At 43.0% G+C, this 288358-nt stretch overlaps 4 protein-coding genes, 2 long non-coding RNA genes and 1 other non-coding gene across 9 annotated transcripts in view; 5 read left to right on the forward strand and 2 right to left on the reverse strand.

Moving 5' to 3' along the window:
* Fem1b (fem-1 homolog B) overlaps positions 1–8020 on the reverse strand; it is a 20408-nt gene extending 12388 nt beyond the window's left edge. The window contains exon 1 of the mRNA XM_040740363.1: positions 7770–8020. Within this exon, the coding sequence (XP_040596297.1) occupies positions 7770–8017 (248 nt within the window). The 5' untranslated portion in view covers positions 8018–8020. The remainder of the gene's footprint in view (positions 1–7769) is intronic.
* Positions 8021–28795: 20775 nt separating this feature from the next.
* Positions 28796–39627, forward strand: Cln6 (CLN6 transmembrane ER protein). Its single transcript, XM_005075576.4, has 7 exons — positions 28796–28932; positions 31346–31460; positions 32962–33060; positions 33828–34016; positions 34437–34492; positions 36230–36352; positions 38296–39627. The coding sequence occupies exons 1-7, from the start codon at positions 28841–28843 to the stop codon at positions 38564–38566; spliced, it is 945 nt and encodes a 314-aa protein (XP_005075633.2). The 5' UTR covers positions 28796–28840; the 3' UTR covers positions 38567–39627.
* A 5160-nt stretch (positions 39628–44787) lies between these two features.
* Calml4 (calmodulin like 4) lies at positions 44788–56766 on the forward strand. The gene is made up of 6 exons (XM_040740340.1): positions 44788–44874; positions 45303–45496; positions 45620–45650; positions 50315–50455; positions 52837–53025; positions 56522–56766. Exons 2-6 carry the CDS (start codon positions 45317–45319, stop codon positions 56617–56619), a joined length of 639 nt encoding a protein of 212 aa, XP_040596274.1. The 5' UTR covers positions 44788–44874; positions 45303–45316; the 3' UTR covers positions 56620–56766.
* Positions 56767–59580: 2814 nt separating this feature from the next.
* Pias1 (protein inhibitor of activated STAT 1) lies at positions 59581–173602 on the reverse strand. Of its 3 annotated transcripts, none has more exons than XM_013117423.2 (15): positions 173500–173602; positions 142791–143235; positions 105424–105508; positions 105203–105250; positions 99041–99131; positions 98207–98341; positions 91105–91210; positions 83183–83256; positions 76666–76826; positions 74091–74221; positions 72937–73117; positions 71408–71467; positions 68850–68992; positions 66541–66578; positions 59581–63352 (listed from the first exon to the last, which is right to left on the reverse strand). In XM_013117423.2, exons 1-15 carry the CDS (start codon positions 173521–173523, stop codon positions 63059–63061), a joined length of 2016 nt encoding a protein of 671 aa, XP_012972877.1. In that variant the 5' UTR covers positions 173524–173602; the 3' UTR covers positions 59581–63058. The 3 variants fall into 3 exon arrangements, with proteins under 3 accessions (XP_012972877.1, XP_040596275.1, XP_005075631.1); XM_040740341.1 differs by lacking the exon at positions 173500–173602 and adding an exon at positions 170115–170135; XM_005075574.4 differs by lacking the exon at positions 71408–71467.
* On the forward strand, positions 172835–185838 carry LOC121137664. The gene is made up of 3 exons (XR_005874963.1): positions 172835–173178; positions 173988–174139; positions 185209–185838. It is a non-coding gene; the product is annotated as an uncharacterized LOC121137664 (long non-coding RNA).
* Positions 185839–231625: 45787 nt separating this feature from the next.
* Positions 231626–231788, forward strand: LOC121137704. Its single transcript, XR_005875015.1, has one exon. It is a non-coding gene; the product is annotated as a U1 spliceosomal RNA (small nuclear RNA).
* A 4369-nt stretch (positions 231789–236157) lies between these two features.
* LOC121137589 lies at positions 236158–268633 on the forward strand. Its single transcript, XR_005874886.1, has 2 exons — positions 236158–236239; positions 267520–268633. It is a non-coding gene; the product is annotated as an uncharacterized LOC121137589 (long non-coding RNA).
* Positions 268634–288358: the final 19725 nt, after the last annotated feature.

Consider the following 288358-nt stretch of genomic DNA (forward strand, 5'->3'; position numbering starts at 1 on the left):
TAATTTTAATTAGAATAAATTTTAATTAAACAATTGTTAAAAGGCACAGCTGACAATCAGGAAGCTATTCTCATCTAACATTTTGCTGGCTCTTCACACTCCCCTTTTTCTTTGGGTGATTTTCTAGCTTAGAAATTGCTATGTAGCTTAGACTGGCCTCAAACTGGCAGTCCTCCTGCCTTAGCCTCTCAAGTACTGGCATTACAAGTATGCACCAGCATGGTTGGTTCTGAATAAATCCTTAATTTACAAACAAATAAATAATGAAAATAAAAGTGATATTTTAAGCTAGGTATTGTGACACATGCCTAAATGGGAATTGGAGGCAGAAATACTGTAACTTTAGGTCAGTCTTTGCTGTATAGTGATCCAGTATGAACCTTCTTCCCAAAAAAAAAAAAAAATGACAATAAAAATACTTTTGTTTTATTTCATTTTTGAAACAGGGTCTCACTATGTAGCTACTGACTGGCATAGAACTTACTAAACTCCAGAACTCAGCTGGCCTGTCTCTGCCTCCCAAGTGAAAAAAGGGTAGTATTTTAAATGCTACGGTTTAAAATAACCTAAGTAAAGGACCTACTTTAATATAACACTTTGTGAGATTTAAATAGCTTATATTTGTATTCCTAGAAAATAATAATTTCATCTTTTTAAAATCAATATGTAGGGTCTAAGGATGCAGCTCAGTTGTAGTGTTTGCAGAGCATGTACAAGACCCTAGGTTTAACCTCTAGCACCAACAGCTTCCTACTTCTCATATGCAAACACTAAAAAGCAATAGCTCCTCCAGCCAGTGCAAGGACACATTGTAGCTAACCATGTTGATACCAACATCTAATAACTATTTTTTATACATTGTATTTGTGTTTGGGAAAGTGTGTGTGTGTGTGTGTGTGTGTGTGTGTGTGTGTGTGTATCTGTGTGTTTTCTCCCTGCCTCCAACCACTGTATGAGTAAGGTATCCACAAAGGCCAGAAGAGGTGGTCAGATTCCTTGGAGTTGAGTTACAAGTGGTTCAGCCACTTGATGTAGATTCCGGGAACCAAACCCCAGTTATTTGAAGAGTAATACAAGCTCTTAACAGCTGAGCCATTTCTCCAGTCCCCTCTTTTAAGCATTAGGGGAAGAAAATGAAACAAAAATCAACTACAATGGTTTCCTGACCTCAAATTTCCCATAATCTATGGTGAAAGAATAATAATTAAATTTCAAGTACATATGTACTTCACTTGATTTTTTTGAAAATTATTATTAAATTTACCTTTTGTTTTGTTTTTTTGAGACAAGATTTCTTTATGTAGTTCTAGATGTCTTGGAGCTCACTATGTAGACCAGATTGGCCCCAAACTCAGAGAGATCCTCCTGCCTCTATGTCCTGAGTGCTCAGATTAAAAGCATGCACCTGCACACCCAGCATTGTTACTACATTAATGTATACATGCACATCATGACATGAGTGTGGAGATCGGAGGACAACTGGCAAGAATTGGTTCTCTCCTTCTACCTTGTGAGTTCCAAGGATTAAACTCAAGTCCTCAGTCTTGGTGGTTAGCACCCTTCCCCATTAAGCCATCTTGCTAGCCCTTCACTTTTTATAATGGAAAGTACTTGGTCACTTTAACTCTTTTCCCTGGGATAGTCTGGTAATTCCCATTTTCCCTTTATTCATATAGAAATGTGACAAGAATTATACAATTTCAATAACCTACTCTTTTGTTTGTTGTATGTATTTATGTTCTCACAAAAAATGTATGTATACTTGTGTGCATTATGAACATGTGTGTATAACCTATACAACCCTAAAACAAAAATACCAAATGTTTTAAGAGAAGATAAGCTATGATAAAAATGAATGCACCATTTACTAAGTTCCCATGAAAGAAGCACTGTAGAACAACGATCTTGGAGCTGGTGAGATGGCCCAGTCAGTAAAAACACTTGACACACAATCCTCTCAACTAAGTTCAAGTGCTGGAACCCACATATAAATTAATTATTAATAATTGGCCAGGTAGTGGTGGCTCATGCCTCTATTTCCGGCACTCAGGAGGCAGAGGCAGGCAAATCTCTGAGTTTGAGGCCTACCTGGTCAACAGAGCGAGTTCCAGGGCAGCCGGGGTTACATAGTGAAGCCCTGTCTCAAAAAGCAAAAACCAAAATAAAACAATATTAACTATTAAATAATTATTAATAATTTAAAAAGCAAGATCCAGTGGTTCACATCTGTAATCCCAGCCCCAGCACTGCTAAAGCAAAATGGAAGGTGGGAACAAGAGCCTGCATCCACAACTCCACAACAGAAAAAATGAGAGACCCTACCTTCAACACAAAGCTAACGGAACGTAAAATAAATAAACCTGTTTACAAACTGATCTTTCTAGTCTTGATACAAAATTTTAATGCAAGTTCTCTACTATATTTTTATCCTTTAATAAACAGTAATCTGATCAATCCAATCTCTTCAAGAGCAAAGACATCCACGAAGTATGGAGATTTTACAAGTGAGCGGGTGTTTCTACTACTCCTTTCCTGGTTCAGGCACTAAGAAAGAAATAAAAACTCATTAGATGTGCATGATCAGCGCCTTAACTAAAGTTCTGGAAATCATTTTCAAGACCAATTGAGCTCCCTGACACACTGCCAATTTTTTCTAAGCAAAGTTGGTGGAGGATGTGGCATTTACTGGGTGTTAATCCTAGCACTGGCTTGGAAAATAAGAACACTCAACAAAAGACTTCAGCATTCTCCCACCTCCTGTCTTCCCCACCCATGCCTCAGCAAACCTGCTCAAGAACAAGCGGTTCCCAAACTCTGGCACAAAGGAGTCAGTCGTCAGAGCCTAAGTCAGCACAGTTCTTCCACAGCTGCGGGAGTTTTCTTTCGTTCTGTGCCCTTTCTGTAGCTCTTCTTTACTCACCTCTGCCAATGCCAGTGTTCATATGCTGAGCCATAAGCAAAATAATATCAAATAGTATTCCAAAAAGTGTGAACAAGGAATCAAATTAGTGACATGAGGCTTAATCTAGAGCAGTGGTACTCAAACTTCCTAATGCTGTGACCCTTTAGTTCCTCATGTTGTGGTAACCTCCAATCACAAAAGTATTTTTTGTTGATACTTAACTGTAATTTTGCTACTATTATGAATCATAATGCAAATATCTGATATTCAACCCCTTGAAAGCGGTCACAGGCTGAGAACCACTAATCTGGAGGCTAGCCTATGAATCCACTGTGGTTTCCAAAGAGGTTATAAAAGCTTTAGGTAGAACATAATGTGATGGTCTGTCAACTACAAGGATCTGGAACTACCTAGGAGATGAGCCTCCAGGCACACCTGTGAGAGAAAGATTACTGAGCCTCCAGGCATGTCTAAAAGGAATTATACTGATTTAGGTAGCTTGAGATAGAATGGCCCACATAGAAAGCAAGCAGCACCATTCCAAGCATGGTCCTGGAATGTATAAAAAGGAAAAAAGTGGGCTGAGCACCAGCAGCCATCACTCTGCTTTCTGACTGCAGATGTGATAGGAAAGATGCTTCAAGGTGCTGCTACCTTGACATCTCCATGACGGACCCTTGAACTGTGTGAGTGGAAATAAAATCTTTCTTCCTTGAGTTGTTTTCGTCAGAGTATTTTATCATAGCCATATGAAAAGAAACTAAGACATACAGTCTTCAAAAACAACAAAAGCAAGCAAACAAACAAACAAAAAACCCAAAACCCTAAAGAGGATGTGGCAGCACATACCTGTAATCCCAGCACCAGGAAGGACTTGCATTTTAGGCCAACTTAGGCTATACAACAAGTCCCTATCGCAAAAGTTACTATAACAACACAAATAATTTTAGTGTCTGTGTCTCTCTTACACAAATAAATATATACACAAAACACAGCATACTGAACCTGTCATTACATGGACACTGCTGTGCAAGATGAAACTAAAATGTGAGACATGCTACAGCAAAGTCACCAAGCAAACACCTGAAACTTTTAAGACTACACTTAGTAAACAATAGGATAAATGAACAACTATTCCAAAAACTTGTGAAGATGTATGTAAATAGCTACAAATTAGAAATATTAAATCTACTTTTGTATACACAAAGAGCCTTATTGGCTCCCACCTGGTCATGGGTATCAAGTGCCAACAAAATCTAAGGGAAGAAATTAACTTTTCAAAATCCAACCCCAGGGTGCAAAGTGGTAGACCATCTGTGTAACATGGGTAGAGGCTCTAGGTTCTGTGCCCAGTGCCATAAAAATTGTTTTTAAAAACAAAAACTAGGTTGAGCATGGTGGTGTATGCTTTTGATTCCAGTAGTTAGAAGACAGACCTCTGTGCAAGGCCAGTTTGATCTATATAGCAAGTTTCAGGCCAGTCAAGGCTATATAGTGAGATCCTGTCTCAAAAAAACAAAACAAAATAAAAGGCTAAGAACTAGAGATATGGCTTGGTGACAGCACATACTGTCCTTGCAGAAGCCCAGAGTTCAGATCTCAGGACCCAGCTTGGACAGCTCACAACCATAACTGCAACTCCAGGGGATCTGATACCCTCTTCTGGACTTTCCAGGCACCTTCACTCACACAGGCAGGACCCCATACAGACATAATTAAAAATAAACCTTTTAAAAAGCTGCTGGGCGGTGGTGGCGCACGCATTTAATCCCAGCACTCGGAAGGCAGAGGCAGGAGGATCTCTGTGAGTTCGAGGCAGGGCTGGACCGATAGCCTCCAAAACAATACAGAGAAACCCTGTCTCGTAAAAACCTTTAATACATGAGCTTCATATTGTTACCAGCACTCTGGCTAACAGGCTCTAAATGGCTGGAATTATTGCAGTGAAAAACCATCTCATGTGTAAATTACCATCTTTTCCTGGTTCTCAAATGTCAAAATCTCTGAGATAAACAATCTTCTCAGAAACTGAGTCAGCTGAGATGTGGTCATGAACTTCAATCCTTCTCTTTCATTAATTGGTAAATTTGTCAAAAATAAAAACCTTCCATTTTTTTTCTCCACAGAATATGACTCAGGATTGGACGTACTACAGGGATTTAAAGAATCAAATACCAAGCTATTTTAAATACAACAGCTCTTAGCCATAACAATCCATAGGCTAATACAGACTCCAGGAGCCTCCTCTGGCAAAACTGCAAATGGTGGCAACACTTCAGGCTGCAGTTTCACTAGTCTCCCTTAGTTTTTGATATAACAACATCAAAACCTGATCTCCCCATCCTCTCAGTCAGAAACCCACTCTCAAGTGATCTCTTTATCCTCTTAGTCAGTACCCCATGCTAAAGTGATCTCTCCATCCTCCCAGTCAGTACCCCACACTATCAGTTGATCTCTGCATCCCAATATATCCCATATTCTCTTTCTCAACTGACTGTATTTCCCCTGGCCCTCATACCCTTTCTCAATTGATCTCTGCCATCTTCCCAGTATCCCATACTCTTTCTAAATTGTCCTAGCTTAGATCTCTTCTTGCAATAAGCACTGAAACATTGAAGGACACCAGACTGCTATCTTCTCTTCATGTCCCACTGTTCTGTAAAGTCCAGCTAAAATACTACCTCCTCTGTAAAGCCTGTATTCTCCACCACCACACAGATGAGCACTTCCTCTTCGTCTGTTCTCCCTCAGCAGCCTCAAAGACTCCTATAAGCCTAAACAGCAGGGCATCTGCAATTACTCATGTTTGACACACACCCCCAGCCAAACTGTCAGCCTCTACAGTGGGAACCGTGTAGTTTCATTTGTCTCTGAATACAGACTCCTACCAAAAGCTTGGCACACAGTAGGTGTCTGACAACTGTCTGCTTTAGAACTCCTTAATCTCACTAGTTTTATGCAGAATGGTGAACAATATATTCAGATACACAGGCTCAAAACTGCATTTTCAATCATTTCAGGAGTTAGGGGGAAGGGTAGTTGTTTGTTTTTAGTTTGGGTGGGGGGTTGCTTTGCTTTTGTTAACAGGCTCTATGTATTTCTGGCTGGCCTGGAATTCACTTTACATACCAAGATGTCCTCAAATTTACATGATTTTCCTGCCTCCCAAGTGTTGGGATTACAGGTGTAATAACCACACTTGGTATCAGGTTCTTTAAATTATCACCTCAAAACAGCTTTCTCTTTGATGATCCAAGAAGACAGCATTAGCCAGAGTGTTTCTAAATTATTAAGATAACTAATCTCTTCTCTGCCCAGATCTCAGCAGGGTCCTCAGCAGCAGCTACCGCAGGGATTCATTCCTAACTTAGTAGATACAGGTGTTTACATAGTGGGGACACCATGCTTCACTCATCTAGGTGTATGTAAGGAAGGCTGTGAGATGCTGGAAATTTCCAGGACACAGAAGCCAAAACTGAATGAATCAGGTTGCCATCTTTGCTCAACACCACCTTCCTACTATCTACAGTAGGACCAAAGGTAAGTCACGACCCAGGGCTGGCACTGCATTAGACTAAACAGTCCAAACCATTTCCCTCTCATTTAAAACAGAACCAAAAGCTTTTATTGTTTAAAGGGAAAAAAAAAGCAACCAAATTTTAACATTACCCTAGTCATCTTAAAACAAACAAACAACAACAACAACAAAAACCATAAAGTCCATACCTATAATGCTAGCATTTAGGAAGCTAAAGCAGATAGGGAGATTCCAGGCCAGCCCGGGCTATGTGGCAAGACCTGGTTTTGAAAAACAGAAATAGAAAAGAAAGAGAGACAGAGACACAGAGAGAGACAGAGACAGACAAAGATGGAAGGATGGATGGACAGACAGACGGACGGACACAAACATACATACTGCTTTTCAAAAAAGTTTTTGGTCAGGCAGTTTTTACTAACCAAAACTTAATTCCATCTATTTCAAAAGAAGAAAACGCTAAAATATTAATAACTTATTTACTTTCGGATCAACAAAAAATCAATGTGATCAACAAAGCAAACTCTGCACGCAGCTGTAATGTGCCAATCATTCCATAATTCTTCAGCACAGGGGAAAAAAAGATAACGTCAAACATGACGATTCTGTTATCTTGCCTCCCAAAATATGTACAATTAACCTCAAAGGAAAAAATTTGACTAGAATAGTAATTTTTGAACGATATTATGTGTTCCTGAAGCCTTCCCACCACATCACCTTATAACGTGTAATTTCACAATGGAGTAACATCTACACCAAGTCCAGAGCCACCTGTGCAGCCAAAAACACCGGCCAGCAATGTGGGAGAGTCAGAATCGTGTCTAGAGATGCCCAGCTGCATGACGAAATTAAGAGTCTGCATTTACTACTCGTTCTAGGGGCTTATTTCGAGAGAAAGCCCTAGCGACCTGCTTGAGGGTCGACCCGACCACACCGGAGAGCCTAAGTAAAGCACCAGAAGGTCTTCCATTTTAAATGCTGATGTCGTTAATGTTCCATCTTGGTTAAAACGACAGGGCTGACAGAAAGGTATAAAAACCTAGATAGGCAGCTACCACTCCGACCCTGCATGTTCGCTGACTAATGGAGAAGACTGTAGATCTCAAGACCCAGGGTGTGGCTACCACCTACAGGGGGAATAGGGTAGGAACGGATTAGAAAAGACAGCAAAACATAGCCTGGGAAGAAGAGGTAGGCATCAATGGGGACTGAAAGGGGGTATGAAAAGGAAGTGCGTCCACACATGAAGATGGGGGAGCTGGGAAAATAGGGGATCCAGGACTTGGGAGGTCCGCGCGCGTCCGAGGGAGGCTGGAGTTGGGGTGTACCTACCCGTCGAAGCGGACGGTGCCAGTCTGCTGGGTCTGCACACGGTAGTGTTCTAACAGCAAGCGCACCACCTTGGCGTGCCCATTGCGGGCTGCGATGATGAGGGGTGTGGAGCGCTGTCCTCCCTGCTGACTGACATAGCCCAGCAGGTAGCGGATATCGCTTTCCGACCGGTTAAGGAGCAAGGCAGCCAGTGTGAGCACCTTGCCCTCGCTGGCCGCCTTGTACACATAGCCAGCCAGGCCCTCCATGGCCGCCGCCAACTCCAACACCCGTTTGGTCGCCACCGCTGCTGCTGCCTTGCGCCCCCGGAGGCCGCGTCCGCCAGCACTTCAGACCCGGGCCCTCACAGCCCATTCAACAGGGCGCCGCCGCCGCCGCCGCCGCCGCCGCGCCCAGGCAGCAGCGCGACCCAGCGAGCGCGGAGACACAGAGGTGGCCAAGCGCCGCCGGGGGCACAACTGTGACCCGGCCCGGGCGACGAGGAGGACGGTCAGGGCCGCCCCCCGAGGCCCCAGGCACCGGCCCTGGGCCGAGGAGATCTCCATGGCGGCCGCCGCCCCGGGCCTCAGGCCGCCTCCTTCCTGCGGGCTGCGACAGGCGCGCGCCCGAGCTACGGGTCGCCGCTGGGGTCCCGAGAGGCCCACGCGCGCCCCAGATGGCGAGCGATGTGCGCGCCTGCCCAGCTCTCGACCGGAGGGCCCAGAACGGCCTCCGCTTCTCCCCTGGCCGTGGGAAAACAGCGGGCACTCGCCCACCGGCAGTCGGAAGTGGCGAGGAGGGCTGCCGCGAGCCGCGCGTGGGTGTTCGCGGAACGCTCCGGCAGAACCAGCACCGGAACTCAGGGAGAGAGGAAGGCAGCCTCCGCAGACAGGGCCGGAGGGAGGGAGGGGGGGGGGAGTGGGAAGGACGCTTAAGTAGGTATCGCTTCCTAAACCGACCGGCAGGCAATCGAGGCTCCCCTAAAGAAAGGTTCCACTATTCGCAGTTAGCCGAGCCCTGATTCTGGGCTTGAAAGTCTCTAGTGTCCTTGACGCAAGAAGCTGTCTCCTCATTCCCACAGGACCCTGGGATCTTTAGTCAAGACTGCGTCGGAGAGAAGGCTACTTAACCTATGGGCTAGAGAGCCCACCCAATTTTATGACTGTTAGCGTGGAATACTTTCTGCCTATGATTGCGAGTGAGTGCAGGGGGAAGGGTTAAAAGTACCCAAAGAACCACTTTTGAAAAATGTCTTTATGTCTCTGAGCCTCCGAAATTTGGAAGGGCAGAAAAGCCGCTGCACTTAGAAGGAACCTGACCAGACCTCCCAGGAAAGGGGGATTAAATGTGTAAAATACCGAGCTAAGAGGCAGCAGTCATAGCCAGATTGAACTAGTCCTGAGCCTACAGAATCTCCGCGTCTCACATACGTCACAGAATTGTTCGGATTTGAAAATAGCATTTATCCAAAGAATGCTATAGGTCATCCATGTATCAGGCTTTGGTTGGCATCAAGGATTTCTTTCCTGAGGTTTGTGTGGAGGAAACAGACAAATGATGCGGAGTAGTTGGATTAGTATCATTACCATGTGCTATAAAAGAGGGATGCGGGTTTGGATTATGAGTCTGCGTTTGGGTGGTCAGGAAAGACCTCCATGACAGGTGACCAGAACAAAGGCTGGGCAAAGGAAATAGCTGGTACAAAGATCCTGACCATCTGCTGAGCGCGGAACAGAAAGTAGTGTGGCTGTCTGTGTACTGTGAGAATAGTTCTAAAGAATGAAGTCAGCAGGAGGCAAGTCCTGTGGGCCCAGTGACCTATGCAAACGGCTCGGTTTATTCTGCGATGGCATCTGGAGAGTTTTAAATAGGAAAGTGACAAGAAAGTGTTTTGTTTTGTTTTGTTTTAAGATCACGTTGCTTGCTGCTCATGTGTGGAGAGCATACCCCAGGAAGCACGAGCAGAAGCACAGAGGCCAGTTAGGAGAAGCTGGGATTCTGATTAGTGGAGGGTCAGGCCACTTCTCAAATTCTCTTCTGTTCTATGGCACAACAACACTGGTTTGTGATCCCTATGCAAATGTTGGGGTTGTACGCCTCCTTACAATACTAAACAAAAACAGCCTTGGAAATAAGAACTGAGGATGATCGTTTTCTTTTTTAAGGATTTATTTATGTATTTTATGTATATGAGTATTTCGTCTGCATGTACACCTGCATGGCAGAAATGGGGGAAAGTGGGGAAGGTCAGATCCCTCGTCTTGTGGTTACTTTAATTGAATTCAGGACCTCTGAAAGAACAAACAGTGTTCTTAACCACTGAGTCATCTCTCCAGTTAGTGAAGATGAGATTACTACAGCTAACATCTCTGAAATAACTGTTGGGCAGGGGAAACTGGCTCATTTTGTGCTGAGGCTTCAGGATGAAAAAAAAAAAAAGCAAGTTATTGACCCGATGTTTTTGCTTTGCTTCGTTTTGTTTTGTTTTTGTCAACTTGTCACAAGTTAGAGTCATCTTCGAAGACAACCTCAGTTGAAAAAAAATACTTCCATCATATTGTCTGTAAGGAAGTCTGTGGGACATTTTCTTGATTGTTATGGGTGGGGGGTTCAGACCACTGGGGGCAGTGCCACCCCTGGGTGGGTGGTCTGGGGGAGGAGGGGAGGGAGAGGGAGCTGGGATTGACATGTGAAGCAAGCTTGTTTCTAATTTAAATTTTTTAAAAAATGCATTTGTTACAGGGTGACTTGTTCTAGCTGGGATCTTACCACTTCAAATGGATGTAATTTGAATAAATTTTGCATGGTAAAGGGTCAATAAAAGTATTTTTTAAGAAAAAAAATGCAGCCTAAAAAAAAAAAAGCAAAGTGACTGGGCAGTGTTCCTTCATGATCTAGCTTCAATTCTTGCCTCCAGGTTCCTTCCTTGTGTTCTTGCCTTAGCTTCCATCATTGATGGACTGGGACCTGAAAATAAGCCAAACAAACCCTTCCGAGTTGCTTTTGGTCAACAGAGAAACTAGAGCAAGGGCTTAGCACTGTGTCCCTGGACTCCCTTCTGTAACTCTAGACATAGGATTCTCTCTCTCCCTCTCTCTGTATCTCTCTCTCTGTATCTCTCTCTCTCTCTCTCTCTCTCTCTCTCTCTCTCTCGTGTGCGCGCGTTCCTCCCTCTCTTGAATTTCTTTCTCTCTCGCTCCTTCCATCCCTCTATCCCTCTCTCAAACTGACAAGCTAGGCATAAACTCCCTGATCAGCTGGAGAAAACAATTTAAAAGTCTGCCCACGGGCGCCTTGTTCCAATTTTGCTTTGTACAGGAGACCTCACTCATTCAGATACCCACTGCTGTTTGTGTGAGACTTCCTTCTTCCTCCTCTTACCCTCCTCTACTCATTGTGTTAATGGAACAAACTAGACCAAGAGTAATCCACGGGGCGTGGTCATCATCATATCCCCTCTGCCACAGGGCTAGGCCTCTGCTCTGGCAGCCTGAGGTCAAGAGCCCTGAACCACTAAAACAGTACTCAGTGCAGGGCTCTGGGCTCCCATGGTTGCTCAATGGCCATCTGTTGACTGGAGACTATTTGGTTGCCTCTATTTACCTGGCCTTAGTCAAGCTGTGCAAATGTGGAGAGAGGATGTATAAACAGGGTAAGGCTGCAAATCCAAAGGCCAGAGTCCAGAAACAGTTCCTTGTGCTTCAGACCCCTTGCCCTCTCCCTAGACAGAAAGCTGCTGAGCAACTGAAAAGAGGAGAGCACTCGCATCCTCGTGGGCTCCCTGATGGCAGTGAGCTGAAGCTTCCTCCCCAGACAAAAGGCAGGGTGGCTGGCCTCTTCCAGCCCTTTGCTTCCTAGAGAGGTGGTGGCCTGCAAGAGGAAAGGCTTTGCCTTCCATGGACAAGACAGTCCTCTTTCCAAAGCAGGCTGTCCCAGCCCAACAGCTCTGAAGTGATGGGTTTTCTCCGGTTTTTATAGAGAGATCTCATGTCCTTTTCAAATACTAATAAGGACACGCATTTTCATCCTATGATCCTCTCGTATGCTATGAAAGAAGAGCTGACTCTGGTGTTGACCAGATTTCCAACCGGGTTCCCCTGTCTGCAGGTTGACTGTGGCCCCGGGCAAGTTTCACTTATGCAATGGAGTTTAGTACATTCCTTTCAGGACTGTGTGATGAAGACAGGCAGGCTCCTGGCCAAGTCTGATCCCATGGGAGGGTATCTGTCAGTAGATGTCCTCCTTTTTCTTACCCTGGCACACATCCTTCTATTGTGCCATAACCCTGCTCGAAAGAGGGATGCCCGTGCTATGTGTGTTTTCTCTGCAGGGTGTATGTGTCTCTGAGAATAACAGCACTGTGTACAGGGCTGGAGGTGGGTGGGCAGAAGGTTTGTTCGGAAGGGTTTGGAGCTAAACATGATAGCTTACATGCTTATAAACCCAGCACTTAGGAAGAATTACCATGAGTGTGAAGCGTGAAGCTAGTTTCAACTGATGAGAGAGAGAGAGAGAAAGAGAGAGAGAATATTAGAAATCCCAACAAAGCAACAGAAGGAAAATGTCAGAAATGAGAGTAGCAACAAAGAAATTAATAAGGAGCAGACCGTGTTAGCCCAGGTTTGCAAGATCGGCAACCTGTCAGCATCTACTTCCTCTAGTTCCTGGTCCTGGCTTTCCCCTGAAAACCAGATCTGATATGGTCAGCACTGAGGCAGTGGAGAGATGGCAGTGTGTGTTACTTTGCAGACCAGTCCCGCCCTGCCAGAGTCCAATCAGGGAAGCAGACTGAACAGTGAGGCTGTGTTCAACTGCCCTTCCCTGGACATGATGAAAGTGGCAACAGCACGCTCTTGTTGAGGGCTTCTCTGTGTCAGGGGTCATAGCAACCACTTCACACAGGCTAGTTCAGCATACACAGGCTGCTTAAGTTCGGACTACTATTTCCATCTGCCACTGAGGAGCTGAGGCAAGAACTGTGCAGCAACTCGTCTGTGACCTCCTAACTAGAAAGTGCTAGAAAGCCAGGGTTTGAATGTGCCTCTGACTGCTCCCTAATCTTCCTTTATCTCCTCTCACTTGCCCCCATCCAGTCAGCTGCGCTTTAGTTGCCTAGGGCTTCCTGGGGCCCTGGCCACTTCACCTGGCCAAGATGCCAGTTAGCTTATCTGTCATTTCATGCTACTTGGGAAAGGGTCAAGGAAACCTGAAACCCCCACCACACACCAGACACTCCTCATTCCTAGAAATGCAGGTGGGTCCAGATCCAAGCATTTGCCGTCTCCTACTGGAAAGTTTCACAAAATTTCCCTGAGGACCACAGCACTTCTTGAGTCTTTGGCTCCTTTCTAATAATAGTTTGTGTCTGCCCAGTGCCCCACCTTTTGAGAGCACTTACCCACCCACCTAGTATGGCTTCTTCATCTCAGTTGTCCTAACCATCCCCCAGAGCTGGGCTAGTACCGACAGAATAGGGCGTCCACTGTGCTGAAACCCTAGCCCCATCACTTACTAGGTGCGTGATGTTGGGTAAGCTACTTGCTGGACTTCTGAACATCATGGTTTCCCTATGTGTGAAGTAAGCATAACAGCAGTACCTGTGTGTCGGCCTAGAAGGCTGAGCAGAGTAAAACACTGTTGTTTTTATTATCTCACTGAGCCTTTCCCCCAAACCCTGTGGGAATAAGTAGAGCAAGTCAGTTCTTGTCATCCTGGAAAACGAGATAAACCACATGACCTCTAGGCTCTCTTCCAGCTCTACCCGGCAAGATTCTGCCATGAATCAGTTATTTAAGGAAACATCTTTGCTCCTCATGCTGTACCCGTCTCAAAAGACCCAGCCCTTCACACAGGGCCTTGTGTCTAGTCGACAGTCCTGCCAGATCAATGTTAGCATATAACAATAGTCCCTGCCTCGGCCAGGCAGTGGGAAGAACAAATGAGGAAACTTCTAAATAGCATTTAGCATAGTGCCTGGCATTGAGTGAGCTAATAAACCACAGTTATATTGTTACGCATCTTATGATAGCACTCCCCAAACCCATCATTAAAAACACAGACTCACTAGGCATGGTGATGCATACCTATAATTCCAGCACCAGAGAGGCTGAGGTGGGAGGGTGGGGTGTTTGAGACAGCCTGGGCAGCATAGCAAGACCCTATCCCCCCCCCCAAAAAAGAGCTTGGATTGCAGTCACACTTGCTGTGATCTTGAAACAGGTTAACTACTCTATGCCTCAATTTCCCCATCTGTAAGACAGACATAATGAACACCATAGTTGCCTATGGTGAGCCCATATAAGAAGAGAAAGGAGAGCTGTTCCTGGCATAGGCTTGGTGTGTGGAAGTGACTTTTATTATCATTTACTGATGAGCCCTTTGATCAGTGACATCAAACAACACTGTCAAGCTGGAGTGAAGCTGGGATCTGAGCCTAAGTCCACTGGCCCCAAGTCTTGTTCTCATATGAGACTACACTGGGACTTCACAGCATTCACGTATCTTCTAGCAGAGTTCTGGATACAACCTTCTAAAATCTTCCTGCTAGCAAGGGAACTTCAGTGTGGAGACCTGGGGAAGTCTGCGTAGAGATGTCTGAGATGGAAGGACCACAGGACCCTGAAGTCTCACCGAAGGAGAAGCAGGTTTTTGATCACTGGTGTTAGTCCCATCACTTTAGCATTCATGGGGCAGGGCCTTGGTCCCATAGCCTAGAAACAGAGCAGCATTCACATCTGCCTTCCAGCCTGGGACCTACCAGAAAAATCCTCAGCATGCCCATTAATGTCACTCTTAGAACTGGGCCCCAGCCTGTCCACAGAAATGGGCCCTGGCCTCCAGGCTTTTTCCATTTCTGAGGCATGATTCACCCAGCAGACAAGACCAGACAGACTCCTATCAGCAGGAGGAGGGGCTGAGTGGCAGACTCAGAGTTTAAAAAAGCAAGCGAAACAAACCTGTCTGTGTAGGATCTGGGCAGGGCTCATGGGTGCTGGGCTGCAAGGCTGCAGGGTCAAGCAGGCAGAGGACTGAGAGCTGCCTACTTAACCTGGGGACTGTGGCTTCCCTTGACCAGTTTGTCTTTCAGGCCACCGGCCTCATTCTTTTCAACATGAATCCATCTGTGATTCTAAAGGAAAAATGCTAATGGAATTGCATGTGAAGATCTACAAAGGCTCTTGTAAACAATAAGCTGTATCTCTGTGAGTTCAAGACCAGCCTGGACTACCAAGCGAGTTCCAGGACAGCCTCCAAAGCCACAGAGAAACCCTGTCTCGAAAAACCAAAAAAAAAAAAAAACAAAACAAAACAAAAACAAAAACAAAAGCAAAAAACCAATAAGCTGTAGTTTCCAATTGCTTTTTAAAATCATTTGCTTCTCAGCCTAGTGAGACGACAAAGCTGGTAAAGGCACTGTTGCCAAATCTAAGAACCTGAGTCAGGACCCCTGTGGTGGAGGGGCTGAGAACTGACCCCCTCAAGCTGTCCTCTGACTTCCACCTTTGTGTCAAACACACACACTCACACAAATAAATACCTTTAGAAAAAAATTTTTGCTTTTCTCTTGTTGCAAAATATCACATGCTTGTTGAGAAATACTGTGAAAAATGTTCAAATGTAATTTTTAAAATTCCAACTGTGTCTATAGAATTCTATCAGAAGCAGGAAGAGTTTCTGTAAATTGCCAGCTCATCTTTTTTTTTTCTCCTTCTAAATCCATATATATACACATGTACTACACTCACCAAAACTGGAGCTGTGACGGCTAGTTTTGTCAACATGACACAATTTAAAATCACCTGGAAAGAAAGTCTCAATGAGGAACTGTCTAGATCAGGTTGACTGGTGGATACATCTCCAGGGGATTTTCTTAATTGGGCAAACTAAAGGGGGAAGACCCACCTGAATGACAGCATCGCCTTTTCCTGGGGGGAGGGGGCATCGTACACAGTCTCTCTCTGCCCTTCGCGGTGGCTGTGATCTGGCTGCTTCTGCTGCTGTAACTTCAAAGCAACCACGGACTGCAACCTGGAATTCTTAGCTACAAATAATTCCTTCCTCTCCTAAATTGCGTTTGTCAGGTATGGCAGCCACAGGAAGAAAGGGAACTGTACTGAAAAAGACACATTCACAAAGAATTTTGTATCTTTTCTGTACATACTAAAATCCTGGATTTACAATGTTACCAAACACTCTTCTGTTTACTCCATCATGGAAATGGCCAGATTTGTTGCCATTTCCTTTCTTTCCTTTCTTTCTTTCTTTTTTTTTCCTTTCTTTCTTTCTCTCTTTCCTTCTTTCTTTCTCTCTTTCTTTCTTTCTCTCTTTCTTTCTTTCTTTCTCTCTCTCTCTCTCTCTCTCTCTCTCTCTCTCTCTCTCTCTCTCTCTCTCTCTTTTTCTTTCTTTCTTTTATACAAGCTATCCTGGACTAGCAGTTCTTCATCTACCTCTCCAGTTCTGAGTATGCAGACTATCTTACCATGCCAGGTATATGTGGTGGGGTCAAACCTGGGTACTCTCTCCTTCCAACTGAGCCACATTTCAACCCCTAGGAACATTTTTTCTATTTTATTATTATTATTATTATTATTATTATTGTGGTTTTTCGAGACAGGGTTTCTCTGTGGCTTTGGAGGCTGTCCTGGAAGTAGCTCTTGCAGACCAGGCTGGCCTCCAACTCACAGAGATCCGCCTGCCTCTGCCTCCTGAGTGCTAGGAGTAAAGGCATGTGCCACCAACAGCCCAGCTCATCATTTTTTAAAAAGATTTATTTATTAGCAATGGATACAGTGTTCTGTCTGCATGTATGCCTGCATGCCAGAAGAGGGCACCAGATCTCATTACAGATAGTTATGAGCCACCATGTGGTCACTGGGAATTGAACTCTGGTCCTCTGGAAGAGCAGCCAGTGCTCTTAACCTTTGAGCAATCACTCCATTTTAAATAAGATTTTAGGAGGGGCGTTGGTGTCACACGCCTTTAATCCCAGCACTTGGAAGGCAGAGGCAGGCAGATCTCTGTGAGTTCGAGGCCAGTCTGGTCTACAGAGCGAGGTCCAGGATAGGCTCCAAAGCTACACAGAGAAATCCTGTCTGGAAAAACCAAAATAAATAAATGAATAAATAAGTTTTTAGTTTAGATTGATTTGTCTTTATGTGTTTAGCCTGCATATATGTCTGTGTACCATGTGCATCTCTGGTGACCATGGAAGTCAGAAGAGAATGTCAGATCCCCGTAGGACAGGAGTTATGGATCGTTGTGAAGCACCATGTGGGTATTGGAAATCAAGCTCAGTCCTCTGCAAGAGCAAACTGCTCTCAACTGCAGAGCCATCTTCCCAGCCCTTTCTTTATGTTTTCCTCATCTGGTTATATCTCAATAGAAAATTTTTAGTGATGGGTTTACCAGCTCAAAGTGTTCAAAGTGGTTTTTGTTAGTTTGTTTTCCTCCCAAAGCTCATGTGATCCTCCTGCCTCAGTCTACCAAGCGCTGGTACCACAGTCACATGATGCCATGCCAGGCTTGCATATTTTTTGAGTTATACTAGCAGTCCTTTTAATCTGTGGTCTTGTCTGCCACCATTTCAGCTATCCATGGTCTGAAAATATTACTATTTGTCTTGATTTGGTCAAGAGAAACCACATTCTCTTTTGTTTGTTTTGTTTTTTTAAGACAGGGTTTCTCTGTGTAACAGCTCTGGCTGTCCTGGAACTCACTCTGTAGACCACGCTGGCCTCAAACTCACAGAGATCCACCTGCCTCTGCCTCCTGAGTGCTGAAATTAAAAGTGTGAGCCACCAATGCCTGGCCAAAGATTTACTTATTTACTTACTTATTATGTATACAGCATTCTGCCTCCATTCAAGTCTGCATGCCAGGAGAGGGCACCAGATCTCATTATAGATGGCTGTGAGCCACCACGTGGTAGCTGCGAATTGAACTCAGGACCTCCAGAAGAGCAGTTAGTGCTCTTAACCTCATAACCATTTCTCCAGGTCCCAAACACTCATTTTTTATTGTAGTATGTCATTACAATTATTTAATCATTGTTGTTGCCAATCTCTTCTTTGCCTAAATTAAAATTTTTTAGATATGTTTATTTCGTGTGTATGTTTTGCCTGCATATATGTATGTGTCCCACATTTGTGGCTGGTGCTTGAGGAAGTCAGAAGAGGGTATTGGATCCCCTGGAACTGGAGTTATGGATGGTTGTAAGCTACTACATGGTGCTAGAAATCACATTCAGTCCTCTGTAAGAGCAACAAGGGTGCCAAACTCCTGGGCCATCACTCCAGTCCACTGCCTGTTAATTAAGCTTTGTCATAGGGATGTACATACATGAATAATAGACCACTTAGACTTTAGTACTGTCTGAAGCTGTATCCTTTGGAGTCTTAGAACACATCCTCTGTGGATAAGGAGGGAACTGGTGTGCTCACAGGTGAACTATTACTCAAAAGATGTATTCAGAACATGCTCCTGCCAATGAAGTGTGAGAACACACCTTTTTCATGTGACCATCCTTGAAGTCAAACAGCTGTCACCTCCAGCTGTCATCCCACCTGGACTTGTAGACTCTTTATCCAGCCACTCCATACATACCATCTGGTATATGTAATTCTTCCCTAATTGCACGTGCCCTCAGGAGGAGCTAGACTATATAGGCCAGAGATTAGATGTGGGGGTGGGGGAGGGAAGGACTCTCCATTTATGTTGCTATGGGAAAGTCATCATCCTTGATGGGTGAAAAGTTTCCAGTACAGGCTTTCTAGGGAAAGGCAGCACCCACACTCCTGTAAGTAATATGCTTTTAAATTAAGTCCCCAAAACTAGTTGGTTCCCCCAGAGTATGCTTTGGTGCAATGGTATCTCCATTTGTCACTGGGACCTTCGGAGGAGGGCAAGATGTTTCTTTTTTTTTTTTTAGATTTATTAATTTATTATGTATACAGTGTTCTGTCTGCATGTATGCTTGTATACCACAAGAGGGCACCAGATCTCATTACATATGGTTGTGAGCCACCATGTGGTTGCTGGGAATTGAACTCAGAACCTCTGGTGGAAAAGCCAGTGCTCTTAACCTCTGAGCCATCTCTCCAGTGCCCTAGATGTTTCTTATATGTCCTCCAGGGAAAGAATTTTAGCCACAGCTCTGAGACAGTGAGTTAGCTGCATGTCTCTTGTTCCAGATGAGGAAACAACCACACAATGTTTGGGTAACCACATGGGTGATGCCTCTTTTGGACAGGTTGTCCTGGGTTGTATAAGAAAACAGGCTGATGCCAGGCAGTGGTGGCGCACACCTTTAACCCAGCACTTGGTAGGCAGAGGCAGGCAGATCTCTGTGAGTTCAAGACCAGCTTGGTCTACAAGAGCTAGTTCCAGGACAGTCTCCAAAGCCACAGAGAAACCCTGTCTTGAAAAACAAACAAACAAATAAAAAGAGAGAGAGAGAAAAGAAAAGAAAAGAAAAGAGGCTGAGCAAGCCATGAGGAGTAAGACGGTAAGTAGTGTTCCCTCATGGCCTGAGCTTCAGTTTCTTCCTTCAGGTTTCTTCACCGCCTCAGGAAGTTTAAGCCTTTCCTCCCCAAGTTACTTTTGGTCATGGTCTTTTTCGCAGCAAGAGAAACACTACCACGCTGCTCCTGCAGAAGCCCTGGGTTCTGCTCCCAACAGACACCAGTCAGCTCACAACACTTGTAACTCCAGTTCCAAGTGATCCAACATGTCCTCCTGGCTGCCAAGGGCACTGCACTCACACTCACAAACACAGACACATGCCTGGATTTGGTGGCACACTTTAATCCCAGCACTTGGGAGGCAGAGGAAGGCGGATCTCTATGAGTTCCAGGACAGCCAATAGAGCTGTTACACAGAGAAACCATGTCTCAAAAAATAAAACATACCAACCAAACAAATACAGATGAAGAAAGGAAGGCTCACTCTGTCCTCCCTCCCTCTAAACTAAAAACCAAACAAAAAACTCCTTCTAACTAAAAAAGAGCCCAGTATGATGACTCAGTGTGTAAGAGCCCTTGCTGCTCTTGCAGAGGACCAGAATTATGTTCTCAGTAGCCACATCAGAACCTGATTCCATATCCCAGCACCCGCAACTGTCTCTCTATCTGTGTGTGTGTGTGTGTGTGTGTGTGTGTGCGCGTGTGTGTTGGGGACTGGAGGAGCAGGGCCCGCAGGGGAGCCAGGGGCTCCCTGGTGTTCCTGTTATCTTGTTCTAGCACAGGGGGATAAGACTGCAGGTATCTAGGACCCACAAAGCCCTGTGATGTGGACAGTGTTCAGCAGACCCCAGAAGTGCTTTCCAGTTACCCAGGCAGGGGTCCCAGAGATGCGAAGGACCAGAGTTTGGGTGGTGGGGTTGGGAGTTGGAGGGATGACTAAGTGGTTAAGAGCATCTGAGTTAGGCTCCCAGCATCTACACTGGGTGACTCACACCCACCTGTAACTCCAGCTCCAGGGAATCTGGCTGTGCAGGTTTGAAGAGATGGACTGGGTCTGTCGAGATGGTTCAGTGGATAAAGGCAATTACAGCCAAGCCTGACAATTCTCTTTCTCTCTCTCTCTCTCTCTCTCTCTCTCTCTCTCTCTCTCTCTCTCTCTCTCTCTCTCTCTCTCTCTCGTGTGTGTGTGTGTGTGTGTGCGCGCGTGTGTGTTGAATCCCCTGGAGCTGGCTTTATCAGGGACCACTGAGGGAGCCTGAACACACACACACACACACAAACACACACACACACGGATGTTTTGAAAATACCCTATTTTATATGACCCTATAGGAAAGTAGAGGACTACTAGATAGAGTTCGTGCTATTTTAGATACATTGCCATTTTTAGCAGGCTTTCCTAACCAGGATTTACTTTACTGAACACACTAAACTGCCACATAGCGGTGAAAAAGAGAAACTACAGGCTCATTTTAAAGGTCGATAACGTAATATTTAATGTATGGAATGATTAAATGCAGTATCAAATAAATACTTGGAAACAAGTGTAGTAGCACACCCCTTTAATCCCGGCACTCAGGAAGCAAAGGGGGTAAAATCAGAGTGAATATGGTGTGGCCTTCCCGCAAAAACAAACAACAAAAACACACAGAAAAAGAAAAAGAAAAAAACACCCAGAGACCCAACTTAAGGACTAGCACATGACCTATCGCTACACCCTCCTTTTCTGTCTGTCTTACTGTGTTTCCAAAGGTACAGCACCAGAATCAGCAGAAGCCCCTCCCTCACCGAGAGGCTCTCCAGGGTTCCCCCTGTTGAAAAGACCTGAGTGACATTCCTGGTCATTTTACCCATTATCACATAGCAAACACTAAAAAAGTGAGTTTGGGGTTAGAAGGCAAGAAATGGTCTTTAAGTTCTTAAGTACCGAGTACAAAAAATTCGGGGTTTATGTAATCTTCAACCATGCTGCAGTGTATGGCACCCAGGTCTGCCCTGAAACCATAGTAACATGATTAAGCTCCCACGTATGAGTTTGAGCTTCAGCACCCCTGCAGGTTGTTCTTAGGAGCACACCCGGAAGCTGCAGGAAACGCCCTCTGCCTATGTCTCTGCCTGCAGCACCTCTGTACAGCAGTCCTCTCCCTTCCACTGCATGCCAAACATCTCCGGAGATCGTCCCTATAGCAGCAGTCCCTGGGGTTGACGCTCATGTGCTCAAGGATTCTGGGAAATGTAGTTACTGGCTTCTCTGGGAGAAAGAAACTTCCCAATAGGAAGTACAAGTCCATTCCCCTCCTTGGTTACTGCCTTTGCAGGAGCGGGCACAGGCATTGCCCTCAAGCAAATCCAGCCTTTCCTTGTCTCTCCTGCCTCAACTCTTGATTTTTTTTTTTTTGGTAGCAGTGGTTACATAATTTTGCTCATGTTTTTGAGGTAAGAGATCATATAGTAACTCAGGCTGGCCTGGGACTCAGCAATGTAAAAAACTATTCTCTCCTCCTCCAAGTCTGGTTGTTATAGAGAACAACCCTAGCTCATCACACTGGTAAAGGCTGAAGGCCTAGGAAGCCGGTTTTCTCTCTTTCTGGGCTGAGGATCAAACCCAGAGCCTTGCACTAAAACCACTCTCCTCCCCACCCTCCTCCTCTAGCTAATGTGTGTTGTTTTACGTTTATATGTTTGTGCTGCTGAATGCTGAGTATGGAGGTCAGAGGTCAACATTTGGTATTTTTCTCTATCACCCCCCCAGGAAAGCTTCCCCCATGTGAATAGAAGCTGGCCCTCAAGCCCCAGAGACCCTCCTGTCATTGTCCCCTCAGTGTTGGAATAACAAGTGTGTGCCTCCATGCCCTGTGTTTTGTTGTTGTTTGTTTGTTTGTTTTAACCTGGTTTGGAGGTGTCAAACTCAGACCCTTGTACTTCTGTGGCAATCTATATCATCAATCCACCTAGGCTAATTTTTAGAAGAATGATTCCCAAACAGGCCTGGTGTTCCAAGTCCTCAGGGGTTTTAGGCAGGAAGATTGTGAGCTCAAGCCTCCTGGGCTACACAACCAAATGTTCTTAGAAGAAGGAGGAGGAGGAGGAGAAAGAAGAAGAAGAAAAGTTCTACTCAAAACTCTCCTCTAGACCTAGGAAAATAATCACATTGCTTGTAACAGAAAAACAAAACAGAAATCAAAAAACTAATCCCAGCACTCAGGAGGCAGAGTCATATGAATCTTTGTGAGTTTGAGGTCAGCCTGCTCTACAGAATGAGTTCTAGGACAGCCAGGGATACACAGAAAAACAAACAAAAACAACTAAACAAAACCCAACAAGAAACTGTTCAAGTTTTTGGCTCTGGCAAAGATGTCCTTAACTTGACTATCTGGACCCAGAAGTTGTAAAATGTGGAAAGTTTTAAGTTCTAATATGATGTCACTAGTGCGAAATTAAAAATGTGACCTCGTGTGCATGTGTCATAATCAAAATACAGGTACACTAACATTCCCATGTATAATTACCATCATCTTATGTAAATATATGTGTGAAACACAACTAAATTGGGTGTTCAGACTTGGATCCCATCTTCAAAATATCACACACACTATATATATTATATTTTTCAAAATATCACACACACTATATATATTTGTGAATATATATATATTATATTTTAAAAACATAAAATCCATCAGGGATGTGACCTGTAAATCCTGAAACATGTCATGTGATAAAAACCCCGACTCTTACTGTGGACTGGTTCAGAGAGAGCACAGCCCTGATAAAAGAAAAGAGTAAGAGGTCACAACCCAGGGGTGGTGGCCAATGACTACTTTGTGACCACGCATGATGGCAAACGCCTTTACCCCAGCACTTGAGAGGCAGAGGTAGCAGATCTCAGAACTCAAGGCCAGTAAATTCCAGCCTAACTTAGTATGAGACTCAAAACCTCTGGAAATCTCTTTTCAGTTTTCATAAAGAGGACAAAGCCATTAGAATTCTTCTCCTGATACTTTCTAAAAGCATGCAAATATTCACTGTTAGCAGAGCAGTGGTGGCACACACCTTTAGTCCCAGCACTTGGGAGGCAGAGGCAGGTGGATCTCTGTGAGTTCTAGACCAGCCTGGTCTACAGAGCGAGTTCCAGGATACCCTCCAAAACAATACAGAGAAACCCTGTCTCGAAAAATCTGTTATAGCCAGTGTAATGGCACATACATTTAATTCCAGCACTCAGTAGGCACAGGCAGGTGGGCCTCTATAAAGTTTCAGGACAACCTGGTCAATATAATGTAATATAATATAATGTAATATAATATAATATAATACAGAGAGTTCCAGACTATCCAGAGTTACACAGTGAGATTCTGTCTTAAAAAAAAAATCAGAGAAGCTGGGTGTGGTTTTATAAATCTGTAATCCCGGAACTCCAGAGGAGGAGGCAGAAGTATCAGGAATTCAAGGTCATCCTCCAGCACAAGTTTGACAAGGCCAGTCTAAGATACTTGAGACTATCTCTCACAAAAAAATGTGGTGTAACACCTCTAATCCCAGCATGCATGAGACAGAGGCAGGCAGGTATCCATGAGTTCAAGGCCAGCCTGGCCTACATAGCAAGCTCCAAACTAGTCAAGGATATATAGTGAGACCTTGTTTGAAAACAACAAAAAAGTGGGGAGGGGAGAAGGTCCTTGGGAGATGGCTCAATCTTATAAAGTGCCTGTCACACAAGCATGAGGAACTGCATTCAGGTCTCTAGGACCCATGTAAAAACCTGATCTGTAACCCAGAACTGCACTGGGGAACGAGAGACTATGTGAATCCTTGAAGCTCCTTGGCCAACCGGCCTAGCCCATTGATGAGCTCCAGACTTAGTAAGAGACATCGGCTCACCAGATAAAGGAGAAAGGTGATGGAGGGAAGACACTTGACTTGGATGTGGGCCTCCCCACAAGCATGTGAACCTGCGGACACACACACACACACACACACACACACACACACACACACACACACACTACAGGAATACAGCTCACATTACACAAAATGAAATAGAAGAGAAGGGAGGGGAAGGGAGGAAATACTGGTCTGTGTGTGCCTCTTTCTGGTGCAGTTCAACAGACGCTTATTGATTACCGGGTACCTGAGAAGTGCCTCTGGCTTATTGTCTATCTGGGAAGAAGGAACCAGTTTTGCCTCCTGGGCTCGTTAAGAATTATGACTAGCTTATTGTTTCGTGGGGGATATTGTATCCAAGCCAATGAATAGTTAATTTAATGTCCAACAAGTAGGGTTTTCTACACTGGAAAGTTAATTCCCAGGTCATCATGCATTATGCATAGATTGCTTTGGCCTAATTCTTTGGCCCTGAAGCCCATTCCAAGAAGATCAGGTAAGACAAGGGAGTGTGAGAGACAGGAATGGAGATCATCGACCCTGTTTAGAGCTTCTCTCTTGAGCTGCAGGCATGTAGAGCCCCTAGGCCAAAGGAGGTCAGCTCTCAGTTTGGCTTTCCAGCAGGCTGACTATGCTACAGTCTGTCACCCACTGCTCTGAGCTCAGACATAATCTGTCCCTCTTGCCTCCTGCAAGACAGGGCATCTCAGGTTTTCAAGATTGTATATCACTTGAGTTGGTTCAGGTATTTTGGAAAACAGTTAAACATTTCTTAGAAAGTTAAGTATGAGTTGGCACACAACCCAGCCATCCCATCTCTAGGTATTTAACTAACATCTGTCCACACAAAGTCTGGTGCCTGATGTGTTTCTGGCAGCCTTACTATAATAACCCCAAACAAAAACAACCGAGGAGAACTCATAGTTGCATGGATTAACTTGCAGTGATACATCCAAGGAATGGCGTCTACTCCCTCACAAGAGCAACTGAGCTCCTGAAATAGATACAAGCACGGCTGAATCTCAAAACTATGGCACTAAGTGAAAAGCTCCAACAGAAAATTCCGAGCCATTCCATGAAATTTAGGAAAAGGTGAAACTATGATGACGGAGGGCAGGCAGATGTTGTGGATTGAGACTGTAAAGTATGGTGAAGGCAGGAGGATCAGGGTTCAAGGTCATCCTTGGCTGCAGAGCAAGTCTGAGATTTTTGACAAAACAACATAAATAAATAATACTGGCTGCAGTTGGCATTGGAAAGGACTAAGGAACTTGGCTCCAGGGAAAGTCTATCTCTGCTCTGAATAACCCATAAGGGCTCCTCTGCAGTCTTAGATTGCTAGACACAGAAACTTACGCTCTGAGAACTGAGGCCATTTGCTCTTCTGGTGTACAGGAATCATGTCCCTAGAAGGTCACAGCAAGATCCTGAAGATGCAAGTCCCTCAGTGCGGAATCATGTCGCTAGACAGTCACAGCAAGATCCTGAAGATGCAAGTCCCTCAGTGCCCGGGGTTGGCACTCACTTCACCTCCACAGCATACTTCCACGGCATTTAAGAGCTAAAGGGGATAGTGTTCTTCAAGGGGGCCGATGAGATGGGAAAGAACAGGCCTGTGAGTCCCTGGTTTATCTTGGAAAGCCTGCCCTGGCAGCTTGCACTCCTCCCCTTGGGGGCATCTGCTCCTTCAGGCAGAATGTCAGTTTGTTGGTATTTAAGTAATTGGAGGATTAAATGGGTCACAGGCTCCTCACTCTATCCAGCCTCATCCTCTGATGGCTGGAAGCCCACCCAAAGGTTATTAAATTCATGATCACATCTGGGTATTTCAGCCCCCTCCCTTTGCAGCCCAGCAGCATGGCGAAGCCACAGAGAGGGAGAGAGATCGGGGTCAGAGTAGGAAGGCTACACTGGCATCAATCTTCAGATCAGATTCCTGGAAATCAAGCTGAGGACTCAGTTTTGGTGTTGCCGTTGGCTGACCTTGAACATGTTACAGCTCAGGATGTTGGCTTAATTTGCTCCCAAATCAGGACATCACCTGCTCTGGTTATAACATAGGCAAGATAAAAGAGATTTAAAAAAATCACTGGAGGGAGGGATGGGGATGGAGTTGCCTAGCTTCAGAGATTCTTGAAACTGAGCAAAGTAAGTATCATTCAGCCAGTGGAGACAAGAACACCAAAAGTTTAAGGTCATCCTTAGCTATATAGTAAGTTCGAGACTACCCTGATTTACATAAGACCCTCTTTAAAAAAAAGGATAGTAAGGAAATAAAATAAAGAAAAAATAAAATAATGCATTGAAACAAATGTACCATCCATTAGAGTTGGCATAGCAACAACTTAGGTGTGGCCTGTGGGATGAGGGAGAAATGACCTCAAGACAGACAGCTCCAGCCTCCCATAGTCGAGCAGTCCATGCAGGTCTGACCAAAGCAAGGAAGAATAATCTCAATAAAACTCTTCCAGAAAAATACAAAAGAGGGATTCCCCCCCCCATGCCATAGAAGACACCCTCAGAGTAGAGAAACATTGATAAAAATAACCAGCCCAGAGGCTGGGCAGACAACTCAGTCAGTAAGGCGGTGCTACGGGAGCATGAGGACCTGGGTTCGGACCACCAGCCTCCACTTGAAAAGCCAGGTGTATGGGGCACGTTTGTTACCTACTTCTGGAAAAGAGACAGGTAGACACCCGATGCTCATTGCCAGCCAGTCTAGCCAAACGGATAAGCTCCAGGCTCAGTGAGATAACCTGTCTCCAAAAATAAAAGACAGAAAAACCTAGAGACCAATAAAGACCTCTGGCCTCCACATGTACCTGCCTGTACATCTGTACATGTGCACATTCTCCAAGATCACACACACACATCCACTCACTCCAATAAAACCAGCCCAACTGTGTCAGATGGTCTGCAAGGAGCTCTTTCTTTACCTGCTATACCTAATGCTGCAGATGAAATAGCTTTTTCCTTGTTACAGATGAGTAAACTGAGGCTGGGAGGGGTTGAGCAATTTATTCCAGCCACAGCTAGACTGATACTCAAGCAGTATACCCTGCAAGTGCTTCTTACGTTTGGCGTTTGTTCTTTTCTCATAGGGCAGCTGTCCCTATGCCATCTATGTTTCTGCAAATGACAAGTCCACCCGCCAGGCTCCAGCATGTTGCCTGAGCTTCAGATCCATGGGTCCTACAGCATCCTGACCCAACCCATGTATCCAAAGATGACACCTCATCTACTTCCGAAGGAAGATTGCCCCACCCACACAGAACCTGGTGGCATCACTCCTCTGTCCCCTTACAGGCATGCATCCAGTCAGAGTGGACACCTCCCACACCATTACTCATGTCCTACCTCCCTTTGCCTACTATGACTGTCACAGTCCAAAACCCTCATTAGAACTTGGTACCCTACAGGCTGCACCAAAATTCATCATCTGCAATTCTGACCTTCTCACCCACCTGGACTCTGTGGATGAGCAATGTCTAAAATGCAGACACATACCAGTCTCCTGCCAGCACCTTCAGCTGCTTCCTGTGGTACTCAGGGGTCCAGTCTAAACCCGTCCCTTCCCTATGTCAGCCTCTGTCACTCTTTTCCCTGCCCAGTGTGGCTCCCACAGAACTTGCCGTTCCTCCAGATACCAACCAGCCTCTGGACGGGGGTGGGGTGGAGGTATGAGGATAGGTGGGTGGGGTGGGTGGGGCATTCTGGCTAGTTCCTCTGCCTGGAGCTCTTTCCCACTTCCAGTTCCCACTTCCCTGTCAGCTCAGAAGTTCAAAGCCATAGCTAAGATACTCTTCCTGTGAGGTCTGTTTGGCCTCACTGCCTCCATGTCTACATAACTCTTAGTACTTCCTCCATCATCATCACTGACTATACATGCAGGAGCACTTCTGAACGGGGCTCATGGGTTCCTCCTTTCACAGGACCTGCAACTAGGTTGTTAACACTTTTTTGTTTGTTTTTCGTTTTTTTTTTTTTTTTTTCGAGACAGGGTTTCTCTGTATTGTTTTGGAGGCTGTCCTGGAACTCACTTTGTAGACCAGGCTGGCCTCGAACTCACAGAGATCCGCCTGCCTCTGCCTCCCAAGTGCTGGGATTAATGTTTGTTTGTTTTTCAAGACACAGTTTCTCTGTGGCTTTGGAGGCTGTCCTGGAACTAGCTCTTGTAGACCAGGCTGGTCTCGAACTCACAGAGATCCCCCTGCCTCTGCCTCCCGAGTGCTGGGATTAAAGGCGAGCGCCACAACCGCCCGGCTGTTAGAGGGAGAAGTGTGGGTCTTTCCCCAAGCCAAAGTGACAAAGTCAGAACTGGAATCCGGACCATCTTCTGCACCCCAATTAAAACTGCTTTTGGGGATCCTACCCTCTACACCCATCAAAACACATAGTTGATAGTTTATTGAACAGTCTTTAATGCGAGGAAGAGGGTTCTCAGCACAGCTTACTATCCGTGGGTCCCCAGTTAAACACACACACACACACACACACACACACACACACACACACACACACACACACACACACACACACACACACACACACACACACACACACACACACACACACACACCACGCCCCGCCCCGCCCCGCCCCGCCCCGCCCCGCCCTATCCTCTTCTCCCTTCCCTACCTAAGTCCCTCCCCATCCTCCACCCTTTCTACTCCGCCCCACCCCTTGATCTTTCCTCCTTCTCCAGCTCCTCCCTCCACCCCGCGCAATCCTCTCTCCTCCGGGCAGGCGATGCCGAGCGGGGCGGCCATGGAGGCGGCGGCGCGGAGGCGGCAGCTCCCGGGAGCGGCGAGCGGTCCCGGCGCCACGTTCGTGCAGGCCAGGTGCGCGCGGAGCGGGAACGGGAAGGCCGCGCGGGGCCCCAGAGTTTGAGAAACCTAGCCAGGGTCGGGGGAACGCAGGAGCCGGCTGCTCGGAGGTCGGGCCAGCTCTGCTGAGTCCCTGCACCACTTCCAAGTTTGCGGAAGCCTCCTGCTCTGGGCAGGACTGTGACTGCTCTGACTCTGGAGGCTCGGGGGCCCAGGAAAGCGAGCCGGTAACCAGGGACAGCGGAAAGTGGCAGGCTCACATTCTGAATGAGGGGGTGATGTTTGGGGTTTATCATGCTGGGCGGGGCAGAGCCAGAGGCACAAAACCCGCCCTTTGATATTTCAAAACCTCCAGTCTGCTTCCATCCCCTTCATTGGACGTAAGCACTCCCCGCGTGTCACTCGTGTTGATGAAGCGCTGTACCAGGTGGGAAACAAGGAAGTCGGCGCCCACGCAGGTGACAGCTAATCCTGGAGGGCTTTCTGGACGAGTTGAGCAGTCTGCAGAGGACACTTAAGACTTGTTTGGCCAGGCATGGTGGCTGTCTTTAATCCCAGCACTCAGGAGGTAGAGGCAGGTTTCTGGAGGTGGGGGTAATTTAGTCGGTAGTGTCTGCATAGCACACCGGAAGCCCTGGGTTCAATGCCCAGCACCGCAGAAACTGGACACGGTAACCAGTGGAAGACTGTGAGCAAAGACAAGGAGTGTACTGGTGCTGGACAAGCCGCGGCTGTAAGAGACGGGCTGGACCAACTTCGAAGCCCCAGAGTTAGACCAGAAGGCCCTAGAGTGGGGAGTTTAAGGAGGGAGGTGCTCTGGATGGGAACAGTCTTGAAAAGGGGGCTGCTCACCCCTTGAGCAGTAGGCCCCTTACTCTCCTCATCCTAAATGACCTGCTAAAAATGTGTACCCATGTCCCAAAGGTACCAAAGCGCCATGGAAGAGTTTTGAGCACTAGTGTGTTCCACGTGAATTTTAGGAAGTTCCTGGTCTGATTTGGGATGTGGGAGAAGTTTGGGAGGCTGGGCTGAGGTTAGTCCTTGCATTGTTCCTGAAGTATGAGTGGACTATTTGCCTTTTGGCTTGGAAGCCAATTTTCTGAGCATGTGAAGTCCTGTGCCTGGTAATATTTCTTTGTACCTGGTGGTCATCCTGTAAGATTTTTGTAGCCATCTTAGATTGCATATCTGCTCTATCATGTTTGCGCTGGGACAGATTTGCCTGTAGGCACATGATTGAGCAACATGTAAATTGACGGTCCATTTACTTCTCTGAGTGTTACTGATAAGGAAATAGGTCTAGAGCAGGCTAAGGAACCTGATCATACTGAGGCTCAGACTGTTTTACTGACTGAAACAGTCTTAAGATTCAGGTGGCATTCAGTAAGCACCTCTAGTAAGTATGACCTATGCTGCCCACAGCTCTCAGGTCAAAATTAATCTTCCACATTTAGGCTGTCACAGCTATTTCCTACATGTTATCTGTGGATTACTTCTAAACATTGGAAGTCAGTATACAGTGTTTATAATATTTAAGCTGTTTTTTTGTTTTGAGACAGTTTTTATTATGTCGTAGCCCTTGCTGTCTTGGAACTCAGAGATCCGCCTACCTCTGCCTCCTGAGTGCTGGATAAAAGGCATGCGCCACCACACGTGGCTCTTGGTTAGTTTTCCTTTTCTCCTTGCCATTGTTTGTCGGCGTTTCATTTTTCATTAAAATGCCTCAGTCTCATCCTGTCCCTTATGTCACCGTCCTCATCGTATTCCCCATTCACAGTTCTGTGTACTTCTCCAGACAAGTTTTCTTTCCCGCTGCCCAGGGTTGCAGATGCTGCTGTGTGATACAGCTTCCCAGCTGTCTGGTGTCAGTTTCCCATGTGGTAGACTCAGGAAGCTGTGAGGGAGCGGGAGCAAGGGCTGGGCTTGCGTCAGGTTACCTGGCATTGTGCTTTCTCCACTGTCCTCCGTTCTGACCATCATTGCTCCTGATGGAACCTAGGGCCAGCATGGCCTGGGGAGCTCAGCCTGGGAAGCCTGGAATCAGGAATGTGGGACAAGCTTGAGGTCACTCTTCCTCAGGACAGGAGCTTGGTGTTGAGGGGACAGTGGCTGCTTTGCGAAGGTTGTCTGCTGCTGTCCATCATCAGGATTGATAGTTTCATTCATCTTTCATGTTTTTGCTATGTTTTATTTCCCCAGCATTTTATAATGGAAGTTTGACAGTTACTTCACCTGTGGGTCAGTTTCTTCCTGAGCCACAGGGTAGTTAGGACAACTGAAATCCTCTGTCCTCTTGACTAAACTCCTGGCTTCTTTTCCCCAGATAACATGTACTTCCCCTTCAAGTACCTAGACCTCTTTGTCTTTCTCTTGGGTTGATGTCAAAGGGGGACGGGTGAAGGCTGACTCTAGTCTTGTTCCTTGCCAGGCATGGCTCCATGAAGGCTGAGGAGACAGAGCGCACAGCTCCCTTCCACTTTGACCTCTGGTTCTACTTCACACTGCAGAACTGGGTCCTGGACTTCGGCCGCCCCATTGCCATGGTAAGTGTGAGGCTGAGTCCTGTGAGCATTGAGGGGACTTAATGTTTGCTGAGTGACCTCACAGACATCACGTCTTAGGGAGAACCCAGAGGCTTTTGCATTCTGCAGCTGTGTGTCTGATCAGTCATGCAAGTGAGAGAGCCTGGTTGGGTCCTATAGTCATCCCATGAGGTAGAGCATAGCTGCTGTCCTCCCTCATTGTCTTGGGACAGTACTGCCATCTGGAGGTGAAGCCCATCAGCTGAATTTGCATATTGTAACTGACCAAAAATAAAGTCACCTCCAAGTAGTGAGAGTAACATGTAGAAATCCCCAAACAGTGTTAGACTTCCCTGAGGGCTGGGGCATACCCTTCCACTCCTTCCTCTGTTTATGTAAACTTACATAGCAATTCCTTTTTCTTTTCCTAAGCAAACGGAGATTTTGTTTTATATGTTATATTCTGCATCTTGATTGTTTTACACTAGACAAGATTTCTATAGCAGTGATTCTCAGCCTGTGGGTTGCAACTCCTTTGGCAAACGTCTACCTCCAAAAATATTTACATTATTTTATAATTCATAATAGCAAAATTACAGTTATGAAATAGCAGCAAAAATAATTTTATGGTTGGGGCTCAGCACAACATGAGGAACTGTATCAAAGGGTCAAAACATAAGGAAGTTTGATTACCCAGGCTCGATAGCAATATATGCAAATTGTTGTTTCTATTACTTAACCTTCCAGAGTAAACAAGAATTATAATGGCCTGTCTGAGCTACGTGGTCACAAGACAAAACAAACCTCACTGCTAAACTCTTCCAGCAAAGTGGCAGCTTATAAAATTAGCATAGCCTTCCTCCATGCCATATACAAACAGACTGAGAAAGAAATCAGGGAAACAGCCCCATTCACAGGGGCCTGAAAACTGAAACAAAAGACATTGACGTGAAAGACCTGCACAGTGGAAAGTTGAGCAGGTGGTTTGCTCTCCCCATTCATGGAATAAAAATCATGTAAATATGATAGCATGCTAAAGGAAAAAGAACCTTTTTCAAACTAGGAAAGATTTTTAGATTGTAAATGTGTTTTGTCCTAAGATAAAAGATTAAATAAAATAATTTGGTGGTGGTGGCACATGCCTTTCTCTGTGAGTTCGAGGCCAGCCTGGTCTACAGAGCAGGTTCCAGGACAGGCTCCAAAGCTACAGAGAAACCGTGTCTCAAAAAAAGCAGATAGATAAATAAAAAACAAACAAACAAATACATAAAATATAAAATAGTAAACAAAATACTATTATGAAGAATACTATCATGTAGTAGTCCTAAGACACTCCTTGGATTTCTCTGTATCAAACATGACTAGGAACAGGCCATTTACTGTCTACGGGACTCAGTTTCTCTCTCTGGGAGTCTCTTTGACCTAGGGCTTCCAAGAGAACACAGAAGAGCTCAGAGTCTGTGAGGGGGGCTGGTGTCCAGGGGCCCCAGGCCTTCCTGTGAACGCATGCCCTCTTTCCCAGCTGGTGTTCCCGCTCCAGTGGTTTCCTCTCAACAAGCCAAGCGTTGGGGACTACTTCCACATGGCCTACAATGTCATCACACCCTTCCTTCTGCTCAAGGTACAGATGCACTATCTCCCTCCCATCCTCTCTGCGCACTCTCCCTCCCTCCCTCCCTCCCTCCCTCCCTCCCTCCCTCCCTCTCTCCCTCTCTCTCTCTCTCTCTCTCTCTCTCTCTCTCACACACACACACACACACACACACATACACACACTCTCTCTCTCTCTTCATGAGGTGATGAGCTGGTTTGTTGGGTCAGGGTGCTTGCTGCTAAGTCTGACAACCTGCATTTCATCCCCACATCACAAGAAATGACTTCTACAAATTGCCCTCTGACCTTTACATTTATACCTACACAAATACATTCACAATAAATAAACAGATAAATGTTTCTTTAAAAATGAAAACCATTTCAAATCTCTAAAAGTTGGAGAAGCATCACCTCAGAAGAGTTTCTGTGTTTTAGAACACCCACCCCCATTTTGGACTCCCTGACATCTCTCTGTTTGCTGGGGTCCTCCCACTCAAAAATCAGATCCCTGCGGCATGCCGGCCCACCCAAGGCATACAGGGGACACCCTGGGGTAGAGGAAGGGTCTGGCCTGGTCAGGAGTCCTCCCTTGAAGGTCTGGTCACGTCTAACGCTGCCCCCATCCCCTACCTCATCTGATCTTCCTGGAGAGGAAGGGTGTCTTCAGCAGACCCTGCTGGATTTACACCGTGCCAGCGGGACTTTGTATCCCACTTTTCTGAGGGAAGGGGGCAGAGATTTTCACATATTATAATGGAGTCAGGGGCATGCTGTGGACCTCATTCTGAACCTCAGCTCATCGAGAGGTCCCCTCGCACACTGCCGAGGTCTATAATCTACGTCAGTATCATCACTTTCATCATGGGAGCCAGCATCCACCTGGTGGGCGACTCCGTCAACCACCGCCTGCTCTTCAGTGGGTACCAGCACCACCTGTCCGTCAGAGAGAACCCCATCATCAAGAATCTCAAGCCAGAGACGCTGGTGAGGCCGCCTCCCCTCCCCTGACTCACTCTAGATCAAAGATGCTCCCCTGCCAGTCATTATGTCCCATGTAGCCCAGGCTAACCACAGGATGACCTCAAACTCTTTATCCTCCTGCCTCTGCTTCTGGAGTGCTGGGATTACAAGCATGCAGCTAAGTGAGGGCACTGTTGCCACCTGAATTAGTTAGTATGCTCCTAGATTGTAAAGGGACACAGTATCTGTCTGGATGTGGGGTGCATACAAGCCAAAAAAAAAGTAAGAAAGAAAAAAAGGGAAAGAAATAGGTGGTACAGTGGCCCCTGCGGTACCCTAGGGAGGGAATGGTATGTGTGGGAGGTGTGGGAAGAGGCAGGAGTGGGCAGCGGTGTTGCTTCAGGTTCCAGTCCCCCTCACTCTGCCTCCCCTGTGCCTTCTCAGATCGACTCCTTTGAGCTGCTGTACTACTATGACGAGTACCTGGGCCACTCCATGTGGTGAGTGAGGGGCTGGCTGGGCCATGTTTCATCCAGGGCCCAGGCACCAGGATATTGGACACGGCTCCCTGGACCCCAGCCTCTGTATTGAGTGGAGCATCTAGAATAGAATTATCTTCTCAGCGAAGGTACTATGAGTGGGACCCCTGGTCAGCATGCCCGGAGACCCAGCTACTTTTGGTTGGCCCTAAGGGGGCCTCCTAGTGCCTCCTCCCTACATGAAGTTCCCACAGTAGCCACTAGAGGGCAGCAAGCAGGTGCTTGTCCACCATAGCCACTACTGAGCCTGGGGTTGGGGAGGAAAGACTGTGGCCTGATAAACAAACACACTAGAATCTAGTGACTAGATGGTTGCCAGTGGAATGCAGGAGACAGATGGAGATGTAGGAAGTTGAGATGAGCCAGTAGGGCCAGGTTTGGGTGGCACAATTTGTGTTCCCCATTTTAGAACTCCCAGGGGAATATCAATATCACCATCATCATCATCACCACCACCACAACTCTCAGGAAAATCTCAGAAATGTGGGGTCAGAATCAGAGATTCAGAGCTGGAATAAGGAAGTTTCCTCTGCCATCCCTCATTCTACACTGCAAAAACTAAAGTGAGAGAGAGGAGATAAGAAAAATTGTCAGCCAGGCAGTGGTGGCGCACAACTTTAATCCCAGCACTCGGGAGGCAGATGCAGGCAGATCTCTGTGAGTTTGAGACCAGCCTGGTCTACAGAGCTAGTTTCAGGACAGCCTCCAAAGCCACAGAGAAACACTGTCTCTAATCCCTGCCCCCATAACAAGCAAACCAAAAAAGAACAGTTGTCATCTGGGAAGTGATGGGCTAGCCCTGCTCCTGGTACCTCATCTGGACTGTGGCACTTCCTTCAACACATGCCCCACGCTGGTGTCTGTGGGGCAGTCTGAGGTGGCAGAGGTGACCCTTCTGGTTTGCAAGGCGCTAGGAGACCTCTGCACAGGCCTCTTGCCAGGCCTTCCTGACTCTGCCAGGTGACTCTTCCCACTGGAAGTCAGGAAGGGAGGAGAGAGGAGGGACACACCTGGGAATTCAGGAGAGGTTGGGGAGTGCACTGAGTATTGGAGGGGGGTGTCACATGATAGAAAAGGTTTTGTGTAGGAGAGCATGAGTGTGTGTGTGTGTGTGTGTGTGTGTGTGTGTGTGTGTGTGTGTGTGTGTGTGTACTGGAAGGAGAGGGAGCCCCTGTGTAGGGAGGAGAGAAGCCATACTCTTGGATGAGGTGGGGATTGTTGGCTGACTATGAATGATGGGTTCCACATCACTCCTTGGGACCTCCCAGAACTATGTTCTCTCTGTCCTCAGCCCTGCTGGCTATTCCAATTTCCAGGCTAGTGTGGTAGTAGACCTGCTGGTGTATAAGGCACATGGATGAGACAGAGCCCCACATCATCTCATCTCCATGTGGAATGAAGGACAGGGTGGGTACCAGGTCCAGAGAGGGAAGCCAGACAAGTTGTGGTTGCCATGGCACTCACACCCTTCACCTTAGTCTTTAACCCAAGAAGCCCAGGGCCCTCACCTTTTAGTTTCTGTTCCTCCCATCTGAACTCCCTGGGTAGGAAAGGCTGAATATAGAGGCATGTGCATGACCCATGCCAAGGATTTTATAAACCCTGAGGTGACACCCTATGTGACAATGCAAGGGTGACACAGATGTGACAAAGATGACACCCCCAGTCAGCCTTTTACAGCTGTTGCCTCGGTTGCAGGTACATCCCCTTCTTCCTCATCCTCTTCATGTACTTCAGTGGCTGTTTTACGACCTCCAAGGCTGAGAGCCACATGCCAGGGCCTGCCCTGCTCCTGGTGGTGCCCAGTGGTCTGTACTACTGGTAAGTGGACACTGACATTTAGGGTGGGACAAAGGGCACTGAATGAACCACCACAGTAAAAGTCACACATAAGCAGTGCTGGTGTGATGACCCATCTCTGTAATCCTAGCCCTTGGGAGGTGGAGGCAGGAGGATCAGGAGTTCAAGGTTAGCAATGGCTACACAATAAATTTGAGGCTACGTTGAGCTGCATGGGCCCTGTCTTAAAAAGAGAGAGGAAAAAAAGTCACACTTGACACCAGCCCTGCAGTGTGATCTCATGTAAGACTTGCCATCCCAGGCCTCTGCTTCCTCCTGGGTTGAGGGAGGGCTGTGCCTTGTGGCAGTTTCTCTGCATCAGAGCCACCTTGAGGCCAGGGGTCTCTCTAGCTTCATGCTTTGAGAATCCTCCTGAGCCTCAGTTTACCCCTCTGAAATGGAAGTTATATCTGCCTGTCCCCCTCTTAGGGGATGTTGGGATCCAGTGGGGAGAGAAAAGCCCAGTGGTGACAAGATGACAAGGGCAGACCAGAGGGACATTCTCAGCCTAGCTTTGCCTCTCCTGTACCTGTGTGCTCCTGAGGTCTCTTTCCCCAGTCTAGACTCCCCTCTCAGACCTCAGCCAGACTCTAAGAGTTTTGACCTGGGCATGTTCATCGCATGGTCTTACCCTGACATGTCCGTGCAAAGGTGGCAGACTGAAGCACACCATTCACTGAACAATATGCTTTTCCAAGTAAGAGATGCACACAGCCCTTGTAAGACACCTTGAGAGGTGGGGCTGCTTATGTTTCCCTCATAAGGGAGAAAACAGCCTTAAAATTGTCATTCAAAGTTGTCACATGACATCCCCAAGGTCCCAGGCCAGTAGGTTGCAGAGCTGGAGTTCTTTAAGTGAATGGGTAGGCATCAAGACTTCCTAGAGGCAGGGACATAGGTAACACTGCAGAACACTCCAAGGGCTTCTGGGTGCTCTGTACTCCAGGGTGCAGCATGTCTAGGAGATGACAGTGGCTCAGCCTTCAAGGGGACAGTAATGACAATAGCCTCCATGTATTGGAATGGCATCTCAAAACTCAAATGCCTACAGAAACCAAGCAGGCAGCAGATGAGGCCCCAAGGAGTATGGGAACTGAGGCCACATGTTTCATGGGGTTCTCTGCAAAGAGTGCATCTTCTTGCTCCTCTAGAGTCAGTTTTTGTCATGGGGAAGTGTCCTAATATGCTGAGAAATGCCAGACAACAAAGCCAGATATCCTGAATCTCAGTATATAGCCTTGGAACTTGCTGTGTGGTAACCAGAGACCCCCTTGCCTCTGTCTCCTGGGTACCATGTAAACGTGTGAGCCCCACACCAAGCTGAATATTATATTTTATTATTACTACCACTGCTGATTATTAATATTATTGTTATTTTTAGATTATTTATTTATTATGTTCTGCCTATAGGCCAGAAGAGGGCACCAGATCTCATTACAGATGGTTGTGAGCCACCATGTGGTTGCTGGGAATTGAACTCAGGACCTCTGGAAGAGCAGGCAGTGCTCTTAACCACTGATCCATCTCTCTCCCTATTATTATTATTATTAGTAGTAGTAGTAGTATTATCATTATTATTGTTTTGAAGCAGGGTCTGTGTAGCCTCAGCTATCCTGGAACTCAACTATACAGACCAGGCTGGCCTCAAACTCACAAAGATCTGCCTGCCTCTGCCTCCCTGGTGCTGAGATTAAAGGTGTGCACCACCATGTCTAGCTATCCAGAGTATTATTACACCACTTAAAGGCAAAGTGGTGTGATACCTCTGGGCTGTGGTTTAGGTTGTTCTGGCACATTGGGTCCTCTCACTAAGCAAGCCATTCTGATTGACTAGGAGGGCAGCCTAGTACTTGGTCCAGAGGGATAATGGGCAGGGTGGTGTTGCTATGGCAACCACTTCACCTCCACCTGTCCTCTTTCTCCAGGTACCTGGTCACCGAGGGCCAGATCTTCATTCTCTTCATCTTCACCTTCTTTGCCATGCTGGCTCTCGTCTTGCACCAGAAGCGTAGGCGCCTCTTCCTGGACAGCAACGGCCTCTTCCTCTTCTATTCCTTCGCCCTCACCCTCTCACTGGTGGCTCTGTGGGTTGCTTGGCTGTGGAATGACCCTGTACTCAGAAAGAAGTACCCTGGCGTCATCTACGTCCCCGAGCCCTGGGCCTTCTACACGCTGCATGTCAGCAGTCAGCACTGAGGCTCCCTGGGAGCGACAGGCCATGGATATTTGTGTGCATGGGTGCAGATGTGCATCGGGAATGTGCACTGTGCACATGTCCAGAGACTGGCAGGTACACTGCTGACAGACACGGCTGTTTTGGTCAGGGTTGTTTTTTATTTGTTGCTTTGGACTTAAGATGGAATTTAGTTTGGAGAAATATATGAAGGCCAAGATCCTGGCCCCTGCCCTCCCTCCCCTGTATCTCTCTACTTTTAGAGATACCACTCCTATCTCTCAGGACTGGGCTGGCCTTACAGAAATGTCTTCTGGTGGCCATGCAGGTGAGGGCTGGGCAGGGCAGAAGCAGGAGGCCCTGCCACCCACTCAGAAGCTGGCTCACCCTGAAGCTGCCTGCCCCCAGCCCTAAAGGACACAACTTCTGTCCTTTGAACAAAGCAATTCTATCTCTGGTCTTCATTTGTTCTGGAGGCCTCCATGGTCCCCAAGTGGCTCTGTGGACTGGGGGTTCTGATTCCCCTGAGACAGCTCAGCAAGGAAGAGTGGTTCTGTCTGTTACTGCGTGCCCACCCTCAGCCTAGGGGGGATGCTCTTCCCCCTCTTGTGCAGCCTTGAACCCCACTCACATGCTGCTGAGAACCCGGTCTCCAGGGAGCTCAAGGTCACTATCAGCTGAACTCTGGAAACCAGCCTGGGTTTGGAACTACATGGAAGGCAGAGTTCCCACGTCCTTGTGTTATAGATTTCCTGAGACCCATTGTCAGGGTCTGGGACATTACAAATCTGTCTCTCAAGACATCGCATCTCAACCTGAATCTCTCACCACCTGCCGGGTGCCTATGTTCCCAGTGTGGTGGCTCCTGCTTCCCCCAGCCTGCCTCCTCCCAGGCCTCAGACACAGGACTCCGGGGCACAGCACTGGCCTGTGCCATGAGTCTTGGGGACACTCCTACTATGCATTCTCTTCTGTTGCTCTCAGGGAACACTGGGCCTGATTCTTCTCTTTTGTTGTGGTCTTTCTACAGGCTAGACCATGCTGGGTGGTGAGAGGTCTGAATAAAAGCGGCATGGAGGCCGGCCTGGCTGGTGGCTGTTTCTACCTTTGGGAGTGTGGCGGGGAGGCAGGAGGGAGTTCTGGACTGAGGGAAAGACTGGTCTGGGGCAACCTAGGAGCAGGGTACAAGGCTTTTGCTTGAAGCAGACCTTGAGGACCCTCACCCTGCTCCCCGCCCCATCTGCCTACCACCTACAGCAGTGGTTCTCAACCTGTGGGTTGCAACCATCAGAAAATTCATATTTCTCATGGTCTTAGGAACTGAGACATCACTCAGCAAAACAACAGTTATGAAGTAAAAACAAAAATAATTTTATGGTTGGGGGTCACCACAACATGAGGTACTGTATTAAAGGATCACAGTATTAGGAGGGCCACTGACTAAGGTAGGCTCTTGGGGCTGTGGACAAGAAGGGTTTCTTCCCAGTCCATAGAGTGTTCCTCAGGAGAGCCTAGGTCAGTCAGTCAGGGAAAGTAGAGCACCTCAGGCTGTTCTTAAGGATGTCCCACCAGTCATCCCCTGTGCTAGGAAGCACTGGGAAGCTACTTTGTAGGAGGTGGCCTTGAGCCTTGGGCAAGTTGACTATACTCTTGGAGCCTGACCACACCTCACCAGAGAAATGGGTAAGGTTGCCAGAAGTCAGGGCGGGGAATGTGGCTCCACCCGTGTGTCTGTCCCCTCAGCCACCCAGCACATTCCTTGCCTACCTCCAGATTGATGCCATTTCAAGACTATCATCAGAAGGTCTAAACAGCTACCTCATAAGCAGGCACAGGCCTGGTTTGTGGAGCCTGAAAACTGTACATTTTGGGGAGCCCTTAGTAAGAAAACAGTGGGAATGTGGCAGTGTGTAGGCCAGAGGAAAACCTCAGGTATCCTTTAGGAGTACTATCTACCTTGTTTTTGAGACAGGGTCTCTTTCATTGGCCTGGAACTTGCCAATAGGCGAGGCTCACTGGCCAGTGGGCTCCAGGGATCCAGCACTCTCCACCTCCCAGGTCTAGAGTACAAACATGTGCCACCATCCCTGGCCTTCTTATATGGGCTCTGGAGTTACAACTTGGGTTCTTGTGCTTAAAAAGCATGGCTTTACCGACTGAGTATACATTTAAAAATATTTACCAAAGTGAGTGTTTAGGAATAGCAAGTTCCTGGAGCCCGGGGCCACCATGTGCCTCTTGGAAAGCTGTGTGGATGGCAGCCTGGCTTCATCTACCTGAATTTCTACCAGAGTACACCATGTTGTGGGAGAAACTGGAGACGGGCCCTGCAGGGCACTGTGATGTGGGCTCCTTTGGGGACCACCACTCTAGGCCTTGGCTACCCAGGGTGGTCCCAGACTGTAGCTTCAGTTTCCTCTGAAAAGGTGGTATCTTGACACCTCCCACCCAGGCTGTACCTCACAGGATCCATGAGTTCCTTGCTGCCCAGGTACAAGTGTGCAGCCCATGTGACTGTGCGAGGCAGCCGGCACGGTGCTGTGAACATGATGGCTGAGAACAGCAGGTGTGCATCTGCTCAGTTCTGAGGGAGAGGTGTTGATAGGGCTGTGTTCTCACGCCTCTAGAGGACGATTCACTGCCTCTTCTGGCGTGTGGTAGGACCCAGGCTATCCCAGGTGTTCTGGGCTGTGGGCCCGTTCATCTTGGCCCTCCCTGTGTGGTGTCCAGACCCCCCTCCTCAAGTTAGAACCTACTCTATTCACTCTGGATGACCTAATCTCAGTTACATCCACAGCCGCCACTTCAGATGAAGTCCCTTAGGCTCCAGGTGGATGTGGACTCTGGGGACACTAGTTAGCCCCGGAGAGGCCGGAAACGAGGCACATGTGTGTGGAGGTGGGAGACCAAAGGCAGAGGACCACTTCTTGTCCTTCCACACTTTACCCAGCAGGCACACAAGGAGCCTGCCAAGACTCACGCTCCCGGGGTGGGGGTTGGGGCTAAGACTGCCCTATCAGCCCCCAACTATGAGTGACAGCGGCCCTTGGCTAGGATAGTTTGGCTGAGGAACGCAGCTCCATAAGTGGAATCTCTTTCAAGGGTAGGATTTAGGGAGACAGGGCTGGGTCAGGAACTTAGTCTCCTGTAGTACAGGCTGGCTTTGGACTCACTTAGTAGCCCAGGGTAGCACTGAACTTCTGATTCTCCTGCCTTTATCCTGTTTCTGTAGTTACAGGTATGCTTACTATGTCTGATTTATGCAGTGCTGTGGATTGAACCCAGGGCTTGCAGGCTAGGCAAGTGTTCTACCAACTGAACTTTATCCTGAGCCCTGACCCCTACATAACCTTTCTAAGACATTCCTGGAGGCTTTTCTGTGGTTCTGGTTGGCATCCTTGTAGACTAAGTAGCCTAAGTGGAGAGGAGGTACCACTTGCCTGAAGCCCCTTCCACAGGGAGGGGGCTTAGTCCAGAGAGGTGAAAAGAGAGAAGAACCCAACAAGAAGTTGGTGATGCTTAGGGGAGATGTCTGCCAGCCCCTAGCCAGGAGGGCCATGTTTCAAGAATAAAGTGAATAAACTCAGCCCCAAGGAGTACTGGAAGGGTCTCCTGTTTCTTTTAACATGAAGACTCACTCATGCAGAGTACTGTGTAACCTGATAGGCATGTGCCATGAGCCCACGTGCAGTCACAGCTTTGGAGCAGGTGCTCTGAACCAGCTCAAACAGCTGTGAGACTGGGTGAGGCTGCAAATACCTGACTTGTACTTGGGAGGCAGAGGGAGGAGGATTGACAGCTGCAAGTCATCCTCAGTTATACAGTGAGTTTGAGGGTAGCCTGGGCAACGGGATCTGTCTCCAAACAGCAAATGGATGCTGGAGAGATGACTCAATGAGCACTTGCTGTTTTTGCAGACCTGAATTTGGTTCCCAGCATCTACTAGGGTGGCTCACAACTGCCTGTAACTCCAGCTTCGGGGGACCTCTGACTTCCTTTCCTGGCCTCTGTGGGCTCCTGTACTCACATGTACGCAGACACGCAAACATACACATAATTAAAAGTATATTTTTAAAACTGCTTTTCTGGCCTGGTGGTGGTGGCACACACCTTTAATCCCAGGACTCAGAGACAGGTGGATCTCTGTGAGTTCGGAGTCCAGCCTGGTCTACAGAGTGAGTTCCAAGACAGGCTCCAAAAGCTACAGAGAAAGCCTGTCTTGAACACCCCCCCCCATAAAAAAGTGCTTTTCTGTCTGGTGGTAGCCATCAGGTGTGTCAAGGTGGGTACATACAGAGACTATAGGACAGTGATTCTCAGCCTGTGGATTGTGACCCCTTTAGGAATCCTATGACTCTTTCACAAGGGTCACATATTAAATATCCTGCATAATCAGATATTTACATTATGGTTCATAACACTAGCAAAATTACAGTTATGAAATAGCAATGAAAATAATTTGATGGTTGAGGTCACCACAACACGAGGAATTGTACTAAAGGATCACAGCATTAGGAAGGGTGAGAACCACTGCTCTGGAGAAAGACAAGGTCTGACACAATGCACTTTCTTCAGGGGTATGCTGCTAGCCTGTATCCCCAACTCTCATGTGCTATAAAGGGCTCCCCACCCCACCTGGCCAGGTAAGCCAACAGGCTGTTTAAGGAAGCTAAGTGAGATTACACCAGATGCAGAACTTCATGTTCATAAGGGAGGCTGCAAACCCCCAGCTCTGTTGAGACAAGCCTAACTAACCATCATGGTGTTAACCAGCTAAAGACTGCCCAGTCTTCCTTCAGTATTGTGGAGAGAGCTGGACTCCACCATGGGCGGAGCTTTGAGAGTCCTGGATTCTTACTGGGTGGAAAGAGTCACCTATAAATTCTTTGAGGCTCTCCTCAATGACCCAGCCCATAAGGTACCAGAACAAATCCTGACACCCAGCGGATCGCCAAACCAGGAAGTACATTAGCACCAGGAGATGTGTGGGCTGCCATCTGCTGGCCACAAGAGTTGTGGTCTCTGAAAGGGCTACAAAGTTCCGACATACTCTCTTTCACCACACAGTTGGAGAAAGCATAGAACTCTCCAGCTCTGTTACTGATGATGTAAGTAATATTTGTAAAATTTATGTCAATAAATGATTTAGGATGATGATGTAAGTAATATTTGTAAAATTTATGTCAATAAATGATTTAGGATAGTGTCACATCCTTGAAACAAACAAACAAAAAACGGTAGGGTGATTGGGGCCTGTGCCCACCTGTCAAAGTCCGGCCTACTTCCCTTACTTTCTCAAGGCCATTGAGGTGAACTCTCCAGCCTTCCCGCACTATACCAACCCCTTAGAGTACAGGCAGAACTTCAAGATTCTTGAGTTTGAGAGTGTGAAGAGGTGAATCAGGAGGAACATGGTCAGGACCAGAGGGGGGTTCCTGTACCCAGGTGCCCTCATATGAGTTGGCAGGAGACCCCTCTCTGTCAGGAGACCCCTCTCTGACAGGAGACCCCTCTCTGACAGGAGACTCCTCTCTGAAAGGAGACCCCTCTCTGACAGGAGACCCCTCTCTGGCAGGAGACCCCTCTCTGGCAGGAGACCCCTCTCTGGCAGGAGACTCCTCTCTGAAAGGAGACCCCTCTCTGACAGGAGACCCCTCTCTGGCAGGAGACCCCTCTCTGGCAGGAGACCCCTCTCTGGCAGGAGACTCCTCTCTGACAGGAGACCCCTCTCTGGCAGGAGACCCCTCTCTGACAGGAGACCCCTCTCTGACAGGAGACCCCTCTCTGGCAGGAGACCCCTCTCTGGCAGGAGACCCCTCTCTGAAAGGAGACCCCTCTCTGGCAGGAGACCCCTCTCTGGCAGGAGACCCCTCTCTGGCAGGAGACCCCTCTCTGGCAGGAGACCCCTCTCTGGCAGGAGACCCCTCTCTGGCACTTGCAGCCTTTGGCAGCCCCTGTTAGCTCCCTGTGTCATGCACAGACTGGGTGACCACACACAGTGACCAACAACTGGGCCAGCTTGGACTCAGCACCTTGCAGAGAAACCAGTCACCAGGTGTGGATGAGGGAAGGATAATTCTAAATGAGTGTGAGGGCTCAGAAGCAGTTCTGGGAGCCACCCATATTCCCCTGTCTCTCAGGGAAAAGGGAACAGCATAGAGTGCTGAGAAATTCAGTCAGCACTAATACAGGAAGGGGTGAGGAGAGGAAGGAAGAGATAGAGGAACTTCCTGCCTGGGAAAGTCACTGGGAAACCCCAAGGCCCCTGAGCAGCTACGGAAAGGCCTGGAGACCCAGCTCCAGCACCCACCACCACCCCAGGTCCCAGGAGGTAGAATTGACTGTGTGCTCGTCATTGGGTCCCAGCTACCTATAATGGTGACATAATGCATCTGGTGAGGAAACTGAGGTGCAGAGGAGAAGAAGGACCTGGATCCCTGCTGAAGACAAGGTCCTCAGTGTGGCTCCAGCGATAGTGCATCCCCAGGGCTGCGTCTGAGCCCGGCTCCTTCAGACAGCCTCTTCTGGAGAAATAGTGCATGGGGAGTCTGGCCCCAGCAAGGATCCTAGTTTAGCTTCAGGAGAGAGAAAAGGGTCCCAAGACAGGTAGGCTCAGACCAGGACAGAGCCAGCCCCACTCAGGGCCCCCTTTTCAGAATCTAGGCTCCCAGGAAGGGACACCGGTATTTGTCCTGTTGCTGCAGAGCCTCGGCCTCCAGCAGCGAGGACCTCCAGAAGAGTCTAATTGTTTCCTCACAGTCACCCTTCTCAGGATGGTGGGGCATCCACTGCTCAGAGAAGGCTGGAATCTGACCCCCATGGCATCGGGCCCAGTCTCCATGGCAGCAGAGGATTTATTACCAGGCCTCCTCCACCCAGCCCGGTGGACTTTCGACTTCGAGCCAGAGGAAAGAACCAGACACAGTTCCAGGAGGAAGAGGTGCCCAAGGATGGTGAGTGCGGGGCTATGCCGGAAGTAGGTGGGAAGGACCCCTGTTGATGCGGGGCTATGCCGGAAGTAGGTGGGAAGGCCCCCTGTTGATGCTCCCTCCTGACTGTTCTTTTCTCTGCTGCAGGCCAAGTTCCTTTCCCAGGACCAAATTAATGGTAGGTTGGGTTTGTTCTTTAATTAGTAATTCCCCACAACATGTGTGTCTCATTAGGCAATTTGCTTTGCTGTGTTCTGTTGGTAGGGAGGAAGGCCTGAGGGGTGGCGCCCTGGCCCACCCAGAGGCTCGGAGCCAGGTGCTGCAGAGACAGCTGGCTCTCTGTTTGGGGGTGACCCTGAAGATGCTGACTCCCCGGGACTTGTCATATGTCAGCGTGACTTTAAAACTGGGTCATAGAGCTTGCTAGTGCTCCTTAGAGTCCGATAGTGGGTCTGGGTGGGAAACTGGTGGTGGTTGCACAGAGAATATTAACATAGTGACTGAAGGCCCTTGACAAAGGGGTGGGGCTTTGTAGTCAGGGCTACACCCTTCAGCAGGATGTTTCCTGCCTCCGTAGCCTCTGTTGCCTCTGTAAACTAGGGGCTCAGCTGGTATCTCCCGCCTAGTTCAGTGTGAACACCTTGCTCTTAGGTTCTGTTTTCCCGAGACCAGAAAAGTAGAATTGGGTTACACAGAATTTGGCCAAGACCTGGCCAGGGGTCTGGTGGCTGAGTACCTGGAAAAAGAGGTCAGAACCCTGCCTGGGACCTTTAGGGGACAACCAGCTGCCTCCCAGGCTATGCCCATGATGAAAACAGATACGATACCTACTTCTGCTCACTGCCGCTGAGATGATTGTCATTGAGATAAAGCTGCAGGTTCAGAGAACCCAGGGAGCTCTGGTGCAGGACAGTGTCTAGCAGGTCACAGGAATGGCTTCTGGTTACTCCAGCAAGGATCTATCTCAGAGATGTAAGTGAGCTTGGTCTACAAGAGAGAGTGGCAGGGATGTGGCCTAATAGGTCCAAGTGGGTACCTTCTCTTAGAATCCTTAACACCCTATCCCCCGAAGTATGGCCAAGGCCAGAGGGGACTTTAAAGCCCTGGGCTTAACCCACATTTATGGGCTAGGGGCTGACAAGATGACTCAGCATTTAAGAATTTGTACTGTGCCCGGCATGGGTGGCACAAGCCTTTAATCCCAGCACTCGGGAGGCAGAGGCAGGCAGATCTCTGTGAGTTCGAGGCCAGCCTGGTCTACAGAGCGAGTTCCAGGACAGCTTCCAAAACAATACAGAGAAACCCTATCTGGAAATACAAAAAAAAAAAAAAAAAGAATTTGTACTGTTCTTACAGAGGGACTGCTCACAAACACCTGTAACCCCAGCTTCCAGGGCTTCCAATAAGTCTGGTCTCCATAGGCACATGGATTTGTACATACACACACACACACACACACACACACACACACACACACACACACACACCCCAAAAAATAAGGTCTTTAAAGGTGGACCTAAGCCAGAGGCCACCTTCAGCCTCAGAAGTGTCCCTGCCCCCCCCACACCAGGATGACAGACTCACTGTCCCTCTCTTCTGTGGCTTTTGAAACTACTAGAAAGGAAGAAAGCAGAGGAAAAGGGCCTCTGGAGGCTGCTGCCTGGCCATTCACCTGGAGCCAGTGATGTCACCTTATGGTGCTGCTGTGAGCTGGGCACAAAGGAGAGAATAGCATCCCAGCTGGGCCCTGGCCATGAGAAGTTTACTTTTAGGAATTTTGTAAGTTGATATTAAAATCAGGTACTATTAAACAGGGAAGGTGCAAACTGTTCAGTCTATGTGGAAAGCTAAGAAGACAGCCTTGCTGCAATCAGTAGCATGGGAGACTTGAAAGAAGTTTCAGTTTAGGGGCTGGTGATGTATCTCAGTTGGTAGAGAGCTTTCTTAGCATGCATGAGGACCTTGGTTCAATCCCTGACACACATAATCTGGATATGATGGTGTTTCTTTGTAACCCCAGCATTCAGGAGGCCAAGGCAGGAGGATGAGAAGTTCAAGGCTAACCTGGGTTACAGGAGACTCATAATGAGAAACAGTTTATTAAAGGGCCACTTGTTGGATTTAATGAAATTACAACCCTAATTCACTGGGAAAAGGATTGCATTATTTTATTAAATAGAAGTTGTGGGTTAACTTCGAATACAAGAGTGGGCAAAACTCATAATGCTGAGTTGGCTAGACAGAATTTATTCTATTTATTTATTTAGGGTTTTTAGAGACAGGATTTCTCTGGGTAGTCTTGGCTATTCTAGAATTTGCTCTATAGACTAGGTTGGCCTCAAACTCAAGAGATCTGTCTGACTCTGCCTCCCAAGTGCTGGAATGAAAGTCGTGTGCCACCATCTCCAAGTTAGAATTTATAATGGAGAGCATTGCATGTTTTATTATGTGTGAGTTGTGCACTGCACATTCTTAGTACCTTTAAGGTGCATGGTAAACATATGAATGTGTTAGCACAGATGTTAACCATTTTCCCTTGGGTAAGAGGGGATGAGGGCTGGAGAAGGTCTTTTTATTTGGAGTATTTGCATATCTCTAGGGATTTTTAACCCGAAGTATTTACCTCAACGTATTCATTACTTCAGCAAGTGTCTTTTCTCTGTGCCAGCCCTGCCCCAGGTGTTAAAAATCCAGCAGTAAGATGGAAGATAAAACCCCCTTTCTTGGGTCACAATCTAGGAGAGTGAAAGACAGAATGGAAAGCAGTAAAGGATGGGTGGCTGGATTAAGAGGATGGAGATTTGTGTGCAGGGTGTGTGTGTGTGTGTGTGTGTGTGTGTGTGTAGGGGACTGGAGGAGCAGGGCCCGCAGGGGAGCCAGGGGCTCCCTGGTGTTCCTGTTATCTTGTTCTAGCACAGGGGGATAAGACTGCAGGTATCTAGGACCCACAAAGCCCTGTGATGTGGACAGTGTTCAGCAGACCCCAGAAGTGCTTGCCAGTTATTCAGGCAGGGGTCCCAGAGATGCAAAGGACCAGAGTTTGGGTGGTAGGGTGGAGAGTTGGAGGGATGACTAAGTGGTTAAGAGCATCTGAGTTAGGCTCTCAGCATCTACACTGGGTGACTCACACCCACCTGTAACTCCAGCTCCAGGGAATCTGGCTGTGCAGGTTTGAAGAGATGGACTGGGTCTGTCGAGATGGTTCAGTAGATAAAGGCAAGGCAATTACAGCCAAGCCTGACAATGAGTTCCATCCCCCCACCCCACCCAACATGGTAAAAGAGAACAAACTCCCTCACAAGATGCCCTCTGACCCCTACACACACAGATGCTAAATAAATAAAAATAAATAAATGAATAAATGCATTAAAATATTTAAGAAATGAAAGAAAAGGTAGATCTGTTGAGGCTGGAAGAGAAATCAGTTTGTTCAGAGGCTGGCCTCTTGTTATCAGCATGGGGGAATGCAGTGTGCCCATCTGGACAGTCAGTTAATCCTGAGCCCACTCTCACAGTCTTCAGCTGCCTTCTTTGGAAAACAGTAGGGATTAGGGGATTAGGGCAGCTCACCCCACAGAATCTCCATCTGCAGAGTTGGGATCTTTCCCAAGCTCCCAGGTGGCTTGGCTTTGCCTCTAGGGGCTGCTTGGAAGAGCCAGGACAGCTCTGCCAGCTATACAGTTGCAGCAGGAGGGGGCTACTGCACAGGGACGAAGGCTTCGGGGAGAACTATGGGACAGTACTGCCAAGGCCCTGGACACACTTGTAGCAGTTCCATGTAGAGACCAGGACCTGCCAGAGGAGAACTTGAGAGTTCAGGAGCTAGGGCCTGGGGCTGGACATATGAAGGATCATCTGCAGTAATAAACCCCTGTCCATCATTTGCTTCTGGAGGTGTTCAGCAGGCAGAGGCAGGACAGGCACATCTGTTTTGCACAGGTCCCTGAGAGTCTGGTAGCCCTACCCAGCTCTCTTCTTCCTGGGTAGGCCTGAAGGCAGGTTTTGAAGAACGGAGGGGGCATCCTGGCCACATCAGCCACAGGATACCCTGTGAAGGTTGGATTTCAGATACATACTCTTTTTGAGTCTAGTATAGCCCATGTAAAATTTGATACATGCTTGGTATGTGCTTATACTAAAAATGAATCCAGTGGGGGCTGGAGAGACAGTTCTTCCAGAGAACCTGAGCCAGGTTCCCAGTACCTATGTGGGGAGGCTTAAAACCACTTGTAATTCCATTTCCAGGGCACCCAACCTTTTGGTCTCTTTGGCACCTACACACACAGTGACATTCACTCATAGAGTCACATACATACAAATAAAAACAATACAAATATATCTTCAACAATTCTTTCTCTGAATTCTACTTGGTAGTTTCATATTTTCATTACATTGATTTATGCATGCGTGTGTGAGTGAATATGTACTGTGGATATCAGAAGGCAACCGGCAGGAGTTGTTTCTCTCTCTTATATCATGAGAGTTCTGGGGATCAAATTCAGGTCATTGGGCCACCTTGCTGGCCCTTTTTGTTTTGTTCTTGAAACAGTGTCTCATATAGCCTCGACTAACCTCTAACTAGACTTGGACTCCTGACTCTCCTGCCTTCACCTCCCAAGTGCTGGGATTACAGGCATGTGCCATCATACTCCATTTTTATGGGATTCTAGAAATCTGGTGAGGCAAAAGAAGCAGGAAGAGAACAGGGAGGGGGGGGCTCAATGTTACAGTGCCTACACAGCAAGTGCAAGGTCCCAGTTTGTCCCCAGCATGCAAGTGTGGGGAGGGGCATGAGTGGGGGAGTGACCACCTGCTATTGACTTCCTTCCTCGCTTGGTACAGACTACAAAGAATGCTTCTCCCTGTATGACAAGCAGCAAAGAGGGAAGATTAAGGCCACAGATCTTCTGGTATCCATGAGGTGCCTGGGGGCCAGTCCCACACCTGGAGAAGTAGAGCGGCACCTGCAGACTCATGGGATAGGTGAGTGGGTTGTCCAGATGGGCTTGTGAGAGGCCCAGCTGGGAGAAGCAGATGGTAGTGGTGAAAACTCTGAAGCAGGAAGTCCTGGTGGTAGTGTGTCTCACCAGGACTGAACTGTAGAGGTAGCTGACCTTGTATACAGTGTTTCATTCCACAGGGAACCCTGGTCTCATGTCCTGCCAAGTCTGTCACAGCCCCTAGGAAAGCACACTCATTGGTCCCAGTGGCTTTTTCCCCCTTTGCTTTTGAGATAGGGTCTCATGTAGCCCAGGCTGGTCTTGAACTCACATTGTACTAGTCCAGGGTGATACTGATTTGACCCTCCAGGCTCCACCCCTCAAATGTTGGGCTTACAGACGTTTGCTACCACACTCAACTCCTATACTTATGGGGAATAGTCTTTTGCGAGGGTTTGGTATATGCTTAATGAAAACAGGTGTGGGCCCTATCTGACCACCTCCTAAACAAACATGGTGTCCCAGAGCCAGCTAGGTACCTGGGCTCTGAAACCAATGGTGGACTCAGATAGAACTTAGTTTTTCTGACTTCATAGACTGACCTAGAAACTGTAACAAGGCTGTAACAACCCACGCCAAGCACTACTATCAAGCAGCTCTCTCCATTGCTGGCATAAGGATGATTATTTTCTTTTCAACTGGAACATATGAGACTTCTATAATCAAACCCAAATTTTACTGGTTCTTTTTTTTTTTCCAGACAGGGTTTCACTATGAAGCCCTGGCTGTCCTGAAACTCACTTTGTAGACCAGACTGGCCTTGAATTCAGAGATTCACCTGCCTCTCCCTCTCAAGTGTTGGGATCAAAGGTGTGTATCACCGTGGCTGGCATTTTGTTGTTCCTTTATTTTTAGGAGTGGTGTCTGACACCAGGGTGCTCTGCAGTGGAGACTGGACACTCAGGAAGGAGAGACTATCCCAGAGGAAGGGGTGGCTTGGAAAGAGCACTTGACCTGGAGTCTGGGGCCACACCTTAGCCCCGGGCCTCAGCATCCTCATCTCTCAGGATCTGCTAGGGTCACTGGAGGCTGTGAGAGCATCTCCTGCTGCAGGCTGAGCCCATGGCCAGAGCCCAGTGGACTGAAGCCTGAGCTCTCCATTTGAAGCTCTGAGGGTGGGGCAGCTTGGGTTTATCTTTCCTTTAGAAAGGAAGGAGCAGTCAGATTCCAGGTTGTTTCTTGTGGCAGGGCAGTGAGAGGGCTGAGGTCCCTTGACACGCTCAAACAAGGTGGAAACTGAAGGTGATGGAAAGGTAGATGGAGTGTCGAGGAAGACCAGGGTTTGAGACCCATGCATCTGTGGTAGCTCTGGTGGTTGCCAGGAAGAGGATGGACACATTGACCAGGACCAGGCTTCATCCATTTTGGAAACATGGGAGGGAGCAAAGGAGACAGCCCTGTTGTGTCATACTTATACACTGTGTGAAGATGTATTGCTGTGATTGGTGTCATAAAAAGCTGAATGGTCAAGAGTTAGGTGGGGCTTCTGGGAAGAGAAAGGAAGTCAGAGGGATGAATCTCGGTGTGCTGGAGATGCCAACGGAACACAGAACAAGTCCCAACACATGGGACAAAGGAAAGGTGACTGAGCCACATGATAGAATGAAGATGTTAATTAAATTATAAGAGCTAGTTAGAAAAAAGCCTAAGCTAAGGCCAAGCTTTCATAATTAATAATAAGTTTCCATGTCATTATTTGCAGACTGGTGGTCCTAATACAGCTCCATCTGGTCCCATGCCATGATTCAATACTCTGTTTCTACTGTCACCTTAGCAAGCAAGATTGGAGGAGGGATTAATAAGCATAGTGTCTTAGTTTTTTTTCTTCTATTGCTATAAAATACCCTGACCAAAGCAACCTAAGGATGGAAGGGATAATTTTAGCTCATATATCAAGCTCAATCCATCATGGCTTGAAGCACCTAATCACACAGTCAGAAGAAGGTAGCAATGAATGTGTACATGGTAGGACTCAGCCCACTTCTCCACTGATATAGTTGGGGAACCTCTATCCTAGGAATTGGTGCCACCCATAATAGACTTGTCTTTCTCATCAATTAACATAATCAGGATGATCCCCGCAGGTATGCCCACAAGCCTTTCATTAAGGTTTTGATTCTGTCAAGCAGATAGTTAACACTATCACACATCATTACTAGAGATTGTTGGGAGGATGAAATAGAGACTTTCCATGCTGTGAATGGCCCATGGTGGATCAGAAGGACAACCTTGTCTCCCTTAGCAGGACCAGTGCCTTAAGAACTCAGTAGCCTTGGGGCTGGCTATGATAGTCAGGCAGGTCAATGGGCTTCCCCAAGAGCTGTTTCCTCCAGCTAGCTCACTGTGCTGTTTGGGGTTTCCCAGATAAGCACGGAGAGCTGGATTTCTCCACCTTCCTGACCATTATGCACACCCAAATAAAACAAGAGGACCCAAGGAAAGAAATCCTTCTGGCCATGCTGATGGCAGACAAGGAGAAGAAAGGTTACATCATGGCATCTGAGTTGCGGTCAAAACTCATGAAACTGGGAGAGAAGCTCACTCATAAGGAAGGTAACAGCTTGGCCGACTGAACCATCTGGGGAGGGTTAGGGAATTGTGGGGAGGGCAATGTTGTGTATACTATCCAAGGCTGTGCAGATGGCCAGCTGAGGAGTGGCCCAGAAGCATGTAAAAGCACAAATCAAGATGGCTGAGGGCTGAATTGGGGCTCAAGGCAGAACCTGAGGGGACAGGCAGAAGTGGACCAGGGTAGAGGGCTGGCCCAGAGACAGCCCAGTTGGGGTCCGAGGAACAGTGGTTTCATGTGAGCAGCTGGGGCATCTTCTGGGACTCACCTTGTCAAAGCTGTCATTGAGGGTCTTGATATGACCCAGGATGGCTACACTTTAAACATTCTAATTTTTTAAAAAAGAACTTTATTGTGTTGACTCTGTATGCAATACTGTGTCATAATGTCAAAAGGCCATGACAGGGACTTGGGAGATGGCTCCATGAGTAGTTTGTTCCACAAGTATCTGAGTTTGGGTTCTGGGAACCTGTGTAAGAAAGCTGGACAGGTGTGTGTGTGTGTGTGAGAGAGAGAGAGAGAGAGAGAGAGAGAGAGAGAGAGAGAGAGAGAGAGAGAGTGTCTGCCTGTAATTCCAGCACTCACTCAGGAGGCAGAGACAGGATGCCAGGACAAGCTGGTTAGTTAGTCTGAATTGCAGTTCCAGGGTCAGAAAGACTCTGCCTTAAACAAAGATAGAGAGCCATAGAGGGAGACACCAGATGTCAAGGTCAGGCTTCCATACATGTGCTGGTGCTCACACAAATCAACAGGCACACACATGTGCACACGAGCCACACACACTAAAAGCTATCACGCAGGGTGTACTGGCAACACAAGTGGCCGTTCTATTGATAGAAAGGGACAACTGAGTGAATGGCTCTTGAGCGGAGCTGAGGCAGAAAGCAGGGTCCAGTTGCCCCTCATTTCCAGGGCCATCTTCTCACAATAGCTTGCTCTGATATGGCCAATGATGGTGTTTCCAAACTGAGAGGCCATTGTGCTCCTGCCCCCAGCAGCCCTAAGAGTTGGGAGTATGGGAGCTTTTCAGGGAAAACTAGAGAAACCTACCTTGGCCACAAACCATGAGGTGGTCTTGCCTACATTTCTTGATTCACAGCAGGGTGAGGGCCTGGGAATTCTGAGAAAGCTCTAGGTACATGCTTGGGCTGCTAGCACTGTTGGCAGCCCTGGTGATGACACACTGTGGACCACAGCCTGTCTCAGGCTGCATCATTCACCTCCAAAGCCAGGTTTTCCAGGTTGGCTGGCTAGCTTGAGGCTTAGCTTAGGCACAGTGGGTTGAAAGGCCCCAATACGATTACAACTAACCAGTACAGAGGTTTCAGGTTGTGATCTGAATGAGTTTGAATCTGGGCCCTTCCTTCCTTTAGGGAGCCGTAGAATGTGATTCTTCCCCTTGCTGTAAATGAAGCTGTGACAGTTATCCCTGGGGTTCTCCAAGAGCTAGTATTCTATGGACCAGCCTGCCCAGATTTTCTCTGCACCCATGAAGGTCCTGAGCAAAGCCGTTAAAAACAGTGCCCAGCAGGTAGATTCATCTCCCAATTTCTCTCAGCTGGCAGCTTTTACTGCAACTGATTTTCATGTAAAGAGGGAAAACTGGCCTACTGCTGGTAGACTGTCCTCTTAGGTGGTTAGTGATCCATCTACAGTGAGAGTCAGGCCCCTAGACTCCATTCCGTGCTAATGAGCACAACACACTGGGAAGGAGCTCCTGGCTGCAGTGGAACACAAGATACCACAAATAAGAACAATCTCTTCTGGGGATTTGAAAGAAATGTTCTGTTCTATCTGGAAGCATCCTTGGTATATGTAGCACCCTCACCCGTTATCACCCGGCTGTGGAGTGCTGCCCCCTTCTGGTCAGCACTGGGCTGTGGCGTACTGCCCTCTTCTGGTTTGTCACTGATGCTGGAGCTGATCCTTGGCCTATCCTCTGCAGCTGGAAGTTAGATGCTTTTCCATGAAATAAGATGCATCTGTCTCCTCAGGCTCAGAGCACCTATGGGTTTGAAAAGACAGAACTGCAGTCTATCTATCATCTACGTATGTATGTATGCAACCATCCATCACCTATGTATCTATGAATCATCTATGTACCTATCTATCTATCTATCTGACAGGATCTCACTATATAGATCAGGCTAGCCTTAAACTCAAGAGTTCCACTTGTCCCTGCCTCTAGAGTTTTGTGATTAAAGGTGTACACCAAGATATTGGGCTAAATTAGTATCTTTTAAAAAAGCAATGATGCTTTCAAAAAGATCTTTTTTGGGGGGAGGTGGGTGGGCAGGTGTGGTGGCACAGGCCTTTAATCCAAGCACTTGAGGCAGAGGCAGGCTGATTTCTGTTGAGTTCCAGTCTGCCAGCCTAGTCTACATAGTAAGTTCTAGGAAGTGATACTCTCTCAAAGCAAACAAACAAAAAACCTGGTAGAATTTCAGAGAATCCATGTAGGCATGGGTTAAATAAAATGAAAAACAAATTGTGTATGTGCCAGTGTGAGGGTATGCCACATATGTAGTTACCTGAGGAGGGCAGAAGAGGACATCAGATCCCCTGGGACTGGAGTTACAGGCAGTTGTGAGCCACCCACATGTCTACTGGGAATGGAATCATGGTCCTCTCAAGAGCAGTATGTGTCTTAACTGCCCAGCTACCATTCCAGCCCCTGAACAATGAGGTTTGATGCTTTGAATTTCAGCTGCAGTTGGACTTTTTTCCATGTACACTAATTGACAGGATACAATTTTTTTTTCAAATTAACGCTAGGGATCCAACTCAAACTCAAGGTGCATGTAAGCCATGTGCTCTTGTCACCCACACATTTGTAGTGAGGTGATGGTAACAGAACACTTGTCACTCAGTATTCTGTTGACAGGGGGGCAGCGAGGGGAGAGGTGGACTTATCTGGAGAATTAGAGGGAAAAGAGGAAAAGATGGAGCCTGGATCAGTGCAGCTGTGTTTGGAGCTGTGGATGATGCCGGTATGACTGGAAGGTTGCAAGGGTGGGCTGGAAGGTAAAACATACATGCTAAAAGTTTCTTGAAAGACACAGAGGTCAGATGTTTCTTTTTTGAGTTCTGTGTTGGCTGCCAAGCCTGCTGACCTGAGTATGATCTCTGGAGCCTATACGGTAGGAGAGAGCTGACTCCCACAAGATGTCCCCTAACTTCCACACACGTAGCATGGACAATAACTCCCCCCCCATAAATACATAAATGTTAAAAAATAAAAACAAGTACAAGGAAGCCTCAGTGACTGAATCCTCACCAGTATACTCTGTTCATATGCTGGTCCCTGAACAAAGTGGGAAAGTTAGACCAGTGGTCTCTGGGGCCTTAGAAGCAGGTTATCCTTCTGTTTTGGTTTGCGTCCCAGTCCATGGGAACAGTCCATCAGATTCTCAGGGAAGACTTCTGGGAACCTCTAATCCCAGCAAATCCAAATTGAAACATTAATGTGATTTATTGCAGTGGATGATCTTTTCAAGGAAGCGGGCATCGAACCAAACGGCCAAGTGAAATATGACACATTTATCCAAAGGATCACCCTTCCTGTGCAAGACTACTGAGGGAGCTGACATCCAGGGAGTAGAATATGAGAGCTCCAGGGCTTGAAAACCTAAACTGATTTATCTGGAGATGGCAAACCTGACAATCAGACCAGATGGCACAACATTTGCAGGGGATAAGTACCAATAAATGATGTAGTCATGGTATTACATGCTGTAATGAGAGGTCTGTATTGATTTTAGTTCTAACATTAGTCTAGCCCTTTGCAGCACAGAAGGACCTATGATTTGTAGTCAGGTTTGTGTACCAGTGCTGACTCTGCAACTTCATTACCCTCACCTTGGGCAGACCACTGTGCTTTTCAAAGCCTTTGGATCTCACAAGGATGAAGATCACGACTTGAAAATGGTTGGCAATTTGGGAGCATGTAGAACTGGCATTTATCCATGGTAGCATTTCTCCAAAAGAACAGTTTGCCAGAAGACCAGCCTGCTTTTGGGTGCAAGAACCACCTTCGGCATTTCTAAGATAAGGCTAGGGTTGGCTAGGAACTGGCAATAAGCAGAGTGCATGTACCTGCATGCATAGCGAACAATGAGCTCAGAGCACAGACAGACAGACACACAGAGTGACAAGCAGTGTGTGTACACAGACACAAAGCAACAAGCACAAAGGCACACCATTTCTTATAGTTTTACAATCCCACTGATAAACCCTCATTTCCATATGACCAGCTACAGGAAGTGCAGGGCACTCATTCATAAACAGGTACAAAGTGGAAACACATATTAGAGTGAATGGTAAGTGTAGGATCAGTTGAGCAGTGGGAAGTGGTCTAACTTTACATTCCACACCAAAGGAAGTGGGAGGTCTGGTCCCTTCAGAGGCCTTGCAGAGTTAGGAAGGCGTGATGTTCCTGGAAGAATTTTCTGAAGCTGTGCCCTGGTACTCAAGTGATAGGGGGAATCATGACTTTAAGCCACTTTCTTGGGACTAAAAGAATAAGGGGATATCCCAGGCCATGTCCAGAATCTGAGAGGCCCTGAAATCAGTAGCAGGAACCAGTGCCTCACTCAGAAGTCCCTATGTGACACAAATAGATTGGGTGCAGACCTGTGAACATGAAGACCTTCATTCCTTTGCGCCAGGACCGGCTGTGGCTTTGCTCCTTAGTGAAGGCAGAAAGACATCAAGACACAGCGTCTCTTGGGAAGTTTGATGAGACACACACCTTTTACTAAGGGCTAAGCTCTGGGAACAGTCCAGGGGACCAAACAGTGGTAGTCTTAATTCTGTTAGCTCACATACGCTGTACGGCTCAAACTAGACAGAAGAATGGAGAAAGAACGGCCTCATTTTCCTGAGAGTGGATACTATGTGTTCCCTGAGTAGATTGATTATAGGCAATCCGGCAGATTTCTTTAATACAAAAAACAGGGATATTAGTGGCACATCCCTTCAAAGAGGATTTTGGTTTGTGGCCAACATGATATTAAAGCAAAAGTCTGAGCCGGGCGTTGGTGGCGCACGCCTTTAATCCCAGCACTCGGGAGGCAGAGGCAGGTGGATCTCTGTGAGTTCGAGACCAGCCTGGACTACCGAGCGAGTTCCAGGACAGCCTCCAAAGCCACAGAGAAACCCTGTCTGGAAAAACCAAAAAAAAAAAAAAAAAAAAAAAAATGCTAGGGAACCGGAAAGAAGCCAGAGAAAGCAAGAGCAACACATGGTAAAATTCTTCATGACTCCCATGGCAAATCCTCCTGGGGGAGGCTAGACCTCCAAAGAGAAGGCTGTATTTCCTTACCAGATGGGAAGGGTCCAGACCCAACACTTCTGCTCACCAGTCTACAACACCAAATACCTGACAGGTGCTCCTTGCTGATGCTCTATGTGGGACAGGGTGAGGACAGCCTGGATGCCTATAGAAGAGGTACTTCCCCAATGTGTTCCGATGTCTGTTGGCTTCCCTTTCCTTCTCCCCGCCCCCCTTTAAGACAGGGTCTCATGTATCCCAAATTTATCTCAAATTTGTGAAGGATGCCCTTGACCTTCTGATTCTCCTGCCTTCAGCTCCTGAGTGCTAAGATCACAGGTGTACACTACTATGCCTCTTTTATTTGCTGCTGGAGATTGAGTTCAGTGCTTCCAGCATGCCAGGCAAGCACTGTCAAATACCTCCAGCCTTCCAGTGTAGCCCTGACCCATGGCTTTTTTTGAGAAAGTGTTTCAATGTAGACAGGGTCTCTGTGTAGGCCAAGCTGGCCTCAAACCCAGAGATTTGCCTGCCTCTGCCTCCCAAGTGTTGGGATTAAAGGTGTGCTCCACCATGTCCTACCCTCGGTGTAGTTTCAAAGCATGTTTTTCTGAATCTTATTTGGCTGAGTGAAATCTCCAGTACGGCTTGCAAAGAACACATGGCTAAAGGGTAGTCTGTATAACCTGGGCTGCCCTTCCCCACCCCCTGCTCTAGTGATGGTGGCAAAGTGAGCTCAAACTCCCTGAAGTCCAATTTACAGTCACATCAGGAAAGGCTGTTGCTTCAGGGTCCCCACTTGTGCATTCCTCAAATTCCAACAAGTTTACCTAGCACCCAGTTGCTCACCATAGAGTGGAGGAGCCCAGGCGTTTGGACAGCAGACAGACAAGTACCTTTAAGGGGGCTGGAGAGGTGGCTCAGAGGTTAAGAGCACTGACTACTCTTCCAGAGGTCCTGAGATCAACTCCCAGCAACCACATGGGGCTCACAGTCATCTATAATGATCTGGTGCCCTCTTCTGATATGCAGGCAGAGCAGTGTATACATGATAAATAAATCTTAAAGATTTAAGGTACTGTGGTTCACTACAGAGCTACATGTATCCCAGTAAGAGCAACCTCAAAGCATGATGTAGAGGTATCAGTTACATGTCATGCTTTGAAATCTCTGGCTTGACAAGGCCTTGGGACTATACTGCACCAGCACTTTTCTTATGGGTACTGTTCCCCTATAGACCCAATAGTAGTATTTTACAGAACACGAATTAACTGAAGGCTTTTCTTTTATTACATCTAAAGAGCTCTACATAAACAGGTAACATTCAATAGGGAAACAACTTTTCTCCAATGCATGTAATAAATATTTTCACTTGGTACTTTTATACAAACTAACATTGGTCTACTATACAGTTTTAAAAGCCATTTTACTGGTTTGGCATGCGGTATGGAAATTCTAAGAGAAAGTTTTAAGGCAATGAATCACAGATTTAAGTTCATGGAATTCATGGTAATTTTTATCTATTTATATACATTTCCCCTTTGTTAATAAAACAACAGCAGCACATTCTGGGACCACCAGCTATTCTGCCCCCTCTTTGAAATCTACACTGTGTTTAATTAAAAAAAAAAAACAGAATGCAATATTGTGTGTCCATAAAACAAAATTCTTACTAAAATAAATTCAAATGTGCTTTTAAGAGTCCTGAAGATCCTGAAAGTTTTATGTATTTAAAATTCAAATTGCTTTAAAAACTAGGTTCTGTCTACATTTATTCATTTACAATTGGGGTATATTTTCATTCCGTTTCACACATTTGTCCTCAAAGGAAAATTGGCCAAAACACTCCCCACATTTTTCAAGACTTAAGTGATTATTTAAGTCAGTAATGTAGATGTATATTTAAATTAGCAATGGAAAAACTTTAATACAATGAACTGGTCAACCAAGTATGATAGGTTAAGTTTCATCTTTAAAAAATGTGTCCAGTAATGCCCACGTAGTAAATTAAAAGCCACCTCCACCCTGCTAGTTGAACCTACTTTATCGACGATGTGTGCTCACAGATACAGGGGCACACACAGCACTGTATAGAGCACACGTGTGCATGCTAGAAAGAAAAAGGCAAGGGGTCCTGGAAACGTGCTCAAAGACGCTGAGAACAGTGGTTGTCCATGGTCTATCAAGGTTGGCAGGGCATGGAGTGAGGGTGGGCTAAGGAAAAACAACAAAAGGAGATGGAGTGGCCATGCGCTGCTCTTGTAAATGTCAGATACAGTAGTGCATGACTAGAAGTATTAAGGGTTGTGAAAGTCTCTGACTGAACTTAACCACATGCAATGTTTAGAAAGTCAACAATTGAAGAAATGATCTCTTCACTATGTGGAAGGAACTAAAATATACAGACAACTAAAGGTTTGTTCTCCCATGAGGACATGACCAAAGTCACAGAACATATATTTCTTCCTGTTACCCATTCTCCCCTTAGATCGGTACAGTGCAGGACACCAAAGGAAAGTGACCCTTCCACTTGGGCTGAAGAATGAAGAGGGCTGGGTTTTCAACTGGATTGATCATTCTAAATTCGTAATTCAGCATCAGACATAAAAACTGATCAGATGCCTAAAACCAAGTTAAAAAAAATCCAAGAACAAGGAAAACTATTCATTTTACCTTAGATAGCTGAAATAATAAAAATGTTTCCTACTGCAATGTTAACAGAAACACCCACAATTTCAGTGATTCCTACTCTAACCCCAATTTAGACACAAATTAAGACCTTATCTGAAACAAGCCTAAATTAATACAGCAATGAAAAAAACAACCATGTTACTCACCACACCAGATGAATTTAACAACGTAACCATTTCTGGTTTGAACTGACAACAAATGCCTTGTTTTATTGCGGATTGTTTTGTGACTCTAACACAGCTGTTTCTGTGTGGAACACACATGCGCAGGGGAAGACGATGTTACACACACACACACACACACACACACTCTTGTTTATAAATACACATATACACACATACATATACATATCAACACCGACTTTTTTCAAAATTCAAGTTGACAGTTTAGTAGCAGAGATGCTATAAAAAACAGCTATCATTTTTTAGATGCCATACTGTCATATGAATCATTTACTTTATATCATACAACTGAAGATACAGCCATCTTGACTTCTACCTGGATCAATATAGGTCCTTCTGTTACTGATGCAAGGTTTGAAAACAAGTTTAATATACACAAAGGGGGCCCTTCACCTCTGAGAACACAAGGCTGTAACATAAAACCAGGCTGGGAACTGGTGATGGTGTCCCCCTTCCTCTCTGTGATGACCCTGTGCCCTCCATCAGCTGCCATCTAACTTCCGGTGTATGAGCACTGTGTCTTTTCTGATGACTTTGAATGAGAGTACTTTCTCTTTCCTTTGATCTTTAATCATCTCCTGAAGAAATCTTAGTATATTTACATATTCTGTTATTGAGAGTAGATAAGACCGACTGATTCTTGAATTAAAAAATGGCTTCCTATGTTATGCTTGTCATTAAAAGGTGAGTAAAAAATAAGCAAGGCTAAGAAAGGAAGTATACTCAGAACCAGTGAAGCAAATAACTAAGGTTGTTTTTGAGTTTCAAACTTTTATCAAACAGATTTGCTATGGACCCACAAGTGAGCTGCACTGTACTGTCAACTTTAGGGTAATTGACTTCTTTGTTGAAGTGGAACAATGTCCTCTGCCAGCTGCACATGGGGCTTCCAAGACTCTTTCATATCTCACTTTGGTATGAAGATTCTCAGGAGAACTCATTACCCTGTGGCCAAAATGCAAGGGCTCACAGACTTGGTTTACATACAAAATACTGGCAATTCAGATTCAGAGTCAACACAAGTGTGCTGTTGATTACAGGCCTGCCCTCAGGCTGCCTATCCAGGCAGCTTTTGCTCCAGCACTTCTAGGAAACACACTCTTGGGGGTACACAGCAGATCATAGACAACCTGTGATGGAGAACATGCATTGGGAGAGCTGAGAAAGATGCTCACATCAGAGTTCAAGGCCTCTGAAACACTTTGAGAGAAGCAGGCAACTGATATTAACTAAATGCCAACTCAGGAGGAGAGGGGACAGTGATGACAGAACAATACACACAGGCACACACCGAAAACACACATACCCACGAGCTATGTACTGAAAACAAAGGGAATGCAGTGGGACAGGTGAGATTTATAACTTAAGGCTGGTAAAATCCACGCATACACAAACAGAATCCAAGTCTGTTACTTTTAAAAAATGGAAATCAAAACTATCCCAACCCCCTCCCCACAACAAAGCCCACAATTTAAAACTTCATACATGCAATTCTGTTTCTGTTATTGCAAGTAAGATAATGCCATTGAAGTAAAATAAAACCCAAACCATAGGACAAATGGTGAAGTCTTCAGAATCCAGAAAAAATGAACTGAAGGAGGTTTGTGGGTGCTTGTTTTTCTTTTCTTTCCTTCCTTTTTTTTTAAACAAGTATTTTATCAGACAGGCAGTCTTAGATTTATATACAAAAGTAAAACTGAAAATATAGTTTTGTTCTCTGTACATTTCTTTTAATTTTTTTCCCTAAAAAAAGGAAAAAAAAAACCCACGCTTGTGTACTTTTCTAAACAGGATAAGGTAAAACAGAGCACAGAGTTCTCTTCTGCCAAGTCATTGAATCTGGGACAGGGTGGGAGCAGCAGGGTGAGGGCGTCAGTCCAACGAGATAATGTCTGGTATGATGCCAAAGATGGACGCCGTGTCCGCGCTGCTCCTGCTAGCCACGCCATGGCCATGGCTCTCCCTCAGACTGTTGGAAGACACAAGGCTGCTGTTGCTGCCACTACTGCTTCCGTTGGTGGCTGGCAAAGAAGTGCTTCCTCCAGCACTTAGCTGATCGAGAAACATCTGCGAGGAGGTATACGGGAAAAAGCGGGAGGAGTGCAGGAGGTCCTGGTCATCTGAGACTGCCGCTGCTGCAGCAGCAAGCAGGGAGGTGTTGTAATGCTAGGAGGGACCAGAGACAAAACACTCTCGTTACAATCAGATGCACCTCTGTACTCTTCTCAGCAGAGCAAGTCCCAAGTTAGCATATCCCGAGTGTCTGGCTCCTCAAGTGACAACACATTCTGCAGTGAAATGACTGGTCACTGATACTGAGAGCGTTTTGGCATGGTATCGAAACTGGAATAACATTTTTGATTGTGTTGTGTGTGTGTTGTATGCAGTTCTTAAAATTCTATTTCTGAGATGTTCAGAAGCAGCAGAGAGGGAGGCAGCTGCCCCTCTCCTCAAGACACACCCCTCACTCCCACTGACAAGTTCATCCTGAGAACTGCATCACGAAGAAGCTCTGTTGCTCTCACGCCCAGGCTGCGGCTCTGTGCAGCATGTCACTGCTGTCAGCACTACAGGCACTAGGCACAGTGTTTGTGCACACGAGCATGTCAGGACTGGAAAAGTCAGGGAGAACTTGCTGTAAAAGATAAGCAATGTCACACGTGTGTGGGGCACTCCCCAGAGTGGAGTGTGTGGGGTTGCAAGTCTCTCTGGGTCAGGGACTGCTGCTGAGTGGCTGAGGACATTACCTACAGGCTACTATGGGATTTACCAACACTCTATGCTTAGGTTACTCCACATTTACTAAAAAACAAAACAAAACAAAAAACCCCGAAGTTTGCCTTTTCTTTAATTAACTACAGTTACATAACAATTTTAGTTTTTAAATTTTTCACTTTTTAAAGATTTTATAACATTATATAATTATACAAAATAATGGGTTTCATTATAACACTTACACATGTACATAGTGTCTTTTGATCATAATTACCCTCTACTACTTTTTCCTATTCCTCTCTCCTTAGCTGATCCCCTCCTCTTCTCAACAGTCTACTTCCAATGTGTGTGTCCCAGTGTGTTACTCAGTGCTGCTTACAGAACACAGACAACTTACCAATGGCTAACCACTGAAGAAACAACATCGCCCCCACTAAACATTCACTGCCTACAGATCTTCAGAGAGGCTGGCGACCCCTAAGCCCTCCCAACTACTTTATTCTTTATAATAATATTTAAAACATGAATAGACCTTATGGCTGTGCAAAAACATTCTTTCATCATATCTCTACCCTATGACACCTAATTATGTATTTTGCTAAAAAAAAGTAAGGCAAAAATATACATTCACTCCTAGGTCTACATAGGTCAGGGGTAAGTATCACTGTCTTCTAGGCACATCTTGTTTTCTGGAAGGTTTTCAGGTCACAGGGATGATGCTTGCTTCTGGATCCCTTCTGATGACCCACTAGAGCTCATCCTAACCAGATGCCATTCTTTAGAAACACGCTGTGGTGTTTTGCTTGGTCTGATCCTTTCCATCTGAGATGCGCTTGTGAACAGTGCACAACAAACATTCCCTTCTCTGAAGTTCATGTTCTCAGGCATCTCAAGGGGATTGCTGATGTCTGCAGAAGTTTTGGTAGCTCCTTTATGAAACTCTTGAGGGCTCCTTCTGTCTCCTGCAGTTCCCCTTTCTCTTGCCTGCTTTTCAGTTCCAAGGCTTCCACAGGTTTCCTTAGGAATCTCTGTGGGGCTCTTCAGTGTTCACACATGCATACTATCTTGGAGTTACTTGCCACAACTACATTATTGCTTTGCAACCTCCTCACCAAAGGCAAATCCCCTGCAATTAGTAGTAATCTCTGGAGTGTTTCCTCCAGATGCCATCAGCTCTGTTATGTCATCCCAAGCTGAAACAAGACTGTGGCACAGCACTGGTGCTGCCCTCCATCACACTCAAGGCATGTCTCCTCAGTGTTCCTGTTGCAGTAGCAGCCTGGACAAAGTCCTACTCAGCCAATGGGCCTCACAGGCCACTAAATCTCCTTGATCAGCAAGTAAGACGCCGAGTAGACAAAGGTGCTTGCTGAATAGCTGGTACTTGAGTTCAATGGCTGCACCCCATACAGAGGTGGAGAGAATTGAATCAATACAGCGCTCCTTTGACTTTCAAGCACATGCTGTGTCACATATATACACCTATGCATACAGCAGTAATAAAAAATTAAAAAAAAATATATACAGAGAAGGGCCAAGGAAAAGCTAAAGGAGGGAAAGGGATGGGTCAAAATAATGTAAATATAGTATACTCATGTATGAAATTCTCAAAAAAAAAAAAACAAAAACTCCTTGATCTATTTCTACTAATTGGGTCAGAGACATGGTGCTGGAACAAGAACACCACTGTGGCACTGGAATGAAGGAGGATGTACAACGTGCACCAATGAACAACATTTTGCAAAGTTTGCTGATCTCCAATAAGTGCTCTAGCTTGCTGGCAGGAAACTCGGGCAGGCTTCTGAACAGCGGCTGGATCACTGCTTTGGCAATGATAGATAGCCACGGTACTGAGCGGGATGTGCTTCTGCATCCTGCCCTTAATCCACGTTCTTAATTATTTCTCTATGGCTGAAGTGGGTCTTTCTCAATCTGTGTTTATCTCATTGTTTTTGATGAAACTTCTGTTACTTTGTTCTTGCTCTTCAAGTCTGCAGCTCTAGTGCAATGGGGCAGCCTGACTGGCGTGTAATAATCACTGACTTTCTCCATCCAAACTTGATGACTTTTAATTTTATTTCCAGGTCGCTAGATGTGGCCTTTTGGCAACTGATTTTGTATGTTTAGGGTCTGAGATGAATAAAGCAACATGAGCTCGAGACAAACACAGGAGCAGAGGAAGCACTCAAAGCTGCAGTAAACACAGTGTGAGGAAGCACAGCACACTGTGTAACTGAAAACCAACAGTCATTCTAGTGTTATGGACTACACGCAACTGTAGGATTTACACATACCATTGGCAATGCAGTTGCACCAAAGACTGTAACAGCTATGATGTCCTGGGCACCAGGACACTCACACACATGTGGCTAAGACTGAAATCTATCAGCCACATAGCTCACTGCCCTGTGTCTTTATACGCAGTCTGAGAAATCAACAGGCAGACACTGCTTTTATTTTCTACTAGAGGTAGAAGGTGGTGATGAATGATGGCTTTTATTTAAATTATTACAGCCAGAGCAAGTCTGACCACAGGTACTCCACTTTCCAAGGAAATTTATTCTTTCTTCTGGCTATGTACTATACTTTTAGATATTTTAATATACAATTAAAGAAATACTATTTTCACATTAACTTACCTGATTGTCTCCTGATAAGAAAGGAAAGAAATCTAATCCTGTGGAAAGAATAAAATAACTTAGCTTAGAGGCAAACAACAAACAAATGAATGAACAAACAAAACAGAAAAGCAACCTTTCTAAATATTCCAGCACTTTCACTCTATGCACTCTGGATTCATATTTAAACACAAGGAATGCTGGACATATGGTGAATACCTCTGATCCCAGCATTTACAAGATGCAGGGGGAAGTAGACCTTTATGAGTTAGAGGCTAGCCTGGTCTACACAGAAACTTCCAGGGCAGCTAAGGTGACATCAAATACTTGCTTTTACTGATTCCTCACAAGAACACATTTATTTAGACAGAATCTCATGTGTTGCAGGATGGCCACAACATATATTGACTTTGAACTTCTCTTTTTTTGGCAGTGTGTGTGTTGGTTTTTCAAGAAAGACTTTCTTTGTGTTACAGAGCCCTGGCTGTTCTGGAACTCGACTTGTAGACCAGGCTGGCCTCAAACTCACAGAGATCCACCTGCCTCTTCCTCCCAGGTGCTGGGATTAAAGGTGTGCACCACCATGTGTGGCTTGATTTTGAACCTTTTTTTTTTTAATTCAAAGTGATTTTATTGCTTGTGTACACAAGAGAATTTATGTCACTAGAGCAGAAGCTGTGGATGACTCATACTACCAATTTGGTGGAAGGACCCGCTTACTCTTATAGCAATGAGCCAGTCGGTGAATTCTGCTTGAAATTAACCATGTCTTCACCTGAGTGCTAGGATTACAGGCACACATCACCATGTTCAGTTTATCTGCTTCAAATCAAACCCATTGCTTCATGCATACTCGGAAGCACTCTACACACTGAGCTATGTCCCTAGCCCTTAGATTTCAATCTAATTTACTCTACATGATTGCCTCTTAGGGTCTTTCATTACTTTTGGTTTGATTTTACACATGAAACTTTAAGAGGTCACACAAATTGTAGCAAAGCTTTTTATTCTCCTTCTCAAATGAGTTCATGTCCCATCATCTAGACCAGATTAAAACCCAAGTGTGACTGTATGGCCAGGCATGATGGTGCACACCTTTAATCACAGCATTTAGGAAGCAGGGACAGGTGGATCTGCTACACAAAGAAACCTTGTCTTTAAAAACAAGGGTCTAGTAGCATCACAGAAAAGCTCATCCATGATTCCTGGCTGCAGGCAGACCCTTCCAAACCCATATACTGTTTTACTCTACCCAACACTACATAACAAAGAACAAGAAACGCAAAGGCCTCATGCTGATGTCTAACCTTGAGGTACACAAGCAATGCCATATTTTGGCAACCACTTCTACCCACACCAGAAAAGACTACAATATGAGAACTTACAAAATCTGTCTCCATAGTGATGGATGTGTGCAAACAGCTAAGAAAGCTGTTTAGAAAACTGCCAGGAGTAACCAGCCTCTGGGAAGCTAAGTGACTAGTTCATAAGCCACTAAATTATAAAGATATACCCAGAGTTGAAATTCTTTTTGAGAAACAAATAAATTAGCATTTCAAACGTCTCTTAAAAAGGGTAAGTCTGGGCATGATGGTGCATACCTGCCAACGAACATCTGTGAGTTTGAGGTCAATCAGGACTACAGAGAAAGACCGTCTCAAAAAATAAGGAAAGAAAAAAGCAAATTTAAAAAATTCAAATGTGTCAATTCATCAGTATTACAGGGCTGGTAAGATATCTCAGTGGGTAATGGTGCTTGACACCAAAGCTAATGACCTGAGTTTGATCCTTAAAATCTACATAGTAGGAGGAGAGAATGAATTCCTACAGGCTGTCCTCTGATCTCCACATGTGTGCCATGGCACACAGCACCTCCACAATATGGTACAAGGCAGAGGCAGGAGAATGACAGCAAGTTCAAGGCCAGTTTGGTGAGTTTCAGGCCAATACCAGGGCTACATAGCAAGACCATGTTTCATAATACAACTAACTCAGATACACAAAGTATCTGTTACATGAAGCCATAGTCAAAGAATAAAAACCAGCATTTACCCCCACCAAACTAAAGGTCACAGGGAGGAAGTGTTCCAATAGCCTGTAGAATACTGGAAAGCTCACAACACCCCAAGACCACTGCAACGGATTCCCACAGCAGTGAGTGCTGGCTGCCGACAAAGGTGCCACCAAGACACTGGCCATTTTTTCTGGGATCCAAAGCCCGGTTTTCCCCATCTCAACTTCTTTCCTATATATCCCTCACCCCCAGACTGCAGCCACACAGAGCGAAGGCATTCCTCAGCCTGTGTGACAGCAAAGGACCAGAGACTCACCTTGTAAGTCATAAGGCATGGGTGTCATATGGAAAGGGTGCCTGTAGTCCTGGATGAGGGAAGTGTTGATGTAGCTTGTATCTACAGCAGGAAGGCTGGGGGTGCGGGACACAGGTGATGCTTGATGAGGAAGACTTAAAATACTGTGGAAAGAAATGTTTAGAAAATGTAATGTTCACAGTTTAACAAATGAAACTGTACCCCACAATGAGTCCCAATTTTTATGATTAAAAAAAATAACAACAAAACCAAACAAACAGAAAGCAAAACAAATGGTAAGAAATAACTGGGTATGCAGGAGCATTTGCAGAGGTCGGAAGGAGAATCAGACAGATGCAATGAAATCACTACTCATATTCCACACAGATCTCAGATCGCCATCCTTCACTCTAAGAATGCAGAAGCAAAGCATAGCTGAATCACTACAATAGGACATGAGTGCAATGTACCCACAACAAAGGAAATGATGGCCCTTTCAAAGTAGGTACTGAAGGGGTAGGTAGTGAGAAATCCAGGGATACTCTTTGTGCTCGATAGTTTTATGTCAACTTGACACAAGCTAAAATCATCTGAGAGGAGGTACCCTCAATTAAGAAAATGCCTCCATAAGACTGAGCTATAAGCAAGCCTGTAGGGCAAGGGCATTTTCTTAATTAGCGATTGATAAGAAAGCAAGCTAAGTAAGTCATGAGGAGCAAACCACTAAGCAGCACCCTCCATGACCTCTGCATTAGCTCCTCCCTCCAGGTTCCTGCCCTGTTTGAGTTCCTGTCCTGATTTCCTTCAATGATGAACAGTGATATATAGAAGTGTAAACCAAACAAACCCTTTCCTTCCCAACTTGTTTTTGTCATGGTGTTTCATCACAGCAACACAGACCCTAACTAAGACACCCTGGGCAGTAACTTTGGTTCACCCAATGTCTAGCTTGGCTATTGGTACAGTTTAAATAATGGGGCCTCTGACCCCAATCATAGCAGTGAGACAAGGCAAAGTATCCCAAAATGACACTGCACCTAGCTTACATGGTATCTGGGGATCTAAACTCAAGTCATCATGCTTGTACAGCAAGTACTTTACCCAATGAACCGCATCCTCAGCCCTAGCTTTTGCCTCTAATACTCTGCATGAAGTACTTGTAGGTAGGTGTACATTTTAACAGTACAGATTACTTCAAAAGACACCAATGTTAGATTTCCTGGAACAGAATCCTAATTATGAGTATGCACTACACTTTTCTGAGTGGGATAGTAAGCAAAAGACACTCTCAGGTGCTGCACAGAAGTGTTTATCCAATGGAAATGTAAATCCTTACACCTATAGAGAATGCCATGTTCCTTAGCTGTATGTGTCCTTTGTTTATGATCAGGAGACTGCTGGTCTTTACAAACATTCCTGTCTAGCAAACAGTATGGAACTTCTGGGTGAATGTAACACTGAGCAAGGCGCTGAAGGGCTTATTTCGTGGCTATGGGATGGCTGTCTATCCTTCAATTCTGTGACTGCTCCCAAGTTTATTTCCATATTACAATGCATTAGAGTGAACGATCTGTAGGGCTTAGTGTTCTGGGTAGTGTCTAGTTGCTGTTGTGAATACTCACAGTGCTACCTAATCATTCTTTTAAAGATGCTAGAGACACCCAGGTTTTATCTACATAGCCAAAGAGAAAGGTCTGGCATTTGCAGAGTTGTATCTAGGTATCATGGGTAAAAATCAGGGAAGTAGTTAAAGCAAGTAATGAAATTTTCCAAACATAACAAACAGAGCTATTTTGGGAAGAACTATAAAGTAAACATTCAAAGAAGAAACATTAGATTTCTAAAGATTCCAAAGTTTTCCTGAAGAAAAAAAAAAAAACCATACTCAGATAGGGAAACTACTAGAGTTTACATATGACTATTCTGAAGAGTAGAAAATTGCCATACAATTAACCCCAGAATACTATACACTTGTTTTAGAACGTATCTTTTAATTTTGCAATTATGACACAAAATATGACAATACAGTTTTCTCCTGATATCTGTGGGGACTGCTCTAGGACCCCTGCAGTTATCTAGATCTGAGGTCTTCCCCCACTCCATGTGCCATAGGATTTACACATCACCTAAGCATATCCTTTGGGTCTCTAGGTTCCTCAGAACACTTACTACATTGAAATTGTTATGGCAACTGTTCTTCTGTTTTGTTTTGCTTTTTTTAAAAAATAGGATATCATCTAGTTTAGGCTGGCACCAAACTAGCAGCAGTCCTACCGCCCAAGTCTTATGAGTGATGAGGTTATGAACAGGCGCTACAATCACCAGCTCCAAGGTACAGTATGATGGAGGCTCCTGGGAAACAAAGGCAATACATCTTGAAAAATGGGGCTACTGTGGAGGAAAGCCCAAGTCACTGCAGGTCTTTCCTGCCACTCACACATCTACAGCCAGCTTCAATGATCAGGTGCGCTCAGCTTTCTACTGTAAGCACTCTACCCGAGTTAACTTTATAGCGAGTCGGTTCCAGTGTTTAGCTAGTTTTCTAAACCCTATAAGCAGGCCAAAATGAAGTCTAATACCTTTGTCTTGCCCACTTTCCCGAGAGCTGAGATGGACATGCTCTGTTCCATCCACATAACCTGGAAAGGGAGAGGATATCTGGGTTGTGTAAGGACAGCATGAAGGTCAGCAGAATGGCAAGCAGTCTGAGTTCACAAGAAGAAATGCATTGTCTACACTGAACAAATCCAGTGGGGGAGACTAATGGCTCAACTGCCTGTCATGTGGCACTGGCTCCAGCAAGGCTAAAATTGGATAAAGACTTCAAAAAAATTCAGGAAGGAAAGCCAAACAACAAATGAGGAGAGGCCTCAGGGAAAGAGCAAGGGGACTGGAGGGGGTAAGGGGGTGGTAGGGTCTCATTCTATATAGCAGGCTGATTTGGAACTCAGAGATCCACCTGTCTCTGCCCTCCCAAGTACTGGGATGTTGGGGGGAAGTACTGTGCATTTGTCAATAAAGCACTGCTGGCCAATAGGAATCTAGATAGGTGGGACTAGGAGTCCAGGAGGACTCTGGGAAGAAGAAGCACAGAGAGTCGAGATGTAATGCCATGGGGTAGAAGCCCAGAAAGTTCTCCGGTAAGAGAAATACTTAGATTAACAATTATGGGGTAATTACTTAAGTCAGAGCTAGCCAGTAAGAAACAAGCAAGGCCAACAACTTCATAATTAATATAGCCTCCTGTGTGTTTATTTGGGACTGATGCGGCTCTAGAACCAGGCTGGCGGGAAGGCTTTCTCTCAAGGAAAAAGCTTCTCTTTACAGTGTACACCACCACACCTGGACCAAGAGTAATTCATTTACAATATTAATCAAAAAATTGGTTCAGCTGGGCAGTGGTTGTGCACTCAGGAGGCAGAGGCAGGCAGATCTCTATGAGTTCAAGGCTAGCCTGGCCTACAAAGTGAGTTCCAGGACAGCCTCCCAAGTTACAGAGAAACCCTGTTTCAAAAGCCTCTCCCCCCAAAAAATTGGTTCAATGAGGGCTAGTGAAATTGCTCAGCAAGTAGAGGCACTTGCTATAAGTCTATTCATCTAAGTTTGATCCTGGGACCCACATGGTGGGAAGAGAGAAACAATTCACACACAGACACAAAACAAGTCTTAAAAGGGAGGGGGGGCTGGTTAACTGCAAACAAAACTCTTGGTGATTCTGATATGTATCAGAACTACTACATGCAGCAGAATCGTTTTTTTTTAAAATTGTGTGTGTGCATATTCATCCCTGGAGGCTAGAAGGTGTATCAGAACCCTTGAAGCTGAAGTTACAGGCATTTGTGAGTCAGCATGTGGGTGCTGGGAACTGAACTTAGGTCCTCTGCAAGAGCACCAAGCACTCTTAATCACTGGGCCAGAAGCATCTCTTGACACTATGAATCTTATATCCAAACTCTTGTAATGCAGTACTCTAATTGTTCAAGAATGCTACATCCCTGGGAAAAGTCAGTCTACACTCTGCACTCAAGCATAGTGGTTTATCTGGCAGCCTTTACTTACCAAACAAGCTTTCAAAAGAGTTTTTTGGAAAAGTCCTAGCAGCACTCACCCTTTATTATTTAGTGGTGATGTAGGAGACAGGGAAGGACAGGTCCTCTTGGCAGAGGGCTCTTCCTCCTCTTCATCTGATGAACTGTCTATGGTTAGGTCAATCACCTCAACTTTCTTGTTTTTATTTGAGGACTGGTTGTGTGAAGTCACCTGATGCTCCAATGTGGAGCTCAAGCATCCTGTGTAGGAATGATTAAAGCACAAGACCCGTGTCAAGTCTCCTCTTTTCTCAGTGTCCTTGTAGACAAGCCTATCACTTTAGAGTAGCAACACTATTGTCGCCATAGTTGTAACAGTGGCTCTGTTCTACTAAGTTTAAAATTGCTACTTCTTATTGGTTGTTAATGAATTGTTTTAAAAAAGTTTTGAATTAGAATAATCAAAATGTATCTTATGGTTGGCTGTGGTGACATAAATCTTTAATCCCAGCACTCTGGACGCAGAGTAACTCTGTAAGTTTGAGACCAGCCTGGTCTACAGAGCAAGTTCCAGGACAGGCTCCAAAACAATACAGAGAAACCCCCGTCTCAAAAAACCCAAAAAAAGAAAAGTATCTTTTATATCCATTTTAGAATAAAAGTCTTAGGAGCAGGATTGCATGTTATATATGCTTATCTATATAGCATCCAAAATACCTAGGAAATACTAATATTAAAAAAAAGTTCGTCTCCTTCTAGCAAAACACAAGTCAAATCTATCCACATATACAAAGAAAAAAGCAGCTAGGTGTGGTGGAGCACACCTTTGGTCTCAGCACTCAGGAGACAGAGGCAAGTGGATCTCTGTGAGCTCCAGGCCATCTAGGGTTACACAGTGAGACTCTGTCTAAAAAAACAAACAAACAAACAAAGAAAAGAAAAAAAGAGATGGAAAAAGTAATGATCACTACTCTGTGCCAAAACTATAAAATCCTTTAAAAGGGTAGTGCTTCAACAGTATGATTTTAGAAGTGAATTTAGAATACTTTGAAAGCTAGTACCACAAAAATCTTAAGACTGGCAAAAAAAAAGTTGATTTAAAAGGAATCCTGCTATTTGTGTACATTTCATCAATAACCTAACAATTACTGAGCACAGAGTGTTCAAAAGTCTACATTTGTGAAAGTCCTGGCACATCACAGTGGCAACCACAGATTTGTGAACAGCTACTCACCATCAACTCCATTGTAGGAAGCAGTAACTTCCTGCACTTCCTTTTTCGATCTCATCGGGGCCCATGAGCCGTCCTCCTTAAACTGTATTTCATCACAGTCTGTACAGTACTTCAGGATTTCCATAAACAACCTAGACAAACAATCTGTCCTTAGTACTGCAGTTTACATGAAGAGAAATGAGAAACACGACTCTACTTAGATTTTTCTGTTTTACACAAGTAGTAAATGGGGGGAAAGAAAGTAGAGCAGATAAATTACATTTGTTCTCAAAACCTAATTAAATAGGAAAAGAATAGTTACTCGAATTGTGGAATATTCATATAAAAAGTCATGTAGCTTTGAAAAAAAAGACAATTTAAAAATATTTTTTAGTGTGTGTTATATGGGTAGGTAGGTAGGTACCACGGTGCATTTGTGGAGATCTGAAGACAACTTGTAGGAGTTGGCTCTCTATTTCCACCCTGTGGGTTCTGGGGTCGAGTTCAGATTGTCAGCCTTGGCAGTTAGCACCTTTACTCACTGTGCCATCTCAGTGGCCAAAATTTGTAAATACATAAGATACATCTCAGTTCACACAAAACTGGTTAAGACAAAAAGATATCTCAAAACAAGATTCTCTGTGTGAGTAAAAGCACACACTAGTTATCTCCAGGTGGTGATTTTATAAGTATTCAGTTTATACTATATACTTGTAAATTGCTCATAAGGTCTTATTTGATAAACTGAAGCCATACACATAAAAATGTACAATCAGCTGGGTGGTGGTGGTGCATGCTTTTCCCAGAACTCTGGAGGCAGAGGCAGGCGGATCTCTAGAGAGTTCAAGGCCAGCCTGGTTTACAGAGTTCCAGGACAGCCATGGCTATACAGAGAAACCCTGTCTCAAACAAACAAAAAAAACCTAAAATAAAATAATGTACAACAATTAAGTCCAAAGACAATAATACATTGACACTAAAAGATATTCATAGGGAATGCTTGAAATTCATTGTGATCAAATCATCTGGTTATAATGTTAAAAGAAACTAAGACTAAAAGTTATTATTAAGAGCATATAATCAGAATTTATATAAAAATAAAACCAGAAGTTACATCAAAAATGGCTCTGATTTCCTGTTCTTTAAATTTTTCAGAGAGAGAGAGAGAGAGAGAGAAGAGAGAGAGAGAGAGAGAGAGAGAGAGAGAGAGAGAGAGAGAGAGAGAGAGAGAGAGAGAGTTTATTGTAAGAAGGAAAAGATATACAGATCTGGTAAAATATTACTATTAATTTAAATTTATAAGTTAGTTGTCATTTCATTTCTGAAAAATCAAACAGGAAACACTGCTACGTACTCATATTCTCCCAAGACTGACATCTTTAAAGATCGGGTTGTAAGTCTATGGATAAACACATTCAATTGCTTGTATATATTCCCTTCAGGCTCTTACGCCTTCTCATACACTATAAATAAACTGTCTTGTTTGAGTGTTTTACTGAAGAATACTAGAAATATTAGGAAGGCATTTCCCCTTCTTACAGTTCAGTTCCTTATTTCTTGTTCAGTGGCAAAAAGGCAAACAGAAACCTAAGGGAAGTAACAGACTCATGGCCAGATACCAATAGGTCAAAAACCACAGACAAATAATGGATTTTAAGGAGAACGGCTGATCACTGTGATGCAACGGTGAAGACAGAAAAGAAATATAAGACAAGGATAGAAACACATGCAGCAGAGCAAAGGGAGCCACTATTAGCTGGGTGCCCTTGCCGGGAGCTCTGACAGCAGAGAACAGGTTTTGATAGACAGGACAGAAGCCAGATTTGGTCTCTAGAAATTGGCTACCTTCTACTAAAAAGTCCAACTTTTAAAAGATTTAAGAATATTATTATTTACAAATTGTCTAGTGTGTGTGTGTGTGTTTGCCTGTGGCTGTGTGCACATCACATGGAGTATGGAAAAGGGTATCAAATGCTCTGGTCTGGTCTGGGAACGAAACCTGGGTGACCTATAAAAACAATATAGGCTCTTAACTGCTAAGCCATCCCTTTAGCTCCAAAAGTCCTTATTTATTTATTATTTATTTATGATGAAATATGAACCTCATAATTAATTATGCTTTCTCCAATGCACCCTGTAGGTCTTAGATGTATTCAAAAGCATATATGCACACCCTGTTTAGAACTACTGGTGCTTAAAACGGTAAACAACAGAAGGTGCTGAAGGGAAAGCACGTGTTTTCAAAACAAGTCGAAAACACACAAATAAAATAAAAGTTAAAAATTTTAAAGAGGGGGCACACTGAGATGGCTCAGTGTTGAGCCAACCCAGGTTTGATCCCCAAAACACATGTGGTAGAAGGCAAGAACAACTCTCCAATGTTGTCCTCTAACTTCCATTGCACACTATGTCCCCAATAAATGTCTTAAAACAAACCTGAAAGATGAAGAGTATTTATTTACAGTGTTAACTACTCACTGAATTCGAGTAATGAAAATCAATCCTACTTTGAAAAATTTACCTCTAGGTTTTATCTCAAACACTCAGATAACAGAGGGCCATTTTAAAACACAGGGAGAAATGTAAACATACATACCCATCAATAATAAGGTGTTCATATGGAGCTTTCTTATCACAGACAGGACAAACCCATGTTGGTTTTTTTTCATTCATCTGAATATAAAGAGTTGCATCAAAACACTGAAGGTGGGAACAGGTAAGTGCCCGACATGGAATTGTCAGTCGCATTTTCCCAAGCTTTAAGAGAGGGGAAAGGTCAATATTAGTATCTGTTATTCAAACTTACGATTTCCTACAATACAATGTGCATATATTCTAATCTAAAGCACACTGTGCACAACTCTTGTACCCAAGGCTCAGTGAACATCACGGAAGAGGGGGCAGAAAGACCCTCAAAGTCAGAGAAGTGTCTGCTGACACTGTGCCTCCAAGACATGATAGGGAAGCTTCTCACCCACAACACAGCACAGCATGGCTGGCTGAACAGGACTTGAACAAAGATAATGCCAAAAGAGATGCTAACTTGGTACAGATCCTAGACAAAAACTATATATAGGCAATTAAGTGATGCCAAGAAAAGGAGAAACAGTCTTCCCAGGGATAAACCTCCTAATTGGTTATCAGATACCAAATGACCAGCCCTGAAATTACAGACATACAACGTCCATCATATGGACTGAGCAGGTTGTATTTATATATTTAGGAATATGTATGCATATAAATACATATATATGTAATAATAACACTTAAAGAAAAAGAGTTCATGAATTTGAAAGGGAGCAAGGGTTGGGTACCCAGAAGGAATTAGAAAAAGGAAAGGGAAATGGGAAAATGATATACTTATATTTTAATTTCAATAAATTTAAAATTTTAATATAAAAAACATGCTGTGGCTGTGTTGTGTTTCAATACCATGGAAGAACAAAAACCATATTTATCTGAGAAACCTGCCTGCAGGTTAAACGCTACTTTGAATATCAAAACAGTGACTATTTAGTCTACCTCAAGGGCATTTACTACCATCTACAGGCTGCAAGTGAGTTTCTTGTTGGAAAGGCCTGAACCCTTTTGAAAGTGCTCTCATATTCCCTGTGTGTGTGGGGGGGTGGGGGGGTGGGTAGGAATTGAATCTAGGGCCTCATGCATGCCAAGGTGTATTTCCAGCCTTCTCACTTTCTTAAATCGGTCTTTGATTTGAGAAAAGTTAAGAAGCATCTAACTAAACATTTAGAAAAAGAAGAGTCTTATTAGCTATGGCCAGTCACGGAGACCAGTATGGACTCTAGCTTCATCTCTGATAGCTGTCTTGTTCACAGGATGAAACCAGAATCACCCATTTCCTCCACAGTATGAGGTATAATGGCTGGGTGCAGCTTAGAATAGAAGGCACATGTAGTGCACTCTGTATCTCTTTCCTTACTGGGCATCATCACACAGCCAACAACCAAACCTGGGTCTCAAGCACCATCAGATAATTCAGGGACATTTTTCTTGCCTCACAAATGCTGAGCTGACACAGGATGACTGGATTATAGGAATAAAGGCATGTGAAAGGAAAGTCTTTGAGAGCTAACTCTTTCAAAGTGTAAATCTATGGTCTGTCACTTGGATTTTGAAATCATCCTTTCTGTCTTATTCACTGTCTCCATGAAGCATTGGAGAAATCTAACTGCTCTGCAGCTGGGAGCGTAGTGTGCTTGCATTGAGTTATCATAGGACTTTCAACCTACAGTTTCTTCACTTGATATTAAGCAACCAATAGGAATCTGCATTTCACAGTTAAGGTCTAATTTAAGATAGAAAAACTGAATTTGGGGCTGAGATTCAGTCAGCAGAACATTTGCCTAACATGCAGGAAGTCCTGAGTTCCTGTATAGTGTGTGACTCACAGATGTGCGCCTAGAATCTGTTCAAGACCATCCCTGGACAGAACAGTGAGTCAGTTCCAAAAAACAAATGCCCCTCCCACTAAAAGTATATCAAAATAAAAAGGTAAACATTTAATTTGGCACCATTAACTAGATTCTAACTTGGAAAATCTTGCTGGACTTTGCTAAGGCAAATAGGCAATGGATTTTCTGTTGCCAGAACTAGTTTGTTCTTTGGCCTTTTTTTCATGTGTTTATGGAACTCAAATCATAAAAACTGAATACAAGTTCAATAAAGAGTGTCATGAAACTGTTTAGTTGGCCCTTTGTGCACATAGGCAAGAAAACAATCCCAAGACTTCGTAGTATACTTCACTGACAAGATGACTTACAGTCTCAAAGCAAACTGATAGGTAAACAGTATAAGACAGTAATAAACAGAATAAGAAAGCAGAAGTTCATGTTCAAATGTATGGCCTTTATTAGCTATACTACAAATGCTACCTCAAAGAATTATAAAATAACTCTTCTGTGAAAAATCCTCCTATCTCTGGTTTTTAAAATCAATCACTAAAGTTTAAGTGTCTATCAGACACACATAAATCGATTATCTCTAACTTAGTATTGGAAAGGGTTAGTGCTGAGCAGTTTAGTCTTTTGACTACAAAGTTCTCTTCCCTTTGTGTGGGACAAGTGGATATTTGCATCATCCACTGACAAATGTTTTCTAGTGAGGCTGACATTACTCAATGGTGCTACAGTGACTGATACAAGAAAAAAAAAACTCCTAAGTTTTTCATACTAATAAACACTCATAAAATAAATTTCCAGTTTACTTTCTCTTCTATAAACTCTAAATTATCTGCATTTGGGCTTGCAGGTCTATGGTACAGCTCACATCTGACTTCAACACTTCCATCTCTGTTCTTAATAAATTAGAACTGACAATCCTCAAAGAGCAAAGGCATTTTAATTATTTTTGTTGCCTTTAGCTAAATGGCACACAAATAACAGAAACTCATTTATTCTGAGCTCTGCATATTACAAAAGGGAAATAGAAATGCACAGTAAGACAGCATATTTACATATATCCAAGAGCAAATCTCCTTTTTATGATTCCATAAATTTGATATATAGATGAGTTATCACAATTGTATTTTATTTTTGAGCAAAAACATACCTAAAATATACGGTCTTGATGTTCTGGAATAACTGTAGGAAGTTATCCCTTTAGCCAGACAGGAACTCATGACGTATTGTAATTATATATTATATATAGTAGGGTTTTTATAATCTGAATTTTGAAAGCAGATGCTAATTTACAATGAATTTCTAAAACTGTTGGAACTAATGAGAGAGAGCACAGGGGGACTTGGAACAAAAATTAGACGCCAGCTCACTAAATCAAGAAGTGTAAGAAGCAAAATGTGATCAACATTTTCTAGTAACATGGGAAAGCACCTGAACCATAGGATGCAAAACTCACTCCATAAATAAAACTGCTGCCATATACCCTAGGCTGCGTCTTTATATGAACACATTTCATGTGACTGTTCAACATTATAAATACTACATATTGGTCAGCTGTAAACACTTTTAAGATGGAAATGCAAAGAAACAAGATTCCTCTATGATTTAAGTGGACAGTGAAGCTTCTGTGTTTTTCTGAATTGATCAAATCCTCTCAATTGGGGTTTTACAATAAAACAGAGCAGCAAGAAACCATGAAAAGGGAAGTAGGTTAAGACAGGATTTGGAAAAAAAGAAAATTTATTTATTTCACTCATTCATTCATTTATTTATTTCCGAGATAGGGTTTCTCTGTATTGCTTTGGAGGCTGTCCTGAAACTAGCTCTGCAGATCAGGCTGGCACCAACCTCACAGAGATCCACCTGCCTCTGCCTCCCGAGTGCTGGGATTAAAGGTGTGCACCACTAAACGTCCAACTTATTTTGTTTATTTTTAAGTTTTTCTCCCTCTCACCTTTCTACCTTTCCTGGTCTTGAGTCAATTTTATGCTTCCTAAAAAAACTGACTGTCCTTTTATTTTCCAGTTACTTCCCCATTATTTATTTATAAACAGCAACAACAAACCTAGGTTCCTATATAACCTATGTTTAGGCTGTTATAACATTTATCTAGTTATTAAAGAACTTTTAATAATAACAACTTAGCTGGGCGGTAATGGCACATGTCTTTAATCCCAGCACTCAGGAGGCAGAGGCAGGCAGATCTCTGTGAGTTTGAGACCAGCCTGGTCTACAAGAGCTAGTTCCAGGACAGCCTCCAAAGCCAGAGAAACCCTGTCTCGAAAAAAAAAAAAAACCCAAACAAAAACAACAACAACAAAAAACCCAACAACAACAACAACAACAACAACAAAAAAAAAAAACAAAAATACCCTGACAATCCTATTCTTAAGGAAGATGAGCTATAAAGACAACTCAGAAGGGAAGTCCTCCACAGAGCAGGTGACAGAGCCACGGCCACAGGACTGCAGTTTCCTGCATTATGTTTCTTCTATGAAACATGAAGGCCATGAAGGTGTGTAAGGAGTAGGGACTCCAGCTTTAGGAAACATGTAAAGGACAGAACTAAAAACTAAACATACACCAATGACTTCATAATCCAGACAAGGCTTAGTAAGCAATACAAGGCTAAGATGTAGGATAAGTACCATTTCATTTTCTAAGATCCTTTTGCTTCTTCAAGAAAACAAGGACTACCATCACTTATATTAGTGGGATCTTAATGCTTTCAATATGATATCACCTTTCTGGATAACCTAGGCAAATCATGAAACATTGTGTCCTCTCATTCTTCATATATTTAAATAGTTAACTTGATTAATTATAGAACAAGAGGTAATCAAAATGTCAGCAATTTATTATTAATTTTCACCATCTTTTATATGAAGGCAATATTCAATTGCTATCCCTAATGCTGGTGGGTCCAGCAACAAATTAGGTATGAAATGAACTTCAACAACACATTTTTTTCTTCTGCTTATAGACTTAATAATTTGGTCAAATCTTATGGCTTTATATTTGTTTCATTCAAATGACTGTTTCTTCAACTTCCCATTCTGGCTCACAAGTGTTCTTAAGTTAATTCTAAAGGCATAAGGAATTCAGTCAGGCACAAAAGGACTTTCTTCCTTCTTCTCTTTCTTTTTTTTTTTTAAAATTGAGACATGGTGTAGCTCAGCTGGCCTTGAACTCATGGTAATTTATCTGATTTAGCATCCCACCTCACCCCAAATTCTGTGATTATAGGCATGGGTCACCAGACCTGGTGCTCTCGTGTGTGTGTGTGTGTGTGTGTGCGCGTGTGCGTGTGTGTGTGTGTGTGTGTGTGTGTGTGTGTGTGTGTGTCCCAATGTTACAGTGGAACTTCGGGTGACTGTCCAGGCAGTAAGATGTCTCTATCAATCCTAGTGTTTATATATTATCCTTCTGTGGTCTTTGATGGAGTTGAAGACAGATAGTTATAATTATAGTTTTCCTTAGTTATGATAAAAGATAAGCTACATATAGGACTTTGGACTCACAAGGATGGGATGGATGATATTTTCTTTAAATCTTGCTAAAATATTGTAACTATGTTCTTACTTGATAACTGTTCTGTTATGTATAATTTGACGGTGTTAAAGTTAAGACCTTTCTTTTTGTTTAAACAGAAAAGAGGAGATGTTGGGGGAAGTCCTGTGCATTTGTCAATAAAGTACTGTTGAGCCTATAGGGAACCAAGATAGGAGGGACTAGGAGTCCAGGAGAACTCTGGGAAGGAGAAACACAAGAGAGTCGAGATGTAACGCCATTGGGGTAGGAAGCCCGGAAACCTCTCCGGTAAGAGACATACTTAGATTAACAATTATGGGGTAATTACTTAAGTCAGAGCTAGCCAGTAAGAAACAAGCAAGGCCAAGAGCGTCATAATTAATATAGCCTCCTGTGTGTTTATTTGGGACTGATGCGGATCTAGAACCAGGCGGGCGGAACAGTTTCTCACAAGGAAAAGCTTCTCTTAACATGTGTGTGTGTTTTAAGATTTATGTATTTATTATGTATATAGTGTTCTGCCTGAACATCAAGAAAAGGCATCAGTTCTCACAATAGATGGTGTGAGCCATGCTGGGAATTAACTCGGGACCTCTGGAAGAATGGGCAGTGCTCTTAACCTCTGAGCCATCTCTCCAGCACTGTTCATGGGTTTTGTCATTTTTTAAAAAAAATTTTTGAAGACAAAGTCATCTTGGAGTCTGATATGGAGACCAGCCTGGCCTTGAACTCACATAGATTCTCCCAACTTCTGGGATTAAAGGTATGTGCCATACCCAGCTGGCAGAGTTTTTGATTGGCAGTTTCTTATAGTCACTGTCAACAAAATGACTATCTGTGGGTAACTGTGCTCAATTCTTATCCATAGAGTCCTATATGAATTAATGTAGTGTGGAAACAAGCCACAGCACTCCTTATTCTGCTCTTTAAACTGGAACCCAAGACATGCTTGTTTTACTGAAGGCAGTACTTGGATGACCCACACCACAAGAATAGCACAATTTAGAATTATTCAGCTCACAGTCCTATGCCTCAGTGTCTTTCCATTTTGATAAACTCTGAAAGTGTAGAGTGGGTAGATTCTTCAAGTAAGCAGAATTTCTCATGCTCAGTAGATAGAAGTGTATATACCACCCTCAAAGATAAGTATTAGCAAACACTTACTGGACACAGCAGTGAAACCCGTAGGCTGGTGGTAGCTATTTCACTGTCTGGATCTGCAGTTAATTTCTCTTTAACTGAAATGCATTGAAGAGAAAATAAACAGAAAAAGTTTATTAAAGACATTACCAAAATAACATGTTTAATTGAGCTTAAAATCTGAAACCTAAACAACTCCAAAATAATCTGCTCAATTATCTTCTAATCAACTGACTGGAAAGCTAGGAGTAGACACACAGCTTATGCCCTTCAGAGGAAGCAAGAGAAGAATTCTCTGTAGCCTAGCTTGAACTTCTTGCAAAGCGCTGGCACGACATCACAGTACACAGGAAGGAGCAACAGCAGCTTACATGTCCAGGGATGGCTGGCCCCTTTTAGTTATTATTCTAAGACACCAATGACTTTCTTTACAACTATGAGTAATTTGTATTCTTTTAAAGGAAAGTAATAAGGAGCAATGATAAAACGCTATGAAAAGAAAAGGTCCAACTATTTTCTTTACCATGTAACTGAATCCTGCCGTTTACCCATAAGCTCACTGTGCTGCCTTTAGTAAGTCAATCTGCCTTTTTTAGATTAATGTTACTTACTGTAAATCTGTAAGCCACACTAGATGATTTCTTAAAGTCTTTTCAGTTCAAACTTCCTACAATTTTCAAAAAAGGGGGCACCAATAATTTTACTTTTCATGGCTACTCTTTTACTGTCTTCCAGTTTACCATAAAAGATTCTTTATACTTCCCACGTGTGGTAGTTTGAATAAGAACGACCCCCACATGTTCATATAATTGAATACTTAGTCACCAGGGAGTGGCACTATTTGAGGAGGATTATGAGGTTGGCTTTTTTGACAGAAGTGTGTCCTGGGTGGGAGAGGGGTCTGTGAGGTTTCAAAAGCCCAAGCCAGGTCCAGTCTCTCTCAAGATGTAGTGCTTAGTACCTATATAGCATTCTAGTTTATAACTGATTACTACATTAGACCAGGGAAGAGGAACATGAATGGGTGGTTTAAAAACCTCTATACAGATTTTAATGCCAGACTAAGAATTATTTTGTAAACTAGAAATCTGGAGTTTTCAAAGTCTGACGTTCATACCCCCAAGCCACAAACTTCTGGATTTTAGTTTAGAAAACAGAGTCATCTAGACACTATACTAATATCAAATATAAATTAGGAATTTATGTGTTTGTCCCTATTCACCCAACCTTAGCTAATCTTTTCCTATAAAATAATTTGAAAGAATATTAACTTAATTAGCAGAGCAAAGTGACTTTGTAATCCCAGGAGGATTATTGTGAGTTCCAGGCCAGCCTGGTCTACACAGTAAATCCCAGGATAGCCTGGGCTACAGTACAAAATCCCAATTGACAATAGCAAACCCCAACTCCTCACTCCCCAGTGACAACAACTATCTGCCAGAGAAAATAGACATGAAAATCAAGTTCAAATGTGTTCCTGAGGGTGTCTGAGCCTGGCATGTGAGTCGATGAACTAGGTAAGGGAAAAGCCGCCCTCAATGTGGATGGGACTATCTAATCAACTGTGAAGGGAGCTAGGAAGCAGGCAAGACAGACCAGCAAAACAAAAAACAAACAAACAAACAAAACCCCAAAAACAAAACAAAACAACAACAACAAAAGCACTGGAATTCATTTAGCCTTTGGATTTCAATATTCACACTAACACCCTGAGCTCTCCAGCCATCAGCCCCAGCTGAGAGTTACATCACCGGCTTCTCTGAGCCTTTGGACTTCAGCTCAGCCATGCTTCCCTGCTTCTCCAGTTTGCAGATGGCACACTGTGGGACTTCCCACCCTCCATAAACATGTAAGCCAATTACTCTGTTATTTCTTCTCCCCAGTCTTTTCTATTTTTATCCTCCTGGTTCTCACTTGCTCTGGAGGACCCTGAGTAAGACACCATCTACTCTGCATGCCTTTACCAACCAGTCCAGCAGCACCCTCCTACACTGCAATGGGAATAGGGACTGAGCTTTGTGTAAACCTGCACTTCAATGCAGCAACAGATTAGTATCAGCCTTCACACCAAAACCCAGTGGTCAGTACTTAGAAAGAAAAAGAGGAAGACCCATAGGATAGACGGCAAGAGAAGACAACGTTGAGTCAGTAAGTCAGAATTCTGACTTGTTAAGTCATTTTAGTAACTTTTTTCCATAACCCAGTAAACGAGAATAATAGCTGCATTGGATTAAGCGAGTTTAACCCAATGAAAAAAATGTCTTAAAATATCCAATATTACATTTAATAAATGCTAGTAGCTGTTATTTAAGATGATTTGCATGTTCCCTCTCTTGGAGATAGATTTTCTGAAATCATGTTTGCAGATTTCTATTACAACAAGCAAACAGAAATCTCCTTTGCTATAACAGACCCAATCCCAGGGTTAAAATACATTTTTTTAAAGTGGGTAATGTAGGCTGTGTCAGCTGCCAGCAGTTCAGCAGCTTCAGGCTGAGAGTTCTAATCTGTTCCACAATATATTGGTCATCTTTGCTCCCAGTAGGTTGTGCGGCAAGGCCATGGTCAATACAGAGGCCATCCGGCAACTTCAGAAGAAGAATGCCTAGCTGATCTGCTGTATTGCAGTATCAGAAAAGGGGTCATGTGAACAAGTCAGTGTAGTGCCCGCAGGTGTTACAAATAAATCTCATCTATTAAGCTACCATGGCAGATGCTGACACAACCTGTCTTACAAAGACTGGAATAATCTTCCAGGAGGATGATGTTAGGAGGAGTGACAAAATGGAACCCATCTCCTGAGTGACAGACAACACTGTTACCAACTGAGCTATTTTGAACATGGGTAAAAAGTCTGTGACTCTTTACCCTGTGAAGACAACTACTAACTTTACTATATTCTCAATGTAAATATGTTAGTAATAAAGTATATCCTGCAATTAGGGACTGAACCCAGGGCCTTGTGTGTGGTAGGAGTGCTTTATGAATAAAGTTATAGTTAGTCATGGGTAAACGTCATTTTGCTATTGAATTCTTGGGTTTTGTTTTGTTGGATTTTGTTGTTGTTTTTTGAGATAGAGTTTCACTGTATATCCCTGACTGTCCTGGACTTGCTCTGTAGACCAGGCAGCTCTCAAACTCAGGAGATCCACCTGCCTCTGCTTCCAAAGTGCTGAGATTAAAGTTGTGTGACACTGATGTCCAGCTGAATCCTTATTATGAGCTACTAGTTTTAGCACCATGAGCCTGTATTAAATACACTGAAATTTAATTTAATTTAAAATTCAGCATCTTAGTTGTACTAGTCACTTTGTCAGTGTTCAATAGCCATGCTGCTGGTGACTACCACACAACTGTAAAATTGTTTCAGACTGCCCTACTAGATGGTGCTGTTCTGGGTTATACGTGATTTCTCTCCCTCATTTAACATCAGACTATTTTAATTCAATCTTTTAGAATTTTAAGGGTGAAAACAAGTAAACACACTAAGCTCAAAAGGCTTTAGAGCCACATTTCCCTCTACGCTTCTTTTCACCAGCTAACACCAATCACTGAGTACAGAAGTGCATGCATGTGGGAAGCTGTAGCAGGAAGATCACATATTTGATGTCATAAACAAGAACAGTAACTAACAAAATGTGAGCGTTGACTATGTGTCAAGGCGCTGTGTGAGGCAGTGAGAACTCCAAGAAGAACAAGATGAAAGCCATCAGAAGGAGATGCTCAGTGGGGTCTTCTCCAGATGATGGGAGCCAAGAGACTCTGGAGATGCTAGGAAACAAAGGACCACTGGAGTGAGGCAGTAGAAGCAGCTAGAAGTTTGAAGCAATGAGAACAGAACACTCTAGCACTGAGGAGGGAGAGAGGGAATATGATGTGTTTTTGCAAAGTAAAATATGAGAGAGATTAAAAAAGTAACTATAAAGCGAGATCTGGGGAAGTATTAAGAAAGTCACATCAGTGTTGTATGTCACACTAGTAAAGCTGGAGATTTTATTCCACTGGTGTCAGGAATTCAGGGGATGGTAAGATCAGACATGTGTCAATAAGTTAAGCCACTACCAGGGAAGAGACAAGAAAAGTCAAGAAAGGGGTGGAATACACAATTTAGGACAAAGCTTCTAAAGAGAAAGACAAGATGTAAGGGTTTAAATGAGGGCAATGACGGAAGACAGATTTGAGAAAGGTTTAGGTTGCCAGTTGACAAAACTGGATGAGTTTTATATTCTAGATTCTAATGAAGTAGAGCAATGTTTAGGGGAAGGCAGTCAGCTTACGCAATCTCAAATTGGAGGAGACACCTAAAGAAAGACTTATATTTTGGAGTTAGTACTAGTTTAAGCAGTAAGAGTGGACACAAAAGCAGAACAATAATGGAATTCCAGGGAATATTTAGAATATATGTCCATCTGCTCCCCCTGGGTCTCACCAGAGTCCTGACTGGCCTCTTAACTCAGTCTACCTCTCCCTCCTGGGCTGGAATTAAGGGCCACTCTGCCCAGCATTAGGATGCTTCTCTCCAAGAGTCCCTTGAAGGAAGGTAGCTGAGGTCAGAAAAGGGAGGAGACAATTTCAAGGAGAAAGAGGTTGGTATCAAATGCAGCAAAGCATCCAAGGTAGAAATGCTTTAGAAAGAGCAGTGGAGCACCACTGCGGTCACTGCCTGAGAACATTCAGGGCAGCTATGGGTCTCAGAGACTATGTGAGTGGTATAGAGGAAGTACACAGAGCAATGCAGACTACCTTGTTTTTTGTGGGTTTTGTTTGTTTGTTTTTAAAGACATGTGCCACCACCACCACCCAGTGATGACCACCGTTGTTGAGTGCAATAGGACAAACAAGAAGTAGAGGTATTTTTTTTTGAGACAAAGTCTCACTGTCTAGCCATGGCTGCTCTACAACTTGATTTGTAGATCAGGCTGGTCTTGAACTCAGTGATGTGCTGCCTCTGCCTCCCAAGTGCTGGGATTAAAGGCATGAGCCACCACCGCCAATCAAGAAGCAGAATTTTAAAGTATGAAGGAGACTTAACAGGAGACTTATCAGGAAACCTGAGGGGACAAGAGGAACTAGAAATTCGAGTGAAGGACCAGTGAGGTGTCAGGTCATGTAGCACTGTTTCTGAACACTGTCACCTTCCATGCATGCATACCTCTAACACCACAAGTCTAAGAGTGCAGTCAGTTCTTTGAAATCTCGTCTTTCATTTCCATTTCAGAAAATAGCATTAATGTGGAATACAGTGCTTAAGAATGCAGACCAGTGAGCTATTCAGTAGCTTAAGATATTTGCTGCACAAACTGACCCTCCTGGAACAGATGCAAAGGTGGAAGAAAGGAAGGACTCCAAAGCTGTCCTCTGACTTCCATCCCCAATTACCCGCCTGCCTCCCCACCCCCTAACCCCCCCACCCCCGTGCACACACACACACAACAACAAACTTGGTTGCGCTTATGAATTTACAAAGTCCCCTACCTCACACTCTGGCTAGTCTCATTCTTTTCAATAAATGAAGCTTCCCTGGCCTTTTCACTGGGCACATTCCCTTCCTATCCTGGGGCATAACAACAACTCCTCTTCTTCCACTCCCAATACTGTCCTTAGCACCACAGACAGAGGACTAGAACTCCCTGTGGTGTCTCTTCAGAGTTCTCTGTCCTCCTTCCTCAAGCCACATGTCATAACTATAACTTACTAATGACTTGGTCAGTTTTTCCCATCAGATTTTAAATTTTTTGGAGATTAAGAAAGAATGTGTGGTCTTGTGTAAGCTGTGCTCTGCTGTTCCTAGAATACAGCATATTCTTCATTTAATTTCTTGAATGAAAATACACTCACTCATATTCTCTTGATGTTTGATTGTGAGCCTAGCCTTTACTGGCTGCACCATCTCTCCAGCCCACAGAATGTATTTTCTCAATGAGAAGTCTAAATTTTAAATGCTATAAACATGATCATGCATGGATTTGACTAACACACTATCAGCAGACTTTCCTTACAAGGTTAAGTATGACTTACAGTCAATGCAACTGTAAGCAAGTTTATGCTTCAAAAATTCCAGAGAAAGCCTGGTGGTAATGGAACATGCCTTTAATCCCAAAACTCTGGAGGCAGAAGTAGGCAAATCTCTGTGAGTAAAGGCCAGCCTGGTCTACAGAGTGAGTTCCATGACAGCCAGGACTATACGAGAAATTATATCAAAAAACCCAAAAAATCCTGAGAAGTGACATTTTCTCAACTTAAAACATTTATAAGTATGTTTTATAAAATACAACATATTTTAATTACATAATTTTGGAGAAAAGTTATTTCTTTACAGGTAACATAGAGGCAAATGCCTTTAGTTAGTTGCAATATATTTCTTTAAAAAAAAGATTTGTTTATTTTATACAGTGTTCTGTCTGCATGTATGCCTGCATGCTAGAAGAGGGCACCAGATCTCATTACAGATGGTTGTGAGCCACCATGTGGCTGCTGAGAATTGAACTCAGGAGCTCTGGAAGAGCAGCCTGTGCTCTTAACCTCTGCGCCATCTCTCAAGTTCCTACAATATATTTCTTACTGGTAAAATCCAATTAATGTTCCATTTATTCACCTGGACAACAGAAACTCTCAGACTAGCAGGGCATAAAGATGCAAAGTAACTAGCTTTGGAATTAAGAAGTTTTGCAGCTTAATAGTAGCTGGATGCGTTCCTAGAAATCCAACCCAGGCCCCCTGGTACAACCTTTTGGTGGAGCTCTAGCTGCAAGTACAGAAGAAACAAGAGCCTGTGCAAACAGCTCACTTTGTTGTTAAATCCAAAAGCTTCACCTGCCTTCTTCCATGGTATCTTTGTCTTTTCCACCACGGCTTACCACAAAACTTTCTGACTAGTGGAGATCAACCAATGTAAGGCAAGAATAAAGACTGTCAGCCTGGAATGACTTCATCTAGGCTGTGAAAAAGGAAAAAATGCCTCTCTTGTACATTTCTTCCAGGTACATGTCTCCTTGTCTCTGACTCATGGAGTCTCCCCATCCCCCTAAATACACAGTGTTTTCATTTTAGCTCTTGGTTCAAAAGATTCTCCCGTCTCAGTCCACTGAGTAGCTTCGGCTATAGATGTGTAGCACCATATCCAGCTATCTGCATTTTAAAAAAGATCCTTTTAGTACAGGAAAAAATCTCCAGTGAACTACTGCAGGTGTTCAGTTCATGAGGATATTGGGATCTGTCATTCCACTACAGAAAAGGATAAAGAAAGGATACAAGCTGTGCTCTTACTTCTTCCCACCAGAATGCTAATGACAAATCTGAGAATGGGATGCTATTATTAACTCATTTTAAGAGCTTCAAGTGCAGGGTGTGGAGGCTCCTGCCTGTGATCCCAGCACTGAAGCAGGAGGATCACAAGTTTGAAGCCACCCTAAACTACAGAGTCAAGGACAGCTATCACATTCTTGCAAGGAATGTGCTGCTTCCTAAGCACCAAACCTCCATCTCTAAATTCTCCTACAAAGAACCCACACCTTTTGAAAAGAGAATTAAGGAAGAACTTAAGCCATCTCTTTAGAAAAGCTAATGATGCTCAAAACTTGAGGTAGAAGTCCATTTGCAGACCTTAATTTCCTTTCTAACTCCTAAAATTTCTTAAACATTGGTTTTATGAAGTTGTAATAAAATATTGCATTCAGGAAATAACTTTACAAAGTAAATATTAAGATCTGTAAAACACAGATCATCAAATATAGTTTCACAACAAAAACATTAAAACTACCTTTAGATTTTAATTTGTAAGTTCACAATATTAGGTTCTTGGAGTTTTTAAATCCTCTACAACAGGCTCTGGTTTAAAAAAAAAAAAGACAAATGAAACACTAAAATTTGAGTTGAGAAAAAAAATACTATTCTAACCTTAACAAGATAGTTTAGCTGCATATATGAAGTAAGTTTATCATACGTACTTAAAGCTCTAGAATGATCCGGATTCCTTATTCCCTTTGCTCGTAACCTCTGAAGAAGAACTGTTGAGGACAACTGTTTTACAAGATATACTGCCATGGAATAGGTCTGGAAAAAAAGAAGATGTAGAAAACCAATCACATATTTAAGTAAATAGCACATCTATTCAACCCCACAGGGACAGCGAAAGAAAACTAACACTTATTGCAGTGCCTACTGTGTGTCAAGCACTGTCTTCCTCATTGATTGCTGCTGAGGTGTCAAAAACCTATTTTGTGTGTGTGGATGAGAAAACTGAGGTAGAGTAGTAAAGAAATTGCCCTAACTCATAGCACGCAAGTGTCAAGCTGAGAACTTTAACCCAGGGCTGCTGCACTCTATAGCACTGAGTGCTTCAAGTTAATAGATTTAAGGTTCTTACATGAAAGAATACTATTAAGACTAAATATAAACCAAGGCTGTTAAGATGGTGAAGGTATCATATACTGTATTTAACAGGTAACACATATTCTAAAATAGTAGCTATTAAACATTACCAATGAGATGGGTTTCTAGTCCACTTATTTAGTGTCTCACCATGCCTGGGGCGTCACTAGATCCTAAAGATACTTGACTTAGGCCATGCATACATCATGCAGGTAAATCAGTAAAGGCTGTACAGAGAAGCACTGCTTGAAGATGAGCAGATACCCAATGCCTGCAGGGACTACCTAAGAAGGTAGTACAAAAAACAGGTAGCAAGTCAAGCTAAGTGAAGGGTTTGTAATTGGGAAAGAGGAAGAAAAGAGGACCAAGACTATGAAGGGACAAGAGAGAAAGGTCAGAATGAGAAGGATCTTTTGTCTGTTTTTTGCTGGAATACAGTAGATCAAGACACTTGAAAAGAAACAAGAAAACAGAGTTACCATCTTCTTTATAGCAACAGTTTTCAAGGCACTCCGGATATATACCGCAGACCTCATTTCAACTTTGCCTGCAGTCTATCGGAGGAAACAGGTACTACCAAATCTCCAAAGGCTGATGAAACTGAGGCACAGATTGCTCAGGCAGTAGATACCAAGAAGAAAGGGAAAGGACTCCAAAAGGAGTGAGCAAGGGCTGTGCAATTCTTGCTTCTACACACCAGAGTTTATCAGAACCTCTTAGCCTACCCTCACCAGTATTCTAGCCCTTCCGTCTTCTTTCCTTCTCTCAGTTAGGAACCAAAGAAAGGGGCCCACACGTTCAGAAAGCAATCCACCACTAAACCATCTTCTCAGTCTTAGTTTTACATTTTAAATATGCACCTGCCTCTTGGCACAAGAGGGCACATCCTGCAGAACCCTCTGAAATGTTATGTTTCCTATAAAGTTCAGAAACCTATCTGTGCTCACATGCTGCATATTTTCTGAAAAAACTGAAGTAGCAATCAGCAAATTTGCTTATTAGTACATTTCAAGGTGTTTTTATGAAAAAAAGTAACTTTACAATGTCCCTACATTTTAAAGCACACAATTTATTAATCTAATACAGAAGTGATAAAGCCTCTTGTAGTAGGGAACTCAAACTGTTTACCATCACTCCTTTACTACTAATGCTTCATGTCAACCAGAAACTGGAGAGATTCTAATCAACAGTAAGGTTCTGGACTGACAGCTTCAATGTTCAGACTTGGAAACACCCCAGGGCTTTCTATGAGATCAAGTTAAAAAATAAAAAAAACCCAACTTCAACAAAAAGGTATATGTACTCTAGTTCAAACATGTAACCAGAGAAGAAAATAAAAGCTGCAAGAATGCCAGGAATGAAATTCTACTTGTACCAACATCACAAGGAGGTATTACACACAAAGATCCTCCAAAACAACAGTGGGTAAGTAGACAGTGTTTCTGCTGGCCCTTTGAGGGCCAACACTTTATATAAAACATCTTACACTGTTAATTTTGTCTGTACTTTTTCTCAGTCTGTATAACTGCTGCTGTTCATAAGATACTTTCTCCATAACCAAAACATCTAGTCCTTCTGTTCCCTTCTTACAGTAGTATCCAAATGGTTCCTCCATCCACAGGAAAAGTTTAATAAGTGCTCAATAAAGTAAAATGTCACAGGGTAGAACAGAAATTCAATGCACTTATCTCCTTTGGGTACTATGTGGAGCTTACTTATTTTCTTTGAAAATACAAACTTCTTCCTCCTTTTCACCTACTCTTCCCTGATAGCCCTCTTTTTGTACCACGGATTCTCTAAGGCTTCCTGGAAGTCAGGCAATTCTTCCACTAGGATAATCTCCATCTTGTTTTTACTTTTCACTTGGAGACACAGGATCTCACTAAGTTATACAGGCTGGCCTGGAACTGACCAGGCAGGTTTCAATTTGGAGATTTTCTTGCCTCAGTCTCCTGAGTAGCTGAAATTACACCCCTGCACCACCAGGCTAAGCTATGTAATATCTATCTGCAATGTAGCAAGACATTTTGCACAGAATATTCAGAGTAACCTAACAAGTTGAACTAAACTAGTGATTTTTAAATAATGTAATTAGTTATCATCTGAGATTTACAAAATAATCTTTTCATTGTTTTATAAAACACACACACCAAAAAAAAAAAAGCACCCCTTGTTGTGGTGTTTTGTTTTTTTGTTGTTGTTCCTAAGGTGGGAACTATATACCAAAATCAATGGTAAAACATGAGTTAGCTGAAAGGAAAAATATAACCCTAGTAGGTTTCTGTAGCATGTTAAAAAAAAAAAAAAAAGACCCAGAGACTGGGGTTCAAGCTTCAAGCTAAAGATCAGAGAAACAAAGCCGCCAGTCAGTAGACCTTACCTCTACTCAGCTGAAATGGCAATTCTGTCTCCATGAATCCTCAGAGGCAAAAAAGACTGAATTCTTGTCCCCTCCTCTTTATATTCCTTTCTCTGCCCAGTCATATTCTCCTGTTTCCACTTCCCTAGTGCTGGAATTAAAGGCTTTTTTTCCCCCAAGTGCTGAGATCATCATTGTGTGAGCTGTTTCTTTTAGTACTGAATCGATTTCACGTAAGTCAGTGTGGCCTTGAACTAACAGATATCCATTTAACCTCTTAATCCTGAATCCTGGGGTTAAAGGTTTGTACCACCACAGCCTAGCTTCTATGGTTGCTGGATTAAAGGTGTGTGTCATCACTGCCTGATCTCCATAGCTTGAGACTGGCTTTGCTTTCGGGAATCCTCAAGCAAGCTTTAATAAATTATAAATAATATATCACCACAGGTTTCAATTTATTTTGTAAAACTCAAAATTCATTTTTGTTTTGCTTTTGTTATTAGACAGGGCCTCATGCATCCCAGGATGGTTTTACACTTGTTATGGAGCCAAAGATGATGTTGTGTTTCTGATCCTCCTGCTTCTACTTTCTGACTACTGGAGAATAGGCATGTGTCTCCAGTTTATGGAGTGCTTGGGATAAAACCATGGGCTTCATGCATAGGAGGTAACTATTTTAACAACTGAATTACATTCCCAAAAACCCAAATCCATTTCTAATAAAGAAATTCAGCAAAAGAGGAATATTGTAAATGTATCATTAATATAATTAAGTTCTAAACTAATAGTGGGGCTGGGCGTGATGGCACACACTTTAATCCCAGCACTCAGGAAGCAGAGGTAGGCGGATCTCTGTGAGTTCCAGGCCAGCCAAAACTACATAGTGAGATCCTGCCTAAAACCAAAACACCAAGCAAGCAAACCAAAACCCCTCATGGTGGGACTCAGAAGTTATGAACTTTGAGCACCAGAACTTAGGATTTTCTTACAAAGGTTTTTAATTAGTGGTTAGATAGGAGAACCGCTGGGGGCTTGGCTGGTTTCTAGTCTGGGTCTGGCTACCTAGGTTCAGAGGTGTATCAAAGAGTGATAAGAGGACACTGATGCCTTCTGTTTATATGTACACACACACCCCATTATAATACTAAACATTATAACAGGTGTAGTATTCTCTTTAACAAAGGAACAATAAAGCTGTTCAGTAACACCTATGTTATGTTTAAAAAGTTCCAGCTAGTAGAAGAAATAAATAAGGCATAGTATGTACTTGTGTAAATGACAATTTACAACTAAACACCACCTTCCTGGAAATACTAAAACACATACATACATACATACATACATACATACATACACACATACATACATAAGCAGGAAATACCCACAAACAAGTAGTTTCTGAATAAGTCAACAATAAATAATAAATAACCCTAGAAAATATAACAGGAACAAGAGATACACTGAAAATAGCAACAACAACAAAAAAATCAACAGAGGAATTAAAAGGATTCAGGACTTACGATGGGCAGTGGTGGCACACACCTTTAGTCCAGGTGGATCTCATATGAGTTAGAGGTCAGTCTGGTCTACAAAGCTAGTTCCAGGATAGCTAGGGCTATTACATAGAAAAACCCTGTCTTGACACCACCACTACCAAAAAAAGAAAAAAAAAAAAAAGCAGAACTCAGATACTAAACCTATTCAATTACTGAGGAGCATCAAGAATTTGAGTAAATGGAGAAACATGGTTCCTGAAATTGTTACCACTATGTTTTATCATTAAAAACCCTCCTAGTCCTCTAACTTCCATCTATGACTAAAGAAATCTTACTCAAGAATCTAAGACCTGGAGGTAGAGTGAGGAAGGAAGACGAAGGCACATGGTTAAGTAATTCCACAGTTCATGCGGCAGAATAAATGTGAAGAGAAGGTTCACTGTGTCTCACACTAATAACTTTGCCAACTTTCCTCCAAGTCCTTCTTTGTAACTTCTCTCTTAGCTTAACTCCCATTTCCTACCTGACAGATTTGAGAGCAATCACCCAATCAGAATGTGACTCTCCAGTCGTTTCACTATCCTTCCTGCCTCCCATGAGCAACTTGAAGGATGTGATTCACTTGATTATTCCTCTTCCTGTTGTGCCTCTCACTCTCTAAAAGATTCCTCCATCAACCAGACACATTAAAACGTTTCCCTTTAAAACAAAGAACTCTCAATCTCACATCCTTCCAGCTCATCTCCTCTCTCCTGACAGGCTTGTAATTAATCATCTCTAGAGTTTACCTCCAGCCCATCACAAATCAACACTCCAATCTTCCATCAAAACTTCCTGTTAATGTCACCTGTGTGCTCTCAAGACAAACAGTTATTTTGTGCCTGTAAGTTCATTTGTATGTGCATGCGGGGGCCAAATATTAACAGTGGTTATCATTCTTTAATCACTCTAGGCTAAGGCTCCTACGGACACTTTTGTAACAGTTGGCTAAGAACTGAATGCTGTATGATTTGGGCGTCTACCCCACTGCTTAACCACTCTAAAGAGTAACCCTGTTTTATTCAGAAACATGTAAACTTTCTGCTTAAAAAGGGAAGAAGTTTCAGGCAGTGGTGGCACACGCCTTTAATCCCAGCACTCAGCAGACAGGTGGATCTTTGTGAGTTCAAGGTCAGCCTGGTCTAAAGAGTGAGTTCCAGAACAGCCAAAGCTACACAGAAAAACCCTGTCTTGAAAAAAGAATAATGGTGGTGGTGGGGGTGTGGTGGAGAGGGAGACATTTTCACAAAGCCCTGTGTGATTGAGCCCGGTCTTAGTCTCCAGAAAGGTCCCTGCAGCTCTTCCCATTCACTGCACTTCACGAAGAGTGAAGCCCTCTCAGTGTTTGGGAAAGCAGAGGCTCACCCCTACAACTAGACTGCTGTGTTTCCTACGAACTTTTCCCAACTCCCATCCTTCCCGTTTTTCTCTCGTCACTGCTTCCTCAGGGAAGTCCTTCCCTGACCTCTCTTCTCTTTCAAGTACTTGACTACACTAAGGTTTCAGTCACTTCTCCTTTATAGCACTGAAACAGTAGGACATTTTTTGGTGTGTATGTACAAAGCCCCCAGATCTCAGGCCCCAGGAAAACAAGGATTTGTTCTCACTACAGTAGTACTATGCAGTGACTTAAGTCAATCAATCTTAACTCATGAATAGAAGGGTTTACATTAGAGAGCTACAATAATTTTTAGACAAAATTTAAGAGTATCCTAGAAAATAAAAGCTAGACTAAGAAACAGTATAGAAAAAGTTCAGAAACAGAAACATAACATAAAAAATTATGTATGTAACAATGGTGGTTTCAAAACTACCATTTACTTAGAACTGGGTTGACTAGTGAAAATAATTTTCTCATACAACATATGAATTCAAGATGGATTAAATATTTAAAGATAAAGCATGAAACCTTTGTAGACTAATAGTCTAGCTTATTAACATAAGCTTGGCAAGCATGGGCAGACAGAGCATGATGGGAAGGGGAAAAGACTACAAAGCAAAAAGCTGGTTAACATTTGGTGTTATGAAAATTTAAATCTGCATATAAATAACCACATAGATAAAAAGCTAACAACTAGAGACAAATATTTACAAGATGTATCAAAGGGTGAATTCTCAACATATTAAACCTAGAAGACAAATAAGGAAAGAACAAAAGAGAAATGGACATGGATGTAAATTTAAAATGTAAATAAGTATCAACATCAAATATGTTCACGCTCACTAAAATCAAAAGGGGTACTAAATGCTAACTTTTACTTAGTGGTAAAGACTTTTTAAAAGATAATAGTGTTTGCAGGCATGCAAATAAACACTGTAAGTCAGAGAATACACTTGTCTATCTTTGGGGAAAGCCATCTGTCATGCACACAAAACTTCTCAAAATTCTTCTTGCTCTTTGGCTCAAAAATTCTACTTCTGAGAATTTACTGCAAGGAAATCATGCATGTATGCAAAGCTGCATCTGCCAGGACAGCATACAAAGTTACTAAGTATTCAACATCAGAGAATAGACTAAATAGTACATATTCTTATCACCATATGATATAACCAATTAAAATGCTGCAGAATATGCAATGACACAGGAAGAAGTTTGTGATAAATTATAAAGTGAAAAACCAATGGAGACTACATGATCCTGTTTCAAGTAGAGAAAACTAAAAATTCACTGCGAGACAAAAATCCATTTCTACTCATTACCGTGTAATTCACACATTATAGGCAGCCATGGTAATTAACCCTTCCTCATGATAGGAAAAGAGCTACAAACAAAAGCTTACTTACTCTTCCAATTTCCGCAGTCCAAGAAACAACAATGGTATTTGGTACTGTCGTGGACAATCGGACAAGTGAGGTGATATTAATTGGTCTGCTAGGTCGCTTTGGTTCCACACCGTTTTTAGTAGGTGGAAGGTAACCCTAAAAAAGAAATATAATTTATTTCTATTTCCACAATTGTTTCCATTTCTTCTTATTTTTTTTAAAACAAACCTACAAATGTTTTCATTAAAAGTAGGGAAGCAAACATTTATGAGTTACTTAGGCAATGCTCTCTCTGAACAACCTGACAGTCTCACTTTAGCAAGCCCGGTGCACACATGTGCCCGTGCTGGGGGTGGGGGGTGGGGGACAGGGTGATAGACAGTGGTAAAAATTCAAAATCTCTTGTCTAAGAATCAGAATGAGTTCACAATGGCTTAAAGAGGTATACAAGGAGCATTTCCAAGGGAAACAAGCACAGCTCCTGCCCTCACTCCATCTAAGGCACAGTAGCATTCTGAACTCTGTTCACTACAGGCATACAGGCTCAACGGGATTCTGTCTTCCTAAAACCCAGCACAACACTGATGCTACCATGGGCAATGCTACAATTTTCTCTGCATGGCTCATGTCACAGCTGCTAACTTGCCTACCTAGTCACATGACTACACAATAAAATGTCTCCTCCCTGCAGTAGTGGGGCTGAATCCAGGGTCTTTTCCATACTAAGCAAGCACTTCTGAGCACCAGCCTTAGTCCCCAAAATGTTTCTTAAAGTAACATTAGAATTAAAAACATCTAAGATGATTTATGTAATAGTCATAGGTAATGTACTTCAAAATCGTGTTTAGAACTTACTGGAAGGCTGCAAGGTTTTGTATTCACTTTCACACAAAGGTTGGGTGGGAAGTGATCTTCTTGTGGACAGCTGGTTTCTGATAAACAAAACCTAAATGGCAAAGTTGGTCAAGTTTAATTTCATTTATTAAAAGATAATCTCTAACATTTTTATTTGATAGCTAACTTGAAAGATGATCAATTTTAAAACAGAAAAAGAATAATAAAAACAGTACATTTTATATAAAGAGTAAACATGGGCAAACAGGATTAAAAAACCATTGATCTTTTAGAGGCCAGAATTGTATAGGCCCAAATGTGTGTGTGCATAAATTAGTGATGCCATAAACAAACTAGAAGAAAAACCAGTTAGCTGAGATGTTAAAAAATATCAAGGATTTAGATAGCCCATAAATGTATAAAATATGTATGGGCAATAGTGTTCCAAGTTACCATAAAAGATGTATGAATTTATTACTTAAAATTTAAAGTCCATCAAACTTATGCACAAACACACCTGGTGCCATTCTCAATCAAAGAGAAACAAATACAAAGTTGAGATATTAAATCACAACTGTACAAAACAGTAGTCTACACTATGCTGCTGGAGGGATGTCACAAATGCCTCCTGTTTCTGGGCAACTGGAACAGACCCTGAGTATGTGCTGAGGACAAAAGTAAAAAGGAATTAGGGGTTAAACAATTTATTTCTCAGTCTCTGTAAAAGTGAACAGAGCGAGAACAAGAATTCCAAAACTGCCTCCTGTTTCTAAAGCAGTGAGGGTCCACTTCCCACTGCTTGGTATCAGTGATTTCCTTGAGCAGTCCTTCAATCTAATAAACAATCACAGTAAAAATGGTCTCACATAGTTTTTCCTTGTTTTCACCAAATATAGCACATACAAAGTATGTGCTAATTGGCTGTCTAGGTTGTCAGTCAACAATCTGGGGTGGGAGAACTCCAAAGTTACATGTGACTGGGCATAGTGGCTACCTACACCTTCAATCCTAGCACTCAGGAAGCAGAATCAGGATCTCTGTGAGTTCCAGCTAGCCAGGGCTATGTAGCAACACCTTCTCTTGAAAAACCAAAAAGGTTCCATGTGGATTTAAGGCAAGGGGTGGGAGCCTACCTCCTTAACTCCTGATCCCTCACTTAAATTGCTTAAGGTAAATAGTAAATAGTTTCATCAAGTATCTAGATTAGCAATTACAACTACCAACTTGCAGTAGTGTTTATGACAACTTTAGAATTATCTTCTGAGGGACAGTAGCTTCCTTAAATATTATTAGCAGGTGTTAAAATCAATTTTTATCTTTATTTTTTGAAATTACATCATGTCCCCCTTCCTTGTTTTCTTTTCAATTCATGACCTCTCTCTCTTCAGTAGTGTGTTTCTAAATATGTAAATATAATATGCTCATCCATAAAATGTAAGTTGTATGTATATGTCTTCAATCTGACCATGTGGTATTGGGTGACTCTGGGGAAGACTATTTTTCCTGCTTTCAATATTCCTTAGTTACTTGTAGTTCTTTGTCTAAGATTGAGAAGGCCTCATGAATTTTCAAAATTTGTTTCTTTTTTAAAAAGACTCTGTACTTGAATAAACTTTTAGAAAACCAAATCAAAACAATTAAAGCATTTATATCAAAGACCTTCCCAGAGCTTCAGACTGGTTTACATGCATTATAAATCCAAGAGGAAATACAGCATACTGGAGTTCTGCCTTTTTCTGGTTCTCAGTGGAACATACTGAAAACATGATCTAAGGGCCAAATCCCACTCCCAAGACCAAGTTCTGTCTAATGAATGAGTCAAAGAGCTTCTTCACTACCGAAGAATTAAAGATGTTGAATAATAACAGCATTTGTGCTATGTCTGTATAAATTAAAACACTGTTTCAGAAACTCACAAAACATTTATTTCTAAATTAAATGTGTAATCTTTTGGGAAAACCAAGGCTTGATATACAATTTGTAACTTCCCATCCTACTGGCTGATTTTTACTAAGCTAGAGAATTTTTTTTTTAATTTCCTATTCCCAATATACACCTGTACTTCACTCCATCTTTACAGTAAACTCACAGCACCTTTGGGCTGTACAGAAGGGAGAGCCCTCCTTGTGAATTCTGTGGAATATTCATTACATGCAGTTATCTGCTCTTAACATCTGTTGTGAGGTCTTAATCTGCCAGCTATGGAATCTGTGTTGGAATGGTCACATAAAGGAATCACTTTGCCATGTCAAAGTGCATGTACACACACACACAGACACACACACACACACTCATTTTTAGGAAGACAATCCACAGGTTCCAATTGGTTAAGAAATACTGGTCTACAACAACTTGCTAGAAATGTTCCTAGCAAACAGATGTTAGAGTCACAGGGATAGGTCTAAACCCAATAGAGATCTCCATTACAAGTTATTTCTTTTTGTCATTGTTTTTGCTACTTTTGTTTTTATTTTTGAGACAGGTCTTACTACATATTGGCAATCCTCCTGCATCTGCCACCTGAGTGCTGGGATGACAGAAGTGTATCACTACATCTGACTCACAACAGTAAAAGGATGCCCCAGCTCATAATTATTCAGGTGCAGTAATAAATTCAAACATAGACACCATGATATCCAAACCTGTAGGAAAAGCATAATCTATCTACATGACAAGTAGCTCCTATTCAATTAGGTAAAAGGTGAAATGCCAGCATTCTCAAAAACTGAAGGCAAAAGAGGGGCCAATAGCAGACAGTTCTTGGAAGATGCTTCCCAAGGGTGGTAGCAACAGATCCATAAATGAAAACAGACTAGATGATTAATAGTAACCAAATTATTTTCATGATTTAGATAAATATTCATAATGAAGAAATAAAAAAGGTACAGACGTCTTAAATGATATACTGGCTTAGAAATGGGGGAATGAAGAGACAAGGGGAAGGAGAAACACAATTTTATTAAGATAAAAGACTGATTGTGGTGTCTTACAACTTTAATCCCAACACTCTGTGAGTTCCCAGTTCTTGGTGAGTTTGAGACCAGCCTGGTCTACAAAGCAAGTTGAAGGAGAGCCAGGGCTGCATAGTAAAAACCGGATTCACAAACAAACAAGTAAATAAAAAAAGAAGGTTAGGGATACAACAGCCTTCTAATCTTAAGAGATGTATGTGTATATGAATCTCTGTGTTTGTAAGGACACTTTTGTGTGTGCAGGTGACTGTGGAGACCAGAAGAAAGCTTCAGATCGCCTGAAGCTGGAGTTACAGGTGGTTGTGACCTGCTGGATATGGGTGCTGGTAGCCAAATTCTCCAGGCCCAGCTAAATCATTTTTAATTATCTAGAGTGCCTTGGAATTTCTCAATTAGCTGCTGTGCTAGTTAATTTTATGTCAACTTGACACAGCTGGAGTCATCTCATAGGAGGGAATCTCAATTGATAAATTGCATCTAAAAGATCAGGCTGTAGTAAGTTCATACATAGGGTATTTTCTTAGTGATTGATCTGATAGGACCCAGCCCATGGTGGGTGGTGTTACTCCTGAGCTGGTTATTTTGGATACTATAAGAAAATAGGCTGGCCGGGCGGTGGTGGCGCACGCCTTTAATCCCAGCACTCGGGAGGCAGAGGCAGGCGGATCTCTGTGAGTTCGAGGCCGGGCTGGATCAATAGCCTCCAAAACAATACAGAGAAACCCTGTCTCGTAAAAACCAAAAAAAAAAAAAAAAAAGAAAAGAAAAAAGAAAATAGGCTGAAGTCAGGTGTGGTGGCACACACTTTTAATCCCAGCACTCAAGAGGCAGAGGTAGGCAGATTTCTCTGAGTTTGAGGCCAACCTGGTCTACATAATGAGTTTCAGGACAGCTAGGGCTATGTAAAGAGACCCTGTCTCAAAAAAAAAAAAAATTAGTAACAGCAACAGCAACAGCAACAAGCCATGAAGGGCAAGTCAGTGATCAGTGTCCTCCATGCCCTCTGTGTATCAGCTCTTGCCTTCAGGTTCTTGCCTGGTTTGAGTTTCTGCCTTTGATTCCCTCAATAGACTATGACTCATGTCATGTAGACCAAATAAACCCTTTCCTCCCCAAGTTGTCTTGGATCATGATGTTTCATAACAGCAATAGTAACCATAACAAAGCTAACATCTAAGAAAGGTAATTTTCCTTCAAAATGTGAACTGTATTTGGTGACTATGAAATCCTGAGCAAAGTTACTAGATCTTAGTCTAAAATTGTAAGTCACTAGATTACAGTCCAAGCTATGGTTTTCAACCTTTATTTTGGCTTTGGGAGCCTATAAGTCAGATTTAACAGATAAGGAAGTGGGACTTCTATTCAGTAGACATGCATTGAGTAGAGAACAGTAAGAAAGAAGATATAATGGAGGCTCCAGTGTTAACCCACTAGTAAATATACACAAAAAGCAATGTTGGAAACAAAGGATAATCAGCTGGGAGTGGTACCTCACAACTGAAATTCTAGCACTTGTGAGATAGAGGCAGGAGGATTGCTGTTAAGTTCCAAGCCATCTTAAGAGAGACACTACCCCCAAAACAAACAAAATATAACAACACCCACCATCCAAAACAGGGGGGTGCGCACTGAAAGATGGCTGAGCAGGTAAAGGAACTTGCTGTCAAGCCTGGAAACCCAAGTTTAATTCCTGGAACTTTAAGTGACTCCCTCAAGTTGCTCTCTGATCCCCGCATGCACACATACCCCCAAACAAATCAACAGACAAGTAAATGTGGTTGTAAGAAAACTATGTAGACAAAAGAAATACAGAATAGTGCAGCAACATGTAATTAACTATGAAGGACTGCATTTTGTCCTTTAATTTGTTCAGTCATTTTCACAGTCTGCTCTTGGCAGAAGATGAAGTACCATTCACACTCAATGACACCTCTGCCAGTGCCTTTTAGAACTAAGTCTTAGATTAAGGCTGGTCCTATTGTTTTAGGGTATAAAAGCTCCTAAATCCTGTCAATCTCTTGGCTTTCTCATCAAGTTTGACCTCACTATTAGAGATTAGGTGAGAGGTGCTTGCATGGTCCCATGAAACTGGATGGTGTGTAGACTGATCTCTTTTCTGGCTCACTGGTGCATTTTAATCTGTATGTGACTGCTGCTACCAGGTTGTTTACAGGGAAAACAGCTCACTGAGGAAACTGACTGTGTTGCTTTCTTCTATCTCTTATTCCAATGGGTTATGAATACTGGCCAAGTAATAAAAAACAGCAAAGTGGGCTTATATAAGAAAAGGGCGCCAGACTGTGGTGGCACATGCCTTTAATCACAGCACTCAGGAGGCAGAGGCAGATGGATTTCTGTGAGTTCAAGACCAGCTAGTCTACAAGAGCTAGTTCCAGGGCAGCCTCCAAAGCCACAGAGAAACCCTGTCTCGGAAAAAAATAAAAGAAAAGGGAGGGGGACTGGATAGCTGGCTTAGCAGTTAAGAGCACTGACTCCTTTTCCAGAGGAACCAGGCTCAATTCCCAGCACCCACATGGCAGCTCACAATTGTCTGTAACTCCAGTTCCAGAAAATCCAACACCCTCATACAGACATACATGCAGACAAAACACCAATGCACGTGGCATAAAAATAAAACAGAAAACAAAGCAACAACAAAAAAAAAAAAAGAAAGAAAAAGAAAAAGAATAAAAGATTTCTTAGACGCTCTGAGAGGGAAGCCTGACAAGGGGTGGCTGCAAGCCTGTGCTGGCATGCTTCTGTACATGTCTAAGAACTTCCACAAAGTGTCTAGTGTGCGTTTGGAATTAGGGCACAGTGAAACAGGATTTGGTGGGTTAGAATGTCTGGTGAGTGTTCATGAGATTCTGCAGACTGATGTGCTGTCTGCCTCTTCAGTAAAGAAGGCAAATGAACTCACACAGATCCTCCTGAGCCTGCCTCCTAAGTAAGTGCTAGGATTAAAGGCCTGTGTCACCACAACTACCCAAAAGTTGACTGTCTTATTTGTCCTTAAAGACACCACCAACCACCCTTTTGAGGACCACCACCATGGAGAAGACCCACATGGGGCAGCAAACAGAGCCTCTTACAATGCTTTCTTTTCCTAGGGAGCATACCCAATATCTTGTTGAAAATTGAGATTTTTTAAAAATTAATCCTGAAGGAACATATTTTAAAATTTGAATATAAATTAGAGTCAACACTGTACCTTAATTGGACCTGCACTGTGAAATCACATTTGGTCCCAGAAATATCCCTGAAATAGAATAAGAATAAAAATTATTTAAAAATATATACATGAAGACATTTCATTGCATTCCTAAACACCAGAAATGTCAACAGTGCCCATACTTGTGTGTGTGCTTACACATTTACTATAGCTGGTCCTGGGTTTACCCCAAACTGCAGGTCAGATGGAAGGTGACTTACATGGAGCTGCTGATCTGCTGCACCTGTTGTGGAGTCAAGGCAAATGCAAAACAGGTTTCCCGAAAGCGCTGGCTGTTGTCTGACGCTGAAGAAGAAAAGAGTTACATTTTAATAACCTTGAAGTTCATCAGAACAGAAGACAATAGCCAGAACCACATTGTTCATTAACTGGAGTACATCCTAGAGACCAGACACTGAGAATTAACAAATATGCTAGATATAATATATCAGACAGAAAGATACAGAGAGGCCTAATTCCAGAAATAGCACATTAGAATTCAAATTGAGAGTGCATAGCAAAAAGTTGTCTAATTATATGCATATTTCTCTAACAGCATACTGACACTAATTTTAAATGTAATTATATAAGCTCATTTAAATATACATAGTTTCTAAGCTAAGAAACAAATGTACCTGCTTTGAGATCTGCACAGGTGAAATTGCATTTTGGGTTTTTTTGTTTTTTGTTTTTCTTTTTTTTTTTTTTTTTTTTTTTTTCGAGACAAGGTTTCTCTGTGGTTTTAGAGGCTGTCCTGGAACTAGCTCTTGTAGACCAGGCTGGCCTCGAACTCACAGAGATCCATCTGCCTCTGCCTTCTGAGTGCTGGGATTTGGTTTTTTAAAGTAAATAAAAACCTTTGTTGCCTCCTGTTTATATTAGGCTTGTTTGTTTTGAAATAGGGTCTTGCCACAATGTCATGTAGCCAAGGTGAGCTTCAAACATTCTCCTCCTGTACCTAGATCCTACACACTGAGATTATAGGTGTATACCACCACGCCTACACAACAGACACATGTTATACAATATCATATACAGTTTCTCTTATTCTTGGATGAGTTGACCTTTCAAAGACGGAACAAGGTATAAGAGAAATACAAGAACAAAGAACGAAAAGAATGGAGGGAGAGAGGAGAAACGAGACCAACAGATGGCCAGGTAAGCACTTGTCATTGTAGAACAGGGATCCCCCAACTATGCTGAGATCAACAACAGATCCCACCACTTTCCAAGAGATTTAGCCACACAGAAGTGAAAACATACAGTGTCTGGGTGTCAAACACGGAATGACTATTTGCTGAGTAAATAAATAAATTACAAACATTAAGAAATAAATATCAGGCCTGGAGGCATGGCTTCATTGGGAGGTTGCTTGCTAGCAAACTGCAGTACCACATGGACTGGGTGTGGTAACACACATGAGTAATCTCAGTACTCAAGAGGAAATGTTGGTTATTTAACTACATATGGAGTTTAAGGTCAGCCTGGGCTCCATGAGGTCCTGTCTTTCAGGGGAAAAATAGAAACAATTTTTCCAATGTAATTCCCTACAACAAAAAAATCACTAAGAGTTATTACCAAGGAATTCTTGGCTGTGGGCTATCTAACACTACAGAGAAGCTAATTGCTGGTTAATTTCAATCTCTTGCTTAACTGGGTTTGTACTCTTGCAAGCAGAACTTAAACCACCTCAATTGTAGCATGCCTCATCGAAAAATCTGCACAACTACCACTATGAGAAAAAGCAATGGAAAAGAGCACGGGTCTAAAATTACATCTCAGTGTAGGAGCAGCATTTTTTAAAGGCTAGATTTGCATTTCTACTTCATGTGTGGGGAGAGGCTTTTTCTTAAAGAATCTATCACCAGGGAATGGTTGCTAACCAGAAAAAAGTTATTGTGATTTTAAGTGACAACCTGGCAATGACCAATAGCCAAGACAGCTTGCAGGAAAGCAAACACTGCCCTCTGTCAGCAACCCAAGCAGCTAGCTTTCTTTCTCAGAGGGTTCTACATGGAGATTTTATTTATTTATTTATTTTTGCCCAGCAGCCTGGCCTAATTTAAATCTATGGCTCTGCTCTAAAACAGTGCTAAAATAATCTCCCAAGAACACAAATTCATATTATTCACAAGGCAAAAAGTTAGATTCATTTTCAAATACTTGACTATTGTGAAGTTTCAGATGTGTACAGATTTAGAAAGACAAGTTGATTGCTAAAACAGCATGGCTGTTTCTTCCATCCTACGATGATTTAAAATCTGCAATACCCACTGGTGCCATAAAGCACTGGCCTAATCTAATTATCCAAAATAGCCATTTTTCAAACTATCAGAAAACATGGCCACCTTCTCCCTCCCCATTAGGCATTTCTCAACATACCCTAGGCTGTGACACTAGATTAAAAGGCCTTCATACCTGAACACACTTGTTCATAGCATTCACTTTTTGTTCAAAAATATCTGCAGCCAGGGCTGGAGAGATGGCTCAGCATTAAAGGCTAGGCTCACAATCAAAATAAATGCAGCCCCTCTGCACTGGCCCAACTCTGTGGGAGGGTCATACTGCCTGTGAAGTGAAGCAGCCTTCTAAGTTTCACCACATCTCTTGCCCTCTACCTTGATCCCAAGCGGCAGACCAAGAAGCATAACCACAGCCAGTAACACAGGGAGGGAGAAGCAAGCCTCAGTTGTCAGCCACTGACATGTGTCACTTTTTGATACTACAGGTGGACAATGACCAGAACACTACAACTACTAACAGTTATCATCACTGTTTATTATTTGGGACAATTTCTGATAATCTTTGAGTTTATACGTTAGCTTTGAGAAAAAAGGAAGCTGCTTCTTTTTTGTCAATCAACCCAAAGTTGCATGATTTCATGGTGAGAAAAGTATGTCCATGGACTGCAGAGATGATTCAGTGGGTATCAGTGCTTGCAGGACTTGGTTTGGAGTCCCAGAATCCATGTAAAAAGTCAGGCATGCTGATATGCTGTTGGCACACACCTGCAATCCCAGAGCTGAGACAGACATTAATGATCCCTGGAGCTTGATGATCAGCCTGCTCAGCTGAAGGAGGAAGCTTCAGGCTCAGTGGTAGACTCTCAAACAAGGTGGAGGGCAACTCTGTCTCTCTCCCTGCCCTCCCAATCCCAAAGAATTCATGAATCTAAGAGTATTGAGTAGCTGTGTTAATACAACAGATCACAACAGTTTATTCATCTAGAAATTACCCTTAGTCTGGTCAGCAAATGAGTTGCTGCTAATTTAATGTATAATTCTCAGTAACTACTTAGCTTAATTTACATTTATTTTTTTTCTATGCTTGCTTTTGCTAAACTTTTTATTTTGTCTAGTCTTATTCTGTGCCTATTTATAGGTGAAAATATTAAAGTCCTTGGAAATTTGCTACAAATATTTCTTAGAGTCTGATAATGCCCTTCCACCATTTTGGCTTCATTTTTGGATGGTACAAAAGTTAAATCTAAGAGCAGTAGAGATGGCTAAGTGGTTAAGAGCACTGGCTGTTCTTCCAGAGGTCCCAGATTGGATTCCCAGCTCCCACATGGTAGCTCACAATAATCTGTAACCCCAGTGGATCTGACACCTGCACATAAAATAAAGTTGAATTATTAAAAAAAAGAAGTTATATCTGGGCCAGAGAGATGTCTCAGCAGTTGTAAGTGCTTGCTGAGCAAGTCCAATGATATGATTGGATCTCCAGAAACTATGCAAAAGCAAAATGTGGTAGTGCATGTCTGTAGCCCCAGCATTCCTGTGATAAGATGGAAAGTGGAGCCAGGAGAATCTCCCAGAAACTCCAAGGCCAGCTAGGCTGGAAAACACATGCAGAAGCAAACAAGAAGAGGGACCCTGCCTCAAACAAAGCAGAGGGTGAGAACTCACATCAGAGATTGTCCACTGACATCCACGAGCGACACAACACACATGTGCCTTCATACATGAACATGTCTACACATATATCATACAAACAAAAATTAATGAACAAATATTTTAAATGAATTTACATAGCTTACTCTATTAGCTATCTCCTTTGTAAATTCTTACGCTAATTATGATCAGTACATCAATTATTTTGTTGTTTCTATAAATTTTACACATTTGAAACTTATTTTAGTATATATTAAAAAGTTAAAATTCTATTACTTCAAATTGCTTGCAGCTTTGCTAAATAATTCAGACTTTCAAGCTAGACATGATGACACATGCCTTTAATCTCAACATTTGGGAGGCAGAAGTAGGCAGATATCTTTGAGTTCAGGGTCTGACTGGTCCACGAGAAAGTTCCAGGATAGCCAGGGCTATGTAAAGAGAAGCTGCCTCAAAGAAACAAACAAACAAAAAACCAGAATTGTACTTGTTTACAGGTCTGTATGCTTGTTTGACACATATTAAGATATTTACACTCAAGTTACTTTGTTTTTTTAAGCTATTTTTTCACTAACCACTTCTCTGCATTCAAACTTGTGATCCTCTTGCCTCAGCCTCTCCAGTGCTGGGGTTTCAGGCAGGTATGTCCATGCCCAGCTTCCACTGCTCTTTTACCTTGGTACTAGAATACCACTTTTAATTCCATAGCTTATTATGCTTTGGTACCTCATCATTAGGTTTCTCCATATCCATTTGTTACAAGACAGGGTTTCTCTGTATTGTTTTTCCAAAGGCTCAAATACATAGTCATCTAGATGGATTTCCAAGTATTACGATAGTTTGGGGCTGTAGTGTGTATATCCATGTGGAGGCCAGAAGACAATGTTGGATATCTTCCATTTGCTCTCTACCTTCATTCTCTTGGGTCTCTCAAAGAGCCTGAAGCTCACTAGTACAGCAAGGCTGGTTGGTCAGAGAAACCCTGGGATCCATCTGTCCCCAGCCCCATTGCTGTGTTATAGGCAGGTACAGCCACTGTGGCTTATTTCTGTAAACACTGGGGATCCAAACTCAGGTCCTCAGGCCTGCAGAGCAAGTGCTCTTACCCACTAATCCATCCTCTGAGTCCTATAATGGCAATAACCATTAACTTTTTAAAGACAGAGTCTACTGTGAAGACCAGGCTAGCCTTGAACTCAGAGATCAGCCTGCCTCAGCCTCCTGAGTGCTGGGATTAAAGGAGAGAGCCACCATGATGACTATTATTATGACTTTTAAAGCCCACATTATATTTCAAGTAGAATTACTATAAAACCTACAACTTAATCTTTCTATCCTGGAATATTATACCTGTATCCACTGATCATAATCTCAAGCTTTTATTTTCATCATATAGCTATACAGTGTTCACAAATATCCTTTTTATACCAAATACCTAATTATAGGAAATGTCTGAATAAGGATATATATAAAAGAGTATAAGCAAAAAAAATGAAGGTAATCACCACATATTGCTATAGGAGTGAGTCTTAAAATGTATTGGAGACTGGAGAGATGGCACTGTGGTTGAGAGCACTTGTTCTTGCAAAGGACCTGTGTTCAGTTTCCACATGGTGGTTCACAACCATTCACAACCCCAGTTCCAGTGGAGCCAATGCTGTTTTCTGACCTCTGAGAGCACCAGACACAAATATGGTGCACATACATTCATGCAGGCAGAACACTCATACACACAAAATCAATATAAAAAAGTTTAAATATCATTCAAGTATGTAAGAGAAACCAAAACACAAGATAAAGAGAAACACAACCCACTGCTGCTGGTGTTAGAGAAGGACTAAGAATATACAAAGGGAGCTGAGAATGGTGGCACAAGTCTTTGGTACTGCACTCAGGAGACAAAGGCAGGAGTTCAGTGAAGCTGTGTGCCAGCCAGGGCTGCACAGTCAGATCCTGCCTCACATAAAGAAAAGGTAATATAGAAAGGACTGAATATGACAGTGCACACCTGTAATGCCAGTACTTGGAGGCAGAGTTATGAGAATTCTCCAAGTTTAAGGCCAGACTGACTTACATATCAAGTTCCAGGCCAGCTGGAATTACAAGATGAGATGGTGTCTCAAATAAAACAAAACAAACAAAATAACTCACAAAACTGTACGTATATGTATATCCACTTGTATACATATACAGATACATTCTTGGAGAAAAATGAAAAGATAAAATTGAACTAACTAAAAATGGTCATCTATGGCCAGTAAAATGACTTAGTGGGGTAAAGGTGTTTGCTAAGCAAGCCTAGTACCTGAGTTCAACCCTTTGAATGCATTTAAGGGTGGGAGGAGGGGGTTGGAGAGATGGCTCAGAGATTAAGAGCACTGGCTACTCTTCCAGAGGTTCTGAGTTCAATTCCCAGCAACCACATGGAGCTTACAATCATCTATAATGAAATATGGTGCCCTCTACTGGCCTGCAGACATAACACTGTACACATGATAATAAATTTAAAGAAAAAAAGGGTGGAAGGAAATTACCAAATCCACAAAGTAGTATCCTGACCTCCACACACACATTATGACACATAAACCCAATTATAAATAATTATATATTTTTAAATAAAAAATGTAAAGGTTATCCATGAGAGGCAGAGGATAATAAGGAGAAAAGTGAGAATCTTTTACTATAGTTCTATATTTAATTTGATTTCACTTTCATTGTTGTTCAAGTTGCTCATTACACAATAGTAAAATAATTTTTTTTAACACACTGAGACATTGCCCCAGCTCCCACGGTGTTTTCTGAGACAGGGTCTCTGAAGGTTCTAAGTTAGACTGGCTGATCCATCTGCCTCTATCTTCCCAGCACTGGGTGACAGTGAAAAAACTCAGGTCTACATACTTGCACAGCAAGCATTTTACTGGCTGAGCCATGCCCCAAACCATAATCAATTAATATCATCAAGTCACAGCTAGACAGGAGTAAAAAGGTCCAGTGTGCTACTCCACATGTGGACAATTATAAAGTAACTCCTTTCTACACATTTTAAAGGGCTGGGATGGAGGATTTTTAACATTCTTATTATTTTAATAATTGAGGAAACAGATATGCTTAACCGATTTAAACATTATACAACATATTGAGAAGCATCACATTATACCATTAAGCCTGTGGATTTTTTTTAATGTCTTCTTGTTCATTTAAAAAAACAAAATTGACAGCTCAGGGGTTAAGAGCACAACTGCTCTTCAGTCTCAACACCCACACGGAAGCTGACAGCACTCTGTAACTCCAATTCCAGAGATCTAATGCCCTCTTTTGGCCTTTGAGGGAACTGTAAGCACGTGGTACACAGATACAACATGCATGCAAAATACCCATACACATAAAACAAAAATAAATGATTTTTTAAATGGGGGCTGGAAAGATGGCCCAGTAGTTGTAAGCACTGTCTGCCTTCCAGTGGATTTGGGTTCAATTCCCAGCACTCAAAATGGTGACTTACAACCATCTGTAACTCCAGTTCCAGGGGATGTGATACTCTTTTTTGACTTCTATGGATACTAGGCATGTATATAGTACATAGAAAGACATGTAGGCAAAATGTCCACATACATATAATAAAAATAAGTCTGTTTTTAAGAAAAGAGCAGTACTGTTAGACGACTTAGTTGTATGGCAATCATAAAATGTACTTCACATCTAGAGACTCATAACACTAGGCCAGACCACCATTGTATATTTATCCCTGACCAAAACATCCTTAACTAGATAAACTTTTATTAAACAAAATTTGACTGGTACTCTGCTTATACTTTTTTTTTTTGGTAAAACATGTGGATACTGTACAAACCCTGGTCAAGATTGTTTTCTTCAATTGAGCACAGTGCTAATGAAGTTGTATCTAGTTTACTTTATTAACCAGCTCATTGAAGACATAAATTATCCAAATGTCATTATAAACAAGGTTTTCATAAATATTACAGAGTATAGATGGGTACTGCTCATGCAAGTTTGAGTTTCTGAACAAATCTGTTCCTCCAGTGGAGTCTTCCCTGCATTATTCAACATGGAGGACACGGCTCAGGGTATTCTAGGTAAGAATGCTTTCTATAAAAGGCATCTTCCAGTTTCAATGACATTGTATTTCTTAGTTTCTAACTTTAAAATAAGCTTTCTAGAATAGATATATGCCAAAACATAACTGGTTTTGGAGAATTGCAGGACTATGGAAGAATATTGCATGTTTAAAAATCTCTTGAGATTTAAAAATGTGAAGTTTCTGGGCTTTTCAATACTAATAGATCCCTCTCAAGAATGAAAATGCATGGACGAGAGAGACAGTTCAACAGTAAAGAGCATTTACTGCTCTTGCAGAGGACCCAGGCTCACTTCCCAGTACCCCCATGGTGGCTCACAACCATGTCTAATTCCAGTTCCATCGATGTAACACCCTTTTGACTTCTTCACGCACCAGGCAGGCTGCGCGTATGTGTGCACTCTCTCTCTCTCTTACACACACACACACACACACACACACACACACACACACACACAGAGCGTAGGAGGGAGGGAGGGAGGGAGGGAGGGAGGGAGGGAGGGAGGGAGGACCTTATCTTTGGGTTTCTCTAGTTGGCTCATTCAGATAGATGACAAACAATAAAAGAGAATCAGTGTGGACACTACTATAAAGGTGAGCAGTGACTTTTACATTTTCAAAAAAAAAAGGATAATAATCAAATTACTCTGTTTCAAAGACTATCAGTCATTGATGTGGCATTCAAATTAAACTGCTAGTACTTAGTTTTACATAAAACAACAAAAATTATAAAAATCAACTTGAAGGAAACAGGATTATAAAATGTTTCGGAGCTACCTTGAAAGCTGTTTTCATTTGCCTCCTAGTAGCAGAGTGGCCCCTCTAGGACTGCACCTCACTAAAGTGTGTCACCCATTCGGCTCCGCAATACACTAACAGTTGTCATGGGGTGGAACACTGTCAACATGCCTCCCTTCTAGTTTACAAATAATTCTTCTAGGCCTCAAAGCTCTTGGGGGCTATTCCACCAGAGAAGTATTTAAGGCAATTTTGGGGGTTGTAAGGGGAGGGGAATGCCTATTTGGTGAAGCTAAATGAAGCTGGCTCCCACACCAATCAGCCATGTACCCCTTTGTTCTCGGGACTGTTTTCTAGTAGCCTGGTGGATATATAAGCTCATCCTCTTACTTGCAGTCCTTTAACATAGGTCTCCAGGTACAATTTCCTCCATGGGTATTCATTATTGCTTCTTTCCACTTAGGTAGAGAAAGTTATAAAAAAAAAAAAACCACAAATCTGGGGCTGGAGAGATGGCTCAATGGTTAAGAACATTTGTTATTCTTCCAGAGGACCCAAGTTTGGTTCCCAGAACCCACATCATGCAGCTCACAAATGTCTGGGGATCTAATCCTTCTGTCCCTGCACTCACATGTACATACCCGCATTTAGAAACACATACCTACACATAATTAAAAATAATAAAGGTGAAAAAAGAAAAAATACTGGGTGGAAATGGGCGATGGAAAAAGCAATGGATGCAAGCACTGGGCATCTCTGGTGAGTGGAAAAGACAACTTCAGGGAACAGTTATCAATTAAGAAATGAGATGAAAAGCAGGAGGAGACACAATTTAAAGAAACCATGTATTCAACAAACCACATGCATAAGGAATGAAAAGGAAGTGCTGGCAGAACACAACACTGTGATACCACTTCTATACATGACAGCAGGAGAGTCTTAAAAGTGGCCAAAAGAAAAAACATGGCGGGTCAGCAAGTCCACAGGAGTGTTCTTATGGACCATAGTAAGTGCAGGCCTGTAATCCAGAATGGAGTAGTGGTACACATTTTAAAGTATAAATAAATATGCAAGCAAGCAGAAACAAAACAAAACAAAAACAAAAACTATCAGCTGAGACTTCTTAATCCAGTTAAAAACAAAAACCCCAAAACCTACAAAAACAAACCTGAAACATACAAATGGTAAAAGAATTCACCTGCCACCCGAATGCTTACAGAAATGGTAAAGGAAGTATTTATGCCATGCAGAAATGACACCAGATTGAAATTTGGATGTCGACAAAGGATGAATACCAGGAAAAGCAAACAACAGAGAGAAACAGAATGAACCACTGTGTCTGTAACTAGACTATCATTTTCTAAAACAGCAGCAAACTACAAAGTTTCAAAGCTACAGGGAAGCAGAGCTTACAAACAGTGTGAAGACTAGCAGGGCAGGGATAGAAGCAACACCGCTGGAAGTCAGCAGGTGGTTCAGCCAATGCTTCTCAATGGTGTACTGTAATGATCAAAAGATGTATGCCACAAGCCTTGGAATACCGGACAAAGTAACACACCACACATCCACTACAGCTAAGAAAACAGCAAACAGGATAAAGAACCAATAATCTAGGAAAAAGAAATCATGCTTTCCCAAACAAACAAAAAACAAAACAAAACAAACAAAAAAAAAGGAGGTAGAGAGAAGAGCAACAGATGACAAAGGAACAAAAGGAAAATAAATGCCAAAGGGGTAAAATAAGAACCAACCATATCAGGCTAAGTGTGGTAGCAATGTCTTTAATTCCAAAACTCAGGAGGCAGAGACAAGCAGGGGTTTTTTAGAAGGCCACCTTAGTCTACATAGTGAGTTGCAGACCAGCCAGGGCTATGTAGAAACTCAAAAAACCCACCCAGGTGGTGGCGGTACAAGCCTTTGAAACCAATACTTGAGAGGCAGAGTTAGGTAGATCTCCATGAGTCTGAGGTCATCCTGGTCAACAGAGTGAGTTCCAGGATAGTCAGGGCTACACAGAAAGACCCCATCTCTAAAAACAAGAACAAAACAAAACATTTCAATAGCATTAGATGACTCAATTAAAGGACTGATATTATGAGACTAGCAGATATTATCAAACAGTTTAAAAAGATGTAGTTAGGCTGGGTGGTGGTGGCACAGTCTTTAAACCCAGCACTCTGGAGGCGAAACAGGCAGGTGGATCTGTGAGTTTGAGGCCAGGCTGGTCTACAAAGCTGGTTCCAGGACAACCAGAGCTATTATACAGAGAAATCCTGCCTTGAAAAACCAAAAAAGAGATGCAGTTATAATCTATTCATAAAAAATTCATTTCAAATATAAAACACAAATGAAAACAAGAGGTTGAGCTGAACACAGTGCCACGTGCCTAAAGGTCTGGGACTCAGCAGGAGTATGCAGTAGGACCCTGGTGCAAAAAGCCAAAACCAACCAATTTAAAAAAAGTACGTACCTAAAAATCCTATAAGAAATCTTTGTCAGGCCGTAGGCAAAACATAGACACAATGGAATGTTAACTCCACAGACTGAGCTCATTATGACTGCAAAGATACTACGAAAACATCACTATACCAATGGACAATTGTAGCAGCAACAAACGCAGTTGTTGAAAAGATTCTGATGTCTAGACTTAAGCACATTACATAATACTCAACATTTTTCATTCTAAACAAAAAACTGGAGGGGCACACACATCAACTGACAGCCCAGAAATACACCCAGGTATCTATAGCCATGGTTTCTGACAACATGTCAAGACTGTTTTGTAAGGGAAGTGATCTCTTCAACAATGGGGGTAACTGGACACTCACTGACAATAGAATGGAGCTATATCTTCATCTTACATTGTCTATAAAAATTAATTCAAAATAAGTTAAATTTTAAATTTAAGAGTTAAAACAAAAAACTTAAGAAAACACAGGAATACATTAATCTTCATAACTTTGCATTTGACAAGATGACATAAAACAATGACACAAAAACTCAGGCAAAAGAAAAATAAAGTGAAATTCAATAAAGAAATTAACCTTTCATATGTCAAACAAAGGACATTATCAAGGGAACAAAGACAACCCATGGAATAAGTGAGACTATTTGTAACACATACTGGGTAAGTGCTAATACCCAGCATATGTAAACTTCTATTGCTAGGCACAACAGCCTACACTACCACCATCCTCAGCAGGCTGAGATGGAGGAACATAAAGTCAAGGCTAGTCTGGGCTCCACAACAGGTCTTTATCACAAAAACCAAACCAACAAAAGCAACAAACTCCTACAAAAAGACAAATTCCTAGCACTTATGGGGTGATTGCGGCTCGCTGGCCAACCAGTCTAGTCTACTTGGTGAGCTCCAGGCCACTGAAAGCTCTGTCTGAAAGTCCAGATATATAGTGCTCCCAAGGAACAACTCCTGAGATTGACCCCCCCAACACACACAGAATGAAAGGACAATTCAATTTAAAAATGGACAAAGAACTTGTACAGACAATTCTCCAAGTATTACATAAAAAAACCCAATAAACACACAAAAGACGTTCAATCTTATTATTCATTCAGGAAATGTCAAATCAAAAACCAATGAAACAGTACCCTTTAACCTATAAGGGTACTACATTAAAACAAAACAAAACCAGTCCCTCCTAAAGAAACAACCCCCACCACCACCACCGTAACAACAACCAAAATAATCACCACTGGAAATTATCTAGTGTAGGTAATACAACGGAGAAACTGGAATTTATGTAGTATTGGTGGGAATGTAAAATGACTACTGCCATGTAGCTGCTATGGAATAGTTTAGTGACTCAGAATTGTCATATGGACCAGTAATTCTACTTCTAGGTGTGTACAGCACAAAAGAACCAAGAGTAGGGACACAAAAAGATACTTTTTTAGAGGTCATAAAAGAGGGAGAGTAGTCTCTGCACCTCCCCTGGGTAACACAGTAGAGCTAGTCCTGAAGGGTGGGAGAGCCTACTCTGAAGACGTGATAGCAGGGGAACTGGCCCTGTCCCTTACTCATTGCTGCAAGGGGTGAACTAGCAAGGCCACTGATGGAGAGCTCAACATGACAGGGAGAGCTAGTAGGCTAACCAACCTTGCAACTTCCCAGGCCCAGAACCAGGGTTATAAATTGGCCCACCCCAAACTCACCCCATTTATTTTCTGCAGAAACACATGAAGGGGCTGGTCCTATATACCCAAAGCTAAAGGATCTCCATGATACAGGGCAACAACAGGATTTCCAAGGAGTCCCAGTGAGAGCCCAGCATCAATAGTGTAGCAGAAACCAGAGGCCTTGAACCAGACCAATGACTCATTGCAATAAACACTTGCACATAAAGATACATGGATAAAAGGGTTTGTTGTGTGACTCACTATGTTACACCATGGCTTCCATAATGAGATTCTCTTTCCCTTTTTTCCTTCTTTTTCTCTTAAATTTTATTGGGGGGTGGTTACAAGATCAGTGGGCAGATAGAAGGCATGGGAGAAAATGGGATGGAAATGCACAATGTGAAAGACACAAAGAATAAAAGTTAAAAAAAAGAACTAGAACATTATTTGTAAGCTTAATTCATCCAATATAACTTTTACTGCATTTGTTCTGTATGACTTTTTAAAATGTAATTCTATACTGTATTAGCTGTATTTTACCTTGCTAACATGTTTTTCAGTATTGCTTTGTAAGACTAACAAAGGTTTCTTCTTTTCAAAAATTTTTAAATTCTTCAAAAGTTAGCACACCAATAACAGGTCTCATCATGGCATTTTCAGTCACGTACCATTATACTTTGTTCTTCCTCCTCTCTACCCTCGCCTGTGCTCCCTGCCCACCTCTGGCTCTTTCCCTTCCTTCCCTCAGACAGAATACTAATTATGTGAAAGCAGAAAGGACAAATGTCTCGAGGAAGGGAAGAACAGAACATTCCACTTAAGGTATACTTGATGTATTCCAACAGGTCCAACTTCCACATCTGAGAAGTCTTCAGTGGCTGATGTTTAAGCTGTGCCTTTTAGTTCTGACACTTTGTTATCATCTATATGTGAAATATATGTTACTTGACTATTATATATATTTGGACTATACATGAGTGTTATTAAGTCATATGTTTTATGGTAAAATAACATAATACTTGGGTAATCACATATGGATTATTTCCTTAGGTTTTGAAATGAAAATGACAATTTTGAGACAAAAAGAGACAGTTATACAACAATGTTCATAAAAGCTTTATCTGCGAGAGAAAGGTAAAATACCCTGTTTGGCAACAGAAGAATGGACAAAATGTGATGTGGATATTATTTTGCATAAAATGCAATGGAGTTCTGATACACACTACAATGTGGGTGAATGTGAGATCACTATGTCCAGTGAAATAAGCTGGATATAAAAAGATAGTGTATGATTCTATTTGTAGGAGATGCCTAAATTAGGCAGATTCTTAGAGACCCAAAAGTAGATTAGGTGTTACTAAGGCCTATTGAGGGAGAAAAGAATATGGAATGAACCACTTAATAAGGTTACTGTTTGGGGAAATCTACTACTGCGCAACATTTGCTAGTATCACTGAACTGCTCTTAAGTATTTCACTTAAAAGTGGCAAAATCAAAGTCAGCACTTAGGAGGCAGGAGAACCACTAATGAACTAGACTTCATAAAAAAAAAAAGCGCTCTTGGAAGGAATCTGTCAAGGGAATGAAAAGGGAAGTCACAGCATGGAAGAAAATATTTTCAAATCCACTGAAGGACTTTTACCCAGAATGCACACAGAAGTTGCTAACCAAAAACAGCTAGCTAAAAAAAGTCACTGAGCCAAAGTTCTGAAGAGACATTTCAGCAAAGGACATGGGTAGCTAAAAATCCACTAAAGGATGTTCAACAAACCCAAATCACTGAGACAGTACTACATGTCTATTAGAATCTTTAAAATTAAAAAGATAACAATAGTGGCTTGTACCAAAATGGATCAACCAGTAAAGGCACTTACCACCAAGCAAACAACCCTGGCATGTGACATGTATATATGAAAATATCACAACGAAACCCATTATTTAACTTTCTACTTCTTCTTATATTTAACAAATCATTCAAACCTAAACCTGCCAGTTTGTAACAGCATGTAAATACAGAAGCCAGATTATAATAGGTTTAGGAAATGAATGATTTATTAAACCATTGATTTCAATATACAAACAGGAGACCTTTGTGGTTCTAAATGAAATAAGAAATTACATTAAACCCGTAGGTGTGAAGCTAAATCACTGTAGTGTTTTGAGTAACTGTTATCAATTCTGAAGGTTCTTAGTCTTATAATGCACAGTAGTATGAAACTTTGCTAAGAAAGGAGTTTAAATACCAGCTATCTGAGATATAGGACAAGTGTCCCTCAGTCAGTACAACAGCCACTCAGCATGATCTGTTAGGAACTTGTTCTCAGCTCTCAAGTGTCAACAGAAGTCATGCAAATTACCAAAGCATCTTTTGTGACATTGTGCGTAAAGATGAACTGTTCTGGCTGTGTGCATCTGTGAGGGCTGACAATGTTTGTGAGGAACACTTATGATACTTAGGGAAGATGACTTTTCAGCATCCTACCTTTGCAAGCATAAGTTGCCAAAGTCCCATTTTTAGGAAAGATGAACACAGCCTAGATATACATGGGGGGGGGAGGTAGAAAGTTCACCCTTTAGAGTTTTGCAAATTATTCCACAAAGAGACGAACAAAATCAAAAAGAAGGAAGAGGAACCACATTGTGTACATAAGCTCAGAATATGGGAAGGTACACCCTAGGCACATAAAAGCAAAGCTGTGAGGCCTGATACAGAAACATAGAGCTCAGCTCATGGCTGTACTTTCACTCTTCTACCTTACAGCAGAAAAAACTGCTAAAAATAGTCACCATTCAGTTATAGAATACTTCTTGTTGTCTTAGGGGAAGTGAAACTAAAGCACCTATCTCTAAATGTCAACCTCTTGGTCTTTAATGAACTCTGGTTACAGTCTCAAATTTGGTAACTATGCAATCTTCAAAAACATAACTGCAATGATATAACTTCATCAAGCTTTCAACTATCCTTAAAACAAAAAAATTACAGGCTGGGCGTGGTGGCACATGCTTGTAATTTCCAATCAGGATGTTGAGTCAGGAGAATTGATCAAATGGTCATGGTCTGCATGTTCTAGGCAGACCAGTATTAAACAGCAAGACTGTCTTTAAAAACAGCAGTGGAAAATGACAGGAAAGTCATTTCCTCCAACACAAGATATACACTGATTCACTATCAAATTTTTACTGCTCCAACCATTTCCTATCTTTTTGGCCCAGGTTCTCAGGCAGCCCAGGCTAGACTAAAATACTAAGGGTGTATAACATCAGGTCTGGTTTATGCAGTACTGAGATTGAATTGAGGGTTTCACACACACTAGTCAAGCACTCTTCCCAACTGGGTCACACTCTCAGCACTACATTTATCTTTTAAATGGGAGTTTTCTAGAAAATAATATTTAATAACATGAGGACAGAGCCATAAAATATCACATGAAGGTTATGAAGACTGCTCAGCCATTACAAGCATTGGTTGCTCTTGCAGAGGACCTGGGTTAGGTTCTTAGCACTCATATGGTGGCTCACAACTACCTGAAACATAGCAAACTTGAGGTCAGCCTGGGCTACATCAGACAATAAACAAATAAATTTCTCCAAGCATGGTGGGATGACTCATAGGTAAAAATACTTGTAACCTGAGTTCCACCAACTTCAGAAGGTTGTCCTCTGACCTCCACACATATGCAGTGACACATACCTGCACTCACATATATACCACACACAAATAATAAAATCATAAAACACAAGATATGTACATGTGTAAAGCTTTCATACAGATCGCCAAACTGCTACCAGAAATATACTGATGTTAGGGATGGAGTGACGGCTCAGCAGTTAAGGACAAAAGTTGCTCTTTCAGAGGATCCAGGTTTAATGCCCAGGAAACATACATGTCACAAGACCTAAGAGCCTGATGCCTTCAGGCCTTTGGGAGTGTTGTATGTACCTGGTTCACAGACATAAATGCAAGTAGAATACTGATACACATAAAAGTGATTAAATCTTATAAATAAAAAAATGAAGAAATATACTAATTTTAGCTGAGGCATAATGGCACAGGCCTAAAACCCAATCACTTGGGAAGTAGAGACAAGAAAATCTTGAGTTTGAAGCCAGCGTGAGCAACACCTTGTTTAAAAATCAAAAACAAAACAAAAACTCAGGGTTATGGTGGTACACTCCTTTAATACCAGCACTTGGCAGAGGGGCAGAGGGGCAGAGGGCCAGAGGGGCAGAGAGGCAGGCCAGTCTAGTCTACACGGTGCATTACTTTTCACTGACATAAACTAAGGATACCCAAGAGCACTACTACTCTTTTCTGACACTAGAGAGAAAAAGGAAATGACTCCTGTCTTACCACTGCCTACTGAGCTGAGGAGGTCACTCATTTTGACTCTGCAAAACTTAGAATCACTTGCTGTTTTTTTGATATTACAATGGTTATTAGTGACTGTGGTAATAGCAGTTTCTATGGCACATAGTAAGAGAAAACTTATTTGGACAGGGTTCAAGACAGAAGGGACAAAAAAAAAAAAAATCAGAAAAGACTGAACTCCCGGCAAATGTTTTATTTGGGGGCAGGCAGAGAGGAAGAGAAAAAATAGAGAGTGTAGCCAGAGGGAAATTAGAAAAACACAGGGTTTTTTAAATTCAAAAATTATTATCATTTATGTGTATGGGTGCTTTGCCTGAATACTTGTCTGTGCAATACACATTCAGTGCTTGTGGAGGCAAAAAGAGTATCACCTACAACTGCAGTTATAGCTTCAAGGTACCATGTGGGTGCTGGGAATTGGACCTGGGTCATCTGGAAAAGCAGCCAGTGTGCTCCTAACCACTATCTCTCCAACCCAATTTGTTTTTTAATAATAAAATTAGCATAAAAGTGTACATGAATGGTAACAAGCTAATAAAGAGAGAAAAATTGATGGATGATACAATAAAATAGAAAGAATTGCTAAGCTACATCCTTAAGTAAGCAAGCAAAAGAAATCTAATCCATAAGGTGAGAAATTGGCCTCAGAGTTCATCCAGATCATAGAAGAAAGCCTACATCTCAGGCAGAAGTGAAGCTAGAGGGAATAAGTACATACACGAGAAGCTACAAGCTGCTTCTGCTGAGAAAGCCACTGGCAGTCAAGCCTGCAGCCAGAGTTCAATCACTGGAACCCACATGGTGGAAGACAGAATTAACTCCTGTAAGTTGTCCTCTAATGCGTGCACATACACACATACACAATAGGCTAATTAAATGTAAAAAATATACATCGAGATGTGATTTTGATTTGTTTCATTTTCTCAGTGAGTAAAAATGAAAGCAGAGGTCTCACTGAAGAGGCACAGCAGCAGCTAGGAGGAGTGTGAGGCTAGGGACAGATTTAAGAGGTCATCTGGAGACAGGAGGATAGCAAGCAGAGCCATGCTCCCTTTGGGCACATTGGCCAAGCTCCTCCATCCACACATTATTTCCAGTCATCCTTCATAAGACATGCTGACAATGAAAAGTTGCAAAATTTTCTTCTTGGTTTAGTTAGTCCCTTAGTATAATAGCATTTTCTAAAACTCTACATAAAGCTGGCAGTAGTGGTGCATGCCTTTAATCCCAGCACTCAGGAGGCAGAGGCAGGCAGATCTCTGTAAGTTCAAGGTCAGCCTGATCTGCAGAGCGAATTCCAGGAAAGGTCCAAAGCTACACTGAGAAACCCTGTCTCAAAAAAACAAAAAGCAAAAAACAAACTATAAAATCTTTAGTCCATCACAAAATCTGAATGATTTCTTTGTGGGTTTAAAATCATTTTCTTGAAATAGGTATACATCTAAAAACATTTTTGTTTTCATTTTATTTTTTTATGAGCCTTTTCTCTAATTTTCTAACTATTGAATTTTAGCAGACACAAATACCAGTATTTTTCACAGTGTAGTATATCACAATATTCCTGGAGGTGTTCTAGAAGGAAAGAGGTTTTATGCTGAAGGAATTTTGGGAATCTGTTTAATATTTCATACTACCTCCTGCTTGGAGATATATGGAGTACATTATCACAATGAAATTGAACTTGTAAACCCAATGGGACAGACTCAAGAGCTCCTACTGACATCCCATGGAGTCAGCATCCAAAACGACATTTTATACAACACTGATACATATGTTGGTAGACGCTCTTGGAACTTGACAAGCCTCTGTTATTCCAACAGACATTTTGTGGCTTTATCTTCAGATTCAGAATTAGAAGACATGATCAAAGGCCAGGCCAGAAAATGTACTGCATTCCCCTGGCCATGGCTGACTACTCAGGGGATGAATCTGGCAGTTAACATAACTCAGTAGTAACCTCAGGATTTTCTGTTGCAAATACTGGGACATGGAGTTATCCTTTTTTGCTAGACTTGAATCTGTAAGGATTCCAGATACTTTGGGAACCACAGAAATCCTAAAAAATGATATCAACATCCAAAAAGAAAAGGCACAGAGTAGAGATCAGGAAAAAGATTTGTTGCACTGAGCATCATATGTGTATATTAATATATATGTATATATATATATATGATATATAAGATTATGCTAGTACTGGGATACATCAATAACAAAGACCAAAACCACTGCCCCACATGGTCTCATGTAATCCACCTGCTCTCAAACTCCCTACATAGTAGATGTCTTTTGAACTGCTAATCTTCCTCCTGCTACTTTCTAAGTGATGAGATTACAGAGAATCACCATGCCTAGTGCGTAATATTTTCTGCTACAATTAGTCTTATACAAGAATGTACTACTGTTGGGGGATGAAGAGATGACTCAGTGATTAAGAGCATTTAACCCTTATAGCACCTACACTGCAAAAGATGTTAAAACATGATCATTATCTTATATATATATATATATATATATATATATATATATATGGGTGTTCAGGGTAGATGATTCACACAAGCACTAATATCTCAAGTAGAAGGAGATGAAGGAGGCAGTTGTGTAAATATCTAAGGGAAGAACACTCCAGATTTGGTAAACACCCATGGTCAGCTCCCAGACAATGGTAATACATTTGAGACATAACAAGACCCCAGTGTGATTAAAGCCAACTTCAAGAAGAAATAACTGTAGCTACTTGTAACACTCAAATAAGCTCTGCAGTCCTAGCTACTTGGAAGGGTTGAGGGAGGAAGATCATGAGTTCAAGGCCAATTTGGGTTACATAGTGAGACTTGTTCTGAACAAATCAAACAAACAAACCAGAGAGGTAATAAGAGAACGAGGTCATAAAGACTTGAGTGGGCTGATCCAAACAGATGCAATACTAACAACAAAAGCATAAACAGAATAGCACAATTAGCATATTTTAAAAGAATCATCTCACTGCAAATTTGAGAACACTACATAGCAGGTAAAACGAAAAAGAACCAGTGGCTCAGATCAAGGCAGTAGCAGTGAAAGTCATGAGTCTAGATACACTTCCAAGTACAGTCCAGAGGCTTGCCTAATTAATAAAGTTGGGACCTAACCAAAAAGCCAAGTATGACATTTTTTTTTGATCCAATGAAAAGATGAAGACAGAGACTGGGCACAGACCTTAAAGATTAAATGTATGCCTAGCATATCAAGACCTGGGTTTGCTCAAAGCCAAAAACTACCAACAAAAATGAAGATGCCTTTAATTGAGAGGAAAAAAGGTGGGCTAGAATTCATTTGAAGGGAAGAGGGATTAAGAGGGGAAGAGAAGGGACTTTCATATGTTCTTTCAGTTTCAGACATGTTACTTTGAGACACAATTGAATCATCACATAAATTAAACACTTGAAAGAAACTCTAGAGCTCATGTTTATTATTTAAAGCCTTGAGACTAAGTGAAATCACTACATATAAACAGATCAGGCAAAGAAAGAACAAAGGAGTCTAGGAAGAAATGACTAAGGAGAAGGGAGGAAAGTGGAGAGCGTGTGTCTTGGAGTCCAGCAAAAGCTATGAGGACACCCTTGAGATGGTTTTCTTTCTTTCTTGTTTTCTTTCTTTCTTTCTTTCTCTTTCTTTCTTTTTTTGGTTTTTCAAGACAGGGTTTCTCTGTATTGTTTTTGGAGACTGTCCTAGATGCTCTGTAGACCAGGCTGGCCTCGAACTCACAGAGATCCGCCTGCCTCTGCCTCCCGAGTGCTGGGATTAAAGGCGTGCGCCACCAACGCCTGGCTAAGATGGATTTCAAAACCATTCTATACAGACCAGTGAGGTGGTTCAGTAAGTAAAGGTGCTTGCTGAGTAATACTAGCAACCTGAGGTTGCTCCCTGGAACACGTGAAAAGGTGGAATGAGAAAGTCAACTCCATAGAGTTTGTCCTTTGATCTTCACATACACATGGGCATACATGCTAATAAAGCTTTAAAATAATGTATCTATTCTATACTATCCTTCCTTCCTAAATGAAGAATAAGGCCAAAGGACAAGACACTGAATAAGGAGCCTAAATTCATGAGCCCACAAAGTGCTTTGAAGATTAAACACTAAATGTAAATATGAGACATTTAACATTTGCCCATCACTGATTATATATTCACATAATAGATTAAAGATTCTGGACACTGGGTAAATAATGGTTTATAATTCTGAAATCTGTATCTTAGGAAAACACAATCTTATAATGGAATTCTCTGATGAGGACTTAGAGAACTCACTGGGGTAGGTGGTATGAATAAGTCCATGCCCATGTATATACCAGTACAAGCAATGATCAAAGGAAAACAAGTCTACAGCCACAGACAGCACCTGAAGTCATTCGCAATGCGACTGCTTGCCTACAATCCTGCCTCAAAGAGAAACCCTGCACATTCTGCAGCAGAGGTATGATCAGAAAGGTTATTTATTGGAGCTGGCCCAGAGATATGCTAGAGCAAAGGTGGGTTCCTTAGCCTGAGGAGCCTGTCTTCAATGGTCTTTCCTATGTGGTTCCAAAAAACCAACAGCACTGCCGGCCTCTGTCCTACCACGAGAAGTAGGATGGAGAAGGGAGCATGGCTTCCTTGCTGGCCTTCTCCAGTGAGATCTCAAGGTGTTTCAACATTCACTTAATGAGTTTTACACAGTGTGGTCCCAGCCATCAGCCAGCTTCACCTGCATTCACAACAAGAGCAGTCTTCCCTAATGCTGGAGGGGAATATAATCTGCTGTATCTATTTAAATATGGAACACAATGACAACTGATGTTCAGTCCTGGAAATTCACAGCAGCTAGGTTAATATATGGACTTTGGAATTTGACCCACTACATCCCAGAGATCAGATGATTATTTTATATTTTATAGGTAATAACAGAAGGAAAGTGGAAGAAATTTTTAGCATTAACAAGGGGAGAATGACAGTAAGAAAATGAGGATACTATGCTAAAGAGGGGACAGCAGGAAGCAGGAGATGCCCAACAATGTCAACTTGAAAGATGCCAAAGAAACTGTCCCCTGAAATTTGGCTGGGCCAGTTTTGCACCCAAGTAAGAGAATATTTTCTTATATTTCACCTTTCTGAAACTGCAAAGCCTACTGTTCAAAAAATCACAAGGGCACAGAGATGGCATTTAGCCATCACTTTTTGCTTTGATGGGAAGGTGTGGATTAATATTAGCAGTTTTGTCTCTCATGTGTGCAATTCTATATGCAAATATAATTGTAATAAATATTATATCCCTCCTTATTTCCTTCTCTTTTTCCCAAGTGAGTGCTAGCGAATGGACACTCTCTTGCACTGACATGTGCATGCACACACAAACTGAAGTGTAAAGGTGAAAGGGAAGGAGCTATCTCTGCCAGCTGAGCCCACACCTACAGCTGCATGTGCTGCCACAAACCCTTTCACAGGACAATCAGTTCAAGAGCTAAACTCAAGTGATAAGTTTTTATTTTGTTTTTGTTTTTTGTCCAAATCAGGGTTTTTCTTTTCAGACTTGGCTGTCCTAGAACTCACTCTGTAGACCAGGCTGGCCTTGAACTCATAGAAATCCACCCACCCGCCTTTGCCTCCAGAGTGCTGGATTAAAGGTGTGCACCATCACTGCCCAGTTCAAGTCATTTTTATTTAAAAGAAATCTACTGTTCAAAAACCAAATGGGGGGGGGCTGGAGAGATGGCTTGCAGGATAAGAGCACTGACTGCTCTTTCCAAAGGTCCTGAGTTCATTTTCCAGCAACCACATAGTGGCTCACAACCATCTATAATGAGATCTGGTGTCTTCTGGCCGGCAGACATACATGCAAGCATAATAAATGAATAAATCTTTTAAAAAAAAGGGAAGGTTTACCTTCTGATTCTACAGAGTAAGCCTGAGCTACACAGTAAAAGCCTAGAAAAGCATGGTTATCAGGATGAAACTTTCTTTGCACAGACTGAAGCTGGATACAATTCAGTGGTTGTGTTAAAGCAGAAATTGGAGAAAATCCTAAAGCAGGAGTGGAGGAAAAGCCAAGGGCTAGATGGGCCAATGTGTCTGGCCACAAAGCAGCCAAAGCCCCTGTTTGTGCTCTAGAAGCACTTAGTTAAATAAATGTAATCTCTAAATGCTTTCCTGTCTTCAACACCAAGACCATAAGGTGAGAAATTACCTGAGAAGTGATCACATATGAATCTGAATAACTTGGAGTTGCAATGTTTACAGTGCTCAGTATCTATACTGGCTAAGAGAACTAAGGCACAAATATACAAATGACTATATATATATAAACAACGCCAGGACATGTTAGCACATACCTGCAATGCCAGTACTGAGTAGGCCAAGGAAGGAGGCTAATTGATGCTACCTGACAAAGTTCTGTCTCAAAACCAAAACAAACAAATAGAACTATTATGTAGTTTCAAAGTCCTTAAAAAATTAGAGAAGCAAAGAAAGAATAATTCATTTCATACAGATGAGGTGGGAGCTAAATGACAAAAAGGAACAAAGACCAAATATAGTTAACATTAAAAAGTGGATTATGTTTTAAAATCAAACTTTCACAGACATTACAGTGTGCTATTTATAAGAAAGAAATGTGCCACTCTCTGTCCACTGGAATGGTTCCATTAAAAGAAAAAAGCATACAATAGGAACTCAGAGATCCACCTGCCTCTGCCTCCCTAGTGCTCAGATTAAAGGTGTGTGCCACTATGCCCAGCTGTGCCTAAATTTCTCAATTCTAAAATTCAGGGGGAGGGGGAACAACTAACAATTCAATTTGAAAGAATAAATATCTAACAATTAGTTCATGAGCCGGGCGTTGGTGGCACACACCTTTAATCCCAGCACTCGGGAGGCAGAGGCAGGCAGATCTCTGTGAGTTCGAGGCCACCCTGGTCTCCAGAGTAGGTTCCAGGACAGCCTCCAAAGCAATACAGAGAAACCCTGTCTCAAAAAACAAAACAAAACAAACAAAAAACCAAAACAACAAAAAACAAAATAAAACAAAAAACCAATTAGTTCATAAGAAAAAGAAAAAACTACCTAAAACATATAAAGACCTCCACCTTTATGATGACCCATTCAGGTTAAAGCTACAAGGGCTATATAGATTTGTAGCTATTAAATAATTAGGAATGAACAGCAAGTTTTTTTTGTTTTGTTTTGGTTTTTTTGCACAAACCTTTCTCTGTGAGGACATTTAGACACTTCTACCAAAAAATTTAATACATATTCTATTTCTAGGAGTTATCTTATAAAATATTGGCTACCACATACGTCTCTTGTAACACTGTCTTAAACAGCAAGAAACTAGTGAAAAGCCAGATTCCCCTCCTCTCCCAAGTTAGAGAAATCTATAATCACTCACTTGGGAAGTAGTCACTAAAAAAGAATGAAACAAACATTTTCACTCGTAGGAATTGTGTCTGAGAAGACGCCTAAGGAATTGAAAGCATCACAGGTGGTGGAGTTCAGGGTCAAGAGAGCCTCCCTTTTTGTAAACCCTTCCAGATTTTGGAGGGTCAAATTAGAACAGAAGAATGGCACATAGCATTTTTAAAGGTCATTATTTGTACCAAATGAGTATATTATCTAATTTTTTAGTAAAAAAATTACATGTAATGATTCCATGTTGCTGGAGACATATGCAAGTAAATCAGTGAAAGTCAGCTGTTACAGTACTCTTATAGTCTCAAAGTCAAGAGCAGTCTCAGATATACCACAAGTTCGTGGCCTGATTAGGCTGCAAGAGATAGTGTCTAAAAAACTATCTAAGCCAGGTATGAGGGAACATACCTCTAATCCTAGCACTCAGAAGGATGAGGCAGGAGGCCCAAGAGTCCAAGGCTACACAATGAAATGATGTTAACAAACTCAAGTTTTGGTGACTCATGCCTAACATCTCAGTACTCAGGCGGCTATGACAGGACTGCCATGAGTTGGAGGTCAGTTTAGGCTCTTAAGTGAGTTCTAGGCTAACCTGTGCTGAAAAAACAAAACCAATCCACCAACCAACCAAGATGCCTTCCATAAGAAACAAGATAGGAATGTGCATACTTCAAATTTAATAACCCATGAAAAGGATTTATGCCAGTAATTAGGAGCTCTCCCACCAGGAATACAAGAATAGTTCAGTATTAGAAATATAGAAAGTCAAGAATATGGCAAGACACAGAATGAAAATGCAAAAATTAGTACTGGCATCAAAGAAAGACCTCATCTCAAACAACACCAAATTATACAACAAAGTAAAAAGAAACGAAATTAAGAGGCAAGTTAGTGGTTTTTAGGAGCTGGGAGGGATACTGTGACTGACTGACTGTGTCAGGGTCTTTTGAGATGGCACTAAGCGCTCACCCTTTAGTTTTGATTCAAGTAATGGCCTCTGCCATGTCTTCCTGCCACCATCATGTCGACCTCACCATGAGTATTCTGAAACTCAATCCAGGGAGTCTTCCTTCCTTTACATTCCTCCATCATTTGTCAACGCAGCACAAACCTGGTACACTGCTGTCAGCAAAACTTGATCATGTGGTTCTTAAAGAGTTGGAACTGGTTTCTGGAGGAGTTTGGAAGTCTGGAGGTAATTATGGAGCTTACTAGGTGATTCTGGTGGGTTCTCAGAAACCACAACTCTAACTCTAGGCAGTGAAGGTCAGGCTCTTCAACTTTCACACAGGAGCCATCTGTGTTACACTGCAGCAAAGAAGTCACCTACAACTGTGCTTGCTCTAAGCCTCTGAGGAAGGCTAGGTTTAAAGGTGACAGAAACTGTCAGACTGTACCAGATTATCGCTGGCTGCATTCAGTCACACTTACAGTGAGACTGCTACCAGAAAACAGAATTTTTAAAAAGTCCGAAAAACCTTTCTTTGTTAGGAAACAGTTGCCCAAATAAAGAAGGCATTTTTGTAAAATTGGGACCAAGAAATGGCAGCCAAGTACTTTGTGAGGGGACCCAGGAAAGATGCCTTAGGAGCACCTCCAGATTGATCAGGCACCACCCATCAAACCCCACTCAAGCAGGCTCAAAGGTATAATGGTCTTAGCACATTTCAAATGTTTTGTTTTAAGAAGAGTTCTAGGTGCACTGCACACACAAGGTAATTGACAGAAGTGTTTCCAGTCATGTTGACACCCAGAAGCAAACACAGGCATGATTCAAAGAGGCCTGGGCTACCACTGGAACTGGTGGCAGAGACACTGTCCACATGATACTAGTTTTGTATGAGTGCAGAGTGTAAGAGTTACAGGGTCGTGATAGCTGCAGCAGCCCCTGCAACAGCAGTACGTGAAGCTGTGAGTTGGAGGGTCAAGGCAAATGGAAACCCCAGGAATTTCAGTGACAGGAACATGAAAAGACTAACAAGGAAAGCTGCAAGCAATGAGGAGAGCCAGTCCAAAACAGATGCCATGTGAACTACAATGAGCAAGGTAGGTGGGATTTTAAATCTCATTATTGACTTACTTAGAAGTTATGTCTTGATTTTCAGAGACCTACAAGAATGATACCAACTGGCATTAAGGCTACCTTAAATACCCTCCTCTAATAATAAGATTGATGACTATCTTATATGCCATCCTAGAATCCTCATCCAGTGGCTGACGGAAGCAGGGGCAGACACCCACAGCTAAAAACCGAACTGAACTCCTGGAACCCAGTTGCAAAGAGGAGTGATGAGCACAGGAATCAGGACCTGGCTAGTGAAGCCCACAGAGGCAGCAGACCTAACTCAGCCTGGAAACATGGGGGAGGACCTGGGCCCTGCCAGGGATGATATGACAGACTCTCAAATTCCTCATGGAAGGCCTTACCCTCCCTGGGGAGCAGAGGGTGTCTGGAGTAGGGTGGGGGTTGGGGAGACTGGGAGGCCGGGGGAGGAGGGGTAACTGGGGTAACGTGTAAAAAGTTAAATAAAAAAATTATTATAAAAAAAGATGAAGCACATAGTAAAAAAAAAGATGTTTTGTTTTTTACATTATTATTTATTTTTATTTATTTTTTCAAGACAAGATTTCTCTGTGTAGCTTGGGAAGCTGTCCTGGCATTCATACTGTAGACAGGCTGGCCTCAAACTCACAGAGATCCGTCTGCCTCTGCCTCCCAAGTGGTGGGATTAAAGGCGGGTGACCACCTAGCATTTTTTTGCATTATTAAATTTTTGCATTATTAAATTTAAAAAATTATTTTAAAAGTGCTGGGATGAGAGAAATTGGCAGCCATGCCCCAAATTTGCTTGTTTTGAAGATTTAATTGATTGTGTGTGTGTGTGTGTGTGTTCCTGCCAGCCATCTCTCACAATGATCTGTCAGCTCTTTCCACTAGGTATATCTTTGATTACTTTCCCACTCCTGAGGAAAGGAGCTATGGGCCAGCAGTTAAAAGTACTGGCTGCTTTCCCAAAGAACCAGGGTTTGATTCCTGGCACCTATGAGGTAATTTACAACAGTCTAATTCCAGTGCCAGTGACTCAAATGCCCCTTCTAACCTCCATGAACACCAGGCATACACATGGTGAACAAACACACTGTACAGATAAAAATAAACTACCTTTTAGAAGTTGTTTTTCTGGGGCTGGAGAAATGCAGTGGTTTAGTGCATTTGCTCCTCTTGTAGAAGACCCAGGTTCAGTTCCCAGAATCCATGCAGTGGCTCAAAATAATTTGCAACCCTACATGTATAGAAGATCCAAAACCCTCTCTGGCCTCTGTGGGCACAAATGTAGTATATATACATATATGCAAAAATAAATGAATCTTTTTAAAAAAGTTTTTCCTATTTGATACTCACCTTTATACTTGAAATTTAAAAATCTCACATAGGATGTTGTGAGGGGGATTCTGGGGAAAGCTGGAGGTAGGAATATGGGTGAATGATTAAAATATATTATATATATCACATTCTCAAAGCATAATAAATATTTTAAAATTTTATGAATAAACCATTATGTAACCAGATTTACCCATCATTTCCTTTGAGTTTTCTTTATTTGTGACAATAGGCTACTAACTGTACATTGAACACTGTATGGAGAGAAGGTCAAAAGCTCAAGGAGTGCTTACATTATATAAGTGATTTCTTCTTTATGTAATAATAAAATCATACCCATTAAAAATTGTTAGCATTTGTACATTTTGTGTATAAATGTATGCACATATGTGCACGAGCACACGTGTCAGTGTGTATAGAAAGAGGAAGGAGGAGGACAACCTGTAGGAATCTGTTCTCGCTACTACACTGGGGACTGAACTCAAGCTGTCAGGATTGGCAGCAAGTATTATCAGTAGTGCTCTGTGGATAGTGCAACAAGCCTCTTGTTCACATTTTTTATAATGCTACATGTGTAACATCAATGATTGTGCCTAATGTATCTGTGCAAGTGCACTTTCTAAATGCTTTCCTGAGCAGATCTTAGAACGATTGTAAACTTTATCACTGTTTTAACCATCAAATTGTAAATGTAAATCACATGCAGGTTACCCTTGTAACAGAGGAAGGCTGGTAGAATGTTATGGCCCAGATCTGGTGATGGGTACGGTGATGGAGAGGCGCTATGTCAATGGGGGTCCTGGAAATGGTGGCAGTGACGGTAGGCATTCTGGCTTTATGCCAAGCTCAAACGTGCCTTGTTCCAGAGGCAAGAGATCCGTAACCAAGTATTGCTTAGCTTAGCCCATGGCAATCCCAATAGCCATGAAGTTTGGTTACAGATGATTTAAGGATGAGGTTCTTCCGTTGACGGACAACCTGTGGGGAAAGACACCTCCCACCTAAGACAGGGGTTCAAGGTCCCCCAAAGACGGGCAAGGGAGAGTAACCCTACTTGACCTAAGCCAGGAGAGCCTCATTAGAAAATAAAAAAGGGGAATTGTGGGGACACCAGACCTTGAGCAGAGACCCACTTCCCCATCGGCCTGGGAGTAGGCAGCTGTAAGACAATGTTTACTAAAAACATGTTTACTAAAAACAATACAATGCCCGGGGCAATAAGTTCCTGAAAAGGGCTGGCCCACAGGAACTGCCCTGTCCTCGACCTTTTCCAAAGACTATCCGCCTCTTCAGACCCACCCACCTCCACCTCTGGTGTCAGGGTATATAATAACCAGCCAGAATAGGAATAAAAGAGAGCCTTCTTGAGGAGCCTTCTGGGTCTGTGTTGTCAATTCCCGACACCCTCTGCACATTCTTGGGCACAGGCTGGGCAGCGGACGCGGCAAGTAGCCAAATTTTAAAATCAAAAAGTCAAAATATAAAACTCTTAAAAACATGGTAGCCATGGGGCAACAAGGAGGCTGTCCTTTCTGCCCGCATTTATTAGACACACAAGCTCCTCAACCTTAGGCTTTTAGACAACTATATATAGTTTAGGAGAGAACCTGATTTGGGCAGTATGTTTTCTTCAAGTACTCACCCCATGAATGATACCATACTGAGAATACCTGAGTAACCTGAGATCATTTCCAGACATTCCTTTTCTTCTATTCTGACAGGGGATCCCAATAGCTTGTGGGTTTTGTTTTTGGGGGTGGTGAGTTATTCAAATTCTTTTTCCTGTTTTTGTTTAGTTATTTTCATTTTGGGGCATTACATCTGGCTAAATTTGCTAAAAATAAAATGTAATCAAAGTTTAGTTGTACCAAAGAGGGCAACAGGAAAATGTAAAGGAAACTAAATGCTAAATGTACCACCTGAGCCAAGACACTTTACAGGGTGCTTTTTGACCGATTTCTTTTTATTTTTATTTGTTTGTTTGTTTAATAAGCCAGGGTATCATATAGATGAGGCTGATTTTAATTTATACTATTTGAACTCTTGATCCTCCTCTACCTCTTGAACACGAGAATTATAAGTTTGCACCATCACGTGTATCATGAGGTTGTGTGTGTGTGTGTGTGTGTGTGTGTGTGTGTGTATTTAAATTTTCATTTTATGTGTATGGGTGTTTTGAAACCATCTACGTCTGTGCAAACCTGGTGCCCGTGAAGGCCAGAAGAGAGTTGAATCTCCAGGATCTGGAGTTAAAGATGATTGTGAGTGAGCTGCCATATGGATACAGGAATCAAACCTGAGTCCTCTGAAAGCAGTGTTCTTACAGCTGGCTTAGTCATCTCCCCAGCCCCAAATCTCTCAATTTTAACAGGCTTTATTTCATATTTACAACTACATAAATGAGTTCTTTACTGATTCTGTCAAAATTCCTTTCTAACCAAGAAAGTCTAATATAGTTCCCAAGATAACATTTAAAAACTCATATCATTCACTAAAGTACATGGAATGCCTCAGCCTCAGGCTTCAGGACAACTATGTAAACACTACTAAATATGAAGCTAGAATCAGAAGATAAAAAGATTATCAACAAAGCATAGATATGCAAGGTAAACTTTGGAGTTTTGTTCTAAAGATCAGAACCAGTGCTGCCAAAGTAAGGGAAGCAAAGGTTGTGGTGAAGAAGCTCCCTCTCCTCCAAATCTAGGACTTTCCACCCCGCACCCAAGCTTCCAGCACACAGAAGGAAGACAGCCTGTGCTCACTTCTTAAGCGAGCTCACAAACCCCCTGTTAGCCCTTCTATCACTGTTTAGAGCCTGCACCCTGAATACACTGGCCCATCAACAGGCACTGGCTATTAGGCATGTAGAAGAAAGAAAACTAGATGATTCAAAATGAGAAGGAAGTTGTAAAGCAGCTGCTGATGTCAGCAGCCCTTGGCAGGAAATACTAGTAGCTGATGTCATAAGATACTGCAGGAGCCTCACCTGCAGTGGCACAAACCCCAGAAGGACAGCAAAACCCTGTATGCTTTTATACACACAACCTACACAAAGTTTCTCTCCTCTCTCTGTCTCTGTCTCTCTCTCTCTCTGCCTTCCTCACATGCATAGGGACCTGAGTTCGATTCCACATAGAGATGGGGAAAAAATAAAAGAAATAGAAAGAAAAGGGGGCTACTTTGGGCTGGAGAGATAGCTCAGCTATCAGAGCACTGGCTGTTCTTGCAGAGGCTACAGGTTTGATTTCCAGCACCCAAATGGCAGCTGGAAACCATTTGTAACTCCAGTCCCAGGAGACCCAAAGCTTTCCTAAGGACCTGGACATGAATGTGATACACAGATTTAAATACGAGCAAAACACCCACACACATTAAAAAATAATTTTAAAAATTTCAAAGGAACACTTAACAAGACTATAAGCCCACAATTGTGTTCAGTTGACAAAGTGTTGCCTAGCATGCAAGAAGTCTTGGGTTTTATAAAACAGGGCATGCCTATAATCCAAGGAGGCAGGAGGACCAGGAACTCCTGGCTAACTTCCACTAACTAGGGAATTGGAGGCTAGACTACTATATTAAGACCTGATGTCAAAACAAACACTGCTTAAGAATTGTCTTCTCAGCCATCCTGTCGGCTAGGATGTTAGAACTCATTTGACTGTAGCAGGAAACACAGGCCTCCTGACATACACCAGTGATTACAGTACTTACAAGGCAGAAGCAGGATCTGAGTTTCAAAAAAGTCTAGACTGCATAAGGAGACCCTTATCAACTGATTAACTGATTAGTTCCAGTTCTAAGCTGAATGTTTTTATGTAGTGTTTGTGTAGGATTACAAACTAACATTATCACAACATCCAGACTGAATATTTTTAAACTGTGCCCATGTCAATGTTATGGACAAATGGAAGGGGGCAAGAAGAATTAAATTTACCTGTCACATTCTGAACTTAACTGATAGCTATGATCAGGTAATCAACTATAAACTGTGCTTTTTAAGGGCTTTATTTTAATGTATGCATTTTTAAAAATAAAGAAAATAAGAAGCTATTTAATTTCTCAAAATGCAGATTTTCCAAGATCTAAACAAATGAGCCTTTCAGGAGAAAAATCATTTAGGAAAGCGCATGCTGTATTAATAGATCTACTTCATTCTATGGAAAGAGAGAGAGTGCAAACGCACATGCACACACACCCACCAAAACAGTCTTGCCAGGTGTGGCAGCACATGCCTTTAATCCCAAACTAATCTCTGTGAGTTTGAGGTCAGCATGGACTACATACCAAGTTCAAGGTCTACCAGGGTTACACAGTGAGACTCTGTCATTTACTAACACTAAAGAATCCAGAAAACAAAGTCCTACAACTGGGTTCATCCTAAATTTTTCAGATTACTCACAGACTTTCTCAAAAAACCCATTTCAGATTCATTAAAGCATTCCCATGCAACAAATGTTTATTGAATCGAGCTTCCACAGATTACTTTCTCGTAACATCGTTTGATTCACAATCAAAATGTTTATTTTAATTCTATGACAGGGAATGAGAAATTTGAAACATGGTGACACACTACTTTTGTATTTTTACGTGAAAATGTACCATATTAAAAACATTGGTATTTGAATCAAATTATACATGTAGTCAATTATGGTTATTTGCAGCAGTTTTGCTCTACACAGTCAGTCATTCAAGCAATGAACTAGTACTAATGGAAGCAGGGTTTGGCTCCCTCAAGCCTCTCTGTTCACAAAATTTACATCAACTAATTATCAAATAACCTCATTGTATATGTTAATGTTTTGTGTATTCTGTTTCTATCTGAAAACTCATTACTTAATAATGTGTTGTTCATTCATCAACCTTAACTCACAACTGACAATACTGCTAGCACCTGTCTGAGCAAAGCTTGCCTACTAACACTTGTATCTTACATATTTGTTGGGGTTTTTTGGGGGGGAGGGAGCTCTCTCTGTGTGTGGCCCTGGCTGTCTTGATACTTGTCTTTGCCTCCCAAGTGCTGGAATTAAAGACATAGGTTACCACACTCAGCCACATCTTGGTTTACATCACTAGTTCTTACAATCAGACCACCAGACAACATTTTAGGGCAACATTTGGTGGGCCATTTAAAACAGTACAAATAAACAAAAGAACCAAGTTTGGTGACACTTGAGAGGTAGACCCAGGAGAGTTCAAGGTCATCAACAGCTACATAATGAGTTCAACTTGTAGCTATCTACTTAATATCTCTTTAGGGGAAAATCAAATATCGCTATACCACATTAAAATGTCCTTAAGGTGGTGGGGGGGGTAGAAATAGACATGATCAAGATATACTGTTTACATGCATAAAAGTGTCAATGAATAAATGTAAAATGTTCTAAAGCTGGGTGTGGTAGTTCACACCTTTAAACCCAGCATTTGGAAGGAGCAGGTAGAAGCCAGCCTGTCTACATAGAAAAGTTCCCAGGCCATCCAGTGTATACAGTGAGACTTTGTCTAAAGAAAAACAAAAGTTCTATAAAAACCGAGCTCCCTAAGTAACCTTCAGGCTATGGTAGTGTATACAGGGGAACTTGAGCAATTGAGGACTATTACAAGTTTGAGGCCAGCCTAGACTATCTATATACCGGGAGGCTACATGAAAACTTCAAAAATTCTTGAAATGCGTTCTCAAGTTTCACCAATCCACAAAACTGAAATACGCAGTGATTTATAACAAGAATTGACAAACTTTCTCCTGAAAGAGCCAGTAAGTAGGTTGTACAGGCGTGCATGGCCTCAGATACATATTCATTGTTAATTTTTTAAAAAATTATTTACTTATGGGGTGGGAGAGGCCCACGCATGTGAACATCAAGGACAACTCTGGAGAGTCTATTTTCTCCTTGTCCACGTGGCTCCCCAGGATCAAAGTCAGGTTGTCAGGCTTAGTGAGGAGCCCCTTACCAACTTGCCACCTCCTGTTACAGTCACTGGTTTAATTTTAACTTTTCTAGAGTATACAAAAAAATTCTGAACTGGGTGTGGAGACTCAAGATCCAGAAAGTAGAGGCAGAAAGGTTGTTGCGATCTCCAACTAGGCCTAGGATACACAGTGAGGTTCAAGCCAGCTTGAAGTACAGGATGAGATTCAATCTTATGCAACAAAATTCTTACTAAGAACCACACAAAAAGAGGCCACAGGTTACAATCAGTTTGCCACCATGGGTTGCACAGTAAGACTCTGGTTTTAAAAACAGGGATGGGGGTAGAGATCATGTGCTGGAGAGATGGATGGCTGGGTGGTTAAGAGCATGCACTATTCTTCTAGAGGATCTGAGTTCAGTTCCTAGCAACCTTGTCAGGTGGCTCACAATCACCTAAGTCTAGATTCAGGGGGATCCAACACAACAGGCCTTTTGGGGCACTTAATGAAAAATAATAAAAATAAACCCTTTAAAAATTATTTTTATTTTTTGAGACAAAGTCTCTCTGTGTAGCCCTGACTGTCCTGGAATTTGCTCTGTAGAATAAGCTGGCTTCAAACTCACACAGAGATCCACCTGCCTCTGCCTTTGCCTCTTGAGTGCTGGGATTAAAATACTAAGATGTAAGGGTAAACATTGAAATCAAATCAAACTACAATACCCATACAGGTATGTAACTGGAAACAATGAATCTGAACATCAGAATGAAAAACTAATATATACATTTGAGCAAAGCACCTCAAGCAAAATGAGTTTAACTTTCTAAACAGTACCTAATATGCTCACCAGTCTTCATTTCTACTTTCCATAACAAAATTGGTACACATGTTAAATATCATCTAATCACATCAACACTTGAGAATTATATTAAAGAAAACAAGCATGAGGGATTAACTGTTAAGACCAGAAGAGTTTAAAAGCCACACTCAAATACAAGTTACCAACATTCTTCTATCAAATTTCAGATGATCTAACGATTATTCAAATGATGTGTCTACATGACACATAAACTTTATATAAATACAAATAATGCCATTAATTTAAAATGGTAGAGATTTACATGAGTTAGGCAAGAGAAGATGTTTATCTTATTAAGGAAGAAATAAAAGATGAATCACACAACCCTAAATTCATCTATGAAAAACAACAAGCACCATGTGTTATCTGTGTATACATACGTACTGCTAACAATTTCTTTTCTTTTTTTACAATGAACACACACAAGCTTTATATGTAGTAGGTAGATTCTCAATGAGTCTTTTTTTCCTCTTGTTTTGTTATTTTAGAAATAAAATGGGGCTGGAGAGATGGCTCAGCAGTTAAGAGCACTACTGCTCTTACAAAGGACCTGGGTTCAATTTCCACCCACAGAGGGTGGCTCACAACCAGTAACTCCAGCTCCAAGGAATCTAATAGCTCCTTCTGATCCTCAGACACTAGGCACCATGGGCAGGCAAAACATTCACAAAAATAAATAAATAAATAAATAAATAAATAAATAAATAAATCTGTGTTTGTTTTTTTTTAAAGAAGAAAGTGGTGTTATGAACTTGTTTGTTAGGCTGGCTTAGCAGGTAAGGGCATTTGCCTTCAAGTTTGACCACCTAAATTTGATTCTGAAGATTTGCATGGTAGAAAAAAATGAACCAACTCTCTGACCTCCTACATATGCTGCAACACCTGCATGAATGGAGTACATGTGTATATACATACAATATAAAAATAAATTCATAAATTGAATAAATTCATATAATAAAATGCATGCTCGTTGAAAATGCCTTCTGTATCTTCATTTATTCTTAGAAATTCTGCTAAATACAACTAAAATCAAATATTTCCTTGTTCACTAACAGAATTTCAGCAATGCTCTCAAAACCATGGCTCCACACAATACACAAACAGGAACCAGTGATTGGACTCAATGGACTGTAAACAAAGCAACAAAAAGGAAGTTAGGAGAGGGACATATTGAAGAGGATCCAAGGAGAGTTGAAGGAGAAGAGGGTGGAGATGATCAAAATACATTGTATACATATATGAAACTCTCAAAGAATAAATTAAAAATCTAATTTTAAAAACCCTCTCCAAAGCCAGGCAGTGGTGGCGCACGCCTTTAATCCCAGCACTTGGGAGGCAGAGGCAGGCAGATCTCTGGCCGGGCTGGACCGACAGCCTCCAAAACAGTACAGAGAAACCCTGTCTCGTAAAAACAAAACAAAACAAAACAAAACAAAAAAAAACAAAAACCCTCTCCAAAAGACTGCTGGCACATGCCTGAAATTCCAACGTTTAGGCGGTAGACAAGAGGATCAAGAATTCAAGGTCATATTCTGCTTTACATAGAACACTAGGCCAACCTGGACTACATTAGACCCCATCCCAAAAACATTTCGCCTTCTCTAAAAGTATTCAAATTTGTTCTCAATACTCAACAACTCCTCAAGCTGACATATTTAATATTAATGACAGGAATTAGTAAACATTTCTATAAGAGCCAGACAGGAAATACTTTAGACTCAGGGGGCACATATGATCTGTTGCTTATAATTCATTGGTCTTGTTTACATTTCTGAAATATATAAAAAAAAATTCTGAGCTGGTGATAGTGGCTCCCATGTGTAATCTTGGAACCCAGAAAGCAGAAGCAGGGAGGACTGCTCTGAGTGCTGGTCAGTTAGGGTCACAGAGACCCTGCCTCAAACAACAACAAAATTCTTACATAAGCATCACACAAAACCAAACCAGTAGAATTAGCCTGACAGCCACAAATTTGCCAAGGACTAATTTCTAACAAGCAGCATCTGGAAAAGTTTGCTATTAAAGTATATTCTACCAAAGGCATCAAAAATCACAACAAAGCCAACTGTTTCACATTAATAAAGCAGATGACATCGTAGCAACTAAAACTGATTAATAAATATGTTGAACTCTATACCGTGACAAGGAAATCTCAGAATGGAAAACCTAACAGAAACTTTTAGCACTCATTTTACACATGAATAGGAATTTGTGTATGTCACATATGTATGCCTAACACACATGTCTCCATTTGAAAAACAGCAGCTGAAAGTTGTCTACGACATCAAAGCTCAAATTTCCTTTCATGATAATTAAAACCATTTATACATTCAAGTAATCAAACTGGTCAGTCTGTCATCAACCAATGAAAATTAAGAACAGAGTTTAGAGACTGGTGGTAATTTGTTTTCCATTTTAATTTATAAGGGTTACTGTATATTAACTAGAAGCCAGGCACAGTGGAACATACCTCTGGAGGCAGAGGCAGGAGAATCTTTGTGAGTTCAAGGACAGTCTAGCCTATATAGAAAGATACAGGACAGACAGAGTTTATATGGTGAAACCTGGTTTCAAACTTAGTATTTCTAGTGTCTGAAACTGTTGCCCACTTTGGTCTAAAGGACAGTTTTTATATATTTGATTTAATCTAAACTCAAAAGATCCTCATGAACATCCTGATGCTACTACCAAACATGAACTTCATTAAGAATAAGACTGGGTCAGACTGAAAGTCTAAAAGAAGAATGCTAACCACCTCAGTAACCAAATTGCCTCCTATCTTACCTAGACTGGTGGGTTTGATCAGCTCATCCAGCAGGTCATAGAATGGTAGCTTTTGCAGCTTTATATCCGGATGGACGGGGTGCAGCGCTGATGTGAGATGTGGGAGTTCCAGTTCATGTTTAGGTCCCAGAAGAGAAACAGGGAGTAGTGGGGATGATGCCGGGTGACCATCATAGGTGAGCTGTGGAATGGTAGATGGAGACAGAGTCGCTGGCATAGGACTTGAATGTACGTTGGGGATAGACAAGTCCGCAGGCGTCATAATTTTCTGAGGGAACCGCCTCCTGTAGAGTTCTTTAATTTTCATTTGTACAGCAGGGCTGCAGCCAGCCTTTAACAAATGCAGGGCTTTTGTAAGAAGTTCGTGTTTGCGTCCGTGCTTGTTCCTCCCAGCGTAGCCCAAGAGAACTTGGAGTTCAGAAACTCTAAGGCTCATAACCATTTGCTTAGAGAAAACAGTAAAATGTAAAATATTAGTGCCTGAAACCACAATTTACAATTCTAATTTTTATTTAGCCTTTTCATATGGTTTGCTTAAATGCCAGCCCATTTAACATCCTTACTATTCCAAACCAAGTTTAACCAATTAGTAATAAACTTTAAAAGTAATATGCCTAAGTTTACTGATTTCCATGTAGGATTATAAAGGATACAGGATAGAGTTTACACTATGCAGAACCACATCTCACTTTATCCTACCATTCAGTGACATTAGCAAGCACTTACAAACTCTCCAGAAGCACAGACTTCAGATGGAAGGGTAGTAATGTGCCCTCAAGAACATTCCTACCTTCTTGGAGAAAAAACTTTAAGTACATTGAAACCAAACACCCCACCTCAAACCCCAGACACATTATCAAGTACTAGTCTCTATACTATCTCTGGAATTCAAGGAACAGTCGCTATTTTCCTGAGGCCTATCTCTTAAGTCTTTGCTGTTACACAGCTAGCTAGCAATCCCATCAGATGCTTAAGTTCTTGAGTCCCACCTACACATCAAGAATTCCATCTTTACACTATAAAACATGAAGTTAAATGACAGAAATCTACTTACCTTCATTAATCCTGGGTTCACAATTTATTTCATCACTGTTTCTACCCCTCCACCCTGCCCCTTCTAAGAACAACAGGAAATGGAAATCTAATCAGAACCTTCCATTTTAGAGCAACAGAAAAAGGGAACCAAAGAGGAAGGACTGACCCTGACCACACTACTACTTATGGAAGAAGCCCTGTCTCCAACAGGAAATGCCAGGATGAATACACACCTGCAAGCTTCCCATTCATTAAATCCTCCATTTCCTAAACTACTGGATCCTCTGGCCTCATACCAAATACCAACAACAGAGGCTGCACTGCCTCTCTACCTTCCTGTAGGGCTATAAATACCCTTTCTCAACAAACCCATTACAATAGTGGTTCTCAACTCTTTAGTGTGGTAACCCCAATCATAAAATTATTTTCTTTGCTACTTAACTGTAATTTTGTTAATGTTATGAAACAAGACGTAAATATCTGTGTTTTCTGATGGTCTTAGGTGACCCCTGTGAAAAGTTCATTTGACCCCCCAGTGTGTTACAACCCACAGATTGAGAACCACTACACTAGAGAGTCCTTTCAGGTAGCAAAACAGCCCCCAAAGTGATCAATGAATGCAGCACTCTGATGCAATATAGTTGGCCAGTCAAAGCTGTTAGTTGCTCCAGTTTCCCACCTTCAGATCCAGCTTCACCAGCCTGTTCCAGTCAGTAGATTGGAACTGTTTTACTATCTATCTCTACTGCTGCACTGTCATTTCTATCCACATTCCTTGCCTAGACTGAGGTGCTCCAGGACTGATAACCATTCTAGACAGAAGTTCTCTGGAGCTCATGACCATTTTATCTTCAGCATCTAGAACCAGAGTTTGTTATCAACTATATGGACAGTGAAGGAATGAACAAGAAAAGCATGCCAGAAGGAATGGAGGGGGAGAGTGCAAATCAATGCCCAAATTATTGTGCTGTACAGAGGCATACAAAGATGTAACACAGACTTTGGGAACAAACTGCTGAGCATAACAGTCCACATGTGAAAGAGCAGCAATTGGGAGACTGAGATAGGAAGATCTTAAGTTCAAGGTTAGCCTGAGATACATGATCTCAAACAACAATAAAATAAGTAATTCTATAACCCCCCCAATGCTATAGGTATTTTCTTTTTGGATATTAGCAGACTGCAAAAAGGACAATAGTGTCTTCTCCCTACTCACCGAAACATCCTAGAAAAGTATAAAATAACTGGAAAAATATTCAAAAGAGAACTGTCAGGCATGGTCGAACATATCTATAATCCAAGCAGTTGGGAGACAGAGATAAACAACCTGGTCTATAAATAGAAAAGTTCTAGGCCAGCCAGGGCTATAGAGTGAGACCCTGTCAAGTGAGGAAGGGAGGGAGGAGGGGGAACAGAGTCACCAAGATGGCTCAGTAGCCACAGGTACTCTGACCTCTACATGTAAACCATGATAATCTTATCACCCTCCTAGTGTGTGTGTGTGTGTGTGTGTGTGTGTGTGTGTGTGTGTGTGTGTGTGTGTGTGTGTGTGTACAGGAGCCTGCAGAGGTCAGAAGAGAGTAGTGGACCTGGACCTGTGGGAAGAGTTATAGACAGGTGCTGTGAAGTGTCCAACAAGGGTACTGGGAACAAAACTTGGATCCTTTGGAAGGGCAGCAGCACTAAACCGACTGTCCACTCCCAGAAATGCACTGTAAATCTTATGCTGGACATCTGTACTCCTGCACTTAGGAGGCTGAGACCGAGAGAACCAGAGTTTAAGGCCAGCTTGAGCTACATAGGGAGATCGTATTATTTCATCATAGTCTTCTGTTTTTAATGAAATAAAATCAAACATGAAGGATTAGTAATTAAAAACAAATTGGAGTTGGCTGGTCTTACTTTTCTATTGCTGTGATAAAACACCATGACCAAGGCAACTAACAGAAGGAAGGGTTTATTTAGGCTCACAGTTCTAGAGGGATAAGATTCCATTCATCATGGCAGGGAATTCTGACTTCAGATGGCAGGAACAGATGAGAGCTCCCATCTCAGAATGTAAAAGCAGGAAGCAGGGACAGCAAACTCGAAATGGGATGGGGCTTTAAACTCTAAAAGCCACCCCCTGTGCCAAATAATGCAACCAACTGGGGACCAAGTATTCAAACATTTGAGCCTGTAGGGAACAGTCTCATTCAAACATCACACTGTCTTAGTTTCTTTTCCTGTTCTCGTGTAAAAATGCTGTGACAAAAGCAACTTCAGGGAAAGGGGCTATACTGGCTCAACATTCAAGGGTAAAATCCATTATGGTGGGGAAGATGTGTCAGGAGCTTAAAGAAGCTGGCCACATCACGTTCACAATTGAAAACAGAGAGCAATGAATGCATCATGCTACTCAGCTCCCTTTCTACATTTATAAAATCCAGGACCCACAACTGGTATTAATGGCCAGGAAATGTTGTTGCCCACAGTGGGCAGGTCTTCCCACATCAATTTAAAACATGAAGATACTCTCCAAAGGCATGTCCAGAGGCCCATCTCCCAGGTGATTCTAGACTCTTGTCAATTAATACTAGCAGTCACATAGGCAAATGTGTTTATTCTAAAAAAGGGGGGAGGGGCAGCATTAAATTTTAGAGATAAATATCTTTCCTTTTAATTCAACTCCATTCTCTAAGACACAAACAAAAACAGCAATTCAGTAATTACTACAAATTTCAGTGATGTTAACCTTTGTCATTAGTTGTGAGTACAAGATTAAATGTAGCACGGATGTATTACTGTATTTCTATGAAACACACTGACAATTTACATAAAATAAAGCCCCTTGTTTTGAAGGATCAAAGAAAAGGTTAAATAACAAACTAAACTTGACAGCTGTCAATTACATTTTGACTGCCTCAAAAAAGACAAAGCAAACAATAGCAACTGTGAAAAAGAATACTTATACAGAATACACTCAAAAGACAGCTGTTATTAATGAGCCAAGGGTGCTGGTTTGGGTCTATTTTTTTAAAAAAAAGAGGATTTATCATTGTTACATTTTTAAGACAGGTATTATGTTTTACACAGGAAGCAAAAGATCTGCTGAATGTTCACAACTAATTCTACTTCAAATATATTTTCACAATTTTACAGAAACATTTCAAGGAAACAAACCACATGCCTTTGAATTGGGGGGTAAGACTCAATTAAAAAGTGAATGTATTTTATCTCAATTTATAGTTCAAGCTTTAGCATTTGAACTTTAAAGTTATGGCTAAGATGGGTGTGTGCTCCATTAACCATTCTGCACTTGATAACCTTGTACAGCGCAAGGCCAGGTGTGTTCCTTGCTATTACTGGAATAGCTTTTGCATACTCTTGGAGACTATAATAAGCACTGCATTTTAGAGAACTGAAGAAGGGGGTGGGAAAGGTCCAGTCATCTGAAGCATCACTCAAATGAAAGGCTGCAAAGAAGCATGCAGCAATTAATTCACAGTGCAGAAGCTCTGACAACACATAGAAAAACTAAACATTTAAATACTGATGAGATGCTGAAATGAAATATATTTTAATTTGCAATGTGCTCAAAATTCTTCATTTGTTAAGACTACAATAAAATGAATATTTACAACTAAGGATAACATTAACCATGATAGCTATTAGAAATCATCACCTCCTAGGGAATTCCAGCATTCTGCTGACTACATCCTTGGATGATATGGTTCTTAGAATCCTAGGGGGTTAAAAATGGTTGAAAAGTGTATATATTCTATACAGAAGAGTATTCTGTGAAGGAACTCTTCCTAAAGTGTTTTATTTTTTTATCAGACAGACATACACATGGCTTTTAAATTCTCTTAAAAACTTTTGTTTTTAGGTATTTGATAAACACCTGCAAATGGATGCTACAGGAGGACAGAAGGGGTCATCAGATCCCCTGGAACTGGAGTTATAGGCAGTTGTGAGCCATCTGTGTGGATGCTGGGAAACAAACACCGGGCCTCTGGAAGAACAGCAAGCTTTTTTTTTTTAGCCACTGCATTCTCACCAGCCCCACATGTATATTTTTTTAAATATTTTTTTTAATTTTAGTAATTTTTAAATGTATGAGTGTTTTGCCTCCAAGTATATATGTATACCATGTGCATGTCTGGCGCCAATGGAGGTCAAAAGAGGGCACTGAATCCCCTAAAACTAGAGTTATATATAGATGATTGTGAGCTAACATGGATTATGGGAATTGAACCTGGGTCCTCTACAAGAACAAGTGCTCTTAACCACTGAGACATCTTTCTAGTCCATGCACATTTTTTGTTTGTTTACTTGTTTGTTTGTTTGTTTTTCGAGACAGAGTTTCTCTATGTAACTCTGGCTGTCCTGGAACTGACTCTGTAAACCAAGCTGGCCTTGAACTCAGAGATAAGCCTACCTCTGCCTCCCCAAGTGCTGGAATTAAGGGTGTGCGCCATAACCACCTGGCCCATATAGACAACTTTTAAAATCCTAATAGTGTTACAACAAACAGTAGTTCCTTGCCATACCTTCAATTTTAGCTTTTGCTTCTGGAATTTTTCACCATCTGTACAGCAGCTTGTTAATTCTTCCCTGAAGGTATCTACTGACTTCCAATTATAAGAGATAACTTTTTTAGCTGTCAAATTTCATCATCTACCATCTCCCCATCATAATTTGTGACTGAATCAATTGTCTCTGCTTTCATTATTACGACTGTAAATAAAATTCACTTTTGAACCAAGAGTACATCACAATTATGCTTTCTTTTCATATAATTTTCCTTCTTTATATTTAATACCCACCATTTTTGTGCCTGATTAGTATTCTATGTACCCACTGTCCATTCATCTGCATATTCAAACTTTCCTCTCAATAGATTCAATTATGTGAAGGAAAGCTGTTTAAATTTTGGCTGGTTTTGTTTTATATCTTTTTTTCTTATCTTGTTCTGTTATGAGTTGCCTTGTTTTGTTTGTTTCTGAGACAGGGTTTTCATCATATAGCTCAAGCTAGCCTGGAACTTGCTATGTAGTTCAGCCTAGTTCAAACTCAGTATCTTCTTACCTCAGACCCTGGAGTGTTAAAATTACAGAAGGCTCTTTCTTCCTAAAAACATAGCCCCAGCAGCCTGCTACAAGGCTACAATATTGACAGTTAGATCTGAGCCTAGTGCACACTTATGGTCACAGAATTTCCCTTTTATGTGTTCCAGGAACTCCCATCTGTATCCCACATTGAACCCCATTTCCTCATTGCTGGTCCTCCTTTCTTGGCTTCTATTCTTAGTGAGGTTTTTTCCTCCAGTAGATTTCTGAGAAGGTTGCATGGGAGGTGTGTTTTTATATCTTGTATTATTATAAAATCAATACTTCCTCACACTCAGTCCTTGAGTTTGGCTCAGCATAGAATTTAGAGAGAAATTTTTCAGCAGAATTTAAGACATTTCTTTATTTTCTATTCAGAGTGTTGGTATTAAAAAGATTAGACCAGGAGCTGGAGAGAAAGCTCAGCTGTTAAAAATATTTGTAGAGGGCCCAGGCTCAATTCCCACCATCTACATGGTGGCTTACCACAATCTTTAACTACAGTTTTAGAGGAGTCTGACTCCCTCTTTAGATCTCTGAGGGCAGGATCCACACATACATGGATGCAGGCAGAACACTCACACACATAATATATAAGTCTTTTAAAAAGCTTTGGGGGGGGGCTGGAGAGATGTCTCAGTGGTTAAGAGCACTGGCTGCTCTTCCAGAGATCCTGAGTTCAATTTCTAGCAACCACATTGTGGCTTACAACCACCTTGAATGAGGTCTGGTACCCTCTGCTGAACTACATACAGAATACATGCAGGCAGAAGACTGTATACGTTTAAAAACAAGCAAAAACAAAAACAACCCCCCCCTTTTCTTTTTAGGTTAGACGCTAGGCTTTGTGGCACATGCCTATAATGCCAGCACTCTGAAGGTGGAGGTGGTGGATCAGAAGTTCAAAGTCACCCTAAACTAAACAGTGTGTTTGGAGCCAGCCTGTGCTCCAGGAGACCCTATCAAACAAACAAACAAACAAACAGTCTCAATACTGTTAATCTCTAATCCTTTGTGGTTGCCTGTATATCCCCCATCTGGAAGCTTATATAATTTCCTCTTTAGGTGTTCTGAAAGTTCACAGCATCATGCATCAGCAATGGCTTTTTGGCTTGTTTCTACATGGTCTAGTAATGTTGGGCTTAAACATTTAGAGATGCATATCTTGGAGGGTTTCTAACAAGTCTTTTTTTGTTCCCTTTCTCACAGCCTGCCATTTAGATAGTAAATTTACCAAAAAAAACAAAAAAAAACAAAAAAAAAAAAACGATTCTCTAAGTGTTCTCAGGGAATTGTATCGAGGAATGAGATGTCTGTCAGTCCAAAGACAACATCACCCTTAACCTCCTTTGTAGATACATTAAAATTGGGTGCGCGCGCGAACATGAACACACACACACACACACACACACACACACACACACACACACCCTACTAATTCCCAACTACACAAGGGGAAGGAATCCATTTTGCAATTAATAAAAAGTGCCAGTTTTATACTCTCATTAGCTATGACCTTTCTTATTAAAAGTTATGTCTACATTGTAAGCAAGGATAAGTGCCCTCCAGCTCTCATTCACTCCCTGCTGTGGTAGTTTCAGGTCAGTCACAAAGTAGACTCTGCACTGTAAGTCTTTATCTAATATTACTATGTAACCAAGTATGAACTAGAATGAATTTTTAACAGACAAAAATAGGCAGTTAATAATGTTGTATTTCAGATGTAATATTATTTTCTATAAATCTAAACTTCTATAGTTATATACACTAAAGCCAGGCATGGTGATTCATACCTTTACTCCAGGCACTAGGAAGAAGCAAGAGAACTGATGGAAGTCTGCAATCTACAAAGTGAGTTCTAGCCCAGCCTGGTCTACATAATGAGTTTCACGTCCTGCCTGAGCTCCAGGCCTGCTAGGATGCAAAGTGAGACTGTTCCCCAAGAAACCCAACAATGAATCAGATACATCAAGAAAAGCATATTAAAATAGAAATATTTTATCCATTATTTTCAAAGTCAGATTATTCAATGAGAGTAAATTCTAAATTCTGGACCATTTGTAACCTTTCCCATTAGAAATGGTTCATCAACTGGGTACAGTGGCTCACATCTATAAGCCCAGCACTTGAGAGACTGAGGCAGGGTCACTGCCATGAGTGTGAAGCCAAACTAGGGCTACTACTACAGAGTGAGCCCCATAGCCTGGGCAACAAAGAGACATAGCCTTTAGAGGCAAACAAGGAAACAAACAAGGAAAGGAAAAGAATAAAGACAGAAATGAAAACTCAAAATGACCAATTGGTAGATTAACAATTTGTCAACAACACCTAGTTCAACCAGAAAACCTAGTTAGACAGTTTCTACTCAGAGTAGTAAATCAGGTTGACTGCATCCTTCTCCATAATCATCTCCCTCCCAGTTTCTCATCTTTTATTTATTTCTCAACATAAGACAACTAGAAAGTGATTTGCAGTACCAGCCCCTCCAGCTATCACCTTCATTTCTCAGCCTCCATTCCATCATAGTGATTACACTACGTTCTCAAAAGATGACAAAATATTGTGATTATATGTAAACAGACATTCCATTTTCCCTCAAGCAATGTACAAACTTAACATTTTGAAAGGGTTACCATGGTTTCATTTTTGATAGATTATTTATACGTCATCCCCATCTATGTCCTACCACATTTCATGAAACATATGGATATAGGCTTCAAAAAGCTCCTTCTTGTTAACATGAATACTAAAAATAACAAATCTAACTTAGACTGTTATAAAATTTGGACACAGTATTAAGTTTAATTTAAAATTCTAGAATTTAAAACACTAACACATTGACCAATTTCATGTGCAGAGACAAGAAAATATGGTTCTTATTTAAGGAAAACGCTGCTCTGTCATGACTCGGATAGGTTTCTCCTAGTGCCTGAATTTCCCCTGAGGCCTAAACTGTTCTGGGACCCTACCTCATCTCTAGTCCACCTGCAACAGACTTACCTTCACGCTCACCAATCACTCAGAAACTCATCCACCAGCAGCAATTAGGTTAGTTTCTCCTTTGGTCTGTATAAACATGTTCTCTGTGTCTGAAGAAGCAACCTTGAGTATCTGGCGCCTTTCTGGTACTCTTGGAGGAAGAGGTGGCTGGGAGCAAGGCCCTCTTCACCTGGCCCCATTCCCCCATCCTTGGAGCTGCAATATTGCAGTTTCCTTAGGCCAAATCAGGCTATTGCTTCCCTTCCTGACCTCTTTTCCCATCTTTCCTTCAGAGCAGAGCAGATCACAGGGCACAGAGCACAGGACACAGAACAGAGCAAGGACTCTGCCAGAGCAGAACTCTAACACCTTGCTTGGGAAACCCTTCCCCGCTAGAACCAAGCTCTACAACACTTCTGTTAGGAAAGCCTTCCCTTCAGAGCTGTCTGAAATTCCACAGCTCCTCTAGGTCCTCATGGCTTTTGGAACCCCATTCCTGACCCTCTCCTGTGGATGAGACACTCCTCCTAGAGCTTGACTTTTCTGTCCTCTCCTTCTCACCTCTACGAAAGCCCTGGCACCAGACTAAGCCCCTGACTACCATTGAGTGTGGTGACCACCCACTGAACAGCTTGGTCCTTGCTGGGTCCTCCCTGAGTCCTGGGAATGCCCACCACTACTGGCTGCAGTGACATTTTCCTTCTCTCTCATCCAAGGAAATGCATCTCCCATATCCTCTCATTTCCCCCTTGGAATACCTCTTAGGAAACCTCTATCCTCTACTCCTGGCACCCTACCTTGAAGGGCTCTAAATCTATTCACGTTTGGAATCAAATTTGGCTTCAATACCCCTTAGATAATCAATCCGAAAGGACACCTAATGGCACTTTAAATCTTAATATTATCTGGGACCTTTACAAATACTATGAGCAAGGGCTGGAGAAATGGCCCCATCTGGAAGTTAAGAGCACTGGCTACTCTTACAGAGGTCCTGAGTTCAATTCCCAGCAACCACACAGTGGCTCACAACCATCTATAATGAGATTTGGTGCCTTCATGCCAGAACACTGTATACATAATAAACAAATACTGTGAGCTATTAGGGAAACAGAAAGAGATTCCTCATTCCCTATTTCTCTTTTCTCAGCTTCAAGCCCTGTTTTTGCCTACACACACACACCCACACCCACACACACACACACACACACACACACACACCTACACACACCCACACACTGTGTAAATGTCCTGTCTTTTAAAAATAACCATTGATGGATCTGCAAGTTTATTGCAAAGTGGGTGCCAGGAGCTGGACCTAGCAGGATGGGGAGAAAGCAAAGGAACAGGCCAGTTGCAACATGCACAGGCCCTGAACACTCTTCACTTGCTGGTGTATCTCTCAGCTCCCTCCCAAAGTGTCCTCTGTCTATAGACACAGTTTAAACTCCTCCTAGCTGTGAGGCCCAAACCAGATAATTCTTCCATTTTTTTCGATCACACTAACAAGCCTCCCCCTTACCTGCCTCAACCAGCAGTCCCTTCTCTTTCTCTCCAGCCTCTCTGGTTTCCCTTTCTCCCTTCTCAGAGACAGGCTGCCCACCCAGTCAGGGTCAAGGCAGTCCCCAATTAGGAGCCTGAATGAAATTACAATATCCCAGAGGGCATCCTTGCTAGGGATCAATTTGTAACTTGCTTCCTGGCAGGTCTTCACAATGCCACCCTTAAAATGACAAATTATGGGGCTGGAGAGATAGCTCAGAGGTTAAGAGCACTGGCTGCCCTTCCAGAGGTCCTGAGTTTAATTCCCAGCAACCATGGGACTCACAACCATCTACAATTCAATCTGGTGCCCTCTTCTGGCATGTAGGCAGAACACTGTATATGTAATAAATAAATCTTTTTTTTTAAATGGCAAATTATGATAAAACCCAAGATGTCATTCAGGACAAACAAGAAAACCTGATTCAATTTCTAGACCACCTCACAAAGGCCCTCTTACAATATACCAATCTGGACCCCCAGACCCCAGATGGAAAACAACTCCTTTTGACCTATATCTTCTCCCAGAGTTTCCTGATATTAGGGCTTAAGTTCACAGGCAGTTAGCAGACACCTTTAAGATGTACAATGGAAAGAGATGAAAAAGACAAAAAACAAAAATCCTTGATGCTAGTGAAGGCCTTTCCCTGGCCTCCCAAAGCCTGCTAACTCAACACCTACTGCATGCCAGGATGGTAATACTATGTATAGGATATGGATCTTGGTACTGAGTGGACACTAGTTTTTCAAGCTATAATTTTGGGGATACACTCTCTCTTTTAAAAGGAGGGGATTATGGGCTAGTGAGATGACACAGTGGGTAAAAGTGTTTGTTACCAAGACTACCTGTTTAATCTCTGGAACCCAACAACTATAGTTGTCCTCTAACTCCACCCACTGGACAAGTTGCAAATACACCACACACCCACACCCACATACACACCCACACCCACATACCAAAATGAAGGATTGCTAGTCATAGGCACACACCTATAATTCTAACACTTGGGAGACTAGGACAGGATTGCTAGTTCAAGACCAGCATGAACTACACAGTTAGACAGTCTCAAAAACCTTTTTTTTTTTCTGGAGTTGGGGGGGGGATGGAATATCATACAAGTTCTCAAAGATTCCTTAAACGTTCAACCCATAACTATTTAGTGAAATCTCTCTTACTCTTAGGAATAATTCATACAATCAGTACAGTTTTTTTAATGTAAGAAGTATTTTCAATTATAATCTTGTCACTTACATGGGTAGATAAAAATAATAAATCACACATGTTAAATGCTTAAATGTGCCTGCTACATACATTCTAGTAAAAATGATTACTTTTTTGAACATGAATTTGAACCTACAATACAGACTGCTAGTAATTTTCCCCCTATGTGTAAATAAACTGACACTAAATTTGAGGTCTAACAGTAATATGATGGTGCCAGACCCCAAGCCTCCTGACTCCAGAGTTCCTATCTACTAACCAACACCAGGATCTTAGCACAAAGCTCAGCCAAAACAGAGGATAGTTTCCCCCAGGACAGGCACAGGAATAGGTAGAAGGGAATATTGAAGGGCACCTATGGAAATTAGACAACAAAGTGAGGAGACAGTGATATAAATACATGGTGGCAGTGAAAATGTAATAAAAACAGTGCTTGGGAAGTTAATGAAGTAGCCTCCAGTAGGGTGGATAAAACTAGGAAAGTCTAAGAAACATTGCTTCTAGTTAAAAACATTACAGTAACCAGTAGAAACTGTTTATCGACATGAAAGAAGAACTGTGACAAAGGAAACAGGAATTCTAAGTGGGTCTTTTAAAAATCAGTGCTGTCAGGGGCTGGAGAGATGTATCAGGGGTTAATTTGCCATGTAAGCACCCAGATGGTGGTTCCAACTGTCTCTAACTACATTGTCAGGGGATCTGAAGCCCTTGTATGGACTCCACAGGCACCAGGCAGACATAAATTGCACAAACATACATGTAAACACACATACAACATTTAAAAAATTATATAACTTTAAAAAATTAAAAATAAACTAGTCCTATTCTTAGTGGTGGTTAGCACTGTCACTCTCCCACTAAATAGAATGCAGAACTTAACATGTTAACCAGGGTTTAAGAAACCTTGCACCTACCTACCCAATTCAGCAAGATCATTGCTACCTCCCAGGCTTCCCACAACCAAACAAACTGCACTTGCAACTGGAGACATTATCTAACCTAATAGGTTCCAGACAAGCAACCAAAGAAACCGGACAGCTAAGAGAAGGATAAAAAGCCTAAACAGAAGGAAAACTTTCAATGCAACGAAAAGGTAAGAAAAAGAATGGATTCTATAACTACACAAGGTCTTTAAATTACAGGCCTCAGTATGAAACCCAGAACTCGGATGAAGGAAAAGCCTGGAGGGAGGGCCTCTACCAAAACTACTTCAGATTCCTGGCCAGAGCCTACTTGAAGTTGTAGAGTTAGAAGGGTGTGAATTCAGACTCCAAAGTCAGAGTTCAAGTCCAACAACACTTCAATAATGCTAACAACTACAGGCACTATTATTAATTTTTATATCTAGAAATAATACAAACTCTCCATCAATAATACAGTTTATGTGTACATGCACATTTGTATGATACACTTGCCCCATGTGTGTACAATGGAGAAGTAAGAGGTCAACATTCAGTGGACATTCTTATTTCTTTATTATTTATTGGGAGGGGAAATACACATTGAGGTCAGAGGATAACTTTCAAGAGTTGGTTCTCTCAGCATACCTTTAATTCCAGCACTTGGGAGGCAAAGGAAGGAGGATCTTCTGTGAGCTTGAAGCCAGTCAAGTCTACACAGTGAGGTCCAAGAAAGCCAGGGCGGCATAGAGAGACTCTGTCTCAAAATAAAGGAGCAGAAGGTTGATTCTCCCCTAGCATGTGGGTCCTAGGTACCAAACTCAAATTTTCTGACGGGATGACAGGTGCCCTTACCCACTGAACCAGTTCAATGGTCCCTCCTCAGAATTCCTGACCCCATTTCCACTCAACCCAGTCTTCCTGGATGAACCTTATGACTTGAAAATGCTATCACTAATAACTCTTGCAGCTCCTCCTCAGTACCTCTCCTGTATGAGCCAGATATATACAAGTCAACATGTCCAAACCTAATGCCAACCTCCCCAAGTCCTGCATCACCTAACCACTCCCCAGTGCATCACCTGCCCCTTCTGTCCTGCATCCACCACCAAGTCCTTAATAGAGTCCCCACCACTTTAATGCACATCTGTATGATCTCTTCCCAAATGTCTGTGTGCTTTTTACAGGGTTTTTTTTTTTTTAACCCCCTAGCTGGGCATGCCTTTAGTCCCAGAACTTTGGATTGTCACCAGTTTGAGGCCAGTCTGGACCACAGAGTGAATTCTAGGATAATCTGGGCTACAGAATAAGCACCTATAAAAAAAAAAAAAAAAGGTAGACAAAAGGGAGGGAGAAAAAGGAAAAAGGGGAAGAGATTCTCTCTCCAAGACATCTCTGTCAATGTTTTCAATGTGTCAATGCGTCATGTACATACCATTATGCACAGAGGCCAGAGGAAGATGCTGGGTATCCTGCTCTATTGATCTCTGTCTTATTCTCTTGTGACATGGTCTCTCACTGACCCTAGAACTAGGCTTGCTAGTCAGTAAGGCCCAGCGATCTTCCTGTCTCCAGCTGTTGTGTAACAAAACTTTCATTGGGGAGACACATGTTTACTCACTCCAGGTAGGGATCCCAAGACAAAACAAAGTATGGATACCACCAAAGTCCAATTTGATGAACCCTGAGTTTTACTGTGGTTACTTACAGGAGTATGGGTGAAGAATTACTTACAGGAGCAGAAATGACTCAAAGACAGCTACAACACTAAGGCCCACACCAGCATGGGTGATAGCTCACAAAAACTGGGAAACTTGTAGCCCACTGCATAGCCTTCAGGCAGCTTAGAGTATGTCTTTTCAAAGCAACTGGTCTAAACCACTTCCAGGCATCTCAGCTGCTTTTTGCTTCTCCCAGAGCTAGTCTGGTCTCAGGTCTTCTTTATAGCTCAGTTTGTCTGAATTTCTTTGCAGCTCTGTTCAACTAGTCTCAGAGGGATTCTCAGCTTCTATGCTTACTCTGACAGGGCAGGGCCTTGCAAATCTAGTCTGTTTCAGGGACTTCCGAAGTTAGTTTGAGCTGTCTACTCTCCTGCTTAAAGAGCTTTCCTGCAGGATGGGATATTTCAATCTGAAGAAGCTGTTACACACCACCACCCTCCACAATGCTGGAGTCACAGGCCCATGACCACATTCAGCTTTTAACTGGGGGCTTGAACTCAGGCCCTAATGCTTGTACAGCAAGCACTTTTACCATCAAATCATTTCCCCAAGTGCCTCTAACCCCCCTTTTAAAAAAGGCTATTTTTTTAATATGTAGGTATTTTGCCTGCACATGTCTATGCACTACTTGTGTGCCCACAAAGGCCAGAAGAGTTTATCAGATGCCCTGGAACTGGAATTACAGTCATGAGCCACCCTGCGGGTGCTGGGAATCAAACCTGGATCCTCTGTTCTTGAAGCTGAACTCCCCAGCTCTTTAAAAGGTCTTTCACCTTTAAGAGGCTACAGTATTTTGAAATCTCATTAGAAGGTCATTTGGACCAACGTTTCTTTTCCAGTCTTTTTAAGACAGTGCCTTGCCATGTATCCCCGGCTTGCCTCAGACTCCCTATGAAGACTAGGCTGACCTCAAACTTAGGGCAATCCTGCTTCAACCACAAGTACTAGGTAGGGTTACAGACATGTGCCACTACATCTGGCTTTCTTCCAGTTTTAAGATTAAGAAAAAAAAACTGGAGGAAAGGAGAAATCAGAATCTTTCAGAAACCATCCTGAGATATGAGAAGGGGTAGAGTGACCTAAATGTATTATGCACATATATGAAGTTGTCAAACAATGGAGGGGTATATAGACAAAAATATAAATGCATGCAATTGTACAGTCTATGTTTGGCTTTCATCCAAAAAGGGAGAGAAAAGAAAACAATGATGTAAATTGTAACTCAATCACAGATATATTTGCTAAAAGTTAAGCACAGCTAGAGTAAATTACTAGCTAAAATCAGGATAGCACACATCTCATCGACTGTTCATTTGTCCATACAGTTCTCTTCCATGTCCACTGAAAAAAAGCAATGCAGGGTTGAGACATAACCCAAACAAACAAACAAATATTCCTCACACCATGAATAATCAAAAGCATTTCCAACACAATCATTCAGCACACCAGCAGCAGAGACGTAAGATATCATGCGGCAGCAGCTATGGGATGACTAACTTGTTAATAGATGTCTTTTCTGTAAGAAAACTATTCCTGTCTTTTAAACTATAAAAAAAAAATGTCAGGAACAAAGTAAGAGGGACAATCTCATTTTAAACTAGAAACTCCTATAGTATGATTCTTCATTTTCTTTTAAAAATGTTAAGTTTCTAGTTTTTATATTCTTGAAAATGGAGGATATCCTCTCCCCTTTGTGATGAACATATCAACATCAATTGTGCTACTAGTGTTGGAGCTGAAGCTCAATGGTACAACTTTTTGCCTTGAAGAGGCCCTGGGTTTGAACCCCAGGACTATACAAAGAGGAAAAAGAAAAATCCACTGATTACAAATCAAATAGAAAATACTAGACTTTGTCTTAACTGGGGTTTCTATGACTGTGACAAAACACCACGATCAAAAAGCAACTCCAAAGAAAAGGTTTATTTTATCTTACCCTTTCAGGTAACCATCCATCACTGAGGGAAGTCAGCATAGGAACTCAAGCAAGGCAGGAACATGGAGATAGGAAATGATGCAGGGACCATGGAGGGGTGCTGCTTACTGAGCTTGTATTCTTCATGGCTTTCTTGGCTAGCTTTCTTATATTATCATAGTACCCAAGACCCAAGGGTGGCACCATAAATAGTGGGCTGGGCCCTCTCACATCAGTCATCAATCAAGAAAATACATCACAAGTTTCCCCACAGGTTAATCTAGCATTTTCTCAACTGAGGTTCACTCTTCCAAAACGATGCTAAGTTTATGTCAAGCCTAACTTACTAGCCAGCACAGACTTGTATCGCTTGCACATTTCTTAGTTTGAAGAGGGTTTTACTATATAGCTCAGGCTAGTCTTGAACTCAAAATTATCTTGGATAAGACTCCTTAGTGCACAGATTAGGGGCATATACTACCAGGTCCAACAAAATAGAAAAAAAATGTCATTTAAAACTGTAATAAGCTGAGTGTAGGCAAAGACAGGCATATCTCTGATTTCAAGGCCAGCCTGACAACATAGCAAGTTCCAGAACTATATAGTGAGATTATGCCTCAAAATGAAGAAATATATAAATAATAAAACAGTAATAAGTGGAATTGAGAGATGGCTTAGCAGTTAAGAAAGGATCCAATATCAGTTCCTAGCACACATGTTGGGCAGCTCACAATTGCCTGTAATTCCAACTCAAGGGGATCTCACATCTCTGACCTGCATGGTCACCTGCACTGGCACATGTGCATACCTTTTGCCCCCCCCCACACACACTTAAAAATAAATATTAAATAACAGTGAGGGGACTGGTCAGATGGCTCAACCAGTAAGTAAAGTGTTTGCTGCACAAATCTGGTAACCTGAGGTCAATCCTCAGAAACCATGGTAAAGCAGAAAAAGAACCAACTCCACAAAGAAAGAACCAACTCCACACCCAGTTGGCAATTTCTTAAAGGCTATTCCATACAGAATCTGAAACCATAACAATGAGCATTTCTTATTTATTAAAAGTTATTTTGAAGGCTAGGTATTGTGGTGAACTCCTTTAATCCCACCACTTGGAAGACAGAGGCAGGTAAGGTCTCTGAGTTTGAGGCTAGCCTGGTCTACTGAGCAAGTTCCAGGACAGGGATAGCCAAGGCTACACAGAAAAACCCTGTCTTGAAAAATCAAAGTCATTTTGAAGCACAATGGTACACATTTGTGATACCAGTACTTGGGAGACACAAATAGGAGAACCAGAAGTTGAAGGTCAGCGCTGGGACTCTAGCTTCATTGGTAGAGTGTTTGCCTAGCAGGAAACTGGGAAGTCCTGGGTTCAATTCCCAGCATCACATAAACCAAGCATTGTGGGGTATGTCGATAATTCTAGCACTTTGAAAGTGAAGTAAGAAAGATAAGAAATTTAAGGTAATCTTCAGGAAACTTGAGGCCACCCTGGGATTCTAGAGACCCTTTCTCAAAGCAATAAAAACAAGTTCAAGACCAGCTACAAAGTAAGTTTGAAGCCAGCGTGGGCTACATGAAATCCTATATAAAAAAACAAACTTAGTAGACTTCCTAAGGGAGGGCTTACCCTCTCCGAGAAGCAGATGGGAGCTGGGAGGGAGGAAGTGAGGGGAGTGGAAGGAGAGGAGGGGAGGGAATTGGGATTGAAATGTAAAAAAAAAAAAAAAGAACAAAACAAAAAATCTCAAAATTCACTGGTCTAATTTCCATTCCAATTGGTCTTTTTACTCATATATGACTTTATAAAGCCATGCACTGGTTATTTAAAAAAATGTGGAGTTCAGCTGAGTATGGTAGCACATACCTAAAATCCTTGACCTTGCTTGAGGCAGGAGGGTCAGGAACTCAAGGTCATGCTGCTACATCTACAGTACAATACCAGCCTAAGCTACATGAAATCCCATGTTAAAGCATCTGAGAGTTCACCAAGTTCCACACTTCTTCAGACATTGATGCATCTCACTACTGTCTTCAACATAACACACTTATTTATATCACACCAACCACATCAAAGGAGTTGAGTGCAGAATCTGTCAAACTCATAGTGGCAAATGCAGTAGTTTTCCAAAATTCAATTTCCCCTGGAGAGCTTAAATTTTATCATTAGCAATGAATACTGTCAGTTGTTTTCCTTGTAGTGACAGGCTCACTTTATTTTCAAGAAAATGTATGCCAAATATCCATTCTATATAACCATACTTTGCCAAGCAATTACTTCAAGTAAAAATAGCATTCCACTTAGAAAGGCTGCTAGTTTAATTTGTACTCAACAGCTGCACAGGTTCTTTTCTAAGCTAACCATCAGACCTGCTATCTGTAAAAGCACTTCAAACAGCATGCTCTAGGAGTTAAGCAAAGGTAGAATAGATGACAGATCACTAAGTTTTATTGCTTCATCAAGGGCACTAAATGTAACCAGTCCTCCTGCCATCGTGTGTGTGTGTGTGTGTGTGTGTGTGTGTGTGTGTGTGTGTGTGTGTGTGTGTGTGAGATCAAACCTTGGCCATACTAGGCAAACACTCTACTACCAAGCCACATAACCTGCCCAGTTTATTGTTTTCAATTCCTAGAGTCTGGTAATGGGGAACCACTAGTATAACTCAGTCACACCACAGTATTGATTATACTAAGTCATAACAGCTTTATTCATTATTAATAAGATAATTTTCAGCATACCAAGCAATGCCCAACTAATACTGGAAAAAAAAATGGTTTTGACCTGGGGATACCCAGGGAAACACCAAGAGTCTGAGAAACAAACTCTGATATGGTAATAATTGATGCATTACATGTAGAATCATAAAACACACTTTTTTGTTTAAGTAATCATACAGATACTCAAACATATAGTCTAGTGCCTCACACATTCTAACACATAAATGAATGGAAAATTGTAAAATACTTCATATACTAGGTATCACACTACAACAAATTCTAAGCCAGAAACACGCTATGGTTTAGATATGACATGTCCCCCATGGGCTCTTGTTGTTTGGAGGTGTGATCCCCAGCAGGCAATACTGGTGGCAATCTTAGAGGGAGGGAGGGAGGAAGGGAAGGGAGGGAGGGAGGGAGGGAGGGAGGGAGGGAGGGAGGGAGGGAGGAAAGAAGGAAGGAAGGAAGGAAGGAAGGAAGGAAGGAAGGAAGGAAGGAAGGAAGGAAGGGCGGGAGAGAGGGAGGGAGGACCAAGGAGTGCATATTTATTCTAAAACCTTATCATTAAGAATGGACTCATATGACTTTTAGAAAAAAAACATTAAATTTACCATAAAGTACAAGATAGCATGTTAAGTTCTATTTTAAGCATTGTGCCATGAAACTAGAAACAACCTTGCTCACACCCAGAAATTCAAAGGCTGAAGTGCTTTGCCATGTACGCCAGAACCTCATAAAGGGCCACACTCTAATTTTCATTAGACCAACAACCCTTGGCTGTTGTGTTTGTCACATCTATTTTTAAATTCAACTCCAACATTAATATTGGCTTAGTGGTACAGCTACAGAGACAGCTCAATGTAGAGCATGAACTTAGGCATGCACAAGGCCCTGGATTTGATTCCCAGGACCAAAAAAGAGGAGGGAGGGAGAGTGGGAAGGAGGGAGGGAGAAAGAGAAAGAGAGAGTGGAAGTCATTTTTAACAACAGTATAATAAAAGTATCAAAACAGTCTAGTCTCAAAGCCCCAGCACTGGGAAACTGAAGCAAGATTAACATCAGTTCATAGGCCAGCAGAACCAGTCTCAAGGAAGCGAAACAAGTGCTTGAGAACTTTTTGCATCCCTCTTGCAGCCATCAGGGCTGGAGCCAATGAGTAACTCAAATGATAGGCAAACAATCCACCACTAGGTTATACCCCAGGAAAAATTCTAACACATGCAATAAAGTCAGGAGATGAACTTCTATAAACACAGTATTATATTTATTATGCATTAAAAAATAAAAACATCTCATTTTTGACATTGTCACAGAAATATATACACTCACACACACAAACTTTTGAATAATGAAAACACACTGTGGCCGAGCAGTGGTGGCACACGCCTTTAATTTCGGGAGGCAGAGGCAGGGAGATCTCTCTGAGTTCGAGACCAGCCTGCTCTATAAGAGTGAGTTCCAGGACAGTCTCCAAAGTCACAGAGAAACCCTGTCTCAAAAAACCAAAAGAGAGGGAGGGAGGGAGGGAGGGAGGGAGGGAGGGAGGGAGGGAGGGAGGGAGGGAGGGAGGGAGGGAGGGAAGGAAGGAAGGAAGGAAGGAAGGAAGGAAGGAAGGAAGGAAGGAAGGAAGGAAGGAAAGCACACTCTGAGTGCGGTGGCGTATGCCCAGCACTCTAGAGGCAGAGATAAGGCAGATCTCCCTGAGTTCCAAAACACACAGAAAGAGATCCTGTCTTTTAAAAAAGGAAGGAAAGCAGGGCAGTGATGGTACACACCTTTAATCCCAGCACTGGGGAAGCAGAGACTGGTGTATCTTTGTGAGTTTGAGGCCATTACAGTCTACAGAGTGAGTTCCAGAACAGACTCCAAAACTACACAGAGAAACCTTGTCTGGAGGAGGGGGGAGTAAGTAAGGGGCTGGGGAGATGGCTCAGCAGTTAAGAGTACTGACTACTCTTCCAGAGGACCAGGGTTCAATTCCCAGAACCCAGATAGCTCACACCTATCTGTAACTCCAAGATCTGACACCCTCACACAGACACTCACGCAAAATACCAATGTGCATAAAAATATTTTTAAAAAGAAACTAAATTGTTATTATATACATTTTACAAATATGAAGCCCTTCTACAAGCTGAATTTTATTCTGATCTGTATAAATACACATATGATAAATTACAAATTTACAGATACATACTTAAAGCAAGTAGAAAAAAATGAATAGAAGCCAGGCATAAGCAGCCACAAATCATATGCCTCCATTCATATGAAATACCAAAACTGGCAAATCTACAGACAAAATGTACATCAGCAGTTGTTTGTAACTGAGGCTAAAGAAATATGGAGAGATGGTTATGACAACTGGAAGTGCAGTTTCTTTCTAGGGTGAGAGAAATCCTACAACTGACTACAGTAATAACAGTACAACTTGGAGAATACATCCAAAAGCAATCAATTAACTCTTTAAATATGTGACCTATATAGTATTAAGTTGCATGTGATTCTATTAACACTTCCCCTACTTATCTAAACATGAATAAACACAACTAGGAGTGTTGCACTAATAATCCCAGCACTCAAGTAGGCTGAGGCAGTAGATTACAGGCCAGCCTGGGTTACACAGTGTAAACTCATCTCAGAAAGAGTCCTTCATAAACTATCCTGGGGGTTGGAGAGGATGGTTCATAAAAAGAGCACTGGGTTTGATTTCCAGCACCCACACAGTACCTCATAACCACCTACAATCCCAGTTCCAAGGTATCCAACAGATACACACATGTATACATACATACTTGCAGGCAAAACTTTCATACACATAAATAAATCTCAAAAGAAAATTTATCCCAGGCTTAACACTATTCCAGTCAATCTAAGAAATAGCATGGAACTATCTAGAAACACTTCCAATTTAGACTGCCATAGGAGAAAAGAGCATCAGCCTGGTTCCTGACAAGAACAAATAGTAACGTAATTTGTTACGCTGAAAAATAATAAGCATCTACCAGATAGTGACAGAACACTAGCCAACAACAGAGCAAATGAACAACTCTGCTCTTCAGTCATGGACTTCTGCTGTAGCTGAGGAAGCACAACACACATCAAGTAGACTGAAGCCAAACTGGAGAGAGTCATGCGTATTCATCCGGAGAGTTAAGATCGTCCTATGGGAAGCCACTGAAGGTTTTTTGTTTTGTTCATCGCTTTTGGGATTTGGAGAGAGAGGGGAATGGGGAATGAGACACAGTCTCTCTACATAGCCCTGGCTATCCTAGAACTCATTATATAGACCAGGCTGGTCTGGAACTCAGAGACCCACTTGCCTCTGTCTCCCAAGTGTTGGGATTAAAGACATCCAACACCATGCCCAGCTCCACTGAAAGTTTTTACAGACAGGAACCACAGTGTGAAAGAACTACTTGAGTGAAATTAACATGGCAACCACAAAGAGAAACTGAAAGCAAAAACAGCAAGATATAGGTGCATATGCACCAGCACTGTCAGCATCTGTAACTAGTTCCTGTTTAAAAGATTTATACTTGTTTTATTTGCTTGATCTGAGAAAAAACGAGGGGGGGTTCTCATAAAAGTCTGAGGAAAAGGCTCTGAGTGACTGACTGCCTTTCACATGAGACACTGAAGCCAAAAGTGGAGGACTCAGAAGCACTTCACACAGGAGGGTAAGCAGAGGCAGGATTAGGAAAGAACAGGGCAACTATGCTAGCTAGCTTTGTGCACAGGAGGGAGCTGTAACCCGATAAAGTCTCAAGCCGGCCTCACCAGGCATTGTAGTGGCTGCCCTTATAGTAAGCAGGGGCACTTCGTGGGAGCCAGCTCTCTGCCTCTGCCCACCCCAGGGGTCTTCTGTGAGTCACTACCTAATCATCTAAAGTCAAAGCATAAATAAATCCCAGATCACTCTTACTTACAGGACAAAACAACTAAGTACTTCAAAACTTCTGCCTACTCAGAAAGAACACTAATGAAGAGCAAATGCCAAGAAATTTAGAACACAATTAATTCCACAGATTAACTTCATCACGAATTCCTTCCCTGGCTCAAGACTTTTCAGATCTGCAGTGTTCTCGCCAGGGTGGTAGCACACACCTGTAGCCAGAGCATTCGGAAGTGAGTAAAGAGAATCCTGAGTTTCAGACTGGCCTGGACTAACCAGTCTCAAAAAAGAAAAAAGCATTCATAACTTACATGTGCATTTATTAATTACCATAACCCACAAAGGTTTCTTCCTAAAATAGAAAAATATTTCCACAGCCTATGTAACCTTTCCATAACCAGCTCCTCCAAACAGCATTACCTACCAATTTAAAACCATGGCAACACTGATTTCACATTAAAAAATGGGACGTTGTTCTCAGTTCCACTTTCACTATATTAATGTTCAATAGAGTTTCAACATGCCATTTAAAACTGACAAGCACCTAATACACAAAACTCACAATATTTGATTACTTTAATATAATTTCCAAAAATCAAATGTACTTAAAATCAATTAAATATGCTACATCATCAAGTTCATTCTTTATCAAATGTTCTGATTCAGATGCACTATTTGCTTACATTTTATAAACTCTCTGCCATCACTTAGTAATCTTACCCAACACATTAAAGACATAAGAACAATGAAGATAAAACAAGAAACAAGCTACGAGTTGCTAATTCTCTTCACTTAGGACACCTGTACCAGAAAAGCATCTACACTGCTCTCTACAGCTTGAAATTCTGTGGTGTTCAAATTAACATTTGGAAAGTTTTACACAAGGCTATCTGTCAAGGCATGAAAATCACAAGGGCTCAATCCCAGGCCCCTCCCCAACCAAAAAGTCAACTGTATAATGTTGAGTCACTATAAAAAATACCAAGTAACCTGGATCCATATCTACAAACTTGAAAGGCTTGCCACAAAAATAACAATTACAAATCAAAAATACCAGTTGTGGATGTAGTTCAAGTGATAAACTGCTTGCCTAATATTCACCATGCTTGAGTTCAATTCCCAGCACAACATACAGCAGGCATGCCTATAACTCCAATAAGGTGGAGAGAAGGATCAGGGGTTCAAGGTCATCCTACACTACACAGGGAATCTAAACCCAACCTGGGCTACTTGTGACTCTGTGTGTGTGTGTGTGTGTGTGTGTGTGTGTGTGTGTGTTTAGTATGTAGGTATGCTAGTCTACAACTTTAATCCTAGCAAAGGCAAAGGCAGGTAGATCTCTGGGAGTTCAATACCTGTTCTACATAACAAGTTTCAGGACAGACAGATATAATAGAATCTCAACAAAATAAATAACAATTTTGTTATATTGTGATTCCTTTTTGTGATAATATAGATACACCTACAGTCAGTCACAGAAGGTCTAAAAGGATAGATGCCCAGATGTTAACCATAGTATTTCTGAGAGCTACAATTACAAGTGCCATTTTTCTGTCTTTTTAGTATTTTATGAAAGTTTCCTAAGCAAAATAGTAATTGCAAAATTGGTTAGTTGAATGTTAGTCTTGGGGGTGGGGGTGACGACAGGGATGGGACTTGGAGAGATGGCTCAGTGGTTAAGAGCACAGGCTGCTCTTCCAGAAGCCAGGATTATATCCCCAGCACCCACAAAGCAATGGTTCACAACCAAACCCAGGGGATCCCATGCCCTCTTCTGGTCTCTGTGGATAGTGCATGAACACTGTGTATAGACATATATTTAGGCATACACTCATTAGACAAACTTTCAAAGGCATAAAATAAAACCTCAAAATTAAAAAATTAATTTGTATGACTCTAACAAACTCCAAAGATTTTGTTAGGGAGATTTGCAAACCACACGTGGAGACACTCACCTTTAATCCCAGCACTCTGTGGAGGCAAAGGCAAGCAGTTCTTTATAAATTCAAGGCCAGCCTGGTCTACACAGTGAGTTACAGACCACCCAGGGCTATATGGTGAAACCTTGTCTTTAAAAAAAAAAAAAAAGGCAGTTTACAAAAAAGCATAGTGTCCCTCCAAAATACCCTCACATTAAGCAAAAAGAAACATGTTAGCAACATTAAAACTCTTTGTGAGCTAGATACCTAAACACCTCTAGGACTACTCTGGCATCTTTAGGGAGGCCTACAGAGAAAAGCTTTGAAACCAAAGACTCAGATCCAAGTTCTTGCCACTACTGTTGGTAAAATGTCCTTACCTGTTACATTCCTCTTCTATTCTGAAGAACTATTGTAAAGAGCAAAGGCTATAATGTGATGAAGTATAAATTGAATAGAACTACACAACTAAGATATAAATATTCTTCAAACAGTAGAAGATAGTAGAGCATAGTGGTTTGTGCCTGTCATCTCAACCCTTGGGAGATAGAGGCAACATCTGGAGTTCATGGTCATCTTCAGCCACATAGTTTAAGGCCACCTGGAGCTACATGAAACTATTATCTCAAAAAAATAAAAACCAAATCCTTAGTAACAGAGCTGAACACTTAATAAAACAGTACCATCAATTCTGTGAAGTAATGAACCAAGTTCTTGTTTAGTTTTTACTAGGTTACATCCTATAAAATCCTACTTTCTGAGACAGATACTTCCTCCTAGATCCTACTACAACCATAAACCACTTTATTTTCTTATCCCTAGTTACCAGCATGAAAGAATACAAATTACATTGAAATCAAAAGCCTCAGCATGAACCCTGGAGCAGCATGCTGATGGAGTTCACCAGGAGAGACCCAAGGTTAATCAGCTATGGACTCACTACTAAGAACTACTGCAATCAAAGGGGATTACAAGACACTCATTGAAGAGAAAGACAATGCAGTCACCCTGAGAAAACCCCCAAGGAAAAGGCGGCAATATTTCAAACAATTACATGAAGTACTTAAAAACTAAAGTGTTTTTCAAATGGTTTTAAAATACTGTTCCCAAGAAGTGACAGAAAACAAAAGCCATCTAAATGCAGCATTTCACAAAACCAAGTCAGAGAGATTAAAATCAGATCCATGAATAAAATGCCAAATTTACTTGCTTCCATGTGAAATAAAAGCAGACAAATTACACCACAGAGATCAAAACTAAGTGGTTATTTGTTGAAAATAAAGAGACAGATATGACAACAAAATTTACTGATATGCTTACACAGCAGATACTTATAAAAGTATGGCTTCCCTTCTCATTGGATTCCATTATTTACTCCTTGAAAGCAATGAGTCCTTCCCTCCTACTGTTTCGCCTGTGAGTTAAAAAGCGATACAACTTGCTTTGAGTTTTAATGCAAAAATCATTTGTTAAGAGAAAATAATGGCTTTGGAAGGTGAGTGTGGTGGCTCATGCTGAGATCCCAGCATTCTGGAGACTGAGGCAAGGTGGTCAACTCCAGGCCATCAGGAACTACAAAATGAGTCCCTATCAGCAAAAGAAAAATATTTATTTTTGTTTGTTATTGTTTGTTTTTAACTGGTTTAGGACAACAGTTCTCAACCCAAGGGGCGAGATGCCTTTAGGGGTCAAATGACCCTTTCACAGGGGTTGAATATCAGATATCCTGCACATCAGATATTTGTATTACAATTCATAACAGTAGCAAATTATACTTATGAAGTAGCAAAGAAATAATTTTATGGTTACCACAATATGAGGACTGTATTAAAGCATTAAGAAAGTTGAGAACCACTGGCTTAGGGTGTTTTGTTGTTGTCTGAGGTTTTGTTTTGTTTTGTTCTAACATGGTTTATTTTCTAGATAGTCTTACTATATAGCTCAGGCTGCCCTAGAACTCACATTCCTCCATCTTAACCTAAGTACTAAGATTAAAGGCATGGGAGCCTTCTAAAAATTTGTTGTTGTTGTTTTGTTTTTGTTTTTCCAGACAGGGTTTCTCTGTGGCTTTGGAGGCTGTCCTGGAACTAATTCTTTTAGACCAGGCTGGTCTCGAACTCAGAGATCTGCCTGCCTCTGCTTCCCGAATGCTGAGGTTAAAGGCGTGTGCCACTACTGCCCCACCTAAAAGGTTTTTTGTTTTGTTTTGTTTTTTGAGACAGGGTTTCTCTGTGTAGCCATAGCTGTTCTGAAACTTGCTCTATAGACCAGACTGGCATCACAATCAGAGATCAGCCTGCCTACCTCACAAGTGATGGGATTAAAGGTATATACCACCACTGCCCAGGTCTAAAAGAATATTTTTAAAGGATATACAGGCATGGTGACATACCTTTAATCCCAGCAATCCAGAGACAAAGCAAGTTTCAGGCTAGCCAGGGCTACTCTGTCTAAAAAAAAACAAACAACAAACAATGAAACTGTCAGGTTATCACTACCAAGATCACTTGGTCTGCCCACTTGCAGTGACTTCACCTTCATAGCCTCCCAGATGTCACTTGTGGGTATTCCCCTAGTGAAAAATTAAACTTTTCATAAGCAAAAGAGCACAGAGAACTCATTTTGATATGTATGACTCACAATCTAGTTTACACTGGCAATATCTCCAAGCTTGTATTATCCCTACAGGGAATACAGATCTGTTTTTCCCATCTGATATTTGCAGATTCACTATAGATTTAAAAGGATTCACTAAAAGGGCCATTAGAAAAGTAGTTATAATCCACAGCATAGTCAAATGTGGGTTGTGAATTGGGACAAGGGCAAAAAAAAAAAAAAACAATTAGTATTTGCTCAGTGGCTCCCATTAGAGTTAGGTATCTCCATTTAAAAATTTAAAAAAAAAAATGGGCCGTGGTGGTGCATGCCTTTAATCCCAGCACTGGGGAGGCAGAGGCAGGCGGATCTCTGTGAGTTTGAGGCTGGGCTGGACCGACAGCCTCCAAAACAATACAGAGAAACCCTGTCTCGTAAAAACAAAAAACAAAAAAAAATTTTTTTAAATCAAGGATTTTTCTCCCTCTAATTATCATTTGGATTTTCCCCTATTTTATAGAATATAGGGTATTCACCTCCAAAAATCAATCTTTCTCACACACACACCCTGAAAAAATATTTCTGAGAGGAATATCTTCCCAACTTCACTGCACAAAAAAATAATAAGCATTCTTTTTTGGTTTTTCCAGACAGGGTTTCTCTGTAGTTTTGGAGCTTTTCCTGGAACTGACTCTGTAAACTAGGCTGGCCTTGAACTCAAAGATCCGCCTGCCTCTGCCTCCACAGTTCTAGGGTTAAAAGTGTGCACCACCACTGCCAGGTTTATATGCATGCTTAAGTAAACTATGGTAGGCTCTCCTGTTATCACCTCTCCTACTCCGCAAAAAAGAATAGTAATCCTAACCACAATGAAGCATTAACAAAAGTTTTAACACAGCCAGCTAAGAAATCTATCACAGTTCTCAAAGTCTCAGGCACACCAACGGAAAACATAAAAGTGGACTTTGCAGATCAGGCTGGCTTCAAACTCAGAGATCGTCCAGCCTCTGCCTCCCCAGTGCTGGGATTAAAAGCATGTGCCACCATCACTCAGCTTGCTTGTTTGTCTTTAATTGCAAGTTGATTATCTCCAAAATTTCAAATTTTTGAGGCTTTCTTAGTCAAATCAATAGTCTGAAATTGGGATAAATGAAATTTTCCAAGTAGGGCATAGTAGTGCATGCCTTTAATCCCAGCACTAGAGAAGCAGAGGCTGGAGAATCTCTACTAGTTCAAAACCAGCGTGGTCTACACAGTGAGTCCCAGGCCAGCCTGAGCTACACAGTAAACCCATCTTAAAAACAAACAGACAAACAAAAGGAACTCTCCATTCAACCCATTCTGCTTTAAACAAGTTAGTAATTAGAAGTAAACTTAAAAGAACAAATATCCGGCCGGGCGTTGGTACGACACACGCCTTTAATCCCAGCACTCAGGAGGCAGAGGCAGGCAGATCTCTGTGAGTTCGAGGCCAGCCTAGTCTACAGAGCGAGTTCCAGGACAGCCTCCAAAGCCACAGAGAAACCCTGTCTCGAAAAACCAAAAAAAAAAAAAAAAAAAAGAACAAATATCCGAATCTTGTACAAAGACCTTAATACAAAAATCTTAGAATGTTAACACTGCAAAGTTACTAGTTAAAAAGGATCTTCTAGTGAGGCTTTCCACACACTAAAGTGCCCAGAAGGAAAAAAAAATGTAGTGCTCTGCTTATTCTAGAAGTTATTTCATCATAATGGAGAAAAATAATTTTTATTGATTACAAAAATAATTTCTAAATCCCCCCGAAGAATTACAATTGCATAGCCCAATCTTCACTCTGACAGAGATTTTAGTTCTCTGTTGGGCTATAACCAGCTGTTTGGTTCGCACACAGGAAGCCAGAAAAGGGAATACCGTGTTCAGAGCCTCTAAATAATATGTGTTAGTTAAGAACTGCCTGCTACTAAACCAAAATTATTCAAGCGGAGCCCCATTTGTCACAATCCAATCATAAGGGTTCCACCAGCCCTCCCCCAACTGCTTGTGTAGTGGTATATCTGCTTCGGTAAAGAAACCATCATCAGGTAAAGATTAGGGTGGGAGAAAAAGCGGGGGAAAGGGGGCACCCTTTCATCTAATTTCGCGAGGCATGAGTAATTGGTACAGTTGAGAGGAACGATGGAACATTCTATTTATTGGAGGTTGGAGTAGGATGGGGGGTGGGAGGAGAATTTCGTTTAAATCAACATGGCCAGCAAGATGTCCCTAACAAACAAAAGGCAACGGGAGAATATAAACACAAACCATTCACCTCCATCAGCTATAGCATCGCCATCATGGTGTGTGCAGAGACCCCCAAGGCTGCTCTCACCCACCACACCAGCGACAGCAAGAGAGTAGAGAGGTGGCTGCATCCCCACCACCGCTCCCAAGTGCACACACTTCCAGGGGGTTACTCCCCCACCCACCCCGGTGGCCCGGAACCAAGAGAGTAACAGTAACGTCCCGCCCCGGCAGACTCCCCCTGCAACCCTTAGCCGAACCCCCAACGCCGGCTCCGGGCTCGCTAAACTTTCCAAGAGCGTCTCCCCGGTGTCCCCCAGCCGATAGCCCCAGGATTACGCTTTCCCACTGGCCCGGCACCCACTGACAGGCGGGCAGCGGCGGCGAGCGGGGCGGGGGCGCCTGGGCGCCGCGGAGGGGCGGGGCGGCCGGAGCCAAGTTCCCGGGGGTCCGAGCGCAGCGCCTGACAGGAGCCCGGGACCGCGAAAGAGGAAGAGGAAGCGGCGGCGGGGCAGTTTTCCCAATCCCCCCCTTCCAAGCGCACCCTACCCCCCCAGCCCCCGGCTGCCCGTAGGGGGGGCGGGGAGGCGGACTGCAAGGTGAGGCACCCGGGCCCCAGGGACCGCCACTACCGCCACGTCCCGACTCACTCTCTCTTCGCCCCGCCACCCCCGCCAGAGGCGCCCACAACAATAACACGCCGGGGACGACCCGTCAGCGCCCCCGAGGCACCCGGGGCCCACGGCCCGCCGCAGCCAGGCCCCCCTCCACTGAGGGCCGGAGCGCTTCTCCCGCCTACAACTCCAGACCCGGGTGGAGCCCGGCCCGAGCGGCCCCCCAGGGTCCGACCCATCCCCCCCGGCACCAGCGGCGCCGTCTCCGCGGCCGAATATTAGAAGTGAATTCGAGCTGCGCTTTACCTTTAGTTCCGCACTGTCCGCCATCTTGCGTCTGTCAGCGCAAGCGCAGTGAAGCTCGCCGGGGGCCGCGCTGGACCCTCCCCTCTAGCTAGTTTCACCCCGCCCCCACCCCGCCCCTCAGCCTTCGCGCCCCGCCCCTGGCCTCCGCCCCGCTCCCGGAGCTCACCGCCCCGCCTCGGGCACGCACAGCTGCTAGACCGGCACGTACTATTTAAATAATGGCGCCAAGCGGGAGGTTTGACAGTTACTACCACCTCGGTTTCCCCGCCCCCACACCGGCCGGGCCAGGAGCGTCCGGAAAAGAGGCCGCAGCTGGGGATGTTGGCCTGAGCTTCTCCCTTCTGCTATTCCACTGACCAAGCTTGAGCCCCTGTTGACAGAAGCCACAACGCCCCCCCATCCGCTAGATGCGTTCCGCACTGCATCGTACACAGCTGAATGTGGGGCACAATTAGCCAGTTTTGATGTTTCTGTGTTTATTGACGCAGATGCTTATGATGAAACAGTGAGGTCGTCAAAGAAAACATTATCATTCCCACGGTATCTTTTCCGAAATAAAAGCTTAGAAGAGAAAAGGGGTTCGCTCAAAGCAGGGTGACCAAAGACAAATTCTGCTGACTTCCATTCGTCACCTCGCTCGGTGAGTTCAGAAATCAAGATCACTATCCTGTCGCTCACGGAAGATAGATCTGCAAACTAATAATGGTATAGCTACTAATGGTGATGACTAGCATTGAATTCAAAAAGCTCACTAAGACAGAAAAATGGTTTAGCCGGAGGTGTGCTTAATCCCAAGAGGGTTTTCTCCAACTACATTGATATTTAGACTTGAAAGATTATTTCATGCCTACTCCTCTCTACTAAACGTCTTTACTTCCTGCAAAACCCCAGCCTTTTATACTGATCAACTTTTCACTATCAAAATTCTCTTAACATTTGGGTTATGCTGAAGTGTCCTAGAAGTCAAGGAGGCCAGGTCCTGACCAGTGACCTAGATTATTTCCACTCTCACGTTCCTAAAGTTTTCTTCAGTGTCTTTATAGTTTCCAATCCCCTCCTCCACTGAGTCATTCTTACCAGCATATAAACTTATCAAATTTCCTCTTACATAAATTTAAACTTCCTTTAGATTCAAAATTGCCTCAGTAACTACTGTATTTCTCTGCTTTCTTTGCTGAATAAATTCGCAAACATGACTTCATTTGTCTACAGTACTTGCTCCCACTTCCTCAGTGGCACTGACCTGTCAACCTATCCTGATACAGCTAGACTGCCATCATCTTGATCACTTATCAAGATGACTGTTCATCTACACCTTTGCAAAGTCTACTCTCAGGTCTTATCTAAACCGGTTAGAGGGAACTGCTACCAGGTGGTGTGCTTGCTTTCTCTTGAAACATATTCTTCCTGAACTTTCCTCCATATCGCTGTCACTGTCTTGTCCTGACATTCCATTCCTGTCCCCTTCCTCTGTCTCTGTCTCTGTCTCTGTCTCATTCTGTCTCCTCTCTTCTCTCTCCTGTCTATCTCCCACATCCTCCCACCCCCTTCCTCTCCAGGGTCTCACTATGCAGCCATGGAATTCGCTATACAGAGGAGACTGGCCTTAAACTCCCAGAGATCCACCTGCCTCTGCCTCAGCCTCTGTGTCTCCGAGGTGCTAAAGGCATGTGCCACTATGCCCAGCCCAATTTTGTCATAAGCTTTAAATAGTGAAGAATCTAGGACTCGGTCCATGATCTTTATTCAACCATCCAGTGTAAAGAGAAGCTTTTTCCTTGGAGAGGATGCCTTCCCGCCAGCCTGGTTCTAGAGCCGCATCAGTCCCAAATAAACACACAGGAGGCTATATTCATTATGAAGCTGTTGGCCTTGCTTATCTCTTACTGGCTAGCTCTGCTTTAAACAATTACCCCATAATTGTTAATCTAAGTATGTCTCTTACCAGAGAATAGTTCCGGGCTCCTACCCCATGGCGGTTACATGTTGACTTTCCTGTGTTTCTCCTTCCCAGAATCCTCCTGGACTCCTAGTCCCACCTATCTAGATTCCTATTGGCTCAACAGTGCTTTATTAACAAATGACTTCCCCAACAATCCAGAACTATTATTCAACTCTGACTTTTGATCTATAATATAATGATTTTCAAATATCTGCATCTTAGATTTCATCACCAAATCCTAATCCAGGCAGGCCTAAGGATTGGCTCCATTTGCAGATTGCTTGCCTAACTACCTATTATACAACAAACCATGTGTTTGCTCTCCAACACTGAATGAAACTGGGCATGGCATTACATGCCTGAAATTCCAATAGTTCTAGGTAAGCCTGGGATACATGAAATCCTATCCCAAAAGAAACTATTTATATATTTATTTATTCGTTCGTTTATTTATTTATTTATTTATTTATTTATTTATTATTGAGAAACTGAGTGGGATGGTGCAGATCTTTAATCCTAGTATTTCAGGCAGAAGTAGGCAGATCGCTTGTGAGATTGAGACCAGTCTGATCTACATAGGAAGTATGTTCCAGGCCAGCTAGGACTACAAGTAAGACCCTATATTAAAATTAATTAGTTAATTAATTAATTCAAAAGAGGTTGATTCATGAAGGTTCCTAGCTACCTAGCATCTAGTCCAAATCTCTTCATCATCTCATATTTATCCTGTCAAGGAGAACAATGACCTCCATGAGACTGTTATCCAGTATTCATTCAGCTTTCAAAATGAAAATCAGGAAAGCATCCTTATCCCTCTCCTTTCATTTGTTTCCAATGTCCAGAGCTTCTGTGAGCCCAGTTGACTCCTGCTTTTAAGATAGACCCAAGTTGTTAGGCGGTGGTGGCACATGCCTTTAATCCCAGCACTCCGGAGGCAGAGGCAAGCAGATCTCTGTGAGTTCAAGGCCAGCCTGGTCTACACATTGAGTTCCATCACAACCTCCAAAGCAATACAGAGAAACCCTGTCTCAAAAAAGCAAAACAAAACAAAACTAGACCCAAGATAACCTGTTTTGTTGAATCTTCACAACCACCACCCTCTGCCAGACTGATGTAGTTTTGCCCCTCCTGGGAGGATGGACTGACTGACAGGGCCTCAGCTGACCTTCCCGACCCTCAGAGTCTTGCCTTTTGGGGTCCTATGTTTGGAGCTGGCCATGATAGTGAAGGCCTGTCTGTAATCCCAGAATTTGGGCCACACTCACTAGCCTTTCCATTAACAGTTCAACTGACCGGCTGAGGCAGATTTCTATGGTGACACATTATTTATGATTTAATAAAGCTTGCCTGAGGATTCAGAAAGCAAATTCAGCCTCAAGCTATAGAGATCAGGCAATGGTGATAAACATCTTTAATCCCAGCAGCAAGAAGCAAGGAGGCGGTGGTAAAAAACCTTTAATCCTAAGACTCAGGATTAAGAGGTAGATGGATCTCTGTGAGTCCAAGGCCATCCAGATCTACACAAGATTGATCCAGTCCTAAAGAGAAACAGCACACTCAAAGATGATCTCAGCACCTGGGATCATACTCCTTTAATTCTAGCACTAGAGGAGTATAAAAAATAAGAGGAGGGTCTTCAGTAGTCAGTATCTCCAGCCACAATGAAGATAGGAAGACTCAGTATCAAGGAGGATAGGAAGACATGCAGTCTCAGGATTCTCCAGCCACGCTGGGGAGAAGCAGCAGTCTAAGGTTTGGTGGAGCCAGGATCGCCCTTTAGTCTGAGGTAGCGTAAGAGTTAGTGGCCAGCTGCTTTGCTTTTCTGATCTTCATCTTGAAGCTTGAACCCCAATATCAGTCTCTGAGTCATTTATCATGCAAAAAATTTCCAAACAATCATGGCCAACCTGGGCTACATAGTGAGTTCTAGATTAGCTTGAGCTATATAACCAGATCATGTGTGTAAATAAATAAATATCCAGGTGTGGTTGTCCAAAGCTAAAATTCCAGCACTTTCTATGAGCCAGCCATTGGTAGTAAGTTCCAGGACAGTCAATGCTACATAGAAAGACTCTGTCTCAAACAACAAATACATAAAAAAATTAACAAATAGGGACTGGAGAGATGGTTTGTCAGTCAAGAACAATCCCTGTTCTCACAGAGGTCCTGAGTTTGATTCTCAGGACCCACATTATAGCACTAGCTCCCTGGTACCTGATGTCTCAGGCCTGCTTGAACACTACACTCACATGCACATACCCACACACAGATGCATACTGTCTTGGGGTTTTCATTGCTATGAAGAAACACTATTGGTGGGGAGGTATGGGGAGGAGGGGAGGGAGAGGGAGCTGGGACTGACATGTGAAACAAGCTTGTTTCTAACTTAAATTTTTAAAAAGAGAAGAAAAAAATGAAAAAAAAAAAACAGAAGAAGAAGAAACACCATGACCATAGCAACTCTTACAAAGAAAACATTTCATTGAGGTGGCTGGCTTACAGTTTCAGAGGTTCAGTCCATTATCATCATGGCAGGGAGCATGGAAGCATACAGGTAGATGCAGTGCTGGAGTAGAGTCCTACATTTTGCAGGCACAGGCAACAGGAAATTGACTGAGACACTGGGTGGTATCCTGAGCATAGGAAACATTAAAGCCCGTCCCCACAGTGTCACACTTCCTCTAACAAGGCCATACCCACTCCAACAAAGCCACACCTCCTAATACTGCCACTCACTATGAGATTATGGGGGCCAACTACATTCAAACTACCACACATACATACACATAATTTTAAAAATAAATATTTTTAAATAAAAATTGAAATAAATTTATCAATAAGCCTCCTACTCAGAAAATTGTAATTTCCCTAAAATTTAAAGACCTAATAAATAGGATTACACTTTTTTTCATAGATCCAAATATTCAATATTAAAAAAATGTCAGAAATCAGGCATAGTGGTAGTACCTCATAATCCCAGCACAAAGATGGCTGAAGCAGAAAGATTTAAGTTCAAGGCCAGCCTTGATTACTCAAAGAGACACTATCTCAAAACAACAACAACATTCATAAATTAATATACATTATATTCATAATCTTGATTGTGAAGATGTATTTATTTTTATTGTATGCGAATGTATATTTTGCCTACATACACCATGTACATGTCCCATATCCATAGTTGCCAGAAAAAGGCATTAGATCCCCTGAACTGGAGTTAATGAACTTTTAATCATCCTAAGATTGTTAACAAAGAGAGAAAGGCAAGGCAATAAAGGTAAAAGATACTGAAAATACACATATTCAACCAAGGACCAATCTAGGTTATACTAGAAATTCTTTCAAGTCAGTAAAACAGAAGGCAAACTGCCCAATAAAGAAATGGGTGAGACTGGAATTGCCATGCCATTAAAAAGCGTTCTCAATGCCAGATGGATATGTGAAACGATGTTACATTAGTGTTACAGAAACAATTAAAACCATAGCATGTATTTATGAATATATATGTATGGTGGACTTGTACATATATGTATGTAGCAACAATTAATGAAAAAAGAGGGCATGAATTTGAAAAAAACAAGGAAGGATATAGAGGAAGGTTTGGGGGGAGGAGAGGGAAGGGAGAAATGATGTAATTATATCAAAATTTCAAAAGAAAAGAAAAGGCAAATAAAAACCATAGTGTGGTTTTAAAAGGAAAAAACAAGGATTTTGCTCGGCTTAAATGTTTCTACCTTAGACGCCTTCCTATTTAAACATAGCACTTGGCAGAGTTGATTCCACCTCTAGTCAAGTTTGTGCTGGCTTTCCCTGACCCACATCTAAGTTACCTTCATTATATCAGACCTGAGAGAGAAACCTCCTCATGGGCATTCTTATAGGAGGACATCTAACATGGAAGCAAGAAGCTGAAGGAGGCAAGCTACAGTGTGTATACCTTAATCCCAGAACTAAGGAAGCAGAGACTGCCTGGCTACTCAGAGATCTATCTGCCTCTGCCTCTGCCTCTCAAGTGCTGGAATAAAAGACACACTCCATCACATCATTCTCTTTTGAAACTCATCTCAATCTCCTCACTGAAATGCCTTGCAGAATGAAAAAGCAAGTTACCCACTGAGGAAGAAGGGGCAGAAAGAATAAGAGCCTGAGGAAGGGGTGGAGTGCTGTGGAACACCGTCTTCCAGGCAGGACAGGGCAGGTGCATTCTTGACCTTTTACCAGCTATAATTACCTGTAGAAGACCTGTACAAGACTGGGCCCAGTAACATTCCATTAAGGATGAGGGAGGGGCGGGGCCTTAGGAACCAAGGTCTATGGATAGTTAATAGCTGCGTGGGGAAAGAAGGATATTTTCTTCAGGGGTGTAGCCAGGGCAAGTTGCCCATGCTATTGTAACAGCTAATCACTGAATGTTTTCCTATAAAGAACCCTAACTAAATTAGCTGATTTGTCATGAAAAAATGTTTTTAGAAGATGTGAAAGTAGAAACAGAGCCAGGCGGTGGTGGCGCATGCCTTTAATCCTAGCACTTGGGAGGCAGAGGCAGGCAGATCTCTTGTGAGTTTGAAACCAGCCTGGTCTACAAGAGCTAGTTCCAGGACAGCCTCCAAAGTTACACAGAGAAACCCTGTCTGGAAAAAAAAAAGTAGAAACTATCTTGGAAGAAAGAGAGGATTGATCAGCAGGAGTAAGAGGGAGAGGAGAGGTGGTGAGTGGAGTTGAATACTATCAATGTATACATGTATGAAACTCATTAACGTGTGTGATATATGCTAATGAAAACTTAAAAAATAAATTACCCTGGTGATGGGCTGAACATGTTTTAGGTTGAGCTTTTATCACTCTAGTACCCGAGTGTCTCTGGCCAGCAAAGCATTCCGCAGAGCCATCCTAGAGTGTGAGCTAGAAATACATTCTGAAGTATTTGTGTGACACTGGAGATGAAAGCTAGAGCATCCCACACACTCAGCACACACTCCTGTCAGTAACTACACCTCAGGGCCAGTACTCAGCACACACTCCTGTCAGTAACTACACCTCAGGCCCAGAAATAAACTTTTGAGTTAGGTCATTGAGGTTTTAGGGAGACTGTTATTGTTGTTTACCACTACACCCCTAAACTTACTCTAACCAAAACAGTAGTACAGATGTTTAACCCTTATGGAGAAAACCGTTATGAGACAGGGAATGAAATCACCACACCACAAAACAAAAGAAGTTACATTAGACTATAGATACATTAGAAATTTTTAAACTACATTTATTTTTATTTTATTTTTGTTGCTATTGTTTGAAGACAGGGTCTACTATATAGCTCTGGCTGTTCTAGGACCCACTATGTAGACCAGACTGGCCTCAAATTCACAGAGATCCATCTGCCTCTGCCATCTCAATACTAGGATTAAAGGTGTTTGCCACCACGCCTGGTGATTATTTTTTATTTTAAATTATTTATTTATTTAAAAATTATGTTGTGAGTATGTGTATGTGTGTACAATTGCTCACAGAGGCCAGAGGAGTTGGATCTCTTGGAGTTGGAGCTATAGGGATTTGTGAGATACCTGATGTGGGTGCCAGGAATTGAACTCTGATTCTATGGTAGAGCAGTACATGCTCTTAACCACTAAGCCACCTCTACAGCCCTACTATTTTTATTTTTTTAATTAAGTGTATGCATGTATGTCTATGTGTGGGTATGAGCACATGAGTGCATTTGCCCACAGAGTCCAGAGTGGTTGGATCCCTCTAGAACTAGAGCTTTAGGTGATTGTCTTATATGAGAGCTGAAAATCAAATTCAGGTCATCTGCAAGAGCACTGTTTTAGTCATTATTCTGTTGCTGTGAAGAGACACAATGGCCACAGCAACTGTTATAAGAGAAAGAATTTATTAGGGGACTTACTTATAGTTTCAGAGGTAAAGTCCATTATCATTATGGTGGGGAACATGGCAGCATGCAGGCAGATGCTTGAGAAGTAGCTGAGAGCTACATCATGATCCATGGGTAGAGAGAGAGAGAGACTCCGAGCTTGGAATGGGCTTCTGAAACCTCAAAGCCCACCCCCAGAGACACACTTGCTCAAACAAGGCCACATCTCTTAATCCTTCTGATCCTTTCAAATAGGGCCACTCTCTGGTGATTAAGCATTCAAATATATGAGCCTATGGGGGGCATTCTTATCCAAACCACCACAAGCAGTAAGCACTCTTAACTGCTGAGCCAATTCCCCAGCCCACAAATTTTTAATTTTTAAACAATGGAAGAAGCTATAAAGAAATTATATTTCCTTCCATGAGGCTCAAGGATCAATTTGGAAGAGGGGACAGAAAGATTATAAGAGTCAGATGTTGGGGAAGACCTTAGTGAAACACTCTTCTGGATACGACAAGACCACTTATGAATTCCAATCACAAGATCAAGCCAGTCAACAATCCAGCCGGGAGGAGGGAGGAGCTTGTGAGCCCCACCCTTAGCTGAGTATCCATTAACAGCTGATGGCTTATGGGGGAGGGACAGTCAGTGTTCATTCAGGGATGTGGCCCCTGATAAACTGACCATCATTCAGTGGATGGTGCCACACCCATGAGTGTATAAGCACACAAATACCACTCTATAGGTTATTTTTTAAAAAGAGAGAGTTCTTGAAGTTGGGAGGGAGTTGGAGTTCAGGGGTGTGATGCAGAAGTCCTGTGTATATGTCAATAAAGCACTGTTGGCCAATAGGGAAGCAAGATAGGTGGGACTAGGAGTTGAGGAGGACTCTGGGTAGGAAAAACACAGAGAGTCACGATGTAGCCCACCAGAGAAGTAAGATGTCCGGAACTTTTCTCTGGTAAGAGAAATACTTAAATTAACAATTATGAGATAAATACTTAAGTCAGAGCTAGCCAATAAGAAACAAGCAAGGCCAACAGCTTCATAATTAATACAGCGTCTTGTGTATTATATGGGGACTACAACGCAGCAGAGCCCAGGCGACTGATGGGGAAAACCAAAGTGGCTGACAAGGAAAAGGCTTCTCTCTACAGGGGTGGACCTTGGAGGAGTTAGGGGAGGATGAGGGGTGGTATGTAGGTATGACTTTCTCAAATAATTAGTAGAAAAATATTTTAAAATTATATATTGGGGCCGGGCGTTGGTGGCGCACGCCTTTAATCCCAGCACTAGGGAGTTCGAGGGCAGCCTGGTCTACGAGTTTCAGGACAGCCTCCAAAACAATACAGAGAAACCCTGTTTCAAAAAACAACAACAACAAAAATTATATATTGGGGGAAAGGCTGAGTGAGAATGGCTTCCATAAACTCATATATTTGAATTCTTAGTCCCTAGTTGATGGAACTGTTTTGGAAAAGGATTTGGAGGTGTGGCCTTTTTGGAGGAGGTGTGTCACTAGGGGTGAACTTTGAGGGCTTTGTGGGCTCTCTCTCTCTCTCTCTCTGTCTGTCTCTCTCTCCATGATCATCAGAATGGAGAATATAGCAACATGGCAGTAGGGAGGCAAGCAGGCATGAGGCTGGAGCAGTAGCTGAGAGCTCACATCTGATCTACAGGTTGGAGGCAATCCTAAAATTCACATGGAAGCACCCAAAAAAAACCCCAAAGAGCAAAAGTTCTTCCATAATCCTCCCCAAAACCCTAAGCCAAAAGAGCAGTGCTAGAGACATTGCAGAGTCTGACCTCAAGTTATACTACAGAGCCATAGTGACAAAAACAGCATAGTACTGGCACAAAAGAAAACAATCTGCACTGTGTGTGTGCATGTGTCTGTGTGTTGTGAGAAAGATAAGAGGTACACACACAGTCGATATAACAAATTTATATTTTATGATGCTGAGGGCCATCACACAGAGTTTACATTCTAAATTCTTAACTATGGTTCTAAGCCCATCTCCCCAAGGCTGCTCACCTGTGTAGTATATCTTAGCTGAAGGTCGGGTCCATTCTCTCAAGGTAGACTCTGGTTCAAGGGTCAGGATCCAGGGGAAGACTCTTCAGACACAGAGAAGATCAAGGTAGAGTCTTTCCAGCATCCCCAGTAGTCCTGAAGATATGCAGAGCCTTGTATTGCCCTTGGTCTCTGCTTATATACTATCAAGTCCAGGCAATGTAAAGTTCTAGTCGTGTGTCTGGTTATCTTGAGTAAGTGATGTCACTGGGTTCTGGTTATCAGGTACAACCTTGGGTGTAGTCAGGTTCCTAACAAAGCTATTTTACATGTCTAAAATGCATTTTTACTATGCTCCTCACAGTATGTGTATATAGGTATAGTATGTATAGTGTATATATGTATAGTTGTAACACGAAAAATGGAGAACATGGCTGAAGATCAGAAAAGCAAAGCAGCCAGTAGCTCTTAGTTCTACCTCAGGCTGAAAGGGCTGTCCTGTCCTCAGTGTGGCTGGAGAATAAATCTCTAAGGATGACTTTGCTTCTTCTTTTATACCTCTCAAATCCTGGGATTAAAGATGTGTGATCCCAAGTGCTGAGATCACCTTTGTGTGAGCTGTTTCTCCTTGGGACGGGATCAATTATGTGTAGCTCAGTGTGGCCTTGAACTAACAGATCTATCTGCCTATCTTCTGAGTCCTGGGATTAAAGGAGTGCACCACTACCACCTAACTTCTACAGCTAACTAATGTGGCTGGCTTTGCATTCTGATACTTTGGGCAATCTTTATTAAATCATAAATAATATATCATCACATATAGTGTGTGTGTATATGCATGTATAGTGTATGTGGTATATGTATGTACAGTGTATGTGAGATATGTGTGTGGTGTGTATTTGTATATATGTATGGTGTGTGTGTATATAGTATGTATATATTGTGTGTGAGTGCTCCATTTGAGCACATGTAGAGGACAAAGGACATTGGATGTCATCATTCCCATTTCACTTTTAAAATAGTTTTATTTTATTACAGTTGTTGACATGTGTATGTGTAGGTCAGAGGACAACTTGAGGGAATTGGTTCTCTCCTTTCACTGTGTGGATCTCAGAGATCAAACTCAGCTCACCAGGCCTAGTGGCGAATTATCTTTACCTAATGAGCCACCTCAACAGCCCTCCACCTTATTTTTGATACAGGGTCTCTCACTGACCCTGAAGCCCATTGCTTCAGCTACACTGGTTGACCAGCAAGCTGCTGGGATCCACCTTTCTGTCAACTAGTGCTGAGGCTGCAAGCATCTGTGGTCACATTCACCTTTTGTGTGGGCGCTACAGACTTGAACTCAGGGATTCTTGCTTTCACAGCAAGTGCTTTTACCCACTGAGCTATAGCCCCACCCTCCAGGTGCTATAAAATTTTAATTGTTCAACATTATTTTATTTTATTTTGCATGTATGAGTGTATTGCCTGCATGCATGTATTTGTGCCACACACATGCGAAATGCCTATCGAGGTCATAAGTGGATATTGTATGCCCTAGAACTGGAGTTATAGATGATTGTGAACCACTGTGCAGGTGCTGGGAATCAAACCTGGGTCCTTCTCTTCAAGAACAGCAAGTTCTCTCACTTGCTGAGCCGCCTCTCTAGCTCAATGGTTCTCAACCTTCCTAATGCTATGGACAACAGTTCCTCATGTTCTGGTGACCCCCAACCCTAAAGTTAATTTGTCATTACTTTATAACTGTAATTTTACTGCTGTTAAGAATCATAATAAAAATCTGATATGCAACCCTGTGGGGTTCTTGACCCGCAGGTTGAGAACCACTGCTCTAGTCCCTAAATTAGTATTTACATTTTTTTCTTATTTTTGCAGGTATGGGTATTTTGCCTGCCTTCTTGTTTGTGTACTACATGAGTGCCATACCCTTGGAGATCAGAAAAGGACATCAGATCCAATAGGACTGAAGTCATAAATGGTTGCAAGTCACCATGTGGGTGCTAGGGATTGCACCTAGGTCTTCTGGAGGAGCCCAGTGTTCTTGGCTGCTGAGCTATCACTGCAGCCCCTAAACTAATTCAGCACACAAAGTAATGACTTTCATTATGGCATTTTCATATGCTTGTGTTATTATACCTTCTTCTAATTCATCCCTTCTTCCACTGAGCTCCTCCATCCTCCCTGTACCCCTCTTAACGGTCACCTTCCTCTCTCTAAATAGTCCCCGTTTCTGTTCTCATGCCACTTGTATTCTATTATTCTCTTTTTTCCTTCCTTCCACTTCCCTTAAGATCTCTTCTCAAGATCCCCTTTCCAGTTTTATCTCTCTCTCCCTGTCTGTCTCCCCCGCCACACACGCACAAATCAGGCTCTACAGATGAGTGAAAACATGCAGTATTCATCTTCCTCATTCTGGCTTTTCTTAACATAACAATTTCCAGTTCCATCCATCTCCCACAAATATCGTTTTTCTTCATGCCAAATAAAACTGCATTGTGTGCAATGAACCACATTTTCTTTGTCCATTCTTCTGCTGATGGATATCTGGGCTGGTTTCCTTTCTTAGTTATTGTGAATGATGCAGCAATAAACACAAGTGTACAAATACCTCTTTGGTAGGCTTAGAATCCTACACACACACACACACACACACACACACACACACACACACACACAGGCAGTGGAGCAGGAACATGAGGTAGATTTAGTCTCTTAGGAGCAGCCACACTTGCTTCCACAGTTGTTGTACCCATAGTATGTGAGATTTTGATTTCCTGCGTCCCTGATGTCCATTGTTTCCTTATACTAGCTATTCTAAAGAGGTAAGATAGAGGTCTCCTTAGTGAAAAAGACTGTTGAACACTTTTTTCAAATGTTTTTATGGCCATTTGTATTTCTTCTTTTGTGAATTGTCTGTTTAGTTCATTCGGCCATTTACTGATTAGATGGTTTGGTTAGGGGATAACTTTCATAGTTCTTCAGATATTCTAGATAAGAATCCCCTGACTGCTATGTAGGTGCTCCCTATTCTGTAGATTGTCTCTTGGTTCTACTGGTTATTTCCTTTACTGTCCAGAAGCTTGTTAGTTTCACATAATCCCATTTGTTAATGCTTGGCATTATTTACTGTGCTATTGGAGTCCCTTCCTTCCCTGCTTATGCCTGTATCTTGAAGTGTTCTCCCTATGCTTTCCTCTAAAGTTTCAGGTGTTGCATTAAGGAGTGTGTGTGTGTGTGTGTGTGTGTGTGTGTGTGTGTGTGTGTGTGTGTGTGAGAGAGACAGAGAGAGAGAGAGAGAGAGAGAGAGAGAGAGAGAGAGAGAGAGAGAGAGAGCATATCTTCATGCTCAGTGCCTAATCTACAGCAGGCACTTTTATGTGTTATTTTTGCTTATTGAATGCTTACAAATACCTAACAAGACAAATCTCAGTACACTCTAATCTTCCCTTTCCCTTCGTGTCTCCAATACTACTATGGAGACTGCTGTAGATATATTAAACATCTATTTCTCAGATGATGAGAGGTCACAACTGTAGAATTATTGTCTACACTGTCTGCAGTGGCAAGCCAAACACTGTGCCTAGAGACCCCATTCTTCCTTCCCCACAACATTCCGCTCCAGGGAGAGAGTGGACATTTGACTATGGTGATGCCAAATTTGCCCAGCACCCTCTACTGCACCTTCCTGAACTGCCATGGATAGCTCTACAGCGCTCTCTTGATCTGACCTCCGACCTTTGAGAGGTCATTCCAATGAGAAGCAGTTGGAAGGTATGGATGCTTGGCCCTAAGATAAAACTGTGATAAAAATCTTCCAGGTTTGGAGAGAAAAAAAAAAAAAAGAAGTGACTGTGTAATCACTGCAGCTTGTTTAAATAAGAGTGTGGAATGTGCGCACAAATCTTTAAACTCAGGCCAGTTAAATTCTAAAGAGTTCAAAAACTAAGGGTAAACACTTAAATGGTTTTAAGATTAGCCAGATAAGGCTGTTCTGAGGTCCCAGGCATTCTGGAACAAAGTTGGGGGAGGGGGTTGAGTCTGCTAGAGTTTCAGGAGGTCACTCAGCCTGTACTTTTCTGGGGGCACTTTCTTTCTTTCTTTCTTTTTTTTTTTTTTGTATTGTTTTGTTTTGTTTTTTGTTTTTCGAGACAGGGTTTCTCTGTGGCTTTGGAGACTGTCCTGGAACTAGCTCTTATAGACCAGGCTGTCCTCGAACTCACAAAGATCTGCCTGCCTCTGCCTCCCGAGTGCTGGGATTAAAGGCATGTGCCACCAACGCCTGGCCTGGGGTCCCTTTCAATACCAAATATCTAGCACTAGTAAAATTATTAGCTTGGAATTTTGTTTCTGAAAGTGTGATCACAATTTTTGTTCTTTTTGTTTGTGTTTTGGGTTCAGGCTGGGGCATGGAAGCCAGAGTCTGGCTCATGCTTAACAACAATTTTCATTGACTGAGATGACCTACTCCAACATTTATTTTATTTTATTTTTTTCTGGAGTCAGGGTTTCTCTGTGTAACCAGTCCTGGCTGTTCTGGAACACGATTTCTAGACCAAGCTGGCTTCTAATTCACAGAGATCCACCTGCATCTGCTTTGTGAATGCTGGAATTAAAGGCCTGCACTGTCAAGCCCAGCCAACTCCAACATACTTTTTTTTTTAATTTTTATTTTTAAATTTAAATTCAAATTAGAAACAAGGTTGCTTCACATATCAATTCCAGGTCCCTTTCCCTTTCCCTCCCCTCCTCCCATGGCTTCCCACCAACCCCTCCAATATCCCCTCATTTCCCCAGGGAGGGTGAGGCCATCCACGGGGGTGTCCATAGTCTGTCATTTCATCCAGGGCAGGGCCTAGACCCTCCCCTGGGAGTCCAGGGTGAGAGTACATCTCTCATTGTTAGATGGGCACCCAAAGTCCATTTGTATACCCGGGATAAATACTGATCTACTACCCAAGGCCCAATAGATTACCTAGGCCTCCTCACTGACACCCACGTTCAGGGGATCTTAATCAGTCCCATGCTGGAATCCCAGCCATCAGTCTGGGACTCAAGAGCTAACCCTTGTCAGGTCAGCTGTTTCTGGGGGTTAAACCAGCCCAGTCTTAACCCCTTTGCTCATCAGTCCTCCCTCTCTGTCACTGAATTCCTTGAGTTAAGGTCAGTGTTTAGCTGTGGGAGTCTGCCTCTGCTTCTATCAGCCATTGAATGAAGGTTCTGTTTCCCAGACTCTCTGGCCATGGGATTGTAGGCTGGAACTCCCCAGATCTATATCTAAAATCCATATATGAGAGAGTACATGCCATGTTTCTCTTTTTGTGACTGGGTTACCTCACTCAGGATGGTTTCTTCTAGTGCCATCCATTTGCCTGCAAATTTCAAGATTCCATTTTTTTTTCTGCTGAATAGTACTCCATTGTGTAAATGTACCACATTTTCTCTATCTACTCTTCCATTGAGGGGCATCTAGGTTACTTCCAAGTTCTGGCTATTACAAATAATGCTGCTATGAACATAGTGGAACAGATGTCCTTGTTGTATGAATGTGAACCTTTTGGATATATGCCTAAGATTGGAGTTGTTGGGTCTTGTGGTAGGGTTATTCCCACTTTTCTGAGGAATCTCCATACTGATTTCCAAAGTGGCTGTACGAGATGGCACTCCCACCAGCAGTGGAAGAGTGTTCCCCTTTCACCACAATCTCTCCAGCATAAATTGTTGTTGGTATTTTTTATTTTAGCCATTTTGACAGGGGTAGGATGGTATCTCAGAGTGGTTTTGATTTGCATTTCCCGGATGGCTAAAGATGTTGAGTATTTTCTCAAGTGCCTCTGAGCCATTTTAGACTCCTCTATTGAGAATTCTCTATTTAGTTCTGTAGCCCACTTTTTAATTGGGTCCTTTGGTATTTTGGAGACTTGATTCTTGAGTTCTTTGTAAATTTTGGATATCAGTCCTCTGTCAGATGTGGGATTAGTGAATATTTTTTCCCATTCTGTGGGCTGCCTTTTTGTCTTGCCGACTATGTCCTTTGCCTTACAGAAGCTTCTCAGTTTCAGGAGTTCCCATTTATTAATTGTTGACCTCACTGTCTATGCTGCAGGTGTTGTGTTCAGGAAGCTGTCTCCTGTACCAATTAGTTCAAGGGTACCACCCACTTTCTCTTCTAAGAAGATCAGTGTGGCTGGATTTCTGTTGAGGTCTTTGATCCATTTGGACTCAAGTTTTGTACATGGCGATAGACATGGATCTATCCGCATTCTTCTACATGCCAGCATCCAGTTATACCACCACCATTTGTTAAAGATGCTTTCTTTTTCCATTGTATATTTTTAGCTTCTTTGTCAAAGATCAGATGTCTATACATGTATGGGTTAATATCAGGGTGTTCGATTCGATTCCATTGGTCTACCTGTCTATTTTTGTGCCAATACCAAACTGTTTTCAGGACTACAGTTCTATAATAGATCTTGAGGTCAGGGATCATGATGCCTCCAGATGTTGCTTTGTTGAGTAAGGTTGTTTTGGCTATCCTGGGTCTTTTGTTTTTCCATACAAAATTGATTATTGTTCTTTCAAGGTCTGTGAAGAACTGTGCTGGTATTTTAATGGGGATTGCATTGAATCTGTATATTGCTTTTGGCAGGATTGCCATTATTACTACTTTGATCCTACCTATCCAAGAACATGGGAGATCTTTCCATTTTCTGAGGGCTTCTTTAATTTCTTTCTTTAAAGACTCAAAGTTCTTGCAATGCAGGTCTTTCACTTGTTTGGTTAGCATTACCCCAAGGTATTTTATGTTGTTTGTGGCAATTGTAAAGGGTGATGTTTCTCTGATTTCTTTCTCAGCCCTTTTATCATCTGTATACAATAGGGCTACTGATTTTCTTGAGTTGATCTTGTAGCCTGCCACTTTGCTGAAGGTGTTAATCAGCTGTAAGAGTTCCCTGGAAGAGTTCTTTGGGTCATTTATGTAAACTATCATATCATCTGCAAATAGTGAAAGTTTGACCTCTTCCTTTCCAATTTGTATCCCCTTGATCTCCTTTTGTTGTCATATGGCTCTAGCTAGGACTTCAAGTACAATATTGAAAAGGTATGGAGTGCACAGCCTCGTCTTGTTCCTGATTTTAGCGGAATCACGTTGAATTTCTGTCCATTTATTTTGATGCTGGCTGTTGGTTTGCTGTATATAGTTTTATCATGTTTATGTATGTTCCTATTATCCCAGATTTCTCCAAGACCTTTATCATGAAGGGGTGTTGGATTTTGTCAAAGGCTTTTTCTGCATCTAGTGACATGATCATGTGATTTCTGTTTATCAGCTTGTTTATATGGTGGATTACATTGATGGATTTTCATATGTTGAACCATCCCTGCATCCCTGGGATGAAACCTACTTGATCGTGGTGAATGATTGTTTTGATATGTTCTTGGATCTGATTTGCCAGTATTTTATTGAGTATTTTTGCATCAATGTTTATGAGGGATATTAGTCTGAAGTTCTCTTTCTTAGTTGTGTCTTTGTGTGGCTTGGGGATCAAGGTTATTGAAGCCTCGTAGAAAGACTTTGGCAAAGACCCTTCTGCTTCTATTGCATGGAATACTTTGAGAAGAATTGGTATAAGCTGCTCTTTTTTTGAATTTCTGGTAGAATTCTGCACTGAGGCCATCTGGACCTGAGCCTTTTTTGGTTGGGAGACTTTTTGATGACTGCTTCTATTTCCATAGGGGTTATAGGTCTATTTAAATTGCTTATCTGTTCTTGATTTAATTTTGGCAAGTGATAGCTATCTAGGAAGTCGTTCATTTCCTTTAAATTTTTGAATTTTGTGGAGTACAGGTTTTCAAAGTATGACCTGATGATTCTCTGAATTTCCTCAGAGTCCGTTGTTATGTCCTCCTTTGCATTTCTGATTTTGTTAAATTTCGTGTTCATGTTCTGCTGTTTGGTAAGTTTGGACAAAGGTTTGTCTATCTTATTGATTTTCTCAAAGAACCAACTCTTCGTTGCATTGATTCTTTGTATTGTTTTCCTAGTTTCTACTTTATTGATTTCAGCCCTCAGTTTGATTATTTCCTGCCATCTACTCCTCCTGGGGAAGTTTGCTTCTTTGTGTTCTAGAGCTTTCAGTTGTGCTGTTAGTTCTCTAGTGTAACTATTCTCCATTTTCTTCATGTGAGCACTTAGTGCTATGAACTTCCCATGTAGCACTGCTTTCAAAGTGTCCCATAGTTTTGGGTATGTTGTGTCTTCATTCTCACTGAATTCTAGGAAGTCTTCAATTTCTTTTTTTATTTCTTCTTTGACCCAGGAATGGTGTAGTTGTGCATTCTTCAATTTCCATGAATTTGTAGGGTTTCTGCAATTTGTATTGTTGTTGAATTCTAATTTTAACACATGGTGGTCTGATAAGATGCATGGAGTTATTCCAATTTTTTTTGTACCTGCTGAGGTTTGTTATGTTGCCAAGAATGTAGTCGATTTTTGAGAAGGTTCCATGTGGTGGTGAGAAGAAGGTATATTCTTTTTTATGTGGATGGAATGTTCTATAGATGCCTGTTAATCCCAATTGAGTCATAACTTCTATTAGACCCGTTGCTTCTTTGTTAAGTTTCTGTTTGGTATTCCTGTCTAGTGGTGAGAGTGGGGTGTTGAAATCTCCCACTATATGTGTGTGGGGCTTTATATGTGATTTGAGTTTTAGTAATGCTTCTTTTATGAATGTGGATGCCTTTGTATTTGGGGCATAGATGTTCAGAATTGAAACTTCATCTTGGTGGAGTTCTCCTGTGATGAGTATGTAATGACCTCCTTCATCTCTTTTGATTGATTTTATCTTAAAGTCTAATTTGTTAGATATTAGGATTGCTACCCTTGCTTGTTTCTTGGGTCCATTTGATTGGAAAATCTTTTCCCAACCTTTAACTCTCAGGTAATGTTTGTCTTTGAGGGTGAGGTGTGTGTTTCTTCTTTTTTTTTTTTTGTTTTTTGTTTGTTTGTTTGTTTGTTTGTTTTTTGTTTTGTTTTTACGAGACAGGGTTTCTCTGTATTGTTTTGGAGGCTGTCGGTCCAGCCCGGCCTCAAACTCACAGAGATCCGCCTGCCTCCACCTCCCGAGTGCTGGGATTAAAGGCATGAGCCACCACTGCCCGGCTTGAGGTGTGTTCCTTGTATGCAGCAGAAGGATGGATTCTGTCTTCGGATCCATTCTGTTAGTCTGTGTCTTTTTATGGGTGAGTTAAGGCCATTAATATTGAGGGATATTAATGACCATCGATTGCTCATTCTTCTTTGATTTGGAATGGTTGTCATTGATGGAGTTATGTGTGGAATTCCACCCCATTTTTCTTTTGGCTGTTGAAGTGGGATTATCTAATGCTTATGTTTTTCTGGTTGTAGTTAACTTCCTTGGGTTGGAGTTTTCCTTCCAGAACTTTCTGTAGGGCTGAGTTAGTGGATATGTATTGCTTGAGTCTAGTTTTGTCATGGAATAGCTTGTTTTCTCCATCTATAGTGATTGAGAGCTTTGCCAGGTATAGTAGTCTGGGCTGGCATCCATGGTCTCTTAGTGTTGGTAAAATTTCTATCCAGGACCTTCTAGCTTTCAGAGTTTCCACGGAGAAGTCAGATATAATTCTGATAGGTTTGCCTTTATATTTTACTTGGCCTTTTTCCTTAACTACTCTTTCTTTCTTTATTCTGTATATTTGTGGTCTTGATTATTTTGTGGTGAGGGGACTTTTTTTTTGTGGTCCACTCTATTTGGTGTTCTGTAAGCTTCTTGTACCTTCATTGGCATGTCTTTCCTTAGGTTGGGAAAGTTTTCTTCTGTGATTTTGTTGAATATGTTTCCTGCCCCTTTGAGGTGGTTTTCTTCACCTTCTTCTATACCTATTATTCTTAGGTTTGGTCTTTTCATGGTGTCCCATATTTCCTGGATGTTTTGTGTTAGGGATTTGTTGGACTTAAGATTTCCTTTGGTTGACGAATCAATTTCTCCTAGTGTATCTTCAACACCTGAGATTCTCTCTTCCATCTCTTGTATTCTGTTGGTTATTCTTGTATCTGTAGTACCTGTCCATTTGCCCAGCTTTTCTATTTCCAGCCTTCCTTCAGATTGTGCTTTTTTATTGTCTCTATTTCAGTTTTAAACCCTTGCACAGTTTGAATTGTTTCTTGAAATTTTTGCTTTGTCTTTTCATCCATTTGTTGCATTTTATGAATTTTTGGTTTGATTTTTTTCTTCCATTTCTTGCATTTTTGGTTTGTTTTTTCTTCCATTTCTTGCATTTTTTGGTTTGATTTTTCTTCCATTTCTTGCATTTTTTGGTTTGATTTTTCTTCCATTTCTTGAATTTTTTGGTTTGTTTTTTTCTTCCATTTCTTTGAGGGATTTTCCTATATCCTCTTTTAGGGCCTCAATCATTTTCATGAAGTTGTTTTTAATGACATTCTCTTCTGCTTCATTTGCATTGGAATGTTGGAGTCTTGCTGGTGTGGAGTCTCTAGAATCTGGTGGTGTCATATTTGTTTTTCTGTTGCTGAGTGTGTTTTTGTTTTGTCTCTTTCTCCTCTCTTCTTCTAGTGGGTGCCAACATACTTATTTTGCAAAGACATGTGACCCAGGATTTGAGGAGATGGTTTAGTCAGAAAAGTGGCAGCTGTGCAAATATGAAAACATAAGTTTGATCCCAGACTCTACACAAAAGCCAGCTGGTATATGTCTATAATCACGGTGTTGGGGAGGCAGAAGTAGGCAGCTCTCTGAAGTCCCTGATAAGCTATCCTAGCTGAGTCAGTTAGCTCCAGGTTAAGTGAGCAACCCTCCCTCAAAAACCAAGATGGAGAGGGGAGGAAAGAAAATGTTAAGTGTGGATATTGCACTTGCAGAGAACCCTGGTTTGGTTTCTAGAACACACTCAGGGGCTCATAGTCACCTGCAATTCCAGTTTCAGAGGACCTGGCCTACAGGGGCTCCTACATGCATGTTATGCATATAAACTCATGCTGGCACACACATGTACACATACAAGTAAATAAATCCTTAAAAAAAAATAAAGGAACCAGTTGGTGGTAGCCTATCACTCAGGAGGCAGAGGCAGAGGCAGAGGCAGAGGCAGAGGCAGAGGCAGAGGCAGAGGCAGAGGCAGAGGCAGAGGCAGAGGCAGAGGCAGAGGCAGAGGCAGAGGCAGAGGCAGGCGACTTTCTGAGTTTGAGGCCAGCTTGGTCTACAGAGTGAGTTTCAGGACAGCCAGGGCTACAGAGATACTCTGTCTTCAAAAAGAAAGAAAGAAAGAAAGAAAGAAAGAAAGAAAGAAAGAAAGAAAGAAAGAAAGAAAGAAAGAAAGAAAGAAAGAAAGAAAGAAAGAAAGAAAGAAAGAAAGAAAGAAAGAAAGAAAGGAAGGAAGGAAGGAAAAGAAAAAAGGATTAAAGGCATCAGCTGACTGAGATTTAAATATTTTATTGTCATTAGTCCCTAGACCACCATTTTTCAACCTGTGGGTTGTGACCCTTTTACTCCTGTTACCTAAAAGTACCGGAAAACACAGACATTCACATTACAATTAATAACAGTAGCAAAATCACAGTTATAAAGTAGCACTGAAAATAATTTTTGGTTGGGAGTCAGCACAACATGAGGAACTGTATTAAAGGGTCACAGCATTAGGAAGGTTGAGAACCACCATCCTAAACAATATAGTTTAACAAAGCTTGTGCAAGGTGTTAGTATCATAGTCTAGAGACACTTGCAGTGCCCAAGAGGGCAAGCACTGGTGCAGATAAGACACCATGTCTACAGGGGACTTGAGGATGCTGGGGTTTGGGTATCTGTAGGGGTCTTAGAACAACTCCCCCATGAACACTGAGAGAGGACAACATCCTTAAAATCAGTCGAGGAAACCTGAAATGGTTTCCCTCCTGTCCAGGCACAAGAGCCATAGGATCATACTCTGTCAGGTGGCAGGGCTGGGCATTTGCCTGATTTTTTTTTTTTCTTGTCCTTCCTGCATACTGCCTTGACCATCAAACCACGTGACTGGGGCACTCTGTTCACATTTGTTAGCCTTTCCCTTTGAGGAACTGACTGGTGTTTTTGAAACCTCCAACTTCTGACTACAGTCTTGTTCCTAATAAACTGATGGTCCAGAACAAAGGAACTTCCGCTTGTCTGCCTCTGAGTACTGGGTGTCCTTGGGACATTGTGTCTTGGTCTGATGCCTGCTCCCTGCAGGGCTCATCTTACTATGGGGTTATTTTCTCCAGCTCTATTTCCTTGGGCTCTTGTCTCTTCTCTCCCCATTGGCCCACAATGCTGATGCTACAGCTCAGCTGGGTCAACACAGGGCACAATCTGGCCTTTTCTCCACCGGGACTAAAAGAGCATCTCTAAGACAATATAGACACAGCTGATTATAATTTAGTGTCACATCATGTCCCCTCACCCCAACCATTTTTTAATCTCTTGGTATATATATATATATATATATATATATATATATATATATATATATTTCTCTTGTTCCTTATCAAGAGATAGGTTTAAGAAATGCCCAGACCAGCAGGTGGAGAGATGGCTCATTAGGTAAAAGCACTGAATACTCTTTTGGAAGACCCAGGTTTGGTTCCTAGAACCTACAAAGTGGCTCAAAACCATCCACAACTCCAGTTCTAGGGGATCCAATGTCTTCATACCTACATAGGTACCAGATATACTAGTGATGCACATGCATACATACTGGCAAAACACTCATACATGTAAAATAAAATAAGCAAATCCAAAAACTAAAAAGAAGAAATTCTCAGATCAGAAATAATTTTAAAATTTTAAGTGAGTGCATGTGTGCAGTTGCCTACTGAGTCAGAATTGGGCATGATCCCCTGGAGTTACAGGTGATTATAAGCTACCATGTCGGTGCTGAGACCCCAACCCCGTCCTCTGCAAGAGCAGCGGTCTCTGTTTTTGTTGTTGTTGTTCAGTTTTTTTTTCTAGACAGGTTTCTCTGTAGCTCTAACTGTCCTAGAACTAGCTCTGTAGACCAGGCTGGCCTCAAACTCAGAGAGATCCACCTGCCTCTGCCTCCAAGTGCTGAGATTAAAGGCATGCGCCACCACTACACTCTTAACTTCCAAACAGTCTTCCCAGGAGAAGTAAGTATCTGGGCTAGCGATATAGCTCAGTGAAAGACCATTTTCTCAGTTTATGTGAGGCCCTGGGTCCCATCCCCAGTACAAACAAACAAAACAAAAATAGAAACTAAGGATTAGAGAGAGCATCTAAGCTAGAGAACAAAGAGTTCGTGTGTATGGTGGTGCACACCTGTAATCTCAGCATTTAGGAACTGCAGGCAAGAGGATTGGGAGTCCAAAGTCATCCTTGGATCCACAGTAAGTTGGGGGCTAGCCTTGGATATACAAGATCTGGTCTCAAAAATAAATAAATAAAAGAATGCTGGGTGTTATAGTGTACATTGACATGTCTGGCTGTTATGTAAGATTTTTTGTTGTTGTTGTTTTTTCGAGACAGGGTCTCTCTGTATTGTTTTGGAGGCTGGCCTGGAACTTGCTCTGTAGACCAGGCTGCCCTCGAACTCACAGAGATCCGCCTGCCTCTGCCTCCCAAGTGCTGGGATTAAAGGCGTGCACCACCAACACCCGGCTATGTTATGTAAGATTTTAAACACAGAGGCACACATATGAATCATCCAGCCTAGTCATCCAGTCCATATTTGGAAAGGCAAGAGGGGGATTACCACAAGTTTAAGGCCAGGCTACATAGTGAGTTCTAGGCCAGCTTGGGCTACAATGAAGACCCGTCTCAAAAACAAAAACAAGAACAAACAAAAAGCAATTAAAAACCAGGTGGTGGTAGCACACCTCTTTAATCCCAGCACTCAGGAGGCAGAGGCAGGCAGATTTTCTGAGTTCACGGCCACCATGGTCTACAGAGTGAGTTTCAGGACAGCCAAGGCTGTGCAGAGAAAACCTATCTTGAAAAAACATCAAAACCAAACCAAAACAAACCAGGCAATTAGAAATAAATATAATCCACATATTTATTATTTAATCTTGTTACAGTTATTTGTGTGTCTGTATAGGAGTGCGCATGTACCATAGTGCACAAATGGAAGTCAAGACAAGCTGTGGAAATCAACTCTCTTCTTCTGTTGTGAGGGCCCAGAGATTAAACTCAGGTCCTCAGTCTTGGCGGCAGACACCTTTACCTGCTGAGACATCTCCACATCCCAAGATGTTCATTTCTATTGCATTCAGCTCATTGAGTACAGTAAGTAGATGAGAAAGCCATTGACCTCCCTCAGCAGTGGTCTGCTCCCCTTCACGTTAGAATGGCAGCCACTAACTACTGTGTTCTAGGGATGTGCGTGTATTGCAGGGCTGCTTCAGACTCTGGTCTGTGATCCACACACCTAACTGGTCTGTATGCATCCCCAGGTCTTCCTCACATGTCTCAGGTCCGTGCCCTTCTGTTCTTCTCCCACTTCCAAGTTTTGGGAACCTTGGTTGTCTCTTGCTTGTGTGACAGGACTCTGTATTTTGAGATTCAGCCGGTTGCCCTCTCCATCAACTCCTCTCTATTCCTCTCCTTCAATCAGACAGTTAGCTCAGAGCTATAATCATGAGAGGTCTGGGACAGTGCAGAGGACAGAAGCAAGCAAAGCAGCCTGGCCTCGTGCTTTCCACAAAGCCAGGGAGCTGGAAGAAAATTAAGGGGTTTATAGAGGAAAGAAAGCTATTTACAGGTACCGATAGTTTTTACGGGAGAAACAAAGCTCCCTAGTAAATGAAAAATGTGGGGGTGGGGGGAGCTGAGGGGTCCCAGATCAGCAAGGGGCCTGGTTCTGCCTCCTGGTAGAGTATAGGTCCCTAGGAAGGGGTGACTGCAAGATGGTCTAGACTAGGTGAATGTAGCCACATCCATGACACAATTGCAGTTAACAGCATTGCTGGGAGGGACCTTGCTGGCAGGGTCATGTGAGTGGTACCACATGCCACTTTCCAGTTCTCTTCTCCAAGGAGTAAGAGCCTGGAGTCCCTGCTGGGGAACACTGCCAACTGAGGTTAAGTCAGCTGGCTGGGGTGTCACTGAGCCTCAGAGGCCTAGGGACCACCTGGTCAAGGTCACGTGGTTGCTATGTCACACACTATGCTGCATGGTCAGGCCTATATGCTTCATTACTCTGCAGGACTACAGAGTTCTGGGCCTTAGGACCTCCACCAGCTCTTAACCAGCAAACAACATTCTTTGGTCCACAAAGGATGAAGCTGTACTGTGATTCCTTGCTTAGGAGCAGCTTATCTGGGGGTGGGGGTGGGGTTCTGTGCTGTTGAGCAGGGCTCCAGCTCCACAGGTGTCCCCTAGCCTCTCAGAGCCATGGGACAATGCCAGTGTTCTGACTTCACATCTGTGAGCTGGAGGCACAACACCTCTCTACCTAGCAGACCCTGAAAAGTCCAGGAGAAGTAATAGAGATGATGTCAGTGTCCTGTACAGAAACGCCCCCGTTTGGGAATAATATCAGTAAGCATGTGAACAGTAGCACTTTAACCACAGCCCCAGGCCCTGATGGACCTTTGAGGACAGTCAGTTCTGGGAGATTGAGCTCTATGGTGTCCCTGCCTCAGCAACAGTCTACTCCCCTTCACTAGAACACCCTGTCCTACCCTGTCTTTGTACTTTCCCTTTTCAAATTCCTATTTGTCTCTACCATCCCTCCCTCTCTTCCTCCCTCCCTCCCTTTCTCTCTCTCCCCCTTCTCTCCCTGTGGTCAGGTCTTACTATGTCGTCCTGGAACTCCCCATGTAGACCAGGCTGACTTTGAACTCACAGAGATGTGTCTGTCTCTGCCTTCAGAGTACAGGGGATCAAAGGTGTGTGCCACCACACCCAGCTGATCTAAACTCAATGGAAGATGTCACCTTCTCTTGAGGATCTTCCTGGGCCACATCCTACCTAAGCATCTGGTGACCCAATCCTTCCCTAGGAAGTCACACTCTTCATATTAGCATTGAGATCCCCTAGCCATTAGCCCTCTGCCCTCCCCTTTCACTCTTCCCCAATTAGCCAGGTCCCCAATTAGCCAGCTCACATCTGTAATCTCATAACTCAGGAGTCAGAGGCAAGGCCTCTGTAGAATGGGACTGTGTTTCAGTCCGTAGATCAGAGCATCTCTCAACTCTCTTTGGAGAAGCTTCTCCTTGCCATACATGGCAATTAGCACAGAGACCCTCCAATGGTCAACAAACAGAGAATAAAGGACTGTGAAGTGCTCTGCCCTAAATCAGACTTACACATCACACTCCTCCCACTGCTCAGAGATCTTTGTAGCAGAGAGGGTGGGAAGATTCTAAGAGCAAGGGATAGTCAGTAACATCAAAGACACAGTGCTTTCCCGATGGGGGGAGCTGCATATATAAACTCATAGTGATTGTGACAGCACACGTAAGATCTGTGCAGCTCAAAGCCAGACAAATCCAGGCATAGAGGGAGAAGGTGGGTATGAAATCCCACTGCTATCTGAGGATCTCTAGGTATTTGATTGTTGTTGGAAGAGGAAGAGTCTGTTCTCTCTCTCTCTCTCTCTCTCTCTCTCTCTCTCTCTCTCTCTCTCTCTGTCTCTCTGTCTCTGTCTCTCTCTGTCTCTCTCTGTCTGTCTCTCTGTCTCTGTCTCTCTCTGCCTCTCTCTGTCTCTCTCTCTCTCTCTCTCTCTGTCTCTCTGTCTCTCTGTCTCTCTCTGTTTTTTGAGACAAGGTTTCTCCGTGACTTTGGAGGCTGTCCTGGAACTAGCTCTTGTAGACCAGACAGAGATCCACCTGTTTCTGCCTCCCGAGTGCTGGGATTAAAGGCAGGCACCACTTTCCTTTAATTATGTGACTCCCAGTAAGTTCACCAGGGCAGTCTCCACCTCCATGTTTAGCTGGGTAACAAAACCTGGGCTTAAGGAGAGAAGGAGGAAGAGGAGAGTAGAAATAATCTCAAAGCTGGGTGGGAAGGGACAGGAAGATAGAGAGAGTGGTTATGGGAAGAGTCAGGAGGGTGAACATGTTCAAAATCCATTGTATAGAATTCTCAAAGAATTAATAAAACTGTTGTTTAAAAAGAGACCAATGAATTAAACTAGCAAGCTCCCTGAGAGTGACACACACTTACTATACTAATGTGCTAAACATCAGAGTTTAGCCACACATAGTGGTAAAGCATCAAGTGGTTCCCCTAGTGATGGCGTGGCTGACTCAAGAGCTATGGCTCACTGCCATTGCCCAGCATCCTGAGATATGACTGCAGATTGTGAGCCCAGAAAAAGAAGAAACTGTACAGTTCAAAGTATGGCTTGTACTGAACAGAAATCCCTTCTGGGCCCCACTTAGGATTTGTGTATGTCTTTGTATGTGTGTACTTGTGTACATGCTGGTTATGTACATGTGTGTGCAGGTGTGTGGTGGCCAAAGGACAACTTCAGGTGCCTTTCTCATAAATGACTAACGATCTCATTACCCTTGACTGGCTGACCAGTAGTCACAGGATACTCTTACCTCTGCCCCAATACTACTCCTGGCATTTTTATATAGGTTCTTGGACTCAAAATCAGGTTTTCAACTTGCAAGACAAGGCTTTACCAGCAGACGACACCCCTCCCCCCACACACAGCTCTTTGTGATGGTTTGATTTAATTTTTTAAAACTTTATACTGGTTCAAAATGTACCCATCCAACCTGTTTGTTCTCTCTTGCTTTCAATACAGTAATTAATAAGATATAAGGCATGCTCATTTAAAAATAAGCCTTGTGTTAAATGATTTGCCCAGCTGGAGGCTAACATATGTGTTCTGAGCACATTTAAGTAGGCTAAGACTAAGTATGATGCATAGTAGGTTTTATGTATTAAAAGCATTTCTTTTAAGATTTATGGTTTATTTTTTTATGTCAGTGTGAGGGTATGTGCAGGTGGACGCAGGAGCCCATGGAAGCTGGAAGAAGGCATCAGATCCCCTGGAGCTGGAATTATGGGCTGTGAACAGATAGGTGGATGCTTAGAACTGAAAATGGGTCCTCTGGATGAGAGGCGAACACTTAAACTCTGAGCCACCTCCCCATCCCTTAAATGTTTTCAGCTTACAAAGAGTTTATCAAGACTTAACCCTGTTGTAAGTAGAGGGATATTTGTATTTGATTGTCTGGTTTGTTTTTTTTTGGTTTGGGGGAATAGCCACACTAAATAAATTCAGCTGGCAGAGAACCCTATGTCCTTCTGTCTTAGGCTCCCCCATGTAAGGACCACAGGTGTATATTACCATGCCAGGTCTGAACATCTTCTAAATGAAAGAAACCTTAAATATTCCTTCTGACTCATGAAAGGTTCATTTGTGGCCTTAATAGTCTCAGAGCAAACAGTTATTTTCTTAAAATTAGTAATATATCTATGCCTTAAATCAAACACAACTAGTCACCAGCCTCCTGGAATTAGAGCCTAGACTCGGAACATATCTGATAGTCCTTTGACAGTCCTTCCTTGTCCCTAAGAAAGTTCTTAGAAAATATTTCCTGGGCCATCCAGGAAATATAAAATAGTAAAAATAGGGACTTGCAGCCAGACCTGACAATTTGAATTCAATCCTCAGGAGTCACATGGTTGAAGGAGAGAGCCAGCTTCTACAAGTTGTCTGTCTTCTGACCTTCATACTGCTCACCCATACACATAGGCATACCTACACATGAACAAAATATGTAACAAGTAAAATCAACCTAAAATAATCTTTCTGAATAGATGATAAGCATGATGTAGCTTATTCTGTATAAAGTCTAAGTTGCCTGTGAATAGTTGCTGAAGGGTTCCACAGCAATGTAAGTGCTGAAAACTTCTCCTCTTAGAAGCATAGCAAGGAAGGTCTATGAGGCTTGATATCAGAGCTATGGGATGGCCAAGTACATCTGGAATCTGGATTCTCTACAGTCTTGCCCTAAATTGTGCACACCTCTTAATAGAAAACAGTGAATAGTCCCAGACTTAGTCTTGGTTCCCACTCAAGTTGATAGACATTTGCTAAGCTCTCCTTTTTACCACGGACAGACTGCTGTGAGAAGTTAATGAACTGAACCAGCTTCCCTAAGCATGTGTGAGATCCAACAGTTGTAGACACTCTTGGTGAATGGTGAATGATGGGAGAGATACAGTTATTCACAGCAAACAGTCTTAGATTAAATCCAACCCACCCTACCATGAGAAGAAGTTAGGCCATCTCAAGTTACAGATTCCCATTTAGGCTGGTGTATTTTGTTTGCCTGACACCCTCAAGAGCCTTTCATCTTTCTGCAGAATTGACTCAGAGGTGATATGCTGGTTTTGTTATATGCTACAGTCAGGACATTAAGGTCTCCCATAATACATTAGAGACAGTTGCCTGTGGGGATATAGCACACACACACACACACACACACACACACACACCACACACACACACACACACACACACACACACGTATATATCACGTGTATAGTATTAATATTTTGAGTCAAAGTCTCATGTAGCCCAGGCTATTTTCAAATTTCCTACAGAGCTGGGGATAACCTTCAACTCCTGATCCTTCTGCCTTTACTTCCCAAGAAATTACAGGTGTGAGCCACCAAACCTAGTTTATGCTTCCCTGAAGATCAAATCCAGGCCTTGGGGCTAGGCAATTGCTCTACCAACTGAGCTATCCCATCTTAAAAATAAGTTTTCTTTTCATAGGGTAGTGAGTAGGCTCTGAGCACAAATAGAACCGAGACATGTACATTTGTTTTCCTTTCTTTGGTCTGCCTTTCAGGACTCCCTCATCTGTATTTTATTCTTATTTTATGTACATTGGTCTTTTGCCTATGTGAGGGTGTCATATTCCCCTGGAACTGGAGTTACAGACAGGTGTGAGCTGTCATATGGGTGATGGGAATTGAACCCAGGTCCTCTGGAAGAGCAGCCAGTGCTCTTAACCCCTGAGCCATCTCTCCAGCTGCTTCATCTGTGTTTATAAAAGAAACTTTGGCCAAATCCAGAGTGGCTATCTGAGCAAGGAGAGTCTATAAATTCCTTATCTGGGTCTCTGGACTCACACTGAGAAATGCTAGTTTAACAGTGGTCGTTTGTGTTCAGAACATAGGAACTCAGGAGCTTGGAAGTAATGGTTTCTACTATGTGGACTGGGAGCCAATGAATCCAGAACACAGGAAAAAGGAAGTAGGTTGGGTGCAGTCCAGTCATAGAATATAGACTTGGCATGCCCAAGGACTTTGATTCAATACCCAGCTCTAAAGTGGGAAGGAATAACAAATTAGTATTTATTTCCTTTATTTTAAATATAAAGCATTTAATATATTTAAGTTAGCACACTTTAATTTTTTATTACGTGTGTGTGTGTGTGTGTGTGTGTGTGTGTGTGTGTGTGTTTGTCCATGCCACAGTATGTGTATGGAGGTCAGAAGACAACCTGTGGGAATTCGTTCTCTCCTTCCACTCTGTGGGTCCTGGAGGTGGAGCTCAAGTTGTCTGCCTGGCTGAGCCATCTTACCAGCCCTGTATAATTTAATTTTAATAAAAACTGTCACTGGCAAAATTCCTATAAACTTCACCATCTGCTTTGGTAAACTGGTATGTGACAGCATACCACCAACTGAAATGAATGTTTGCTAGTCAGATTCACAACACAAATCCAGGGTTTGTAATATAGCTGAAATAGAGCAGTCTCATGTACCCCTTCGTTCCTAGCAACTGAAGCATCAATTCTCAGATTCAGACTCGTCCATCCTCTGGAAGGTCCAACCTCCAACCCATAGTCTGAGTGTCCACTCATAGCCCAGGATGGCTATGACTGCCACCCAGCAGAAAAACCATAAACTTACATAAGTCATCGTGAAGATTTTTTTTTTGCAACTTGATTGTGCACTTCCCAAGTATGAACTTTGTGGATGACAACATCCTGTCACAACATGAATAGACTGGCCATTTCATTCCCTATGACATCTGTTCCAAAGATTTCCTCTTTCAAAGAACAGCTGCCTCTCCCCATGTCTGATTCTTAGCTCCGCCTGGGCTCCCACTCTCAGCCATCACCTCTCGGAAATCAGACTCTTTCACAGCAAACCGAACTCATTTTCTGCCTGAACTTGCTCTTCCTCCAGTTTCTTCATGGAGTTCACACCATAACCACAAAGAACTGTTTGTTCCCTATCTCTTTTGACACCACCCCTCCCCTCTGTTTACCAAATGTAAACTATTAGTGCAGTGGTTCTCCACTTTGGCTGCCTTCACACAGACGAAGTTGGGTACCACAGGCAGCAATTCAGATACAACTGGTAAAAGACATGGCCTGGGCCGTGACCCAGAGAGAGAAGAAGCTAAAAATAAAGCAAAACCAAAGCAGTCTCCCAGTGGAGTCTAGTGAACTTTGAAGGTACAAATCTGTTTCAGTGCCACACTTATTGGCTCCCTCTTAACATTTATTGTTGCTGTCATTAGCAGTAGTATTGGTGCTGGGGATTGGAGCCAGGTCCTTGCACATGCTAGCCAGGGGTTCTACTGCTGAGCTATACTCTGAGCCCATGAGTTGTTGTTGTTTCTCCTTTAAAAAAATTATAGCTGGGTGTACACACCTTTAATCTCAGTACTCAGGAGGCAGAGGTCAGCTTGGTTTACATAGCAAGTTCCAGGGCAGCCAGAGCTACATAGAAAAACCCTGTCTCAAAAACAATACTAATTTTTTCATGTGTCTGTGCATGTACTTGGAAAAGTTTACCACATGAATGCAGCACCGCAGAGGCCAGAAGAGAGCCCCCGATTCTCTGGAATTTGAGTTACAGGCTATTCTGAGCTGCCTCAGATGCATGCTGGGGACCTGGGTCTTCTGCAAGAACAATAAGGGCTCTTAACTGCTGAGCCACCTCTCCAGGGACCATTTTTTGAAAAAACAAAAAAGTTTTCTCCCATCACCTGTCAACAAAACTGACAGGGGCACACCTCATAAAAGGGCAGATGAGTCCAGACAGTCATGTCTTTGGGCACTACTCCCCGGTGCTTCCACCCTGGCCTGGGGACTGGTGTTGGGACACCTGGAGCTATGATTGTGCCAGGTAATTCAACAAGAACTGCGTGAACCCTTGGGGCTTCTCTGACTTAGTCTGGCAGCAGAGTTGTAAAGTTGTAGCCCAAGCTGTCCTTGAGTTGTTAATTCTCCTGCCTCCACCTCTTCATTGTATCGTGCTGGTCTGTAGCATACAACTGGCTGTTGTCTGCAAGATCAGCTGATTCTGGCCCCAAAACTTTTGCATGTTCCAGTATCTACTGCTCTTTCTCCATCACACACTCTCCTAGATTACCTTAAGACAGTTTCTGCCTTCCCACATCTGATTTCTAAACGCAGGTCTAGTCATGTTTTACACTCACTCTTACATCATCACAGTAGCAAACACTTGTTCCATAGTGTGGTGATATATTGTTTATCATCTAATAAAGACACTGAAAATCAGAAAAGCAAAGCAGCTAAGCCACCAGAGAACTCTTACCTCTACCAAGACTGGGGAGATCCTATCCTCAGTATTGCTAGAGACTAATTGCCAGAATCTGAGACCCTGCTCCTATTTTATATACCTCTCTAGTGCTGGGATTAAAGATGTGAGCTCTGTTATGCTTTTAGACTGATTCACTCTCTTGTAACCCTGGGTGGCCTTGAACTCACAGAGATCCATCTGCCTCTGTCTCCTGAGTCCTGGGATTAAAGGTGTGTGCCACCACTGCCTGGCCTCTATGTCTGACTAGTGTGGCTGACTTTGCATTCTGATCTTCAGTGGCCTTATTAGATCATTAACAATATATCACCCCACCATAGTATTTAGACACTAAGTATATCAAGTTTCATTATCTTTCCAGGGCAAGTTAGATTGAGCATCCATTTTCCAAGAGAGTAGTTTAGTATTGAGTTTCTCTTTCTGGAATCATACGGGAAGTCTAGGAGATTAAAAGTTCTATGGGCCAGCAAGATGGCTCAATGGGTAAAGGTTCTTGCTGCCAAGGCTGATGACCAAAGTTTGATTCTAGGGATCTGCATAACAGAAGGAAAGAATAACTCCCACAAGCTGTCCTTTGACCTCCACACTTCATGTGTGTGTGGCCACCATATACACATGTGTGCATACATACATGATAAATGAATAAATAAATGTAACTTTTAACGTTGAAACCAAAGTTCTGAACATGTAGATTCATCTTGGTCATTGCTGAGATACTCTAGGCCTCCAATCCCAGCAGGACACGATGATCTTTTACATTTCGCTGACACTAATTTTGAGATCCAGTATCTCCTAGCTACCTTCAGTCTGGGACAATGTGAGCCACTGGGTGCCCAGGAATCAACCACTCTGGACCCACTATGTCCAGATGCCCAATCCCTTCCCTGTCTTGGGGAAACTGACTCTGACTTTTCAAGCCAAGAAGACCTTCTCCCAGAGGAGTCAGCTAATAGGTCATCAGAAAGTCCTATTGCTGAAGTGTGCCTGGTCAGGCTGCCTAAAGCAAGTCTCTAAGCCTAGAGGAAAGTCCTGGGTCTGGCCTGACTTGAACAGTAAGAGCCCTACCTAGGCTGGTCTTGAAGTTGGGTAGAGCCGGTGAGTACTAACCACCTGCATTTGTAGGCTCCAGTGAGGCCCTGCCTACTGTCTTATCAACACATTTGTCCTTCACTTGACCCTGCTCAGTTACAAAGTAATAAAAGGAAGACGTGCAGGTTGATGATTAAACAAGGGTATTGTTCTATTGGTTATGTACTTGCAAACTCTTACATTAACCCAAAGGCACTCAGAAGAGCTGGGGGTTTGGAGGGTGCCCCTCTGGTCTTTTCATCTTGTCCCTCCTTTAGCACCTCTCTTATCCTCTTCCAGCCACTCCCCTGTATATGCATAAGCAGGTCACAGTTCTCCCTGCTCCCCATAATTATCCTCACACAGATCCTTCTGCCACTAGTGCCTCCTCTGCTGCCTTCCACACACAGAAGGCACCTGTTTTTCACTCAACACTTGCTCTAATATAGTCTTCTACAAATAACTTTCAAGGTCATCTCTCCAAATGTTTGATCATTAGCCATTGTGCTAGCACTGATTTTATCTGTGTGGTTTCATCCCCCCCCCCCCCACCTCCCTCCACCCCGCCTCCCTCCACATAAGTCATGCTTATCTTATGCTGGTGATTTTATTATGAGTTGGAATTGTGGTTTTTGTATCCTTGAGTTTTGAGTGTTTTATAAGTTTTATAAGTCAGGTATATGCCTGGTGTGCTGACCTATAATCCTAGAACTTGGGAGATGAAGGCAGGAGGATCAGGTGTTCAAGGCCAGCTTTGGCTACCTAGTGAATTTGAAACCAGCCTATCCTATATGAGACCCTCTTTTAAAAATAATGAAAAACAAGTCAGGCACATGTTAGATGAATTCCTAGAATTTTGGAGTTCTGAGAGGCAGTAGGCATGAAACCTACTGGGTTTTTTTTAACCTTTTTTTACTTCTGCAACATTTTTTTCTAAAACTGCAGTAGTTTGAATGTAATTGGCTCCTATAAGCGCATAGGGAATGGCACTAATGTAGGTATGACTTTGTTGGAGTAGATATGGCCTTGTTGGAGGAAGTGTGTCACTCAAGGGGTGAGTTTTGAGTTATCCTATGCTCAATCTACACTCAGTGTAGATTCAGTTCACTTCCTGTTGCCTACTGACCAAGATGTAGAAATCTCAGCTCCTTTTCCAGCACTACATCGGCCTACATGCCATCATGCTTCCCATGATGGTAATGGACTAAATCTCTGAACCTGTAAGTCACTCACAATTAAATGCTTTCCTTTATAAAAGTTGCCATGGTTATGGTGTCACTTCACAGCAATAGAAACCCTCAACTAAGACAGAAGTTAGTACCAATAACTGGGGTATTGTTGTGATAGGCCTAATCATGCTTTTGTTTAGAGGAAATTGGACTTTGGGAGTTTGTGTTAGAAAAGCAGTGGGATAATTTAAGCGCTGCTTAATGTGCTGAATATGATTTGATGACCTGTGGGGGGGGGGCTTGCTCTAGAGGTTTCAGAGGAAAAGAATGTTAGTATGTGGCTTTGAGACTAGTCTTGTGATATTTTGGTGAAGAATGTGGCTATTTTTGCCCTTGTCTGAAGAGTCTGTCTGAGGCTAAAGTGAAGAGATTTAGATTAATTCAGTTAACAGTGAAAAACAGCCAGTATTGATTCTGTCATTTGGTTGTTAGTATTAACTCTAATGAAGATTTATAATGAAAAGGAATAAGCTGAGCAAGGAAAAATACAAAATGTACAATTTGAGGAGAAAAGAAAGTGGAATGGAGCTAAATCCTGTATTGAAGGAGATAAGCAGACTTTATAATGGAATAAAGAAAGTGGTAGCCTCCGGGTAAGATCCCATTGAGGTAAGGTTCCAAATTGTGAAAAGGAATTAAAGAAAAGCTCAGAACTGGGGGAGGTGGTGCACACCTTTAATCCCAGTGCTTTGAAGGCAGAGGCTGGTGGATCTCTGAGTTTAAGGCCAGCCTGATCTACAGAGTGAGTTAATTATAGAACAACCAATCAATGAATGAAACCATGGAAAACAGAAAGCTGGTAAAGATGTAATTGAACAAGAGGGCCATGTTCCAGCCCCAGGAACCAGCAGAACTTGGCAGCTTTGGCCAGGTGATTCTGACTTTAGAGTTAAGGAGAGAAGAAACAGATTATGGAGCCTTCCTCTGTGACTAAGAAAAGCTACTGGGGCTGGGCATGTGTCAGGGGTATCCCTGAGTGGAGGCCTAGAGAGGCCATTGAGTGAAGCTGTGAAGTGAAGCCTGGATTGTCTTGGAGAACCCAAGATGTTGAAAATGCCAGAGCTTTGTGATACCTGCCGACAAAAGCTGCTAACAGTGAGTGGAACCAGCCCAAGAGAAAGAAGTGTGTTGTAGTCAAGAAAGCTGAAAGGAAGAGATCTGAAGAGCATGTTGACATCAGATATAGAGATGCTGAGTTTGGAGTTTACCCCACTGTTTTTCAGTTTTGCCTTGGTCCATTATTTCCTCACTAAGCTCCCTTCCCTACAATGTATATCCTGTGCCATTATATGTTAGAAGTATATGATCTGTATTTTTTATTTTGATGTTATAAGCTTATGGGAGTGTAATGTGGTAGTTTGAATGTAATCGGCTCCCATAAGCTCATAGGGAGTGGTACTATTAAGAAGTATGGCATTGTTGGAGTAGGTATGGTCTTGTTGGAGGATTGTATCAGTGCTCAAATTATGTTCAGTATAGACTCAGTTCATGTTCTGTTTTCTGCTTATCAAGATGTAGGACGCTCAGTTCCTTCTCCAGCACAATGTCTGCCTGCATGCCAACTTGCTTCCCCATGATAAGAATGAACTAAACCTCTGAAACTATAAGTCATCCACAATTAAATGCTTTATTTTATAATAGTTGCCAAGGTCATGGTGTCTTTTCACAGTAAAAGAAACGTTAAGACAGACATTTTCCATAGCCACCCAACATAAATCAATGAGAGCAGAGATATTCTAGTTAAAGCAAGGGAGACAAGGTGCCAAGAGAGGGTCTTGGGCCAACCTCATAGATCCAGATGGAAGCCTAAGGCTAGAACAATGTCTTCATTGTGCAGATAAGACAGCCAAGAGCTATTTCTCTTTCACAGACATTTACTCTGCCCTACCTCTTTAGAAAGTTGTCACTTTGGATTAAAAATGTAGCTCAGTAACAGAGCACTTGCCTAGCATGTATGAAGCCCTGGGTTTGATCTACAGCACTCTAAATAAACAAATGAAGAAAAAACAAATAAAGTAAAACAAATTTTAAAATGTATGTCACTTTTTCCATCCCAATCTTCAGGACTTGTCATGGTTCACAAGAAACAGTGGTCTTTAAAGGTTTTGTAGGCTAATTATTTCTTTTGCTATGTGCTATATATTCCATTAACTGACTCTACAAGGGAGGTGTTTACAGGCAAGTTGTTGCTGTTTCAAGTTTGTAGAAACATGTATGGCAATTATCTAGGCTTTTTTTTTTGCTCTAAAATTTTCCTTTATAATATTGTGTGGGTGTTTGTGAAATTAAATTGTTTGAGTTTCTGCCACATAGTTTTGCTAGTGAGCAGTCCCAATCTGCTGAATACTCTTCCAGGCTGTAGACCCTCAGGCAGGGATCCATAGTCCCTTGTTACAATGACAAACTTGTTTTTCTTTTCTTTATTTTTTGAAAAAAACATTTTCATACAATATATTTAATCACCTAATTCCTCTCAGATCCTCCCAACAACCCTATCTACCTAGCTTTGTTGGGGACTGCTAGAACCTTGAACAAAATGGAGTCTGTCAACCGTTTCTTGGCCTTCTGACTACGTGACTGCGAGCACACATGCCCTTGAGACAAAGGAAAAGGCTAACCATAAAAGTTAAATTTACACAGGGCAGCCCACCCGCCTAGCCAGAGGGAAGTACCCTTACAGAGTAATTGTCTTTGTTAACAAAATTATAGTGTTCTGCTGTACACTTCCTATCCTTCCCTAATTCTTGCACCTGACTTACACTGACAAGCATTTGTGGAATGCAACTAATGACTGATGGAAAATTACAGCTTTGTCTTTACCGTATTTGGTGTATATTTGAATTGAGACTTGATTGACATGCTTGTACCACCCCTGAGGTCCTTCCTCTATAAATTCCAGCGCCCCAAAAATAAAGGCTCTTGATCAGCGAACGTTGTCTTGAGCCTGATTTCATTAACCTCTTGAAGTTCACTTTCCAGATCGGATCTGCTCGTGAAGGCCCACCAAATTAGTAGCGACCCTCGTCACCTCACCCCCGCGGGTCGGGGGTCCCTTCCCGGGGGTCGCAACTGGCGCCCCACGTGGGACACGAGTTACAGACCACCGATCGGACGGCAGAGGAGCGACGAGTCCGGAGCCCACTCGTAAGGCGTCAGGTAAGCCCCATCCGGGTGGCGCAGAGTAGGGTTAGTCTAATGACCTAGGTTAACACCGCCGTCCCATCCGTCCCGCGAAAATGGGGACTAGTATCAGCAAAGAAGCTAGATTTATTAAAGGAATTCAAGAAGAATTAAGAGATAGATACACTGAGGTTAAAAAAAAAATAAGGAAGCCATATTTATTAAAGGAATTCAGAAAGAATTAAGAGATAGAAACATTGAGGTTAAGAAAAAAGATTTACTTAAGTTTTTGCTTTTTGTACATGAAGTCTGTCCCTGATTTGTCATTACCTGCCCAAAAATAGTTTGCAGTACTTGGGAACAAGTTGGGGCCGAATTAACTAATTATTTCGAAACCAAAGGCTCTGAAAGCGATAAAAAGATTATGCAGCAGTGTTGGGATCTCTTAAAAAGTATCATTGTTAACGCGGAGGAAAGCCTCCGAAATGAACAAATTCTTAAAGATGCCCAACAACATCTAGAGGTCGCTTCCCGAGGGTGTTCTAGTGCAGCTCCAGGGCAAGTTCTGTCGCTGATCTTTCTAAAGATTGTTCCTCTTCCTCTGCTAACTCTGACTTTGATAAGCTTCCTCCTTCTCCTTCTGATCAACCTACTTCATTTGCCCCTAAAGTTCGATCTCTAGCCACCTGTATCTACCCCTCCCTACGGGCTGTCGCCTCTGCTCCTCCTGAGGAACCTCTCGATCCTGGGGACGCCCAGGAGCTAGAGGAAGAGGCTGCCGCATACCTTCGGGTTCGGGCGCGAGGTCTCTCTGGCCACGAGACCTCCTGCCTACGATCTTTCCTAGCTCCCTGATCTTCCTCAACCTTTTGCTCCCAAATACTCCTCCACTGTCGATTCTCTTGCTTCCTCTCTCGTTCAAGCTCTCAGCTCCTCTCCTCGGCATCACGTAAACTCCAGTTCCCTCTTTTTGACCCTGAAGGGTAGGGAGCTGAACGGCCTCTCCCTGCTAGACCTCTTCCTGCGGCACAGGGGCAACCACGCACTAGACAGGAGGCTTGAGCCGAAGAAGCAGCTCGCCAAAATCCCGATGATAGAGCGTGCCTTGGCTATAGCCCACCTGCTCAAAATTTTCAGTAGTGGTTACTACCTCCCCTGTACCCCACCCCACCCCACCCCCGCCCCGGCAGATAAAATCACCTGGATAAATGATGATCCTGTCTGGGTAGGGCAATAGCCTCTAGTCAAAGAAAAATTAGAAGCAGCCCAGCAGCTTGTGCAGGAGCAATTCAATGCTGGCCATATAGAACTCTCCACATCTCCTTGGAATACCCCTATTTTCGTTATCAAAAAGAAATCAGGTTTGTGGATGCTTTATTTTTGGAAGCCACAAATGTAGTTTTTCTGGATGAATTGTTTTTCTTATAGATGTATCGGTGTGGTATGCTTTTGTATTGATCTACAGGGTGATTTAAATTTTATTTTTACAAGCAGTTTTTCAATCAAATTCTATATTTGATACAATGTGTTAAAGGTAGATCAGCCTAGAGTCACACAGCTAACAGCTGGGACCCCTGAGTGTCTAGGAGTCCTTTGAGGCTAGGTGGCCTCTCTTGGTAGTCCCTGTGGTGGTAGCGCTGGCTGGTCACAGGAACGAACCTTCAGGGCCCTCAGCATGGCCCTGAACTCTTGGATTGTTACAAGGATTTTTCATGGGCATTTTGCTACACAGGCAGTGGACAATCCCAGTAGTCCCAGGCATGCCATAAGCAACCTTTCTGTGATCTCTCCCTAACTCATTTTTCACACCTATGAAAAAAGGAGTGTGCCCTGAGTAGATGTTACTCTCCCTTGGTGTTCATATGCCTCATTTGCAAATGCAAACATTTTGTTTATGTTTTAAACCCTTCCCCAAAGTAACTGTGCTGGCTGGCTCACTATAGACAGTACACGTGTAGCTCTGTCATGGGCATCCTGTGGCAGGCGTGTGCTGATCCTGTAAATTGCACTGATCTTGTGACAGTTTTCCTTATCACATCCAGCAATGAATCTGCTGTACTCATTTAAAGTGATTGTAAACAGACTCGTAGTGGCAGGAGTGATGTGGATCTGGGACATTGCCTTGCTTCTACGATCCCAACACATTTCAGTATTATATGCTAGAGTGTGCGGACTAGACTCTGCTCTCTCGAGCACTGTAGACTGGCCTTGTCTGACTTTCCAACAAAAAGTTTTCCACCTCTAAACAGCATGCTCTTTAAGACCTAAAGAGAAGGCTTGAATGTAAACATATTAGTTAGGAGTCTTTGTGGCACTTTTGGTCTGTTTAGTTTTCTTGTGATCGGTTTTCTTGTGATCGGCCAGGCCCCCAAAAGTATGTCATTCTAGTTCTGTGTGGCCTTTGACAGCTTGGACAGCATCTAAATGGCCCAGCTGCATTTCTTTAGCCAGTCCTAAACTTAAAGCTGTGAGGTCACTGCTGTGTCACACTGTCGTTTATGATACATCCATGGGTGGCAGGGGCACCTGAAGCCTTGTGACCCTGCTGGGTTCTAAATCCATGCTCTATTCAGCCCCACACAAACTGTCTGTGGTCAGGGTACCCAGTGTCTGAAACTAAAGGAGCTTTTACACTCAAACCGCTGTATGTGTGTGTATGTATGTGTGTATGTGTGTGTGTGTGATCAGTGCCATTACAGAGCCTTCACTTTATGTCTTTGGATTTGTTCTGCCATTTTATTGTCTCTCAAGTTGAATGTATCAGCTTAGCCAAATCACTACAGAAGGTGGTTTCTAAAAACCTTTCAGACAGATGCATAAAAGCTACCTCTGACTTCTCTTTGGTTTGTGTTTGATCAGTCTAACTCTTTACAGTTAGCACAACAAGATCATAGGTTACATCAACTTAATACACAAACACTTAGGCTACAATATTCCATCACTCGAGAACAGGCTCGAGAGATAGTTAAATCATGCAAAGCTTGCCTCTCCCTTTTGCCTGAGCCTCATACAGGAGTCAACCCCCGTGGTCTTGTGCCTGGTGAGCTTTGGCAAATGGATGTTACTCATTATTCTGCCTTTGGTAATCTTAAATATATTCATGTTACGGTGGATACCTTTAGTGGCTTTGTTTGTGCCTCTCTCCAAACAGGAGAGGCCACCAAAGACGTTATTGCCCATGTTTTACATTGTTTTACTATTATTCCTGTCCCTATTGCCATTAAAACTGACAATGGCCCAGGGTACATTAGTTCTAAATTTGAGGATTTTTGTAAAAAATTTGGCATTATCCACAAAACAGGAATTCCCCTTAACCCCCAAGGACAGGGAGTTGTAGAGCGAGCTAATCAGACCTTAAAAAATATGCTCTTTAAGCTTTCTTCCGAAAGCGAAACCCTGTACGCTCGCAAAGGCAAGCATCGCCTACTTTTAAATCATGTACTTTTTGTGCTCAATTTTCTCTGGACAACAATGGCCGATCAGCTGCTGATCGGCTCTGGCACCCTTCCACCCATAAAAACTTTCGACAGGTTCTCTGGAAGGATGTGCACACGGGCCAATGGCTCGGTCCTCACCCAGTCCTTATCTGGGGGGAAAAGGACATGCTTGCGTTCATAACACCAGCAATGGAGAAACACGCTGGCTTCCAGACAAGCTGGTCAAGCTTTATAACCCTCCCAGGGAAAGAGCCCCTGAGGAATCTCCTGTTTTCTCTTTCAGATGCTGTTGATAACAAAACTCCCAGTGAAGATAACACCACATCGCCTGCTACTTCTTCCATTTCTCCTTTTGAATTTTAGTTTCCCTCCTTACATCCCCCGGCCAGACAGCTTAATTCTGGCCCACCACCATTTAATCCCCTTTGTTCACGCAGTTGGTACAACCTCTTCCATATCCAGTTTACAGCTGCAGGAAGAAGGTTCCTCTGGGAAGGTTCCCGAGGCGCTTACTGGGGTCTACGCCTATATGTTTCTGGCACGGACCCAGGCCTCACCTTTTCCATTAGACTTTTGAAAGAAATCCCTTCCTTTCGCCCTATTGCTGTTGGCCCCAATCCTTTTTTATACCCCTCTGGTGGTGGCTCATTCCTACCCAAGGGTGCCGCCCCTCGCCCTCTTCCTAATCTCCATTCTCCAGCTCCAGCTGCCTCCACCACTGTTTATCAACCCACCATGCCCGCCGGTCCAGTCTCCACCGCGGACCTCATCCTTCAGATGGTCAACGCCTCAGCCCAGGCACTCTCCAACACCACCTATGAGCGCTGCTGGATTTGCTATTCACCCATCCCTCCATTATACGATGGAATTGCAGCCTTCAGCTCACCCATCTACACCAACGACACCAATCTGCTTCGCTGGGGCACGCAGCCACAACCACGTGGCATGACCGTAGGACAGGTCGTGGGATCTGGACTCTGCCTTTTGGGACCACGTATACTTCCCCCCACCCCGCTGTTAGAAGCATGTACTCAAACCATGCAAGTTGCTACTCATGCTTCCTTCCTTATTGCCCCCAACCTCACCTTTTTTGCTTGCTCCACAGGGTTATCCCCACATATTATTGTAGATGTTTTCCTTGCGCACAAGGACTACTGCGTCCTTGTTGTACTCGTGCCCAAATTGACTGTTCGCCCTGAATCTGATTTATTGCCCCAAAGTGATCTAACTGTAACTCTCTCTCACCAAAAAAGAGAGCCGGTCACCGCCCTCACATTAGCCATATTGGTTGGTCTGGGTGCAGCAGGTGCTGGCACAGGAATTTACTCCCTAATCCAGACAAAGGACTCTGTTAATGCTCTAACCCGCACTGTTATTAGAGACATAGATGAGCTAAAAAGAGGTTTAGATTACTTAGAACAAACTGTTGGTTCCATAGCTGAAGTGATACAACAAAACCGCCGAGGTCTCGACCTCGCCTTTTTGCGGGAGGGAGGAGTTTGTGCCGCCCTTAAAGAGGAATGTTGCTTTTTCAAAGACAAATCAGGATTAGTTAGAGATAGTATCAGAAGAGTTGAACAGAGTCTGGAAGAAACAAAAAAATTTGGATCAAAGTGAATCTTGGTACAAAAATTGGTTCTCTACCTCCCCCTGGCTATCGACTTTGCTGCCTAGTTTGTTAGGACCTTTTATTGGTTTCATGGTACTTATTTCCTTTGGTCCTTGGGCATTTCGTCGCCTTACTGGTTTTGTTAAAAATCAGGTTGATGAGGCTACCAAAAATTCAGTTCAGGTTCACTATCAGCAGCTCTCTCAACAAGACCCCGAAGAACCTGAGGCTGTAGACAAACCTACATTCCAGCCTTTGAGCTTTCAGGAGTTTGAGTACCTGGCCAACCGCCCGCGTTCACTCTGCTCCAGGCTGTGGAGATGCTTAAGACGGGGATAGCTTGGTGCCAGAATCTGGGAGCAAACATGGCTCTCTAAACATTGCCGGCAAAAACTTAATTCGTATCCTCTCTCGCCATGTCCAGAACTGGAAGCCCACCAGGTAACCTAAGCCAGGCACTTCACCCAACTGCTCTCTTCTTTTACTATATAGAAAAGGGGGAGATGTTGGGGACTGCTAGAACCTTGAACAAAATGGAGTCTGTCAACCGTTTCTTGGCCTTCTGACTACGTGACTGCGAGCACACATGCCCTTGAGACAAAGGAAAAGGCTAACCATAAAAGTTAAATTTACACAGGGCAGCCCACCCGCCTAGCCAGAGGGAAGTACCCTTACAGAGTAATTGTCTTTGTTAACAAAATTATAGTGTTCTGCTGTACACTTCCTATCCTTCCCTAATTCTTGCACCTGACTTACACTGACAAGCATTTGTGGAATGTAACTAATGACTGATGGAAAATTACAGCTTTGTCTTTACCGTATTTGGTGTATATTTGAATTGAGACTTGATTGACATGCTTGTACCACCCCCTGAGGTCCTTCCTCTATAAATTCCAGCGCGCCCCCAAAAAATAAAGGCTCTTGATCAGCGAACGTTGTCTTGAGCCAGATTCCATTAACCTCTTGAAGTTCACTTTCCAGATCGGATCTGCTCGTGAAGGCCCACTAAATTAGTAGCGACCCTCGTCACCTCACCCCCGCGGGTCGGGGGCCCCTTCCCGGGGGTCGCATAGCTTCATGTTCTTTTCCTGTTTAAAAAATCAAATAAAAACAAAGAAACGAAGAAGCAAAAATGGCAATATAAATAAATAAGCAAAACGCAAACCAGACAAAACAATGCCCAATGTTTTGCAAAATGAGGCAAAAAAAGAGTACAAAAAAACCCCCAAAAAACCAAAAAACAAAAACCATTGAGTTTATTTTGTGCTGTCCAACTACTCCTGGGCATGGGCCTGCATTGAAGTGTGCTTAGTGTATCCAGAAAGACTCCATTTGGGGAAAAAACAAAACAAAACAAAACTGATTTTCCTTTTGCTAGTGGTATCGACAGCAGATACTTTGAGTTAGGAATTGGAACCTGTGTCCCCTTTCCCGTTTCAGTGCTGGGACTTTGGCTTAAATGTGTGCAGGTCATGTGTGTGCCCCCACACTTTCTGTGAGTTCACATGTTCCTTTGTCCTGTTGTGTTGGGAAGACACTGTTTCCTTGGAGTCACCCATCACCTCTGACTCTTACAATCTTTCCTTCTTCTCTTCTACATAGCTTTCTGAGCTTTAATGGGAGGGCTTTGATAAAGACATCCCATTTAGGACTCTGTGCTCCAAAGCCACTCTCTCCAGTTGTCCAGTAGGGTCTCTGTGCAAATTCCCATCTACTGATTCCCATTCTCTGATGTGGGTTGAGTGATGCACTGGGTATTAGCAATATGTCATTAGGAGTCATTTTTAGCACTATGTTCCTTTAGCAGAATAGTATTAGGTTTTCCCCTAGTCAATGATGTATCTACTCTCATGTTCTTGGCCACTTGAGCAGAGTCAAGTATATGGGTTCCATCTCACAGAGTGAATCTTAAAGTCAATTAGAAATTGGTTGGTTACTCCCATAATATTTGTGCCACTATTATACCATAATATCTCACAGGCATGTCACTGTTGTAAGTCACGGGGTTTGTAGCTTCAAGATACTGATGATTACCTTTCTCCTTCAGTAGAGTACAGAGTACTTTCTAATACCATGAATGCTAGCCAATAGAGGTAAAACTTCTAGTTAGGTACCAGCTCATCTTCTTTGTGTTCGATGGCATATGTAAGCTATGTCTTCAGCAATAGGGTCTTACCATCTAGTAGTGGAGTGTAACCAATGGACTTGACAATGGCCTGTGATGTTTGGAGTTTCCATAGGCTACCTTTGGCCAATGTAACCCATTCCTGGCCCTGGAGGTTTTACATGGAAGCATAAGATGTCTAGTTGGGGCACTTTCTTTCCTACTAGTTGGTGGCTCCATTTAGATTTCTTTCACATGTGTGTATTTTAGGAAGCTACAGTAGTAGGTTTCCATTCGGTTTTACAAATGACCTTTAGTGTTAGTTTTCTCTCCCTGTGTTATCACTGCACTTAATTTAGGGTTTGCTTACAGATTCAAAGGGTGGGTACATGACTATTATGGTGGGGAGCATGGTAGCAGGCAGGTGGGCATGGCACTGGAGGAGTAGCTGAGAACTTACATTTGATTCACAAGTTGGGGGCAGAGAGAGCACGATTGGACCTGGAATGGGCTTTTGAAACCTCAAAGCCCACCCCTGTCGGTACACCTTCTTCAGCAAGGCCATGCCTCCTGCCTAAGAAATCCATCAACTCAGAGCCAAATACTCAAATATATGAGCCTATAGGAGCTACTCTCATTCAAACTACTACACGGTTCTCGAACGTATTCATAATTGCTATTTTGAAGTCCTTGTCTTATGCGTCAGCTATTTTGCATTTCTCAAGGCCTACTGCAATAGGGTTATGACTTTTGGAGGAGTCATATTATCTTGGCTTGTCCGTGTCTGGTTTTGTGCTTGGGTCTAAGCATCTGGAGTAAGGATGTCTGAGGTGTTTCTTGGTGTCCTATATCTGATCTCATCTTTGTTGGGTTGCTGCTCCATTCTTTGGTTACTATTGTCCTCTCTGACTAGGCAAGTGGGATGGCTGTGGGGTCCCTAGTAAGGAGTTCTTCTGCCAGTAACAGGAATAGAGGTGGCCTACTGGACAGACTGAGAGGGGCCGTGGGAAAGAGTTAGGGGACCAGGTTCTGCACCAGGAGGCAGAGTCCCAGGGAATAAAGGTAGGCTGTGGGGAGGAGACCTGCAAGCAGGCTGCAGTGGGACAACGCATAGTTTACAGAGACAGGGTTGAACGGGCTAGGGAGATCCTGGATCTAAAGCAAGCAGTGGATTCCCAGGGAATGGAGGTGGGGTGGAAAGTGGGTCCCCTGCAAGCAGCATGTTCCAGATCTAAGAGAAAGTCTGAAGAGCATAGTGGAGGGCAGGAAGGACAAAGAGACTCACCTGGTCCCAGCCCTGTGGGGCCACTGGGGGTTGTTGTTGTTTTTGTTTTTGTTTTTTAACTCTTTTGGCTCGTTTGCTCTTTCGGGGGCCCACCACCCAGCCACCAAATAAATTACACAGAGGTTTATTATTTCTCATGAATGCCCAGCCTTCGCTTGGCTTATTTCTAGCCAGTTTGTCTTAAATTATCCTGTCTATCTTTTGCTTCTGGGTTTCTACGGTCTCTATTTCTGTATACTTTACTTCTTACTCTGTGGCTGGCGCCTTGAGTCCTCCTCCTTCTCTCATTCCTGATCTCTTCTGCCAGATTTCCCCTCCTATTTATTCTCTCTGCCTGCCAACCCTGCCTATCCTTTCTCGCTCTGTTGGCCAGGTGTTTTAGACAGGCAAAGTAACACAGCTCCTCAAAGCTAAATAAATGTAACATAAAAGAATGCAACAGCCATGTGTTGGTGGCACTGGCCTTTAATCCCAGCACTTGGGAGGCAGATGCAGGTGGATCTCTGTGAGTTTGAAGCCAGCCTGGTCGACAGAGCGAGTTCCAGGACAGCCTCCAAAACAATAGAGAGAAACCCTGTCTCGAAAAACAAAACAACAACAACAAAAATGCAACATATCTTTGCATCAGTAAACAAATGTTCCACTGCATAAATAAATGTAAGACATCTTCAATTAATATTCTACAACAGGGGGGTCCCTGGTTTCTTTTGTTTCTTGTGGTGCTGGGAATCCAGGCCGAGACATTGTGTGTGTTAGTTAAATCTTCTACCACTGAGCTCCATGTCTCACAACCATGTTTGTTTGTTTGTTTTAGGAAGCCTGGTAGCAGGCAGGCACGGTGCAGGAGAAGTAGCAGAGAGAGACAGAGAGAGAGAGAGAGAATGTGACCTTTTCAAACCTCAAAGCCTACTCAGAGTAACATACCTCCTTCAACAAGGCCACACCTCCTAACCCCTCCCAAATAAATAGATGCACAAACTGTGGACCAAGCATTCAACTACATGAGCCTTTGGAGGCCATTCTCATTCAAACACCACACCTGGGTTCCCCATAAAATAGCCAGGGTGACACACACCTGTAACCTCAGTGTTTGGAAGTGAAGGCAGGAAGATCAGAAGTTCAAGGTCATCCTCAGCCTCACTGTAGATTTGAGACCAGCCTGGGCTATAATCTCTGTCTCAAAAAGTGGTAATAATAATAATAAAAATTGGTGCATGATTGAGATACAGATTGAGTTATGGCAGACATTTGCTTACCTTTGAGATCTTGAGCACTTTTAACTCATAATGAAACACACTAGAAATTCTTAGGGTGAGGTCACAATTGCTGGAGTAAATGCATATTGTGAGTGCCTGGGAGGGTGTACTGCCAAGTGTGCCAAGGACTCTTCTAACTTGGTGGTCCTTCTTCTGCCACCATTGCTCAGGCATGGCCTATGCTAGTCTGTTTTGTTTTATTTATGCTGTGGTTTGAACCCAAAGGCTTCATGCTAGGCAAGCATTCTTCCTCTGACCAATATCTTAGACCCTCTGATATACAATATTGCTCTTTCCTCCTCTAATTCATATCTATTTATTTATATAGTATGAGATAACATTTCATGTATCCCAGGCTGGCCTTGAACTCACTAGGTAGTGGACACTGACCTCAAGCTCTTGATTCTTCTGCTTCACCTCCCAAAGGCTAGGATTACAGAAGTCCACCACCGCACCTGCACCAGCCATCTTTCTCTTCCTTCCATTCCTCTCTCCCTCATTCCTGTCCTTCCTTCTTGTAGGCTAGGGATGATTCCACAGCCTCGTGCATGCTAAGGAAGTGATCCGCCACTGAACTACAACTCCAGCTCCATCCACATTGTCTGGAGGCTTTTGTAAAGATAATTGTATCATTTGGAAAGATGACTAAAACTAGAGACTTCTGGGGTTTTCTTTCTTTTTTGATTTTGTTTTGAGGCAAGTTCTCCTGGTTCTCCTGTATCCCAGGATCCTAGATAGCCCAGCTGCAAAAGAAAACTCTCAGATAAAGGAAAGAAAAAAAAAAGCTTCAAAGAGGAATCAGATAAGCCAAGCTTCAAAGAAGGCTCTGAGACCAGAGCAGCTGCCTGTAAGAAACAGGACTCATCCGAGCTGCCTGGAAGAGGTTAGACCAACTGAGATAACTAGAAAGGACACTCTCCAAACAGTTGAGCCACTTGCAGGCTGTGCAGTGGGCTCCAGGTTTCCAGCTGTTGTGAACTGTCACCCATACTGAGGTGGGCTTTGGTGATGCAGCTGTCTGAGAGTAATTTCTGCTCCTGTAAGTAACCCCTCACCCATATTCCTGTAAGTCACTCCAGCAAAACTCGGGGTTCACCAAGTTCCGCTTTGGTGGTGTCTATACTTTGATTTGTCCTGGGATCACAAGGAGTGAGTAGATATGTTTAACATCTCCCCGGGAAATTTTATCATGCCAACATGACTTCTTCATACTTCCTTCATACTACTCTTCCAATTGACTCCATTGTCCCTAGAAGTAAAAAAAAAAAAAAATCTAACTGAAAAGTTGCCTCTTCTATGGAGCCTTCCTCTATAGTGAGACATGCCCTTGTGAAAGGATTTGTTCCTTTGTTTTGTTTTCAGGCAGGGTCTCATTGTTCCCCCTAGTGCTGGGATTAAAGGCCTGCGTCACCATAGCCAGTTCCAGTGGTTTTGAGTGTTGTTACCATAGCAAGTTTGTCTGTCCTGTAGACAGTGATCCATGGACGCTTTCTCCCCCAGTGTGCTAGCCAGTTTCCCTCACTGTGACGAAAGGTCCAAGATAAACTGCTTTATTTAGTTAGGCTCATGATTTCTGAGGTTTCAATTCAGAGCCTGTTGGGTCCGGGGTGAGTCAGTATGATGGGATATGATGGGAGCATGTGATGGAGCAAACCTGGTGACCCACAGCCAGGAAGCAAAGAGAGACTGGAAAGGGCTGTGGTCGAACATCCCCTTCAAAGATCTACCTTCAGTGACCTAAATTTCACTATGCCCCATCTCTCAAAGTTCCCATCACTTGTCAAAGGTTCCATTGCCTCTCATTATCAAGCAGAGGCGTAGTCAATGTGCATGTGATAAAAACAATTGATTAAGCAAGAGACAAGGTGATGGTAGAGACGAAGCTTCATTATAGCAAATTAGCTGAAAAATGGCCACACTGCTACCATGGGGGTCATCTTTGTTAACAACCACAGTCAGAGGGCTTACAGAGAAACTTGAAGAAACATTTGTAAATCATGAATGGGTGAATAGCAGACCCAGCAATCCTGCAGCTGAGGCACATTCTGGTGTCACCTGAAAAGGTGACCCAATGTCCTAGGGTCTCCAATCTAAAGGAAGGTTGCTAGTTAGAATATATGGCTGGTGTTCTCTTTTTCCTTGGAGTGGCTAATTCTAACAATTAATCTTATTCATTGAGGTACAGTCTTTCTTTCTATTTAGAATCATGTTTAGGCAAAAGGAAAGAAAACAAGAGCAAATCCACAGAGGAAAATTGATAAGGAACAAAATTACAGATGACTTCATCCATATCATCACCGGCTGATGGCGACCAGGATGTTATCATGAATCTACATACAGGACATGTGTCCAAACTGTGGTCCCAAGTAGCCAGCACATGAAACCTAGGTGTGGTGTGATCCTTAATACCTCTTAAGTTTGACAAAATATTGCATTCCTGAAATTCCAACACTCAGAAGGTAGAGACAAGAGGATCAGAAGTTCAAGGGCATCCTCCACTACAAAGCAAGTTTGAGTATCCTGGGATAAATAAGACCCTGTCTTTAAAAAAAAAAGTCAGGGACAAGGAATGTCCTTAAGGCTCTTTTGGTGTGCCTTTCTGTTTTCCACTCTCCTGAGTGGCTGTGGCTGCCTGTCTTTCTCCCTGCTACCTAGAAGCCACCGCAGAAAACACAACCACCACCTGTAGCTGAAGTTTTACATTTGCATGCAAGATCACAGACCTGAACTGAGCTTGGTGGCTCACACTTGCAATCCTAGTACTAGAGAAGTGGAGGCAGAATGGTGAGTTGAAAACCAGCCTAGTGAGCATAGAGAGATCTTATCTCCAAAGGGGGGTAGGTTCCTAGGTACAGTAGCCTATACCTGTAATTCCAGAACTCTGCAGTCAAATTATCAGACTCTAAGCTACATCCCCATCCCTGTACTTCCGGGCCTGGGGTAGGAAGACTTCTCTGAGTTCGTGGCCAGTTGAGGCTACATGGTGAGCTTCTGGCATGCCTGAACTACAGTGTGAAACTTTTTCTCCATAAAATAAATATTTATTTTTTCTTTTTTAATTAAAAAATATGTATGTATGTATGTATGTATTATATGTTATAAATAGGTTTTAGGCACTGATGAGATGGCTCAGCTGGTAAAGGCACTTACTTCCAAGTCTGATGAGCTGAGTACTACCCCAGGGACCCACAAGGTAGAAAGAAACTATTCCGAAGAGCTGTCCTCTGACTTCCATGTGCCAGCCCCCCCCCACAGAGACATACACACAGAGAGACACATACACACACAGAGATACATGCACATGCACAGACACACACACACAAGCAAAATAAATTAGTAAATGTGATTTACAAAAGAAATAACTTCCACCGGGCATTGGTGGCACATGCCTTTAATCCCAGCACTCAGGAGGCAGAGGCAGGCAGATCTCTGTGAGTTCGAGACCAGCCTGGCCTACAAGGGCTAGTTCCAGGATACCTTCCAAAGCCACAGAGAAACCCTGTCTTGAAAAACAAAAAACAAAAACAAAACGAAACCTTCCAAAGTACTACATGTTTGCAAAATTGTTTAGCGCTTCCTACTAGCTCATACATTTCTTGACAACAGAGATAGTATCAACACCAAAAATCTGTTTAGACTTTTGCAGAATGTCAGGTCCGAAGGAAACTCCATCCCCAAGCCACAAAAGGTAGTCCAATGTCCAGAAATGGGCTCAACCTAGACTATAAGAGGATTTCTGGTGGTTAGATAAAAGCCAGCATTCCTCAGGAACTTGTGAAACTGGTTCCCCTCTACGAAAAGCAGTCATTTTACTTACCTCTGGGAGAAGGGACTTATGGCTACCTGTGGCACCTAGCGGCATATCAAAGTGCATGCTGGTATTGCGAGTACCTGTTACACATTTCAAAGTCCATGCTAGCCTTCTGGCCTTTCTCATCTTCTCCCCTTCCTTAAACACCCTCCAGCTCACAGGCTTCCCTCCTCACAGCTGTCCTCTCCGTTCTCTAGCTCCTGCTCTTCTCCTCTCTCTCACTGGCCATGTTCAGTCTACTTGTTTATTTACTCGGGACTGTTCCGCATCCTCTGGCTGCTCTGTCTCTGTCTCTGTGTCTTTCTGTCTCTGTGTCTCTGTCTGTCTGTCTGTCTGTCTGTCTGTCTGTCTCTCTCATCTACAATTAAAAAACCTTCCCTTTAACCATACCATGGGCAGCCCTGTTGGCAGTTTAACACAGAAGGTGGACAACAGCATGAGACCCATGCTTTGTGCTAGGTCTAAAGCAAGCAGTTCCCAGTACTAAGAGCTGAGAAGTGCTCAGTGAACTCTCCCAGAGAACAGAGTGGGAGAGGAGATAGGAGAAGTAGGTTTATTGGAAACGGGGGCAGTGCTCCTGGCTAACGATCCTTTCCTAATCTTAAAATGTTGAGCAGCCGAACCTAGTGGTGCATGCCTTTATCCTAGCACTAGGGAGGCAGAGGCAGGTGGATCTCTTTGAGTTCCAGGCCAGCCCAAATTTCTCCTGTCATGTGAGCCTCTTATTTCAACCTCCTGAGTAAAGGGTGTGCCACCATGCCCATCCCATATTGCACTTTAAATGCATCTTTTTATTCCTGTGTGTGTTGCAATGTTAGTTCTTGGTCATTTTGAAAATATTGGTTCAGCGAATTATATAACTCTTCCAAATGTTAACACTTTAAATATATTTGTACATTTATTTACCTTCTTCTTGCATGTGTATATGATGTATGTGTCAGATGCATGCCACAGTACTCCTGTGGAGGACAATGTGCTGGAGCTGGTTTTCTCCTTTACCATGTGGACCTCAAGGATCAAATGCAGTTCATCAGGCTTGGTGGCAAGCGCCTCTGCCTTGATGAGCCATCTCACTGGCTTTAATACATTTCATTATACGGCATCACTTTTGTCGCCATCGCCACTGATCTCCTGACAAAGGTCACTAAGTACTGGAATGGTGCCCAGTGACCAATAGCAAATACAAGTTTTTGAAAAGTTTCCCATTTAAAACTTGAATTTTACCAGAGGCAACGAAGACAAACTGTCCCCATGTCCTTTAGGTGGCTGGCTCACTCTGTTTAGCTGATGTCAGCCAAATCCTCAGCTCTGAGTCACAGCCCACTTTTGTCAGTCTTGAGTTTGTCCAAGGAGAAAACAGTGTTCCAGGAAAAAAGTGGGCAATTTGGTTTGAAACTCAAAACTATTGCACAAGATCTTCTCCTTGGGATAGCCATTGTTCTCCAGTATTCAGCTTTATTCAGACTTTCCATCCCTTCATTCGGGCCAACATTTTTAACAAGATGTGTTATTCAAGGGTTGGCAGTTTAATAAAACTATTAATACAGTATTGGCTTACCACTTCATCAAAGGACCTTTTCTTTTTCTTTTCTCTTTTCAAAGTCTGAGGCAGGGTCTCATGTAGCACAGGCTGGCCTTAAACTCTCTGCCTTCGGGAGGCTTGCAGGGGTCACAGATGCTTACATCACAGTGTCTAGCTTTGATGGCTTTTACAGAGGTTCTGGGTACTGAATTCAGATTGTCAAGTTTACAGTGCAGGCATTTTATCCAGTGAACTATTTCCCTAGCTCAAGAGATTTGCTACATCCCATGGCATGCACATACCTGTAAAAATCAAGCAACCAGGAAGTGTGAGAAAATATATAATTAGTTCTAAAAATAATTATTATAAGTGTGCGTGTATACGATGCCCATATGTGGGTGGGGTACCACAGGGCTTCCTTAGGCTAAAGACTAACAAGTGGGAAGTGTTTGTACATGTGGCCTGGAAAATAAGCCCACTATCTGCTCCATTCCCATGGTCACCCCAACAGATAGGTGTTGTTAGCACCTCCATTTGATAGAGGAGGACATAGATCAGAGATGCTTATTTACCAAAGTTCCAGTTGATGCCAAATTCCAGAACTGAGATTTGAACCCAGGTCTATCTGAGATTTGTTGGTAAATTCTGACTAGATGGCATCTGAGTAGATTCTAGATTCATAGAAGAAAGAAATACTACATTAATCTGCTCTCTACCCTTCCAGACGTGGGCCTGGGTGCACAGTGGGCACTGATCCTTGATGATCGGTTGATTAGCTAAGTGGCAGCACAATCAAATTCAGAATTTGTCTTACTTGTCTGTTTCATATAGGCATACTCCTTGGCCAAATGAGAAGAACAAAACAAAAACTCCCACACATTCTTATAAACAAATTCAACTGTCTGAATTAAATCATTGTAGTGGATTCAAAGGAATCTAAACATTTGCTTAACTAAAATTCTCTTACCGTTAGTATTATTTTGTTTTGTTGTTTTTGAGATAAAGTCTCAATATAGCTGAGGCTGGCTTTATATTCACTACTCAGCTGACAATGTCCTTGATCTTCTGATCTTCCTTCTTCTACCTCCCAAATGCTGAGGTTACAGATGTCTCCAACCTGCCCAGTTTATGTAGGGATGGTAACAGAACCTAGAGCTTTGTGCTAGATACCCTTCCAACCCAGCCCAGCCTCATCACTATAATAAATGTTTAAAAGAATAGTTGAGATTCTTTATTAGCTTTATAATTCTTTGGTAGATTTATTTATTCTACGTGCATTAAATGTTTTGCCTAAATGTATGTATGTGAACAACATGTGTGTCTTATGCCCACAGAGGTAAGAAAGAGGAACTGGAATTATGGACTGTTGTGAACCACCATGTGAGTTCTGGGAATTGAACCTAGGTCTTTTGTAAGAGTAACAAGTGCTCTTAACTGTAAGCCATCTCCCCAGCCCTGTCCCCCTACACCCTTTTTAAAGTTAGGGTTTCTATTGCTGTGAAGAGACACTATGACCATGGCAATTCTTTTTTGTTTTTTGGTTTTGGTTTTGGTTTTTTGAGAAAGGGTTTCTCTGTGGCTTTGGAGGCTGTCCTGGAACTAGCTCTTGTAGACCAGGCTGGTCTTGAACTCACAGAGATCCACCTGCATGGTAACTCTTATAAAGGCAAACATTTAATGGGGTGTGTTACAGTTTCAGAGGTTCAGTCTATAATCATCATGATGGGACGTGGAGGCATGCAGACAAACGTGGTGCTAGAGAAAGAGATGAGAGTTTTACATCATATGTAGGCAACAGGAAGTGAGCTATCTCACTGAACATGACTTCAGCATATATGAGACCTCAAAGCTCACTTCCGTAGTGACACACTCCTTCCAACAAGAAATATACCTACTCCAACAAGGTCACATCTCCTAATAGTAGCCTTCCTTTTGGGGGCCACTTTCTTTCAAACCACCATATTCCACTCTCTGGACCCATAAGCTTGTAACCATATCATAATGAAAAATGCATTTAGTTCAACTTCAAGAGTCCCCATAGTCTATCACAGTCTCAACAGTGTTTAAAAGCCCAAAGTTCAAAGTCTCTTCTTAGATTCATGCAATCTCTTAACTATAATCCCCTATAAAAATCAAAATTTAAAAATCAGATCACATCAACATATAGTGGCACAGGATATCTATTACCATTCCAAAACAGAGAGGAAGGAGCATAGTGAGGAAATACTGGACCAGCAAGACTGAAAACTGCTAGGCAAACTTGAAACTTTGCATCTCCACGTCTATTGTCAAAATGTTCTCCAGATCTCCAACTCCTTTCAGTTTTGTTGAATGCAACACAGTTCTTCCTCTTGGGCTGGTTCAACTCCCTTTTAGCTCTCCTCAGCAGGTATCCCACAGCTTTGGCATCTCTAATATCTTGGGGTCTCCAAGGCAATCCAGGCTTCACCTTCACAGAGCCATACAATGACTTCTCCAGGCTTTCATTCTGGGACACCATTGACACATGCCAGGCCTCAGTGGCTTTCCTTAGTCATGGAGGCAAATTTCATAACCTGTTTCTTCTATCTTTAGATTCTATCTGTAAAGTCAGAACCATATGGCTGGAGCTGCCAAGTTCTGCTGCTTTCTGGGGCTAGAAGATGACCCTCCCCCTTTGTTCAATTACATCTTCCTCATCTTTCTGTTTTCCATGATTTCCTTCACTGCCTATGCTTGGCTGTTCTGGAACTTACGCTATAGACCAGGCTGGCCTTAAACTCAGAGATCCACCAGCCTCTGCCTTCTGAGTGCTAGGATAAAGGCATATACCACCCTGCTTTAAGCTTTTCTTTAATTGCTTTTCACAAGTTGGAACCTTAGCTGGGTGGGATCTTACCCTGAGGTCATCACTCCTTTTATTCCATTTCTTAATCTGTTTATCTCCTTCAACAGGATTTAGCTCCATTCGAATTTATTGTGTTCCTTTTCTCCTCAAATTTTACATTTTGTCATTTATCCTGCTTAGCTTGCTCCTTTTCATTATAAATCTTCGTTAGAGTTTAACACTAATAACCACACAGCAGAGTCTATACTAGGCTGTTTTGAGATTTCCTCTGTCAACAGAATTAATCCAAATCTCTTCCCTTTAACCTCAGGTAGACTCTTCAGACAAGGGCAAAAATCAGCTGCATTCTTAACCAAAATATCACAGGACTGGTCTCTGGGTTACATACTACTGTCCTTCTCCTCTGAAACCTCTCGATTTAGGCACCCACTAAATCAGATCACACTTAGCACCGATGTCTTCCATGCTCCTACTAGTATGGCCCATTAAATAGCACTTAAAACATTCAACTGTTTTTTCTAATCCACAAGCCCAAAGTCCATATTCCTTCAAATAAAAATGTGGTCAGGCCTATCACAGCAATACCCCAGTCCTCAGTACCAACTTCTGTCTTAAATTAAGGTTTTTATTGCTGCTAAGAAATACCATGACCATGGGAATTCTTTAAAAAGAAAGTATTTGTGGGTAGCTTACAGTTTCAGAGGTTTAGTCTATTATAATCATGGCAGGAGGGATAACAGCATATAGGAAGACATAGTTCTGGAGAAGGAGCTAAGAATTCTACATCTTGCTCTGCAGGCAATAGGAAGTGGTCTGTTTCACTGGACATGGCTTGAGCATAGGAGACCCCAAAGCCCACCTCCACAGTGACACACTTTCTCCAACAAGACTGTACCTACTCCAACAAGGTCACATCTCCTAATAGTGCCATTCCTTTTAGGGACCATTTTCTTTCAAACCACCACGTGCTTTAATGCAGGGTCTCACCATGTAGCCCTGGCTGGCCTGGAACTCATTATGTAAACCACACCACCCTCAAATTCACAGAGATCCCCCTGCCTCTGTCTTCCTAATGCTGAGATTAAATGTATTCACCACCATGCAGTCTTACTAGCTTTTCAAAAGTCATTCCCATTTTCCCTACTTACTATTACTCCAAAAGGAAAACTTTCACAATCAGAAAGCTGCCAATTGTTCCTGTGGAGCAAATTCCACATCTCAAATGGGATTCTTTATGCTATAAACCTTCACTTACTGGCTAATGTTGACAATGGCTCCTGAACTACACACAGTGATTAATATCCCTATGTCAGGATTTCACAATACGGAGCTCAAATTGCAGACTTAATCCAGTGAAAACACACGCCAGGTATTTATAGTGAAAATACTTGTTGAAAGACTTCCCACCTATAGACACATACAGCATAGCTCCCGGGGAGTAGAACATCCTTTTCCTAAAATTTTGGCAAGAAGCTGTGGAGCCCTGATAAGACTGGCAACATGGAGGACTATTTCCTCCTCCCTGTGGCACCCAGCCAGCTTCTGGAAGCCCCGTTCCAGCTTCTCGGAGCTGCAAATGGCTGCAAGTGCTTTTTTTCTTCTTTACTTTATGGTCCTAACTCACATCTTACAGCAGTAATAAAAGAAGAAATGTAATGGTGGAAACATAATGCAGCAGTGAGGGGCCATGACCACTTTAAAATGAAGTCTGAAATGCATAACCAAGAAACAGACTCATCTGGGTCCAGGCTGTGCTAATGTGGTCAAGCTGCAGAGAAGGCAGTGCAGGGGCTTGGGGAGATGGCTCAGCTGCAGAGGTGCCTGCTGTAAAAGCATGGTGACACAGCAGCCACCAAAAAAAGGTTAAAACCAAGTAGGGAACATGTGGAGGCATATGCCTTTAATCCCAGGATTCAGGAGGCTGAGGCAGGGGAATCTCTGTGAGTCTGAGGCCAGCCTCATGTACATAGCAAGTTCAGAACTTCAAGGGATACAAAGTGAGATTCTGTTTTAAGAAAAAACAAACAAACAAACAAAAAAACGGAGTGTGCCAGCATGTATCTATAACCCTAGCATTGGAATGACAGAGACAGGAGGATCCTGGAACTCATTGGTCAGCTAGCCTGCCCTAACCAGTGATCTCTCAGTTCAATCAGACACTGTTGCAAGGGACTGGAGAAATGACTCTGGTATTTAAGAGCACTTTTGCAGAGGGCCCAGGTTTGCCTCACAACTATCTGCAAGTCTAGTTCCAGGGGCTCTGATGTCCTCTTCTGCCAGTTACAGGTACACATGGTACACATACACACAGGCAGACAAAAGTTATGTAAATAGAAAAAATAAACATGAGAGAGAAAGAGAGAGAGAGAGACAGCGAGCGAGCGAGCGAGCGAGAGAGAGAGAGAGAGAGAGAGAGAGAGAGAGAGAGAGAGAGCCTGATTCCTAAAAAACAAGTTTGTATACTTATACTTACCTAGCAGGGAAGGTATCATGACCACAAAGGTGGTTTCCCAGGGTGAGGCTTATCCATTGTACTTGAGACATTCTGACTCCTATGATTTCTCCAAATACAGGAAACTCAACTGCATATTTTGTGGAAGCGAGGGACTATGCTCACATTCTCCCCTATAATAATTAAAAATAAAAAAATAAGGGAGAAGACTCCTGACATCAAATTACACACACACACACACACACACACACACACACACACACACACACACACACACATCAATGGAGATCTTAAATGCTCATTGGTTCCTGCCTCTTGGCATGGAAGTTAGGAAAGACAAAAATAATTCTCCCTGTCACTCATAACAGCATCAGAAGGATTATACTGCCTCAATCAGACAGATCATAATTTATTATGCATTCATTTATGAAATATGTTTGACACCCACTCTCTATCTTTAAATTGCTCACAGTCCTGGGAGGGGCCCAGTCATGAAAACAAATAGTTACAAAACAGAAGGCTAAATGATGGAACAAAAAGGTGGAGCATAGAGGAGGAGCTGTCTGACATGACCTTTGAACTCGGGCAGCAGAGTGACAATCTGAGAGTCTGAGGTTATAGAAGGGACCTGGGTCACCAATGCCAGACATCTAAACCAAGTCCAGGGCCCAGGCACAAAATCAAAGTGAAAAACCAAAAGGACAAATCGGAAGGGCCCAGAAGAAATGCATATTGCTGGAGCACAGATTCCAAATCTGGGGTCCCAGAGTGGGGGGCAGATTGATCACAAAATGGGAGAGTTGGCACCAGTGATGTGAGTACCCATGTTGCTTCTTCATCGTTCTCTTCTGGGACACCCCTCACGACTCCATAGCTAGTGGATCAAGATATCTCTGCAGAGACCCCCAACTTTCACGAGCTTGTCTAGGTCTGTGATAAATGTGGACCAGAGAGATGAGATCCAGGGGATTGGGCATGCAACGAGGGGAGGAACTTGCTCTTTGGGGTGGATGGGAAATGATGGAAGGGGTTGGATGCAGCTGGCAGCCCAGGGGGAGTGCAGGGGGGCCATGTGTTCATAAGTTCTAAGTATGTGAGGGGCTGTGACTACTCATGAGCTGGTGTCAGTGGCCAGGCTCCAAAGGTTGTACTTTGTCTTGGGGTCCAGCTTTGAAACTGTGGCAATAACCCTGGATGAAGTGGTAAAATTTATGGCAGCCCCCCCCGCACAAAAATTGACAGCAATAAAATAACTTTGAAAGTATAATAACAACCATTAACTCAAAATAGAATGAATTTATATTGGATAATGAATCCAAGGTATTTAGGGCATCACTCACTTAAGTGACATCACATGACTGCCCTGCAACCTTGGTTCTGGACAGTTCTGACCACACAATCCCTGTGCCTTGTAATGAACATGTTTCGTGCCGTACAATATCAACATACACTGTTCAGATTTAGTTATGGAAAAACAAAAACTACTACCATTATTAAGAATGTAGGTAGCCAGGCGTTGGTGGCGCACGCCTTTAATCCCAGCACTCAGGAGGCAGAGGCAGGCGGATCTCTGTGAGTTCGAGGCCAGGCTGGACCGACAGCCTCCCAAACAGAGAAATCCTGTCTCGTAAAACCAAAAAAAAAAAAAAAAAAAAAAAAAAAAGAATGTAGGTATCTAATCAGTAGATCTTTAAATTGTATTGAGCTAGAATGTTTGCTTTTACAAATTGCTGCTTGAGGGCTGGCAAGATGGCTCAATGGGTAAAGGTGCTTGCTGCCAAGCTTGAGTACCTGAGTTCAATGCTCAGGACCCCTTACTGGAAGGAGAGAAGTAATTCCCACAAGTTGTTCTCTGCCCTTCATATACAATCGCACACAGACACAAGTACACACAAAATAAAATTTCTTTTAATTACTGCCTGGGTTCTAATTTAAATTCATAAGAAAATGTTCTATGAATTTTGGCTTGGGATTAGGGCACAATTGCCAACAGTTTCTGAAATGCCCATTTTTGTATGATGTATTTACATGAAGCTCTGCGCTGGACACTGATTCCAACTAAATCAAATATTGATCAACTCTGAAAAAAAAAAGTCAATAATGATCTATGTCCTGTAGCATCAGATAGTCAGCCAAGATTGAATTCTTGTTTTGTTTTGTTTTATTTTTTTTTTTGAGACAGGGTTTCTCTGTGTAGCCCTGGCTGCCCAGGAATTTACTCTGTACATCAGACTGGCCTTGTACTCAGAGACCCCACCCCATGCCCCACCCCCACATCTGCCTTCTAAGTGCTGGGATTAAATGAATGCGTGTGCCACCACACCCAATTTAGGATTCAATTCTTTATGTAAAAATCACCCAGCATACCCATTTCATCAATGTGCCAATCTGCTTTCATCTTCCCCGCAGCTTGCCTAAGACAGGGTCTCTTGTTATTCATTATTGTGTACCCTAAGCTAGCTAGCTCAGCTTCTGGGGATTCTCCCATCTCCACCTCCCATCACATCATAGCAGGCTGGACTCACAGACATACACTCTATATGTGGGTCCTAGAGATCCAAACCCAGGTCCTCAGGCTTGCATGGCAAGCTCTTTACTCACTGAGCCTTCTCTTCAGTCCAAGAATAAATTTCTTTACCAGTAAATTTTTGCTTTGTATACTTACTTTACATAGCTGCATATCAAGAGCTGTGTAAACATCTCTAAGGCAGAAGAGGTCATAAGTGCGAAAAAATTTAAGAAACCCAGCTAGCCAGCCAGCCAGCCAGCCAGCCAGCCAGCCAGCCAGACACACACACACACACACACACACACACACACACACACACACACACACAATTAAGATGCATTTTCAGACCTGGTGCACACCTTTAATATCAACACTCAGGAGGCAGAGACAGGCAGATTCTGAGTTTGAGGCCAGTCTGGCCTGCATATTGGAATTCCAGGACAGCCAAAGCTACATAGTGAGCCCTGTTTTAAAACAAAGAAGAAGTAGTAGTAGAACAAGAAGAGGAAGAGAAGGAAGAAGGAGGATTCGGAGGTGGAGGAGAAGAAAAAAGAAGAGAGGAGGAGGAGGAGCTGTTTCTGAGCCCTCAGCCTCCTGGCAATTGTCATCCCCTTACTGGAAGACCTGAGGGCAGCACTCCTCCTTGAGTTCTGTCCTTGTCCTATGACCAGAGAGCACTAGGAAACAGGAGGCATTTGTGTGCGGCCCATTGGTCCCTTCCTGTGACCTCCAGCTGTAATGGCGGTATGAGAATCTCACACAGCTGTCCTCATTTCCATCCATGTACAGGGATCTCCCTTCTCCACAGGGCTGCTTTATGTTTTTAGTTGCAGTCACACATGGCCAGAAAATAATCAATGGGCACTTTGAGAAGTGATAATCAATTCATAAATTAGAAATAACTGTTATTTATGGTCTATTATTTCATCTTTCTAATTTTTATTAGCTATTATTGCCAATTTCTTACTCTTATTTTATTTAATTTATAGTTAAACTAGAAAAATAGGATACAGTGTGTAAGTTCAGAGTTATGGGGGATTCCAGACATCCACTGGGTGTCTTAGAACAGGTGCCCTGAGATGGGGAGGGGGCATCATGTAAATTCACCTGTAAATTGCTTTATGTTTCTCAAAGCATCTGGGGTTCCAAAAGTTGATTACAGCAAGTCTTGGACTCATCCTAGGAGTAAAGTAAGGAGACCAAGGCTCAGAGAAAGTTAGGCCACCTTCCTAGCTGAGATGGGAAGCCAGGCCTGCCAGGAACCTTCTTCTGTGAACTCCTAGCTGCTGGGCACCGTTGGTCCTCTGGGAGAGGAGAGGCATCATGAGGGCTGCCTTCTCCAAGGGTCTACAGTCTGACCAGACACCTGCTCCTCAGGCCATGTGAGTTTCATTTTATGGCAGAACTCAGTCCAGCTGGGCCTTACAGGCAGCATCCCAGGAAGATGGAGGATGTTTTGGGGGAAAGTGCTTGTAATAATATTTTTGCATTTATGGGGCCCCTATTTTTCTGAGCATTTTACAGTCTGTTGAACTGAGTCATCGGCCTCCTGTGGGTAATTGCTGTGTTTATAACTAACAGCTCCTTTAGAGGATTAGGAGGGGTGAGGCTGGGTGCTCATTTGAGCTAGCGTACTCCTCAGCCGCTTCCCTTGTGGGATTACAATTCTCCAGTGTGAGGGGGGTCGCCAGCACCCCAGACTCTTCCTGATACTTTCTGGCACCACCTGGATCCGTCTTGTCGACTCTTTGAGAACAAGCTGGTTTCCCCAGACAGTGGCAGGTCACCTTCCACCCCTCCCTTCCCTCTCCACAGCATCATTGGAACCAAAGCCAGGGGTCTCTGCTCACCAGGGAAGCCTTCTATACAGCAGTGAAAAGCATTCTAAGCTTGCATATGAAATGTGATTTTTTTTCTCAAGGAGTTTGAGGGTGTGGACCAAGAAGTAAAACCCTCCCCAGGGCTCTACATTGCACAACTCAGTCCTACTTGGGACCCTGCCAGTCCCTCACTCTGTTTCCCAGCCTCCTGCTACTCTGAGAAGCTTTTATACACAGCCTTCCCAATCTGCCTTGCAAGTCTCCCCATTTTCAGGAAGCTCCGGACTTCAAAGCCAAGGTTTGATCTCACCCCAAAGTGTCTTGTCTTATACTCAGCAATCATTCTTGTCTTGTTAAACTACCTGTTCCTCTCTTCCTCCTCCTTCCCCTTTCTTCCTTCTCCTCCTCCTTTCTCCACACATCCCCCACATCCAGGCTGGTCACATGTAGCCCAGCCTGGCCATGAATTGAACTCAGTACATAGCTAAGGACGACCCTGAACCTATGGATCTCATTGCCTGTACCATCTCCGAAGTGTTTGGATTGTAGACCTGGACGATTGCACCTACCATTTAAACTATTATTACTTTTTAATTTTGTGTGCATTTGTCTGACTGTGGCTATGTGCATGAGAGTTCCGGTGCCAAGAAGGGCAGAGGTGTCAGATCCCCTGGAACTGGCAGTTGTGAGCCACTCAGCAGGATGCTGGATTTGAACTCCTGTCTTTTGCAAAGGCAGTATTCCCTTCAAGTTGATGAGGTATCTCTTTAGTCCTCCCACACACTTTTTGTGAGACTGCCTTGCTATGTAGCTCAAGCTGGACTCAAACTCCTGCCTAGACATCCTCCTGCCTCAGCCTGCCAAGTGCTAGGATTACAAGTGTGTTTCCCCATGATAGGCTTAGCAATACAACTCTTTCTTTTGTCTAATTATGATGTGTGTGGGTGTTTCGCCTGTATATATGTATGTCTATGCACCCAGGGAAGCCAGAAGAGGGTGTTAGGTTCCCTGGAAATGGAGTGACAGATGGTTGTGAGCTGCCACGTGGGTGCTGGGAATGGAACCCAGGTCCTCTGGGAGAAAAGCAGTGCTCTTTGTTTTTCTTTTTTCCATTTTTAAAATTTTTATTTAAATTAGAAACAAGCTTGCTTGACATGTCAATCCCAGTTCTCTCACCCCCTCCTTCTCCCCTGCCCCCCCACCAACCTCTCCACTCCCCAGGGAGGGTGAGGCCCTCCATGGGGAATCTTCAAATCTGTCATATTATCCTAGGCAGGGCCTAGGCCCTCCCCCATGTGTCCAGGCTGAGACAGCATCCCTCCATGTGGAATGGGCTACCAAAGTCCATTTGTACGCCAGGGCTAAATACTGGTCTACTATCCAAGGCCCCATAGATTGCTGAGGCCTCCTCACTGACACCCACATTCAGAGGGTCTGGGTCAGTTCCATACTGGCCTCTTAGTCACAAGTTTGGGGTCCAAGGGCTCCCCCTTTTTCAGGTCAGCTCTCTCTATGGGTTTCACCAGCCAGGTCTTGACTCCTTTGCTCAGCACTCCTCCCTCTCTGCAACTGGTTTCCAGGAGTTCAGTTCAGTGTTTTTCTGTGGGTGTCTGTTTCTGCTTCCGTCAGCCACTGGATGAAGGCTCTAGGATGGTATATAAGGTAGTCATCAATCTCATTATAGGGGAAGGGCATTTAAGTTAGTCTCTCCACTGTTGGTTAGTTTGCCAGTTGGTGTCATTCTTGTAAATCTCTGAAAATCTCCCTAGTGCCAGATTCTTCTCAGACCTATAGTGGCTCCTTAACTCAACCTTCCTGTTTGCCCATGTCCTCCTCTTCCCCCCCTCTTCTCCCCCTCTCTTTCTCCAAACTTCCTCTCCCCTCCTCTCACCCAATGTTCCCAATCCCCTCAGGAGTCCCATCCCATTCCCCTTCTCTGGGGTACCATGCATATCTCTCTTATGGTCCTCTCTGTTTCCCAGACTCTTTATCAGTGGAAGTGCAGGCTGGCAATCCCCTGCTCCGTGTCTAAAATCCATATATGAGTGAATAAATACCATGTTTGTCTTTTTGTGACTGGGTTACCTCACTCAGGATGGTTTCTTCTAGTGCTATCCATTTACCTGAGATTCAAGATTCCATTGTTTTTTTTCTGCTGAGTAATATTCCATTGTGTAATGTACCACATTTTCTTTATCCACTCTTCAGTTGAGGGGCATCTGGGTTGCTTCCAGGTTCTGGCTATTACAAATAATGCTGCTGTGGACATAGTTGAACAGACATCCTTATAGTATGAATGTGCATCTTTTGGATATATGCCTAAGAGTGGAATTGCTGGGTGTTGTGGTTGGCTGAATTCCATTTTCCTGAGGACTATCCATACTGATCTCCAAAATGGCTGTACAAGTTGGCACTCCCACCAACAGTGGAGGAGTGTTCCCCTTTCTCCACATCTTCTCCAGCATAAACTGTCATTGGTGTTTTTGATTTTAGCCATTAGGAGTGAGATGGTATCTCAGAGTTGTTTTGATTTTCACTTCCCGGATGGCTAGGGATGTTGAGCACTTTCTTAAGTGTGTCTCAGCCATTTTGCTCTTATCCATGGAACCCCAGCAATAACATTCTTGAAATCAGAGTTGTTTATTGGAATGATATCCAGACAGAGGTGGGACAGACCAAATGGGACATGGCACCGTGTCCCACACCACCCTATGAGTCTTAGGTACGTTCCTCAAAGCACTAGTGATTGAGTTCAAGACCTTGCACAAGTTAGACAAGGGCTCTACCACTGAGCTATATCTCCAGCCTTAGGGCTTCTCCGGGTTTTTTTTTGTTTGTTTGTTTTTTGTTTGGTTTTGGTTTTTGGTTTTTCGAGGCAGGGTTTCTCTGTATTGTTTAGGAGGCTGTCCTGAAACTCACTCTGTAGACCAGGCTGGCCTCGAACTCATAGAGAGTGCTGGGATTAAAAGTGTGCTCCACCAACGCCCAGCGCTTCTCCGTTTTTTGTGATTGACCAGTAGGTCTTTGTGTGTGTGTGTGTGTGTGTGTGTGTGTGTGTGTGAGAGAGAGAGAGAGAGAGAGAGAGAGAGAGAGAGAGAGAGAGAGAGAGAGAGAGAGAGAGAGAGAGAGAGAGAGAGAGAGAGAGTACTTGAGACCCAGGGCCTCTCAATGCTAAGTAACTCCTCTACCACTGAGCTAAGCCCAATCTCTACTAGATAATGTTTGAATCAGACACAGACATCTCTCCAACTGACAAAATTTTAAGTCTAAAGCCTTAAAGCCAAATGAAGCTTGCAAACATTTGCTATTTAGCCAGTGCTGCTTTTAAAATGGAAGTCTGAACTCCTTTAGGATAATTCTAAATAAACCACAGTCCCCACTACTCCCTGTTGCTGTATACCTAGGCTGAGTCATTCATTTATGTGATCTGAATTGCCTCAGTAGGCATCCATGTTTGTATCAACTCTGTCAAATCCACAAGAAGAAAAGCATTCCCTAATTGTCCTCTGGTCAGTACTGTTTATTATCAGTTGCCTTGGGCTTGAGATCTTTCCTTCCTGCCTCCTGCCTTTAAAGGTGTATTGCTTTCTTTATTACTTTTATGCAAATATGCATGCCTACACGGGTTTATGTGTACCATGTGCATGCAGGAGCACACAGAGGCAAGAAGAAGGAGGGTCACAACTCCTAGAACTGGAGTTACAGGTGGATGTGAACTGTCACATAGGTGCTTAGGACTAAACTTTGGTCCTTTATATGAGAAGTAAGTGCTCTTAACTGTTGTGGGATAATCTTTTTGTATACTTGGAAAATGTGTCTCTGCCAAAGACACCTTCTGATTGATTTAATAAAGAATAGAATGGCCAATAGCTATGTTGGAGAGGCTAGGCAGGACTTCTGGGAAGAAAGAGGAACTTGGGAAGAATCTGAGGCTCACAGGATTTGCCAGCCAGACATGGATGGAGTTGGACATACAGAATGGAGGACAGGTAAAGAGCAACATAAATTAATAGAAATGGGTTAATTTAAGTTATAAGAGATAATTGGGAACAAGCCTAAAGTTCAAGCGTTCATAAGTCTCCACTGGCTTTCAATGTGGGGCCACAGATGTTTACATAGGGCCTGAGAAAGCTGGAAAAAAGTTCTAAACACAGAGTCAGGCACCTCTTCCTAGTAACTGTAGACTCTCAGATAGTCCCAGTACTTGCAGAGTATAGGAGCACAGCTCCTTTAAGAGGTCCTGCTGTGCAGCTACTCAGCACTAGGTACAAATGCCTGCTGTATCATGGACACAACAACTTCCCTGAGCTGGGATAGTTAGGCATGGCTCCTGCAGGTGCCTGTGGACCAGAGCAGGTGACCTGGCTGTTTAAGGTTTGGCTCATATTGTCAGAGAACACTGCAGGCATATAGTAAAGGCAGGTGCAGACTGAGAAAAACCTCTAAGCATGTACAATATGCTTGGAAATGTGCCTAGGTGCTGAAGAAAGGAAAGAAAATGGGTAAAGACAGTCATAGAAAAAATAATTTAAAAACAATAGCCTTTAAAGAGAGAGTAGAGTAACATAAAAAGAATAGGCCATATAAGGATGGGAAATATAACACAGGGAGCTTGGACCACATATAATACTTTATTAATTTTAAATGTTTTAAACACTAATGAGAAAAAACTAACTGCTGAGAGACACTGAATTGTAGAAAAACTGCTAAATTAAACCAACCTATGTATTTTAAGGATGTCTTAACTTCAGAATGGAAGTCAGGAAATGTGTTATGTTGGGGGAGAGGTTATGCCTTTGTTTCCACAGGAAACAAAAAGCTGTGGATTCCTTCAAAAATTGACCAGAAGAGACCTCCTGAAAATCTTGGCTGCAGGCATGAAGGGGAAAAAAAACAAGAAAAACTACAAGACAGATTTTGTATGTATTGATTCTGCTAATGGGAAAAGCTTTGAGACTGGAGGCAACATGATAAATTTTGTTGGTTACAGAGTCCTTGTGACTTACTATTACATGCCATCCTTTCATATGTCATGGATGGAGATTTATATTACAGTTTGGTTATGCAGTCCAAACAGACTTATAAAATTGACAGATGCTTTTTACCTGCACAAACATAAAACAAAGAATCATCTTTAGCTCATCTGTGCACACTGCATATTCCATATTTGTGTTGATGCAGATATGTATGTTACCTTTAAAAGTTTGTCTGTTTTCAAAACAAAAGGACCAGACATCAATGAAGTCAGGTAGCCCAGGTGATCCAACCTCTCAGAATGCCTCTTGCAGTTTCCTCAAAAATCTGCATCCAGAACAACTTCAGAGTGGCTAGCTAAGATGGTTCATCCTCACAGACTACTCTATCCAGGGCTTGAGATAAGCCCTGCACTTTCCCATTAGATAGAGATTAAACAGCAAATGATACAGTTAGCTCTCCCAGGACTTAACCATTGTCCCAATTTTCTCAGGGTCCCCTAAAGATACCATTGCTCCAGAAACAGGAAGTCATTTTAAGAACACAATGCCCACATTCCAAAGAGGTAGGATGGGTGGTTTTAGGTCATTTGTTTTATAAATGTTTATCATTGTTTAGGGGGGCTGGTTGCAAGTTGTTACTGGCCATGGTCAAGGAAAAAACTAAGCAAAGGAGGTTAGATTCAGGAATCTCTTTTTGAAAAGAAAATAGGGGAATATAGGAATGATAAAAGGGTAGATTATTAAATCTACATTTAAACTAAAAGGGAACTACTAGTTTCAAATATTTTACGTTGGTATGGATTTTTATATATTAATAAAAATGTAAGGTCATTTTTGTAACAATATATAATATAGAAAAGATAGGATAAAAGGTAGCTTATTGAACCTACTTTTAAACCATAAAGCAGTTACTAGTCTCAAATATTTTACATTGGTATGGATTTTTGTATATTGATACAAATTTAAGATTATTTTTGTTATAATACACTGTGTGTTTCTACTCTTATTTAAAATATTGTACCTATGCATCTCATTTTAAAATGTAAATATTTACTTCTTGAAACCTATTACTATAAACAGTTAAGCATAATTAAGAAATGCAGTAGTTAGTCATCTATAAAAATAAAACATGTAGTCATGTTAGGTATATTTTCAAGGTCAAACAGAAATATATTTCAGATAGATAGGTGGTCTTTAAACACTTCAGAGACCTCCAGAATGGTATTTATGATGTTTTTAATAAGGTAGGGCAGTCCTTCAAAATTCCTGCTTCACAGAAAGGTCTGCCAGATATTCTGGGCCTATAAGCTGAAGATGGATGGCCCAACATTGCAGAGGAACCTTGGGTGGCTGTTCAGGCAGTCAGGCGTTTGTCGTTTCTGTAGTTTTGGAAGTTGTTTGTGCTGCACTTCCTGTTTACTCAGGTATAGTTCTTGGGTCCCTGGTGGGGGTTGAAGACTAGATAGTTATACTGTCTTCCTTGTTGCCAAATTCAGAAAAGAAACTTATAAAAGAGATATAAAGTTTATAAGGTTTCAAGACATAAAAGCTTAAGTTGTTTATCTAAGAAAATGTTTTAAGATCTAAAAGGATATTTTTAGAATGTCAATACAAGTTATGATAGAAAGTGGTTTAGGTGTAAAACTTTGGACTTGCCAAGATTGAATGAATGATAGAGTACTTTCTCCAAATTTGCCAAATATGAATGAACTGGACATTGTGAACGTAACTGTTACCTGATAATTATTATATATAGTTGTGCTGCATTAGAGTTAAAACCTTTCCTTTTTATTTAGACAAAAGGGGGAAAATGTTGTGGGATAATCTTTTTGTATACTGTGAAAATGTGTCTCTGCCTAAGATGCTTTCTGATTAGTTTAATAATGAGATGAATGACCAATGGCTAGGTAAGAGAGACTAGGCAGGACTTCTGGTAGAGAGAGGAACTTGGGAAGACTCTGAGGCCCACGAGATTCACCAGTTAGACACGGAGCAAGTCAGATGTGTGGAATGGAGGCAAAGAGTCACGTGGCAGAACGTAGATTAATAGAAACAGGTAAATGTAAATTATAAGAGCTAATTGGTAACAAGCCTAAGCTAAGGTCAAGCATTCATAATTGATAATAAGTCTTTGTATCATCATTTGGGCACCTGGCAGTCCAAAGAAGTCCTACAAGAAAGCTTGATACACTTAACCACTAAGCCATCTGTCCAGACCCATTTCTACCTTTAAAACAGCCTCTCTTGGCCTGTTGGAATTTTAAGTTTTCCTTACTAAATTGACTAGGTTACTCTCCTAATTGTAAAAATACATGGTCAACATTTTAAAACCGAAGCTGGGCACGCATCTTACTTTGTAAAGTGCTTGCCTGGCATTCGTGAAGGTCTGGGTTCGATCCCCAGCACCACATAAACTGGATGTGGTAGCACACACCCATGATCCTAGCGTTCAAGAGGTAGAGAGAGGAGAAACAGGAGTCCAAGATCATCTTTAGTGATACAAATGAGTTCAAGGCTAACCTGGAATACAGGAGACCCTGTCTCAAAACAAACTCTGAAATCAGCTCTGGAGTTGGGAAAGTGTGGGTAACATTATGTCCCATGGTCGAATTGGATAGAGAAAGGATGGCATGCTGACTCAGCTTTGAACAGACCTGACACTATCTTTTCAGTGAAATAAAAGGGCTGCTCTGAAATTACTTCACTAGGATTTGGGGGAATGCAGGGTCAAACAACATCAATGGCACTGGAGGAGTCAGTTAAAGTTAGCCTGAAGTCAAGTACATTGTGTTATGAGCCACCCTGTTCCCCACACTCCTATCCACAGCCTGGGAGATATGACTAAATCATCAGAGTGCTCTTTCCCAGAAGGCTGTTCCTATACAAGCAGTAGCCACCCCCAGTGACTCTGGCAGTCAGTACAGCTCTATGGAAAGCTGGCAACCACCATGTAACTTCCATTCTACCACAGGTGTAGTGGGAAATATTTTATAAGGCTAATTAATGGCCTGGATTCTGGTGTCAATTTTGCTGACAATTCACTGGGCTGTCTGGGGCTTAGGAAGGGATGTTTACTTCTTTAGATCTATTTCTTTTAAAAATAACTATTATTTATGTGTGCGTGTGCATGCGTGCGTGCGTGCGTGCGTGTGTGTGTGTGTGTGTGTGTGTGTGTGTGTGTGTGTAGAAGTAGAGGCATGTCAGATCCTCCAGAGCTACTGTTTCACACAGTTGTGATTCACGAATCAAACTCTGACCCTCTATAAGACCAAGACAATGCTCTTAATCAATGAGCCATCTCTCTAGCTCCCTAGATCTGTTTCTTAAATGAAGTATTGGGCCCATAATAAATTGGTTTCCAATCTCACATTACAATTCAGTGAGAGGAGATGATGATTTGAGGGAGAGGAGCAGGAGAAGTCAGAGAAACAAGAAGTTTCCAGGGGGTCCCCAAGTGGCCAAGGTAGTAAAGTTCATGCCAACGCTGATGGAACTCTTAGATAAGAAGATGCTGTTCCAAGTGAGTGGAACAGCAAAGACACAATGTGAGAGCATAGTGTGCTATAAATGAGCAATAATCACCTCCTAGTTCAGGGACACACAGGGATCTCCACAAACATGACCTGCCCTCCTGTGAATAACAGAGGAGCTTCAAGATCTGTAAGCTGTCCTTCCACACGTGTGGAATCATTAACAGGACAGGAATCAGCATACCTTTCAATCTTCCCAGTGGGTAGGGACATGCACTGAAACAAGGAGACTATGGCCAAGTCACCTGGGTAAGTAAGGCGCTTCATGGAAAAGGAGTTGATTGCCTACATTATAAAATGCTCCACAGATGTTGGTCCTCCAGTGTGTGTGTGCGCATATGTGAGTGCACACACTCATGCAGAGGCCAAAAGTCCTCACTGAATGTTGTTGTCCAGGTGCTATCCACTTTATTTTGGGACAGGGTCCTTCTCTGGCCTGGAACTCATCAAGTAGGCTACTCAGTGACAGTGACAGTGACCCCCCCAAGGATTTGTCTTGTCTCTGCCTCTCCAGTTCTGGGATTGTAACTACCTGCTATCACAGTTGACTTTGTTACTCAGGTCCTTGTGTTTGCAAGGTAAGCCTATCGAGAGGGCCAGCAAGAGAGTCATCACTCCAGCCCAACATTATACTGCTGTCAATAGTAACAGCAGGAAGAGGTGCCCGATGGTCATTTGGGACAGGGCTTTCACATAATAGAAGCTTTGGAAGATCAGTTTGTCACAGTGAATCCAACAGTGACCTCTGTACCCTGACCTCCGATTTCCCCATTATGACCCAGTTTAGGCTCCACTTTTAAAAGCTCATAGAAATATTTCATCACTATAATTACAGGCAAGGCTCCCTCTGTCGTAAGAAGAGCTGGTGGAAAGGCGACAATTAACGAAGGCACGTAATTGAAGGGTATATAAATACATCCGGTGGTGGATGGAGCCTTTCCTGTTGGATGCTCTCCCCAGTATCCAAGGGCAGAGACAGGAGTGCACTGCTCTTGGGCAGGAAAGTGATGCACACTTTATTACTAAAACAGGAGTGAGGTGTCCGTGGGTGAGAGAGGCTTCCGGTGCCTCCTGTGTGGACTGAGTCACACCCTCCCTTCCCTACCCAGGAGGCTTTCCATGCTGTGGCCCTATTTGGAAAGTCTACTAATCATGAGATAGGAGGAAACATTTGGAATAGAGACAGTGTGACTCCTGTCACTGAGCAGAACAATGAAGAGTTCAAAAATAGTAGTATCTGCTAGTCGAAAACCAATAAACATATAATTTTCAGGTAATTGCTATCATATAATTAGCTCTCTGCTTTTTCATATGCCCTGGCAGAAACAGAATTGGAGAGCCACTGGGACACAGTTTGCTACAGTATATCCCAGAGCGGAAAGGAAGTTTGTTGTTTTGGTTTTTTTTTCCTTCCTCCTCTCAACAGAAATTAAGGGCCAGAGTACCCCAAGGGGGGAGGTGCCCAAGTCCACTTCTGGTTGGTGAGCAAGGCCCTAAGGTGATTAAAATTGGCTCAGAACCTACAGGCTGAGCATCTGGACTTCGCTGAGCTCTTCATGTGTCTGCTCCCCGTGCCTTTAGTGTCCTGTAGGATGATGGCACTGAGCTCAAGGGTACTTCCTCATCACACCCAAGGGGGTATAAAACATGAAGTGAAGAAATCTTAGGTGTCACTATCAAGATGAATGGCAACCCCAAGATCAACTCTATCAGGCAAAAATCTCATCCCATAGTGTCAGCTTTTAGCTATCATAAGGGATCTACAAATCAGGAAACTTTATAAGAAAAAGATTTACATAGCTCACAATTTTGGAGGCTGAGGGTGCAAATGGCATGGTGTGGGCTTTGAACCCATGGTGGATGGCCAAGTGTGGGGCATGAGCAGAGGGAAGATTACATACTGAGCCAGGAAGCAGAGAGGGAGGGGCAGGCATATTCACTTCATAATAACCAATTTCCAAGAACTATGGTGGACAGTGGATGGTGGATGGCAAATGATGGAGCATGACTAGAGAAAGATTAATTACATACTGAGCCAGGAAGCAGAGAGGGAGGGAGCAGTCTTGTTCATTTCCTGGCACTCGTCTCCCAAGAGCTACCAATGGGTCCCATAAGACCTACCTCACAATACTAACCTGAGGGCTTTCTACTAGGTACCATCTCTTGTGTACCCTACCAATGCCACCACCCTGGGAACTAAGCCTCTGGTTGCACGAAGCCTGGGAGGACATTCAAACAATACCGACATGAAAGTCCTTAGCATTCATTTTATTTCTCTCCTTGGGCCTTTGTTGGGTTTCAAATGAGGAGTATTGACATGAAGTTCATGGAAGATAATCAGAACACACTCAAGATCAGCACCACAAACCTGTGGCTAATAGATGAACATGGCAGGAAGGACTGTCGTTAGCAGTAGCCTGTGTGTGCTGACTGGCTGTCATTAGCTGCCTTTTGCTTGCTCTTCAGTGCTGAGGGGTGGCACTGGGACCTTGCTGAAAATAGAAAGTGTCAGCAACATATGAGAGAGTGCCTACCAAGCAGACACACAGAGCGTGAGTACATTTGCCATATATCTGCAGTATTAAAATTTCATAGGGAGGGTGATGGGGCGGGGAGAGTCCAAGAGAGCTATTCAGAGAGGCAATAAAAGACAGAGAAACACTTTTCAGATGATTATATGATTCTAAGAGTCCTGATCTGAAGACTCCATAGGCCCATGACTGAGGGTTGCTCTGTGGACTGGCATCTGCCCAACTCCGCAGTGTCAGAGTGTGAATTGGGGGAGGTTCCTTTGCTATCCTGAAAGGAGGAATGCATATACACATGAATCATCTTTTTAGAGGAAGAGAAGATGTCCAGTTTGACCAGTGTCTTAATTTTCTTCCTCCTGGAAGCAGAGCCTGGGGTGGACTTGAGTGTCATATTGGTGTCCCAAGATGCAGGAGAGAGGACCAGGGCCAGTGAGACAGGGCAAGGGCAATGACCAGTGAAAGAGTGTGCTTTTGGAATGCTCATTGTCACGGAAGGGGGGGGCCTCCACCTTGTTGGGGTGTCTCAGCAGATAAAAGGTAATGGCTCTTAGGATATTTCCTTTGAAGGGACCATTATGTTTGAGGGACAGGATCCGAGGGGTGCTGGATTGGTGTTCCCTGCCTGTTATATCTCATGCCCTGAAGTCTGACTTGTAAGTCCCACCTCCCTTGCCAGATCACTTCTGGTTACATATGGGAGACTTCAGCAGGAGTTTGCAGACAGGAGGTGTTATGTGGCCTTTCCTGGAGATAACAAATGTCTATTCACCCCAAATAGGGGACCAAAGTAATTATACTACCAAAGTCAAACTTGGTGAACCAATGAGCTTATTGGTGTTATTTCAGGAGTATGGATGAGGAGTTACTTATAGGATTAGGGATGACTCAAAGGCAGCTGCATCACCCATGCCCACCCCACATGCCTGATGACTCATGAAAGTTGCAAACTTGAAACTCTCTGCATGACAAGGCAGGTTACTCAACAAGTCAGCTGTTTGGAGAAGCCCCCCACCCCACCCTAACAGTGGTTTACTGCTTTCATAACTTTGGGGTGGGAGGGGCTTTGTGAATTCTTGTTAGTTTTAGGAACTTTTTGACATTTACCAGTTGTTTTCTCCTGGAGTCTCATAAACCTCCTCATTCCTTATTATAGGGACTATTTGAATTCAGAGGAAACTGTTACATGACAGGAAGAGAACATGGCCAGACATTTCTTGTCCTTCCTCTCCCTGCTGTCATGGCTGCCTTTGGCAGTATCTATCTTTCTCCTGTTAGGTGCTCCTTTCTTCCTGGGTCAACCTTACTTCTCTTTGTCTTTTGCTCCATCCCTCCCTCTGCTGCTGGGCTCTGAGTGTCCTGTCATCTCTTCTTGACTCCCAACATTCATATTTCTAGAAATGTCTCTTTCAGATATTTTTTCATTTGAACCATCTGAGGTGAATTTTTTTCTGCATCACGACACTGACTGTAAGAATGTCCTTACTCTTAAGGTCTCAGTAGAGCCCTTTGTAATTTCCCTTCTCCTCAGAAGAAGGGCTCAGTGTTTGTCATGTGACAACCCACGTTAGGGTGAAAGTAACTGATGTGAACAGGCCTACAGACTCAGGACAAGGATGGAGGAACCCAAACAATGTCTCAGCGGGACCATAGAACATAAAGAAGGAGGCTATAGTGACCATCAGTAGCCTTGTCAATCAGAAACCTGGGAGGGTACTTCTGTCTTGCAAGTCATCCATCATGTTTTATTTGATGAAAAATAGAGATATCAGGCTTAAAAATTAAACACCTTATCAAATTTTAACTGTCAAACATGGATATTGTTATTAATGATTAAAAATTAAATCATGCATTAAGATACTTTCAAGTTACACGTTTCAACATTGATCCTCTAACAAATTACATCTTACACAAAGAACATTGGTCAGAATGGTTGGAAGTTCATTCTCTGGGCCTCCCTGTCCTCTTTTGTTTGGTAAAAATAATTTTTTATTATCCAACTTACTGCTTCAAAGAAGCTATGAGATTCCAGTGGGCATGATGATGTATGCTTGTAATCCCAGCCTTGGCAGTTTAGCAAAATACTGTCAAAAGAAGAGAGAAAGGAAGGAAGGAAGGAAGAAAGAAAGAGAGGGAAAGAAGGAATGGAGAGAGGGATAAAACAAGGAAGGAGGGAAGGAAAGGGATTCTTATATTTTCAATGAAAGGAGAAATTACCCTGGGTCATGGACACATGCCATTGTGTGTGCCAGGCTTTTCCTTTTGGACCACCAACCAGCTCCAAAGTCATGACATGGAGACTTATTATTAGTTATGAACGCTCAACCTTAGCCTATGCTGTTTCTTCCTTTAACAAACTAGTCTGTTTCTCTTCTTGTACATTTTGCCTTGGGGCTTTTTACCTTTCTCTCTGTATGTCCTACTCTGTGACTGCCGGTGGCTGCCTGGCTGGCCCCAGGTGTCTCCCTTTCCTTTTCCCTCATTCTCTCCCTCATTTTCATTTCTTTCTTCTCTCTCCAGCTTAGATTTCTCCTCCTACTTATTCTCTCTTCCCTCCAGCTGTGCCTATCTGTCTCCTGCCTAGTTATTGACTATTCAGCTTTTTATTAGACCAATCAGGTGCCTTAGGCAGGCAAGGTGAAACAAATGCAACACATCTTTACATAATTAAACAAACAGCATAAACACATGTAACACCCCTTTACATTGTTAACAAAGGCAGCAAGAATAAATGTAACACACTTTTATGCAGTTAAAATACTATTCCACAACAATTGTGTGCCTAAAATAAGAGCAAGTTCATAAATATTACCAGTCCACTCAACAAACATCTAATGAGCACCTACTGTGTGCTATGCACAGTAATGACCTTCAGGCATATAAAGATGATGCAGATAAATTCCAGACCGTTGCAGAACTCAGAATCTAGAGAGGGTGAGATATTTCTCAACAGAATGTTCTTTATGAAAAGTACTCAAAGGAAGTAATTACCATGCATGCTTTGAAAGAGAAGAAGGGCTCTGCTCTAGATGTTAAAGAATGACAAGTTTCCAGAGAGTACGCCCTGGTGATGAGGAGAAGGATATGTCAAGTGGTGGGGCATTTGTTTTTAGTGGGTCATTTGGGGACAGTTGGATGTGATGGTGAAAGGTAGGGCACTCCAGAGATCATTCCCAGCCCTCTGAAGGTGAGACCTAGTTTTGCCTTTTCCTTTTATGCCCTGGGACACATTAACCTTGTAAAACATTTCCTTATGTCTAAAATAGAGGGATATAGTGACTGGGGTAGTTCATCTGTTAAAAGTTTTGTGCACATATGACAACCTGTGCTTAGAGCCCCAGCATCCATCACCACTCAGGTGTAGTGTGGGTGTTGGGAAATATTCAGGGATTCGTGTGTGTGTGTGTGTGTGTGTGTGTGTGTGCATGAGTGCACGCGTGTGCAAAAGAGAGAGAGAGAGAGAGAGAGAGAGAGAGAGAGAGAGAATGTATGTCCATATGGTGCCCATTGAAGCCAGAAGACAGCATCAAATGCCCCAGAGTTGGAGTTACAGGAGGTTGTCAGCCATTCTATGTGGATTCTGGAAGCTGAAATGGGGTCTTCTGTAAGAGCAGCAAGCACTATTAATAACCAAGCCACCACTCCAGCTCTTAAATTATTATTGCTTATCATTTAATTTCTACTTATAAAAATTATGCATTGTAGCATTCTTCTTGGAAAGTTGAACATTGCTGATGGGAGTGAAGTTTTTTGTTGTTGTTGTGTTTTGTACTTTTTTTTAACCTTCTGCTCCACTTTCCCCTATGAAAAGAAACTGTGTGTGTGTGTGTGTGTGTGTGTGTGTGTGTGTTGAGGTGGTGCATGCATGTGCTCACACACTCGTGTGATCAGACAGTGTCTCCCTATGTAGGCCCAAGCTGCTGGCCTTGAACTAGTGACATCTTCCTTAGCCTCTCATGTACTGGGTTTACAAGGGTGTACCACCCGCTCTGTAGTAGGAAGATATTTTTATCTGTTTTCTGCTCAAATTTCTCTGCCCTTTTCGTTGCATTTGCATATCTATATTCCCATAGAAAATGGACTCATCTTTATCTTTTGACAGTTAATCTTCCAGACTGTGCCTGGAGTTGCTCTTTATATTCATGATTGCTTTACAAGATAGGCCACATGTAAATAAGTGTGCATCAGTGAGGTAATTTATGAACCCTGAGAGGGGAAGGCATCAGCAGGAAAATGTCTTTGCTGGACCCCCCACAGCCTTCAGGAGGGTAGAGAGTGTGCATCTGTCTTGCAGCTGGCTTCTTTCAGACTTAATGTTTGAGACCTATTCCGACCACCTTTGTGGGTTGCCAGGACTGTTCCCATCAGGCCAGAGGCTAAGTCTGTAAGACAGAAATATCAAGTTAGAGATCACCTCCAACCTCCACACTAAACATGGGTAGCCCAAGGCCCAGGGGAGAGGAGTAACTACGCACACAGCTGGGTATACACCCAGCTTTCCTGAGTCCCAGGCCAGCACGCTTCCTACATCACACCCCAGCCCTGCTTTCAATTGGGAAACTTGCTCAAAGACTGACCTGTGTGCAGTCACCCAGACGTGAGGCCTTGACCCCTAGTCCAGTCTTATATGCATGTTGCACACACATGGTGTGGGGTGCACTCAAAAGCAGAGCTCAGAGATGGCTACCTGGAGAGGGCGGCAGCTGAGTGGACCTGGAAGTATTAGGTTAGATTAGGACCAAAGAGGGAAGGGAGTCCCAAGCACAACAAATATAGGCGAGGAAACAGGGCAGGCTTTGGAGAAGATGTGGGGCTCAGGGCAGTGAGCAATACAAGGATGATTGCCTAAGAGCCTGGTCTGGGCTTCACCCCCTTGTTTGTCATTGAGGTCCAGGTCTTGCTGCCCTCACTAGAGCATATATCCCCTGAAGAATGACAGCTGCTCCATACCTGGAGAAATTATGCTGCATTATATTATATTATTATATTGTATTCCATTGCATATCATTATATTAGTTCTTGTTTTATATTGTAATGACACTGCAACATGATACAATATTTTGTTAGGCTGCACACATACTGTACATGTATACATACACATATATAATAAATAGATTATAAATGTACACAGTATTTCTGAGGGAATAGGCAAACTCACAGGCAAAGCAAAGTAACCTCTGTCAATCGTCACTCTTTTTGTTTCCCTGGGGGTATTCTGTTTTTGCATTTGGAGAGCCAAAATAAATTGTCAATTCAATCTTGTATGTAACATAGCTGTGTCAGAAGTGATTTGGCGGCAGGCTCTGGAATGGAAACACTGCACAGGACCTCGGAGAAGTTATTTTTACCCTAGAGAGAAATTTGACTATTGCTGTTGTCCCCCGACCCCCTGGAATCAAGAAGAAACATCCCCAAATCTACTGCAACCTGTCTAAAGATTAAGGGCTTGACAACTAAAGCAACATCAAGTGAACTGTTCTCTCAAATTAGCTAATTGCTCATAATTACTTTTATGACTTTTTTAGGTTAGCGTACAAAGTAATGCATTTCACTACAGCATTCCATACCTGTGTCTCACTGTACTTTGTTCTCCTCTCCTAGACCCCTCACCTAAGCCCCCTGCCCCTCCCCTGCAAGTTTCCCTTCTTTCCCCAGATGGGTCTTCCTTTACTTTCACGGGCATTGCACAACCCTCTCCTCCTATTGCTTGAAGCTCTCATGACCCCCTTTCTAGTTTCATGACCTATACATGGGCACATATATGGAAGTAAATATTGATTCACCTTTCTGGATCTGGCATATACTTTAACATTTTTGCATTTTACTTTATGTGTTTGAATGTTTCGCCCACGTGTATGTCTGTGCACCAGTTGCATGCCTGTTGCCATGAGTGACCAGACTGTCTGATCATCTGGGACTGAACTTATAGAGGCTTGTGAGCTGCCATAGGAGTGCTGGGAATTGAACTTGGGTCTTTTGGAAGAGGACCCCTGAGCCCTCTCTTCAGCTGTCATGTGTTTCTGGGTGATCAAGATAACCATTATGACTGGGGTAAGACAGAAACTCACAGAATTTCCCTGAGGCTGAGAATGTTCTATGTTCTCTCTCTCTCTCTCTCTCTCTCTCTCTCTCTCTCTCTCTCTCTCTCTCTCTCTCTCTCTCTCTCTCACACACACACACACACACACACACCTTTTTGTCAGCCAATTGTATTTCTTTAATTGAAGAACTACTGTTCAGCTCATCAGTTCATCAAGTGTATTATTTGTTAGTAGGGATGAATTTTCACAATTATTTATATTTTCTAGAAAGAATTTCCTGTCTGAAGTGCAATTATCAAAGCCTTTTTCCTAGTCTTTGCAGGCTATCTCTTCACTCTGGTGTGCTTTTGTTGTTGTTGTTGTTGGTGGTGGTGGTGGTGGTGGTGGTGGTGTGTGTGTGTGTGTGTGTGTGTGTGTGTGTGTGTGTACAGAAACTTTTTAATTTCCCATAACCCCCTTTGTCAATGACTCAGATTATTGTCTATGCTATCAGAGTCCAGTTCAGAAAGTCCTTGTCTGTGCCAACTCCTTGAAATGTTTCCCCCACCTTTTTGTCTAGCAGTTTCAAAGTTTGGGGACTTGTAATATGGCTTTAGAGTCATTTTGAATTGATCTTTGTGCAGGCCTAGAGTTAGGTTTTAGTTTTATTTTTCTGCAGGCAGATATGCACTTTCCCTAATTCCTTAAAAATTATTTATTTTTGCTGCTGTGGGCTCAACCTAGAGCCTTGAGTATGCTTGGTAGGCACTCTATTAACCAAGCCCACTCCTGGATCCTGTTAGCAAAACCTTTAACTAAATAAGAACACGTGAGGTCTGTGAGAGAATTACCCCAGAACACATGAAGTACTTATCTTAAAATGCTCATGCCTCTGGGCAGTAATTAATATTTCTATGAATGTGTCCAAAGGAAAACCTCCAAAATGTAGGGTGAATACTGAATCTAAATGTCCATTTCAGCATTATTTATCATAGAGGACAATGAGAAACACCAGACATGTCGAGCATGAAGGTCACTGTAAATCATTTACAGAGCACCTAGCCTGTGAGACACTCCACATGCCTTTCAAGTGATGTTTACGTAAGAGATTTTGTTTGGTTTGGGTTTTAAAAAAAATTAAAGAGGGCATCAGATCCCCTCAAGCAGGAGTTATGGGTAGATAGATAGGAGCCACCCAGTCTGGGTGCTGGGAACCAAACTCAGGTCCCCTGGAACAGCAGCAAACTCTGCTGCGCTGTTTTTCCAGCTCAGGCTTTTCAGAGTTTTGAGTCTCACTGTGTAGCCTAGACTGGCCTTAAACTCTCATTTCTTGGGGCCCCAACCTCTTGGCTTTATCTAGAGGTTTCTTCAGTCTGGTATGGTACATGCCTGTAATCTCAGCACCCAGGAGGCTAAGGCAAGAGGACTGTAGACCTCAGTCTGTACTACATGGTAAGTAAGGGCCTGTCTCAAAAAAAAAGTTTTAAAATATACATGTTCACATGGTTTGTTTATCCCTAAATACTTCAGTATGTTTTTTCTAAAAACAAAGCCTTTTGTACAATAATAACCAAAATCAGGAAATGGGTAATGATATGATTCTATTAGTGAATACACAGATGAAAACGTATCACTACTGTCTGCCAAATAACCTTCACAGCAAAAAAGAAAATGTATTTGTTAGTATTTCTTCCTGTTTGTTTGACTCAACTATGAACGTCTAGGATCACACACAGCTCTGGGTCACCATGTCTTTGGTATCCAGGGAGCTTCTGACATGTTTTGGTATGAAGGACTGAAGCATGCTCACCACATGTTCTGTCATCAAGCTTCATCCCCAGCCGTATCTAGGTAATTGTGTGTGTGTGTGTGTGTGTGTGTGTGTGTGTGTGTGTATAGGGCATCAGATCTCCTGAGCTGGAGTTCCAGGCGGTTGTGAGCTGCCCAGTGTGGGTAGTGAGAATCAAACTAAGGTCACCTGGAAGAGCAGCGTATGCACTTAGCCACAGAGCCGTCTCTCCAGCTCTCATCTAGGAACTCTGAATAGCGCAGGACATGTATTCAGTAGAATGTCCTTCAAATTGGGCTTGCCATTTGTGTTTCCTCATGATTAGATTCCAGGGATGCATTCTTGTCAGGAATGTGAGCAAGGAGATGGTGTGTCCTTGTCAAGTCAGGGGGAACATAACTCCAATCACTTGCTTAGGGTGGTTAGTGGCTGCCAGGTTTCTTCACTGTAAACTTACATATTTCCATAAATAATCAATAAGGATCTTATAGGGAGATGCTTTAAGATTATTAATCATTCTGTGTCTTGTGAAGTGTGTGTGTGTGTGTGTGTGTGTGTGTGTGTGTGTAGGATCTAACCCAAGGCCTTATGCATGCTACACATACTTTCTTCCAATGAAAATGTGTTCATTTTTTACTCACTAGTTTAGAATTGTTGATGATTTAAACTTGACTTTTCTTCGTTTTAAAGACTCATCTATCTTTAATTATCTGTATGTGTGTGAGTATATGCACATGAGTGTGGGTGCTGTCAGAGACCAGAAGAGGGTGTCAAATACTTCTGGAGCTGGAAGTCTGCAGTCCTGCGTGCTGGGAACTGAACTTAGGTTCTTTATAAGAGCAGCAAGTGCTCTTAACTGCTGAACCATCTCTTCAGCCGTTTTCCTTCCTTCCTTCCTTCTTTCCTCCCTCCTTCCCTCCTTCCTTCCCTTCCTTCCTTTCTTTTTTTCTTGTACAGCAAAACAGGATCTCAGGGGGCACGCTGGCACATGCCTTTAATCCAAGCACTTCAGAGGCAGAGGCAGGAGGATCTCTGTGAGTTTGCAACCAGTCAAGTCTACACCGAGGGTTCCAGGACAGCCAGGACCACATAGAAAGACCTTTTTCCAAAACTAAACAAAACCCAGGATCTCATGTAACCCAGACTGGTCTCAAACTCATTATGTAGACAAAGCTGGCTTTGATTTCCTGATCCTCCTGCCTCTGCCTCTAAAATCCTGAAATTAAAGGAGTGCACCACCACACCTGACTCCAAATGGTAATGTAAAAAATTTCATCAGTTAGCTATAGTCTGCTCTATGGAAGAACCCTCCCTTTTCTTCCCCCTCCCACCACCCCAGGAACTCATAACGCTTCTGCCTCAGTCTGTGAGTACTGGGCTTACAGGTTTCCATTACTATGCCTAGTTCATTTAGTCATTTGTAAAAACTAAGCATGGATTCTGATTTGTCTTTGTTTTATGAGTTGTGATCATTACCTATTACCTTGTTTGTAGTGGACTTTACTCTTTATTATTTCAGTAGTGTTTAAGCTGGCTCCTATGCCTCCTTTTGCTATAAGGCCACAGCATCTGGAGAGCATTTCTGTGTGATCTCACGGAAAGGCCCAGGCTTGTCTTGTACTGTCTGCATTTCTTCCCAAGGACCAACCGTTTATCCAAGGAAGGCTTGATTACTTTTAGTAGATAATGGTTTGTAGAAACCAAGATTGAGCAACAGGTTTGCTCTTTGAAATACTGTCTCTGTCTTTAGGCCTTGTCAGGAAACAGAGGTGGGGAACACACACACACACACACACACACACACACACACACACACACACACACACACACGCACAGGCACACGCACACGCACACACACTACTGAAAGGTATTTTTTTTTAAAGTGGTGGGGGTCAAGCCCAGGACCACATGCATGCTAGGCAAACACTCTACCACTGGGTTACAACCCCAGGCTAGAAATATGTTTTTAATAGACTATCAAGAGGAAAATCACAGAATGTTGCAGCAGCCTGAACCCACTCCCATCTTTGTAAAGATAATGTATAATCAAAACCAAGCAGGAGTTTCTTTGTGGTCTATGGAAATGAAAGTGAGATAGGATGGATTAGAGGGGTCTGCACTGGGATGGCCAAAGCCAGGCAACCACGGGGAGGAGCAAGGCCATCATGTGTCCTGTCCACAGGTGATGATAGGGGTCGAGGAGGCTCATATATAGAAGTGGACCTGAGTTCAATTCTCCAAACTCACATAAAAACAAACAACAAAATCAGGTGTGATGGTGTGCTGTTTGTAATCCCAGAGCTGGGGAAGTGGAGTCAGGTGGATCCCAGGTCCTCCCTAGACAGGCAGTTCAGTCTAGTTGGTGAGCTCAGGTAAGTGAGTGATCCTATCTTTTTTTTTTTTTTTTTTTTTTTTTGGTTTTTTGAGACTTTGGTTTTCTGTGGCTTTGGAGGCTGTCCTGGAACTAGCTCTTGTAGACCAGGAGATCCGCCTGCCTCTGCCTCCCAAGTGCTGGGATTTAAGGTGTGCGCCACCAACGCCAGGCAGTGATCCTATCTTTTAAAAAAAAAAAGACAAAAAGAGGTGAATAGTATTAGAGAAACAATACCTGTGGTCCTCAGACCTCCATATGCATCTGTGTACTCATGTGACTTGTACCTGCACACACACAAACAAACAAACAAACAAACAAGGGGCACTGACAAGGCCATTCAGTAGGAGCAGGCCTGCCAACCTGGCATTCTCTGTCACCCTGGGTTGTACATCTTGGGGTTACATACTCACAATGAGGAGAAAGAGAGTGCACTGGATGGCTGTCAAACTCTGGGAAGAATGAGAAACATCCAAGCCCGAGGGAGCAGCTGCTATGTCCCTGCTCAGCAGCGGCGACCCTGCCTCTCAAAATAGGAGCACAAGTTCTAGAAGCTGCATGGTATCTCCTTCCACAGAGGCTGCCCAGCCAAAGGCAGCTGTCAGCCCACAAGACATAACTGCAGAGATGCACACTCTCCGCAGAGGCCGTAGCTCATTTGATAGGGTGCTGTCCTAGTATACACAAACCCTGTGTTCAATACTCAGGACTGCAGCAGCCAGGTGTGGTGGTGCACACCTGTAATCTGAGCACTTGAAAGGAGGAGGTGAGAGGGTCAGAAATTCAAGGTCACTATTGTCTACCTAGCCAGTTCCAGTTCTGCCTGAGCTAAGACACTTATGATACATAAAACACTTGTGAGCCCTGAGTCAGGAACACAAACGACAAAGAAATGCACACGCCTGCATGTGGGTTGCCAAGTGCGGGAGTAGACAAGGACTGAGCAGACAGACCAAGGGATGCACAGCGAGGAAGGAGGGTTTACTTGGATACAGAACAGGGCTGGAAGTATGAGTTCTCAGAGCAGTAAGAGGGCTTCATTCATGAGATAGAAATGACTGGCTGCAATGGAACAACTCAGAAATTGATACTGAAAGTAAAATTGTTAAAATAAAAGAGGGACGATGGCAGGATGAGCACAGTTAAAAAATAAATTAGGGAAGTAGAAGATGGGTTGTAGGAATTCTTCAGGATGAGGCACAAAGTAAAGGACGTTTAAAAAAAAATCAGTGGCCGGGCAGTTGTAGACATTTCTGTCCTACTTAGTCCCACAGTCCCCAAATAAGCACACAGAGACTTATATTAATTATAACTGTTTGGCCAATGGCTCAAGCTTCTTACTGGCTAGCTCTCTCTTAAATATTAATCCATAACTATTAATCTATGTATTTCTACATGCCTTATCTTACCAGAGAATGACCAGAGCATCCTATCTTTCCGGTAGCTACATGGGGTCTCCTCAATGCTCCTCTCTGCATCCTCTACCCAGAATTCTCCTTCTCTGGTAGCCCCACCTATACTTCCTGCCTGGCTACTGGCCAACCAGTGTTTCATTCATCAACCAAAAAGAGAAACATACATACAGAAGGACATTCCCCATCAGGCAGTGGTTGCGCACACCCTTAATCCCAGCACCCCGGAGGCAGAGGCAGTTGTATCTCTATGAGTTTGAGGCCAGTGTGGTCTACAGAGTAAGTTCCAAGACAGCCAGGACTATACAAAGGGACCCTGTCTCAAAAAAAAAAAGTGGAGATGTGAGGGAATCAACTCAGAAGTGCCAATACTCATGAAATTAGTTAGAGAATTTGGGGCAGTGATAGGACATGGAAGGCAATAATTAAAAAATAATGACTGCCCAAACTGGTCTTGAACTTGCAATTCACTACGAACATAAGTATGAGCCTCCTGAGTAGCTGTGATTCTAGGTATGCCCCCACCACACCTGGCACAATAAGATAATTTTTGTGTCTGGCACTGGTGGTGCATGACATTAATACCAGAATTTAGGAGGCAGATCTCTGAGTTCAAGGCGAGCCTGATCTACATATTGAGTTCCAGGCCAACCAAGGCTACACTGAGAAATCCTGCCCCCCAAAAAACTGAGAGGGGCATCTCTGACTCTACTTCCTGAGTGCTGGGATTAAAGGCATGTGCTACCAGACTCAGTTAAGATAAATTTTTTAGCCCACATCTAAGCTAAGGATGTAGCTCATTGGATGGGTGCTCATTTATCATGTTGAAGGTCTGGGTTTGAACCTCAGTATTATAAAAACCCTACACCTGTACTCAATATAGTATGTCTGCCTGAAGGACACCAAGGATAAAGACAAATGTCCAAACTTCAGGAAGAATAAAATCAAATTTACCTGCTATGAAAGAATGTCCTCCAGCAACAGCTCAGTACCCCCAAAATGCTTAACCCTCTAAAAGCACTGATAGAGTCAAGCATGGTGGATCACACCTGCAATCCCAGCACTCAGGAGGCTGAGGCAGGAGGATTGCTTCAAGTTAGTTCCATCCCAGCATGAGTGAGACCCTGCTTCAAAAGGCAACAAACAAAATAGATGTTGAACAAAGGATGTAAGAAACTTTACTTTTATACAAATAAGAATTTCCTGAAAAGGAAATTATAAATAACTTCCAAGGGCTGAGATTTCAAACATTAGCAAATGTACATGTACAGAACTATCCTTAATTTTTAAAAGCTTCATATTAATATTTTTGCCTTAATCAGGTAAGGACAGAAATACTGATAAATTCTTTAAGAATAATATTTGAATACATGAATAAAAATGAATGTTAAGGGGCTGGAGAAATGGCAAAACAGTTAAGAGCACTTGCTGCTCTTGAAGATCTGGGTTTGGCTCCCAGCATCCACATCTGGCAGTTCTCAGCCACCTGGAACTCTTGCATCAGAAGAACCAAAACACTCAAGCCCCTCTTCTGGTCTCTGAGGGCATCTTCACTCTCTGTCTCTCTGTCTCTGTCTCTCACATACACACACACACACACACAAATTTTTTTCAAAGAAAATGAGTACTAATAAACACATGGAAAGAGTTCATGTCACTGGTAATTTGGGAAATGGAAATCAAAGCCAGAAGACACCTTCTCACAGCCTCTGGGCCGGCTATTAAAAAAAAAACTTCAGACAATAATAGGTACTGGCAAGAAGGTGGAAATGTCGTGCATGGCTGCTGGGATTCTGAAATGGTGCAGCCACTTTGGAAACAGTTTGGCCATTGCTCAAGATGCTAAGCATTGAATTACTAAGTTAGTATTTGATCCAGCCATTCCACTGCTGGTACACATCCAAGAAAATAGAAAACATATGTTCAAACAAAAAAATCTGTATATAAACCTTCATTGCAGCGGCATTCTAACAGTTGGAAAAGGAAAACAACACAAGTGTCCATCAACTGGTGAATGGATTAAAAAACTGTATGGCGGTCTGTTATTCAACCATAAAGGGAATAAAGTGTGAATACATGGTAAGACATGTATAAACTTGAAAAGAACATAGCAAGTAGAAGTCAGACACAAGATGCTACATATGGTCCTGTTTATATGTGCAAAAATCCATAGGCAGGGAAGAAGTATAATGGTTGTCAATATCTGTAGGGAACGGGACCAGGCAATGTCTGCTAATAACTTCAGGATTTCATTTGTGGGTGATGAAGATTGTTTTGAAATTTGGGCAGGGGAGATGACTTAGCAGTTAAGCAGGCTTCCTGCTCTTACAGAAGGCTTGAGCTTGGTTCCCAGCACCCTCAACAGGTGGCTCACAACCACCTGTAACTCAGGCTCCAGGGAGTCTGATGTCTGATGACTTCTGGTCTGTCAGTACTGTATGCATGTTTTGTCTGTCTCTGTCTCTTGCCTGCCCTCCCTCCCTCCTTTCCTCTCTCCCTTCCTTCCTCCCTCTCTCTCTCCCTCTCTCTCTCTCTCTCCCTCCTATCTCTCTATCGCAGTCTCTCTCCTCCTCCCCCCTCTGTCTTTGTCTCTGTATCTCTCCCCCTATGGTGGTTTGAAAAATGGCCCTCAAAAGAATGGCACTATTAGGAGGCATGGCCTTGTTGGAGGAAGTGCATCACTGTGGAGGTGGTCTTTGAGGTCTCATATGTGCTCAAGCCATGCCCAGTAAGACAGTTCACTTCCTATTGCCTTGTGGTCAAGATGTAGGCCTCTCAACTCCAGCACTATATCTGCATGCCACCATGTCCCACCATGATAATGGACTAAACCTCTGAAACTGTAAGCCATCCTGTAAAATGTTTTCCTTTTAAGAGTTGCTGTGGTCATGGTATTTCCTCACACCAATAGAAAACTTAACTAAGACAGTCCCCCCTCTCTGTCTCTCTTTCTCTCTCTGTATCTCTCATACACACAGCCACATAGGCACACACAGACACACACACACACATACACACACACACACATCCCCACAAACTGTGAGTCAAACAACCCAAAGGGACATTGCCTGCTAGTTCTGCTAGCTCTGGGAGCTGAAGACTGAAGTCAATCTGTGTGTAGAGGAGGATCTCCCCTCTTGTGAACAACAGGTGATGACCAGCTATCCTTGGTGTTCCTTGGTTATGATGTATCTCTCCAGCCAAGGTGGAAATATCCAAAGTTCAAGGTCATCCTCAGCTACACAGTGATACATGAGACCCTGTCTCAAAAAAAGTAGCAAGTAATGAAACAGACACAGAGTAAGGTACCAATTACATGAAACTAAATAGTTTCTACAGAGCAGACTACCAGCAGAACATAGGAGACAATCTTTACAGCCATACTTCAGACATGGAGCTAAAATAACCAGAGTATACAAAGAATTGCAGAGATTAAGTACCAAGGAAATAGAACTGCCAATCAGCAAATGGGCTAAACAATGAACAGACAGTTTTTGAAGAAGAAACACAAATAGCAAGAATCTATTTTTTTAAGTGTTCAGCATTTGTAGTCATCAGGGAGCTACAATTAAAATTACTTTAGATACCACCTACCCCAGTCAGAATGGCAATTACCAAGAAACCTGACAGCAAATGTTGGGGACTTGGGAAGAGGGAGCCCTTATTCACTGCTGGTGATTGTGCAAACCAGTTTGGAAGTTCCTAGAAAAAACATTAAAAAGAAAACTACCATATGACCTAGCTACACCATTCCTGGGCAGGGACCCAAAGAACTCCGTACTCTACTGTAGAGACATTTGCATATCCATGTTTATCACTGCTCTATTTATAAAAGCCAGGAACTGAACTAACCTATAAGCTGAATGGTTAATGAGAGTGTGCTACATATACAAAAACAATATTATTGAAGTGTAAAGAAAAATGAAATTTACAAGGAAATGGATGGATTTAGAGAGTATAGTATTGAGCAAAGTCACTCAAAATCAGAAAGAAAAAAAAGTCACCTTCCTCCTTGTATTGGAACCCTGGCCTATAATGGGTACATGTATATGTACAAACAGCTGTAACACAGTTATCACAACAGTTAGAAACAGCAATGATAGGAGCTGACAAAGGAGAGGACAGAACAAAAGGACACATAGACCATGAAAGGGAATATAAAGTTATTGTTTTTCTAGTTTCAACTCTGCCATAGTTTTTTCCCTTTTTTTGTGCTGGGTAAGTGCATACATAAAAAGTCATTGTTAGTGAAAGTGTAAAACCCAAAGTCAAACTCCTCTGCTTCAGAATGGCTGTTCCACCTGGATGGAAGTTCTCTGGGATGTACAAAGTTTGGGATGGGGCAAGTGTTTAAGTGGCTATTTTAACCTAGCTGTTTGGTATTTTTATTTATGAATTTATTGTAACAAAGCAATTTTATAAATCATCAAGTGTTAAAATATTTAAATGATGAAAGGATAATAACTATTATTCTTTGACCAGGGGTGGTTGTGCACAGTACAAGGTGAGCACTTGGGTGATGCAAGCAGGAAGATTGAAAGTTTGGGCTACACAGCATGTAACTGGCTCATAGTGGGGTGGAGAGGAAGTGTCTTTTCTTCATTTTAAAGACAAAAATCAATGTTTTTTCATGTTTCATTAGATGAAATAAGAGAGGACCAAGTAACACTGCACAGAGCTACAAGACAGTCAGACTACAAAGTGCCGATTCCAAGAAACTTTCAAGTTGTGAAGAACTGGCAAAAGCATGCTAAGATTCTAGGAAACAACCAGCTTGTCAGAGGTTACATTTCCAGACCCGTTGCATGTATGTAGCTCTAGAATGTGCATGGAAACCATTCCCAAGCCAGGGTGGTTCAAAGTCTGCTCTCCTCCCCACATCCTCTTCCTGTTCAGCAGCAGATCTGAAGGCTGCGAGCTGAATGTGGTCCCATCACAGGATGGAAGGCCTGACATCACCCCCTGAAGGAGAATTGCCTTCAGGAGGTGTTAAAGAGGCAACCACGTTAAACTACATGCAACTAGGAGCCCTTGTCTCGTTAACCACTGAGATTCTGGAGCTGTTACATCGTGCTTACATCGGCTAACACAGTACACCAGTAGATGTGTTTCCATTCTTGTTAAGTCTAACATCAGCTAACACAGTACACCAGTAGATGTGTTTCCATTCTTGTTAAGTCTACTGTGCCTTCCCCTTTTTCATCATTCTCAGCATCGTGCAACTAAAACAGAGATGGCCAGCGAGATGGCTCGGTAGGTTTAGGCACTTGCTGCCAAGCCTGACCGTCTGGATTTCCCAGAATCCACAGGAGGAAAGAGAGAACTAAGTCCTTCAAGTTGTCCTCTGACCACCACACGTGTGCCATGCCATGCACGCACATACACACACACACACACACACACACACACACACAGTGTGCCACGCCCCATACACACATGTGGGGGGCAAGGACAGAAAGAGAGTGTGTGTAAATAAATCTAATGAAATGTTTTGGGGACAAGGATATTAAAATCGAATAGACAGAGCACTGTTTACATGCAGGGGACATCACGTTGTTTCACCTAGGAGACTTTAAGGATCAATGAATGGTCCAGGCGTAGTGCACATCTTTAATCTCAGCACTTCAGAAGGCAGAAGCAGATGGATCTCTGTGAGTTCAAGGCCAGCCCAGTCTACATGGTGAATTCCAGTTCAGCCAGAGCTACATAGTGAGACATTGTCTCCAAACAAAACAGAATCAATGAAGGGACTATTGAAATTAAAAAGATCAGCATGCCAAAATTGACAGCTTTCCTGAGTGTAAGCACAATCAGAAAACGTCATAGGAAAAAGAGTGACCAGAACTGTCAGATGCTTAAGAAAGACAAACAGGATCACTATGGAGGTGACTCAGAAACTTAACTAAAACACTCTTTAAAAAAACATAATAAATGGGTGTGCTGAAATCTTGGAAAGAAAAAACACTCAATTATCAGTACGCTTCTCAAAATATGAGTTCCAGTTGAATGTAATTACAATCAAACTATCCAAAAGATTTTCCACAGATGTTCCTAAATGGATTCAGATGGAAGAGCAAATGCATGGGAAGAAGCCAGTCAAGGAAACAAGAAAAAGAGGAGTGTAGTTTGCGCATCATTTGTCAATATGTACATCATAAAACATAGTGGTGAAAACTGGTGCGTGCTTAAGAAAAGGGAAGGAGATACACAGAAAAGAGTAAAGGGTCAGAAAAGCGATTCAAGTGTGGGCATGGAGTCGGCATATAATAAGAATGGCTAAATGGGAGAGGGCTGAGTGTGTAACTCAGTGGTAGAGCGCTGGTCTAGCATATGCAAGACCCTTGGTTCAGTCCCCAGCATTGGAAAACAAAAAGTCAGTGGAATAAAGACAGAAAGAGTCTTAAAATCATTAGTGAAGGGTCTGGAGAGATAGCTCAGAGGCTAAGAGCACTTGTTGCCCTTGCAGAGGGCTCAGGAATGGGCAGAGGGGCAAAGACAGGCAGATCCCCGAGATAATATGGATGTTAAAATAAAAGAAAGAAAAAGAAACAGCTAAGAAAATACATTATGCCACTGTACAAAGATGCATGTAAAATTTATTCAGCATTATTTTATGTATTTCCTTCCAGTATCCATAAATATGATTGGTCTAAACAAATGAAAAAGCTAGGGCAATTAGCTCAGTCAGTAAAGTGCTTGCTGAGTTCAAGCCCAAAAGCCCACTGTATTAGTTACTTTTCTATTGCTATGACAAAACACCATGGTCAATTTACAAAAGGAAGTGTTTATTTGGCTTAGTGTTTCAGAGGGATAGAGTCCATGATGGTCAAGCAAAGGTATGGTGGCAGAAAGAACTGAAAGCCAGCGCCTTGGTCTGCAAGTAGGAGGCAGAGACAGAGACTAGAAATGGCATGAGTCTTTTCAAACCCTAAAGCTACCACCCCCTGCCCCCCAAAACCCCCACCCTCTAGCCCCCACCCCCGGCAACAGTGCTGTGAGTTCATGAGTGCGGTAGTCCTATCGTGTTCAGAAGACACAGCTTCACTCACGTCCTCCCTTTCTCCCTGACCTTTGCTTCTTATCATTTTTCTGCCCTCTCTTCAAAAATGGTCCCTGAGCCTTGGGTGTGTGTGTGTCTGTATGAGAGAGAGGGGGGGGGGAGGGGGAGAGAGGAAGGGAAGGAGGGAGGGAGAGAAAGGGAGAAGGAAAGAGAAAGTCCATCCATGGCTGAACATACCACTAACACTTATTCTCTGTTAACCACTGCCCACTAAACAAAGAAACTTCTCTAATGAGGTCTAAGAGCTGCACTACCATCTGGGTAGAGAGATGTAAATTTGGAGGGCCGTTCAATAGTAAAGCTCATTTAGCAGAATAAGTAGTATGTTCATTCCTAAGACAGTGAGTTCCCCAGCCATGGGTTCTTAGCCAGATTTACAGTATAGGAATGCGTTTCCTCCTATAGAATGTACCTTACACATACATAGTCAGAAAGCAATTAGTTACCCCTATAACATTAGTGCTACTAATGTGCCCATGGGCATATCTTGCCACAGTGGTCATTATTGTAGTTCAGAGATGGGTAAGACTGATGATGTCATCTTCCTCACAGTGGCCTCGATAGCACCTTCTCGTACTGTGAAAGCTAGCCAGCAGGGAGGAAGGAAGCTTCACGGTTAACAACAACTTTATTGTTCCATGTGCTGGGATCAATTTGTGTGGTATGTCCTCCAACAGGGTATTACCATCAAGTTTTGAGCATAGAATAGCCTTATTTGGGGGGAGGTCTCAAGCAGATTTTTAACTTTAATATTATCTTCTTCTTCCTCTTCTCCTTCTCCTTCTCCTTCAAGACAGGGTTTCTCTGGGTAACAGCCCTGGCTGTCCTGGAACTCACAGAGATCCTCCTGCCTCTATCTCCGGAGTGCTGGATCTAAAGACTTGTACCACCATACCCAGCTGCCTTTTTATTTTTTATTTTATGTGCATTGGTGTTTTGCCTGCACATCTGTCTGTGTGAGGAGGTCTCTGGTACTGAAGTTACAGACAATTGTGCGCTGTTATGTGGGTACTGGGAATCGAACTCAGGTCCTCTTAGCTGCTAAGCCATCTCTCCAGTCCCCAACTTTAATATTCTTTTAAAAAGTATTAAATATATTTATTTTGTGTGTTGTGTGTGGGGGTTACTTTTCATGGCACATGCGTGGAAGCCAGAGGACAACTTTCTGCCATCAGTTCTCTGCTTCTACCATGCAGGTTCCAGGGACCAAACTCAGGCCACCCATGTTTGGTGACAAGCACCTTCACCCACCAAGCCATCTCACGGCCCGAAAGTCTAATATTAGTCTGAGCTATACATTACTCATTAGGTTATTTTTAAAATTACAATATGAAGTATTCAGTACAAGGAAAAAAAGGGGGGGGAGGAAATGTACACGCCTGTCTCTAAAGTCACGTTTATGGATGATCTTATTGTCCCTGTGTTTTATTTTTTCATTTCATTTTCTGTTCTTTACATGTTTCTGAATTGACACTCACTTTACAATCAGCCATGAAAAATGAGGGAAAAATAATGACGTTTTTAAAACTCACTGTCAAATTCAGTCTTGAAAACCAGTGTGCTTGTCCCCTGCCCCCAGGACGCCCTGACATTTAGAAACAATAAAAAAACAAAACCAAAAAAAAAAAAAAACTCCGAACCCACTCTGAAGCACCATTTAATCCTATTACTCCCTGGACCTCTTGCAAACTAGGGGATGATCCCTCTGCCTCTTTAGAATAAATCCCCCAAGGTCATGGGGCCGCCAGTTACAGGGCTGAGATTCCCAGGCCTGTGCTCCGCCCCTGCGCCATCTGGCACCCCTGAATTTGATCTAAGCGACAAGGCTGGAGACAGCCAAACATTCAGACACTCACAACCTTGTCCTTCACAGACGATATTTCTCTCTTTAGGGACAACACACCCCGCCAAGCCACTGCCCCACTCCGGGCCTCAGTTTCCTGCAAAAGACGGGGTTGTGCTGCCCCAGCTACGAAGCTCCTGGACCAGTCTGTTCTCACGATGCTTCCTCCAGGACCCTACTGCTTCTTGCTTGCTCTGGGACGCCCACTGAAAGGCCCTTCCCAAGACTGCCATGAATTCACTTGTCGGGTACTATTGAGCAAGTCGGTAGCAATAGGCAACCCAGATTTTTTTTTTCCCCAGATGGACAAACGGAGATCCGGAGCACTTTCACACACTGCAGAGGAGGGCGAGCGGATCCTTGATGTTTGCTTTGTATATTGGGATTCTGGGAAAGATTTCCTTTGAAACAAGGATCTGAAAACCACATAGACCAGAGGACTTTCCCTAGCCCCCTTCCCAGGGTTGACATTTTCTGTGAGCGGTGATAGAACCCTGAGTACCGAGCTGAAAGGATAGAAAAGAATTCCTGTGTTGGCGCTCCCGCCCCACTCTCCCCTGGAGGCTGAGCTGCTGGGATCAAAGGGGCTGAAGTGGGTGCCACTCCATGGAATTAAGATCTGAGATGCCGGATAAACCCAGCCGCCACTTCTGGGTCCTCCTCCCACCTCCCGTCACCTAGGCAACCGGGAGGGGCCTTGGGAGCCTGTTCCTCGGTCCCCGCCCCTCGCCACCCACTCAGCCGCCCAAGCTCACGTTCCTATCCCACTCTGCCCACAGCTTTTCTAAATCTCAGCTTCTCGAGAGTTCCATCCCCTCAGCTCTCTTTTCTGAACATGGAAAACAGATTCCAAGCGAGGGGCCCCGACTCGCTAAAATGACCCCAGTTTGCATGAAGAATTTGCCTGTCTTCCTGGCAGGAGCGACCTCGAAGGAACAACGTGTCCAGAGCTCCGAGAGATCTAAGACAAGTTTCCTGCTGGAAAGGCACAGGGCAGTCAGCCTGAACTGGGTCACGGGGCCTTCTAGAATACCCCACCCAGCAAGGCGGCAGGACAGAAGGCAGCGGGTGGCCTGATAAGGGCGAGGAGTTTCTCCTCGCAGAAGTCAGGGCCAGAAAATCCTGGGAGTTATTTTTCTGTGGAAAAAAAAAATTAAGATTTATTTTAGATGTGTGTGTGCGCGCACGTGTGAGTGCAGGTGCGGGATTTAGATCCCCAGAGCTGCAGTTGCAGGCAGTTGTAAGACACCCAGTGTGGGTTCTCTGCGAGAGCGGGTCTCACACCTAACCACTGAGTCATCCCTCCAGCCCTGGTTTTTCTGAGGCAGGGTCTCCATGTATTCCAGGCTGGCCTCCAACTCATCAAGTAGCTGAGGATGACCTTAAGCTTCCCAACCCCTTGCGTCTCAAGAACTAAGAAAACAAGCAGGAGCCACCATGGCTAGTTTTATGTGGTGGTGGGGATAAAATCCAGCGGCCTTGCGCAAGCTGAGCAAATGCTCTACCAATTGAGCTACCTTCTCGCTCCCTGCTGAGTTATTTCTACCACCAGGTAACCAGGGTATAAAGATCAGGAGGAGGTCCGTAGGGGTCTTTGTAGAGAAGCTTTGATGGATTGGAACCTGAAAATTACACTGAACATTTGAGGTAAAGATGAAGATTGAGTTGACCCGGTAAATCCTTAAAGTAATCCTTTAAGAGGCAACTGGGGCCAGACTGGCCGTGGAAGCTCACACCTGTAATCCCAGCACTAGAAAGGTTACCACAAAGGGACTGTTAGGTGGCTGGGGCTTGCCTGGGTTGAATGAACATCTTGCTTTGTTTGTTTGTTTTGTTTTGTTTTGTTGTTTTTGTTGTTGTTGTTGTTTTTTAGTTTTACGAGACAGGGTTTCTCTGTCGGTCCAGCCCGGCCTCGAACTCACAGAGATCCGCCTGCCTCTGCCTCCTGAGTTTGTTTTGTTTTTGACGTAAGATCTCACAAGTGTAGCCGAGGCTGGCCTGGAACTTAGAACAATCTTTCTGCCTCAGCCCGGTGAATACTGCTGAATGCTGTGATTACAGCCACGGATCCTGGCTCTGAAGAGGAAGCCAGACAACAATTCCGTCCTAGTTTCATTGCTGTTGCTGTGATAAAATTAACCAGAGCTAAAGAGCAACACGGGAGAAAGGGTTTGTTTGACTTAGAATTCTAGGCTATTCTCCATTATCGTGCAGCAGTCACCGAGGCAAAGAGCTAGAGAGAGTGGGTCACATTCCATTCCCGGTTAAAAGCAGAAAGAAACGAGCACACCCACGCTACCTGCCTGCTTTCAGCAAGCTTCTTCAGCTTCTACACTGCAAGGCCCAGTCTAAGGTGTGATGCTGCTGCCCTGGACTGGGCTGTGGATCGGAGTGCTTGCTTGGCTTAGGTTTAAGCCACAGAACCATTTAAAGCTCCATATGGTAACACACACTTGTAATCCCAGCCCTTGGGAGGTGGAGTCAGGAGCATCAGAAGTTGACTATACATCAAGTCAAGGGCAGCCTGAACTAAAAAAAAAAAAAAAAAGAGTCAGTATTGCTGTCATTGGGCAAAAGGAAACCACAATACAGTAAGAAACAATTTCACACATATTTTTAAAAAGAAAATAACAATGTTGTTGGAGGTATGGAGAAACTGGAAGCATCATTCATTGCTGGTTGGAATGTACAATAGTGCAGCTACTATAGAAAGCAATTTGCTAATTCATCAATACTAGACTATCGTCCAACCATAGGAAGAAATGCATTGAAATTTTAACATGGTGAGCTTTGAATATATCACACTAGGAAAGGAAAGCAGACCCACAAGGCCACATATTACATGATTTCACTTAGTTTATGTGTTTCGATTAGTTCAACACATAAAAACATAGTAGAAGCAGGAGAGGTGGCTCAGCAGCCCTGGCTGTCCTGGCAGAGGACTTGGGTTAGGCTCCCAGCGCCCACACAGTGGCTCAAAAGCATCTTAAGTCTAGTTCCGGGAATCCAACAGCCTCTTCTGGCCACCAGAGGCACTGACTGCATGTGGTACACACATATACATGTAGGCAAACACTCATACACATAAAATAAAAACAAATAGATCTTTTTTTAAAAAAAGATATAATGTAGATGAGTGGTTTTCAGGGGCCAAGGAGGGGCTCTGGGGGAGGCTCTGCTTAAAGGCTTTGATATTTCCTACAGAGCTGGCAGAAATACTCTGGGGCTAGATAGAGATAAATATTATACAACATAGTATAGATGGAGGTAGCTAATGGTGACATTTATATTATGTGTATATTTTTACTACAATAAAAATATGTTTGTTTGGAGGGCAGGCCGGTGGTGGCCCACACCTTTAATCATAGCACTTGGGAGGCAGAGGCAGGATGATCTCTGTGAGTTTAAAGCCAGGCTGGTCTATAGAGCTAGTTCCAGGACAGTCAGTGATACACAAAGAAACCCTATCTTCAAAAACCAAAAAGCCAAAAAATTTATATATATATATTGTATGTGTATGTTTGGAACTGGCTTGATAGCCCAGATCTGTAATTCCAACACTTAGAAGGCTGAGGCAGGAATATTTCAAGTTTAAGGCCAGACTGGGTTACATAATGAGACCTTGCCTCAGTACCCCCAACAATGAATTATTTTCCAAAAGAACATTAACTCTTCAAAATGTATCCCCCTCTCTCCAGAAACTGATTTTGTTTTAATGGCAAAGCTACTTTATCTAAGTAGAGGGTTAAGCAGACTCTTCATCTTGAAAAAGACAAAAGTGGCAACAGGAGACATCTATGTCCCCTTTCCTCCACCTGAAAGTCCCTAAGGTAATGGACAGTTTCATTTCTTAGGGTGTCTTTGGTCTTGAATTGTGTATGAGGGGGTCTGTGTACATGTGTGGCTGGCGGTGGAGTCCAGAAGGCTTCAGATCCCCTGGTGCTGGAGCCACAGGCAGTGGTCAGCAGTGGGAGCAGCCTTGGGTCCTCTGCAAGAGCAGCAAGTGCCCTCTTAGTCTGTTTTCTGTCGCTGTGATAAACACTGTTACCAAAGGCAACCTGGGGAGGAGAGAGTTTATTCAGCTCACATATCCCATGCCACAGTCTAGGCAGGAACCTGGAGGCAGGGACTGAAACAGAATCAGAAAAGTGCATACTGTCTTCCTTCCCACGGCTTATCCTTATCCTGCATGCTTCCTTCCTTCCTTCCTTCCTTCCTTCCTTCCTTCCTTCCTTCCTTCTTTTTATGGGGGGATAGGGCGGCATGTGTGTTAAGACAGGGTCTCTCTGTGTAGCTCTTGCTGGGCTGTAACTCACTCTGTAGATCACACTAGCCTTGAACTCAGAGATCTGCCTGCCTCTGCCTCCTGAGTGCTGGAATCAAAGGCGTGAGTCACCATACCCACCCTGCCTGCTTTCTTATACAACCCAGGACCTGCCCAGGGGCGGCATCACCCACAGTGGGTTGGATCCTTCCACATCAATTCACATGTCCCCTAGACTGGTCTGCCCTACAGGCCTATCCAATGGAAGAATTTGCTCAGTTGCCTCTTCTTGGGTAACTCTAGCTTGTGTCAAGTTGGGAAAAACAAAAAACAAAAAAAACAAAACATGACCAGAGCATGTTCTTAGCTGCTGAGCCATCTATCCAGCCCCCTGGATAGTTTCTGGAGTGACTAGCCCAGACCATCTAGATCCAATGTGCTCAGGCATCAGGTGTTAGAGGACTGCTTGGATGGACTATCCACCAGTTGGAACGGCCATCTGGGTTGGCGGCCCCACTAGAACTTCAGAGGTCTTTGTGGGATTATGTGCAGAGCCTGCTGAGCTCAACACTGGGTGTCATTCTTTGAAACGATGGCCAAAGCCAAGAAAGATGGCTCAGTGGGTGAAGGCTTTTGCCACCAAGTCTGGCAACTCAGTTGAATCCCCAGGACCACATACCGAGAGGAGAGAACTCACTGGTGGGAATTGTCCTCTGACCTTCACACACAAACTCTCGTATGTGGGTGTGTATGAGCGCATTCATACACAATGTAAAATGTAACAAAAGAAAAAACAAAACAACAAAAAGAGAAAAACAAGAATTAACTGATCCATTGAGAAACCTCCAGGGGATGCCTGTGGTTGGGGAGGAGGTAGGTGTATTTAAGGGTTGGGGACTCTGGAGCCAATCTGCCTGGCTTTGCCTGCTGGTCTCAAGTTTAATAGCTACTTTCTAGAGTTCTGTAACTGCACATCAGGGATTAATAACACTACATCTGGCATGGTGGTGCTGTGAGGGTTAGTCGTGTTAATTGGTATAAAGAGCTTAGAACAATGCCTGGCACATAAAAGCCCTCAATAATTCATCTTGCATTTACACTAAAATGACAGTGGTCTCATCCATCATTTGACTTGGTGCAGTGAACCTTATGGTGGATTATCTCTTACTAAAGAGGGTCAAAGAGATGGCCTTCACTATGACATGCTCTTCACCCTGGCTTCTGCAGTGGGCATAGCTGTGACTCCCAAAGCTTTTCTCTTCAATGTTGGTGCAATTTGGGTCCCTTTTACTTTAGTATTTGTGTGTGTGTGTGTGTGTGTGTGTGTGTGTGTGTGTGTGTGTGTGTGTGTGTGTATGCTCTATGGGGCATTAGATTCCTGGAGTTGGAGTTACAGGCAGTTGTGAGGCACCCAAGGTGGTTGCTGGGAACCAAACTCTGGTCCTCTGGAAGAACAGCAAGTGCTCTTAACAATTGAGCCATCTCTCCAACCCCAGAGCTGACCTGGACAGCAGCCTCTACCTCCCAAGTGCTTTTATTATAGGTATGTGTGTCATTGCACCCAGTTTATGTAACTCCATTGCCAGCCTGCCTCCTTGCTTCCATTACATTTATTTGATCAAAGTAAGGTCACCTGCCACACCGTGTCTCCTGGAGGTTTGTGTCTTGGACTTGGTGAGCTGCCTTTTCACAGTCTAAAACACTATTGCACTAGACTCTGTTTTCTCTTTTAAACTCTTCAAAGGGAGGGTCATTTCCCTTGTCTTTTTGCAGCACTGGCTATTGAACCCAGGGCCTGACCCTGGCTAGACAGGTGCTTGGCTGCTGAGCCCACCTCCATGTTCCCCTTTCCCGTTTCATGTGTTACATGTTTTTGCGCACTCTGCCGTTCACATTCTGACTTTGTTTATGGACTCTTTGGCCATCCAGAGCTTTAAATGTTTTATGGAGTCACATATATTAATTTCCCTTTCTAGCTTCTGGATTTCTTCTCTTCCCACTCCCCTAGCCCCATGCTAAGCTCTCCATGCACTCCCGGGGGACAGCAGCTGGCAATAGATGCTATCCTTGAACCCAGCTCTGCCTCCCGGGTCAGCACCTTGGGTTTTTTCTATCAACACTGTACAATAATATCTGGGGCTGAGAAATATTACATTGTCTCATAAGAACAGGAAGAGAGGAAAACACGGAGGTGGGGGACTATCTGAAAGGCTGCGGGAGAAAGATGGGAGCTGGTTGTTGGTTCCAAAGGGTGAGAAAGCAAAGATAAGGACGAATTCCATGACCTTGACCTGACCATCTGGAATTCCTGCTAGCTGATACTAAGTAGGAGTTTTAGAGCAACAATGTCTTGAAAATGAACTCCATTTAATTCTCTCTTCACCCCCCATCCCATTTTATTCTTTATAAGCCCTATGAGTAGCTGTTCCCTCTCATATCTGAGAGGCAATATAATAACCTACTGCCAGACTAGAAAGGAAAAGAAATGAAAAAATAGGACCTTAGCTCTAAAGTATGTCTCATGTATGTGAATTTTAATGTATGTTCCAGGCACCAGAGATCAAATATGTGACATATAATCTATATATGAAAGTTAGAATGCTCTGGCTAGTGTTTGAGTTCATTATTTTTCCTTAGTTCATTCCTAATTTTTTCCCCTGCTTTTGAGACATGATATCACTGTATAACCAAAGCTGGTCTTGGTTCTCCTGCCTCAGCTTCCTAAGTGATGGATACAAGTCTCTCTCTCTCTCTCTCTCTCTCTCTCTCTCTCTCTCTCTCTCTCTCTCTCTCTCTCTCATTTTGTCTTCTGAGACAAACCCAAACTCACTATGTAGTCAAGGTTGACCTTGAACTTCTGGTCTTCCTCCACCTGCTGAGTGCTGGGATTACAAGCAAGCACAGTCCCACCGGTTTATGTGGTGCTGGGGATCGAACACAGGACTTCATAAATGATAGGCATGCACTCTACTGAGCCAAACCACTGCTTTGGGAGCAGCTCATGAAATGTCACTGTGTAGCCAATGGTTCTCGGGTGTGTTTCTTGCATCCACTCCATCCATGGTGGCAGAGTCAAATGGCCAGTTTTCCTTGGAAGGAACTCCACCCGCCCATTAAGTCCTCAAGAGGGAAATAAACTGGTTTTCAGTGCTGACTCCTTCTGGCAAAGTGCACAACTACAAGATTTGACACCTGTCTTCCCAGTTACCCTGAAGTTGTTACACAGAGAAAATGGAAGACAAGACAGTACTTGACTACAATTAGCCAAATGTTATCATTCAGCCAACACTTACCTGCGACCTTCCAAACAACTGAATATAAGAATCCAAGACGCAGTCCAGCGAGATGGCTCAGTGAGGAAGGGCACCTGTTGCCAAGCCTGACAACCTAAGATGCTCCCCAGAACCCACACAATGAAAGTAGAGAACTGATCCTTGCAAGTTGTCTCTGACCTCCACACCCATGCCATGACACGGGTACATCCCCCACACACACACAATAAATAAATAAAATGTAAGAAAAAAAAGGATTCAAGAAGCTACCTATTGGAGTCATTTGGTGCCAGGCAAGCCTTGACTAATGCTTGGGGCTCAGGATGAGCGTGAGCCTTAATGGTATTAAGGTGAATTCTAAAGACTACTCAGTAGACAAGAATAGCCTGATTTTTATTACTGGTCTGGCAGCACCCCCCTCCCCCTTCATTGCATTGACAAAAATCATCTCCGTGGGACATCTTGTGTAATCTCTGTTCCGGCCTCCGACTTTTCATGCTGGGTCAGCAGCTATCCGGGACATTTCAGGGACTTTGAGCGTAGGATGTGCTCCCGGCATGTGTTGCCAGTCTGGAAGTCAGAACACGTGTTTGTGTTACACACCCATCTTCCTCAATGGCAATGACAGGTCATGGTTTAAACCTGTCATGTCTTCCAGAGGATCCTGTGGGTGAAGGCTTAGTCCCCAGCTGGGAGTGCTATTGAGAGGGGATTAGCTAGGAGGTGATTCTATGTTACTACAGAGTGAGGGCTTCCTAATTCCCAGCTTCCTCAGGGAATTATCAATTGGTAAGTGCACAGCTGAATAGATTGTTAGAATGCAGGGCCTAGTGGAGGAACAAGGGCACTGTGAGGGGGGGTGTCTCTGAGGGGTACATCTTCTCTCTGAGCCTCTTGTCTTTTATGCTTCCTGGATAACATGAAATCCACAGTCTTCCTCCATCTTGAGCTCCTACCAGAATGTTCTGCCTCACCTTCTGCCCTAAAGCAGTCCAAAACCATGAGCCAAGATAAATTATTTTTCTCAGACACTTTGTAACAGCAACAAATCCAATTAACCTGGAAACTGCATTTGCACCTGCTGTCATAAATATAGAACCTACATGGCCTCCAAGCCCAAGCTGCTGCTAAAGGCCATGTCTGAGTCCCTGGTCCTGCTGCAGCTGAGGTCTATGCTGATCTCCATGGCCACAGGGTTAGCTACCCCTCACTGACCACTGCAGTAGAAGAGCTGGTCCCACCCCTCACCACAGTTGTGGAAGAGCTAGCAAACAGCATGGGTGTAGAAGAGCTAGCTTTACCCTTTGCCTGAGGACTGACCAAATCAGCAGCCAACCGGACCCATCCCAACATCTGCCCTGTCTATGACCTGCTGGAGGGTGTCAAGGGACTGATCCTGCGGAACCATAGCCGAAGGATCTCCATGACTCAGGGCAACAGTTGGATATCCAAGAGGAGTTTAGGCGAGGGTCCAGGATTGATGGTGTACTGGAAGCCAAAGACCTTGAACCAGGCCAACAACTCATTGCAATCAGCATTTCCAAGTAAAGCTGAGTGGACAAAAGGGTATACTTCTTAACACACTGCAACTCCCATGCTAAGACAAGTATTCAAGACAAGGTATTCAAGAGGCAGAAAAGTTGGGGGAGCAAAGTGGGTTTTTTGTTTTGTTTTTAATTAACATTTTCTTTAGGTGGGAACACTATGGGGGTGAGGAGCAGATATGGAGGGACTTGGAAATGAACAGGATTGGGGTGCATGATGTGAAACTCCCAAAGAATCAATAAAAGATTATGTCCAAAAGAAAAGATGCCAGGCAGTGGTAGTACACACCTTTAATCCCAGCACTCAGGAGGTAGAAACAGGTAGATCTCTGTGAGTTCGAGGCCAACCTGGACTACAGAGAGAGTTCCAGGACAATCTCCAAAGCTACAGAGAAACCCTGTCTCAAGAAGAAAAAAAAAAGAGAGAGAGAAAGAAAGAAAAGAAAAAGAAAACATAATACAACAAAATGAAAATTTAATTTTAATGAAGGGACTGGAGAGATGGCTCATTGGTTAAGATGTTTGCTGCTCTTCCAGAGGAGCTGAGTTCAGTTTCCAGCATCCACCCATGTTAGGGAGCTCACAACCCCTTATAAATGAAGGGACCAGCCTCCTGTTTCAGCAGCCATGACAGGCAAATGTGCTCTTCTGACCTTGCTGATCCTGTCCTGGTCAGTAGGAGGCTAGGTATCCTCCTCATGGCAAGGAACCAATCAGAAGTTAGCTAGTGGAGCTATGCTTTATGGGTCTGGGTGTTCTTTACAGACAAGTGCACAGCAGTGATGTGCAGAGCATAGCAACAGCCCTGGGAGGGCCATAACAACCAGTTGACCAATCAACACAGGGCAGGCAGGTCTTCCAAGCCTGGAAGCGCACCAATACTGAGACTATTGCATACCCCTAGATACTCCTCTTATGCTGCCCTAGAAGATCCCTGCCTTGTATTTTCTCGGGGTCTTTTTCTCCAGCCATCCGCTACGGTGGATGGATAAAAGGCCCGACCTATCGGGTTAGCTGGTTAAACAACTTCAATAAAAGACTCTGTTTTTGCATCAAAATGGGCCTCTTGGTGATTTTGGGGTTCAGAATTTGGGCACAACAATAACTCCTGTTCCAAAGGATCTGACACCTTCTTCTGGCCTCAGAGCATACCTGTACTCACCTGCACATACCCACATACAGATGTACACATAATTAAAAATAAAGTTTTTAAAAAACAAGTAAAGAATTTAATGAAAAAAAAGTCTACGTGAGCAAATATGGAGCATGCAATTGTTAAGAATGAAGTCTTCTCTCCGTGCTCACTGGCTTCCTGCTATTAGCTAATTAGATGCATGGAAATCAACAAGGTTCTTTTCAACTTGGTAGCTGGGAAACACAGAACTAAACCCAGCCCTTAGCTCCTGAGCCTCTGTCTGTGTAGATCTCTAGGAGACTGTCCCACAGTCCCAGTCCATACTTAGATTTGCTGAAACCCATAATGCTTTTCGAGGCTTGCTGCTCTTCCAGAGGACCTGGGTGTGGTTCCCAGGGCCCACAGTATGTGGCTCACAGCCACCTGTAACTCTAGCTCCAAGGGTTCTATCTGGACTCTGGTACTCAAACTCACCGTGTGCATACCCATATACAGACATACACACATGTATGAAGCATTTATCTAAATTGTTCTATTATCAATAAAATCCAGGAGTCAAATATCAGGGTTAACACTTGATAGATCTAAGAAGCAGCGGAAGAGTGACCAGCTGTCCTTCTCTCTACACTTCCCAGATCAAAGAGAGAGCTAAATCTCCAAACCCCTCCCTTCTCTTTCCTGTGTGGCTTCTCTATCCATATTACTGGCTTCTCTATGGCTAATCGCTGACTCCGACCCCTGACTAAGGTTAACTTTATTAACAGCCTTGGAGTGCCACAGTGATCAAATATCCCGTGTACATAATTTAAAATTTAAATCTTTAAAAGATAATATATTTGGAAGTGTCTATGGTAATATTTTTACTCATAGGTAGCTTTGATACAGTAGTTATCCCTCTAGCAATTTGTCCTGGAAATACCAAACATTGATTGCCCAATATAAACAACAATAAAAAAGTTATAGCTATGTCAGTGAGGAGGCCTCGGCAATCTTTGGGGCCTCGATACTAGATCAGTATTTATCCCTAGCATCTGAATGGACTTTGGGAGCCCATTCCTCATGGAGGGATGCTCTCTCAGCCTGAAAATATGGGGGAGGGCCTAGGCCCTGCCCAGAATGATATGACAGACTTGGGAGACCCCCCATGAAGGGCCTCACCCTCCCTGGAGAGTAGAGTGGGGATTGGATGGGGGGTTGGGGAGGTTGGTGGAGGTGTGGGGGAGAAGGGGAGAGAGAAGGAGCTGGAATTGATGTGTGAAGCAAGCTTGTTTCTAATTTAAATAAACAAAAAAAAGTTATAGCTAAACCAAATGTCCATCAGCAGTGTGTGTTCAAGTTGTTGGGGATAGGGTCATATATCCCAGGATGACCTTACACTTTTCATTCTCCCGTCTGGGTTTCCTAAGTGCTGGGGTTGTGTGTGTGCTCTACCACACCTCGATTATTCGGCACCGGGGATCAAACCCAGGTCTTCATGGGTGCTAGGCAAGCATTCTACCCTTACCCACATCCCCACTCAGGCTAAGTACATTTTGCTAATATGTTCAGTAACTAAAGAGTGAGTAAAACTGTACACCTTCTTCCCCTGCTTTCTGTTGCTATGACAAACACCCAAACTGGGTGATCTGTGAAGAGATGTATTTGGCTGAACGTTCAGAGAACTGTGCAATCCAAGACCATCTTCTCAGCATTTGCTGTTACAGCATGGAGGAAGGCCCACATGGTGTGCTGGCCCAGGTTTCTCTTCCCTTTTGACAAAGTCAGCATGGGATCCCACCCTTCCTTCTGACCTCATCTGATCCCAATTACTTCTTTCAAATACCATTAACATACCATTTTAGGGATTAAATTTCCAACACAGGACTTTTGTGGAACACATTCACATCATAGGGAGCTAGCAAGTTTACTGACAAAATAAAGAGGAACCACCCTCAAGCTGTTCCTCCCTCAGGACCTTTACTCTGTTTTGTATATATGTGTCTATGTATTTCACATTCATTTATTTACTTATTGATTGTGCTGCATACATGCGTGTGTGTGTGCGTGTGTGCGTGTGTGTGTGTGTGTGTGTGAACCAGCACGAGTGTGCATTTGCCACAGAGTGCATATGGGGTCAGAGGTCAGTTTTCTCCTAGAATTCTACTATGTGGGTTCCCAGGATAGAGCTCAGGTCATCAGGCTTATCAGCAAGAGCAATCAACCACTAATCTGTCCCACTTGTCCCATCAAGACCGGCTCACACTCCTTTTAAAGTAATAACCATGGGTTCCAATTGTGCTGTCTGCATACTTCTGATACAGTTCATCCATTGGGGCATGGTCTATCCAACAGCAGCCACACCCTTAAAGAAAGCTGGTTCCCTGGAAGCCATGAACTGTCCATAACTCCTCAGTTGAGGTGGAGTCATTTTTCATATTCTTGTAAGTTACTAAAGATCTCAGTGTGTTCCATCTGGGAAGGTTTTGTCCATTAGCATTTACAATTTTAGAAATGAAAGCCGAGATATTTTCAAAATGTGTGTTTATTCAGTTATTAAAATAACTAATAGAGTCTTTACATCTCAACATAAATCACATCCTTTTAAATAAAAGTTAACTTAGTGAGAAGATTGTCACTATGTCACACTCTTGCGAATGTGTTTTAATGGGTGTCTTCCCAGAAGGTAACTGGATTCTCCAATCTGCTCTGCTCCAGTCTGCTGCAATACGCTGTTTTGGTTGAAGGAAAGGCAGAAAGTCTAGTTCCACACAGATACACAGTCAGAAAGGGGAGTTATTTTTATATTCTCCTCAGAGTGTTGTGGACACTTCCCGGATTGTTTACCTAACTTGACAGGGGTAGTTTCTCCCAGGCCAGAGCGATGTGGATTCTTGGCTGTATCCAGAAACTGTTCATGCAGTTTTATTTGAATCTGATGGTTTGTCTCCTGCTTTGAAAGAATCTTCCATACACACATGATTTTGTAATCTATGTATTGAACACTGAGTTATAGAGAATTAATATTAAAATGCTGTCAAAACATTAAAAAATCAGCACTGGGAAGACGGTTCACTCCGTAAAATGTTTGTTGTATCAAGGACCTCAGTTCCACCCTTGGCACTCATAAGAAAAGGTGTTTTACACAAGGTTTCTTTTTTTTAAGTCACATGGTGGGGGGCTGGAGAGACGGCTCAGCAGTTAACGGCTCTGGCTGCTCTTTCAGAAGACTGGGGTTCTGTTCCCATCACCCACATGTTACTTACGATCATTTGGAACTCATTCCAGGAGCAGGCAGACATATGTGCAGACACAACACTCACACATATAAATCTAAAGGAAAAACTTGTATCCTAGCACTGGGGAGGTAGAGACAGGAGGATCCCTGGAGTTTGCTGGCCAGCCAGTAATCTCCAGGTTCAGTGAGAATCCTGTCTTAAAATAAGTAAGCAAGTAAATAAATAAATAAATAAGGTGGGCATTGATTAAGGAACACCCAATGTTGACCTCTGGCTTCCACAAACATATGCACATACCCAAACCTACACACACGCGCACACACACTCACACTTGCTGTTTTCTGCTTTTTTCTTTATCTTTTCTTTTCTTCCTTCCTTCCTTCCTTCCTTTCTTTTTTTTTAATGAGACAGGATCTTGATATGTTGCCCAGGCAGGTCTCTAACCCACTATCCTCTCGCCTCAGCCTCCTGAGTGCTGGGATTACAGGTCTGAGCCCCAACACCGAGCAAATTCACACCCACTGCTAGAGTGTCAGCAGTAGAAGAGATCAGTTGCCGCCTCCACATGGCTGTTTCATGAATCCTTCACAACTGGGTGCATTTCTTTAGTCATTAAAAACACTAGAGAAAGAAAAAAGGTTAAATTAAATTTAAATGATAAACAACAATTACGATATACTCAGAGAATGTAACCTGCCCTGTAGAACTAATTTTGTCTTGAAAATATGAAGAGATTAGATACATAAAACAGGGAACCTAAATTATTAAAACAAAACAAAACAAAAGCCTTAGCCAGGGAGGAATCGCTCATCTCCAACTGTGCTCCAGGAAGGAAGTTGTGCTAAACCGAAGCTGAGGCCTCTACCAGCCCCAGGTGGCCTAAATGAATGACCCACTGATCCTCTCAGAGCCAGTTTGAAGATAAATCTAAAACACATTCTCTCTGGAGGGCAACGGGATTAGATGCATAGAGGGATTTGACACTTTCAAATTCCCACAGCTCCCTGTGCAGAAGAAAGAGACTCGAGACTAGGGCCCACGAACCATACATTAATATTAAGTTTCTCTTTGGTATTTGCAGCCTCCCAGCTTGATGGTCTCCTCCCACTAGCTAAACCTAGTCACCTTTGACTTTTATGTAATCTAGTATCTTCTGATCTTTTCTTCTCTGCCTCCTACCTAAATCTCCTCGGCTTGAAGACCCTGATGTTAGTCATCTGCACCCTAGCATAAATAAGTCGCCACCACACTGCTTGTTAGGCTGACCGATCATATGCAAAAGAAAGCTGAGTCCAAAGCAATTGGCCAAGGCGTCCCTGAGCAGCTGACTGGTGGAGAGGGCTGTGGTGGGAAGACCGCTCGTCCCTGGGCTTCTTCAAAGCTGGCCCTCTGTGGGTGTGACATTAAAGAAACCAGTGTCCCAGGATTCTGCAATCAGTTGGACTAGTGACTTTAAGGTGGCCCTTGACCCTGGGGTTTTTGTGACTGAGTTCCTTAGATTTGAGGCAGTGCCACTGGGAGTAGATTATTTGAGAACCGGCATCATGTTTTGCAACTTCTAAATCAAAAGATGGAAGGGAAGAGTCCCACATGCTCCTGCGCTCTGCCCCTCCCCCCATTCCTCCTGACCCGTGTCTCTAGAGAGAAGATCAAACAAAAGAGGTTGTCCAGGGTGGTGGAATGTGGTGTTTGGTTAAAGTCCCAGGCTGGCTGTGATTATAGTCACAGTGGCTGGGGAGACGCCCTGGGGAATGCAGTGGGAGGGATTCCAATCCCTGAGAACATGTGCTTAGGCATACACACACCCCCACACCCATATGTGCACACATGGGCTGCTAAAGCCTGTCCTCAGGCCCCATGCCTACCCGAGTGATACCCAACTGCCTTGAGTGCTTTTAGGGCTGTATGCTTTCTCCTTGGAAGACTGGAAAACCCCATGAAGGTAAGAACAGATAAATGGCTCTGCAGTGCTTGCTTCCACATCTGTCTGCCAGCAGCTGGCAGGCTCTCAAGGCCAGGGTCACAGACAGACAACCTCTTTCTCCCTGATCTTTTTGTTTTTGTTTGTTGTTTGAGACAGGGTTTCTCTGCCCAGCCTGGCTGTCCTGGAACTCTCTCTCTGTAGACCAGACTAGCCTTGAACTCACAGAGATCTGCCTGCCTCTGCCAAGTGCTGGGATTAAAGGCACATGCCACCAATGCCTGGTTTCTTTCCTAATTTTTGCATCATGCCTAAGCAAGATAGATACCTCCCAAAGCTTTATTGGATGTGCACATGGAGGCTGAAAGGAATACATGAGCTGGGCAGGCCTTTAATTCCAGCCCTCAAGAGGTAGAGGTAGAGGCAGGTGGAGCTCTGTGAGTTAAGGGCCATCCAGAATTACAAATAATTAATTAATATTAATTAAAATTTAACATCAACTTGGCATTCAGGTTTGAAGGTTTTTTCCTTTTCCATTTTCGTGTGGGGGCAGGGTGGCTGCCTCCCCTATGGGACAGGCTCTCTGAGGGGCAGGAGTGTGTATGCCACTGCAGTCAATGGGTCTTCTCCCTTCAGAGAAGCACATGGTGGAAAGGGAGTTAGACAACTGTAAAGAGAAGCTTTTTCCTTGAGAGGAGCCTTCCCGCCAGCCTGGTTCTAGAGCCGCATCAGTCCCAAATAAACACACAGGAGGCTATATTAATTATGAAGCTGTTGGCCTTGCTTGTTTCTTACTGACTAGCTCTGACTTAAGTAATTACCCCATAATTGTTAATCTAAGTATGTTTCTTACCAGAGAATAGTTCTGGGCTTCCTACCCATGGCGTTACATCTTGACTCTCCTTGTGTTTCTCCTACCCAGAGTCCTCCTGGACTCCTAGTCCCACCTATCTAGATTCCCTATTGGCCAGACAGTGCTTTATTGACAAATGCACAGGACTTCCCCAACAGACAGAAAACACAAAATTATAGAAACTGGCCCAGCTCCTCCCTATAGAGGCAATAGGATCCTTAGCTCTGTGCCCAGAGGTCTCTTCCCTGCCCCATCCCACAAGCTTGTCCCAGGCTCCAGATCAGAGCATCCAGTGCCTACCAACACCAAGGCATCTGGCCCACTGGCCTGCAAATAGACGGTCTTAGGCCGCACAGAGCATCCCAGGGAGGCTACACACAGGCTACACCCATTCTTGTCACCAAAGGGACCTCAGTGGGAGCAGTCACCAACAGACTTCAAGTCAGGCGGCAAGGAAGGGGTCTGAGTGGCCCAGCCTATGCTGGGTTTCTATTCTAGGGTGTTAGCCTGTGAGTCCAACTCTTTGGATGAGGTCAAGAGAGCAAGTGGTTGAGCAGGGGCTTTGGTCAGGGCCAGGATGCATCGTTGTAGCTCCCCTCAGCTTCTCTGTGATCTGTGACATTCCACAGGATACTTGGTCAAATGTAGGAAGTAGGATAGCTGCTGTTCCTCTTTGTAAAGATACTGGGAACACAGGTGATTTGGGACCCAAAGTTTGTGCTTGAATAACTTCCTCCCCGCCTGCCATAGCCCTCATCTGTCCTTCACTTGATGCTGAGTAGAACAGAGCTGGGATTCTAACCTGGTCTCCTTCCTTCCTTCCTTCCTTCTCCCTCCCTCCCTTCCTTCCTCCCTCCCTCCCTCTCTGGATCCCTCCCTCCTCCCTCCCTTTCTCCCTTCCTCCTTTCTTCCTTCCTTGCTGTGTTTTTAGATGGGGTCTCAAGTATCTCACGCTGCCTTCAAACTCCAAGGATGACCTTGAACTTCTGATCCTCTTGTCTCCACCTCCCAGGTGCTAAGATCCCAGGCTGTGCCAACACGCCCATTTTATGCAGCGCTGGAGGTGGAACCCACGGCTTTGCGTGTGTCAGGCAAGTCTTCTACCAACAGCGGCACATCCCCAGTCTCAGCTCTGCTCTTATGTTGGCCTCTTAACTGTGACAAAGCACCTGAGAGCAATGAGAAGAAAGACCTGGGCTCACAGTTACAGAGATTTCAATGCACAGTAGTCACTCAGCTGTCTGTCAAGTCCAGTCCTGTTGGTGAGGCAGAGCATCCTGGTGGAAGGAATCAGGGGCAGGGCTGCTCACTTCCTGGCCGCCAGGAGGCACAGACACAGAGGGGACAGAACCAGGGGCAAGTTATCGTCCCCAAAAGCACACTGACAGTGACCTAGCCAGTCTCCACCTCTTACAGTCCATTCAGCTATGAATTAATCAATGAACCATTGATGAGATGGCATCCTCCTGAGCCATCTACCTCTCAGTAGCCTGACAGCCCTTAATGCAGGAGCTTCCGGGTGACAGATTCAAACAGTCCTCAGAGCCCATGATTTTAACCCTCAGCACAACTTTATGGCTTGGGGGAGGGGCGTCTTTAGGCCCCTCCTCCTCTCTGCTTTTCCTAGAGTCCCAGTCTTAGGTAGTCAAAAGCACTCTTGTGGATGAAGCAGACTCAAGCCGAAGGTATGAGAATTGAATGGGATCCCCATCCAGGTCAGCAGGTGGGTGGAAGCCCCAAGAAGATTGCAAGTTCTAGGCTGGTCAGGGACAAGAGAAACATCATCTGGAAAACAAAATGGACAAACAGCAAAACAAGCAGTCTACAACAAAGAAGATGAATGCTTATGATGAACGGCCTAATGAGCTGTGTCATGTTGTGGTACTTCATATCAGTGAGCCCCAATCTCTTGGTCTTAATGTGATGGCTAATCTCAACTGTCTACTTGATGAGACCAAACATCACCTGGGAGACTGGCTGTGGGAGAACCGCACCTGGCTGGGACTCCCTTCCCTTTTAACGTTTATTTTATGTGTATGAATCTCTCGTCTACATATATGTAAATACGTTGTGTGCATGCCTGGTGCCTAAGGAGACCAGAAAAGGGCATTAGATCCTCTGGAACTAGAGATACAGATGGTTGTGAGCCATTGTGGGTGCTGGGAATCAAGTCTGGGCCCTCTACAGGAGCAGAAAGTGGTCTTAACCACTGATCCATCTCTTCAACCTCTGCTAGGACACCTTACATAAGGGCACAAATCTTACTCATGAGGGCTCCGTTCTCGATACCTAATGACCTCCCAAAGGTCTTCACTTAGAGACCCATCCCACTGGGGTAAAGATTTCAACATAAGAATTTTGTAGACATGCAATCACACAGGTCATGTGGAATTGTAATAGCACCCTTGCCTTGATAGCAGTGTCATTTTCCCCCCGTTGGTGTGTTTGAAACAGAACCTTGCTATGTAGCCCCAGCTGGCCTTGAACTCAGCAACCCCTCTGTCTCAGGTTCCTGAGTACTGGAATTGCAAATATGAACCATGGCAACTACTGGGATTGCAACCATTAAGCCTTATCAGGTTTAGCTCATAAGAATCCTTACCTTAGACTCTCCAGCATGCCAAAAGAGAGATTAAGGCTTTCTTTCCTTTTAAACATTTTTTTATTATTTATTGGGGGAGGACCACATGCCAGTGTGTGCATGTGGAAGTCAGACAGAGGACAATTTCCAATAGCTTCTCCCTTCTACCATGAGGGTTCTGAGGCTTGAACTCGGGTCAGGGTTGGCAGCAGCAACTTCTACCTGCCAAACCATCCCACTGGCCTTGGATTTAGGCCTTCTACACTGATTTCCTTATCTGCCATCCTGAGAACTACCACATTGGTTTTAAGCTTCCTGTATTTACTTACAGCACTAGGGCTGCTTCTGTGGTGAGGGTTTTTTTTTTTTTTAAGACAAGGTTGACTGTGGTAATATCAGCATTTAGAATCTGTGCAAAGATAGAGAGGGCTCATACAAGAGGACCTAAAGTTCATGCAGCTGTGAAGTGCTGGATCCTAACTTCCTCATTTGAAGCAGTTTCTAGGACCAGCTCTGTGGTCTTCTCCATTTCCAGCAGACATCTTCCTAATTGCAAAGAGAAATCCATCCTGCTCAGAGGTCTACATAGGTGTGCAGGAGCGGTGCTTGGCCAGTTGGGGGTTTCTGAGACTATGTTGTGCTCTCAAAAATTTCTGCAGACTCTTATATTTTATTCCAAAATATATACAAATTTAAATTGAAATTGAAAAAGTGAAACAAAACTTCCACGTCTCCACAATTGCCATAAGAATCTTCAAATTGTCTTGAGGAGATGTAGTGTGTTCAGCCTTGACTCTCTCTGACTTTATCCCTCCTCCAAGGTTGTATGCATCCCAGGTTTTCAGGAACAGGATTTGGATCTCACAGTTCCCATCTCCCCCAACCCTTTACACTGACTTCCCACTACACGGACACAGTATCAACAGCTTAAAGAACATACCACCAGAGTTAGCTATTCCCCTGTCCCCAACACACACACACACACACACACACACACACACACACACACACACACACACACCGTGTACGCTCACACTCTGGCAAAAGTCCAGGCTATTTGGGGGCACATCAAAGATCTAAATGACTTGGATGTTGTATTAGTCAGGATCTTGAGTGGCAACCAAGAAAAGTGGACTCCAGTAACTTTCTTAGTATGTACCTGTGATGGCTTCTCTCAGTTGTCTCCTTGACCGGAGTTAGAATCACACTGGAGTCGAATCTATGGGTGTTTGTGAGGGATATTCTAGATTAGGGAGGTTCACTGAGATGGAAAGGCACGCCCTAACTGTGGGCAGCACCACTCCATGAACTGGGGTCCCAGACTGAATCAAAAGGAGAAATCTAAGCACCAGCACTCATCCACTTGCTGACTGTGGCTGTCACACCTATCCCCACAACTTCCTCACTCTGATAGACCATGCCCTCCCCTAGAGCCACAAACCCTTCCTCCATTATATTGTTTCTGTCATAGCAACAAGAAAGTACCCAATACAGTACCATACTGGAACACTTAAGACAAGAAAAGTTTGACCAAGGGCAGGGGCTGTCCTAGGACATCAGACAGGTGGAGTCTCCAAATGTCCACAAAACCCCCAGAGAGGCCAGCGGTGTAGCTCAGCAGTAGAGCATGGGCTTGGTGTGCAAGAGCCCTGTATTCCATGCCTCTCACCTCAAAGAGGAGGTGAAGAGAAGGGCAGATATTCAGGAAAACAAAACAAAAACTTTCCACACAGCAACAGCTACGTACAGAATCCACAAGGCGTGCTGTCATCACTGAGTAATAAAGGACTAAATAGAGACTGCAATCATCTCCTGGTGTGGTGGCTTGTGCCCAGCGTCCCAGCACTCGGGAGGCAGAGGCAGGAGGACTGCCATGGATTGAAGGCCAGCTGGATTACAAAGTGACCTTCAAAAGTCTCCTTGATTAAGAGCACACACCAACTCGCAGAGGACCTGGATTTGGTTTCCAGCACCCACAAGGCAGCCCACAACCATCTGTAACTCTAGTTCCAAGGGATTCAGCACCCACTTGGGGCACATACATAGTACATAAGCATACTTGTAGGCAAAACACTTGAACACATAAAATAAGAACAAATATTT

The sequence above is a fragment of the Mesocricetus auratus genome, unplaced genomic scaffold (genome assembly GCF_017639785.1).
Source record: "Mesocricetus auratus isolate SY011 unplaced genomic scaffold, BCM_Maur_2.0 Super-Scaffold_100691, whole genome shotgun sequence".
NCBI classification, from domain to species: Eukaryota; Metazoa; Chordata; class Mammalia; order Rodentia; family Cricetidae; genus Mesocricetus; species Mesocricetus auratus.

What these genes read in the sequence shown, in the direction of transcription:
- Cln6 (XM_005075576.4), top strand. Translation starts at nt 28,841, where the DNA reads ATGCCGAGCGGGGCGGCCATGGAGGCGGCGGCGCGGAGGCGGCAGCTC. An exon ending in ATCTCAAGCCAGAGACGCTG is followed by an intron (nt 34,017 to 34,436) that starts GTGAGGCCGCCT and finishes GTGCCTTCTCAG; the next exon opens with ATCGACTCCTTTGAGCTGCT. An exon ending in CCCAGTGGTCTGTACTACTG is followed by an intron (nt 36,353 to 38,295) that starts GTAAGTGGACAC and finishes CTCTTTCTCCAG; the next exon opens with GTACCTGGTCACCGAGGGCC.
- Calml4 (XM_040740340.1), top strand. Translation starts at nt 45,317, where the DNA reads ATGGTGGGGCATCCACTGCTCAGAGAAGGCTGGAATCTGACCCCCATG. An exon ending in TTCCCAGGACCAAATTAATG is followed by an intron (nt 45,651 to 50,314) that starts GTAGGTTGGGTT and finishes CGCTTGGTACAG; the next exon opens with ACTACAAAGAATGCTTCTCC. An exon ending in CCTGCAGACTCATGGGATAG is followed by an intron (nt 50,456 to 52,836) that starts GTGAGTGGGTTG and finishes GGGGTTTCCCAG; the next exon opens with ATAAGCACGGAGAGCTGGAT.
- Pias1 (XM_013117423.2), bottom strand. Translation starts at nt 173,523, where the DNA reads ATGGCGGACAGTGCGGAACTAAAG. An exon ending in CAAAACCTTGCAGCCTTCCA is followed by an intron (nt 98,342 to 99,040) that starts GTAAGTTCTAAA and finishes TTTCTTTTTTAG; the next exon opens with GGTTACCTTCCACCTACTAA. An exon ending in GGGTTTCACTGCTGTGTCCA is followed by an intron (nt 76,827 to 83,182) that starts GTAAGTGTTTGC and finishes CCTCTCTTAAAG; the next exon opens with CTTGGGAAAATGCGACTGAC.